Source organism: Rhamphochromis sp. 'chilingali', assembly GCF_963969265.1.
Source record: "Rhamphochromis sp. 'chilingali' genome assembly, chromosome: 12".
Taxonomy (NCBI): Eukaryota; Metazoa; Chordata; class Actinopteri; order Cichliformes; family Cichlidae; genus Rhamphochromis; species Rhamphochromis sp. 'chilingali'.
Window position 1 is genome coordinate 29,070,832 of NC_137939.1, and position 229,802 is coordinate 29,300,633.

The 229,802-nt window shown below is 41.1% G+C and overlaps 12 protein-coding genes across 16 annotated transcripts in view; 6 read left to right on the forward strand and 6 right to left on the reverse strand.

The window, feature by feature from the left end:
- LOC308407322 (uncharacterized protein) overlaps nucleotides 1–7,112 on the forward strand; it is a gene marked incomplete at its 3' end in the record, with an annotated part of 24,937 nt that extends 17,825 nt beyond the window's left edge. Inside the window, exons 4-5 of the mRNA XM_080898889.1 lie at nucleotides 6,827–6,961; nucleotides 7,104–7,112. Of these exons, the coding sequence (XP_080755015.1) occupies nucleotides 6,827–6,961; nucleotides 7,104–7,112 (144 nt within the window). The remainder of the gene's footprint in view (nucleotides 1–6,826; nucleotides 6,962–7,103) is intronic.
- Nucleotides 7,113–14,492: 7,380 nt separating this feature from the next.
- Nucleotides 14,493–21,410, forward strand: LOC308407323 (atrial natriuretic peptide receptor 1-like; the record flags this gene model as incomplete). The annotated part of the gene is made up of 5 exons (XM_080898890.1): nucleotides 14,493–14,643; nucleotides 17,408–17,506; nucleotides 17,721–17,812; nucleotides 18,128–18,268; nucleotides 21,153–21,410. 5 exons carry the CDS (start codon nucleotides 14,493–14,495, stop codon nucleotides 21,408–21,410), a joined length of 741 nt encoding a protein of 246 aa, XP_080755016.1.
- A 13,327-nt stretch (nucleotides 21,411–34,737) lies between these two features.
- On the forward strand, nucleotides 34,738–51,620 carry rcc2 (regulator of chromosome condensation 2). The gene is made up of 13 exons (XM_080899767.1): nucleotides 34,738–34,885; nucleotides 35,929–36,150; nucleotides 36,549–36,642; nucleotides 42,196–42,339; nucleotides 42,414–42,545; nucleotides 42,795–42,883; nucleotides 45,080–45,194; nucleotides 45,847–46,013; nucleotides 46,134–46,314; nucleotides 47,019–47,124; nucleotides 48,212–48,284; nucleotides 49,925–50,002; nucleotides 50,742–51,620. Exons 2-13 carry the CDS (start codon nucleotides 35,950–35,952, stop codon nucleotides 50,844–50,846), a joined length of 1,485 nt encoding a protein of 494 aa, XP_080755893.1. The 5' UTR covers nucleotides 34,738–34,885; nucleotides 35,929–35,949; the 3' UTR covers nucleotides 50,847–51,620.
- A 3,338-nt stretch (nucleotides 51,621–54,958) lies between these two features.
- On the reverse strand, nucleotides 54,959–59,258 carry LOC308407855 (large ribosomal subunit protein eL22). Its single transcript, XM_080899768.1, has 4 exons — nucleotides 59,130–59,258; nucleotides 58,209–58,316; nucleotides 56,440–56,564; nucleotides 54,959–55,153 (listed from the first exon to the last, which is right to left on the reverse strand). The coding sequence occupies exons 1-4, from the start codon at nucleotides 59,139–59,141 to the stop codon at nucleotides 55,009–55,011; spliced, it is 390 nt and encodes a 129-aa protein (XP_080755894.1). The 5' UTR covers nucleotides 59,142–59,258; the 3' UTR covers nucleotides 54,959–55,008.
- Nucleotides 59,259–64,679: 5,421 nt separating this feature from the next.
- Nucleotides 64,680–67,718, forward strand: LOC308406651 (troponin C, slow skeletal and cardiac muscles-like). The gene is made up of 6 exons (XM_080897777.1): nucleotides 64,680–64,834; nucleotides 65,502–65,532; nucleotides 66,383–66,529; nucleotides 66,658–66,772; nucleotides 66,991–67,127; nucleotides 67,518–67,718. The coding sequence occupies exons 1-6, from the start codon at nucleotides 64,811–64,813 to the stop codon at nucleotides 67,547–67,549; spliced, it is 486 nt and encodes a 161-aa protein (XP_080753903.1). The 5' UTR covers nucleotides 64,680–64,810; the 3' UTR covers nucleotides 67,550–67,718.
- A 6,232-nt stretch (nucleotides 67,719–73,950) lies between these two features.
- On the reverse strand, nucleotides 73,951–80,378 carry icmt (isoprenylcysteine carboxyl methyltransferase). Its single transcript, XM_080897776.1, has 5 exons — nucleotides 80,136–80,378; nucleotides 78,508–78,596; nucleotides 78,185–78,354; nucleotides 77,311–77,528; nucleotides 73,951–74,460 (listed from the first exon to the last, which is right to left on the reverse strand). Exons 1-5 carry the CDS (start codon nucleotides 80,352–80,354, stop codon nucleotides 74,281–74,283), a joined length of 876 nt encoding a protein of 291 aa, XP_080753902.1. The 5' UTR covers nucleotides 80,355–80,378; the 3' UTR covers nucleotides 73,951–74,280.
- Nucleotides 80,379–81,356: 978 nt separating this feature from the next.
- LOC308406645 (regulator of telomere elongation helicase 1-like) lies at nucleotides 81,357–124,777 on the reverse strand. Of its 2 annotated transcripts, XM_080897761.1 has the most exons (33): nucleotides 124,245–124,777; nucleotides 120,271–120,466; nucleotides 111,939–112,032; nucleotides 111,183–111,264; nucleotides 106,774–106,834; nucleotides 104,424–104,499; nucleotides 102,119–102,203; nucleotides 101,900–101,965; nucleotides 100,042–100,198; nucleotides 99,741–99,779; nucleotides 99,588–99,663; nucleotides 97,936–98,033; nucleotides 97,766–97,821; nucleotides 97,503–97,574; nucleotides 97,231–97,312; nucleotides 96,930–97,062; nucleotides 95,824–95,937; nucleotides 92,772–92,812; nucleotides 91,356–91,441; nucleotides 89,487–89,564; nucleotides 89,261–89,338; nucleotides 87,771–87,917; nucleotides 87,565–87,680; nucleotides 87,278–87,401; nucleotides 86,670–86,835; nucleotides 86,220–86,377; nucleotides 86,007–86,102; nucleotides 85,418–85,628; nucleotides 84,227–84,364; nucleotides 82,549–82,737; nucleotides 82,328–82,456; nucleotides 81,860–81,933; nucleotides 81,357–81,761 (listed from the first exon to the last, which is right to left on the reverse strand). In XM_080897761.1, the coding sequence occupies exons 1-32, from the start codon at nucleotides 124,344–124,346 to the stop codon at nucleotides 81,863–81,865; spliced, it is 3,417 nt and encodes a 1,138-aa protein (XP_080753887.1). In that variant the 5' UTR covers nucleotides 124,347–124,777; the 3' UTR covers nucleotides 81,357–81,761; nucleotides 81,860–81,862. The 2 variants fall into 2 exon arrangements, with proteins under 2 accessions (XP_080753887.1, XP_080753886.1); XM_080897760.1 differs by having other exon boundaries at nucleotides 81,357–81,933; nucleotides 124,245–124,774.
- Nucleotides 124,778–127,521: 2,744 nt separating this feature from the next.
- ndufb11 (NADH:ubiquinone oxidoreductase subunit B11) lies at nucleotides 127,522–133,712 on the reverse strand. The gene is made up of 3 exons (XM_080900163.1): nucleotides 133,480–133,712; nucleotides 132,403–132,533; nucleotides 127,522–127,713 (listed from the first exon to the last, which is right to left on the reverse strand). The coding sequence occupies exons 1-3, from the start codon at nucleotides 133,651–133,653 to the stop codon at nucleotides 127,584–127,586; spliced, it is 435 nt and encodes a 144-aa protein (XP_080756289.1). The 5' UTR covers nucleotides 133,654–133,712; the 3' UTR covers nucleotides 127,522–127,583.
- A 4,084-nt stretch (nucleotides 133,713–137,796) lies between these two features.
- tbc1d25 (TBC1 domain family, member 25) lies at nucleotides 137,797–145,737 on the reverse strand. 4 transcript variants are annotated; one of them, XM_080899319.1, is made up of 8 exons: nucleotides 145,567–145,710; nucleotides 142,863–142,987; nucleotides 142,301–142,410; nucleotides 142,054–142,208; nucleotides 141,649–141,776; nucleotides 141,373–141,561; nucleotides 140,760–141,035; nucleotides 137,797–139,995 (listed from the first exon to the last, which is right to left on the reverse strand). In XM_080899319.1, the coding sequence occupies exons 2-8, from the start codon at nucleotides 142,959–142,961 to the stop codon at nucleotides 138,295–138,297; spliced, it is 2,658 nt and encodes an 885-aa protein (XP_080755445.1). In that variant the 5' UTR covers nucleotides 142,962–142,987; nucleotides 145,567–145,710; the 3' UTR covers nucleotides 137,797–138,294. The 4 variants fall into 4 exon arrangements, with proteins under 4 accessions (XP_080755445.1, XP_080755446.1, XP_080755447.1 ...); XM_080899320.1 differs by lacking the exon at nucleotides 145,567–145,710 and adding an exon at nucleotides 143,128–145,557; XM_080899321.1 differs by lacking the exon at nucleotides 142,863–142,987 and having other exon boundaries at nucleotides 145,567–145,737.
- Nucleotides 145,738–153,914: 8,177 nt separating this feature from the next.
- efhd2 (EF-hand domain family, member D2) lies at nucleotides 153,915–161,724 on the forward strand. Its single transcript, XM_080899078.1, has 5 exons — nucleotides 153,915–154,071; nucleotides 154,170–154,471; nucleotides 159,301–159,448; nucleotides 159,563–159,697; nucleotides 161,090–161,724. The coding sequence occupies exons 2-5, from the start codon at nucleotides 154,185–154,187 to the stop codon at nucleotides 161,219–161,221; spliced, it is 702 nt and encodes a 233-aa protein (XP_080755204.1). The 5' UTR covers nucleotides 153,915–154,071; nucleotides 154,170–154,184; the 3' UTR covers nucleotides 161,222–161,724.
- Nucleotides 161,725–170,982: 9,258 nt separating this feature from the next.
- On the reverse strand, nucleotides 170,983–179,973 carry dedd (death effector domain containing). Its single transcript, XM_080898560.1, has 5 exons — nucleotides 179,683–179,973; nucleotides 177,593–178,224; nucleotides 175,297–175,401; nucleotides 175,057–175,194; nucleotides 170,983–173,624 (listed from the first exon to the last, which is right to left on the reverse strand). Exons 2-5 carry the CDS (start codon nucleotides 178,155–178,157, stop codon nucleotides 173,218–173,220), a joined length of 1,215 nt encoding a protein of 404 aa, XP_080754686.1. The 5' UTR covers nucleotides 178,158–178,224; nucleotides 179,683–179,973; the 3' UTR covers nucleotides 170,983–173,217.
- A 2,743-nt stretch (nucleotides 179,974–182,716) lies between these two features.
- ccdc22 (CCC complex scaffolding subunit CCDC22) lies at nucleotides 182,717–209,855 on the forward strand. The gene is made up of 16 exons (XM_080898724.1): nucleotides 182,717–183,193; nucleotides 183,432–183,609; nucleotides 186,311–186,443; nucleotides 194,272–194,378; nucleotides 194,662–194,746; nucleotides 194,964–195,133; nucleotides 195,520–195,735; nucleotides 196,675–196,845; nucleotides 198,992–199,111; nucleotides 199,190–199,306; nucleotides 199,384–199,485; nucleotides 199,853–199,960; nucleotides 206,522–206,617; nucleotides 206,912–206,971; nucleotides 207,063–207,137; nucleotides 209,223–209,855. The coding sequence occupies exons 1-16, from the start codon at nucleotides 183,144–183,146 to the stop codon at nucleotides 209,334–209,336; spliced, it is 1,902 nt and encodes a 633-aa protein (XP_080754850.1). The 5' UTR covers nucleotides 182,717–183,143; the 3' UTR covers nucleotides 209,337–209,855.
- Nucleotides 209,856–229,802: the final 19,947 nt, after the last annotated feature.

A 229,802-nucleotide genomic window follows, 5' to 3' on the forward strand; every position in this document is an offset into this window, starting at 1 on the left:
ACTGTAAAAAAAAAAAAAAAAAAAAAAAAAGCATGGAAAATTGCACCTAAAAAAACAGCGAGGCCGCGAAAGGCTGCATTATAGCGAGGAACCACTGTACACTAAAGTGTCCCCTGTCACCTCACACTCTGGTGTTTTCCATTTATTTATTTACTTATTTATTAGCATGAACTGGAGACTTGACCGTTCATTTTGTATGCTCTATGCTGATTGTCCTTACAGACTATAAGCTGTAAGGACAATTTAATAAAAGTTACAACTTCAGAAAGACAATTTGCACAATCAGTGGATACATTTTGGATGTTCTATTTGAATTATAGGACATTTCAAATCACAGTATTAATGCATCCAAAATTGTAGTGGATTAATGTAATTTGGGGGTTACTAAAGCCAGACTGAAAAACAGGAAGTTAGTCTAGAGCTATACAAGCATATTAATAAATACGGGAAGCCAGACAGAAAAGAGGAACTTGTACCATATTAGGAGCTGTTGAAACTGTGTGACGTGTAAAGTACCAAAATAACACCTATATGAGACACATTTTATGATTCTAATGTTAGGGATTCTGCAATTGGCGTTGGGCTGTGCAAGGCTCTCTCTTCTGGAAGATGATTGAATTAAATATAAAATGTTTTGACCACTCTGAGTTGGGTTTTCTCTGTTCTGTTATGGGGATCAAAGAATCAGGTTTTAATAATACCCATTTTGTAAGCACTTCCAGGAGTGCAGTTCATCTCAACATCACATATAGCGATATATAGAGTATGTATATATTAAAAAAAAAAAAATTCCCCACTCGCCCCTGCGGGCAGTCAATCCTTCAAGCTCGGGTCCTCTACCAGAGGCCTGGGAGCTTGAGGGTCCTGCGCAGTATCTTAGCTGTTCCTAGGACTGCGCTCTTCTGGACAGAGATCTCCGATGTTTTTCCCAGGATCTGCTGGAGCCACTCGCCTAGCTTGGAAGTCACCGCACCTAGTGCTGTCATTCGGAACCACTACATCGATCACTACGGCTGTCTTCTTCTGTTTGTCTACCACCACTATGTCCGGTTGGTTAGCCACCACCATTTTGTCCGTCTGTATCTGGAAGTCCCACAGGATCTTAGCTCGGTCATTCTCCATCACCCTTGGGGGCATCTCCCATTTTGACCTCGGGATTTCCAGGTTATACTCGGCACAGATGTTCCTGTACACTATGCCGGCCACTTGGTTATGGCGTTCCATGTATGCCTTGCCTGCTAGCATCTTGCGCCCTGCTGTTATGTGCTGGATTGTCTATGGAGCATCTTTACACAGCCTGCACCTGGGGTCTTGCCTGGTGTGATAGACCCCAGCCTCAATGGATCTTGTGCTTAGTGCTTGTTCCTGTGCTGCCATGATTAGTGCTTCCGTGCTGTCTTTCAGTCCAGCTTTGTCCAGCCACTGGTAGGATTTCTGGATATCAGCCACCTCCTCTATCTGCCGGTGGTACATACTGTGTACCGTGCATGGAGTGAAACCCCCCATGCATGGTAAGGAGCTTTCTTATCTTGATGTCAGTGGCTTCTATCTCCTCCTTTGGTCAACCTATTACCCCAGCAGGGTATCCGATCACGGGCAGGGTGTAGGTGTTGATAGCCCGGATCTTGTTCTTACTGTTCAGCTGACTCCTCAGGACTTGCCTGACCCTCTGCAGGTACTCGGTGGTTACAGCTTTCCTAGTGGCCTCTTCATGGTTCCCATTTGCCTGCGGGATCCCCAGGTACTTGTAACTGTCCTCTATGTCTGCAATGTTGCCTTCTGGTAGTTTGATCCCCTCTGTTCTGGCTACCTTCCCTCTCTTTGTTATCATCCGACTACACTTCTCCAGCCCGAACGACATTCCGATGTCATTGCTGTATAACCTGGTGGTGTGGATCAGTGAATCGATGTCTCGTTCACTCTTGGCATACAGCTTGATGTCATCCATGTACAGGAGGTGGCTGACAACTGCTCCATTCCGTAGTCGGTATCCGTAGCCAGTCTTGTCAATGATCTCACTGAGGGGGTTCAGGCCTATGCAGAACAGCAGTGGGGAAAGAGCATCTCCTTGGTAGATCCCGCACTTGATGGTGACTTGTGCTATGGGCTTGAGGTTGGCCTCCAGTGTTGTCCGCCACATCCCCATTGAGTTCCTGATGAAGGCTCTCAGGGTCCTGTTGATCTTATATACAGTGGGGCAAAAAAGTATTTAGTCAGCCACCGATTGTGCAAGTTCCCCCTCCTAAAATGATGACAGAGGTCAGTAATTTGCACCAGAGGTACACTTCAACTGTGAGAGACAGAATGTGAAAAAAAAATCCATGAATCCACATGGTAGGATTTGTAAAGAATTTATTCGTAAATCAGGGTGGAAAATAAGTATTTGGTCAATAACAAAAATACAACTCAATACTTTGTAACATAACCTTTGTTGGCAATAACAGAGGTCAAACGTTTACTATAGGTCTTTACCAGGTTTGCCCACACAGTAGCTGGTATTTTGGCCCATTCCTCCATGCAGATCTTCTCGAGAGCAGTGATGTTTTGGGGCTGTCGCCAAATGCTTCTTACGGAGCCACTCCTTTGTTGCCCGGGCGGTGTGTTTTGGATCATTGTCATGTTGGAAGACCCAGCCTCGTTTCATCTTCAAAGTTCTCACTGATGGAAGGAGGTTTTGGCTCAAAATCTCACAATACATGGCCCCATTCATTCTGTCCTTAACACGGATCAGTCACCCTGTCCCCTTGGCAGAAAAACAGCCCCATAGCATGATGTTTCCACCCCCATGCTTCACAGTAGGTATGGTGTTCTTGGGATGCAACTCAGTATTCTTCTTCCTCCAAACACGACGAGTTGAGTTTATACCAAAAAGTTCTACTTTGGTTTCATCTGACCACATGACATTCTCCCAATCCTCTGCTGTATCATCCATGTGCTCTCTGGCAAACTTCAGACGGGCCTGGACATGCACTGGCTTCAGCAGCGGAACACGTCTGGCACTGCGGGATTTGATTCCCTGCCGTTGTAGTGTGTTACTGATGGTGACCTTTGTTACTTTGGTCCCAGCTCTCTGCAGGTCATTCACCAGGTCCCCCCGTGTGGTTCTGGGATCTTTGCTCACCGTTCTCATGATCATTTTGACCCCACGGGATGAGATCTTGCGTGGAGCCCCAGATCGAGGGAGATTATCAGTGGTCTTGTATGTCTTCCATTTTCTGATGATTGCTCCCACAGTTGATTTTTTCACACCAAGCTGCTTGCCTATTGTAGATTCACTCTTCCCAGTCTGGTGCAGGTCTACAATACTTTTCCTGGTGTCCTTCGAAAGCTCTTTGGTCTTGACCATGGCGGAGTTTGGAGTCTGACTGTTTGAGGCTGTGGACAGGTGTCTTTTATACAGATGATGAGTTCAAACAGGTGCCATTCATACAGGTAACGAGTGGGGGACATAAAAGCTTCTTACAGAAGACGTTACAGGTCTGTGAGAGCCAGAGATTTTCCTTGTTTGAGGTGACCAAATACTTATTTTCCACCCTGATTTACGAATAAATTCTTTACAAATCCTACCATGTGGATTCATGGATTTTTTTTTCACATTCTGTCTCTCACAGTTGAAGTGTACCTCTGGTGCAAATTACTGACCTCTGTCGTCATTTTAAGTGGGGGAACTTGCACAATCGGTGGCTGACTAAATACTTTTTTGCCCCACTGTAGTTCTAGGCATTCCAGGATCCAGCTGTGGGGCATTGAGTCATAGGCCTTCTTGTAATCAATCCAGGCAGTGCACAGGTTGGTCAGTCTGGTCCTGCAGTCTCGGCTGACTGCTTGGTCTGCCAGTAGCTGGTGTTTTGCGCCTCTGGTATTCTTGCCCATCCCTTTCTGTGCCCCGCTCATGTATTGACCCATGTGCCTGTTCATCTTAGCCGATATGATGCCTGACAGGAGCTTCCACGTGGTGCTGAGGCAGGTTATTGGTCGGTAGTTGGAGGGGACTGGTCCCTTCTGGGGGTCCTTGAGGATCAGGACTGTCCGGCCTTCGGTTAGCCATTCCGGGTGTCTCTCGTCAACTAGCAGCTGGTTCATTTGTGCTGCCAGGCGCTCGTGGAGTGCAGTCAGCTTCTTCAGCCAGTGGGCGTGAACCATGTCAGGGCCCGGTGCTGTCCAACTTTTCATACTGGAGACCCTTTCTTGGATATCTGCCACTGTGATGGTTACTGGACCCTGTTCGGGAAGGTCGCTATGGTCTGCCCTCAGATCCACTAGCTACTGAGCATTGCCGTTATGGGTTGCGTCCTTCTCCCATATGCTCTTCCAGTATTGTTCCGTCTCCAGCCTTGGTGGTGCTGTTCTCATATTGTTCCCCTGCCACTGAGAGTACACCTTGGCTGGTTCCGTGGAGAACAGCTGGTTTATTCTCCTGTCTTCTATCTCTCTGGTGTACCTCCTCAAACGGCTGGCCAAGGCTGTGAGTCGTTGCTTGGCAGTTTCCAAGGCCTCAGGAATGGATGGACAGCTTCCTGTACTTCTTAGGCACCTTCCTCATCGCGCCTTTCTGCAACTCCGATAGTTGGCTAACCTCCCTCAGTGCTACCTGGATCTTAGCCTCTAGCCTCATACCAATCAGTACTGTCACTCTCTATACACAGTTCGCGCGATTTCTAAAGTGAAAGCAAAAAACAAGCGCAAATTCAAACACGATTTCAATATGTCACATATTGACAGTCCTCTCCGATGCCAATGACATAATTACCCAGCTACATTTAGAAAGAATGCAAAAGCATTGACATATATTTTTCCTTCCTACGATAGCCCGACGGGCAGGGCAGAGATAGATTTTGGTAGCCCGACTGGAAAAATCGCTAGCCCCGGGACGTCGGGCTAGCGATTTTGCGAGCCCTGTATCTGATTGAGGAATCACTCATCTTTGGAAAAGAGAGTTTATTACAGAGAAATGGCTCTTTCCAAAATAAAAGCTATACTATACGCTTCTTCTGGGCTATATTCTCAGCAGCATATTAAACATATCAGGTCCCCATAAGGAGAATCATGTGCTAACGGCTGTCTAAATGACTCGGGTAAAGTTTGTATCATGCGTGCTTGTTGTTTTTGTCTGCTTCCACTTGTCTTTGCACTAGGATGATGTCGGAGTAAATGTGCAGTCATAATTATTGTGTTCCCACTAGTGCTGTCAGCGTTAATCTCGTTGAAATGACGTTAACGCCACAACACGGCAAATCTCCGTTAACGAGCTACCGCGGATCGCCCCGTGCGTGGGGCTGGACAGCGTCAACACATTAACGAGCTAACTGCGCTAACGCAGTAGTTCCCACCAATGTAATTGAGCATTGCGTGGCACATCCAACATACTGTTTTACTTTAGTCCATGACACGCTTCCTTCAGTGTCATACGTCACATGAAAACCAAAATAGTTCCAAATACCAGATCTGAATGAGGGTGGGGGAGGTTCAATTTGCCATGTTGCAAGGAGAGCTTAACTTCTGTCTCGCTAGCTTGCCCTGCGCTCAGTGAATCTGCGTTCGACTACTCCGCCTAGGCTACACTGTCGAGCGCAGATCCACTGAGCGCTCAACACAGACAGCATCGTCAGAAGGAAAGTTGATAAAATAAATTAAAAATTTAGTATTGTTCGTTACATATGCATACCGAACCGAAAGCACTGTATCGAACGGTTCAATATCGATACGAGTATCGTTGCACCCCTAATATATATATATATATATATATATATCCAGCTGTGGGGCATTGAGTCATAGGCCTTCTAGTAATCAATCCAGGCAGTGCACAGGTTGGTCAGTCTGGTCTTGCAGTCTCGGCTGTCTACCAGTAGGTGGTGTTTTGCGCCTCTTGTATTCTTGCCAATTCCTTTCTGTGTCCCGCTCATGTATTGACCCATGTGCCTGTTCATCTTAGCCGATATGATGCCTGACAGGAGCTTCCATGTAGTACTGAGGCAGGTTATTGGTCGGTAGTTGGATGGGACCGGTCCCTTCTTGGGGTATATATATATATATATATATATATATATATATATATATATATATATATATATATATATATATATATATATACATATATATATATAGTGTAACCCCACAGGTTTTGGACATCTTTCATCCGAAAACATCTGTAAGCAATTTAAAAAATTTAATACAAGAATGTTTCCTAATATCCAAGTAAACTTTTTCTTTTTCGGGTAGTGACTGCCTAAAGTCTTGAACCTATGTACATCCTCCGTTACTGCCTTTCATGTCTTGAGTTGCTTAGCCAGGCCTTTACAACAGCCATTCTCCTGCTGCTTGTTTGTGTGTCTCCCTCTTTTTGGTTTCATCTTTAATAACTGAAAAGCATGCTCTCATGAGTTGACAACAATGCAATCAACAGTTTCTTTGCCTTGAGAAACTTTAAAATTGCTTTTGGTTGTTATTCATAGTCACTCAGTTCAGTTTATAAGCATCTGGGTGAATCTGAGCAGAAAGTGTAGTCCTGTATACTACAGAATTCATCCTGCTGCTTCTCAGCAGTTGCATCAACAGTAAACAGTAGTGGCACATTCCTTTAGCAGCCATACATCCCCATGGCACAACACTGCGGTCACCATGTCTGACACATAACGCCATACGCTCTGGATCACAAGATGTTCCTTTTTTTCTCTGTAGTTTTATCTTCCCATAATTCTGGTACAAGTTCAACTTCGTTTTCTCCGTCTGAAGATTTTATTTCTCTTTTAGATGTTTTCTATTATATTTCCACTACAAACAGTAATTCTATATAGTAATGGAACTACTTTTCTACCTTTGGTTCCAGGTGACCATTTTTTTCTCAGACATTGTGGGCTTCACCTCTATATCTGCGTCCTGTACTCCATTGCAAGTAGTGAAGATGCTCAACAACCTCTACATGTGTTTTGATACGCGCATTGACTCCTATGATGTCTACAAGGTAACCCAAGTTTTACTTCCACTTTCATCACTTTTTTGACTTCAATTGAAATAATTCTTTATTTAGTTACTTGTTCTGTGGGCATGTCTCTGGGCTTTAAGGTTATACATTGTTGAAATCTGGGGTGTCTGCACTTATGCAGATGTATTGAATCTGCTAGTTAGTAGTTGTAGCCTTTCAGTATACCTCTGTAAAGCCTAATTTTGGTTGTAGCTCAGGCTTAAACAGATTTCAGTAACAATATGCACTGTCAATCAGTAACACCCTAGCACAGCGGTCCGCAACCTTTTTTGTGCCATGGACCGGTTTATGCCCGACAATATTTTCATGGACCGGCCTTTAAGGTGTCGCGGATGAATACAACAAAATAAAACTAGTACCGGTACCGAAAAAAAGAAGATTTATTCATAACACACTTGAAAAGACCCAGGAAAACCAAGTTAACGATAAAAACGATAACAAAATAACGCTGAAAACCGATAAAAACCCTGAAAACCATACATTTCACACCTGAGCCTCAACTCTCGCGGCCGGTACCAAACGACTTACGGACCGGTACCGGTCCAAGGCCCGGGGGTTGGGGACCGCTGCCCTAGCATACATTCTAGTCCTCCCTGATTTAGGTATTTTGTGTGTGCCGTTACACACAAGGAAACCTCAACAGAACCTTTGCAGTACTTGCAGAAGAGACAGAGCAGGGTTCTGGGCTGCTCCTCAGACTACTAATCAGTCTGAAAAGCTGCAGCTGAGTTTCCCTGGTTCTCTATCTGCAGCCATCATTGAAGCCTGAAGTCTCTGCTGCAAAGAATGATATTAAGACAGTATGGATCCTGTTCATTATGCTGTGTTGCTATTGTGGTGAAGGCTCTAAACTACCATGCCAGCTACACTTGGTGATAATCACATCGGTTCGAATGCACTCCCTATGTTTCCTCCAGGCTCAATGCAGACAAAGAATCATGACACAGTTGATGGGTTTACTGCTTCTTAAGGCAGCACAGAGATGTGGTTCACATGCATACACACAATAATATAAGGCACATTAAAGTTTATCAGAAACTGAAAAGTTGTTCACAGCCTGCACGCCTTACTGAACAGTTGCAAAGTTACAATTTACATTTCTCTGGATGCACACACAGGAACACAAACAGCAATCAACTGTGGATCTGATGAAGCCAACCAAGAGACTGCATGGCTGAACCGGTTGTCACTGATCCATCTGCACTAAATACAGTGAGGCAAAAAAGTATTTAGTCAGCCACCGATTGTGCAAGTTCCCCCACCTAAAATGATGACAGAGGTCAGTAATTTGCACCAGAGGTACACTTCAACTGTGAGAGACAGAATGTGAAAAAAAAATCCATGAATTCACATGGTAGGATTTGTAAAGAATTTATTCGTAAATCAGGGTGGAAAATAAGTATTTGGTCACCTCAAACAAGGAAAATCTCTGGGAACACAACTGACACGAATTAACATGACGCCACAGGTAGACACACTGAACATGGAAACGTGAGACCTTCACAATAAAACATGTCACGGCTGCTACGGCAGATGTGTGGAGTTTATGAGAGAAGGACCCAGAATGCAGGCATAGGCAGTGATGCTAGTGAGCTTTATTTACAATAGGTGAAAACAAACAAAAGCAAGGGTGGCAGGGACAGAACTAAGAAATACTCTGAACTGGGAAACCCAGTAAACAAACCTGAATTATAACATGCGGAGAGAAACATGAGATGATAACCAGAGAAACACAGGACATGATGAGCAGGAACAGGAAACAGATTCCACAGAAAATGCTGGAGCTCATGGACACGTTCACATAGAGTTCAGGTGACCAACCTGGAAGGCAACAGCACAACAGTCCATTGCTAAACAGTTCAGGGCCCAACCACAAGGAGAGTGGCAACGGCACAGGTGACTGAACCGGTCCGGCGGGCGGCCATGGAAAAGGCAGCAGGCGAAGAAAATCCGGAGGCTGACCACGTGGATGGCGGCGGCACAGACGAAGCAAGTCCGGAGGCCGACCATGACGGCGAAGATATCTGGCCAGCAGTCTGGAAAGTGGCTGGCGACAGTGAGGAGCTGAACGAAGTCGAGCAGGACGTGAAGGACGGAGATGGCACAGATGTGGCAGCTGCAGGTGATGGAGCAGTTGGTGGCACTGCAGGTGGTGGAACTGCAGGCGACAGTGTGGAAACTGCAGGTGGTGGAACTGCAGGCAACGGTGGAGGATCTAGTGGCGCTGATGGTGTCTGGATGGGCTCCTCGGACCTTCCAGCAGAGACAGAAAACATCTGAAGCGACCCCTCAGGACCTTCAGCAGGAACAGAACCTGGCTGAAGCAGTTCTTCTGACCCTCCAGCAAAGACAGATGGCTGGAGCGGTTCCTCGGACCCCCCAGCAGGAACAGAAGAAGGCTGGAGCGACCCCCCCTGGATCCTCCAGCAGGAACAGAAGACGGCTGGAGTGACCCCCCCTGGATCCTCCAGCAGGAACAGAAGACGGCTGGAGTGACCCCCCCTGGATCCTCCAGCAGGAACAGAAGACGGCTGGAGTGACCCCCCCGGACCCTCCAGCAGGAACAGAATACGGCTGGAGTGACCCCCCTTGGGACCTCAGCAGGAACAGAAGATGGCTGAAGCGGTTCATCTGACCCTCCAGCGAAGACAGACAGACAGCTGAAGCAGTTCCTCGGACCCCCCCGCAGGAACAGACGGCTGACGCGGTTCTCCAGAACCCCCAGCAGAAACAGAAGATGGCTGGAGCTACCCCCCGGGACCTTCAGCAGGAACAGAAGACGGCTGAAGCGGTTCCTCTGACCCTCCAGTGAAGACAGATGACTGAAGCGGTTCCTTGGACTCCCCAGCAGGAACAGAAGGGGGCTGGAGTGACCCTTCGGACCCTCCAGCAGGAACAGAAGACGGCTGGAGCAACCCCCAGACCATCCAGCAGGAACAGAATACGGCTGGAGCGACCCCCCGGCCCCTCCAGCAGGAACAGAAGATGGCTGAAGCAGTTCCCCTGACCCTCCAGCGAAGACAGACAGCTGAAGCAGTTCTTCGGACCCCCCTGCAGGAACAGATGGCTGGCGTGGTTCTCCAGAACCCCCAGCAGGATCAGAAGACGGCTGGAGCGAACCTCCCGGACCCTCCAGCAGGATGAGGAAACGGCTGAAGCGACCCCTTGGGACCTCAGCAGGAACAGAAGACGGCTGAAGCGGTTCATCTGACCCTCCAGCGAAGACAGACAGACAGCTGAAGCAGTTCCTCGGACCCCCCGCAGGAACAGACGGCTGACGCGGTTCTCCAGAACCCCCAGCAGAAACAGAAGATGGCTGGAGCTACCCCCCGGGACCTTCAGCAGGAACAGAAGACGGCTGAAGCGGTTCCTCTGACCCTCCAGTGCAGACAGATGACTGAAGCGGTTCCTTGGACTCCCCAGCAGGAACAGAAGGGGGCTGGAGCGACCCTTCGGACCCTCTAGCAGGAACAGAATACGGCTGGAGCGACCCCCCGGCCCCTCCAGCAGGAACAGAAGATGGCTGAAGCGGTTCCCCTGACCCTCCAGCGAAGACAGACAGCTGAAGCAGTTCTTCGGACCCCCCTGCAGGAACAGATGGCTGGCGTGGTTCTCCAGAACCCCCAGCAGGATCAGAAGATGGCTGGAGCGAACCTCCCGGACCCTCCAGCAGGATGAGGAAACGGCTGAAGCGACCCCTCGGGACCTTCAGCAGGAACAGAAGACGGCTGAAGCGGTTCCTCTAAACCTCCAGCGAAGACAGATGGCTGAAGCAGTTCCTTGGACCCCTCCACAGGAACAGACGGCTGGAGCGACCCCCCAGCCCCTCCAGCAGGAACAGAAGACAGCTGGAGCGAACCCCCCGGACCCTCCAGCAGGATGAGGAAACGGCTGAAGTGACCCCTTGGGACCTCAGCAGGAACAGAAGACGGCTGAAGCGGTTCATCTGACCCTCCAGCGAAGACAGACAGACAGCTGAAGCAGTTCCTCGGACCCCCCCGCAGGAACAGACGGCTGACGCGGTTCTCCAGAACCCCCAGCAGAAACAGAAGATGGCTGGAGCTACCCCCCGGGACCTTCAGCAGGAACAGAAGACGGCTGAAGCGGTTCCTCTGACCCTCCAGTGAAGACAGATGACTGAAGCGGTTCCTTGGACTCCCCAGCAGGAACAGAAGAGGGCTGGAGCAACCCCCGGACCGTCCAGCAGGAACAGAATACGGCTTGAGCGACCCCCCGGCCCCTCCAGCAGGAACAGAAGATGGCTGAAGCGGTTCCCCTGACCCTCCAGCGAAGACAGATGGCTGAAGCAGTTCCTCAGACCCCCCTGCAGGAACAGACGGCTGGAGCGACCCCCTGGACCCTCCAGCAGGAACAGAAGACGGCTGGAGCGACCCCCCGGACCCTCCAGCAGGAACAGAAGACGGCTGGAGCGACCCCTCGGGACTTTCAGCAGGAACAGAAATGGTTCCTCTGACTCTCCAGACAGATGGCTGGAGCGGTTCCTCGGACCCTCGAGCAGGAACAGACAGGATTAACAGGTACGGAGCCACAAATCCTCCAGCCTTTCAGTCTGTGGCACTAAGGCTGTGGAACAGTCGACCACCACAACTACTTTTGGTTAACTCTGTGGATTCTTTAAAAAGCAGTTTAAAACTTTTGTTTAAACAGAAGTTCTGTTGATCAACGCCTTTTTCAATTTTACATTTTTATTTATATGCAACCTTTTGTATTGACTGTATTGTTGATTTTGTTACCAAACGTTCTGTTTATTTTAACCTTTGTGTACAGCGCTTTGTGACTGCCTGTCTATGAAAAGTGCTTAATAAATAAACTTTACTTTTATTTTATTTCTCCTATTACCTGTGTGTGCTGCTCGGCTTGGGCCTGCAGCGTCTCCAGTTACTGCTGTGGTGCTGTCTCTTGCTGTTGGTGCATGTTGGCCGGCTCCCTTGCATCTTGTGTGATAGGCACAGTTGGGTGCCAATGTAACACCACGGTCATGGGAAACCCACCATCCAGCTTCAGACTCTCAGTTTCAACTGAACAGGTCGTGTTTATTCTCACAATTACTGTCTTACACGTGTGCTTCACTTGCAGCTTTTCCTCCAGCGTTTTTCCACTGCTGCTGTCCTTACTCTCTGAACATGACCGGTCTCAGCATTTTACTGAGTTAAAATAGTGGCTGGCACACTGTGGCTGTGCACCTAGAACTGCTGCTGAACCCTCTGCTGTACCCCTTCCCTGCAGCTGCACTACACCAAGATACATGAAACTTCTGACATTTTTAAACTTTTTTTCTCCAAGAGTTACAAGACTGTCACATAGAATCAGTTCTTCATCTGCGTTAAATGCTATTGTCTTGCTCTTATCATAGACTGGCTACATACCAGATGATGTGAAAGTGTCGCCATACAACAGGAGAATGCTATAAAGTTCCTCTGCTAAGTTCGCAAATATGGACAGGTCATAGCTCAGTGATTTGATTCTGACCTGATGTTGGTACTTTGTCACATAGTTGTCATTGTGATACTTCACTTGGAATGCAGTACTCCAGTGTGAAGCTAGTCTCAAAGAATATTTTCAGTATTTCACTGTTGGCTACTCTCACCACAAACTTGGACTTTAGGGTACCTTGTTTATATCCTACTAAAGTTTCAAATAAGCTAAATTCAAAGATTGAAATGCAAACGGACGCGTGCTGCAGCACTTTTCTTTTTGTGTTTTTTATGCTTTTTCATTGCTAGTTCCTGCAATGCACTGATCACTTTCAGTAGTCAGGAACTGATAGACACTGACCTCAGCCTGAAGCTAGACTTTATTTGGATTGGACCCACAGTATCCATCAGGATTGCAAGACCACCAGGAGCTCCATCGGTTATTGTCAGGAACAGCAAGAGATGGCAGGAGAGGAATAAAAAGCTGGGATGCAGAGCTGGCTATCGTGTCCAACTGCAAAAGCAGCAACACAAACCCCTGCTTCCATTCATCTTCCTAACTAACGACAGATCCCACACAAACAAAATGGAAGAGCTACAATCAAAGATTTACTACAACCATTTTGTCCGGGCGTGTTATCTACTGATTATAACTGAATCTTGGCTCCATCTACAAATATCTGATGTTTCACCGCCAGGACTGCAACAAAGACTCTGGTAAGGGATCACCTAAAACTTATCATTAGTAAACAGCAGAGAGACCAGCTTGAGGGCATCCCTATCGTTGCTGGGGATTTTAATAAGCCATGTTTGAAATCAGTAAACTCGAAATTCCACCATCATGTTAAGCGTCCTACCAGGGGCACAGGATACTGGAGCGTGTGTACAGTAACATCAAGTAAACCTGCAAAGCGACACCCCTACCCCACCTGGGACAATCTGACCACCTCTCTCTCCACCGGATTATAAGGCACATTAAACGAAACAAAACAGTCAGATTAGTCAAACTTTACTCAGCTCATTCTTCTTGCTTCCTCCACTTCCATACCATCGATTCCTAATGTCGTTGCAGTATATTAATGACTAACCTCGTATTGTGGATGGATTTTCTCAGTTGTTCTCCTGACTGAAGTTTGGTCCGTTTACAGCATCCTGCCATGCGATTGCATTTGTCTCTAACCATCGGGAACCCTCACGTTAACTTTTATCGAGTGGAAAAAAGTTAGCGTTCATCCTCCAGCTTCACTGTGTATATGCTATGCTAACATAGCTGTGTATATCATTATATACCAGCTAGCCCAACTTCATTAACCCTACAAACATCACTGCTGTTTAGTTTTCTGTCTTCATTTATGTAGTTTTCTGTCTTCATTTCTTCTTCATCTTCTGTTCCTGCTGGAGGGTCCTTCATTTAAGTGATAGCAGAAATTTTCAGAAATCTCTCAGTCAGAACATGGTATATCATGTTTAGGTGGAAACTAGCGAGCTAACTTCCTGCTAACTCTGTTAAGTATAATAAATTCTGTTTTCATGGATGCCTGGATGTTAAACTTAATTGTTACACCTGGTAAAGCAGCATAGCTGATCATTTTGTTAAAGATGAAAGAATTTAGACAGTTTTTTAACTCTCAGTGATGCTGCAGTGTTTGTTTGACTTTGGGACCTGAAGCAGAGTTTGGACCCAGATTACTCTGCAAGGCTCCTGACTACGGTAGCCGTAATGCTGCGACAATCCATCAAGCGGTGCGGCTTCGTAGCTTACCAAAGTCGTACTAAAACATTTTTGCCAGATTTTTGAGCGCCGTGTACCTCATAAAATCAGTTCGAGGTCAGTAAGCACAACCAGAATTCATACATAAGGCGCACTGGATTATAAGGCGCATTGTTGATTTTTGAGAAAATTAAAGGATTTTAAGTGCGCCTTATAGTGCGGAAAATATGGTATTGCAAAATATATAAATCAGACGAGTCGATCCCACACCGATCCCGGCATTTTCCTAGACATGAGTAGGTTGTATATTTTATGTAGTTCTAAAAATCTGTTAATCCAGGTGGAGACTATAGGAGATGCATACATGGTGGTGAGCGGCCTACCTGAAAGGAACGGAGACAGACATGTGGATGAAATTGCCAAGATGGCTCTGGATCTGGTAGCAGCCGTCAGACAGGTCTCCATTCCTCACATGCCCAATGAGAGGCTTCAGCTCAGAGCTGGCATCCACACAGGTCAGAGGAATTTATTAAGATACAGCAGATGTTTTCTGTGTTATAGAAAATTTGAATCTGCGTGGGGATTGATAAAAATGTGAATCACTACAGTGACCTTGGTCAGGTGCTTTGTGGTAAGTACCATCTAGTAAAGGAACCATATCAGATTACGATTCCTGGATATTCAAGGTCAAGGTCAAGTTTATATATATATAGCACATTTCAAACAGCCGATGCTGCACAAAGTGCTTAACAATATAAAAATGGCATTAAAAAGCAACAATCCTCAACAATTCACAATCCTCAGAGGACGATTCTGTTGAAAATCTTAAACATAGAAATGTTGGCATCCTCACGGAGCTTTAACTGTGTACCATCAGAACAAAGCCACAAAATTTATTGGAGATGATAGACATCAGGTAAACTCAATAACACTTAGTAGCTCTTAGATGCAAAGCCTATATCCAGGTGTTTGAGTGCTTTTTAGTTTGCATACAGTATACACTTACTCTTCAAACAATTTCAAGTTGTCCACATTGTTTGTGGATTTACACAGTCTTTATAGCTCCTTAAGCATTATTCAGCATTAATTCAATCTTGTACTTTCCACATATGTGAGTATATAAAAGTCTGAGGAACATCTGATTTACATTTGCCAAATCTCCTCTTGAAGGTTGTCTCCTTGTGCAGTACTTACTCAAAAGTACTTTCTCCTTATGCACCACAGCTGCATGTTCTCCTTTGGACATGTTAGCAGATTCTCATGTTCTTGCAACTTGTGACAATGGATGAGTGTGCTGCATCTGTGCTGCCAAGATTTTTGCAAGGCAGTCACTCACAGCGTAAACCAACAGGGTTTCAATTCTTCAGTTGAAGAAACAGTTTGCTATTGGTTCTGTTTTGACACAGAAACTGATCTTTGGGCTCTGTTTAAGTTTGTTGTTCATGTATACGTTCTTGAACAGGACTTATAAGGAGCCTATATGGAGTGCTGGGAGCAGTCCAGGTGTGCACAAAGAGACAACCATGAAGGGAAGATTGTAAAAATTTGAAAAAGGTACTTTTTTTTTAACTTCCATGGATAAAGCAACAGATGATTTTGACTAGAATTTGTATTTCAGTTTCTTTGCAACACAAGAGGCTACTGACAAACCCAAAACACCAAGTCTAACATGGAGTATGGCAGTTCAGACAGTCTTCACTGCTTGGCACACACACAGCTGTGTGAGCCGCAGCTCTCGTGCTTGCTTTCAGCCACTTGAATGTTGCTCTGACCGCTTCTTCAAATTCAAATTCAAATTTTATTTGTCACACACACACAACCATACACAGTATGACATGGGGGTGAAATGCTTGTAGCTGTACAATGCCCGACCATTAAATGACAGAAGAAAAGTTTTACAATATTTACAATTTACTACAAAAATTTACAAATTAACTTAGGAATTTACAGTAAAGAATGTGCAAATAGCAGAAGAGATTATAAAGATAAGGATTATAAATTATAGGAATTATAGGATTATAGGAAATGTGTGGTGGTGCGTGTGGTGACGTGTGTGAGAGTCCAGTCTTATAGTGACGTGTTTGGGAGAGTCCAGTCCTACACCTGGTTCAGGCCCCGAATAGCCTGGGGGAAGAAGCTCCTCCTCATTCTCTCTGTTTTGGCCTTAAGGGAGCGGAAGCTCCCTTCTTGTGCATGGCCCTTGGTTCCAGCGTCCTACTGTGTAAAATAGGGAAGGCACAATTAGGTGATGGCTGGCAGCTATGAACCTAACATGCACCTAGCCTATATACACATAAAAACCTGCGTCATGGGATAAGCAATGACACCTCATTCACTTTGTTTTAGTCTGCGCACGAGCATATAGAGCCGTCTTTGTGCAGCTCTCTTATTACACTCATCTCCAGCATTACAGCCAGTTCCTTCTGAACTACTTGTCTTTTATGTACAGATAATCTGTAGGACCATGAACACAGTGTTATACCTGGGTGAGTTTCAAAGTGGTGAGTGTGGTGTGAATGGGCAAGTGAGAGAATGCATCTGGAAAACGCTGTTGTCTGAACCAGCGTGAGATGGTTATCACAACGGTCTTTCACCAGGTTCCCCAGAGATACAGTTTCTGTCTCTCTCCATGCTTTAAGGGGGTGGGGGTGCTATATGTGTTTTGCTCCACCCCTGTCTGAATGCACCACTTTATAGTCAACATCCCTCACTCACTGCATGACCACAAAAGGTCCCTGCCACTTGGCAAATAACTTTCATTTGGATAAGGAGAGTAATACAAGTACTTTATCATCCAGTGTAAATTCTCAGATTTTAGCCCATCCACAGAACACACACCATCCGCCTAGAAGATCCACCCGGCAGAAGTGTCGTGGCGTTTGCATGAGTTCCCGTGAGTTGGGCAATGCACGTAGCCATAGGTTGGTTAGTGTGCGCCGTCGCTCAGGCATATCTCTCATGCTTTCTTTTAGCCACTTTAATGTCACTCTGACTGCTGCTTGCAGCTTTTCTCCTGTCTCCACACGCCCCTCACTCCCAGTGTCCTATTGTGTAAAATAGGAAAGGCACAATTAGGTGATGGCTGGCACCCTGGCACCACCCCTCCCAGCTTAGCCACAAACCACACCCCACCACCACACATTTTACAAAAATTACAGTTGATATGTCGTTGCTTTTTTCCCCAATCTTCTTCCATTGATGAATATTCTGAATGTTTAGTGCTAAAGGTTTTTTTTTAGAAGATTGTAAAGTGTTGCTTCTTTTTCTCCTGCGATGCAGGTCCATGTGTGGCAGGAATAGTGGGCTACAAGATGCCAAGATACTGTCTATTTGGAGATACCGTCAACACAGCCTCTAGAATGGAATCAACCAGCCTGCGTATGTGCAGCTAGTCCCAGTATACACTAGCACACACAATATAGCACAATATAGTGGACATGAAATGAAACTAAATAGACTGTATGTGTTGTATTGGAATTTGGTACCAAAAACAGCTTTCTTGGATCTTTCTTGCACAAATATACAAATACAAATCTAGAAAAGCTTAAATCTTTACATGATGTCTGTTGATTTTAATTTTTCTTTATGCCAGCTCAGAAAATCCACATCAGTTCAGAAGCATACCTGGCTCTGATCAAAGACAATGCTTATGAGCTGCAGCTTCGTGGAGAGATTGAGATTAAGGTAAAATAATTTCCAGCTATGCCATAATATGTTATCATTAATATTATTTTATTTATTTTAAGAACGTTCCCAAATTTAAATTAAAAGACAAAAAAGTGAAATTTGGTGGAAATTTTATGTTTGTTAAAGAGTCTTTAGTCCAAGTTTTTATAAAACATTTTCTTACTTCATGTTCAACACAAGTCTACTTTAAGAGATTTCTTAAAATTTCCACATATACACAAACAATATGCAGTGCTTAGTTTTCATTTTGGTTTTTTTGGTGAACAGTACCTTGTCATTGCTCCTTTTTCACGCGTGGTCTTCTCCTGCCAGGGTAAGGGCAAAATGTATACATACTGGCTGATTGGCCACAAGAACTACAGCGTGCAGAATGACAGTCTGGTTTGCCACTGGAATCCCAACATGGCCAGAAAGAAGAAAATGTTAGCAGGGAGCCAGGTATCTGTGAGCAATGTGAGTTAAAGTGCTTTAATATTCTGAATATGTTCCATTAGAGAAGCATCCGTGCATGTCCTCCAGCTTTTGTCCTACATAGTTTAACACTGAGCCTTAAATGTTTGTTCTGCTGTGAATAGCACTGTAGTCATTCATTTGTTGTATAAAAACAGGTTCATACTAATATTTCCCCATTATTTCTGTATTACATCTTCCCTGACCAACTGTAGGTGTCTATAAATTTACATTTTCATCAATGTATTACAATTTTGTTTTGATATTTTTATGTTTGTGTTCTGTATGTATATGTTTTACTGCAATTGTGTCACGTGGGTATTACACCAATTAACCCACAGTGTAACCACCAAGCTAATGAAAACTGGTTCTCAAAAGCATGTTACAATCTCGTTCCAGATGTTAGCATTATTTTCTCATTGACTTATGCTAAATATACCATTAATATACAGTGCTTTTCTACTCTGAGCACTCAACGTGCTTTACACAACTTGCCTCATTCACCCATTCACACCCATTTGCTTAAGCACTTTTTCTAAGCTCTTTCCTATTCCAATGCAACACATCTTCCAGTGTGTGTCAGTGTTCTCCATCCATCCAACCATCCATCTTCTTCTTATCCAATTCAGGTTCACAGTTAGGCTGGAGCCTATCCCAGCTATTATAGATCAAGAAGAGGGGTACACCCACCTCTGATGAAGTTTCACAAGTGTCAGCTTTGCTTTTATACATAGATATAAAAATATGGATATGTACTCATAAAAAATCATAATTATAATATTTCTGAGTAAAAAACTGAATTGAATCAAATCAAATCAGAGTCGCATCAGCAGAAGAAGGGGGTGGAAACAGAAGGGGATGCGGATCCGGTTCAGCAGCTGCAGTAACTATAGCCAAGCTTGAGACATGCTCCGGAACCTCCTCTTCGGGGCTGAAATTGCCCGGCTCCCAACCTCCAGCTGCAGGAGCTCCCTTAGAGACCCTGGCCGTGCTGCTAGGTGATCGTTGGCCAGGGTCACCGCCAGATCCAAGGGCTGGTGGCAGCAGACCCACTCTGCCATTCCCGCTGGGAGCCCCTCCATGAATTGTTCCAGGACCACCATATTCACTAACTGGGCCTCCTCTTTTGTGGGAGGTACCTTTGTCTGGCTCTCGGACTGGTTCTACGTGTTTTTTATCGGTGGCCACTGGCTGCTCCCAGTGCATAATCGCAAGCTCCACCACCATTTGTGCTAGTGCCTCCACCAGTTGTGCAGGTCACATATCCGTCATCACGCAGATTCGCTTTGGGCACAACTGGAGCACTAAGGACCTCACACACAGCCAGAGGGTCACGGTGAAGTACGGTCTTTTATTACTGTTTTGCACACAAACACTTTGGCACATGCAGACCGGCAGCTCCCAACTCATCTCTGGTGCTACTTCCTGCTCACTGCTTACCTCCTCTCTTCAGGTCCTGGCACCTGCTGAAATAGGAGAGGTAGATCATGGCTCAAGAGTTGGGAGTTCGCCTTGTAATTGGAAGGTTGCCGGTTCGAGCCCCGGCTTGGACAGTCTCAGTCGTTGTGTCCTTGGGCAAGATGCTTCACCTGTTGCCTACTGGTGGTGGTCAGTGTTCGGCAGCCTCGCCTCTGTCAGTGTGCCCCAGGGCGGCTGTGGCTACAATGTAGCTTGCCATCACCAGTGTGTGGATGACTGGATGTATAAAGTGCTTTGGGGTCCTTAGGGACTAGTAAAACGCTATACAAATACAGGCCATTTACACAATTACTGCCCGGTGTGATGACGGCCTTCCCTGGGCCTGCCTCTTTAGCCCATGTTTAACATCAGAATAGAATCTTAATCTAAAGACCTCATACTGTTGCATCACACCAATAGAACAGAACCCTTTCTACTTTTCAGATTAGGCTTCAGACTTTCCTTGTTGATATAGCCAGGGCTGAATCCTCTCTTAGCTCAATACACTGACTGTTTCTTTTTTGCTCACCCTTTTTCACTCATTGTGCCCCACTCTTCATCTCCCCCATTCTTAATTGTTATTCATCTCTGGCTCTCCATATTAACCAACTCGGCTCCCTCCCCTCACACTCTGAGCCTGGTTCTGCTGGACGTTGCTTCCTGTTAAAAGGGAGTTTTTCCTTCCCACTGTCACCAAAGCGCTTGCTCATAGGGGATCATATGATTCTTGGCATTTTCTCTGTTTTCTCTGTGTTATTGTAGAGTCTTGACCTTATAATATGAAGCGCCTTGAGGCAACTGTTGTTGTAATTTGGCACTGCATCAATACATTTTAATTGAATTGTATTGAATAGCTAAAAAGCTTCAAAAAACGCATTGAACTGAATACATTTATGAGAGCAAAAACATTTAACATAATTTTATTTACTGACACTTATATAACACAGATAGTGTAGCTCTATCATCTAATAGCAAGTACATGATTCACCTCATAGTCAGTATTGCTGCCAGTAGCAGTCTGGTGCAATGAATTAATATATCCCCACAGCACCATAATCACAAACATACTTTTAATATTATTTTTTGTTGTCTACATTGCATTTTGTACGCATTATAAATTGATCAGAAAATTTCCCAACCTTGTTATTCACAATTCGTTGGTTTTAATGTGGAAAAAGAGTGTTACAGGCAGATTACAGAAAACAGTGCTAATGTTTAGTATATACTGGGACTAATGGGAACATAAAATATGAGAGTGGGACAGTTATATGATTGGTCATATGGTATTCTTGTAACCCTCTTCCGGTGTTATGTTAATAAAAACAACTAAACTAAAACCGACTATGATGAATAACAATCATATGGAATTGTGTAAAAAGCTATGTATCTTTTCTAATATGAATGTACCTTCCATGTGTACTTATGCCAGTCATCAGTGACAGTGCAGAGTCTGACCGAGAAGGCTACCACTCCAGTGTCTCTTCTCATGAACCAAACTTCGCCACAGCCACCGAAAGACAAACCTGGCAAGAGAATGGCAGCTCAGATGGAGACCTACAGCAGCAGCTGCAGTACCCTTGGCTCCATGATTGGAGGACTGCAGGGAGGAGATAAGAGTCCTCAACCCAGCCAGCATAGCAGTGGACTCAAACCTGATCTGGTTCCTGTCTCCAACCAGCATGTGTAGCCAATAACTGCCAGCATAAATTAACCTAAGAGAATCTGAGAAATTAGTTTGTTGCAGGTAGCGCTTTAACAGCTGAAAGACATAGTTAGTTGTCACCTGACATAAAAAAAATTTCAACTCATACTAATTTCCTTCCTCAACTTTTGAGTTGGAAAGTCTCACTCATACCAAGTATTACAAAGAAAGTTCGACATTCTGTCATCAGACACACGCCAACAGTGTCAATCAGGCCAAGCAGACACACAAAGGTGGTTATCTATGGAGAGAATTTTGGCTCAAAAGGGTTATAAATGCATACATTATCATCCACAGCATCAGCTTATTTAAACTATATATATCAACCTTCACAGGGTACTGTGTAGTGTCTGTAATTGGTAAATCTATGTTTTCCAGTAGAGTTCTGTTTAGAAGAAGGCCAGATGACAGCAAGATCTTGAACGCAGCTTACATTTGTGAGTCTATGTGAAGCTGGCAGCATGAAATTCGTCCCCACGTGGGCATGTGACCTGTGCAATTTGTGCACTCGTATTTAAGGTTGTAAGTGAGAAGGATGTTACATGTAGTTTAGACATCTAGATGCACGGAAAGCTTTTTGAAAGTGAAAATCATGTGAAGTTGAACTTCATAAATTATGTGTAAATGATCCGTAGTTATTCATGTTTAGGTGCATGCATTTGCAAAATAGTTTACATGTGGTTAAATTGCTTTGTATTTGTGTGTGGATTGAACATTTTTGTAAATCTTTATTAACATACCATACACACATTTTTAATCCTTTTGAGTCCAATTTCTTTCCAAAGTTATTGGCTCAGAGTATTTAGGCTTGATATTGAAAATGGCCCCAGAACCAGGCTCCTGGCAAGGGACTGGACTCAGTCTCAAGTGTCCCTTAGAGGCAGTGGGCAAGAGTGGGTATTCTTGCTTTCTCCGAGTAGACAAAAGGTTTGTTTTCTTGTGCTGAATAATAGTTCAGAGTACTCAACTTTCTTGGAGTTGCTGGGTGGGGTTCTGGATGATGCCACACTTCGTATCGACAGACTTCAATGACAATGACAGCTAGATCTGGAGGGGCGTGATCAGGTGGAACAGCCAGCCTGATCTGGACAAGAGAAATGTCCTGCCATTGGACTTTTGTTGGGTGGTGGGAGTTAAAGAGTAGGCGCTTGTCTTGTGTGTGGGTTTCTGGTAAACTTCAATGTTGAGGCTTTCATCCTCTTCAATGAGCACAACACTGTCCAGGAATGGTAACCCATTATCCTTGGTATCCTCCTCCCTAAACTTTGTTTTTAACCACTGAGTTGATGTGATCCGTGAAGGTTTCTACTTCTTAGGTTTTGATTTTGACTTAATATGAAGAAGAACTTGTGTTCTTTGTGTTGTGTTGTGTGGGCCTCTGTGTTTGTAGGTTTATGTCCTTGTGTTCTGTGAACAACTTTGTCTAATACATTCCACACCATTATTGTTTGTACAGCTTATTAAAAACAATGGATGTTTCATTAATGTGGTAGGTCTTAGATAGAATTAATGTCATTTTACAGTGCTGTACAAAGGTCTTGAGCCACCCTTTTTCTCTTGATGTTTTGAAAATTGGGAATAGGTGCAGCGACGTGCAAACAGACATGGAAATATAGTACACAACACAAAAAAAAGAGTCTGTGCAAATCTAACAAGCTCTAAAGTCAAAACTTGATATGGTCCTGGGCTTTGGTCCAGTTTTGAGGGGTTTTTGTTACTGAAGTCTTGTTATTTGATGTTCTGTTTGTTTGTTTGTTTTAGATTTTTAAACTCCTTTATATCGTGACTCCTCTTTTTTAGTTCTTGCTTATTTACATTTGTATTCTGGTTGGTTTATTTTAGTGTAGTTATTTTTAGCTTTCTCTGTGGATAAGGTGCTTGACACTGTGTTGATTTTCTGAAGCCCCAACATTTAGAAACACTCCCCTGGAGTCTTCCCTGGCACTGCCCCTAAACCCACAGCCCCATCCTTCTCCTGCAGCTGAGCCACAGACCACACCACGTCACACACATTTAGTCTTTTTTATTTAAATTGGGGATATTGCTTTACATCAGTTCTAGTGAACTATGTAATGGGATCTCCTGAAGCAGTGCCCCTGCACTCCATTCCTGCAAAGAGTGTGGCGAAGGTGCTCTTTCATGTAATTACCCAAGTCGGCATCCCAAAAAAGATACTGTCTGACCAGGGCATTCATGTCTCCCACACTAAAAGAACTGTATGAATTACTGGGCATTAAAGATGTTTGCATCAGCATCTATCACCCTCAGATTGACAGGCTGGTCGAGCAGCTGAATAAGATTTCAAAGTCCATGATTCAGAAGTTCATTTACGAGGATGAGCACAACTGGGATTGCTGGTTAGACCCTCGGTTGTTTGCATTTGGGTAGGTTCCCCCTTGATCTACTGTTTGGCAGGAAGACACAGGGTGTGTTGACCCTAATTATTAAAAACTGGGAGGAAGGCCCAAGCCCAGCTAAGAGCAAAATTCAATAGGTCCTGGACGGGAGAGCAAAACTACACACATTGTTATCACAAGATAATTTGCAACACATGGACAACAGAGGGTCTAGGATCAGGCAATACTGCTTCCTTCTTTGAGCTCAAAGGTACTTTCCAAGTGGCAAGGACCCTTCGTAGTGACACAATGAATGGGTGACACTGACTCTGAGATGGTAGTGTCGGACAGAGGAGGAGCCACACAATGTTGTATGTTGCCCAGTCGTATGTCACTGACAGAGCACCATTTTAACATGGGACCTGGCATGACGATGAGTTCACGGCCCTACAGGTTACCTGAGCATGAGACGAAAATAGTTCAGAAAGAAATAATAATAATGTATACTTTATTGATCCCTGTGGGGAAATTCCTCTCTGCATGTAACCCATTCACTCAGTGAAGCAGTGGGCAGCCACTGGGCGCCTGGGGAGCAGTGTGTAGGGACGGTACCTTGCTCAGGGGTACCTCAGGGTAGCCATTCAGTGGATTTGAACCCCTGACCTTACAATGGTGCCACCACTCTACCTACTGAGCTATCCCTGCCCCCAATGGCTGAAAGACTGAAAATGAGAAAAATAGAAGAGTCACAGAGAGTATGGTGTAGCCCCAAGATGGGTCTCTACAGTTCTGTGTTGACTACCATGAATAAAGTGTCTCAGTTATCCCACGCCCTGGATCGATGAGCTCCTGGGCCAGTTGAGTACTGCTCATTTTTTCACGAAAAATTGCCTTCTTGGATGAATTTGATTGGCTAATCAGTCTTCAGAAGAGGCCAGGCTGTCTAGAGGCTAGATAGCTGCAAAAACATCACTAACACTGCAACAATGTGTACTTGTGGGGTCTTTGGTGTCACAAATGATAACAGTTTAAGTCAAAATTAGAAATTTTCATCACTCCATGAGAACTATTGCCACTGATTTTCAGTCCTGTTCTTGTTTAATTCAGGGTACCTCAGCCTTTTCCCCTTGTTTCCATTCCTAAACAATGGCTTCCTGACAGCTGCTAGGACCAGAGACCGGCAGCATATTTGTACTGGCACGCACTGGGGCTGCGGCAGCTGAAGCATTTGCAGGGCGCTGGTTGAGTGCCTGTGTGGGTGTACGCTGAGCAGCCATCAGTGTGGGACCTGGGTGTTGTTGTTGGTGGTGGTTGTATAGATGGTGTTTAAGGCCTGAGGCCTGGGTGCTGACTGACGCATAGCATTCGGCATGTTCTGGAAGTGCTGAGGGCGCACTTCCAGAACTTCCAGCTGGGCCAGCTGTTTGGCAAAGAACACAGCACAGTTCTGAGCCTGTGGGATAGCTGCCATGAGGGTGGGACAGGCTGGTATGGGTGAAGGACAGGATTGGGCACAGCTCGGACAGTGGCCATCTTTTGCATGTACTAGTTGGTTAGATGAGCCTGATGCTCCTCTTTCCACTGAGCAAGGGCCACATACAGTGGCTTTGTAGCCATAATACGTCCATTCATCTCTGTTACAGCTTTAGTGTCCTCCTCTGAAGAAGAGAAGCACACAAAGCCAAAGCCTTTGCTGCGGTCACCCTCCATCATCACCTTAGCACTCATTATGGTTCAAAATGAGGAGAATTATAATCAATATGTAGCTTGCCATCACCAGTGTGTGAATGTGTGTGTGGATGGGTGGATGACTGGATGTGTAAAGCGCTTTGGGGTCCTTAGGGGACTAGTGAAGCACTATACAAATACAGGCCATTTTACCATTTACCAATATATGTATAAATATAAATATATATATAAATATCATTTTTTTTTCTTTTTTACTAAGTGTTCTGTTGTTAGTAGACTCAATGGTAGCTCATCCCTTGACTTAGGTACTTTTTTATTGCTTCACTGGTCAGTGTTTAGTAGCTGTGTTGGAAAGCACCCGAGCACACAGTGTTACAGACAGGTGAATTCCTTTATTTATAACTATTTAAATGTTTGTGCAGCTTTCCAGCCACCTTGTTAATGCAACACACTCCCCTGTCAGGTCCTGGCATCCTACTGAAATAGGGAAGCATGACCATGTGATGGACAGCAGCTGTGTGGGCCAGCCTCCTCTGACACCACACCCTGAACCCACTGGTCCATCCCTCCCCTGCAACTGAGCCACAAATCACACCCCGCCACGGCGGCTTAACAAATAAAAGTGGCTAATGTCCAAAGAAAAACTTTGAAGAGCTTCAGAAAGACTGGAGAACTGAAGATAATTGTTAGTTGTTGTTTTTTAAAGAATGAACGTCTGGATTCTTAGATGCAAAGTATGAAAAATGAGGTGGCTAAAAACTTTTGCACAGTACTGCACATAAAAAGAGAGTAATGCTGAATGACTGAATTCCCTTCAGCAGCCAATATGTATCATCCTGGTGGTACGATCTCCATTACTTTGATTGCAGCCAACTTCTGCTCTGGCTTGGCAACAAAAGCATGTTTAAATGCATACATCCTGCGCTCCAGGTCATAGGGTGCTGGAGCCCATCCTAGCTGCCATTGGGTGAGAGGCAGGCTATACACTGGACAGGTGGCCATTCTGTCATAGGGCTAACATACAAAGATGGTCAACCATTTACACTCCCATTCACACCTATGGCCAATTTAGTTAATTTAACCTTACTAACTGCATATCACTGGGAGAAAGCCAGAGTACCTGAAGAGAACCCACAGTCAATTGGTGGGAAAGAGACAGACTGAAGTCCCCCCGGCTTACCTCCCATCACCTGAGAGAGGGTAAACACCCAGCCTTTAATGATTAAAATGATGTAGCGTGCCATAATATGTGCTTTTGCTAATAGTAAATCATCTTTATTCTTAATGAAAGATAAAGAATATAATTATGATTCATATGTTGAATGAGTGCAGTTTGAGTAATGAAAATTATTCTCTGGATTTTGTGTGTGTGAACATGATCCAGCTTCACAGATTAGTGTCTGTGTGTGACTGTAGGAATGTGGAAAATTAGGAATTATTCTGTAGTAGTAACACTACAGGAGCAACCAATGCCCACTCATTTAATTTATGATTTTTGACTTTTTCCCTCTCTCTCTCCATTGTTTCTGATTGGAAACAAGAACTGGGCTCCTCTCCTGTTGGATTATATCCACACAGAGATAGGCGCATCGTAGCCATGGCGTGCCCATTTCTGCTTTCCGCTCTCCTCTTAAAGATCAAAACAAAGTCAGCATTAGCTCCGAGTAGGTTGGTTGGATTAGTATAATTCAAATTATTTGATTGCTTGAATATTTGATTATGCTTTTGATTTGCTCCTGCTAAACTGTGTCAATAAAATATCCTGCATTCAAAAAGTTTCTTTTTTTTAAGAGTAAATTCTCGACCATCTCACACTTCTGTTTAATCGTTTTCAGTCTGACATTCATTCAGCTGTGTGAAAACTGTAACTTTAATCTCAGCCAAACTGATTTACTCAGGAACAAATAAAACACTGAACGCAAAACACTGAGAACCTTCTTGCTGTGATGCCACAGTACTACACAGTACAGCTGGTACTGTGTAGCACTGTATTTTACACTTTATATGCTTTTTGTTAACAAATTGGATTTAAAAAATGTACATTTGTAGTTTGCTGAACTTGTTTTGGAAATTTCACAAATTTTAGCCCCAGGAGTCATCGTGGACATGCAGGAACAGTGAAATGTGAAAAGTGTGTGTGATAGGAAACGACTTTAGGATCAATATCAGTTGAGTCTTCAGCTATGAACATTCATATTGAGTTTCAGCTTGTTGTATACTTGTCAAACCCAAAGAGCAATGCTGGGGAGGATATACGTATCCAATATGAAGAACTGGTTCCTTCAGTGGCCCCTTGAGGCTGGGGCCTAAATCTTTACCCAGTCAAAATGTGAAATACATAACAATAAAAAATATGTTTAGAAAATTATCTAGGTAGATAGGTAAATAATTCCCCCTCTTTTTTATGTTATACATTCAAATGATATTAAGGCTTAATATTGGAAATGATGGCAGCTTTTATTGATGGGTGTCAGACAGGCCTTATGGAGGCATTATGTCTGTCTACTGGATGTTTTGTGCTGATTTAGACATCATATCATGCGTTGTGCAACACAGCCTTTGAGGCACGTCGGTCATCATGCACCTCTCAATTTTTGTAACATGGTGCGTTGTGCTGTGGCCACCGCAGCTGGCATGAAAACACAAGTGTCCTGTTGGTTTTTGTTACCATTTCAATTATACAACACAGGCTCCAGTGCAGAAGCTTAGCTGTTGGAACAGCTGGAAAACTTGAGTTTGTGGAAAACATTTTGCAACAAAACAAAGTCTTGCTTTCTGGTTTTGTCTTTTTTGCTTGTGTAGAAAAGGTTTAGTAAAGTTTATTTATTAAGCACTTTTCACAGACAAGTGGTCATAAAGCACTGTACACAAAAGACTACAAAAATGATTAATTAACTAAATAAAGACAGTAAAATAAGCATGTAGTTTTAAGTAAATATTAATTCAATATAACATTCTCAACAGCAAGCCTTTTGTTTTAGCTGCTTTTTAAAAGAATCCACAGAGTCAACTTAGGCTACGTTCACACTGCAGGCGAAAGCGCATCAAATCCGATTTTTTTGACCCTATGCGACCCATATCCGATCATGCTATGACAGTGTGAACGGCGCAAATCCGATATTTTCAAATCCGATCTGGGTCACTTTCGTATGTGGTACTGAATCCGATACATATCCGATGTTTTAGAAAGCGACTGCTGTTTGAACGGTCAAGTTGCATTAAATCCGTCTTTTACGTCACCGACACAAGACTGAAGCCAATTATCAGCGCCGGAGAAGCACCCGATACGACATCGCGAACGCTTCCTGGCCATCCAGCGTAGATGTCAGTGAAACTGTTGGGAAGACAACGTAAACATTTTATTTGTACTGTTTAATCTGCAGATTCTGACAGAAATCTGACAGTATGTTGTTGTGGTGGTGACGGTTCCACAGACACGGTGCCACAGACTGAAAGGCATCGTCCCCCTGAGTCGTGTACGGGAACAACTAACAAAGTCAACGAGCGAGCAGCACTGTATTATGCAAGAAGCTGAGACGCTTATGTGGAGATACTGTCTGAGTGGCGACACCTATCGCTCAGGAGAGTACTGCAGCAGCTGCCTGCAGCTTAACATGAGACTGTGAGATGAGGCTTTGACAGTGAGTGAAATGATTATTGCTGCAGGTGTTCTGGGGCTTTACTCATTGAAGTAACTGTAATTGACTTTGTATCAGAGTTTGATGTTGGTGGAATTTAGCTGATTATTTACCAATATGGTAAAACTTTAGTTGTTTAGTTCACTTACTAAATACTCAACCGTGTTCCTTAAAAAGTAAATTTTCTTAGAGTTAGTGGAGGAAATAAAAAGAAATACTAGACTTCAAATTTAACTAGTGGATACATATTTGCTTATGTTAGAATTTATTTTCATCTTTAAGGCTTATAACCCCCAGTATTGTATATTGTATAATTTCCACACACATTTCTGTTTTATCCTTTACTGCCCACAGATATGTAGAATAGTTTTGGATTTACAGCCTCTGATACCAGCAATAGCAAAGACTCAGGTAACATCCCAGAAAGACGATAAATCCCCCTGACACTTAGTAGCATACACTATTTGTACCGAAGACTTTATCCTTAGCGTGGACCAGTTTTTGGCATGTTTTGGGGTTTGAAAGCCCCAAAGGTTTGTAAGAAATTACAGGCTAGTCCCAACGTCAGCAACAGGATCAGCACCGATTCAAGTGAGTCTGCTCTTGGAACTGTCTTCATTTCATATATTTGACATACAAGGGCCAGTACTAACGGGCAGAAACATGGATGTGCCATGGGTTCCCCAGTTTTACCTACTGACACCAATTTGTATATAGAGGAAGTGAAAAAGAGCGCTCTGTTATCCTAGCCTGGAACACCACCAAGTCATCAGTTCAGGTATGTGGATATATTGAAAAGAAAATGCAGATGGCATAAACAATAGTAAAAATCCACAGGAATTCAGATTTTTAACAATGGCAAAGACTTTTGGTCAAAATTAAATCTCAAGAGGTGCCACAATTCACTGATCACATTAACCTGGTTAAAAAACAAATCAAGTTTACCAACGGGGACATGCTAGACTTTGATAGTGAGATTTTCATTAGTAATAGGGGACAATTAAAAGTTGATTTGTACCTTAAACCAGCGTTAAAATGTGCCCAACCCTCAGCACAGAGTAACATATGCTTTTACGTGCCAGGAGAAATGCATGATCTATCATTCGGGAAAGCAAACAACATGAGCCTAAACAAATGTCACAAAACAGACGAACAAGAAGACAGAACGCCATTTATGTAAAACGGGAAAGAGCATTTCTGAACAGAGGACAATGCTGTGATTGCAGCTGCATCAGTACACTCAAGTAATATCCCAGTTCATTCAAAGTGCTTTATACAGCATGCCTCATTCACCCACTCACACCATTTAATACAAGCACTTTTGTATTAAGTACAAGCACTTTTTTGCTTAAAAGCTTTCTGTCTAACATTCACAAACAATGGGGGAGGCGATCGAAGCCCTTTGGGTGTCTACCCTCCCTCTTTTGATTAAAAACTGGGAGCTTGAGTAGCTTTGCAGGCCTGGTCCTACCAGCCACACCCGTTAAGGACAGCTGACCTCTAGATCTGTGTACCTGGTAACTGACTGGGTTGAATTTAATGGCTTGGACCAAGCCCCAAGGGTCTGTTACTTTTAAACTGCTGGAGTGAGAGCTGTTCATATTAATGTAGATTAATTCTCAAGTTTTTATCTTTACTGCTTCACAAAGGAAATGTCAACAATTTACACTTTAATTGCGGAGTATTTTATTAAAGGAGTTTAGCAGGTGCAGAGCAAAAGCAGAATCAAATAAAAAATAATCAAAACCTGAAATTATACTTACCTAATTAACCTACTCTGAGATATTCTACCCTCTACATTGATGGGGAGGAGGTAGAAAGGTTAGAAAGCTTTAAGTTCCTCAGAGTCCACATCTCGGCAACCTTACCTCGTCCACAAACATTTCCCACCAGGTAGGGAAAGCACAACAAAGGCTGTACTTTCTCAGGAAGCTGCGTCCGGCCCAATTACCCCGGAGACTGCTAGTAAACTTCTACCGCTCCACCATCGAGAGCCTGACTTACTGCTGCACCGCGGAAGACGAGGAAACTGCAGCGGGTGGTGAGGGCAGCAGAGCGGGCAACTGGCACCTCACTAACCCCCCTCAGAGACATTTATACTGGCAGACTTCAGCAGAAAGCCAGCATCATCATCATCAAGGACCCCTCGCACCCTGGACACTCACTTTCCCCCTTCCCTCTGGTAAATGCTACAAGTCCATCATCTCAAAGACAAACAGACTCAATAGAAGTTTTTACCCACAGGCTATCAAACATGCCCTACCTCCACCCTGATTGGAGGATAACTGCACTGCCAACACTCATGGACATTACACCTTATTTATAGACCGTATTTTTATTTTTACTATATTGCAACCAACATTCCTACATTTTTAAACTGTAATTATTATAGTAGCAACAGCACCCCCACCCCACTCGATGTGCAACAGCAGCATCCCCCTCCCCACACACACACACTCAATGTATCCGTATGTATGCAGATGTATATATAACTTGTACATATCTTTCTTGTGTTAATGTAAATTTGTCGGTGTTACTGTGTAAATACTTACGCTATTGTGTAAGTATTACATTAAACCCTAAACTCATGGAACAATGCCAAACTGCCTTTCATTGTTCTTGTAACAGTGACAATAAAGACCTATTCTATGCTATAATGCTTACTGTGTGCTGATCCTTGTGAGTAAGAAGGTTAGAGAGAACGAGTGTGCGATGGCCACCAGCACCCCTCTCTTTTCTGTGTAGGGATAACCAATAGAAGAGAAGTCAAGTCCAAAGGCGAACAATGGATTTATAAATACTGTGGAGTTTATACTCCAGCAGGACAAAAATGAGCAGAGAAAAAAGCCAAAAAAAACAAAACTAATTTTAGGTTTCACAGTTTGGACAGTGGTTGAAACTGTGACCATGTGACATCCGATCATGTTGTTGACATCTGTGATGGACCGAGTTGAAAAAACAGGAGGAGTCCCAGGAATTATTAGAAAAATATAGTTTCCATTTACTTAACCCCCAAAAATTATATTTCAAGGTTCTTTATTTGTCACATGCATAGTTATACAAGTATAACACACAGTGAAATGTAGCCTGACACGCTCCTTGACATGTGCAACAATTGTGTGGACGTACGTACATACGTACGTACTACGTGCAGTAGTAGCAGCAAGCAGGTGAATTCTGTACATTAATATGAATAGACATCTGACTATTTTACAGGATAGACAATATAAACATGTTTAAAATTAAAGGAATTTGAAATGTACATTGTTCCTTGGTTTAGTGTCTGGAAGAGAGTCCTGTCTCAGTCAATTATAGATGATGTGAGAGGGCGGGTGTGTGTGTTTAGGGCACGGATGGCTTGGGGATAGAAGCTCCTCTTGAGTCTCTCTGTCCTTGCCCGGAAGATGCGGAACCTTCTACCAGATTGCAGAAGTTGGAACAGTTTGTTGCCAGGATGGGACGGGTCCTTCAGTATCTGCGCTGCTCTAGTCCGGCATCTCCTGGTGTAGGTGTCCTGAAGCGGGGGGAGAGCAATCCTGCAGCAGCGTTCTGCTGTACGGATCACTCTCTGGAGAGCTTTTTGGTCCTTCACACAGCTGTTCCCGAACCACGATGTCATGTTCTGTGTGAGGATGCTCTCCACAGCGCCTGTATAGAAAATCCTGAGGATCTTTGGAGAGACCCTGAACTTCCACAGTTGTCGTAGGTGATACAGGCGCTGCCTAGCCTTTTTGGTCTGGACCTGAATGTGGGCAGCCCATGTCAGGTCTATTTACAAGAGTAATAAATGTTGAGCTCATAAAAGAGGTCAAAGTAACAAAACTGAACTCAGGCAAAGACTGCAAACTTAACAACCCAAATGACTGCTACCAACAAACATAACTGACCTAAACATGAAATGACATACAAGGGTATATATAATGGCTGATCACACCATTGTGACACATGAGGGGTAACCAACAAAACAAAATCATAAATCACAAACGATGCAGTACAATCTAGTTTGTTAATAAACTAAACCCTAAAGAAGAAAATCAAAACCCCATTAAACCCTAAACTCAAATATTTAATTAAATACAAATACTTTGTTTTCAAAGTAAAGAAAACACACATTCCCCCCTCAGCAGGAAGTGGTGGTGTGGTCCAATTATCGTCCTTTTTAATGGTTTCAAACCCTGGCTGCCATCTTTTGTCCAGCAACTCCCAGGGATGATGGCAGGTAAGAAATAAAAAGAAAAAGGTTAGTCAGAAAGCAAAGAAATGAAGTAGTATGAATACATAAGTAAACTAAATGTGCGCGCTTACAAATAGAACAAATGTATCCAAACCAATCAATAAAGTTATTGGCAACTAAAATGTATTACTATGTTCAAATGAAAACTGAATATACAAAAGTTACCGACTTTAGAGTGTGGCCACGGGTTTGGCCATCACAACATCTAACGATGTCTGAAGCTTCGCTGTTTCAGAAAGAGTGTTGGTGTGAATTATGTCCTGCAGGTTTTAGATGTGTCCTTGATCCAACACAGCTGATTGAAATGGCTAAATGACCTCCTCAACATGTCTTGAAGTTCTCCAGAGGCCTGATGATGAACTAATCATTTGATTCAGGTGTGTTGACTCAGGGTGAGATCTAAAACCTGCAGGGACACCGGCCCTCGAGGCTTGCTGTGCAACACTTCTATCACCCTTCTATCTTCAGTTTCATGTCAAAGGGTTTTGCTCCAAAGCTAGAGAGCTTATTGCCAAAAAACACCCGAGTCAAGCATATGGAAAAAATATTATTTCTTAATAAAATAAATAGTTACCATCACAGCAGTATTCATAAACACAATCACTCATGTCTACACACATTAATCAAAAACAAATTAGATGAATGAATGAACCACAGTGAAAAATAAGATAAAATAAAACAGATTAAGGTGTTTTTATTTATATTCTAGGCAGTGATTATTCCCATGCTGGGACTGTTGTAGGAACAGCCAACAGGTGCAGGAAGACAAACTGCCATGGCTGCTATTGTCAGGGTTGTGCTGTGTGGCGAGCAGAGGTAGGACCCAAGAAGTAGGTGATGTTCAAAGTTGCAGGAGGCCCTTTGGGAAATATACTTTTCTACACATTATTTATTTTGTAACATGAGCAGAGAACCTTTAGAGATGTACAGCTCTGGGTGTATTTTGCACACTGTCTTTGACTGTTGCAGGTGGTGAGAGCTTTCAGGAAGCTAAAACAGATTAAAATCTATTTTTATTTCCACCAGGTCTCAGGACAGAGACAAATTTCATGTTGCAATACTTTGTTTGAAAAAAACATATCAGAGGATTATTTAATTTATATAGAAGAGAATAGCCCTTTATTGTTATTGTACATGTACAGCAAAATTATAGGTGCTTCACACAAACTGTGCATTAAGTAAATATATATATATTTCTAAACAGTAGTAAAGGTATATTTTATTCGTTTTTAGTATAAGGTACCAACCATTAGCAAACGTTAACATTAAAAATCTCATCAAGCTTGCACAGAGTCATAAAATGTAATTATCCAAGCAGAATATTGATGTCTGTACAGTGTTATATTTTTGGGCTCGCATGGTTTGCAATATGAACGAGGTGGGGGCCACAGTGCTGTTTTTCTTCACGGGGCCCCATATCACCCGGCGGCACCCCTGTGTGTATCGGCTTCCTGTATGAATACGAAAAACAGACCACGTGGTGTAAAAGCAGACTGCAGCTTCTTTTGTTCAAATCAATCAAACCAGAGACGGACAGAGAGCCGCTGAACCAGGAAATCGCCGGTATCTGATTTATTTTTAGTTGTCTAAAATTAATAATGATATTTCCCGAAATCACACAGATTGTACCTGGGCTTATTAAAAAAATTTCCAGCCAAGAAAACGTGGATAAAGTTTTATGTTGTATCATCGTTTTATAGAGTGTTTGTGTTTATGTCTTTATTTAGGATGTGTGTTAGCATACAGTAGAGAGGTAACGTTAGCTTAATGAAACCTATCAAGTCGTCTATTTTTCCCATTTTATGTGATATTATTTTACGGTGGGTTCGAGAGTGTTGGTGTTTTCGTACAATATACAAACTTTGCGCAGCTTGTTTGTGTAGCGGCTAACTATTTAACTTCGTACGCCGTGTGTTAGCACATCAGCTAGCTTGGTACCCGACCATTATGTGAACAAAGAGCGACAGAGGTTAGCCGCTCAGCCTAATGAGGCTAGCAGCTAGCTCGCAAACTTAAACCGGTGCACTGTTATAGTTTGCTGGGTTTTTTTGTGTGTGCATAACAAGCTAGGTGGTTGTTTTTGTTTGTGTATTTCCCCCGACGCCAATGTCGAATAGCCGAGTATTAGACAGCCACTAAGAATGTAATTTAAGAAAACCGGAGAGATTTTATTAGCTTGTACGTAACAATAGAGATGAATTAGGGCTTCTTGAATGTGGCAAACTTATATAACGGCACACATATAGTGCTGGCAGCATCAACTCAAGCGTGTGAACTTGTAGCCAGTGAAGTTCGCCAATTCGCCAAAGTTTACGTTAACAAAAGACCGATTTGAAGCATTTAGTTATTTTTAATAACGTCCATTCCGCCATAACCAGCCCACGAGTTTAATGAGTTGAAGTTTTTGGTAATTAACTCCTGCACAGGGTTTTTCATTCACATCTTATTGTGTTGTGCTGTACTTCAAATAAGTGTTTCTGTAATTTAACACGTTAGTAGTTTTATTCAACAAGCCTTCGTTTGGTCTTTTCCACAGCCTTTGTTTCTTTGACAATTAAGTTTCCATGTGGTCTGAATAACACTATGTGGTTTCTTCTTTTCCACAGAAAACAGCTTGAGTTTGAAAGATGCCACGCAAGAAGGTGACAGATGTCTCAGGGAATGGTGGGATGAAAAGGAAGCGAGCCAGCGGGAAAAGGAGAGAGAGGGATTTCAGCAGTGATGACGAGTTTGACTTTGAGCAGGAAAACAACAAGAAATCCGGCAAACCCACCACCAAGTCTGGTCTCCAACCGGTCACTGTGGCAGACGACGTGAAAGAGAAAATAGTGCGTTTGATCAAACATAGACTGACTGGTTTTTGAAAGTTAAAGTGTTCTGTGTTACAAACATTTCTCAGTTATTACCTGATAATGACCGTCAGTCAAACCGTTCGCCTTTCTTTGTTGTTTTTCATCAGCATGTGTGTTTATGCTTTTCCCTTCTCATAGTACAGCCTGACCTGTAATATGAAATTTAATCAGAATTTTTTCATTGTTTTTCTTGTTTAAAAAGAAATATTTGCTGTATGAAAAGTTTGTGTTAAAGCTGTCCCTGTTTGGTTATTGCTAAATAATAATACAAAATAAAACCTACTTTTCCCTTTGACCCAGGAAATAGATTAGATTTATTTTTTTGTTTATTCATTGTTTGTTTGTTTTTTATAGTTATTGTCCTCTTTTTGCAGAAACTCGAGTGCCCAAAGGTAAAGGGCCAACTGCTCATCTTTGGGGCAACCAACTGGGATTTGATTGGAAGAAAGGAGGTTCCCAAACAGCAAGGTAAACACCATTCAAATGGCTATCCTATAATGTACCTGTGTCGCAGGATAGTCTAGTTTTTGTATGTTGGCATGGCCACGTGTATCCTGTTTTCTTAGGGAGTATGACTCATCTAGTCATTTTTAATATTTTGGTGATGATGGCGTGATTAAGAAGCTTCCTGAGGTCCTTGTACAGAGAGTGCACACTGTAGTCCTGAGCCTGTTAGAGAAACTATTTTTATCAAGAAAAGGCTTCAGTGCATAATCAAAGCTACAAAATGTTATTTTTACCTTTCTATTCTATCAAACAGTTTGTCTGTTGTTTGATACAAACACACCTTTCATGAGCTTCCATGGTGCTGGTAGTTGTGAGGTCAACCTATGCTGCGCTTTAGGTCAAGGGTCACCGACCTTTTGTTAAACTGAGAGTTACTTGAAGCATACAGAGTAGTACAAGGTGCTACTTGTATGATATCTTGAATAACAAAGTTTAGCTGTTCCCCTTTAGTGCTAATATTTCTATCTGAGAGCGGGTGACCTGATCACAGTAGTGTCGAGGATTCCCCAGAATTAATATTTGCAATTATTTGGGGAATGCAGATTTAAATTCACAACATTGTTTATTTGTGCGAATCTTCTGTATCAACATTTGAAAGTCTGTTTCCACTTGTGATATTTTTGTAAATATTTTGACAGTTTTGTATGAATGAACACATTTGTAGCATTTTGTCTAAAATAATTTTCTTTAAGAAACCATTAACTGTCACAACTTCAAATCATGTAACATTTTTTTTATTTGAACTGATCACATTTTTGTACAATATTTGAGTTTAACAGAACTACAGCGTCTTTTACTGAAAACGTCTTTGTAAATATCTGTTAGTGGGAAGCCTGGTTTCCCACTTACAGATATGCTGTACACCAGTGAACTGTAATCTGGGCTATAATTACAATATAAACAACACTGCACTTCTGAGTGAGTCTTGAGATGTGTGGAGGTCATTTTGTTAGGATTTTAATCTTGTTCAGCATCCAAGTTGAACTTAGCTGTTCAGCAGTGCATGTCGTGTACACTTACATGAAATGATTTCAGATGACTAACACACACATGGCTCAAGTCGATCAAAGTCACTAAACCTGTTCTCAAACTCTTGCCCGAGTCTGTTTAAGACTTGAGCGTACTTGTCTGCAGCTTCGTCCAAAGCCCCAGATGCAGAAGCATTGTTATTCAGCACTGACTGCACAGAGGGAAAGTGCAGGGATTTTTTTCTTCCTCTGTAAATGTACAGAGAGAATTTTCATCGTAGCTTTAAATGCATTTCCAGTGAGATGTCTTCATTTTGGGTTTGCATTAACTCATTGAATTCAAAAGTGACAAAAACACTGCCAAACTCGCCCCCGCCTGCACTATCGGATCTTTGTGTTTTGTAACAGGTTACCATATTCAGCTAAAAGTTCCAGATGCTAATTATGATCTCTATGATGGGAGTTGTCATATTGCATGTATCACCTGCTGCTGAATGGTGCGGGGGTAATGTAGAAATGTTGGGAAATCTGTGTAATTTTTACATTGCACAATGACGCCTGTTCCATTTGTAGTTACGTCAACAGCTTTTTCACTGGTATCTTCTTTTTTTTTTTTCCTCCATGAAGAATCTCTTCACCATATTGTAGATATCAAGTCCATGTGTTGTTGTCTTCAGGGGCACTAGGGGCATATCCTGGGCAGAGAAATCATTGAACATCATCTAGACCAGGGGTGCCCAATCCCGGTCCTCGAGAGCTACCGTCCTGCAGCTTTTAGATGCATCCTTGTTCCCACACACCTGAATCAAATGAATGGCTTGTTATCAGGCCTTTGCCAAACATGATGGCATGCTGAAGAGATCAAACCATTTGATTCAGCTGTGTTGGAGTAGGGATGCATCTAAAAGCTGCAGGATAGTAGCTCTCGAGGACCGGGATTGGGCACCCCTGATCTAGACAAATGTTATCAGCTGTGATATACTGCTGCAGACTTGTTGCACTGGAAGCTGAACCCCTAGCACTTAACTAGATTCCAGGTACTCGTCAAATTTAGCCCCTAGTTGGACATCTGAGAGTGTGGAGACAACATCAGGACATGTTGAAAGCTTTAAGCCTGTAACATTGGAGCAGTTTGAGTCACATTGATTGTATCTTTCATTACAACCAGTTAAAAGTACTAATTACTCATTGAAAATGATTCCTCAAAAATCTTGAGCCGTCTTATTTCTATTTTATACTTTGCTTAATATTGTAAACAATAATCCTCCAAGCTTTCAGAGATCTTCAAGAACTAATGTCCATAAGAAATAAGAACATAATCAAGCAAAGACTCAACACAGGATCTAAAAGATGCATCTGGCCTGTCAGTTGATCCGTCTACTGTATGCCAAGCCTCATCAGAAGTAGATGTGTGGCTGTCAAGAAGCCATTCTTTACCCTCTAGAGTCAACTTTTCCTGAATCCTGTCGTCACCTTTGTTCAAGACAGAAATGGCAAAAATTTGATTTACTAAGGAAAGCTCTCACAAGCTTCCTCAAAATTCAGTGACAGCAGGTCTTAAGGAGTGACAAATGCAAATTTACAATATCTGGTATCTATGTAGGAGGTCGAGAGAGATGCAGCAGTGTGTGGTGTTATCTTCATAGAGGAGAGCAAAGAACAAAGACGTATCAAATATTCATTTCAAGCTCATTAGAACTGCACAGACTTTGTGCTTCCTGTATTTTCATTTATTTGCAAAATTTTCAATAAATGACTGCAACAGTTTCCCAAACAACATAAAAAGAAATTGGCTCCAAGAAAAAGCACTCTCTGTGCATGTGAGTGCTTTTGTTTGCTGTGTGGATGCTCTTGTCTTTACCTGACTGCTGTTCTCATTATGGTGCAGAACTGATGCAGGGGCATACAGACCCAGACAAAATCAATAAGTGGTTGATTAGTTTACATCTGCAGTAGAGAAGTCAGTTGATGATGCAGCCTGTTCACTATGAACTGGCCGTACACATCACAGTCTGTGTGATCCTGGGGTTAAAAAAATCATTGCAGCCAAAGAGTCTGAAATAGGTTCATTCATGCTGACATCTGGACCGCAAATGAGTGAATGGGCTTGTTTATTTAACCAGCTGATGATGGTGTTAACTACATGAAGTGAGTATTTATATTCCAATCTATTTGGTTATGTCAAATCCAGAATTTACAAACATATTTTTTTGCAAAGGAAGTATAAATGGGAAAAAAAAATTAAAGTGTAAGTTTTGTTTAGGAAATAAAAGCTCGCGTGACACTGGGAGTACTTGTATGTGTGCACTGTTTCAAGCCAGATGGAAAAGATATCAGTCTTAAACGGCTCTAACAGCGCAGAGATGATGCAAATGAATATCATCATTGTGAACTTACTGTAAAATATATAAAGCATTTGACATCTGCAACAATAACATGCAACAAATACATAGATGTAACAGTAGTATAATCCAGAATACACCATGTTTCATGTAACTGGATGTTTAAGTGTTGTCGAAGGTTTAACTACCTGTTTACTTTTTGCTTGTAGGACCTGAGCACGACTGAAAACATCCCATTTTAATGACAGAATTATTTAAATATTACCTGAAAACGGGTAACTATTTTTAAACTATCAGTCTTTGATAAAGGCACAACAGCGTGTCTATTCTGCTCTCCATCTCTCAGCTGGCTGCCTCCTCTCACTGCTGTCCTGGTGTATCAGCAGGAGTGGGAAGCTGTTGCTCTCCCTGAAAGACACCACAGCTCAGCTGCAGCAGTGGATTTCTCAGTCTTTCCTGACTCTGGCCACTTGCAGTTTTCAAAGGAAACTAGATGTATGATAAGTTGGTTTTTTGAGGTGGTTGTCACGGATTTTTGAATAGTGCATCCTTAAAAATGCACGCCATAATGCGCCACACTTTCCAGGTGCATTTTATTAGTTTTTCGTCACTCTAGAGCAGGGGTGCCCAATCCCGGTCCTCGAGAGCTACTATCCTGCAGCTTTTAGATGCATCCCTACTCCAACACAGCTGAATCAAATGGTTTGATCTCTTCAGCATGCCATCATGTTTGGCAAAGGCCTGATAACAAGCCATTCATTTGATTCAGGTGTGTGGGAACAAGGATGCATCTAAAAGCTGCAGGACGGTAGCTCTCGAGGACCGGGATTGGGCACCCCTGCTCTAGAGTCTGTTTACACACCGGAGAAGAGCAGAGAGGTGGAGCTGATAACATCGGGAGGTCGGGCTGACCGGCGGCACTGTTCCTGTAATCGCCATTAAAACCTTTTACTGGGAAAAGCTAGCAAAGTCCTCATCAAACCACCTGATCAACAAACGCTGACCTGAAGAAAAGTAAACTTTGTCTCCACCGCTGTTTGTTTTACACAGTGAAAAATCCTCCGTTAAAGTCAGCAGATGAACTGTTAACTTAGCATGTTTATATTACCCAGCTCACTGAAGGCCAAGCAGGGGTGAGTCTAAAGGGGGCCGTGGGCAGTGTCAGACCACATCCACTTGAAATATTTTTTGAATAAAATAAAATTGAAATAATATAAAATATTGTGTTAATGAAATTGCATTTATTTAAAAATATAACATTTTTTCCACAGACCAATAAAAATGTTAAGCTTTGACTGCACTTGACATTATTTATATATTTTTGCATTTAACAAAAATATTTTCTTTAGAAAGTATATTTTTGACTTGGCACATAAATACAGTCAACGCTGTTTTTTTTGACAATGTTTTTTGTGCAGTTAAACTATTAAAGTTCTCCAAGCCAACCGTGCAGCTTAGTTATTACAAAGAAGTATTGTTACAAGAAATGATCAAACACAAACGTTCTTTTTTGTGCTCCGTTTATAGAAATGTCAGCATTCTTAAAGAATGCAGTGTTTATGAACAGAATAAGGTACAGAGGGAGCGTTGTGCCCAGTGTTGCCAACTTAGCGACTTTGTCGCTATATTTAGCGAGTTTTCAGACCCCTTAGCGACTTTTTTTCTTAAAAAAAAGTCACTAAAAAAAGATGTGAAAGTGTATATCGCTTTTACTCTCAACAAGCAGTCAGTTCTTCTTTTACTCTTTTACTCTTATGCTGTTTTGTGGATCACAAGGTTTAAAACTACTTATAAACACACACACACACACACACAAAGTAACTCCACCAGAGTGCCTATTTCGGGTCACTTTTGCCGGTCCAAGGACAAAGGAGCAGGGTTGGAATTGTGACATTAAAAAAAACAATTGCTAAAAGAAATTTAATTTGTAGTTCTAAATAAACTCTAAATGCATTTAGGACGTTTTTTACTCACTTTATGTCTCTTCCACGATGTTATTTCTCTCTCCAACAACATAGGTTACAATTAGATTAGCGTGACCAATTATGCAAATTAGGCAATGACGTCATTTAGCGACTTCTAGCAACTTTTAGGACAGCCAATAGCGATTTTCCTTAATGAGGAGTTGGCAACACTGGTTGTGCCAGTGTTGTGCATTTGTGTGTGTGGGGGGTCTTGACACGGGTTCTGTGTGTGTTTCTTAGCTGCTTTCCGCAACCTGGGCCAAAATCTCTGGGGCCCTCATCGTTATGGCTGCCTAAATGACGTCCAGGTTAGCTGCGTGGTGTCCGGCCCCTGTGCTGCTCACAGTCTCTTCATAACCACAGAGGGCAAGCTGTGGAGCTGGGGTAAGTAACATGCACAGTGGTTGTCTGTGTTGGTTGTGTTATCAGACACTGAGCTTGTCTTCCTGCTTCCTTAGGTCGTAATGACAAAGGTCAGCTGGGTCATGGAGACACCAAGCGCCTGGAAGCTCCCAAGTTAATCGAGGCCCTGGCAGAGCATGTTATTGTTTCTGTAGCCTGTGGACGCAATCACACCCTGGCACTCACAGGTAGGCTTAACTGGGGACTGTGTGGGTTTTCCTTGCACAACAGCAGCTGTTTTCAGTGGTTGTGCAGAACAGCCACAAGATCATGTAATACAGCCGCTTGTTGAAATAAAACACCAGTGTATTCTGGGATTGGATTACGCATTATTGGTTTGATTGCACAGGTCATCGAAGGATGTTTCCAAACTGAAATCCAGTCGGTAATGGCTCTGTGCTTTTAACATGTTTGCTGATGGTACTCTGTCTCCTCAGAGGATGGCGCTGTGTATTCATTTGGAGAGAACAAGCTGGGCCAGCTTGGTCAGGGCAACCAGACTGATGCAGTCCTCACCCCAGCACTGGTAAGCCAGGGTGTAACTCGTACTTTTCCTTCCTTTATCAGATGATAAAGTGTGGTGGTGTAGGTGTCACTGCTGTCCAAGTCTCGTCAGTCACAGGAAATGAATACAGTTAATCTGCTATTCCATAGCTTTTATGGTTTCAAAATAACAAAAACAAACTCAAAACAATTATATAAAATTATCAAACAAAAACAAAATTGTTAATTAATGGGACAGCAGTGCAGTGGCTTCATAGTTTACCTTAGAATCCTTTGGTTGTCAGCAATTCCTCTGCTACACAGCAAACAATGACTGTGGATCGTTAATTCTGCTAACTTTATTTTCCAAATTGTAAACAAATATGGTTTAAAACGGCGCTTACGGCGCTGCCGCGATGTAACTCAGTTTAAAGCTGTAACCTGAACAGTCCATCAAAGTGACCACAGCAGGACACCTCCTTCCTTTGTGCTCTGCCTCCAACATTCAGAAATCAGTTGATTTGTGCATACAGGATTTAGAGCGCAGAGAGCTACCCACAGACTGTGAAACTGCAACAGTGCACCAAGGAGACATACTCACGTAGACAGTGGCTTCTTTGTGCATGTGGCTGCTAAGTTCACATGCAGGTTATTGAATTTACATGCAAGGAATTTAATTGATCCTGTGAAATGAAATTATTTGCCTGGATTATAGTTTTCTTGTGCACAACTTACTCTATAGTGGTCTCGCTCTTCTAAGTCTTTGTGAGTAAATGATTAATTATTTAATCAAGTTATTGATTTACTCTGCCTGCTAGAAACCTGGTTACAGCAGTGAGGTGGTTAATTTAAATGAATCAACACCGCTGCCTCCTCTTGTCAGAATCCTCAAACAGGAGTGGCTTTCTGTTGCATCCATCAGAGCATGAATGTGTGTGAATGTTAGAGAGAAAGCACTTCTGCATTGAAACAGTGCTTGTGTGAAGAGGTGTGAATGAGGCATCGTATAAAGAACTTTGAGCACTCCTGCAGAGTAGAAAAGTGATACATAAGAACAAAACATTTACATGTTTTAAAAGCGAACTTATTTCTTAAATCCAGCATCAGAAACAGTGTTGTATAAATGTAGCAAATTGTTGCCTGAAGGCATGTATATTGTAAGGTAAACACTCTACAATAATACAGAGAAAACCCCAATAATCATATGATTAATTACTCCTTTGATTAATTAATGCGTTGGTCTTAAATTATGATCGATGTGTATCAAATTCATTTTACATCACGGGCCACATACCACTTTGATCTTAAGTGGAGCGGTGAAGCAGGCCCTTTCAAAGTAAAGAATGTGATGCGGTCAAAAAAATTTGGGTGCACCCAACTTTTATGCTGATGCACCTAAGAAAAAAAGTTAGTCTCGAGCTCTGTATAATGTATGGCAAACTGCTGTACCTGTAATAAAAAAACAAACATGCAGCACCTGGAATGAGCTGAGAAACAGGGTCCCAGGACCTTTGATTAGTCAGCCGCATTGGTAAACTTCAGAGAGCTTACCATTGCGGCTGACCTGTCCAATCCTCTAACCAGGGTCTCCTAACATTATGTTGGTGAGGCTGTGGTGCCCAAACACCCTGTCAGGTTGAGCGTGAGATTTCTTTTAAACGACTGCTGAAAACACATTTATAGGTTAGCGTTCCCTTAATCTTTTCCTCTTTATTTTGGGCTGTAGTTTACATCTAAGTGTGTATGTTGGAATGAATGTTTTACCCCATGTGGTTGGTCTGTATGTCTGAACATGTATACTTTTAATATGTCTTTTATTCAAACTGTGAAGCACAAATTCAGTTAAAATGTGATACACAATTAAAGTTATTGTTACTCGTGCTGAGCCATATCACTTCCTCTCAGACTGCCTGCTAGGCTATTTAAAAGTAGAGTGGGAGAGAGAGCCTTCAGGTTTCAGGTCCCTCTTCTGTTGAACCAGTCAGTCAAGAGACGGATATACTCGTGGCTTTTAAGATAAGCTTAAAGCATCGTTTTTAATAAAGCTGGTTGGGGCTGGATCGGATTACCCTGAAACCTCCCTTAGTTTTGCTGTGATGGGGTTAGGCTGCTGGGGTTGTCTGATTGTTGTGGTTTTCGCTCCATTATTTTAGGGTGCCACCATACAGTATTAAGCACTTAGAGGCAACTGTGGGGATTTGGCGCTATATAAATAAAACTGAATTGTGTTTCTCTCTAGATTTCCTACAATGGGCAGCCCCTGGTGAAGGTGGCTTGTGGTGCTGAATTCAGCATGGTGGTGGACTGCAAAGGAAACCTGTACTCGTTCGGCTGCCCAGAGTATGGACAGCTGGGTAAGCTCTCAGCACATTGTTTTCATGTTTTAACATTGTTTACAGTTTAAAACTGCTTAAGGCTGCAGAAGATTGTTTGCAATGACACCAGTTTTCACGCCTCAGCGATTTAGGAGTTTTAAATTGTTACCATAGGTGCATCTACTAAAACTTAGAGCAGTTTTAATTTCAGCGATCTCAACCTCAGGGTCAAGTTTTCCAAAAATGTTGTGTATGTGTTAACTCGAGATTTTGAAATTGATACCATAGGTGCATCTGTTTGGGTTGGTAAATAAAGTGTTTTCATATGTTAACAAACTACACACTTATCAAGATGAAATGACATTTTATATCGAGCCCATTACAGTTCACCATCACTGACGTGTTTGACAAAACCTTTCTTGCTGATTTATTCTAGAAAACTGTAGTTAAATGCACGCAAATGATTTTCATCATGGTGAATTTCCCAGGTTAGACTTGGGCTGACAGCATGGACATCCAAGTTTGTGAATGTGATAACTTGAGAATGAGGTGGCATAGAATTCTGAAATTCATACCACGGGATATGTATCATGTAGACACAGTAGTGTAGTTTGTGCACTGGAAAGCACTGATGTGTTGGGAACGATAAACTCCATTAGTTTTTTATTGTTCTGCATCTCTGTCACTGCAGGCCACAACAGTGATGGAAAGTTCATAGCTCGTGCCCAGCGCATAGAGTTCGACTGTGAGCTCATCCCTCGTCGTGTCGCGATCTTCATTGAGAAGTCCAAGGATGGCCAGATCATGCCTGTGCCTAACGTGGTTGTGAGAGACGTGGCCTGCGGGGCTAATCACACGGTGAGAGGATTCCCAGAAGTCTTATCAGGAGCAAATCAAATTAGATGGCCAGTGATTGATTGATTGATTTTTTTTAATTTTGCAAAAGGGTTTACAAACTGCTGCTGTTTGTGTTTTCAGCTGGTGCTGGACTCTCAGAAGCGCGTGTTCACCTGGGGCTTTGGCGGCTATGGGCGCCTCGGTCACACCGAGCAGAAGGATGAGATGGTTCCCCGGCTGGTCAAGCTGTTTGACTTTCCTGGCCGTGGTGCCAGTCAGATCTATGCAGGCTACCAATGTTCGTTTGCTGTCAGCGAGATGGGTATGTCACATTGCAACAAGATCTCTAAACAGTCTCGCTCAAGTAGGTTGCACGAACGTTGATACTGTTAGTTTTCACAGATTCTTGTTTAACTTGGATGTTCAGGAAAGTGAAGTCATATGGCACGCAGAATTGCCCACCAGTCCATTCCATCAACAGTTTAGACAAACTGAATTTTAGAAACAAGTCTCATGGAGTTAAAATGTAACTTTGTAGCTGCACAGTAAATTTGTTTGAAGGAAATTAGGAGCATAAAAGAGGCGCCTATCAGTCTGCTCATACTTTAGACTTGTGTTATAGTCATTTGCATAAGATTACACTGGCAGAACGAAGAATTAAATCAATTAAATATAAACCAGTTCTTCAATATAAAGAGGATGGACTCCCTCAGACGTCACTGAAGCAGAAGCCTAGCAGATGATGACGTGTATGCCATTCAGACCCTAGTGGACAAAAACTGTACTATGGCTATTTCCTGCTACAAAAAGCCATTACAAGCTGCGATTATTATTTTCCATTTTTAATGAATTCAAATTGTTGAAACCATAAAGAAGTAATCGTGAAAAAGAAAGGCTTTAACTTTCTGTCTTCTAAAGAACAGAAAACTTTTTTTTTTCTTTGCAAGGTTGTTTACAGAAACTACAATTTTAATGAGAGGTGTGAGAGGAGCACACGTATAAATCTGTACATGTTGTATTTTACAGGTGGGCTGTTTTTCTGGGGGGTGACCAATACTTCTAGAGAGTCAACCATGTACCCCAAAGCTGTGCAGGATCTTTGTGGCTGGAAGATCCGCAGCCTGGCATGTGGGTGAGTGCTGTCGTCACTTGTTTCGTTTTTTTCTTTTGGTTTTTATTACCCTTCAGCCATAAAAGCCTGATTGAGTATTGTGGGGACCCCACCAGGTGGGTGGACAGCGTGGACGGTTTGTTGATGTGATAACTCAAGAACAAGCTCACGTAGATTCATACCATAGATGTATCTACTAGAAACCTCAGATAAGTTTAAACCTCCACCTCAAGATCACAAGGCACGTTTTCTGAAAATATTGTGAATGTGATAAGTCAGGAAGGAAGTCGCCTAGGATTTTTTTATATTGATGCCATAGGTGTAGCTGAGGGGTACCACTCACAGCCGGCAGTATTTTTTGGTTTTGGGATTATCTTGCCCTAATTGGACAGTTCCTCAGGGTCAGTTCTCTCACGCTTTGATTTATAGACTGACCTTTGAAGGTTCACTGTGCGCGCGCGCACACACACACACACACACACACACACTGATATATTATCATATGCATATTAGAGTCAGTTTAACCTGTATAGCTCCAAATCAAAACAACAGTTGACCCTACAATAATACAGAGAAAACGCTCACATGACCTCCTTTGAGCAAGCGCTTTGGCAACAGTGGGAAGGTAAAACTTCCTTTTGAAAGGAAGAAACCTCTGGCAGAACAAGGTTCAGGGATAACTGATTAAATGAAGAGTGGTGTAAAAACACAGTGAATGAAAAAAGAGAGTGAAGAAAAAACACGTCACACTCCTCATGGGAAGCCTTCAGCAGCATAGACCTGTTGCATTAAACGTAGAGAGGGTGTCTGACTCCAGACTGAGAACTGGTTCCACAGAAGAGGCACCAGGAAGCTGAAGGAAACCCAAATAAGCCTGCAGTCTGAAAGCCAAATGCTCTTTTGGGGTGATATGGTACTATGAGGTCTTTAAGATAAGATGGGTCGTTATTCAGCACCCTATGTGTAATATGTATGTATAGTACTTTACAATACAATTAATGTAAGTAAAGCACTTTTAATAGTGTTTTACATACACTTTTGGGACTATTTGTTGTTTTCTTATCTACATCCGTAGCTCTGACTCTGTTTGCATGTTTGTATCGATCAGGAAGAGCAGCATCATCATTGCTGCAGATGAGAGTACAATCAGCTGGGGACCCTCGCCCACATTTGGAGAGCTGGTAAGAGTCATTATGAGACATCACATGTCCAGTGTTAACAGCTTTGTAGGCCATCGTCTACATAATCTGTCGTTATTTTTGTTTTTAAACCTGAACAAAAAACATACAGAACAATAGTTCTGTTTGGTTAAAATAGTAACATTTAGTTAAAATAAAATTAAAATTTAGTTAGTGAAAATATCAATATTTTGTGAGACAAAATAAAACGATTGAAATTACACAGATGCTCTTTTGTGCTAATAACATAAAATCTGTGAAATAAAAAATGTGATGCCCTCAAATTACAGAAACAAAAGTCTAGATACTGAGTGTAAAAACTACTGACCGAGAACAGTCACAGGTGCCACAGCTGGTTTAACGTTTCCGCTGGTGTGTGGGGAGACGTTGGCGTGCAGAGTGTAAAACAGTCTTAATTCTGCAGTGGATGATTCAGCTGGTGGAATAAATTCATGCCACTGCGTCGTTTGCAGCAATAGTTTTACAGCATGTTTTGGAAATTACCACATTTTGTTTGACATCCTCCTTAAAATCCAAGCGACGAGCGAGTCTCATTCATTGCTCGCCTGAAACTCGCACTGACAGTATTTAAACACGCATGCTCAGAGCAGTGCGCCAGGTAGCAAGTTTTCCAGTTGGGAGGGGGGATTTATGATAAACATCAAGATGAACAGAATCAACTTACAGGGTATACACAAACTACAGACATAGTTGGAAAAATGTAACCAATAAAAGAAATTTGAAAGAAATTAAGAGCTACCTTTTAAATGTGAAATTGATCTTTTCCAGTTAAAGAAATCTGGTCTTTGAGCCACAAAAACTTGGGGAAGTCAAAAGTGAACTCCAGAGAAGGCGGATATATCTTCCTAACAGAGAACGACTTGTAATCTACAGGGGAACAAGTGGAACCCCCAAAAATAGCAATGAAAAGCTCCGCATTTACCCGTGTCCCTAAAACCTTAGACATGATCATGAAATAGTCAGTCTGACATTTGTTCATTTTACACCAGGAGTGGAAACATGTGGCTCAGGTTACAAGAAGAGGCATTGCATCTTTCACATTGGTCAGTTATTTTGGAATCAGTTTTGACAGTCCAGACTGAAATGGACTTGTTAAACTGTAAGAGTTGCAACTTGGCGCAGCTTGCACTTCATTGTATACTAAGAACAATTTTATCCCACCGCCTGATTCCAACCTTGTGCATTTTTGTTTTTGACTGCAGTATGAGTATCCAGGGCCATCAGTGTGTTGTATAGTTTGTGAAGGCGAAAAACCAGAAGACCATCCGATGGCTGTTCAGTAGGCAGCGAGGGAAAACAGGGGAAAAGGATGCAAAACAACTTAGTACTTAAATTATTTTAATATAACTTAAAATAAGTGGGACACAGGAAAATTAAAGTTGGAGGATGAATTGGAAAACGATCATAAGACTCCACAGTCTTGTTACATTGAAACTTTGTAGTGTGCTTTAGTGTTGCTACAGTCTTGTCAAAATCTCTTTGACATTCACATGAAGATGAATTTGACCAGTGACTTGCTTCCAAATTCGAACAATGTTTATGCAAGTGAAATATTGTGATATTGGCTGTTTTGTTGTAAGATAGGAGATGAACATTGATCACATCTGTCATTGATCTTGCAGGGATACGGAGACACCAAACCCAAATCCTCCACCACCGCCCAGGAGGTAAAGACCTTGGATGGCATCTACATTGAGCAGGTAAATGGACAAGGTGGTAACTATTTGAAGTAGAGTCATTAAGATGCATACTGTTACAATCGCTGATCAATCGTTGATCAATCGTTGATCAAATTAAGCAGTGCCAAAGTTTCACATAATTAGAATGTGTGAATGATCCGATCCAAATCTGATGCATAGTTTCAGACAGTCTTGGATTTGATTGGTCAGCCACCAATCAGACGGTTGCAGAGTCGATCCCAGACTCCCAAAAACTTGAGTATTCTTGTGTGTGTGTGTGTGTGTGTGTGTGTGTGTGTGTGTGTGTGAGTGAGTTATAAGTGCTTACGGGTAGATAAACTGTATAATGTGTGTGAGCTTGGATTGAATAAAAGTAAAACTTTGAATAAGCATTATATCAGCCCTAGTTTGCTTGTACTCCACTTCAGTAGTGATGTCCTTAAACCTGTAGACTAATTGCTACACATTGTAGCAATTAATAATAACAATAGCAACTAATAGTTGCTGTAGGCTCTTTGCCTTACAATGTACAGTTCCTTGAGGCATCTGTTGTGATGTGGTGGTATATTAAAAAAAAAAAGTCAGCTAAATTAAATTGAAAAAGCATACGACAAAAGTGCCTGTGAGACTTGGTGAACGAGGCAGGTTGTACAAAGCGCTTTGAGGACTCGGGTAGATTTGAAATATAAGAACCTGTCTATTTACCACGAAGCAGGGAAATGTCCTTCTCTTTCAAATAACGTGCGTGTTGTTTCTCCAGGTGGTGATGGGCTACTCTCACTCTCTGGTCATTGCTAGACAGGATACTGAGCAGGAACAGGAGAAACTTAAAAAGCTGCCTGAGTACAACCCCCGAACAATCTGAAGGGCCCACCAGCAGTGACACCTCAACCCATTTCACAGAGCAGAGGAACAACCATGTGATCAGCAGGAATACCTGACCTGTTCAGTCGCTACTAGTCACGGCATCGTGCTAGTGGGATGGTTGAGTTGAGGGGAGAGGTGTTCACGAGTCTGAAGGTTATCCACACATCTCGACTCCCAACAGACTCCACAACAATTTGGACACTCAAATCAGAGAAGATGGGACTGGAGACTGACAGATGCTCTGGATGGTCCAGCTCTCACAATGAATGGTCAAGATATCTTTACTTCCCAATGAGCCTGCAACGGTTTGTTCTAAGCACATCTCGTCCAGCAAAGTTGTGCTTCCCAAAAAACCCATTCCAGTTTCTTTTCTCATTCATGTCGGGTCTCTTAATTCTGTTTGTTTGTTTCAGTATTGATAGTTGTGACATTTACAGGTGCTACTCCAGGAGCCCTCGGTCTTTTCCTACTGGGGGCATTTTAAAGACCAACACTCCATACCTGTGCCTTTTTCTACATGTATGTTCAGGTTATGGAATTCTTGTTTATTTGGTTCCGAGGATCAGCTGATCCATCTTGTCTGTGGCAGTGTGACCGAGTGTATGCGACTGCTGCAGATTATAATCAGGATTTGGAACATACACTGTGTCTCATTTTGAATACTTCCAGTAATACACTTCCATATAGTGCACTTAAGTACTTTGTTGCAGACTGCATTAAGGTCGACAGGATAGTGTTTACCCAGATTAAACACAGTTGGTTGTATACTCTCCACTGACTGAAGTTGTCTTGATGTTTGGCAGCCATCTTGGTAATGCCTCTGGGCAGCTATTCTGAAGCTTCTTTTGATTGAATTGAAGGTTTGACTTTAGTGTTCACCAGGACCAAACTGCATGCATAGAATCGTAAGTCAAATCTGATTAAAACACTTTTGGAGACTGCCCCAGAATGAGGTTTAAAAAGCTTTTTTTCCTTTGCAAATTATACTTGGAGTATCCACGTGCAGTTTTACAACACCACAGCTTTATTAACAACTGCCAAAAGTCTGAAAAATGCCAAGCTTATTGTTGTTATGGATATACAGGAAACTAAGAAAAGATGATCTGGTGCAACAACACGGATCCTGGTCCAGCTGTTGAGTATACCATTCAGGTACTCTGTTTACTCTATGCAGTCGCACTTGTCATTGTGAGCACACTTATGCATTAAATAGTAAGTGTATGGAAGAATATTACCTGAGACACAGCAGCCATGTTCTGTGCACTTCATGTTGATGTTACATTCCTTGTTTCTTCAATGTTTGCATCAATGATGCGCGCCTCAGTCCTTCCAAGACCACAGAGTCTCTTAGCTCTTTTTTTTTCTCTTGTTTATTTCATTAAGTTTAACTTTTACAGCGCTCTAAGCAATTTCACAAACAGGTCTGAACCTTCAAAACCACCAATGCACTGTCTAAACTCGTTCAACGTGATAAGGTGCAGTGCGTTCTTTTTAATGGTGAAATTTCTCTGGGTTATGTTTTTGTTTGGTTTGTTTCTTGCTTCTTCTTTTTTATTTCATTGAAATGGTTGAATAAAGATTCCTGTAAATGAATTTGTCTGTGCAGTCAAACCTCTACTCAGGTCAGATTGAACAAAACGATTCAGCCATCCATCCACCTCAGAGGTGGGGAGGTTGTTCAGTTTTATTTGTACAGTACCAAACAACAGTTGCCTCGTGGTGCTTCATTGTAAGGTTAAGACCATCGGAAAATACAGAGAAAATCCAAACAATCTGCTGTCCTCTATGAGCCAGCACTTTGGTGACAGTGGGAAAGAAAACTCCCTTTTAACATGAAGTCTACAGCAGAACCAGGCTCAGAGGGGCGCTCATGACCAGGAAGACCGGACAACACTGTAGTGGAAGAAAACCAGAGAGAAATAATGACTGATTTAATGCGGAGTAGTGTAGAAACAGAGAGGGGGGGGGGGGGGGTTCCTCACATCAAAGGAAGCCCCCCAGCAGTGTAACTAAGGGAGGATTCAGGGTCACCTGATCCAGCACTTGCATAGTTTTAAGCCTAATCCAAAAGGTAGAGGGGGAATCTTGTTTTCCAAATCCAAACTGGGAGCTGGTTCCACAGAAGAGGGGCCTGAAAACTGAAGGCTGTGCCTCCATTCTACTTTTAAATACTCTAGGAACAAGTAAATTAACAGCCTACAACGTCTTTATGATGAGCCTGATTTTTCAAGACCTTGTATGAGATGAGAAATTTGATTCTGGATTCAACAGGGAGCTAATGAAGAGAAGTCAGTGCAGGTGCTGCAGCATTTTGGATTAACTGAAGGTTTTTCAGGCAGTTTTTAGGACTTCCTGATAATAATGAATTACAGTAGTCCAGCCTAGAAGTAATAAATGCATGAACTACTTTTTCAGCGTCACTCTGAGACAGGATATTTCTAATTTTAGAGATGTTGCACGAATGGAAGAAAGCAGTCTTACATATTTGTTTAATATGTGCATTGAAGGACATGTCCTGGTCAAGGTTCCTCACAGTGTTACTGGAGGCCAAGGTAATGCCATCCAGAGTAAGAATCTGGTTAGAAAAAACATTTTAAAGATCTTTAGGGTCCATGTTTGCCTTAAAATGGTGGCTGTCTGAGTGGTGTCCAAAAATGTGGGCTTCATAGATCATTTGGAAATTTTCTGGGGAAAACATGGTCTTTCTAAGAGACACAGAATCCATCCCAGTTTGGATGGAGCAGCTCTAATTTCTAGAAACCTGGACAAACTTATTGTACCTACCCAAAACGTGACTATAGTGGGGGCCAGTCTTACACACCTCTGCAGTTTTTCCTCCTCCTGTTATCACCCCATATTATTAGACTCAGCTGGCTAGTATTATGATGGTCCTTCTCTCTTCCATTGTTAATAGCCTTTTTCTCACCATTTTTGTACCAACACACTACTTTCTGTAGTACAACACTGTTCAACTTTTATGCAGACAAAGTAATCCACAACAGCTGGAACAGCTGTAGGAATTACACCAGCTTTCAAGGCTTGATCAACCTCCATTGCTGCAGAACAGCTTTAAATTGTTAACCCATGTATCATTGTGAAATGTACATGATTTTTCAGTTTTGAGTAACCTTACTTTTTTAAACCTCTGCCAGCTCACCACTTTGTAACATTTCAAGCTTTCATTGTACTTAAACAACTTGAATTACAATAGATAACAGGACAAATTGGGGTATTTTAAGACGTTTGACCATAACTTAAGCAAACAGCCTGTTTTGAAAGGAGTAGAAAGTTCAGATACCTGTTTAAAACTGTAGGGATTAAAAGCAAAACGTTGTCAGAAAAAAAAATAATAATACAGAAACCTGAAGTATTGGTACTTCATTACTGTATCGCTCTCATTTTTTTCCCCCTACATGTATCATTCTCTTTTGCTTTCTACCATCTTTTTCTGCATCATTTGCCTCTAAATCTTGTCTGTACTGTACAGTCGTAGTGTTTGCTGCCCAGAATACACACATTTGATTGGCTGAGTGGTATCATGTGGAATGACATGAAACTGGTCTGTGCCTTTCCTCAGCCACCAAATCACCACCATCAAGACTACGAAAGGAGCAAAACTGGTTTGAGAAACAGGAGAGTGACCCCAAACACACCAGCAAATCCACAACAGATTGTTGTAGTGGGGCCAAAATTGCTCTACAACAACGCAAGACAAACAGAAAACATGTCCTCCTAAAGCTGGATCTACAAGCTAATAAGTCAGAGGGTGTACTGGGTTTGTCACAGGACAGAAAGAACCCTGTGAAGAACTCTTACATTAAATTACAAGCAGTTTGTTTTCAACTCCAGCAGTAATTGACTCATATTTGACCATATGAAGACTCCGCCCACTTCACAACAATGAAGAATGAACAAAATCACATCGCTCAGTTTTATTTCAGCCCATCTGAGCTGCTTAATTTGCAATTTTTTAAAATCTTGTTTCCATGATTCATTGGGTCCTATGTAGATCCTACAGTGAGTGCTCTACAGTGCAGTAACACTGGAATGAATAATGTTGCTCCGGATCTGTCATCACATTATGAAAAAGAACCTTAAACAAAAACTCTGTATTGTAAACAACATTTATTTAAATACACAAAATCTGATTAATTGCCATTTTAATCATCATCTTCTTCCTCCTCTTCATCCTGATTAATCTGGAAGTAGCGGAGCTCATAGCTCTCCTTGGTGTTGGCAACAACACGCAGCCAGTCACGGAGATTGTTCTTCTTCAGGTACTTCTTTGTCAGATACTTCAGGTATCTGGAAAAACAAGAGATGTTGAATCATCAGTTGAATCCCCTTCAGGGAACAGCAGCACGGTGGGTGATAGTAGAGATGGCACGATACCACTTTTTTTTTTATGTCCGATACCGATATAAATTTGGATATCGGCCGATACCAATATGAATCCGATATAGTGTTTTTTAATCAATAAAACTGTTTTTTTAATATCTTGCTGCATTTTGTATAAGTTCAAACTCTAAATGCTCAACCAGACCGCGGACAGGTCCCGCACGCCACAGCCGCTCTATCACGTGATGCATACTGTTCTGACGCGCTACGGTTATGAGCAGTTATGCCATGTCGCAAGTTTTGTGAGGTGATTTTTGATATTTAATGGATCGGATTACATTTTTTATTTCTCTCCGATATCCGATCTAGTAATTTAGGTCAGTATCGGACCGATACGGATACGTAATATCGGATCAGTCCATCTCTAATGGTATATGGAATGTTACAAAAAGCTATGCAAACCTTGCTTTAACAATGCCATGAAAATAGCACATTTTTCCCCCACAAACACAACAGAGTGGTGGTGTGGCGACATCTGAACTCATAACTGCCATTATACCTTTAAGAACTGAATCCTGTTCACCATGGGCCGTTTTCTCATCGATCATGATGATGATGAACTCCCTAAACATCCATTCCCTGACATCATCATTAATTGTTAAACTATTTGCTTACGTGGCATTTTTAGTTTTGAAAAGACTCAGCTTTTCTGGAATCCTCTATTAAATAAAAAAAACTGACTAATAAGCTCACTAGCTGTGAAATTACACTTTCAATTAAACTACAGGTTCCAGTCTTCAGTTGTAATATCCCAGCTCACGTCACATGATGATTCTACTCAATAAAAACCCTGTGCAGCTTTGTTCTTGCACAGCAAGAGAGAAAGTTACATTTCATATAATATATTTGACACTTTATTAGACATCGTTTCATTATTATTATTTTTACATTCTCTCCGATATCCGATCATTCAGGATTAAAGATGTGTGTCAGCTGTCGTTTGACACCGATATGCCACCATATTGTTAATGTCTTAAAATGAAAATGTTAATGTTAGTATTTGTGAATGGCTGCAGCTGCATGAACCCTTCAGCACAGTGAAATCACCAATAGCAGTTTTTAGTAACGTCACATGATCTATATGAAGATGTTGAGTTAACTGGTCTTTACATTTGCTTCTGTTAGTAATGTGGTCTCGTCATCTTACTCAGAACTTTACATTAGGATCAAACAACACAGTGAGTGCCTGATACCTTTTGGAGAAGGGCACCTCAGAGGACACTGTAATCTTGCTCTTGCTTCTCTCAATGGAGACCACACCGCCACCAAGGTTCCCGGCCTTGCCGTTCACTTTAATGCGCTCCTGCAGAAACTGTTCCTGCAATTAACATGTGGTAAAAATGTTACTTTATATCGACGGCTCTATTTATGCTCCACATGAGCAACAAGTTCACTGAAGAGTAACAAGCAAAGTTCTAATAAAACCAACAAAGCTCTTTCGGTGAATGAGTTTGTGGATTTTAAATGCATCAGGCCTTTTTGCTTAAATGAAGCTAACAGTAGTATGGATTATTACGAGCTGTTTTCCAATTGTATGGCTGTGAGTTTGATGGCTACAGAACCCTGGTATTAAACTTGTCCCCAAGCAGATAGTTACATATTCAAAAATTAGTCATTTCTGGGGTTATTCCTTCGGTGTTAATTCATTTTGACTTTTTTGTGCAGCACATTTGACTGTGTTACATGTAACTGCTTTAGAGTCCTGTGTTTCCAGCAAAGCCTTCAATGTTCAAACTAAACGTTCAAGTGTTTTTCCACCTCAAGTCAAAATAACGAGCACTATTTTTATTTAAGCAATAGATCTGCATTTCTTTATCCTAGGTACAGTTACTGGCATTATGAGAACGTTTGTCCTTGTGCACAGCTTTTCTGGTGGCGCGTACACCACATTGCCAAAAGTATTCACTCACCCACCCAAGTTGTTGAATTCAGGTGTTCCAATCACAGCTGTTATGCTGCTGTGTTGACATCAAAATGCTTGTGAGCAATAACCAATAACTGCAGTTTAGAAAGCTAATTAGCACCTAGAAAGCTTCATCAATTGACAGGAGCCACACAGAGAGGAGACCTTTACCTCATTATCTGTTCAACGTGCAGAAACTTGGTTGGTACTTACCAATTTTCTTGTTGCTTAAAAGAGAAGAAAAAAAACCCCCTACTCTTATTTGTTTTAGATATCATCTTAAACATGTAAACACACTGTTTCTTGCCACTTGCCAGAAAAATTGCCACCACCTCAGCTTTGTAATACATAACCACATTGGCCTTGTTAGTTTGTTCTTAACAACTCGTATAAGTATAACCAGTAACTAAGCATTTCACACTAAATTATAGTGAGTATCAGTAACTAGGTGCTGACAACTACCAGTACTGAGAAAATGTTAATGACATTCATCCTTAGTGGCTGTAGCTCAGGTGGCAGAGCAGGTCAGCCACTAATCAGAAGGTCGGTGGTTCGATCCCAGGCTGCATGCCAAATATCCTTGGGCAAGATACTAACCCCATGTTTGCCTACTGGTGGTGGTCAGAGGGCCCGGTGGCGCCTGTGTCCGGCAGCCTCGCCTCTGTCAGTGCTGTGGCTACAATGTAGCTTGCCATCGCCAATGGGTGAATGACTGAATGTAGTGTGAAGCGCTTTGGGGTCCTTAGGGACTAGAAAAGCGCTATACAAATGCAGGCCATTTACCATTAGTGTCATGTGGCCCTAAAGACATCTGTAGCAAGAAATGTTACCGACTGAAGAGAAGAAGAAAAAAAATATAGTCCGAAGCTTAGGTGTGTGTGTGTAAAGGTGTGGTTTCCCGAGCTAATCCAAATGGAGGCTGAACTCAAAAAGGGTGTAGAGTGAGCCAGATCTGGCTAGGAATGTCATCTCAAAGAAGCCCTGCAGCTTGTGCAGGACAGCCTTTAGTCTTAAATTGGTAATAAAATAACTCAGAAAAAGTTACAGCTTAAAACTTACAAAGTTGGCAGCATCCATGATGCCATCTTCGACAGGGTGCGTGCAGTCCAGTGTGAATTTTAGGACCTGCTTTTTCTTCTTACCACCTTTGCTGACATTCTGCTTCCTCTGCCAATGGAAGGACAAACATTTACTTCACTGCAAAGAACCTCTAGGCTGTCCACTACATTTATATGAACAAAATTTAGTAAAACACCCAACAACAACCAACTGTTAACATTCCAATGTATCAAAATGTTAATTTCCCGTTTGTGCAGTACATAGGTCCAAAGAGCGATTGGTAAAATCTGGTCACCATCACATTCAACTGATTAATTCAAAAATCCTGCAATCTGAATTAATAGCGGATTTTGCTTTTACCTACAGAGTTATATGTATTCAGCATAACAGTTTAATATACGTGATGATGCAACTGTACTTCGATTCTAGCCAAAGCTCGACTTTAATTATAAGAACATTCAATGACAACATTAAGTATGCATAAGTGCTATTTTCGACTCTTTAATGTTTTGATAAGTACGACTAAAAGTAATTAAAAACATCTCCATGAGTTGAGCTCTGCGTCAATCCCCCGACTAGTAACGTCCACGTCTCGGAGCGATTAACTAACAAGCAGGTCAAACAAACAAACACAGCTCCGTAGATACTGTCAGCCTCCAAAACCTTATCTGCGCACCTTATTAAACAAAGGTATCGTTATAGGGCTAGCAACGTGGTTAGCTCTGCGACGCTGCTAAGCTAACGTTAACTCACAGACAGCCATAGGCCACAAAAAACTCAGCTGTGTAACCGAAAAAAACCATCACAAACGGACCCAAACCCTGCATTTTAGTCCATGTAGATGCAACAAGCCAGTTTTTTCCAGATTTCATATAGGAAAAGATACAACTTCGATAGATTTTAGCACGACTTTTTACTTACAATAGGCGCCATGGTGAAGAAGCTATCAAAAAGGAAGAGCAAGCGGTGCGCATGCGCTACACATCATACGCCGAAAAATTGATGGAATTCGTTTTGTCCCAAAATCGCTTCATTTCCATTCATCCAATAAACTTTTTTAAAAACAGCAATGGATGTTCATAGAACCTCGCAATAGTCCCGGTATTCCTTGTTAACTAGTTTTTACATTAACTGGTTAGATTTGTTTGTTTTTCACTCTCCGTGTTAAAAATGTTGCACCCGCAGATTCGTCATTTTCACGGAACCGTCTGATCGCTCTAACAATATTAAAGACCTCCGCAAAATAAAGTCTCCATCTCCAGCTCGTTCAAATATATACACGTATCGATATTATATTAAGATAACAATTAAATTATTTTAATTTAAAAAAAAAAACCAAAACACCTTCTGCCTGGTCCGTCTTTTTGTAACATAAACAACGAGTCGACATTTTCCTCACGACAACGATTAGTTTGACGGGCCCGCGGGTTTACCTGTCAGCTGTTAAACACCTGCTGCTGATACAGGAAACACGCCCACGTGACAGTGACGGTTTAACGTGGACAGCTGCTGTTTGGGGTGGGGGAACTCCAGGCCACGAGGGCCGGTGTCCTGCAGGTTTTAGATGTGTCCTTGATCCAACACAGCTGATTGAAATGGCTAAATGACCTCCTCAACATGTCTTGAAGTTCTCCAGAGGCCTGGTAACGAACTAATCATTTGATTCAGGTGTGGTGACCCAGGGTGAGATCTAAAACCTGCAGGACACCGGTCCTCGAGGCCTGAGGTTGGACACCCCTGGTGACGTCAGCCTCCACAAAATAAACAACTGCAGCCCGTTTTCTCAGCGCAGAACTGTTGGAGCCTGTTTCCTCTCAGAGTGACTGATCTGGGTTAAAAGTAACAAACGGGATTTAACGGGAGGGAGTGATGGACACTGGGCAGCAGATCAGTCAGTTTACAAACAGGAAACCGGGCTGAAATAATCTGTTTCCAGTAGGCTGATAAGTGCTCTTTATTTCAGCATGAGAAATGTCTATAAGTACGTTTTGAGCACTTTGAGCTGATCATCGTCTTAAAACAAAGATAAAACAAAAGCACATTTATTTTCTGAGGGGAGTGTAGTGAGCAATTCACTACAATTCACTACGTTGATTCAATAGAATCACCTGATATTGACTAAACATTGTTTCAATGTCTCCTGGGGACTCTATGAATTAAATTCTCAGTGCCCCGAACTTACAATAAAACATTACAAATACAATTACTCAACATAAGATTCCCCATAACACCTGCCTTTTCATTTCCCCTGACTCATGATGCGCTGGTACCCAAGAAGGTGACCATTAGCCCCATCGTATCAACTCCATAGTGTTTGTTGAATCTCTATCAGATTGTGTGGCCTGCTATCTGAGTGACTGTCTTGCAAACTAATCCAACTTCTTAATAGCAATGAACTGGTCTGCATTGGTGCATCATATCTTTATTCTCTTCCCCCTCCTGCCCCCCCCCCCCCCCCTCTTTCTTAAATAGATAACTATCATATCTGATATCATATCTCACAGTACAATAATATTGAATGGGTTGCATTGTTGTATTTTGTCATGTTTCTCAGGTCTTTGTCTGAATTTCTACGAACATTATTGCTAAGGATTGTCTTATTGCATTGGAGTCACACTGGGTTAAATATGTACACTTGGGTTTTAAGGGGTATTTATTATTTTCTTCTTTTTTTGGGGTTGTATGGAAGCCCCAAACGCAATTTCATTGTTCTTGACAATGACAATAAATAAATAAATACTAAATACTGAACTAGCCAATGATGAACTTGAGTCCGAGCATATCACCGATCTTAATGGTCTTGCGTCTTCAAACCACTCGACAGTTAACAGTATGGAAACCATTTCTGATAATAATCTTGCGCTGATGATCCATCTCTGATCTTTTTCCTTACTTTGACATGAAGCTCAGGAACAATAAATGTTATCCTGCTTTAGTTGGATCAATCGCGCACTGCTGACACAGTCTCCATGCACAGCTTAGAGGGAACACTGGTTGGATGTATTCCTTTATGGATCTGTGTAGATTTTAACTGTAATACTGATCAATACATGCCTGCACTGTAGGTGAGTTTAAAAGAAAAACCCAAACCACATGACACTGATGGACAGATAAATGAAAATGACAACATTTCTGCCAACATAAGAGGTCAATAAGATGACACTTTAGTCGTGCACATGTAAGTATGTTTACGCACATTCACCCTGCAGTCAAAATCACATATTTTTCTTTACTCTTTGTCTGTATTGCATGGAGTATAAATACGACATACCTCATAAACATATAATTTGAACTTGCTCACCAACCTTCAACAAACGTTACAAAGTTTGCTAACATTTTCTCAAGTGTAGTTTTTCCCTCCTCTGCTGTTTTAACCAATGGATCATTTTATTCACTTTCAGTCTAAAATAAAATTCTGCCCATTTGTCAGAAGATTCAGCTCATTCATACACATTATTATTGAGCATCTGTACTTTGGTCAAGAGCCTGCTGGCATCCAGCTGAAGGAAGATGTTCTGAAGTACTTCACAGCCGGCTTCAGTTGCTGAGGGTAAATGAGATTCAGTGTTCCTGAATCTGCACATGCAGAATCCATGTAAGAAACAATGCTTTGTCTGTGCTGGCATCGCCTCTCTCAACAGTGATGGTGAAGATGCCACCGGGACAACTTGTTCCAGCTCCCTATTGAGATCATTTATAAAGGAGGGTGCAGCAAGAATATTTTGCACAATTATAAGTTACTCTCTGAAAAACAACATCATACTTCAAACACTGCTATGTGCATAAAAATATGAATATGTAGAACTTCTGTAACATTATTACCATTTGTAACATTAATATACACTTATTAAGCAGTTCATTAGGAAAACTGATGCAATGCAAGAATTGTCATAAATTTGTACTTTTACTAATATTTTATTTTTAGTCCTATTTTCATGTTTTCAGTGGGAGAAACGTTTCATCACCTCTCCGGTCAGGCAGAATTGCCTTATCTGGATGACTGAGCACGCCAGACTGTTTTTTACATCAGTATTGTGTTTACACATAATAATTTGCCCTTTTGTTACATTTTTTCAGGCCATCAAAGTATTTTCATTGATAGTACTTGTTTTATCACAGCCATGTACAGCTGTGAGTGTTTGACAGCGCTATGGTCTACAAAGATACATCTTTTTGTGAAATGAATAAAATAATTTTCCTCCATCACAAAAAGCATCTGTACTTCTCTGTTCAAAGCAGAGCTCCGTTTACAGAAACAGTATTTTAGCATCACTTCATTCAAGATTGACAGAAACAAAAAAGAAAAATGTTTTGGTTTACCTTTACACTGTTCAATGACCAACTGTGGTTAGGCCCAAAGGCTTCATTCGCCACAGCAGGTATGAGGAGGAGGAGGGGCGGATATCAGAGAAGCAGTGAGGAGAAACAGGGAGGACAGGACGTTCTGGCATAAATCACTTGTTTCTGTTTAAACCAAAATGATCAGGCTCTTTAACAAATCTCTCTCTAAGCAGCTGTAGACATTTATAATAAGAGCCTGTCAGTGACAGAAAGAAGCACTTTTAATGATTAGACTTTTATCGGCTAACAGTTTCCATAATGGACAAACAGGTGCCTTTGTCACCATTGACAACTGCAGTAGTTTCACTTAAAACTGGATTAATTTCAAAATCTGCCGCTCTCATTTCTATAAGAGTCCTTTATACATCTGCTCATGCCAGCATCTCCACCAATAGCATTCACTCAGGCTTTTTTAGTCTTTCCTGTGGCACGAGACAGGCGTCCCCATTATCCCCCCTATTGTTCACATAGAGCACCTGTCAGTCTTTCTGAGATCCTCCTCTATTTTTAGCTGAATTTCCCAATTAGGCACAGAATTTAAGTTATCGCTTTGTGTTGATGATTTATTGCTGTATGTCCCAGATCCTGTTCTCTCCAAATCATTTATTTTATCTGCTTTTCACAGATTTGGTTCATTCTCTGATTATAGAGTGACCATCGCTAAAAGTTAATGCTAGCCTATCATCATTACTGCTCACACATTCTGATGTCCCTTTTTTAAATTAGGCCCCTCTGACTTTAAACATCAAGGATCAATGTAACATTAAATGCTGTTTTCTCTGCTAATTAAACAGGACCTCCAAAGATAGGGAAGCTTACTTCTTTCGCTTATTGGTAAAATCAGTGTGATTAAAATGACCATCTGAACAAATCCACACTTCAGAGATGTAAAATTCAGAGGCGGATTGTCACTTCCTAACTTCCTGTTCCATACTGGACAGCGCATATCCCCAAAATCTCCTTCTGGTTCAGATCTTTGGACCTTCTATGGCGCAGTGTAGAGCCCCCGTCCTGTTTCTCATCCACTCTAAATGCTTTACTTCTTCTATTCCATCCAACCTCTCTGGCTTAACCCTTAGTTCACTCCACACTGAAAATTTGGCATCAGTCTAGGAGGCATGTCAAATTTAACTCTCTAAGTATCTACGTTATCTCCTTTATTGAGGAATCAACTGTTTCAACCATTTTAGCATGATATAATAAGGGGCTGGCATGTTTTAATGATTTTTACAATGATGGTGTTTTCTGCAGCGTCACAGATCTCTCTCTCTCAGATCTCCGTCCTTCTGACCTGTTTCAGTGCTTTCAGATTAGACATTGTGCCAAAGTTTTATTCCCAGTTCTTTTCTCCACAGCAGTGGGAGGAGCTTATGAGCCAAGACCCTCTTCAAAAGCCAATTAGCTCTAAAGTTTATAATGAAATGTCATTTTTTGATTCCTCACCAGTTACTAAAGGCTGCTTGGGAACGTGAACTGGGTCTAAATTTGGGGGATGACTGGTGAGACAATGCTCTAAAAGAATCACACAGGTTCAGTCTGCGTTCGGCTTTCTCTCATACAGTCCTGCTCTCTAAAACCTGACAGTCACAGATCCATCCCAGTCTCACTGACTCTCTGGCTCATCACTTACTCACTTTTGGCAGAATTATTTCGATTTCATGGGACATGAAAAAAGGACATTTTCAGTGATCATTAAACCTTTCCCCCATGTTGCCATGTCCCACTTGACCTCTAACCAATAAATATTTTAACGTTTACTTTCTTAATGGCAGGACGTTATCTTCTTCTTCACTGGAAGTCGACTAAAGCTCCCTCCAGCACTCAGCGGTTCAATGACACCATGTCTTTTCTAAAATCAGCGAAGCTCTTAAGATATTACGGTCCATTACAGTCCTGTAAGTGTAGGTCACTGGGAACTACAGCAGTCCTGGTGTTTACTGGGAGTAACCTTCAAAGACCAAAAGAAAAAGCTGAAGCCTGCAGTGATATGATTCAAATGTGCTGCAGTGGAGAGCTGAGGGGCTACTGACAGTGTTTCACTGTTCTTTGCTGCCTTCTGTTGTTTCCTATTTATAGACTTCTCTCTTTTAATCCCTCTGTCACCCCTCCCACCATCCTCCTTGAATTTTGTGAGATAGGTCAAGAGCCTTTTTTTAGTTTCACAGTCCTCTCACAATAAAGGTAGAGGGAGTTATAACTGCCAGTCCTCGTGCTGTGTCTGAGTGTGCTCTTGTTTCAACTGCAGGATCAGATAAGCAGCCATGGATGATGTATACAAAGCAGCGGTGAGTACTGATATTGCCGAGTATGCTGTTATATTTCCTTCTATAACATGTTTTCTATGATATACATATTTATTGGACAATTACATAATTATATTATGAGACAGACTGTATAGTTGTTTTTTAACAACTGTCAGTGTCCTCCTGAAAATGTGAAGTTATGTTATTATTGTAAGCTTTGCGTTACTGGAGCTTTACAGTGAAATCTGAGTTCAGTCAGCCTTGTGTACCAGTGTGATATATTTGACCAACTTCACAATGCAGTGCAATGAAGAATTTTAGGAGAAAGTTCATAGAAAAGAAAAAGGGATTCATTTGAATATTTGCCCGAGGTCACCAAACTCATGTTGGAGTCAAGACGCTGGTCTGAAAATGGTTTGAAAATGTCACTTTTATATGTATAAATAAATGGTGCCTGACAAGAGAACAAAGAACAGCTGGACAGTTGAAGGGAAGAAGAGAAGTAACAGCTGCTGACTCCGTCAACTCAACTCCCATAAACAAGAATAGCAAGTGAAGAAATTAGTGTCACATTGCAGTCCATACTGAGAGCAGGAGTGAAGCTGCAGACGTGAACCTCTGCTGCTGCTGAGTGCCACAAACAATCACCAAATGAAAAACACAAGTCAGATGAATTTCATGTCAATTAAAATGTGATGTTTTCCTCCAGGTCGAGAACTTAACAGAGGAGCAAAAAAATGGTGAGGAAACGACTTCTTTTCATTGCTGTCTTTCTCTTTATTAGATGAAATGAAAAATGCTTTATTCATCCCACCTTTGAGAAAGAAGTTATAGAATTATAATTCAGTGTCATTTCTACAGCGCCAAATCACAACAACAGTCACCTCAAAGCACTTTATATTAATAATATGAATATGTTTTGTTTTCATTATTTTTTGTGTTCATTTTGTTTCAATTACAGATCCTGATTATTTTTCATGACAGGAGAAACCAATGAACCATTTCAGGCTTTTATTTTAAATACTTTTTGAGGGATTCCTGATCATTGCCTCAGATTTCCATGTGTGGAAAAAGGCCTGAGATTGTGAAGTATCTGATATGTGAAGCTACGTTTTCAAGCAAGCATAAATAAATATTTTAGACAAATCAAAGATGGTTAAACAGAAAACAAACAAAATAAATAAAACTAAATTGATAAATTTGTGGTTGTTGGATTATTTCATTGTTTGACAATAAACCTCACACCACAGGAAAGCCTATTTCTTTCCCATAAATGGTGCCAGAATAAATAACAGTATTTTTCCAGTGTAAATATTTTCTTTTGTTTTCTGTTTTCCATTGTGGATAAATTATAAGATTATAGGATTTGGATCTTTGTGTTTAAATGACAGCTTTTATCATAACAAAGGATAATCAGTGAATTCCTGTAATATTAGATGATGTAAACAAGCGCCCGATAGAAACAGTTCAAAGTTAGTTTCGTCCTCACAGATGTTATATTTTCAGCATCAGTCTGGTCTGCATCGGCTGTTTGTTGTTGTGTGCAACGTTAACAACAATCTCAGTAACAAAAATGATTTGTTTTTTCAGAGTTCAAAGCTGCGTTTGATATCTTCATTCAGGATGCAGAGGACGGCTGCATCAGTACCAAGGAGTTAGGAAAGGTGATGAGAATGCTGGGACAGAATCCCACTCCTGAAGAGTTACAGGAGATGATTGACGAGGTGGATGAAGATGGTATGTCAGTATTAGTATGTTGCCATCAGGAACATGTTTATTTCACGACATGGTTTGCATATTTAAAAAAATTAAAAGGTGAAAAAGACATTATAGTCCTGATTTATTTATTTGCTGTATTTTCACAGGAAGTGGGACGGTAGATTTTGATGAGTTCCTGGTTATGATGGTCCGCTGCATGAAGGAGGAGAGCAAAGGAAAATCTGAGGAGGAGTTGGCTGAACTTTTTCGCATGTTTGATAAGTAGGTCTCTTTTGCATTTTTTGTTCACACGCAGCCAGAATACAAAGAAAATACCACCAGCCTGATACCACACAAATCATTGCTAACTGCCAGTAGGAGATTGAGGGATGTTTTGAATATTATTGCGTATGTGAAGTACACATACAGTAAAAATCTTAATGCCAAAAGAGCTCAGCGAGTATTCCACGTAGGATTGATGAGTGTATTTTTATGTGAAGGAATGGAGATGGATACATAGACTTAGAAGAGCTGAAGTCCATGCTGGAGTCCACTGGAGAGGCCATCACTGAAGATGACATCGAAGAGTTGATGAAGGATGGAGACAAAAACAATGATGGCAAAATTGATTATGATGGTATGGGAAGCAGTTTATTTGTAATTAAAATGTGCACAAAACAGCTGACTCCTGACAACATAAGGAGAACATTCTCATCACGTTCACAAACCATTTCACGGAGAATGATTACAGAGTCACTGAGCTCTTTATTGTGGCTGACAAAGTGCATAAAGTAACAAAAATCAGAAACTGAGTTCAAAAGGCAACTAAACAAAATCCAAAGGAGTAACTGTGAAAATGATATTTATGGACTTTGATTTTAAAACCCATAGATTTTAAATCAAACAGTGTTGTGTAGAAAAGTTCAAAATAACATTGTTTCCTCCATTGTACCCAGTCATGGATCGTTAGTAATGAATAGCTTTGCTGATGTGACTGATGTACTGACCTGTTCGTTGTCTCTGATAGAGTTCCTGGAGTTCATGAAAGGTGTTGAATAAAGGATTCTGCCGGAGGCTTCACATCTTCTATCTTCTACATGCGTTGGCAACATCATCGAAGGCCTTCTTGAAGATATCTTCACCGGTTTTTCTAATACTGTACCTTCAAGGCCTTAACAGCTTTTTCAGGAGATTTCATTGAATAAAATATTTTTTCTGAATAAAAATACTTAGATGTTTGTTTTGTCTGTCATAAAATTTTGTGTAAATTAGCTTAACTGAAAGTGAATTTGTATTATTTCTATGGTGCTTAACTGAGCTGCACAGTCGTGTTATAGTTTCAATGGGACACTGGACTCCAGCGCAGGACACGAGGCAGGAATAAAAGTTCGAGTGGCTTTTCCAAGGCTCCACAGAAAGAAACTTGGCAGGTAATTCCAAGTTTTCCACTCGCTTCCCTCCTTGGTACATGAGGCTATGCACAAAGGAGATGACAGCAAAGACAAGCCACAAGAAACAAAACATGGAATTCAACACTCCGGTGGAATGCTCTGATGGTTAGCGGGAAGAAGCCTCGCACTTTATCACATCTCTCAACTTATTACTGTATGTCCATATATATTATGACTGTGGCCATTCAAATGTCCACGTCCATATACACCACGCACTTGGCAAGACACAGAGACAGAGACAACGGGTGGAGGACAGCAGGATAAGTTGACTCTGGAGGATCAGGGAGGTTTTTATTATCCCCAAATGCAAATTTGTTGTGCAGTCAGTAGAAATCACACAAACATCAAGCAAAATGCAATAATGTGCAATAAATACACAACAAAGCAATATGACCATTGAGAACATGGTGAGTTATTTAAAAGACGAATGGTTGGGGAGTTGCAGTCCTGTATGCTGGGATACTGTTTCTACAACCAGATGGAATCAACTCAAACTCCTCTAATAAGGAGTGTGGAGGAGCTGCCATAACCTTCTACAGGTGTGGAAGCTCATTCAGGGCCACACCTGCGATTGTGCTGGACTCTGTCACTGTATCTTGAAGTATCGTTGTGCCTGCACCAGCAGACAAAAAAGAGAGTGGAAGAGCAGATTTAATAAAACAGTAACCTAAAATTAGATGTGCTGGGAAGCTTTTCTACAGACAGCATCCACCTAAAGCTCAAAGGTAACCTTATCATCAGTTTTAGTGCTACAGTATAAATACTGCTCAATGACCTGATCCTTTCTTAAGAGCTTGAAAAAAGGACGTGACTGGACTTCTTTAAGCAGTACATGTGGTGGTTCTTATATGGCTGTTTTAAACTGTTGGAGCACTCAACACACTTTATACAACATGCCTCATTCACCCATTCAGACCCTTTCATACAAGCACTTTATTCTACACCTAAGTGAAAATGTCTCGATGCTTAATCATCCAGGTAAAGAAATCCCAAAAGGTTGATTCTGTTCATCTGGACATTTTCAGCGGGAGAAACATTTAGTCACTCATCCAGATGACTTCTTCAGTCTCAGCTGACTGCAGGTTTCCTGCACTGATCAATGTCCATGAGTACCATTCACAGAGAGTTGGGGAATGACTGCAATCACAGCATTGTAAGATGGTGACAGATGTACCCTTAGACCATTCAGAGATGGTCTTTCCCTTTTCACGTAAATGGTCTCCTTGACTGCCCTCAAACCAGCGTTCCTCCCTGTCCAGGATGTGTTCATCCTCATCCTTGAAAGAGTGTCCTCTGGCCTGTAGGTGTAAAAAGACTGCAGAGTCCTGGCCTGACGAGGTAGCTCTTCTGTGTTGTGCCATCCTCTTCACCAGAGGTTGTTTGGTTTCCCCGATGTATAAATCCTGGCAATCCTCCAACAGCGTACACTCTGTTACTCTGTTTGTGTTGGGGGATCCTTGGGGTGGACCAATTTTTGGCGCAGCGTGTTTTGGGGTTTAAAAGCCACAGAGTTTCACAGAGCCTGCAGTGTTTAGAAAAAATGCGTCTCAACTGTTCTGACACTCCTGACACATATGGGATTACTACGGGTGATAAGAGAGAGCTTCTGTTTATGAGGTTGGAAACCTGCAGTCAGCTGAGACTGAAGAAGTCACCTGGATGAGTGACGACACATTTCTCTCCCTGAAACGCTACGTCCAGATGAACAGAATCAACGTTTTTTTGGATGACATTAATAATGTTAGTCACTACTTGATGCAACTCAGTTTTTAACCAGCAATTAAAAACAGAACAAGTATATTTATTTATATATTAACTTATATGTATAGTGTATTTCTTATTTATGTATTTGACCTGGGGATAGAATCATTTTTAAACTGGCAAAATAAAATGTGAAGCCTAATCCAAAAGGTAGAGGGGGAATCTTGTTTTCCAAATCCAAACTGGGAGCTGGTTCCACAGAAGAGGGGCCTGAAAACTGAAGGCTGTGCCTCCATTCTACTTTTAAATACTCTAGGAACAAGTAAATTAACAGCCTACAACGTCTTTATGATGAGCCTGATTTTTCAAGACCTTGTATGAGATGAGAAATTTGATTCTGGATTCAACAGGGAGCTAATGAAGAGACGTCAGTGCAGGTGAAATATGCTGCAGCATTTTGGATTAACTGAAGGTTTTCAGGGAGTTTTTAGGACATCCTGATAATAATGAATTACAGTAGTCCAGCCTAGAAGTAATAAATGCATGAACTAGTTTTTCAGCGTCACTCTGAGACAGGATATTTCTAATTTTAGAGATGTTGCACAAATGGAAGAACGCAGTCTTACATATTTGTTTAATATGTGCATTGAAGGACATGTCCTGGTCAAAAATGACTCCAAGGTTCCTCACAGTGTTACTTTGTTACTAAGAACCAGGTCATTTTCCTCTCTAAGGCCCTTCTACACCGATCGCTCAGCGTGTCGGGGCGACCAGCTCTTGGCAGCATGGTTCATACTTCTTCCATTAAGTGATTTTGGAGTTCAAAGTGCTCACTTCAATGCTGAAGAAATCTTTCTGTACATTCCCCCAAATCTGTGCCTCGACACAATTTCTTTGACTTTGAGTTTGTGCTCTGACATGCACACTCAACTACTGAGTGTGTGCATTTTCCACCGCAGGCGGACTCCAATGAAGTTGTAGAAACATCTGATTCATTCATGATCTGTTCTCATTTTTACATTATGGGCCATTGTGTGTCGAACTTTAAGGTGAAAAATGAATTTAATCCATTTTGGAATAAGACTGTAACATGACAAAACGTGGAACAATTAAACTTGAGTTAATACTCTCCAGATGTGCTGCACGTGTGCTGTTATGGTAACCACTCCTACCATGAGATATTAAAACATTAACAAATTAATCGTATTCAAGCACCACCGGACACCTGGAAACGTAGTGTTTGGTTTATTATATATAAGAAGCAGGTAAAGCTTCGGGTCAGGGTGCTGTCTCACTGCGGGGGTCTTCATGCTGACTACCCTGATGGATGTCTCCGTTAACACACATACAAATAAGTTACCAGTTAAACAGTGAAGCTAATCAAACACCATGTTGAGTGAGGGTGAAATGCCAAAACATCTGCCTGCCAGGTGAAGTCAGATCACTGCCATGCTAAACACAGAAACAGGTACAAGGCCTACGCTCTTAGTGTTGCCATGTTCCCAGTTTCTGATGGTCACATAGCATCTATGGGCAGAAGGTCTGTTTAATAATGACTGTGGTGTTTTGGTTGTTTGAACCAGATGGTTGGACCTTATTTACCCATTTCAATATACCATTTGTACACAGTACTGTAATATTACTGTCATCTCACACCTAAAGTAAAATATTTCACATTAAAATCCAACAGAGAAAAAGAAAAGCAGCTCGTGTGATTCATGGAATGTAGAATGTGGGAAAACAACAACAACAAACAAAAAATGCTAACTTATTGTGCACACACACTTTCTGCAGTTTCCACCTTTTGCACCTCGGTTCATCAAAGTACCATCATTCCTCCCATTTAGCTTTTCTCTATGTCGTAGCAGAGTCATCTGCATACAGATGTCAGTTCTATCCAGCAGAATTACACTATTAAACTTGCTCACGGCTCACGAGTACATTCCCCTCAAAACATTTCCCTTTCACGAGGGCGTCACTGATGTTTTCACTGCTAACAGAAAACAGGACACCCTGTCTTTAAATCTCATTTCATTTATAGAAACTCCCACCCTGCTGTCAGAGAGCAAATGATGCTTTACAGCATCATTTGCTGTTTGAGCTGATGAATGGTAATGAATGGTCTCTATATTATTGCATAGTGCCTGTTCTGATGAGCCAGGCTCATCTATGAGCGTATGTCTTTGTTGTTGGAGAAAAAGTAACACATCATCTGCATAAAGACTGATTTTAATGCCCTTAATCACTAAAGCCTGTCTGATTGATGCTGTGGTTGGTTAAAAATTGCAAACAGTGAAGGGCAGAGTGGGCATCCCTGCCTGGAGACAGAAGCTGGAGGATGTTTGCTCATTTGTCCTGACACATGCTGTTGGGGAACTATTTTTAACCAGTTTATGAAACCAAATGCGTGTAAAGCTGCAAATAAAAAATTCCAGTTTACTCTGTAAACACTTTTCTGCATCTACAGACAATATTGTGGTTTCAGTGTTTTTACTACATGAGTAGAAATCTGATACTAAAGCCTTAAACACACAGTCAGATAAGGGTAATCCAATCTCTCCTCAAAACAAAAACACCAAATATAACTCAGTCATTCAGCTCAGATTTATTTATGTAGCTCCAATTAACAACAACTGTTCCCTAAAGGCGCTTTATACCGTCGGCTACAGCTGACAGTATAAAGTCATTTGGTTGATTTGGATAACAGTTTGAGCGTCACAAGCTGACAGGAGAGACAAAAAGAAAAATCAGTTCCTAAAATACAAAAGGAGCTCTAGCACTGGAGCGCTGCTAGCACTTCCTGTTGAATACAGATCATGCTCACGTTACTTTAACAGCCTCAGGTACTTTATAATGCGAGCATACAGCACTAAACACTTGTTTAATGCTGTATGCACACGTCCTTCTTGTACTCAGGTGCTTAGAAACGATCCTTAATCAAGTTTTTGTCAGCCACAACATTAAAGCCATGTGCCCAGTGCTGTGTTGGTCCACCTGAGCTGTAAACAGCTGTGGCCGAGGACCTCTGGTGATGTCACTTGGTCTCTGGTTCTGAGACATTTGTGTGAGAATTGTTTGAGCCTCCATGCATCACATGTTTTAGTAATACTCAATGTTTTTTAAGCTGTAAGTAGATTTAATGTTGGGGCTGATTCCTGTATAGCTTCATTTATTTCATCAGTCCATGCATAAAATTCTGTTAAACACTTTTGTATATTTAACTTGATAAAAACCAACCTTTCACATATTCATCACTCAACCTGTATCAACCTGTTGAGCTCTTATATTTCCCCTTTTGCAAAAATGTTTGTCCTATTGTGATAAACTGCTCTCTGTGAGCACTTCCTGTGACTCCACTCTGTTCTACCTTGTCACTTCTCTCGCCTTTCCTGCCTCTGAGTCACATCACAGGTTTACAGGAGGCGCAAACAGGGACGATATACATATGAAGGTCTACGTTTGCAGTCAGTCATATACGACGACGAAATGCTCTGTAAGAGTGTAACTAAACAAAACTGTATGGTATTCATATGCTCTTGTCACACTGTCATGTTGTAAATGGAACTAAGAGTAAATATAAAAGTTCTCATGAACATTTAAAATTGAACAAATGTCACTTCAAAGTGAGGCCTTGATCTTATTAAACACCTCTGCTCATCTTCCTCTCTGCTCACAGCTCAAAAAAAAGGAGAAAAGCTGAGGTACAAAGTGAGAATTGGGACTATTTGTCTCCATAAATCATGACATGTTTTATTGTCCAACTCCTTTTAAACCAGATCACATGTTTTGAGGATGCGCACTGAGCCAACCTGTGCTACTGAATTTCACTCTTTGTAATTTTGGTCTTTTCACATAGAAAAGACTTTTTTTGTTACATCACACTACAGATGACGCTACAAAAAGTCTTTTTATTTATATGCTGACACTACACCTAACAGCAACGCCTGACTGCAGGTTTCACATGAAGACGTGTGATTGGACAAACTGGGATTAGCAGGGACGATGTGGAATTGGACATGTTTAGAAAGAAAATGTAAACATTCCCAACCAATCTGACTTGTTCATTTAAATCCAGATTCAGAGGATAAACAGACATTTATTCTGCACATCTGCCACTGGAAACATGGTGATGATAAACACAGACTTAGACATCAGGACTTGAATATAATGAGTCTCCGTGTGGGTCTGTCTCATATCAAAAATAGTTTGCTTTAATGGAGAAGTACTACAAGAATTTGTACACTAATGATTTTGAACCCGGTTGATTTCCTGTCCAAACATTTGCTACTAACCCCTGAGAGAATGATCACATCACTCTCCAACAACACAGGTAATCAGTGAGAACACAAAGCGTGCTACAAGTGTACAAATGACACATGAGAAATAAATGAAATGGGACACATGTAGAAGAGTGCAGCTTGTCTGGCCTTAAACTGAATGTTGGAGGTTGATATAAAAACAGCAGTCCAGCAGCCTGACACTGTCGCAGCTATCATGGTTTCTGCCTGTGAGCTACGGATTCTCAGTCAGCTGCAGGGTTTTACCTCGGGAGGGCCGTGCCCAGACACACACCCACCCATCAGGTCTGACTCGCTTTAGAGCTTTAAGTCTATTGCGTCCAGCATCCACCTCCTCAGTCTAGTTGACACGGATGCCTGAGATGAAGGGCAGCCCGGTGGGAACCCTTTTCTTGTACTCAACATAGTCCTCGGCGAAAAAATGGATAAGGGAGAGCTCCTCCTCCTCTATCCGCTCCCGGAAGAACCGCCAGCTGGCTATTGTGTAAGCCAGGATACACAGTGGGTTACACAGCATCACCTGCAGCAGCCAGAAAAAGACAACAGATGTCAGCAACAACAAACAATTCATTAAACTGACTTAGAAAACCCCTCCAATAGTAAACCAAATAACCAGTGACTGAGGTCTGTGTACCAGCAGGAGTGGGACATGTAGTTCATAGTTAGTACTTTAAGAAATCTTTCATAATTCTACACAAAGTGTTCCAAAACATACAAACCACAAATGATGGATTTCAAACACTGACAGCTGCATTAAAGCAGCCGAGCAGTAACCCTTCATATCCTGTTCTGTGTGCCCGATCACATCAAACGTTACGTCTTCTGTAATGTTTTTGCTTGTTTTGTTTTAAGTTTGGATCTCAGCGTTAAAACTTGACAAATGTATTTGTTATTAATTGTTCGCTGCGTCCCTCCTACAAAGAACAGATACTGGTCCTGCTCATGGTGTAAGAACCTTCTATGGCCCTGTCCAGCTCTTCTACAGTAGCGGCCCATCGGTGCCACACAGCAACGCTTCTGGCAATGGCACACACAGTATCATCACAGAGCAGCTGGACTACAGGTGGTACCTGCAGGGCACAGGCATTGCTTCATACTGCTAGCAGTGACAAATTAAATAAAATAGCCTCCACCTGGAAAACTTCCTGTTTTGTTCATTTTTTTAACTCCAAAGCAGCTGAAACTGAATAATCTCGTTACCTAACATATCCCACATGTTTAACTGACTTGATGCTATACTCTGATCAAACTGTGTTCCTTGTGTTTAACAAACAAGAAGATAAAATGATCCTAATTGTAAAAATACACAGTATCAATATTTTCTTTTACCTTTATTATTGTAGTGCTGCTCATTACTCTTAGATACGACAGAGCTGTTAGATGCATAGAAAACTGCATCTAAATCGTTTGAGATACACATTTAGATCATCTCAGGGTTTCTAATATGTTCATTACAAATTCTGATTCAATTCACTGATGAACAAACTCCTGCTGAAGATCCGCTGCACATAAACAGCACTTGAAAACGATATAAAGCCCACTTGACTTATTTATAGCTCAAAAGGGCTTATTTACATTTTTCAAGAATTACATTCTTTATTTTTAAGAAGATCCATGAAAGGTGGAGACAGAGATCTCATTACATCACTCAGCGAGCTCTATTAACGAGCAATAATTGATATTCAAAAGAGAAAAAAAACAACACAGGCTTTTAAATGAACTGCTTACTGGTTTCCATTTTAGAAATTGCAATGTTTTAAAGTTTACCAACATCTACCTAACAACCCTCAGGTCAGCGGCTCCATCTTCTACTGGTCCATGTACAAAAATATTAATGCGACGTACCAAACACAAATTTTTATATTATTTTACTTTCAATCTGAAACGTGTTACGATAGCATTGAAATTAATATGGTCTAGTGCCCCCCATGCCCCCCTTTAGGCTCACCCCTGCTCTCTTCCATGTAAAATAGGATGGCTGCCGTCATCATTCAGCAGTATCATTTAAACATGCTATCGGACTAAGTTCACAGTTCATCTGCAGGTTTTTCTCTGTATAAAACAAACAGCTGCTGAGTTGCTTTTCTTCATGTTGGAGTTTGTTGATCAGCTGCTTTGATGAATGGTAAATGGTAAATGGTCTGTATTTGTATAGCGCTTTACTAGTCCCTAAGGACCCCAAAGCACTTTACATATCCAGTCATCCACCCATTCACACACTGGTGATGGCAAGCTACATTGTAGCCACAGCCACCCTGGGGCGCACTGACAGAGGCGAGGCTGCCGGACACTGGCGCCACCGGGCCCTCTGACCACCACCAGTAGGCAACGGGTGAAGTGTCTTGCCCAAGGACACAACGACCAAGACTGTCCGAGCCGGGGCTCGAACCGGCAACCTTCCGATTACAAGGCGAACTCCCAACTCTTGAGCCACGATCGCCACGATGAAGGACTCACACTCGCTTTTTTCCCAGTAAAGGTTTTAATGGTGACCACAGGAACAGCGCTGCTGTTTTGGATGACATAAACCTCCGCCTCTTCGCTCTTTACAGTTTGTAAACAGACTCCATGTTAGACTGTGCCAGCATCGTCATCACTGCTGCTGTTGGGGGCTGCGTGGGCTTAACAGACATTATAAAAGATGGATGTAGCTTCCAGATCTGAAAGTATTTGCTCATCTGCCGTCACACACACATGAACTTAACTGACATCCCATTCTTAAACTACAAGGTTTAAGGATTTAGGATGTCGGCACACCCTGCAGCATAACAGCTTCAAATTGTCTGGGAAAGCTTTCTACAAAGTTTAGGAGTGTGTGTATGGGAATCTTTTAAAAATCACCTAGTAGTGCATTTGTGAGGCTGATGTTGGATGAGCCTGATTCAGTCTCTCCTCTAATTCATCCCAAAGGTTTTCTAAAGAGCTTGGAAAGAAAGTGAAAAGACTTCTTTATCCCCAGAAAGTTGATTGTGTTCATCTGATCGTAGTGTTTACAGTGGGAGAAACGTTCAGAGCCTGAAGACTTCTTTAGTCATTTCACAGCTAGCTGCTAGCCCATGCAGAGCTTATAGCGCCTTCCTGCACTGAGAATACGAAGCATACGTGGCTACAGGATGTTTCCTGTGAGATCAAACTTCTACCATACACCTGGTAGATGGTTCGAATTAGTGTGTGAGCACGTTCACATCATAAACTGTGATCCAGAGTCACTCTGGAGTTTGTTTGGAACCACACAGAACCAAACAGTCTCGCTGAGGCTGCTTTGGTCTGCACGTGAGCGCGATTACTGTGTTCACACCTGCACAAACAAACCACACCAGGTGGAAAAATGAGCTGAAGTTAAACACTAATGATTGCTGCTGCAGCTCACCTGTGTTCCTATGCTCCAGTAGAACCAGCCCACATAGGAGGGGTGTCTGAAATAGGCGTAGACCCCACTGGTGACCAGCACATGGCTTTGGGCCTTCTCATTCTGGACAATGTGATTGAAGTTGGAACCGGCTGTCAACATGGCCGCCTTCCGTAATCCTTCACCACACAGAACCATGAAGAGACCCAAGACGCTCAACCAGCTGAGTTGCTTCAGTTCTATAAGAGATAAGAAAGACCGATGAAATACTGGTGAGCACATAAAAAGCCTGAGAGCGCAGATCAGGATCTGACCAGCTGCTGGTCTGCAGGCCAACAGGAAACCAGGGTACATCACTTCCTTTATTCAACAGAGGTGTGAGCACATTAGGTGTCAGTATGTTCCCATGAAAGGATGATGGCTGGCCTCTTTCTCCTTCCTTCTCTGTTATCTATTAAAAAAACAGATTATTATATTTCTTTGATGTTGATGGTTACACGAATAGCTGTTCATGCATTTTGCATGTCGCCACAGGTTCCCAGCTAAACTATAATGTTACTTAAACTTAACAAACATGTTTACTTCCTATTTTGAAACACGAATCTCCAACCACTCTTTGGAACTGTTGATTGTCATACCCATGTGACAGCAAGGAAAGTGATACATCTCTGGCAGCAGCCAGCATCATACTGGGTACTACGACACGGCCAGAAGCTCTGCACATAGGATGTGAGTCAGCCATGAATCCATTAGCCCATGCACACGCTCCACAGTCTGGATGTAATCTGAGATCATTGTTATTTCAGCATGAGCTAATATACTGGATCAGGCAACCTCCCTTCTCAACAGTTCTGAGTGGACTGAGTGCAGGTCATTACACAGATGACACACCAACCTGGAACGGTCAGCTTCTCCACAATGAACTCCACCCATGATGAGACAGCAGCCAGCGTGTACTCCACACTGTGGTTGAGCAGGAATGAGTCCAACGACAGGCTGCGAGGGTTGATGATGGCCGTTACCAGATACTCGGAGTAATGGAAGAACGACAGGGAACACATGTACCTGCAGAAAGACAGGATTACTTCACGTTCAACTGTAGCCGGCCTATATTAGGAAAAAACACATCCTGATGTCAACGTATGAAAATCTATGTAGAATTTAACCAAGAAAGTGTGACATATATATAGTTTTACACAACATAACAAATGTACATACCAGCCAAAATGTGTCCAAGTGGTTTCAGAGAAGGTTATAATTAAACCACAGCCAAAGGTCACTCCCAAAAAGCAGGCCCTCACAGCAACCTAGAACGAGGACATGCTGTTAACACACTCTGCACTCACTTTTTCACTGTCCAGGTATTTAAAACTCGTCCTTCACTATTACACCCGTCTGCTCCGCATTCACAAACATGTATTCTGTCTTGCTTCTACCGACTTTAATTCTTCTCCTATCCAGAGCATATCTCCACCTTTCCAAACTTGATCCCACCTGCTCTGTACTCTCACTACAGATCACAATGTCATCTGCAGATATCAAAGTTCAGGGAGACTCCTGCCTGACTTCATCTTCAACCTGTGAACAAGATGGGGCTCAAGGCAAATCCCAGCCCCACCTGTGGCTCAGAAGGGGTCATCTCCAGATCGATAGTTTGTTTCACAGCTCCTCCAGTCTGAATGTCAAATGATCCATGGGCAAGCTGCCCCCTGTGCATCCACAATGCAGAGCGTGAGTGAATGACAGACAATGCACTCATTGATAGGAAAACTGCTTGAATAAATGTGTGTATTATTGGATGAATAAGTCTTGTAGTAAAAAGTGCTTTGAGTGCACAGTATACAAGTACCAGACCATGTATCCCCTGGAACTCATTCCAGCTGCACACCTCACACACTTCTATGTCACTCCTGACTTTACTCATACAGTACCACAATGTGTCTCCTAGCATCCTAAGATATGCTTTGTCTACATCCAGAAAGACAGTACCTTATCTATACTTCTCCAATGCAAACATACAATCTGTAGGGGTCTTCTCAGTCTTAGTTCAAAAACTCTTTCCCATAGCTTCTTGGTAAGGCTCGACAGTTTTCTCGCTCTGTTGTTACTACTGTGCTACATATCACCCTTGTCCTTGAGAAGCAGTACCAGTATCCTCCTCCTCTATTTCTCAGGCATTGCATTAAACAATGTGTTTGCAAAGTCCGCTGCCCTGCTCTCTCAGAGAGACCAAGACAATCCCATAACTCCACAGGTATGTTATGTGGACCAAGCGCCTTTCCACTTTTCATTCTATTTATAGCCCTCACATCTTCCTTGCTAATCCTATGCGCTTCCTAATCCTGTAACTGTCCTCCTTTCTCTCATTTTGTAATTTATCACTGCCTCTTTCTCCATTCATCAACTCAAGCAATGCTGTATAAGTAAATTATATTAGATACAAACCAATACAGGACTAAATGAGCAGATTTCTGAATGGACTTCTGTATTACTTTCTTGTCACAGCACATAAAGTAACTGTTAGTACCAGTTATAGAGTTTAGCCATTTCAACTGTCTAAAATCAGCAAGTTCCTAAGCTTAACAGACTTCTATGTTTAGCACACTAATACCAACAGCCTCTCTCTTCTTTTGCTAATGAGATTAACTCAGTGTTAGCTAGGCTAGCTAGGCGACTCAGTTGGATAACATTAGCAGCAAGATTTAGCATTTAATATTAAATGGCGTAAAACTTGATTGCTATATTAACTGCAGGATGCCAAAACAAACTGAGGTCACAAAAAATACGACTTCAGCATAAGATTCAGCACAAAAGCAGGAAGTTGGTAACCTTATGACAGCACCTACCTTGTACAGAGGTCCCTTGTATATCAGAAGTAAGAGGCCGTTAATAAGGGCAATATGAGAAGAAATCGCAATTTTCCCGGGAGTCTCGGTCAGATAATCAAAGACCCAGTCGTGACGTCCAAACCAGGTTCTGATCAGAGGAATTACAACCACGCTAAGCCCTAAGATAAAGCCATTTATACTTACTCTAGCCTCTAATACCAACTTACTGCCTGCCATGATGGAAATACTGTACAGTGGTAAAATGAGATATCGCGAGAACTAAATGACAATCTCGTGACGTCATGTGACTGCCTTTGTATCTTATCAGCTGCCAGTACAGAAAACCAGAAGTCATGCGGATCAAATAAACAGTTTTGTGCTTCAATAATGAATTGTGCAATAAAATATGCGTTAATACATGCATTTGTTAAAAATGATTTTATTATTTAATAATTAAATTAAAAATGAAAGCACTATTTATAATTCAATATTTCAAAATTGAATATTTCAAATTGAAAAAAAAAATTCACAAACAAAGAATTAAACTCTCAATAAAAACATCTTTTCAAAAACGATTTTCGAATTCCAAATAAAAATATAGATTTAACCTGGTGCTTCCTACCTGCCGACCGTTTTTAGTATTGTGATGTTTCGCATGTTTCTTACAGTTTGAAGCAGATGCAACTATAAGAATCAGCACTGAGCCCTTACATTTCTATACAGTGTTCAAGTGATGACTGCAACCTACAGCCTTTAAAATCATGATTAATCCAACCTGCAGATATGGACAGTTAATGTCACGCTGCTCAAGTCTTGTAATTAAGCTGATTTTTAAAATTAATATATACTTGGACACACACACACACACACACACACACACACACACACACTTTATCCAATATGATTCTGGAATTTAAATATAAAATATTTTAAATGATTTCAACTTCAATCCACGTGTCAAAGATATGCAGCAGTGACAATAGTCCATTTGATGTTGCATTTTTACAATAATACAGTTTTAAGTGTACTGAGTTGTAACAGTGTTTTTCCTGATTCTTTTCCTAATAGAATGATTTGAAAAAAAATTCTTCCATTACTTGACATTTTCAGCTAATAACAAATATTTTTGGTAACATAGGAAATATTTACTTAACTTAGGAATGTAGAGTTCAGACAGGCAGCACAAATGATTTGTTATGTATGTTAGGCATGATTTGATCTGATTTATTCTTGTGAAACTGTGTGTGTGTGTGTGTGTGTGTGTGTGTGTGTGTGTGTGTGTGTGTGTGTGTGTGTGTGTGTGTGTGTGTGTGTGTGTTGGGGGCAGTCTCCGCTTTCTATAAATGTAATGCTAATACTAATTATTTTCATTGGTGTATGACTTGTTTACAAATCAATAAGCTACACTTTATTGCTTCGAGCATTGCTGGACGTACAAATGAAACTCAGGTCATGAGAATATTTCATCAATTCAATTATCTTACAAAATGAAAAAGATTTTATTTATCCATATCAGATTTACATTTCATCACATGGAAAAAAGCTAATTTCTTTACAGTTACATTCAAAACATCAAACATCAAGAACAAGTTAAAAAAAGAAGATCCACTCAGCAGAGGAACAGACTTGTTCCTGGGATGGTCACTGAAGACAACAGACAGAAATTTAACTCACGTTAGTTTGAACTATGATACCCTGAACTCAATAAGGAATTCTGGACCATTCATTTAGTATTCACTTGCATTCTATCTTCTTTGGCTGCTTGAGAAATAACTGGAAATCTTGCTTTGGGACCTCAAAGGAGACAAAAGCGAAGCTGGAAAACAAAGAAAAAATGCAAAAGGAAAGTTTTATATGTCAGATGTCGTGTTCATTTTATTATTTCAAATCCTTTTCGTTACTTAAAAAAACATGACATCAAACACACAACAGGATGACACATGGAAAAAAGTTTCCAATTTCGTTGTACTGTTGTTCTATGTATGACTGTGCAATAACAATAAAGAGTTATCTGTATCTGTCATGTGTTAAGGCGCTGACAGAAACCAAAAAATAAAAAACTAAACGAGAACTGAATATTCAGTTTTGCGGGGTGGGTAAAGTTATATGCCCACAGTATATTGTGAAGTGGCACCATATAAATAAAACTGAATGAATGAGAATGATTAGTCACAAGGTAAAGCACACTTTTCTAGACCACAGGGATTTACCTTCAGGTTGTTCTTGCTGCTCCTCAATCATAACAGGAACATCAGGAGCAGAGACTGGCTGACCTATCAAGCCATCCAACATGTCTTTGTACTGCTTCTTGTGGTTAGGACGAATAAACATACCAAATCCTTAAGAAAAGGAACACAAGAAAGTCGTTTCAAACCACAAACATTTACAGGAAGATGGCAGAGAACATCTCATGATCTGGAAGAACACTTACTGACAAGAAGGCCGAAGTTCTCATCTCTCTCAGTGAATAAGTTCACTGCTGTGGTCACCAGTTTTTCATAGTTGTCTGTGTTTTTGTAGGTGTGAATAGCCTGAAAGAGCTGTGTCGATCTCTCTGCCCCAAGAGCTTTTTTCACATCAGTCAGAAAGGTAGTGTGGACTTCATTCTTTGATGTAGAACCTGATCAACATAGTTTTATGCTTAACCATCACTGACACACATTACATGACACAAGTTTTTTGTATGGGTATGTATTAAGTAAACATCATTACTGTTTGACAAAAATGCAGCATAATATGCAGAGAATAGGTGAAAACATCAGCTACAGGTAGACCGAGCAGTCAGCTGAAACTGCAAGACCAGGCTCACCAACCTGTGCACGGCCTGGATTGATTACAAGAAGGCCTATGACTCAATGCCCCACACCTGGATCCTGGAATGCCTAGAATTGTACAAGACCAACAGGACCCTAAGAGCCTTCATCAGAAACTCAATGGGAATGTGGCGTACAACACTAGAGGCCAACTTCAAGCCCATAGCACAAGTCACCATCAACCAAGGTGACTTGTTGATCTCCTCTACCAAGGAGATGCTCTGTCCCTGCTGCTGGTCTGCATAGGCCTGAACCCCCTCGTGAGATCATTGGCTACGGATACAGACTACAGAACGGAGCAGTTGTCAGCCACATCCTGTACATGGATGACATCAAGCTGTATGCCAAGAATGAACGAGACATCGATTCACTGATCCACACCACCAGGATATACAGCAATGACATCGGAATGTCGTTCGGACTGGAGAAGTGTAGTCGGATGGTAACAAAGAGAGTTAAGGTAGTCAGAACTGAACAACATTGCAGACACAGAGGACAGCTACAGGTACCTGGGGATCCCACAGGAAAATGGGAACCATGAAGAAGCTGCTAGGAAAGCTGCAACCACCAAGTACCTGCAGAGGGTCAGGTAAGTCCTGAGGAGTCAGCTGAACAGTAAGAACAAGATCCGGGCTATCAACACCTGATCAGGTAACTTGCTGGGATAATAAGCTGGCCAAAGGAGGAGATAGAAGCCACTGACATCAAGACCAGGAAGCTCCTGACTATGCATGGACAGTTTCACCCCAAGTCCAGCACCCTGAGGTGGTACGCTAAGCTAAGGAAAGAGGCCGGAGACTGTGAGTGTCAGCACCACAGTCCAGGATGAGACAAACAAAAGCCAGAACACTCCACGGTATGTACCACCAGCAGATAGAGGAGGTGGCTGACATCCAGAAATCCTACCAGTAGCTGGACAAAGCTGGACTGAAAGACAGCACAGAGGCACTAATCATGGCAGCACAAGAACAAGCTCTGAGTACAAGATCCATTAAGGCTGGGGTCTATCACACCAGGCAAGACCCCAGGTGCAGGCTGTGTAAAGATGCCCCTGAGACAATCCAGCACATAACAGCAGGGTGTAAGATGCTAGCAGACAGGGCATACATGGAACGCCATAACCAAGTGGCCGGCATAGTGTACAGGAACATCTGTACCGAGTATGGCCTGGAATTCGTCTTTCATGTTTAAAATGGAATATTGTGTTATTCTTCCAAAATTCTTCCTTGACATTCTTTTCTAATCCATGTATCTCACACACATTTCCAAGAACAAAATGAAGAGCGTGTTTCATACCGTTCTGCAGCATTACAGTCTTCTTCTCATCCTTGGACAGAGTGTGATCAGGTTTGTATCCACAGCCCTTCCCTGTCAGCTCCTGGCAATTTTCATCAAACCTCTTTTTGTGATGTGGGCGAACAAACTGGTAGAAGCCTGTGACACAAGGCAGCAACAGCAGTCAACTACAACCCGTTTTGCATTAACACACTGTTAATGTGGTGCCCTGATACTGAAATCATGACTTTGACATTGATATTATTCCTGTGTAGATATCAAGACTAATAATGTTGACAGTTATGTTCAGTTTTTCAAAAGTAACGTTGGGTGAGGTGTTCTTACACTACTGTGAAAAAACAGGGCAAACTACAAAGAACGATTCTATTATTGTAGAGAAATCTCTGTAAGACACAAGGCTGAAAACTCATACTGACTGACTATGATCTGCACTGTATCTAAATATGGCAATGTTCATGGGCAATTTAGGCAATCATTGACTGCAAGAGATTTTCACCCAGTTATTAAAAACAATCTTTATTTAAAATTATGTTGGTTTGTCTAACTACTTTGAGCTTCTGAAAATGCATGTTATAATTCCTTAACAGTTAAAGCAATACTTAAACCCTTTGAATTAAAGCTTATCTCATCCTTACCATGTGAACAGAGACACAACTTTTACAATTTTGCACTGTGCTCGAGTGCAACAAAGCACAGTCATTTGTTGTATATCAAATGAAACAACCTGAACGTTGCAGTTTAGAAAATGTGATCTTCATAGAAACCCTGCTTGTCAATACATTCTGCACATATTCAAACTATCGTGCTGTGTACGTTTTAAAACATACTAATTATACATATTAAAATAATTTAAAACACTTTATTGAAAAGAGTGCAAAGACTTTAACGGATTTGTAAATAGTTGCACTAGTTAGACTCATTTTACAAAGAGCGTAAAATGTCTAATCATAAATTAAGAAAACGTGTTCTGTAGAGTTCAGACGTCTGCAAAGCAGGTATACTTTATAGGTGGCAGCGTACTGTCATTCTTCAGTGTTAACTATGTGTGGTGTTTATCGTTTTAATAGCGGTGTATTGCCGTACCTTCTAGTATCAGTACACAACATGCAGTGCTACCACATGCAACACTGAGGCTCAGATACGAGTCTGAATGTTCAGGTCGCTTTGTGTTTATTAGAGCAGAAGATTTACCATGGAGGAGACTCTGAGTATTAGTGTCTTCACTTAAAATTGCTGTCTCAGTCAGCAGGTGATCCAGGTTGTCGGTCTTTTTGTAGGTCTGCAGAGCCCGTATGATGCGGTCAAAGCTGACCTGACTCAGGGACTTCTTCATGTCCGCCAGGAATTTCTTAGCCCTGCTCGCCTTTCCTTCTTCAGACAAATCCTCAGAGACACTCGGCTTCTTCAATAACCATGGAGGAAAAGATAATCTCAGCAGCAGTGTAAATTCAAAATGATGTTAAACAATCTGGTTCAAAGTTCACTGCCCTCTGTTACACATCTCTGTACGTCTACAGGTATGTCATCTGGACCAACAGCTTTTCTAGTTTTCATCCTCTTCACATCATTCTTACTAATTGTCTGCACTTTCATCAGGTGTGTGCACCATAGGTTTATTAGATAAATATTTGCTTAAAAGTTCAAATTGAGTTAACAGCAGGCCACAGATAAACATAATTATCCCAACCCTTTAAACTTTAACGATTCATCCCCAACTTTCAACAGTCAGAAAAGACGTTTTCACCGAGTCCAGCTGTGTGTTGTTTAGAACACCACTTACCTGTTCTTGGACCAACTTGATTTTACGTTTTCCACCCCGCAACTCATCCTCCATCCTCTTATCGTATTGAAGAGACAGTGTGGACAAATGATTTGCCTTCAAAAGCAAAACAAGTGGAAAATGTGGTATTTAAACTTTTTTGTTTTATAGTGTAACACCCCACCTCACCCCACCCCCCACACACACACGATGTGAGTTAATAAAACGAGCTACCTTTTCCTCTCCCATGGTAAAATCACTGTCCTCTCCAGTGCCGTGGTTGCCTTGCTCCAAAGCATCCAGCAGGTTGGCTGGTCTCCTCTGACTGTCCTGCACCTCACTCTCATACTCAAGGCAGATCCTGGCCATTCCACTGGCTCCACTGTTCTCATCTGACCACAAAAACAAGGGTTAAAATTCATCAAGGACTCACTTTAGAGTAGCTGTAGCTGGAAATTTTAAAACTTCCAGCTGTAGGTTTAGGATTAACTGGCTCTTAGTTGAATTTCTACCATTTATTATTGAAGTCTGTGTTTCTACTGTAGTTTTTCTACATTTCAACTGCATAATGAATTCTAAAGACACTCCTGTGAAACCCTTTGCTAAACGTATCTAGTATAGCAAAAGAACACCTTCATCTTTAATAGCAAAACATCAAACCACATCCATCATCTGTGTACTCACCGAGTCTCCTCCTCTTCAGGCTGGGAAGGCAGGTGTCCAGCACTTTGGCCTTCTGGGTGTGAGACGTTTGTGAGGAGGAGCAAGAGGTGAAACTGGAGGACTGAGTGTCTGATGAACACACAGCCGCACAGCTGTCTGCTGGAGCCTTCTTCTCAACCACAGGCCTCTTAAATGTATAATGCACAAACTGTGAGTATAAGCTGACAACCTGAACTGTAACCAAGTGTCTACACACCTTTACTGCACATGCAATGAATGAAAACCAGATAAACGATATGTTAGTAGACATTTATTATGAAAGTAATAAGGTTGACATGGTGTTAAAAAAACTCTTATCTTCACCTTTATTCCACAGAAACTCACAGAAAACACTTGACATCAAATTATATTTCAGCACAATGAACAGTGTCATAGCCATTAATGGAAACACTCCAGGTAATTATTCACTTTTTGTGTTTTAAATCAAAAAGTTTTCCATTTTTTCAGTGCTTAAAATAAAAAAACCTTCCCTCCAGATCAGAATCAGTACTATGAGCTGGTTCTTTAACAAAACTGAATAATGCAAGAATTTGCTGCATTGTATAAACCATGCAGGTGCGACAACTCACCATTTTTTGTGCAATCCTGAAGAACTGCGAGACATCACGGACCACGTTGCCAAAGCTGTCACAGAGGCGCACATACGACCTCACCCACGATGGAAGCTGAGCCCGGGCATCGGCACTTTTAAATCTGTGGGGAAAGTTTTCCTTTAGTTTAACAATCATTTTTTTTTATCATCAATAAATAATAAATAAGGTGACCGAAGCACTTAATTGAAGCTTGTGTGCTGCTGTGTGGTATAGTGGAGGATGTTCCCTCTGATGTGATGTTACTGAAGTAAACCAGCTCTGACCTCTGATCACACAAGAAGATCGCTCCATAGTCTTCCTTGTGACGAATCACTCTACCGATGGCCTGATTCACAGCTCTGAAAGCCTGCTGTTTGTACCAGTCTTGCCCTGATAAGTACTGTTTACACGCACAAAGACAGAGAGATCCAACTACCGTAATACGACAGAGCAACTTTTTAGTGTACATCAATAGTTAATTTTCTTTCACCTTGAGCCCTGGAGCTTTCTTTCGATTCATCTCATCCAAAAATTGCATTTTCAGGATGACTCGAGGGTCGTTCTTTGGAGGGAAAGGAAGGCCAGTGATGATAACACCCCGACCATAGGTGTCTGCAAAATCCAGACCCTCGCTCGCCTAGCACAAGAAGATATCATTACAGAACGGCTATTTGTGTAACCCTACACTAACATGAAAGAAAATCTGTCTATGCATCTTCTTAAATGTTTATCCAATTAGTCCCAGCATCACAGAACAGGAGGTAGCGTGCACCCTGGAAAAGCAATAAAACTGCTAACAAAGAGAGACAACCATTCACACTCACGAGCCATCATTACAAAAACATTGTGTAGTTATGCAGTGTGTCAACAAAAGAAAAAAAAACGATGTCACATCTTTGGCACCCTTGTCCTCTCGTGTCAACATGTCCTTTGAATATCATATACAGGTGTGGTCAGAGGTTTACTTGGTATAAAAGTCATGATTATTTGGGGCTTTTAATGATTTCTTCCAACTGCTTTATTCAGGGTGGAATGATGTTACAGCACTCATCTCTTATGACTTTCACAAAATTGAGTGCACAACTTTAAATTAATTGAGATTTTCTCTTATTCGCACTGGGTCAAAAGCATAAACTCAAATATTAACATACATCTGCTAAAATCTTTCATAAAGTCTTTTAACTTGATGAGGTCAAGGCCTATAAACTCATTAGTGATCATGATCCATTACAACTACAAGATTTGTCTGGATTGACCAATACTCAGAACAATATGAAAATCCAAGGAACTCAGTAATGAGCTAATAATGAGAACTGTAGATTTATGCCAATTGGAACATTTCTGAACTGCAAATTCCAAGATCATCAGTTCAAACTATTTAAGTAAATACAAGTTACTCAGATGTCTCACCACTTTATCAAGCTCTGGAAGGAGACTCAAACGGTCAGCCTCAGATTGAGAAAATAGGATATTCAACACCAACAGAATTTGCAGCTGCCCACACAGAGAAGGCAAATGATTTCTCGAGAAAAGTTTTTTGGACAAACAAGACAACGACTGTGTTGTTGTTGACAATGAGCAGGTAGTCTAAGGAGCTTGGAAAGAAAAGTGTCTGGACTTCTTTAAGTTGCTTGAAGACGTTTCACCTCTCAGCTGAGAAGCTTCTTCAGTTCTAGGGTCAAATGCTTTTCTTTCCAAGCTCCTTAGACTATGATAACCTGGATGACTTCACAGACCTTCACAGACAATGAAAACTGGACTGGACGAGTAAAAGTGAGGCCTTCAAACCTAAGAACACCGCGCCGACTATCAAGTATACAGAGGGATGATTTGCCTGTTGTACATTCATGCTCACGATGAGTGTACGTAAACTTCTGACTACAACTGCATACTCACTGTATACAGCTGAAGTTTTGAGGTGAAACATGATAACAGAAAACATTTTAGGACTTTTACAGACTTCATGGACAGCCTCCTCACCTTCCCTCGACACACAGCAAAGAAGGATCCTCCTTTGGATGCTGGATCATTGACTTTGCCGTAATAACCATCAATAACCTGGGAATAGACAGAGGCTAAAGTTTAATCAGATCTTTACTTTTTTTTTTTTTTTTACTATAAGCAACTTAGGAAATATTTTTAGATGTGAAAATGTGAATAGAGGGGTTTACAGCCAAGTGATTAGATACCTAAAAAAAACACTCACGTCATTAAAGGTGCCCTTCCCTTTAGGTTCAACAAACATAGGCTTTATGTTCTCAATGCGGTTTGCATGTCCGTTAGCCTGGTGATGACACACATGCAGGAAATGATTTACAGCAGCATCTTAGATTGTTATAAATGATCCATTTGACTGCGGAGTAACATAAACGTAACATAAATAAATTGGTTCATACAGGTTACAAGGCTTTTGACTTAATGATTAACTCTTTTGATATCTTTACATTCTATTTTTTAATATGCATTTCTTATGTATTTCTTGCACACTTCAGAAAGCAATTCTTAGCTTCTAATTAGTATAAGAAGAAGTATTTATGTAATTGAAATAATGATGAGAAAATAAAAAAATGTTAAAGCGATTTGGAAGTTTAAACTATGCTTAAATTCATGATGAAGTAAGGTCACAGAGAGAAACAGACAGGGAGGATGGTAAGGTGTAGTGATTAAATGCCAACAACAGTGACTGGATGCCACAATGGGTGTGAGCCCAGACATCCCCTCAGAAGATGTGACATCCAGGAAGAGAGGTGGGAGAAAGGATAACCAAGTATAATACTGTAGTGCAGAACAAATAAAGGGGTTTCCATCTGTCATCTAGAAGATGAGCAGTTAAAATAAAATAAAGTAAAATAAAAAAATTGGATCTCATAGTTCACAGTTGAAAGTTCCAGCAGAGACGCCAGAGGGATCAACTGCTGCCCAAACTATGGACTTACAATTTGGCTTAACATTCTTTGGTTCTTTCTCTCCTCAAACCCTCTCCTCTCAAAGATCAGAAGAGAATCAGCATTAGCTCCGAGTAGGTTAACTGAAAAAGTATAGTTCAAGTGATTTGATTATTCGGTTTTATGGTCGCGGAATTTGATCTCTGCTTTTTGCAGATGATGTGGTTCAGTTGGCTTCACCGGGTGATCGCCTCCAGCTTTCACTGGAATGGTTCGACTGAGAAGCGCTGGGAATGAGAATCAGCACCTCATTCCCAGCGCTTCTCACTCCCCAGGAGGAGGAGGAGTTTAAGTGTCTCTGGGTCTTGCTCACGAGTGATGGGAGAAGGGAGCGGGAGATCGACAGACGATTGGTGCTGCGGCTGCAGTGATGCGGACGCTGTACAGGTCCGTCGTGGTGAAGAGAGAGCTGAGTGTAAAAGCGAAGCTCTCAATTTACTGGTGGTCCCTACCCTCACCTACGGTGACAAGCTGTGGGTACTGACTGAAAGAACGAGATCGTGGAAATTGGCTTCCTCCGAAGGGTGGCTGGCCTCTCCCTTAGAGATAGGGTGAAGAGTTCAGCCATCCAGGAGGGGCTCAGAGTAGAGCCACTGCTCCTCCACATCGAAAGGAGCCAGCTGAGATGGTTTGCGCATCTTACAAGGATGCCTCCTGAGTGAGGTGTTCTGCACTGCAAGGCTACTCAGCCCTGGTTTTTCGGGTAGGCAGAGTAGACATCGGGAGGCTAAGAGGCAGTTGGAACTGGACGAGTCCCCTCATCAATTGGCTCCATCTAAGCTCTCTGCAATTTTTAATACTCGTAGGCTCAGAGACTGGACTATTTAAACAGAGAGACCTGATCCAGACTTCCTGTACTGGGGTCCTGGTTCCACAGGATGTGTGACACAATTGTCACACATCCCATTACCTCTTATTGGCTGCTGACAAGTCAACCAGTAGCAGAAGCATTGGCATAGTCGTCTCCATATTAAATTTCCAGTAAATTGATTTCTAATTTGCTAGAAAATACAAAATATAGTTCATGGGAAAAAAAACCCCATCAACATAAAAGTCACTAGAAAAGCTAAAAACGCCGCGCCCAAACTATTATTTCTTTCCTCAGGTGACTCTGCTGACTTTCCACTTACTTTCCAGAATTCCAATGTTTTTTCCATTAAAGGGAAGGAAGGGAAAAATACTAAGAGTCCGTGAGGAACCACACGGCTCAGGTTAGCTGAGGAGAGAACACAAGTTACAAATATATGTGAGTATAACTTACAAATATATATCACAATCAAAACAAAAGATTTCACACTCCATATACAATCCAACATGGTAGCACTTCCTATGATAGCTCAGCAGTAATGTGGTAATAACGAGACATTAAAAGCCAAAAATGTAATAATATGGAAATAGCAAATTACTACAACTTAATCACCGGAATAATATCTAAGCAGTTTTTATTTTTTACCTCGTATCAACATTGGTTATAGGCGAGTTGTGGTAACGGGCCAAAATTGGGTGTAATAACATAGAAAAACGTATGCCTATGAGGCAAAACCAATTAGTTACAGTAATATACTGGCAATATGATATATATCATATATGACATATACCTGCTAATAATAATCTTCCTATATCTGTGCATCTGAATATGTATATACTGGCCCCTCACATTAACCTTATAATAACAAAGCAATAGTAACTAATGGTTAAAAAGTAGGATACTCTGTATTATAATGCTGGATTTTAATCCTGCCTTGTGTTAACAACCTTACTCTTTGTTTAAAGGTAACAATGTAAATATTATTTAATGTGTCGTATTAGTACACCATTAAACAATCTGCACAATCTGTGTGTATACTTCCTATAATTAAAAAACAGAACAGAAGAAAAACATGTCTGTGTGTTAAATATAAATGTTATAATCATGTTATGGTTATTTTTTATTACATCACTGGCAAATAAATTTATGGACAGTCCTAAAACATTAATCCTGTTCATACAGATGTATTGTTGTCAGCAGTAGAGACATTTCGTCACTCTACCAGGTGACTGTCTCAGCTCAGGTTTCCCCAACCTTATAAACAGTACATTTGCATAATGACTGAAACCAGCAGCACTGAGGAACAATGAGCGGTCATGATTGTCTTGACCACTGATCAACAACCAACGACCAAATTAACACGAGCACCATCATTAAAATAGTGATAAAAACAATCGCACACTTGTCTTCAATACTTTTGGCAATATAGTGTAGAAATAGTAATATGTTATATGTCACAGCATCAGCCAGTATTAGTAGTATTATTAAGTCTAATCAATATATTGCTATTCTTATCAGTCATTAGTTTTGCTTCATAGGCACAGGTACAAGAGTACCTTCTGTTTCTACCTTATGACCCAGTTATTGCCAAGCTGTAGTAAAAAGTGCTACTCTTAAACACAATATCAAAAAGGTAATAAGCAATATGACATCACCATGAACAACAGAGCTAAAAGTTAACAATGTTGGTGATGTTAGCACAATCAAACGATTTCCATGCTGTATACTGTGATCTTACCAATGGTGTTGCCTAAAGACGCCATGTTTTCAGGAACAAACCTGCCACACAAATTTACAGTTTGAGTTTAGCACTCAAGTAACAACTTCAAAGTCAGAACCAGTAAAATATATATGAGGTAACATATAAAAAAGGAGCTCTTCCTTCCCACTCTCACCAACTGCTACTGCTAAGGGATTGTCTGTGTCATACAAATAAGGCAGATCAGGCAGCAGGACACCGGCCCTCGAGGCCTGGAGTTCCCCAGCCCTGTTTTAGAGCATCATTGTTTACTGAGCCACAACAGCTCTTATCTCCTAGTGACACATCCTCCATGAATTGAAAAGTGTATGGGTGCCTCTGAGGGACATCTCTCTAACACATTACACCCCCTGTTTTAGCCCTCTAAAGCCTAGCCTGTCGCTGATATCAGACAGGTTTTTCAACATCTGTAACTCCCATCTGTTCAATTGAAAGACTTCGTGGTTCCTGAAAGCAGCGATACAGTGATATTTGGGTCATAACGTTAAACCCAGGCACAGTGCTGCAGCAGTCCCAAAAGACTGGTTGGTTGAGAGAAGAGAGAGGGAGTGAGTGTGATGAAGCTCTACAGAAAACTGACATTTTATTGGGCATCTGGGTTCTTTTTTTTACCGTTTTGCTGTTTGTTGTTTTCTGTGTTGTTTGCTGAGATTTAGATGTGGTGCCCTGCCTGGGATTACCATAATGACCCTAATATAACTGAAAAAGGTGATACTTTCAGAAACTGCTGGAATTTTTTGATTGCCCCATTGTTTTAAGAGTTATGGTAATTTGATCTAAAAGTCTGACCTAAACCCTACAGGAGCGCTCCCACTGGTTTTAAGGGGTTAACAAATCAGGGTTTTTTTTATTTAAAACAAACAAACAAACAAACAAACAAACAAACAAACAAACAAACAAACAAACAAACAAACAAACAAACAAACAAAAACTGTCTAACGTCTTACAAATGAATCAGCACTATATTGAAAGGTTTTTCATAATAAGATAACAGTTTCCAGTTACAAAATTTCGATTTAACCAAGAGTTACTTAAACTCTTATCAACCAAACACGTTCTATGGAACAGGAAATAAGGTTGGATTTTTTTCCTAGGATTTTTCATACATCTCCCTGACCCGGTTCACTATAAGTGTTATGTATCTCTTTATTATGTATCCTGCTGCGACACTGATCTTTCCTTCTTGTGAATGTGGATCTAATAGCTCAATGCCACTGACAGCCTTTATTGTCGTTGTAGGACTCATCTTCCTGCAAGGACAACCTGTTGTCCAACCACAGACAGCAAGCTTGTTTCTGTTTTTCCTCAATTCCCATTTCTCTTGTACTCCCTTCATTTTTTGTGTGTATCCTGAAATATCTTAGCTACTCATGCGTTTCCAGAATGCTTGCTAGCTTCCAGGTATCCCTCTTGTATATCCTAACCATAAATCTGGTAGTTGGGTTTTTTTATTATTATTATTATTATTATAGTAGTGTTTCCTTGCTAGCATTCTAGAATTACAACAAAAGGATCTCCTTTGTCCTGGTGTGACTGCCTTAGCAGCTTCTTTTTTTGTTTGCATTGTCACCTTGTCCATTGGACTGGTTGTGACCAAGGCTTGAACTTACAAACACTTTGATTCCCTCAAAAGCTTTAAACTCATCACTGGTGTTCTGATATACTGAACACTGTAGTGTTCTGTCAGGACAAGAAAGCCAAAGTGGTGCTTTCTTCATCAAATCTAAAAATAAACATAAATTAAAACGTACCAAAGTATGTGAAAAATTAATAATGTTAATAATGTTAATAATGCCTTTAATACATTAGTAAGGAAAGCTGTAACTATGATGGAGAAAAGAGACAGCAGTTCTGACCATGTCTGGTTTAATGTAAAAGGCAAGTTGAACAGGTGAAGGCTCAGCAGCACTTTCAGATTTGCATCTATGAGAATGTCTGAATAAGTAATAAGTTTAACCTGCTGTTCTGTTTTCTTGCTAATTTTTATTTTGATCATGTATATGTATATACAAAAGTTCATTTAGCAAAGATTCAGTTAGATATCAAAAAGAAGTTGAAGAAATGCAAACTTATTTAATCCCACCACTTAATTAAGGTGAAACCAGTGAACAGTAGAAGTAATGTCCAGTCTAATACCTGCGTTGCCTTGTTTAGTATTGCAATACTTATTGATACTTTGGAATGAATATATCTTATGTGAGCTCTCCAGTTAAGTCTTTGATCTATTATTACCCCAAGAAATCCATTTTCATTGACTCTTTCAATATCAACAGCATTTATTTGAAGCTTAACATTTGTAGTTAAACTGCTATTTCCAAATAACATATTTTTAGTTTTATTCAAATTTAATGACAATTTGTTTTTATCAAGCCAAAGCTTCGATTTAATTATTTCATTAGTTATCTCATCGAATAAATGCTGCAGTTGCAAGTTAGTCTGGATCCATGTACTTAAATGGTCTCAGTTCCAATTGATCATATTCTGCAATTGTCTGACTGATGCAACTGTTTTTTTTTTTTCCAGATGTAGCCGAGTTGTTTATTTCAGTGTGTTTCAGTGAGTGTGTTTTCATTTTTGGTAATATAGTAGAAACAAAGTAGATAATCTGGAATCTCATGTCTTGTGAACACTGATTTTATTGCTACTATGACTCTTCCACTTTATGTGCTTAGCTTAATAATCTCTGAATAGCTCTATATAAGAATCAGCTTATTTACAGTTTACCTCTAATGCACAACAGTTTGATTGTTGGAGTGTTCATTATAATATCAAGTGCCTTAAGAAGACAGTTTTCCTGAACTAGTGTTATATAAAAGTGAGTTGAAGTCTTACACACACACAGCAGGATTTTACTTGACTTTCTAATAAATCAAAAGATGAGAAAAAATATGGTTTGACAACTTTTCCCCAGAGGTCAGAGACTACCATGAGCTAAATGAGTTTTGCCATGCACCTTCATTTGTATTTAGGCACATGGCAAAACTTGACCGACCTGTTAGAAAGTAATCATACGCTAAAAAAGAATACCGACCTCCGATCAAACGCTGAACTTAGGTGCGCTCCATCAGGCCCTTGTGCAATGATGCTCACAAAGATCTGGTCCCGCTCAATCACATGGTTGTTCTCCAGACGTACTGGGAATTCTCTGTAACAGCAGGAGCAGAAACTCACTGGCATATAGAGATGTATTACAGTAAACATATTTGGCCCAGATACATGCATAACACTGTTTCATTAGGGGCTGCACTGACAATCAAGTGAATACACTAAAGTTACGAGTTATTAAATCCACCTACGGTGTCAATTTAAAAGTCATACACCAGCCGCTTCATGATTTATCACATTCACAAACCTGTGTGTCCACACCACCCACCTGCCAGGTTGGGGGACAATCACACCCTTAAGGGGTAAAAACTGCCTGAAACCTCTGAACAGTTAATGCAATCGTTTGGACCAGGGCTGCCCAATCCCAGTCCTCAAGAGCTACTATCCTGCAGCTTTTAGATGCATCCCTACTCCAACACAGCTGAATCAAATGGTTTGATTACCTCTTCAGCATGCCATCATGTTTGGCAAAGGCCTGATAACAAGCCATTCATTTGATTCGGGTGTGTGGGAACAAGGATGCATCTAAAAGCTGCAGGATGGTAGCCCTCGAGGACCGGGATTGGGCACCCCTGGTTTGGACAGTCTGACTGTTTAATTTAAAATCCAGGTGTGGTTACAACATTTTCAAAACACATTAACTTTCCAAAAACCTATATGTTACATGTTTTAGATGTAATTCATCAGCAGGTGCTATGCTGCCTTTGGATGCTAACAAGTAAACACAGGTCTGTCTAATGTCAGAGTCATTCTTAATTATTGACAGATAAATGCAACATAATGTATCAGCATTCCTGGTTTATCCATGTTAAAGACCACTTTTTATGCTGATACTTCTGGCTTTAAAACGAATCATTAACTTTCATGGTGAGTTACAAAAATCACCAAAGATTTACATTTTAAGAACAGTTCACTCTGGACAGTGTTCAGCCTAAACAGGTATAAAGGCCATTGTGTTTTTGTTTTATTTTAATGAGCTGCTACTCAGGTGGGAAAAATTTAACTGTGCAGTCAGAGTGACAGCTAACTTACATTCTCATCTCAGATGTGAAAGACGACAGGGGAGAGAGGGTACCACTGGTCAGAATGATGCAGCGAACGCCTTGATTCACCAGATCTTGCATACTGAAGCCCGGAGAGAAGCACCAGTAACTCAGAATATTGCCTGCAATATGCAGAGAAACAAATCACATTTACTTACAGTACAAATAGTTCATACACTCATAACAGGGTTCACATTCTGACCTAAATGTAAAAAGAAAATATCATGATATTACATTCAGTTCATGTGACTCCATGTAACCCACCAACGCATCACGCTGTGCATCGTTACCTTGTTTTTTTGATGAAGATGAAGCCCACACGTCAACACTCTGTTTCTTTTTGTGAACGCTGGTGTCCTGATGGATATGAACCTGAGCCAAACACATGACACAAGCTCATCATTAGTCATTTCATTTCAAGAAAAAAAAAAAAAAGAAGAAAAAAAGAAATTAAACATTTAAGATGCCGAAACAATGGTTACAGTTTCAGTTACTTCTCCATCAAGTGTGGCAAAGATATGTTAGCTGGTTCCAATATGAACACAACTGTACAAAAACACACCTTAAAATGAGCCGTGTTGGTCTCCATCTGGTGCTGTCTGTCCTTTTCTGACGGTTCACCACAAAATACCAGCTGAAAACACCAGAACAGAGGGGATCGCTCAAACACGCCACGAGGTGATTAAATAATTACTCTTTATGCAATAAATAGTAATAAAGTCTATCATTTTGTTGAATGATCTCAATCACACAAATATTATGGGACCAATCCAAAAACCCAAACAAAGAAGCAGTTTGACAGCTTAATATCCATACAAAGTGTACCTGTATGATATCAGACAGCTTCTGGAGTCCACTTGTATTGAGGAATATTCCGGGCTCTGGTGAGAAACATGCATCAAACAGGTCACTTGTTACTTAGTAGCACTAAGATGATCTGTATAATACACCCAGCAAATGTTACAGATGATAAATGAAGTGATAATGTGTCCTACGTCCTGCCAGGTATCCACTGATCTGCTCCAGAGCTTCATAGACTGCCGTCTTGTTGCTGTAGGTCAGATGAGCTCTTTCTAACACCTCATAGATGAAACTAAGACACAACAGAGAGACATGCAGTGCAGGTTTATTATAACAGTTAACATTCAGAATCATTCTCTGACCACCTAAGGAAGAACCCCACTAGGGTTTATGTCACGGTAGTCTAAGGACTACCCACACAGTCTCTGACCACTTTCTTCTTCTTGTTTTATTTTAAATACATGACTCCAACCACAGATTTGTCACAGTGTCACCACACTACCCTAAAATACTTTGGGAACATTTGTGTCAGTTTCCTGCAATAAAGTATGACAATATAAGTAAAACTGATCTCAGACTCAGAGCTTGTTGTTGTTCTGCTGTGTGTCCATTTTAACAGCGGTTAAATTGACTAAGGTACATTTTTTTAAAAATGTTTTTTGTATGCAGTTAACACTGATTCACACAAAACATTATAGACAATTATTTCAAATATGGATGTAAAAGAAAAGCATTTTTCATGCTGCTAAAAATCAAATGTGATATCTCAGTTTTTCCTTCTGCACAACAATGTTGTACATTGTGTATATAACATGTAGGATGTCACCAATGTTCAATTTGTCTTAATCACTCCATAAATTCCACTTATAATCCAATAGATATGATCATTATATATAAGAACCAATGTATCTATAATAATAGTTATAATCAGGTGTTTTTCTTGAGGCCACATTGTTTTAGCCTTTTTTTAAAAGACTAATTTTGGCATTTTTCTTTTGTTTGATACATGCAGTACATAGGAGGCGGAGCCGAGTGAGGCAGGGGTCAAAGCGTGAACTCGTACGTGTCACTTATGATTTCTGATTGAGTTTGCATATAACCTTTGGGTTAGAGAGGAAATGCACGTGCTAAATGTCAGGAAGTTCTCAGGGCATTCCCATGAATGAAAATTGGATGTAGACAGCCTTTAAACATAACAGACATCATACGAAGCACAAACGCACAAATCTATGCATAAAACACACACGAGCGATACGACACACCAACCTGTGACGTGTGTTTTTTTACCTGAACCATACTCTATGGAACAGAACCGACTCAGACGTGTGTGGAAATAAATGTCGACAGTCTGTTTTGGAAAAATGACGAATTGACGCCTTTAAAATAAAATTTACTCTCATCCTGGTCAGATGTCATCACTTAAAGTCTTGTTTCTTGCCCTCATCCTACTGATGTTTTACACTGACTGCACTTCAAGTCTGGCTTTGTTGCCTTAGAAGCTTTCTCTCTTACATTGTCTGCTTTTTCCACATGACCTTAACGGCATTCAGGGAACCAACAAAATAAACATGAACAGATACATGTTCTTATCTGTTCTGTAAGGATGTGTGTATCTTAGTGAAGCTAAAACGCAAACATTTTAATGCCATCATATTTCAAACCTGCATTGTTGAAGGTGGAAAAGCTTTGACAATATTTATTATTTTCTTGGACAAGCTCTCATCAAGTGTGCTTTGAGATTTATTTATTCATTTTCATATGTTTGGAATAACTGTATAATCAGTTTATTAATGGGCAACCCATACGCTCTTATTTTGAAAGCCTGCTCAGCACTGCTGTCACCTACATTCCAGGTTTAGTAATGCCTTTATCACTTGGAACATCATAGGAATCAATGGCAGCTTCCAGATCCAGTAGTATCTCTGTTAAAGCAAAAAACAAGTTTAGAAAAAGACCTCCAATCACCAACCAACAGGACGACCGACTCCACAATACTTACGTTTGATTTTAGCGATGGTGGACAAATCTAACTTTAAACCTGAAACAAAACAAAAGACAAAATATCAAAAGACCTGCAGCTGACAACCTTTTACTTGCTTTACTAAAGAATAAACTAAAATTACTAGTAATAATGAAACTAAGGCCAAGGCAAAACTAAGGCTAGTAAAGTAGAAGTAAATCCAAACTTTTAAAGTATACAAGTAGCCCAAAGTACCATGACATTCATAAACAACTATACACTCTAAGTATTAGATGGAAAACTCTGTTAGGAACATGTGTATAAGCGAAGGTTTTCTTACCAGAGCTGAGGGATTCCACGTTGACGTCTTCACTCACAGAGTCTTTGTGGCTGATTTCTTTAGCCTGCTCCACAAGCAGCCTGTCCACAGCATTGATGGCCGAGGCTACATCATAGGGAGTCAGATCAAACGAGGTTGATTCTTCACATGTCTTCTCCTGCAAACAAAAAAGACATCAGATCAGGTGGGATAGTATCAACAAAAGTAATTATCAGCATAATTCAAATAACAAATATTCATTTTAAACATTATTATAAGTCTGTGCAACCAATGTTTTTGTAAATAGTAACTTTATTTATATAGAACCTCTAAACCCGGTGAATGAAATGAAAATGGTGTGTAGTTACTACATGTCAAAGAATGATAGTACAGGTAATGTAAATGTAGAGTTTGTCTGAGAATGTTGTGTCCACAAAAACATAGATTTTAGTGGAGCAAACTGGCATTAGACCATCACAACCAACGAGTCCTTTGTCTCAAGTTACATTTGTTGCATTAAGCTGAATGAGATTTTGTCAGGAAAAGTGGCCATCGTGTAATAAATAGATGAAAATAACAGGATGAGCATGTTCCAGAACAGTGTTCACATTAATAATCATAACAAATTAGCTTTAATCAAGAATGACATATGCTTAGATTGTTGCTTTGCAAAAATCCCAAATATGTTGTTTAGCTCTCTACCACTGAAATGATTGACCAAAAAAATATTATAACATTGGCAGGCACCAGTGCTACACCTCAGCATCAGGGTAAGTAGGATTTTCAGAAAGCGTGACCTCTGACCTTGACCCTGAGTTCATGGTCACATATTTATCACATTCTTCAATGATGAATCATGCCTTAAATATGCAGCACCTTGCATTGTGCATTAACTGTAAATTTAAATGTAATAAGAAAATGTCTCGAGCTTCACATGTGTCGAAACAGATTAGCCAATTACTAGAGTTTGCTGCTCAGAGGATGTGTCACCAAGTTGGGAAAAACAACTAGAGACATAGACAGGTGTGGTGGTGTACCGGGGCCTCGGTTTAGGACTACGCTTCCTGCTGACTGTCACCCAGCTGTCCCGTTTTCCCGGCTGCTTGGGACAATATGCTGGGTGAAAGCTAACGGTGGCTATGCTAGCTTTGGCTGCACCTGCTACATGGGCCTGGCTAGATACAGGTGAACCCGGGACTCCAGAGCTGTAAACAGGCTACATTTATTACAAGTATCGTTATTACTAAAGAGGGCCGAGGAGTAACTAAAGCTCTGACATACTGAGCAGGAATGTGGAGGAGGGACAGGTGAAGAGGCCGTGCTGCTAGAGAGTCGGCTACAATCGAAGTGAGCAAATTCCTAAAGATACAGTGAATGAATACTGTGAGTATAATTAGTGGGTGAATCAAAAGAGAGTGTGCTTTGGTGACAGAATGTGAAGATTACACTGTGAAATCTCCAAGTTATATACATGGCATGATGATACAGGAGAATATATGCTTTGACAGGTTTTTCAGGTCATAGAAGAAAATACTTGTTCATTTGCAAAATACTCGAGATCTACTGCGATCTATAAATTATAATGCACAGTAATGACATGGGATGTAGTAAAAATCATACATTTTCTGAAGATATTAGTTCAATATCTGGTTTTCAAAGGAAACATTGGTTTTAATATGTCCTCATGGTTTGAGTAGACCAGCCCCTCTGATTTCAAATTAGGCCCGATGTGGCCTGCAAGTTAACATGAATTTGAAACCCTCTAGTGTAGACCATCCCCGTTTAGTAGTGGGTCACTTGTGGTCTTTGAAGCTTTTATATACAACAATGCCAATTTTTAGTGAATATATTTAACAGGGGAAACCAGATATAACCTTACCACATTGTGAGCTTCGTCAAAGATAACCACCGCTCCATTCAGGTCGATATTGTGTGCCTTGCGGCTCTGTGGAATGAGAGAGGGAGGGAGAGGCAGTTGAATATTAGCATTCATAGAGATTAGAAATGACAGTGCCAATCACAACACTAAAGTCTCTGTTGATGCTCATTTATGGTCACATATGTCAGCCTCAGATGTAATGTGTATGACAGAGCTTACCTTTGGATCTAGCAAGTAGTTGTATGGCATAAAAATGACATCTGCTTGTTGTTTCAGTGAACGGGAGAGGTAGTAAGGACAGACTCTGTGGAAAAATTTGCAAATGCGAAATCAAATACGTGAACTTTACAGAAAAACTGACTCATTCTGATAGCTGTTTAAAGAGATAACATAGTACAAAAGGTATAGTTTCCATCCACTAGCCTGTGACCACGTAGCCCAGCAGTTACTGAGTTTCAGTGGTTCTTGGACGAGTTGCTGCACTGTTAGGGGAGGTGGTTGTTAAGACTTTTAAGATTTATTGCTCAGATGACTGTTGCATTTTGACTCAGAATTTGAAGGGTTAAAAAGACATTAAAATGAAAAAAAAAACATCATGCTTCTGGTACTGTTTCTTGGTAGTGAAGTTTCAGGACAACTACTGAAAGAAAGTCAAAAAGCATCCTTCAAATGATAATGGCTCATTTGTGATAAGGCCCTTTCATTCATTTCAAATCTGCTCCAGTTGTTACTTTAGCCCTTCTCCATTTTCTATTTTAGCACTTTTCTATTTTCTTGTGCTCCTACCTGATGTTGCTGTCCCCTCTATCACAGCTGCGGTTTTCTGTTACTTGAAAGACCCACAGGACACAGGCCCAATTTTTCTCAACCACCTTTGGTGTTGTCTCCCATCAGGACCTGGGGACTTCTAGTACACATGCAGCACAGATGTTCCTGTATCCCACTCACTTGATCGTCCTTCTCAGTGTAGCCTGCCCTAGTTTGCATCTTACATCCCGCTACTATGCGCTGGATAGTCTCCGGGGAACCTTTGCACAGTCTGCAACTTGGGTCCTGTCCGTTAAGGACTCTGCTGTCCTTTAACCTGGCCTTTTCTAGCTAACATGTTGATATGTTGATGGTACGTCCACTGCAGGGATTGTCCATGATGGTTCCTGATCATGTCTTTGGCATACTTGGAGCAGCTCACCTCGGGTGGCCCATCTTGCTGATGAATTCATGGATGCTCAGTGTTTCATCCTGCATTGTAACTTCGCCTCTTTCTGTTGCCTGTGGTGCTGGGCGTCTGATGGAGATCTCTATACATCGTGAGGAGTTTTCATGTCCTGATATCAGTGGCCCACATATCCTCTAGTGGCCAATTTATTATTTCATAAATCATATTTATTATTTATTATTATTTCACACTCAGGCACTTGTAGATTGTTGATTTGACCACTCCTATTTTAGAGTAATTTGGGTTTTTCAGCATAATAATGTTCTCCTTCACTTTGATATGACTTTGGACCTCATAATGAAAGTTCTGCTGAACTGCTACAAAATGCAAATTCAGCACTTGGAATCAACTCTAGATCTGTTATCTGATTAATATGTGATGGAATGAGAGAACAGTCCTCACCTGGCCATGAAACTGTCTATCAGTCAGTCATCCGACTACTTTAAACTGCTAAAAATAGAGGACGATGCATTAAAAATGGCTGCAATTCTGAAACAATTAAGACTTAATGTCTGTTAAACCCCACTCACTTTGCAAGTGTACACTTAAATCACATTTTTATTGTTGACTGTGAGAATCTACTGTATGGCACATTTAATAACTGTCTAAATGCTTATGAAGCTAACTGTACACTTCAGTTTTCCCCCCAACCACTCACGAGTATTTTGTAACTAAACAAGAGTATCGAAAAAAATTTTGTGTGTTGTTTTTTTTTTAATATTTTTAATAAATCTGCAATTTTCCTAATTTGCAGAGGTGATGCTACAGTGGACCCTTTGGAAGTCTAGTTCTTGCTGCATGTTTAATATCCCCACTTTAAGTGGATAAGCAGACTCACCCACTCTAATGAAATGCCCATATTTGGTCACATATTTATTGGATCACTTCACTGTTCTGATCAAGACTTCAGCTTTCTAAATTGTGACCATCTGTAGATTACTGACAGATGGATCACAATGGAGGTTTCACACTGGAGAGAGTGCAGTCACAAAGCGCTGTACACAAAAGTTAAAATAAACATACCAATATAGACAATACAAAAGGTTACATGTAAATAAAAATGTATTTTTAAAAAGAATGTTGATCAACAGCAGGCTTGTTTAAACAGAAAAGTTTTTAACTACTTTTTAAATGATTCCACAGATTGAATCAGAAGCAGAAAAATCAAATATTAAGACATTAGTTTGGTGTCACACAGAGACACCCAGCCGCCAATGTTACCAATGATTATTTCTTACCAAAGAAAGAAAGTGCAGTACAGAGACTGAAACAGACAACTACAAAAAAATGAACACATGAACTACAAACCTCTGTTTGGTGCCAAATTGGACCAAATCTTCCACATCGAGGATAGAATTAACCAAATCTCTGTCAGTGCTCTTATCTAGAAGAAGAAGAAAAATCAAGCTTGAGATCTGGTATTTATAGGATACTAAATCACTGAAACATGTGATTAAAACCAGGGCCATCACAGGTGACCCCTTGCATCCCACCCACCACCTGTTTGACCCATTGCCCTCCAGACGATGCCTCAGGTCAGGCAGGTCCTAAACCTTCAGACTCAAACAGATTTTTTCCTAGAAGGACTATAATAAATCAAATACTATGTACAGAAGGCTAGAGTGTAATCAAAATATAAAGTGTAATTAATTATACATACTATTACAATGCTAAAACATTCAGAATGTATGAGTGTCATTATAACTAGCAGCATAACTAACTCCATACCTACTACAAGCTTTATCCAAAATTAAAGTTTGAAGCCTAAATTAAAAACATGTAGAGTTCAGGAGCGGACACACACCAGTCTGTGGCCTGAACTCAAAACAGGAGCTGGTTCACTTCATGTTTATTTATATAGAACCAACAAAAACAGTCACATCAAGGTGCGTCATTCTACGAGGTAAAGCCCTACAATATTTAGGAGAAAAATCACAATAATAAAACAAAATCAAGTGAAGAAACCTTCAGCAGAATCAAGCTCAGAAAGGGAAATCTGCCATGACAGGTTGGGGGATCACGGGAAAGACAAAAAGAGAGGAGAAAACAGAAAACACATGGTGGCTCCTCACCACCATGTGTTTTCAGGTGCCTGACGCACACATGGAGACATCATCTTGATGTATTTGTGGATGCTCGATGTTTACTTTTGAGCTCCGACACTCAATCAGTTGGTGGCATTACCAGGTGAACTTAGCAAACACAGCTCACATTAAAACCTCCAAACATTCATTGTGTATTTTAATATTGCACCAAGACCTGGGAAGAGAGGAGGAACAAGACGTGACGCCAAGCTTGGCAGCAAGACGACTGGAACCACAATTGTGGACGTTAAAACGGGTAAAGACTAATCACTGTAAACACAGAAATGCGAACTGAATTGTCTGTATTTCAGTTACACCCCCTGTGGCCCCAATGGGGAAGCTTCCTGGCTCCGTCCTATCACCTCCAGTCACTGAGGGACCGCTGTGGTGACCTACTGACCCTTTTCTTTCTTCTCCCTCTCTCTCCCCATGATTCCGGTGGCGACTGCACCCGATTTACCATGGGTCACTCAGATGTCGGGGCAGGAGTGCTGCAGTTGCACAACCTCCGAGTGTCTGTTAATTGAGATGGGCCATGTGTTCTGTGTCCCCAATTTCTGGAGGGCCATACAGCGTTCCTGTAGGGTACCAGAGGGGTAGATTCCAAACTATGCTGCGCGGCAGAGCTCGGCCCATCAAAACCTGGTTTGGACGGGGGCATTGTTGGAGGCAGAGTGGGTGGAGATCAGGTGTGTGAATGGGGATTTTCATAAGTATCCTGTGGTGCAGCTGGAAATTAAATAATAATAATAATAATGGATTGGATTTATAAAGCACTTTTCAAGGCACCCAAAGCGCTTTACAATGCCACTCTTCATTCATTTGCGCATTCACACACTGGTGGAGGCAGCTACGGATGTAGCCACAGCTGCCCTGGGGCAGACTGACAGAAGCGAGGCTGCCATATCGCGCCATCAGCCCCTCTGGCCAACACCAGTAGGCAGTAGGGTAAAGTGTCTTGCCCAAGGACACAACGACCAGGACAGAGAGCCCAAGGATCAAACCGGCGACCTTCCGGTTACAGATACGCTTCCCAAACCCCTGAGCCATGGTTGCCCCAATACAAGGGCAAAATTAATTTACTAAGGCTGCGGACCAGCAGGGACATGAAGTGTATGCGCTCAGTAGTGAGGTAAGGTCAGACTTCTTGAATGAAACCAGATCCTTGGGATATCATTTTCAGTTATAATGGGAGTCACTGAAAGCCTATCTCATTTTCCACAGCAAGAAAAACAGCTGACACAGCGCGATAATAAATAATTATAATAGTCTGTCATCAAAGTAACAAATGCATGGACTAGATTCTCAACATAACAGTTTTTCCCCCTTTTTAAATCAACTGAAAGCAGGCAGTAGATATTTTGTTGATATGCACATTTTGGACATTCCTGGACTCCAAACTTTCTCACAGTAGTGCTTCCTCAGAGGTTGTGCCATACTTTGAGAGTTATTAGTGTCAAATAATATAATATTTAAATTATACATGTAGTCAGTAAAACATAAAAAGGTAACAGGACATGCTTTTCCAGACTGCGTTCTGCTACACGGATACAGTCACTCTGTTAGACCATTACCTTCAACGTTGTTGTAGTAGACACATGACCTGGTGGAAACTTTGGCTCTGCACATATGAACCTGAAAAACAAAAAAATGATTCCACATTAAGACAAACCACTAACCATCTAGCCCTAACCCATTACTTATCTTTTTTTTTTTTTACCAGCTAGATCGCTGGCAACGTAGTGCAGCAAATTAATGTGTTAAGATAGATAGATTGACCCAGGAAACTTACGAATTTGAAAATAATCAAATCTTTTTCATTACTCAACAGGACTGTCAGAATAAAAATGAAAGAAAAAAAATATTAGCTAATACAAATTAAAGCATTAGAAGTATTTAAACAAAAAAACTGTAAAAATAGGAACCTACTAATGACTTCTGTCCATAAGTTCAAATTAAGTTTCCTGGAATAATCTGCAGAAGGAACTGAAACTGTCAGGAACGGTTACCATGAGGCAGTGTGACTGTTTGTATTGTCGCTCTTAATGATCTGCTATTGTATATTTTTTTCACGTTGGTACTCTGATGGAAATTTCTTTTACCTTAGTGTATTGATTATGTGTTTTACAATAGAATACGTATAGAGATATTAGTTAGAGATAGAAAGGATAGCATCATATTTGTGTTTTATGCTTTACACACACAGTTATTGTAAGTTAGATGTGGACTGGCACACCCAGGCACCATTAGACACTGGAGAGGAAGAGACCCCTCTCTGACCTTTGGGAGTGAGGGGGCCTCCGGGGGGAGGCCTTGGAAGGTAAATCTTCATGTGACTGTTAAGTGGAAAAACAAGGTTTCATCTCTCTCTCTGTCTGCAGATGATATAACCCTCTCCCCAGCCACCTCCTCCAGCTTATCCAGGGGAACACCAAGGCGTTACCAGGCGAGCCGAGAGATATAATCTCTCCAGCGTGTCCTGGGTCTGCCCCGGGGCCTCGTCCCGGTGGGACTTGCCTGGAACACCTCACCCAGGAGGCGACCAGGAGCCATCCTTGTCAGATGCCCGAACCACCTCAACAGGCTCCTTTTGATGTGGAGGAGCAGTGACTCTACTCTGAGCCCCTCCTGGATGGCCGAACTCCTCACCCTATCTCTAAGGGAGAAACCAGCCACCCTTCGGAGGAAGCTCATATCCACGATCTCGTTATTTCAGTCACTACCCACAGCTCATGACGTAGATCAACCAATAAAATTGAGAGCTTCACTTTTACACTCAGCTCTCTCTTTACCACAACGGACCGGTGTAGCGTCCACATCACTGCAGCTGCAGCACCAATCCGTCTGTTGATCTCCCTTCCTCCTTCACTTGTGAACAAGACCCTGAGATACTTGAACTCCTCCACTTGGGGCAGGAACTCGTCCCTGACCCGGAGTGGGCACACCACCCATTTCCTTCTGAATAACATGGACTCAGATTTGGAGGTCACCTCATTTGCTTTTTGCAGATGATGTGGTTCTGTTGCCTTCATCAGGTGATCCCTCAAAGCTGATGGAACAATAGATTACAAAATCTGTGCCATTATGAAATGAATGGCACTGATGACTGATATTATATACAACTATGCTAATAGATATTAGAATAGAATAGAATTCAACTTTATTGTCATTGCACATGCACAGGTACAGGGCAACGAAATGCAGTTTGCATCCATCCAGAAGTGCTTTAGTGATATAGATATATTACAATATATATTAGCAATAATATAGATATGTAAGTATATTACAGAAATGGGTCTATTATGGTATGTTATAATGTACACGGTATGAAGTATGTTGTGAATATTCTATAACTAAGTATGTACAGGCTATGGACAGGATATAAATATGAAAAACTATACAGAAATCTGAGATATACAGTTATACAGAAATGGGAACTATGCAAGTTGTAAACAGTTGTAGGGTTAAAAATTATCATATGTACAGAATGATTGTTTACACAGAGCTATACAGTAGTGCAGTCAAGATAAGTGAGGGTGTGGATAATTTCTACAGAGGCTATATAAAGTGCTAGTGGTTGTGAGTGGTGGTTCAGTCCATGTTATTATTGTGTGTTTGAGGGTACAGTTGTCCATTGTGTATGTGTGTGTGTGTGTGTGTGTGTGTGTGTGTGTGTGTATGTTCAGTCCATGAGTTTAACGTGGGTCAGATGTCAGGAGGCAGAGTTCAGGAGTCTGACAGCTGTGGGGAAGAAGCTGTTCCGGTACCTGGTGGTCTTAGTCCGGAGGCTCCTGTAGCGCCTCCCAGAGGGCAGGAGGGTGAAGAGTCCATGTGATGGGTGACTGGGGTCTTTGATGATTTTCCCAGCCCTTTTCAGACACCGCTTCCTGTAGATGTCTTTTATGGCAGGAAGTGGTGCTCCGGCGATGCGCTGGGCAGTTTTCACGACCCTCTGCAACGCCTTCCGGTCCGAGGTAGAGCAGTTCCCGTACCAGACTGTTATACAGTTGGTCAGGATGCTCTCGATGGTGCAGTGATAGAAGTTCACCGGATGTCTGAGGACAGGTGGTTCTTCTTCAGAGTCCTCAAGAAGAAGAGGCGCAGGTGAGCCTTCTTGACCAGCTTGGAGCAGTTGATCGTCCAGATGAGATCCTCGGAGATGTGGACTCCCAGGAACTTGAAGCTGCTCACACGCTCCACAGCCGTCCCCTTAATGTGGATGGGTGGATGTGGGTCAGCATTCCTCCTATAGTCCACGATGAGCTCCTTGGTCTTCTCGGTGTTAAGCAGCAGGTTGTTTCTGTCGCACCACTCAGCCAGACGATCCACCTCCTCCCTGTAGGCGGCCTCATCGTTGTCACTGATGAGGCCAATCACCGTGGTGTCATCTGCAAACTTAATGATGGTGTTGGAACCATCAGCAGGTCTGCAGTCGTGGGTGAAGAGGGAGTAGAGGAAAGGGCTCATCACACAGCCTTGTGGTACACCGGTGTTCATCGTGATTGTAGATGAGCAGCGGTTATCCAGCCGGACATGTTTCGGGGCAGTTGGTCAGGAAGTCCAGTAACCATTTGCAGATGAGGGAACTGATACCCAGGTCTGTCAGTTTCCTGATGAGTTGTGAGGGGTGGATTGTGTTGAATGCTGAACTGAAGTCTATAAACAGCATTCTGGCGTATGTGTTGTTGTTGTCCAGGTGTGAGAGGACAGAGTGCAGTGCGATGGAGACTGCATCCTCTGTGCTCCTGTTCTGGCGGTATGCGAATTGGTGGGGGTCCAGGGTGGGGGGGAGACAGGATTTGAAGTGTGCTAGGACCAGCTGCTCTAAGCACTTAGTGATGATGGGGGTGAGTGCTACTGGGCGGTAGTCATTGAGGCAAGATGGGTTGGAGTTTTTGGGTATTGGGACGATGGAGGTGGATTTGAAGCAGGCCGGTACCACAGCGTGGGCCAAGGACAGATTGAATATGTCTGTGAGCACTCCTGCAAGCTCCCCAGAACACGCTCTGAGAACACGCCCGGGGATGCCATCAGGACCTGCAGCCTTGTGGACATTGATCCTGCTCAGCACCGCTTCTACATCGGTGGGGGAGAGAGAGTCAGAGGTTGGTGGTCTGACTCTCTCCCCCACCGATGTAGGAGCGGTGCTGAGCAGGATCAATGTCCACAAGGCTGGACATTGATAATAGATATGATTGGAATCATATCTATTATTATACCCATCTTTATACTTACATTTTCCCCTCTTTTTTGTGTGGGGCAAGTGTATTCAGCCATCTGAGGGGGAGTGGGGGTAATGATGAATATGGTGAATAGAATGTTGATAATGGGGTTGGACTTGATGATGAGTGGGTATTTTTATGTCATTTTGATTTTGTTTATGCATGTATCTGTGTGTATGTGTATATATTGTTTTGGTTGTTTTATATGTCCAAAATAAAAGTTCATCATCATCTTCTATTCTGGATTCATGATGCTAAACTGAAGAGATCCAACAATGAGTTTGAACAAAGAAACTATTTTTCAGTTTTCCTGCAACAGTGACAACAAAGCTTATCTACAGATTATCTAAAGTTGCTGTTGAGATGGTCGTTGATTTCATTGAGCAGCCTCAGATATAATGCAACTCCACCGTCTTGAACTAGAGCTGGTGATAGTAGCACCTCTGTTCTTGAGATCTACTGCACACTGGCCCACACCAACCAGACCCTGCAGCAGATGGAGAACTGGTTTATGTAATGCTATAGTTTTAGGCCGCTGAGCAGAACAAGAGTGAAGCTACTGTTCTGAGCGTAAGTCCAATAGAGTAGAGTTGGTACAACTGATGTTTGGTCTTTGTGAGTCTGTCAAAAGTAGATATTTTTTGGTAAATCAGTAGTGAGGTTGCAAACATTCAGTGTTTTGTGTTTAATACAATTCATTGGACATAACAATTAAAACATCCCATTATATTTATATCTTTATAACTGCATTTATAACTTACTTTGACGTGGTTGCTCTCCTGACGCATGACTTCCTGGTTAATACACAACTGCTCTCTTGAGCCCAGCACACACACCTTTGGCCTGAATCAACAGAGACATTGGAGAACTGAATTACCATAAATAGTCAACAAAACCAGAACAGACAAGAGGTGCTGGACTCAGTAAGGCCTCAAAATGATTGTAGCATATGTAATAACCCTTTAAAGCCCCACTAATATTTGGTCAAATGCCACTTAGCAAGTTGCACCTTGATCATACACTTTTAGTAGCTTTCAACAAGCTTCAGGATAATTTTGTAACTTTGTGCAATGTACAATTTAAATGGATTTGGGTTTCGACCCATCTATGTAGGTAGCTGAAAATTGCAGATGAGCTTGAAAATGCTGATTTAAGAGCATATTGGTTGACAGCCTCAGTGCATGGTAATGTAAAAGTCGCTTCACTGAACAGTGAAGCTGATGCTGTAGAAGTTTCCAGGTTATGGTAGGCTCCAGCTTTTGTGGTTCCTGGGTTGTCCATCCTAACCAAGTTTCCTCTCATCGGAGGGTAACCGTTTTAACAGGGTCTTGCCAGCAGTGACAAATAACTTACTTATGTACAATTGTTTCAAGAACTGATGACCTTGAAATTTGCAGCTGTTTTGAATTCCTCCCCAAATTGTATAAAATAAAACTGTTTTATATTGTGAACAGCTCTAATTCAGACAATCATGCATAATCAAAAACTTATATCCAGTAGTTTTTAGAAATGCTTACCTGTATGAAGTGTTCTTTAATTCACTAATAACTTGTGCAAGCTGAGAATGTGTCCTCGATGCGTATACAATCTTGGGGACATCAGTGTAGTAAGCTTGAGAACAAGAAGAAAAGACAATTAGGGCTTTATACACTGCTGAAAAAACCTAATAGAACACCTATTAACATCGTATAGCATCAAGTCAAACTTCTGGGATATTAGGCATCATTTACTAACAGTGTGTATGCACAAATCGTGTGTATGAACATTTCACGCACTGATCTGATTTATCAGTATTTTCGTTTCTGAATTTCTTCATCCTACTGGGCAACGAGACCTGCAGGGGTGTTGCTGGAACAGCCTGCCGCATCTGAACTTAGACAGCATTTCGAGGAGACTGGGGACATTCAGTCCGAGTGGACCATGTTCAGCACCTCCATTGCGTTTAAATATTAAGAATATTTAAATGTCATGTCCTTGAGAAATGGGAAAGAAATCCATCAAAGACCTAGTACAGGACACAGCAGAACTGCATCTGGCCCTTCAGCTGTTCTATCAACTATTCATCAGAAGTGTCAATGATTAAACCATTAATTAAAACGCCATCACTTAACCCAGAGGTCTTAGCTAATTATGAGCCAATCTCTAACTTTCCTTTTATCTAAAACAAACAAACAAAAAAAACAAATAAAAAAACCAAACCAAAACAAACAATATTAGTGGTAAAACAGCTACCTGATCATCTGCAGAGGAATAGTTTATTTGAAGACTTTCAGTCAAATTTCTAAACTCATCACAGTACAACAATCACATTAGTGAAGGTTACAAATTATCTTCTTATGGCCTCTGACAGTGGACTCATCTCTGTGCTTGTCCTGCTAGACCTCAGTGCAGCTTTCGATACTGTCGACCATAATATCCTATTAGAGTGATTAGAGCACGCTGTAGGTATTACAGGTACTGTGCTGCAGTGGTTTATATCATATCTATTTAATAGACTCCAATTTGTGCATGTAAATGGAGAGTCTTCTTCACAAGCTGAGGTTAAGTATGGTGTTCCACAGGGTTCAGTGCTAGGACCAACTCTATCTCTCCGTGAAGCCAGATAACTATAGCGTTATTTTTGTGCCACTATTCTGAGTGCATGTAAAAAATATTTGCAGGTGCAAGTGTAGCATTTTGAGGAGAAATTTATTTTGAGCGAAGAAAAGCTAAATTTGAGTGAACAAAATTCATTGCTGCGTGCAAAAACTGTATTTCAGTGTTTGCTATTATCCACACACACACACACACACACACACACACACACACACTAGCAGCCCCTCTCGCTCAGTTTTTACATTTGCTCGCGCTCGCAACGTGTTGCTCGCGCTCTCAACGTGTTGCTCGCGCTCTCAACGTGTTGCTCGCGCTCTCAACATTTCTGCCCGTGCGCGCTCAGCTCTTTCTGTACACCGTTATATTTGTGCCACACAACCAGCCAATCACAGACTTGGATGCAAAAAAATCTGATTGGCTGTTCTGGTCTCCAATCAGCTCAAAATGACGAAATGCAATATCCCAGAATCCATTTCGTCCAAAACTCAAACGAGGCAGTGGCGGAGGAACACAGAGTGGTGGAGTTTGAAATATTATTCTTACTGGGTCACAAAATAAACTTTTAAGATATTTTCATGCGAGAATGGTGCTGTGTAAACGTCAAATATCTGCTCAATTTATCAAGACATCACATATTTGCATAAGTGCTCTAATGTTTTCTGAGATGCCTGTTACCCACCAGCTGACCGGGTGGTCACTCGGGTTAAATGTAATATATAAGGCTGAACTGACAAAAATAAAAATAAAAAAATAAATCACAGACTACACCACCAGGTATTACAGGAAAAACCATAAAGCCTTTGAACTAAAACAAACGCTGTTGTGACAGTGATGTACACTGTCTTGTTGGTATATATGTATTTGTTTCCCTCTCACCACATATCCAAACCGATATCATGAGCAGCAGCTTTAACAGCTGTGGCTCCAGCAAACATCAGCTGATCCTAGAAAGTAATATAAAATAAATTCTAACAGCTTATCAAGCTTGAACGTGCTACTGTTGTTTAGCGCGACATCCGCTGATTTCGTCTTTCTGGCGCAAAGTGGGCGATAAACAAACAAGAGAGACGATCAGCTGATCATTAAGCAGTTTCATGATTGAAGTAGCAACAGGAGAGAGAGGGGAGAGAATGAGAGAAGAAGAAGCAGCTGACAGCGTAAAGACAGAATAACTCCAGCTTTGTGTCTTTTTCATTCTCGCTGAAGTACGTGACAAATCACGTTCCTTTTCCCCTCAATACAGATGTATTGTAATTGGTCCAGCCCAGAGCTGATCATGACCAATTGGCTAATCCACCACCTTTCATTGTTTATACCGTTAGAAAAACAAACAAACAAACATAAAAATGAAAAATCACCATCGGCCCACCGCCAAATGTCCACTATGCCCAATGGCCAGTCCAGCTATGCGATCAGCTGGTGGGTAACAGGCATCTCAGAAAACGTTAACTTACGCAAATATGTGATGTCTTGATAAATCAAGCAGATATTTGAAGTTTACACAGCACCATTCTCGCATGAAAATATCTTAAAAGTTTATTTTGTGACCCAGACAGAGTAATATTTCAAACTCCACCACGCTGTGTTCCTCCGCCACTGCCTCGTTTGATTTTTGGACGAAATGGATTCTGGGATATTGCATTTCATCATTTTGAGCTGATTGGAGACCAAAACAGCCAATCAGATTTTTTTGCATCCAAGTCTGTGATTGGCTGGTTTTGTGGCACAAATATAACGGTGTACAGAAAGAGTTGAACGCGCACAGGCAGAAATGTTGAGAGCGCGAGCAACACATTGCGAGCGAGCGCAAATGCAAAAACTGAGCGAGAGGGGCTGCTATTGTGTGTGTGTGTGCGGATAAATGCAACACTTGCACCTGCAATTTTTTTTTTACGTGCGCTCAGAATAGTGGCACAAAAATAACGCCACAAATAACACACACCAATTAGTTAACCTCTTGACCTCTAACTTTCTGCTTCTAAATTCAGATCAAATAGAGTTCAGTGTACTCAGCTCTGAAAATATGGTGTCTAACCAGATGCCATTATCTTCTTCTCCGGTAACACTGAGGAATCTTGGAGTCATTTTTGAACAAGATATGTACTTCAATGGGCAGATTAAACAAATATATTTCAGGATGCAGAATGTGGGAGAGAGAGATGGATAGGCTGTTATTTAGGAAGTTGCTGTGTGTGCCAAAGATGGGCCAATAAACTACCCTTGTTCTCTGTTAAGTCAGAGTGCTGTCTGCTGTTATCCTCACCAGACCTCTCTGCGTAACTGTGGTGTCAGAAGTGAATTAAAGAGGAAAACACACTAAATGAGAGCAGTAAGATGTGGAAAAACCCGTGGGACAAGGAAAAGTTCCCTTCCTGACATTGAAGAAAGAGAAGGTGGAAAAACATATAAGCTAGATCCACCAACAGAAGGAGCGATGGCTGACGAGGATGATTTTGAGCCAGTGGTAAAGAACTTTCTGAACCTGATATCTTTGATGAAATTAGAGAATTCATTCAATGACCAAAAGAACAAAAACAATACTGCTTGAACAGATTAAACAGCTGAGCAATAACATACCAAAGCTGCAACATGATGTCTATTCTGAACTTCTCTATCGACCTTCTGTCCAGAGTGACATTTTTACAACAGCTGCCTCAGCTATCAGCTGTGCAGCCACCTCATGGAGCCACTGAGCACCAAGCTGAGCTCCCTCCTCCATCTCAACCACTCCGTGCACAGCCTCAACAAGAATACCAGACTTTAAGGAAGGTGAGCATCCTGAAAGTTTCTTTGTACGATTTGAACGCATAGCTAAAACACAGGGATGGCAAAGCCCTTGAGGCTTATGCTGACATGGATTAACAACAGTCTGACTCTTATGATGCTATTAAAGCTGCAGTGTTATCTAATTTTAATGTGGCAGAGGAGACCTACAAATACCAGTTCCAGAGCACCAGAGGAACTGTGTGTTAGAGAAACCTTCAACTGGATAAAGGGGCTCTATAAGCGATGGACGCGACGTGACAGTCGGAGTAAAGAAGAGATTGCGGAAACCGTCATCTTAGAGCAGTTTCTTCACATGCTTCATCCAGATGTCTGCACATGGGTGAAGGAGAACAATCCAAAGACAGAAGAGGAAGCTGCAAATCTGGCTGAATGTTACCTAGCTCCCTATAGATACAGTGGGGCAAAAAAGTATTTAGTCAGCCACCGATTGTGCAAGTTCCCCCACTTAAAATGATGACAGAGGTCAGTAATTTGCACCAGAGGTACACTTCAACTGTGAGAGACAGAATGTGAAAAAAAAAAAAAAAAAATCCATGAATCCACATGGTAGGATTTGTAAAGAATTTATTCGTAAATCAGGGTGGAAAATAAGTATTTGGTCAATAACAAAAATACAACTCAATACTTTGTAACATAACCTTTGTTGGCAATAACAGAGGTCAAACGTTTACTATAGGTCTTTACCAGGTTTGCACACACAGTAGCTGGTATTTTGGCCCATTCCTCCATGCAGATCTTCTCGAGAGCAGTGATGTTTTGGGGCTGTCGCCGAGCAACACGGACTTTCAACTCCCGCCACAGATTTTCTATGGGGTTGAGGTCTGGAGACTGGCTAGGCCACTCCAGGACTTTCAAATGCTTCTTACGGAGCCACTCCTTTGTTGCCCGGGCGGTGTGTTTTGGATCATTGTCATGTTGGAAGACCCAGCCTCGTTTCATCTTCAAAGTTCTCACTGATGGAAGGAGGTTTTGGCTCAAAATCTCACGATACATGGCCCCATTCATTCTGTCCTTAACACGGATCAGTCGTCCTGTCCCCTTGGCAGAAAAACAGCCCCATAGCATGATGTTTCCACCCCCATGCTTCACAGTAGGTATGGTGTTCTTGGGATGCAACTCAGTATTCTTCGTCCTCCAAACACGACGAGTTGAGTTTATACCAAAAAGTTCTACTTTGGTTTCATCTGACCACATGACATTCTCCCAATCCTCTGCTGTATCATCCATGTGCTCTCTGGCAAACTTCAGACGGGCCTGGACATGCACTGGCTTCAGCAGCGGAACACGTCTGGCACTGCGGGATTTGATTCCCTGCCGTTGTAGTGTGTTACTGATGGTGACCTTTGTTACTTTGGTCCCAGCTCTCTGCAGGTCATTCACCAGGTCCCCCCGTGTGGTTCTGGGATCTTTGCTCACCGTTCTCATGATCATTTTGACCCCACGGGATGAGATCTTGCGTGGAGCCCCAGATCGAGGGAGATTATCAGTGGTCTTGTATGTCTTCCATTTTCTGATGATTGCTCCCACAGTTGATTTTTTCACACCAAGCTGCTTGCCTATTGTAGATTCACTCTTCCCAGTCTGGTGCAGGTCTACAATACTTTTCCTGGTGTCCTTCGAAAGCTCTTTGGTCTTGGCCATGGCGGAGTTTGGAGTCTGACTGTTTGAGGCTGTGGACAGGTGTCTTTTATACAGATGATGAGTTCAAACAGGTGCCATTCATACAGGTAACGAGTGGGGGACAGAAAAGCTTCTTACAGAAGACGTTACAGGTCTGTGAGAGCCAGAGATTTTCCATGTTTGAGGTGACCAAATACTTATTTTCCACCCTGATTTACGAATAAATTCTTTACAAATCCTACCATGTGGATTCATGGATTTTTTTTTCACATTCTGTCTCTCACAGTTGAAGTGTACCTCTGGTGCAAATTACTGACCTCTGTCATCATTTTAAGTGGGGGAACTTGCACAATCGGTGGCTGACTAAATACTTTTTTGCCCCACTGTAACTGTGGGGAGACCAAGGTTTGTGGAGGTAAAACCTCCATGGGCAACTAGTGCTGAAAGCTTGGACCCTAGGTGTGGTAAGAAACCTATACATTGCAGTCAAAGGTACAACCTCGATTGCTATTACTGTCAGCAGCCTGGTCACAAAGCTTCTGTACGACTGTAACAGAGTAATATAACAAATGTCTTTGTCCTGGGTGTAATTAAGTAAGGTACTGCATTACTTTTACGAAAAGTGTTGTGTAGTAACTTTTTTTAACTTTACTCTTTTGGAGTAATGACACCAACACTGATCACAGCAAAGAGAGCAAATATCTCCAACATGCACAAACATTTGACCATGCAGGATGTAACTGATTTGCATGAAGGCAAGGTCTTTGATATATTCCTCAAAGTAGAGCCATTGAGAATCGATAAGGAATCGAAACAATAAGTGATATCGATTATGGAACTGGAATTGCTAAATTCTTATCCATTTCCATCCCTACCAAAGTGTTTGCTCATAGGGGGTCATGTGATTGTTGGGGTTTTCTCCATTTCCTTGTATTATTGTAGGGTCTTTACAATAAAAAGCACTTTGAGGAACTGTTGTTGTAATTTGGTGCTATATGAATAAAACTGAACTGAATTACACTACATTCTGTGTACACATGATACAGAGAAAAGGACAAAGTATTCCAAATTACACAATCAATGGTGACGGGTCTGATGAATCAAAATATCAAAGTTCTGGTTCAAATTATTGTCAATATGTTTGGAGGATGTCAGGAGAGAAGTACAACGTAAGAGTCTACAGTCATCTGTAAAGCACAGTCGAGGCTTTATGGCTTAGGACTGTATTTCAACAAGTGGTGTTGGACTTTTGTCAGAACTGGTGAACTTATGAATACAGACTAGGGCGGGGCCATATCATGCCATTCACGGTAACACCGGTATAATTTTGGGCAACGATAGCAAAATGAAATATTGCGATAGATTATGGGTAAAACGCGCATGCGCAGTGCCTTTGTTTTCATACGCACATGTCGGAAAAAGCAAATCGTTGAATGAAACAGATGAACCAGAATTGGTTTGTAAAAATGCTGCAACTTCAGTGTGGAACTGGTTTGGCTTTCGTCCGTCAGATACACAACAAAGCACTATTTTTGGTAGAGCATGCTAGTGGGCTGTCGTTATTACCGTGTTCTTTGGAAAATACGGCACACTTAAAATCAATCCTTTGATTTTTCTGAAAATCGACAGTGCCCCTTATAATCCAATGGGCCTTATGTATGAACTCTGGTTGTGTTTACTGACCTCGAAACGATTTTATGTACACGGCGCTCGAAAATCTGTCAAATGTTTTAGTACGACTTTGCTAAGCTACGAACCCGCACCGCTTGATGGATTGTCGGAGCATTACAGCTATCGTAGTCAGGAGCCTGGCGGAGTGATACGTACTGTGCTTCAACATAATATTACCGTATTGTGTGTGTATAACCTCTTTTTAAGTTTTGTGGATATTATACATGGTTATGCTGAGGATATGTTGGCCAATTTCCACTGGAAATGCCTTTTGGTTAAACTGTGAGCAAGGAATTTGCATTTGCACTGTTAAATTTTATATAACTTTAATGCACATTAAAAAAAAACAACAGCTGCTTGTTTAAGTGAAAATACATAGATGTTTTTTTTCACTAATAAAGTTGTGGAGTTGTAAAGTATTTTATCTAGTGTCAGTTATATCGTTATCACAAATTTTCAAATGTATATCGTGATAAATATTTTTGGTCATATCGCCCTGCTCTAATACAGACTTTGCTCCAGCATGCAATCCCATCTTAAAGACATCTGGTTATGAAAATTTAAGCCATTCCCAATGATCCCAAACATACTGCCAATGCTTTAAAAGCATACTTGAATAGAAGAAAGTCACAATGGAAGACCATCAGTCATGGTTGACCTCCCAAGATCTCACCATAACTCAAAAGTGTGGGATCATATTGACAGGGAATGGAACACAAAGTAGCCGACAACCAAAGAACAGCTTTGGAACATCCACTGAAAGTCAAAAGGAACTATTCCTGAAGAAATCACAAAGAGGGAGTTTAGACGATGTTGAAGAATAATGGTCATCATACCAAATATTGACTTCCACCTTGTTAAACTTGTACAAATGCTGATTTTGCCTTATGTACAATATTTCTGTGTATGTTTGGACACATATACATGTTTCAGTAAATTGTTAAATCCTATTTTCCTAACAAAATATAAAGTGGTTTGAACACTCAAATAGAGTAGAAAAGCACTACATAGGAAACAGTCCATTTACCAAAATATAAAGAAATCAGTGCCAGCTCATTTTATTTTGCACAGTAATGTAGCACACAGCATGTCTGTATGTGTGCATATGCATCTGTTATTCTTTTCTGCCCGGTAAAATTAGAAATGACTCGTGATGTGCAGATGATACAAACATACTTGGTTTGTCACCGTCAGTGGCAGCTGTCCCCCAGGAAGACAGAGGTGTGTTTGGAAACATCTCCTTGCCCAGCCTCTCTGCTATCTTCCGAGCAGAGATGGTATCCTTGAAGTTCTCCCTCCAGGCCAGGGTGGCGCACAGTAGGCACAAAGTCTTACCTGTGCCTGTGGGGCTCTCCAGAACACCATTGACTTTCTGAAATAACCAGACAGATAAAGCTAAACAGAAAAACCCCACATTGTGATAGTGACAATATTGCAGTATTAGAGACTTCCAGGTATTAGACTATGCTTCTATGAGCAAACACTTGGCAGTGTGGAGGAAGATCTCCCTTTTAACAGGAAGAAATCTCTAGCAGAACCAGGTTCAGTTATCAGGGCAGTTATCTGCACAGATCAGCTGAACGGTAAGACATACACCTCGCCATGGCACAAAGCAAACTATCAGAGCAACTAGACAACCAGAATGTTCAGTGCAAAGATGGGACATTCCCCAGCAGCCTAATCTAAGGATGGTTCAGGGTCACCTGATCCAGTTCAAAGAGGATTGTTTGAAGCCCAATGTTAAAAGCAGGGAAGGCGTCTGGCTCCAGAACCCAAACTTAGAGGTAGTTCAATAATAGAAGAGCCTGGTAAATTTAGACTAAGAAGCACAAGTAAGCTTTCACTGTCAGAGCAAAATGCCCTGCTTGGGTAATATGTTATCATTCAAAAACATTCAAGATTGATTTTAAAATCAGTTCTCAACTTAACATGGGGGCTATTTCAGCTGTTTGTCAGCAGTCAAGAGCCAGAGTACACCCCAGACAGGTCACCAGAGTGCTATTTATTTTATTTATTTATTTATTCTTACATAGAAACTATACAGCAATTGTAAGGACAGACCCATGACATGAAGCCTCCTTTGTCATGTCTTTTTCCCCATCAAGTATTAAAACAGATCTGGACCATAAGCAAGTCAGTTTATCACCAATCTCTTTTATTATGGAGGCATGCTGAAAATTAGTGTCTGGTTTACGTGAAACAACACACTGAAACACATTATTGTGTGTGCTGCCTTTTGGTGCCACTGTTAAAAAGTCAGGTTCCTTTTTTGTCAGGGCTAGGTCACCCTCATACCTTTCTGATCTTTTAAACTGGTACATTCCTGCAAGATCACTGAAGTCTGCGGATCAATTGCTCCTGGCTGTCCCGAGGTCCAGATTAAAGCAAAGAGGAGATCGGGCCTTTGCTGTGACTGCTCCTAAACTGTGGAACGAACTGCCGCTTCACATCAGGACCTCCCCAACATTGGACACTTTTAAAACCCGTCTGAAAACACACTTTTATTCCTTGGCTTTTAAATCAGAATGAGTTTGTATTACTTTTATTTATCTTCTTTCTCACTCAAATCTTCTAATTTCGTGATTCTCTTTCTTAACTCTTATCATATCTCCCTATGCTTTTATTTCTTTTAATTATCTTAATTGTACAACACCTTGGTCAACAGTTGTTGTTTTAAATGTGCTATATAAATAAATTTGACTTTTGACTTTAGGTCACGTGATCCTGAATCCACCCTTAGTTATGCTTCAATAGACTTAGGCTGCTGGAAGCTTCCCATGATGCACTGTGTTTCAACATCTCTCACCCCTTTTGACTCACTGTGATGAGTGGTGTTAGGCACTCTGCTGTTAATTATGAATCATTATTAACCTCCGTCTCTCTTCCACAGCATGTCTTTATCCTGTCTTCCTTCTCTCACCCCAACCGGTCGCAGCAGATGGCCCCGCCCCTCCCTGAGCCTGGTTCTTCCGGAGGTTTCTTCCTGTTAAAAGGGAGTTTTTCCTTCCCACTGTCGCCAAAGTGCTTGCTGATAGGGGGTCATATGATTGTTGGGTTTTCTCTGTTGTATTATTGTAGGGTCTACCTTACGATATAAAGCACCTTGAGGTGACTGTTGTTGTGATTTAGTGCTGTATAAATAAAACTGAACTTGAATTAAAAACCAATATGATTGTACACTCATTTCTTCAACCAGCTGTAACTGTAGCAACACAATGGAAGAGGTTACAAAAATCCAGTGGTGCACATCACTGCAACACCAGCATTACATAGGAACGTATTCGATAAATCACACTTCATCCAGTATAGCACAGCGACATACTGCCAACATAATTTACCCCCATTTCACCAACGCTTTTTAACTCTCCGGGCAATCCATCCTGGTGATTTAGTGTGTCTTGAAAATAGAGTGTGGATTTTGAATGAAGCTAACAGTTTGAAAATAGAAGACACAGAAGATGAACAGTCATCTACATAAAATAATGTGAATTTTCATATCATATTAACGTGTTTGTCTGAAAAACTACAGAGAGTTTACTAACATTAGCTAATGGTAAATGGCCTGCATTTGTATAGCGCTTTTCTAGTCCCTAAGGACCCCAAAGCGCTTCACACTACATTCAGTCATCCACCCATTCACACACTGGTGCTGGCAAGCTACATTGTAGCCGCAGCCACCCTGGGGCGCACTGACAGAGGCGAGGCTGCCGGACACTGGCGCCACCAGGCCCTCTGACCACCACCAGTAGGCAACGGGTGAAGTGTCTTGCCCAAGCACACAACGACCGAGACTGTCCGAGCCAGGGCTCGAACCGGCAACCTTCCAATTACAAGGCGAACTCCCAACTCTTGAGCCACGATCGCCTAATGATTATGTCCTGTTGCGGATGGCGCCCTGTTAGAAAACTGTGCTTAGCTGCTATGTTGGGCAGATAACACATTTCATGCCAGCGTTCCTCAAACATAAAAGTCAAAGTATATTAAAATAAATTATTTTCCAGCATTTTGTTTTTTACCAAAGGGTAACTCCATTAACACATTCACCTGGAGGAAACCTCTTTAGCTGAATGTTGTGGATTCTGATTACAATCAGTTCCTCTAATGGTTGCAATCTTAGGGGTAAAATTCATATCAAAACACACACACCTGAAGATGATGAAAAATCTTCTGCAAGAAGAAGATGTAAAGTCTTGCTTACTCTGGACCTGCTGAAATGTCTTTTCTTGGATAAAGCTGTTTAAAATGCATTCATTTTGTGTATTTGTACAGTCCTGAAAGATATCTGTGCATTCAGCTGCACTCGATTACTTTATTTTTAAATCTGCTGCATCAGAATCCTCTTCAGTCACAGTCTTGCTGTGCATGAATGTATATGTTGAAAATAAATCAAGATGCAAAACCATTACTTTCACCTTTATTAAGGATATGTTGTCTTTCTGTCATCTTCAATGTGTTTTGAGGTTTCAAAAAGAGGTCATACATGTGCCTGGATCACTTTTCATTCCTAAGCAGATGTTTGCAGTAGTCTACACTGAATTTTAGAAAGGAACTAAGTATCCACGTGCTTTTCTTTTTTGCTTAATTCATAATGTTATGTATGAGCCGAGGTATATTGTGTGTTATAAAAGCTATCGCCAGTAGTGGGCACCACGCCATGTTATGTGTGTGTGTGTAACTTCTTCAGGTATAGGATAATAAAGAGAAGAAGACGGAATGTAAACAGCTAACGTGTGTATCTGTCTGGCTCTGTTCTATCACTAAAGAATATAGGAATGCTTGCTGTATTTTAATGCACACATTACACCACGACCTGAGTGAGAAGATCAGCCTGTATGAGTATGGCACAGAGAGCAGGAGGAAGTCGCTAAAGCAATACGTAGATGCGACTGCCACCTGAAACGCAGGCAAAGCAGCACTAAACGACCTGTTCCCAAAGAGGAAACGGCGCCTATCCCGACAGACACAGCAGATATATGTCGGCAATACGCCGTTGTGCTTTCTGGGAAGCGGCGTTTTGCGCGAGCAGATGCGAGATCACTTCTGTCATGCGGCAAACGGTGAGCATGGTGGCCGCATAGCTGTGGCTACTCAGTACTGCCCTTTGCAGCTCGTTTCCATTAACAGACATACACATGTCAGTCGATTCTTACCTTCTGAAGACATTCGATCACTTTGTTCATGTATGCCTTCTGACATTCGTAGGGAGAAAAAGGGAAATTTACAGCCACTCCGCTAAGAGTCAGTGAAGGCATTCTGTCATCTGGCGTCAGTCGGCAGCAGCAAGAGTAGTTGTTCTTGTTTAGAGAGGTACTTCTTCTAGCGCTGTAGTCCCTTCTACTGTTTGACCCGTTAAAATGGCTGAACTGTGGTATAATGTACTTTTAACACTGGCTCATTTAGACTCAGTAGAAAGGAGTTCCCAACTCTTGTTGTTTCGCGCCAGCTTTCTGTTAACTTGCCCATGCGCACTGTGACGCTGACGACTGGTGCGTTCAAAGGGTCACGGAATCCTGAACACTCCAACAACAACCTTTAATTTTCTAAACCACTTTTCTCGCCTTCAATGGAAAAAGTGAGCAGGTCCGGGGAAAATGGGTAGGATAACTCATAAGGAGAAAAGCAGTGCACTGAGAATCGCAACGACTTTTTACAGTCTCCAAAGTATTGATGTCTGCCACGCTAAAACTACAACGTGCAGAAGATGGACTACAAAACGCGCGTCGATGCCGGTGTTGTACCTAAAAGTGCCGCAAAGGAAATGAGCGAGGCTTTAAAATAATCTGAAACTCATCTCCACAGTGACATCTACTGACCAATTTGGCTATCACTACATCTTTCTGTGAAACAATGATGCAGACATGCCCTGCACAATTCCAAACAAAGCTACTTATTATATCAGACTGTCAGTAATTGTGATCAGCAGATGTTTTCATACAAACAAGGGGGAAAAAATAATGAGACTGTTAAAGACAGATCTGTGACTATAGTGATCGATGTGCTTCAGCAAATTTCTCCATCTGTTAATATTCCTGCTGCTCACAATAAATCAATTTATATAGTAAAACAAACAGAGAAAAGTCTGCGATGTTCACTGTAACGACCACACTGATTTACAGCTGTTTTTGGGCTCAGGCGGCTTCGTTTGTGCTCACAGCCCTGAAACTTTGAATGTGTTTGTTTGACTTTTAGGTTTTCTGGAAGTTCATGTCATCAGGTTGGTTTTACACTGTCAACCAAAGTGAGAAGCTGGCATAGCGTTAGCTTTGATTTTAATTAACTTAAAAATATACATTTAAATGAAAAGACTACATGTGTTTTCCTTCTTTATAAAAAAAAAAAGTTAACATTTTCATGGGATAATTCTGACCAATCGTAACAGTCCATTTCACGCACATCTTCATCCTCTGCTGAGCAGCCTCTGAACTATGCAGAAACTTTCCTGAACTTTATCTTGTGACACTGGCGTGATGTTTTACTGGGAGTCTGGAGTTTTCGTCATAGTGAACCTGCATAAGAAAAAGAACCCCACACATCTGTCATGAAAATTGTTAAGAAATAGATCGCCTGTAATTAATGAAAGAGTTTTATTGGCGTCTCTTTTTATAGTATAAACATATTCTTTAAGTAACGGATTGTAGTGAGGATGAAGTCACTTAATGCTGCAAATTACATTTTCTGTTGAAAGCAGACAAAACTATATTTTCTCCTTAAAGCAGGTGTTCTCACACCTTCTTCATCTTTCTGCTCTTCCAGTGTCTCACCAATCTGCTGAACTCTTCATCTTCTCTCAACAATCCCCCCAAAACTTGGCCAGCATTTTTTTTTTTACTTAATTTCAGAATCCACTTTTAACTAACAGACTGATTTATTTATTTATTTATTTAGGACAGTGCATGTTAATGAACATAAATGTAAAAAAGAAAATTACATGAATGTAAACATACCAGATTATAGCCAAGGGCTAATTTCCATCTGTTGTCCTTAAGCATAAAAATAGACATAATAATTCATAAAAATTCATCATTCATTCATAATAAAAACTCCATCACCAAACTTACACATACACACCATTCTGTTCCCAAATAAAACATTAAAACTATACAACTCATACATCACACACTTGATTTGTCCATAACCAGTTTTTAACCTTTGCCTTAAACAAATTGAATGTCGAGCATTCTCTAATGGGTTGAGGAAGACTGTTCCACAGATGGCCACCCTGGACAGAAAGGACGTTCTGCCCAAATGCTGTCCGTCTGTGGGGTATAAACAAGTCTCCTTGAACTGTAGCTCGAGTGGTCCTGTCTGAGCTTTCTTTATGCCTAATGAACTGCTTGCGTGATGAAATTCACTATGATCAAAAACAAACCATAATACCAACGGCTCCGTGATGTGTGAGTGACGGCTACATAGCTACTTTGTGTAAAGGTTTACCCGTGCTGTCAAATGTATTTATACAAAACATGGATTACACACTCAGTACTTACGTTTAAACAAAACGTGGGAGTGTTGGGCCGCCACAGTGGGGGAGTTTAGGTCCAGGTTAAAGGAGCGAGAGAATCGCTCTTCTGTAACAATGTTGAATGTTTGCTATTGCGTTGATTCACTTGTCTGTACTGAATATTGTTATGTGTTATACTATGTAGTGACTTCTGTTGCCCTCTTGGCAAAGACTTTTATACAAATCGTGTAACTCACTAGTACACCAAAGTGACTACAAAGTCATCATGGAAAGAGCTTTTCTTTCAAATCCTTAGTGTTTGGGGAAAACACAAAGGCTTGACATTGTTAGTTCACTCTGCATGTCTGTGGAGTGAACAAAGTGTATAAGATGCAGATTATGAAACTCTAGCTGTAAGTTCTAGTCTATTTCATGAATACAGTTTTATTTCAGGTCTTTCATTAATATTAATATAATTAACACTACTTGGTCCCAACAGTAACTATGACTTGTGTAATATGTGTAGTAGTGCGATTACTCTCATCAATGTGTTTTAGGATGAGTGGTTTGTTTGTAAAAATGTTTCAGAGTAGTTATTATATTCCCTCATTGTCTTTCATTTTCAGAATTATATCAGGCTAGGAGCTTTATACAAGTCATGTAACATAGAAGTACCCAGTTATTATGGTTACATACTGATATGTGGTGTCTGAAGTTACAGTGTATTTTTTAAATAGAAGAGGCTGAGGGTTGACAGGTACGGTCAAACATATTCTATGTTTTTATTGGCTCGGATTAATATGTCTTACACCTCCTACTGTAAGATTTCTGTCACCATCTTACAATACTTACAGTACATAACAATCCCATTACAAAAAACAGAGGTGACGACTGGCTGACATCTAAATCGACATCCACGACACAAGCAGGGCTTTGAGTAAAATGCCACTGTACGTCATCACTGTCCACAAAAAATAACAACAAAATTCAACACACATATTTTATTTTTATCAGTGAAATACAATAATCAGGTATTACAGTGGACAGGTTACTGTCCTCCAGCTGTGGGAAGAATGATTTTGTTTGTGTCATAGTAGTTCTTCTCTATGAGAGGGCCACCATCGGCCTCGCGCTGCTGAATCAAATGTTCGGCCTCTCTTCTGGCCCACTGCCGCATGCTGGAACACAAAAATACACCAGATATGGACGGTGAGAAAATCAGAATGAAACCTATAATTAAACAATAATTAACTCAAGTTTAGGTGTAAACATTTCATTATTCCACTTAGACCCTCATGAATTCCAGAAAGAATATTCAATTGTGATGTTTTGTCAACAGGACAACTTTCATCCGTCCATGTTAAATCAGAGTTGATGGGTACATTTTTGGATCTTTTCTTTGCATGGTGTCTTGGATCCTCCCCCACCAACCCATCCAGCTCACCACCGGGCAGTCATCAAGTAAGAGCTCACCCTCTCTCTTTACATGAGTGTCTAGAACACACGCCGCAGATCCAGTGATACAAAAATCAATCAATCAACCTGCGACATAAATGCACAAGTCTCCTGGACAACCTAAGAACACACTCAGATTCAGACATTGTGTTTGTTATGGACAAACTCTGACAACAACAGGAACAAGAACATTTACAAAATCTCCAGCAGAACAAAGACCGATGAGATTTGTCCAGACCGTCTGGATGTTTTAGTGATGTACCATAGACGAGGGCTGTGCCTATATCATATTGTCCACAATAATATCAGTCTATGTTTTTATGCAATATAAAAATGTCATAGTGATGTCATTACTATTGTAAGGTTTTGCATTATTGTTCTCTAGTGTAAAATAGAAACAAACCTGAGCATGTCAGAGAGTAAGAGCCATGTGCCAGCCTACGATGAGCTAGTACCTAAAAAGGAAGCTGCCTCAGCTGCCTCCAACAAAGCAGCACTTTGTAAAATATGCAAGAAAACCGTTCACGCTAAAGATGGAAACAAACTTCTTTTTGAGAAAATTACAAAAAAAACAAAAACAAAAAGGCCATCCAGTACAACCCAGCTAAGGAGGAGAGCAGCTGCCGATGCAAACAGTGGGGGAAAATTACTGATCTGGTTACATACATGCTACTTTTAATTTATGCTGTTTGAATGGATATAATGCAAAATCACTAATGCACAATAATGCTGCTCGCACCTTGCTTCAGTAGAGCCACAGTTTAAATTACTGTGTTATTAATGACAATAACTGATTGGAAAAGGGACAATTTCCTTCATGAATTTACAATTACAAACGCTGCTGTCTGCAAGCCTCATGTTATACTTTAAATCCTCTATGTGAGGCAATTCTAAAGAGTTTCGCAAATACTTTCATTCTATTTACATTTTAAAAATATTCCAACTGTAAAATTTAAGTTTCTTAATCTCAAGTCACTGTTTAAAAAAAAATAAAGTGTTATTAACTTGATATTCAGTTAGCGTCTGCTGTGCTCCCAAGTATTGCTTATTAATATATTGATAAGCGTGGGTCTTCCTTGGTCTCCTGTGTTCTGAGGGCCTCTGGATGTCTGGAGCCTGGATCTCCTCCATACCTGCTTCATGCCCTGGAGGACGGGGCTGTGGCCCCCCCACACCCTCTAGCAGTCATTACATGAAGGAACCTTTTGAATAAAAGCTAGCTCATGCTCACAGGTGTACACACGGGTGCTCACACACAAACTACGAGACAAGAACACAGATGATCTAAGCAGTTGTATTTTTAACCCAAAAAAATAAATAAAAAAAATACATGAGAACAAAATACTGAGTGTATGCAGGAGGGTGTGAAAAATAACATTTTCACAAAAAGGATGTAGAAAGTGTTTTCACTCACGCTATTCCTCTGCTGCTTTGTATTACACGAACGCGCCAAAGATGATGTGAACTGTTAAAAACAGACGAGCCTCGAGTACGGACGCGCTCAAAGGGGCCAGAATGGAATCAGAAAGATTTCAAAGTCCTTTCATATAACGTGTCAGTGGCAGCTACGCCTCTAACCACAGTCCTAAGAACACAGCTGATCAGGGAGGGGATTCAAAAACAAAAATAAAATCGGCCCTTCGTGATCGCTCAAACAATTACATTTAATGACAGGAAGTTCATTCAACTGGATGTAGTGTTTTCAGGGGGAGATAAACAGAATCAACATTGTGGGGATTTCTTTACCTGGATGATTAACTATGAATCAAGCCATCATGCAAACATAAGTTTATTTCATTTTGTTTGATTACTGAAAGTTTTCCTTTTTATTCGGGCTGGTACAGTTATTGCTTGGTTAGGACATCTTAGTTTCCTCAGCAGGGCAGCATGTGGGGATTAATTGCTACACTTTAGATACTGAGGGTGGCTCATGTTCAAAGCAGCCACTCATTTTGCCCGAATTGTCGATTTTCTTACGTGAATTCCACCTTCATCTTCCTCACTCTCTTATAGGGACTGCACTTCTTCAAGGCTGATGCTAGCAACAGCCTCCTGTGAAACCCACCACAGTGGCTTGTGCATTGTTCACATTTACACACCACTTCAGAAATTTACCCACATTTGGCCAGCGGCAGGTGCCAATTTCCACCCTGGTGAGAAAATGTAAGCGGCTGGCTTAACCACGGCTCAGAAATGACGGCTCACTTTGCAGCATTCATAGTGTTCTTAATCCCAAGGTACTCTGATGAGGCCAAAATGGGGACAATTTCAAGAACTGGTGACTAGTTTGTAGAGCTGGGCCATACCGTTCACGGTAATACTGGTATAATGTCGGGCAACGATAAGAAAATGACATAGATAAATATTTTTGGTCATATCGCCCTGCTCTACTAGTTTGGAGCGTCCTCTGACCATGACGCTTTACCAAAAATAAAAAAATAAAAACATGAAAAAAAGCCAAAACAAAACACACATTTCTCAGGATAATAACTAAAAGAATGTTGTTTAAAGTGTTTGCAGATCTGAGCAGACACCAGTGGACTTTCCAAGTAGGAACTGGTACAAACTGGTAAAGAATTGCACACCACTATACTGAAATATAATCACACTTAATATATCAGTAACATACAAGTGCATACAAATGAACTTGGATATAAGTCTTGGTGGTGCCGACAATTATTGATCATACCTTTACATTGAAAGGACACCTCGCTGCCTTTAGTCTTTTTCTTGGCCATTACTGGGTCAATGGTTCGATGGGCCACAATCAAATCAGGTGTTAAGCTGATTTTATTTTTACTCTAGTAAAACTGAATTATATCCCAAGTTCAACCTATGCTGAGAGGTCAGGGTCAGCAGGGGTTTTGAAATTGTGTGCTGGGAGCCCGCCGTTGTTGGTGGTATGGTGACAGAGAATCCGTGTACACACATAACGCACACACGCGTGGTTTTAGAACACCCACATTTATCCAGTTATTTATTGCAATTCAAGTCCAATAAATAGCTTGAAATGGTACAAAGCGGTGAACTGCCAGAGGTTAAAAAAAAAGGGGAAATATCATGTACATTTCAGAATTATACAAAAACGGATTAAAAATTTAATCTGTTCTGCAACAATGGAGCTTGATCAAGCCTTGAAAGCTGGTGCTACTAATTTCTACAGCTGTTCCGACTTTTCTGGATTACTTCCCCCTGTGTCTGCATTAAAGAAGTGTTGCAACACACTGTGGTACCATATGCTCGTCAGCATCAGTTGAACAGTGTTGTACTGCAGAAAGCAGTGTGATGGTACACAAATGGTGAAAAAAAGGTGATTAACAATGGAAGAGAGACAGACCATCATAACACGTATAAATGTCGGTCTGTCCTACAGAGAAACTGAAAAGAAAGTCAAGGTGTCAGTGAGTCCAGTTTCCTTCACCATCCAAAGGCTCAGAAACTGTGACAGGAAGAGGTCTGCAGACCCAAAGACACGACTCAATCAGAGGCCAAGTTAACAGCTGTGTGATAGGCGGCTCACAGGACAACAGCTTCAAGCAGCTTAATAGTGGTCGTAGTAAGAAAGTCTCAGTTTCAGCTGTGAAGAGAAGACTTTGAGCTGCAGGTTTGACAGGACGAGTTGCAGCAAGAAAGCCAGACGTCAGAATAAGACAAAGAGGCTTGGCTGGGACATGAAACACCACCATTGGACTACTGAAGACTGGAAGAAGGTATTATGGGCTGATGGATCAACATTTGAAATCTTGGGTTCATCACACAGGATCTTTGCGGTGGAGTAGGTGAAGGATGGTTCCACAGTGTGTGGCATCGTCTGTCAAACATGGAGGAGGAAGTGTGATGGTCTGGGGCTGTTTGCTGGATCCAGGGTCAGTGACTTGTACAGCGTGAGAGGCACCCTGAACCAAAACAGCTACAACAGCATTCTGCAGTGCAATACATCCTACAGCAAGATAATGACCCAAAACACAAGTCCAAGCTGTGCCAGAACTATGTTGGGGAAAAAAGGAAGATGGGAATATGGGAAGAACTTTCTGGAGAATATTTGATTTCCATTGTAGAAAGAATGCAGCCGGTGTGTTCAGCTGTTATATCAGGTGCTACTTTGATGAGTAAAGGTTTAGAATTTTGGTCTATAAACTGATTCCATGACTTGTTTTTTTGTTTTTTAAACTCCAATTACTTATTTGTAGCATGCTTTCATTTCAGAGTGCAATGAGACATTAAACTGAATAATTTTCAATAAAAGAAAAAAGTTGTGGTGTTCTGAAACTTTTGACGAGTAGTGTATATAATCCTATTTTAACTTAGGACAAGACATCTGACATTTTCACTCTGTCCTTTGACAAAGAACCATAGCTAAGTCTAGCCACCATATAAATGAGCTGATATGAAAAGATAAATTGAGAACTCACCCATGGTCGGGTAAATAGTGGATAAAAGTTCCTCCAATGACAAGAGCAACTGAAATGCCGAAGAAGAAGCCCACTTTCATATTCCACTCGTCCTCCACTGGATCGCTGGAGAAGCCATGGTATTCCGGATTCTGAAAAAACCCCACAAAAGGGGACCAGTTTAAGTATCCAACATGTTTTCAGTCAGTACTGGAAGGATGATACTGGCCTGTCTACACTTTCTGATATGATTTGTATGTTAACAGAACAACTAAAGTTCTTTGTTTTATTCAGGAGAATCTGACTTAAAACCGCCTTATCTGACTACATCTAGACAAGCCAGAGGAAAGTTGAACCTGAGGAATAAACTGAAGAATTTGCAAACGCTTAAATGTCCCACAGACATTTTCCTGCATTATCAGGTGACCTCTTCTGACAGGGAATAGCTTAAAGCAGCTTTTAAAATCAGTCTAATATTATGGACAGTTTTTGATATTTACACATTTGTGAAATATTAATTGTTTTTCTGATAGGCATATTCGTGTTTTATTTTAAATTAATAGCGGCCTTGTAAGATTCAATGGTTCTCACACAAAATACACTGCTTAAAACAAACAAACAAACAGAAACAAAACAAACAAACAAACAGAAACAAAACGAACACCTGATCAGATCTCACGGGCAGACAAATCATTTCAGAGAACCGACTGAGCCAGAGCAGGCTAGCTGTATGTCTGCGGTAAAAATAGTATTTTTTAATCAATGAATTTTTATTTTTAATCATTGCGATACTATTGTATATTCAGAACTGGTGCGCAATTTAAACTCTCAGCGCACTTGTTGCAAAATAAACCGATCTGACCAATCAGATCGGTTTATTTGGATCTGAAGAACCGCAAAAATCGAGCCTGGTTGGGAAAAAATAAATGCCGTAAATTCGTCCAGTGAAAATACGCGGTCGGCGTGAACGGCTGCATTAATGGGGGTGTCCGAGAATAATTTAAACCACAGAATTGAACGCGTCCGGTGTGTAAAGCCCTTTACTGTGTAAAAATAACATTAGCATGCTGTCCTCAAATCTGATCGAGCAGAACTCACCTTGACATACGGGCTGACCTCACCGTGACCAGAATGCTGGACCTCGGGGTGGAGCTCCGTCACCGCGGTTGAGCCTGTAGCACTGTTCGCTTTAGACTGGGAGACCAACCGGGCTGGTGGATTATAAAGTAACCGGGGCAAAGTCAGCCCAAACCGCGAAATTCGGGTCAACATTTTGCCACTTGTGAAGGATACTGTTAGCCCGGAACCGGAAACTACGGTTTCAACTCTTCTTCTTCTTCTTTTTTTGTTTACGGTTACCAAAAACCGAAACGCTGCATTACCGCCACCAACTGTGATGGAGTGTGGACCGAAATGACACTCGGAAAAAAATGTCAGGCAACATTTACGTGTGTATACACAGTTCCACACATCACTAACCACCTAGCATATCTGCAAGTTCATTAATCTGCTTTAACTATTTTGTTTGCTAAGATTAAAAGAGCGCTAACACAAACTGGCTGATCCATATCATACCCTTACACGCTCCACAGCTCTCCCTGTTCTCCTCTCAGCTCTTGGTTCTTCTCCAGCTTCTCGTGTTCCTTCTTCCTGACGCTGCTGACATTCAGTACAGCTACATCTGTCACTACAGCCTCGTCCTCTGCTTGTTTTTTTGTTTTTTTTAATGTTCTTTGATAAATCCCAAGATTAAAACATTTCTTCAGCTTTGATTTTGTCATGTTTTCAACAGTTTTGCATTCATGTTGCTGGACGCAGATCATCTATTTTTCAGTAAAATGCTGACTGTGTGACACTGAAAGGGGAAGAGAGTTGAAATGTAAAAATAATCATAAATGATGAAAAATAAAGGATGGAAATAACAGACAGTAGCTGCAATGACCATTTTTTATTGTTTTAAAATTCCGTTTTACTTGAGCTGTTTGTAAGTTATAACTTTAATCTTCTCAGCAGTTTGCTGATGGACCGACAAAAACAATTACGAGTAGCCTAAAGACCAGATGTATTACGTTTTTATCAGTCTGTGAGTGCCGACAGGCTACCTTTGAACTATCCATGTTCAAGCATAAAATAAGTATTAAAGGTTTATGATCCTGCAAATCTGTCATTGTCATAGGGTCCATGTACATGTTTTCAACCACTGCAAATGTGCTCCTGTATAGTCCTCCACTTGATTTCACTTCAACTCTTTTGTAAGTTACAACTTTGCTCATGTCTACAATTGGCTACAACAACAGGAAGTGAAGCCCACAGACGCGGTGGGCTGATTATTTTGCACACTCCCTCCACTGACAACACTCTCTGCAGGTAGACAGCCAATCGTGATAGCCGACAAGCTACCCCTGCTCAAACATAACATGAGCAATATAAATGATGCTGTTGCCAAAATAATTCACACACCCATCCAAATCATTGAATTCAGGTTTTCCAATCACTTCATTGGCCACAGGTGTATAAAAGCAAGGACCTAAGTCTGCAGACTGCTCCTTGTGACAGAGCAGTACCCTGTTACACGGGATGCCACCTGTGTAACAATTCCAGATCTTAAATTTCCTCATTAAAAATTCCTTAGTCAACTGATACAGGTAATATAACAGTGAAGCAACTGGGAATGACAGCAACACGGAGCTTTTCTGTAGAGTAAATGGATACACACCTGCAAACTTCGCCTGGCCTTCAGATTAGCTCAGCACATACAGAGCTTTATGGAATGGATTTCCATGGCTGAGCAGCTGCATCCAAACCTTAATGCAAACTGTCAGATGCACCTTTGTTCCAGTCAAAGGAACTCTTAATGCGTCAGTATACCAAGGCATTTTGGACAATTTCATGCTCTCACCTTTGTAGGAACAGTTTGGAGATGGCCCCTCCTGTGCCAACATGACTGTGCATCAATGTACAAATCAAAGTCAAAGACATATATGAGGGAGTTTGTTCTGGCTAGTCAAGCTCTTCCACGCCAGAGTCCTGGCCTCAACTCGACAGAACACCTTTGGGATGAATAGGCCAGGCCTTCTGGTCCAACGTCAGTGTCCGATTTCATAAATGTGCTTTCGGAAGAATGGTCAGAATTGACATAATTAAACTCTTAAACGTTGTAGAAAGCCTTCCAAGAAGAGCTGATGCTGTTACAGCTGCAACGGATGTGCTGACATCGAATTCAACCCTACTGTGTCTACAACTCAACTTTGTCATCAGATGGTGGGTGTGAAGCAGAATTTATAATCAGGCGTGAACCTCATGTGTGCATCAGTTAGACTAACTTCTTAAAATGCTTAATTGCTTTAAATGAATTAACAAAGAAGTACTAGATCCACCCAAGTAAAATTAAAATTGAGGCAGTTTTGAGAACAGGATTGTATTTCAAATTCTACACTTGGACTTTTGTAGCCTTCATGAATCAGTTCAAAAACAATCATCCTCCATGCAATCAGCTGCACTGAATATTTATTTGTGTCCAATATACAATCAGTAACATTGTGTTTTAACTTTTGTTTACATAGATAACTTGAGATAAATCTTTTTAAATAAATGTACATATTGCTAGCTCACAGTCCAGTGAGTACAGTTACTTCAGATTGGTTTATTTTGATATTAAATACTGACATACAAAAGGAGGCAAAACAGAACCCCAGAATCAGAACCATACGAGCTTCTCCAACGATATCAGTCACTTCAAATTCTGTTTAAACAGAAACAGTCCTCAGAAGGTAATTCTCAAATAAGCGTTACTTTTGCATGAGTACTGTGTTTGCAGAATACCTATCCCTTAAAAAGTAAGAATAGGTAAGGTAAACCATGCTAAGAAGAAGAATGTTTTAAGATCTACTCCCAAAATTTGTAGTTGTGCCTTCATATCCCTAACAGATGGCACACAACTGAGCTGAGGTCTGGAACGTCGAGCATGTGGTCTAAGGATGGATTCATGTGACCGGGGCCAAAACCCATCCAGAGTAAGCATTTCTCCAGCTGCCCAGCTTATTGACAGTGTCATGGCCTAAAACATAAATATGTATTTTGCTTCCCTTCACCTATGTTGAGCTGGTAAAAAATAAGACCAGAATATCATCACCACCTTTTATAACCACAGCATGAGCATAACTGCTTTGACACAAACAATAACAGAAAATGATGAATGTAAGCTTTGTTAAAGTGGAGTTTATATCAGAGCTAGCACAATGCAAGCTTTGATTTCACAGGCACATATCTAATGTGATCAATAAATCTGTGAATCAACTCAAAAAAAACCAAAACAACAAAATAGGGCCAATCCTCCTGGGCGTGTCCTGACAGCTTTCAGCTGCTTTTTGATTGATTGCTGTTAGTCGCGTTCACTCTGTGAGATCTTAGTTTCCCTCCAAAAAGGACAAAAGAAGATGCGAGCTGTACATTCATAAAACACTGTCTTTGGAAAAGAGCAATGAGCAAAGTGCTAAAATTAAACATTACTCAATAAACACATTTACAGTGTGCAGTACTTACTTTACTACTGATGTAGTTTTAATTTGTGACCCCAGCACAAGGTCTCTTAATAAAAAGGCATTTGTACAAAGTAGACTGAAACCACACTGATGTTCACAGCATGGCAGCCAGTTTTTGTCCTGGGCTAACATGTTTTAAAGAGACGTCACAGCTGTTTGTTTTAACAGCGGCTTAGCAGAGGTTGGATCAGAGACAGCGGCCCCATCTCAGTTTCAACATCAGAACCTACGCCTTCATACTGTCTGCTCCAGTATAGGGTAGGTTGTGGTTATGGTGAGCTAGTCTTACAACTCCAAGATGAATTAGAAAGAACTAGAAATTGACTGGAAAACGTCTAAAGAGCAGAGACTGGACCATACGCAGCAGCTATATGTTTGTAATAAGTAAACCAGTTCATCTGGACCATAGCTACTCTATGAGGAACTACTGGCCAATAAGTATGCAGCTATGGTCGTGTTATGTGTCAAATATTGCCAAGTATGTTTTCAATTCAATATTATTTGTATGGCACCAGTTCACAACTAGTTGCCTCAAGTGAGTGTTTTAGAGGACAACCTACTTTCAACAGGAAGCAATTTCAGGCAGAAATGAGTCCTGGATGGTGTACCATGTGCTCCCGAGCACAGTGAATGTCACTGCAAATGCCTTTCTGCATGTTTGCTTTGAAGATACAAAGAAATGAAACAACATGCCAACTAAATAGTCAGCGAGTGGCTCCTTGTTCACACACACACACACACTTATTTAAAATATCCAAACTAAAAGAATTTAGATTATCGGATTAAATTATTGGGGTCACAGGGTCACATCCCTATCGAGCATGTTATTTTATGAGTAACAAGTCACACTTGAGGTTATTTTTAAAAAAAAAACAATAAACAAGCAAACAAACGAACAAACAAAAAACAAAACAAAACATACAAATTCTGCAATTATTCAGTGGTTCGTGCACTCGGGATGAGTGAAAGCAAAGACTTGACTCATGAGTTCAAGAAACCACCATCCCATTATGTTTTTAAATAATTGAACTCCCGTGTTTTAATTAACATACTTCCATGGCTTCCTGGAGAGGAAATCAGATTGTAAACAAACATGATAAAAGTGGCAACACGGGTTAAATGCACCAAGTGTATGATTCAGACAGGCTCAGGGTCAAATATCAGATCCCCAAATTACTGAGCTTCAAGAATCAGCAACCCCAATGGAAAAAAGGCTTCTTAGGTTCTTTATCCCGACTTCCAGAGAACAAGCAAGAAAAATGAAAAATATTACACTGACCTTAAGGAATATATGTATTTAATTAGAGACAGAATTGAAAGAGCTGAATCCACTAAGCAGTCCGGAAAAGGAGGCCAGTGATGTACAACAGAATCAGGAACTGGTGGAAAAGGAATTTTGAGCTATCAGAGAAGGAATGGTGTTTGCCAAATTATAGGTTGAGTTTGGAGATGACAACTGTGGAGATGCTAAAGGGCTGTAAATGGGCTTAGCAGAGATGGCTGAAGAAGGGGAGTGCTGAGTAGCAGTAGCTGTTGTTGGAGAGTCTGAGCTAACCTCATCCCCTTCTTCTGAGTCCCACACCTCACTTTGCAAGTACTCTGCAAACAGGGCCTTGGCTCTTTGCAGCACTCTGCTCAGGTTGTGGCGTCGCACAAGGCGATCAAAGTGCATGGCTAGCTCATTGTAATCCAAACTGTTCTTGATGATATGATCTCTGTGCTCCAACAGGATGGACAAGCACAGGAACAGCATGAACGGGTTGCCTTTACCAAACTCTTGAGGAGGTGGCAAGGAGCACGGCTTGATGCCAGTGGTCTCGGCTTTTAGAGAACTGGGCGTATTAGCAGCGCTGCTGGGGGATTTGTTGCCAGGTGAGAGGAGACTGTTTGAGTACAACCTGGAACCAGACAAAGATGTTCCTCTTCCAAAGGACAAAATGGGTGAAGACAGCAGGGATCTGTTTTGAGCAGTAGAAAGAGAGCTGACGGATGTCCGTGCAGTGGGGGTTGTGGGTGAACTGATGCGTGTACTGCTGGGCAACTGAGTAGAAGAAGCTGACACGTTTAGGCCAGCTCTTGGTAAGGCCTCACTTTCGTTGCTCACGTATAGTGATGTGGACTTTGGAGGAGAGTCTGGAGAAACACCAGGCCAACTCGATGGTGACACTGAAGACATGGGAGAGACAGAGGAGCCAGTTTTCCAGACGGGTTGGCTGCTTGGGAAAAGAGGTGGAGAAACATCATTATCAAAATTTTTAAACAGTGGTGTTTGCTCTCCCGTGTCCTCCTCAGTGTCAGTTGTGGATTGGCGCCTCGGGATGCTCGTTATCGACTCTGAAACCACTGCACCCTGTTGACATGGAGGATGCTGTTCAACCTCCTCCATATCAAAGCTGTCTTCATTTCGGGCAGTATAATATTTAAACTCCCCAAAACTAGTCTGCCTCTCGAAGGGAGCACCTTTCAAATCTGTCTTTGCCATGGTTACCTGAGGGATATCACACTCGTCACCCACATTTGCTTTGTCCGAGCTCACGCTTTGCCTGTCCATTTCATCAGCGATGGCATTTATGTTCATGTCTGCTTCTTCTCTTGAAGGTCGCAGCATGTGCCGTCGACGCTGCTTCTCTTTTTGTTCCTTATCTTGAAAGTAGTCCTCAACCGTCTTGTCCTCAAAGTTGCTGAACATTGTTTCGTTGGCTTCCAGAGGTGGTCCCAGAAGCTCCACTTCAGTTTCAGGAGGATCTGGGGGCAGAGAGCTCCAAGTAACTTCCAGCATCCTTAGAGCATCATCAAACGCAAACTCTCGTTTAAGCTCCAGAAGAAGCCAACGGTAGCAGAAGAAGAGGTCGTCAGCTCCTCGGGACACTAGGTAAGAGTAGAATTCAGGATCGGAGTACTGCAGGAGGAGCTTCAGATGCTGGAACTTAACAGACATGAGCTGCCCGTCTGGCCGGAAGTTTCCTTCTAAGCGTTTCATGATGCCACAAAAGCAAATGAAGGCGTGTGCCTCGTTGTCCATTACTGCAAGTATTGGGGAGGCAATGTCACTCATGCCTTGACAGTAAGAGATCTGGAAAAACAACACAATGGCAAAACGTTACAAAAGATGACAGTTTGCACAAAGAACACATTTCTATATCACGTTATATGTCATGTCACAATCATCAAATGTATCATTTAAGACTGTGGTCTTTCTTCCTTAAAACAGCCGACATTAAAATACTTTTAAAGGAATCAAAACTGGATTGCTTTGAGCAAACCATTAGAAAAGCTAAAGTCATGCAAATCAGTCTTTTCTTAAAGAAAAATATCAGCCTTGTTATTTTGTCTTGGTTTGTTCCTTTTCTTCTCATACATGCCGTCACTATCAGACAGTAATCTCTGTAACGGGCAGAAAATTGTGATTTTCCTTTGATGAAAAACTTCTCTGAGGCATTGTAGGAGAAGGAGTTATTTAGTTAATGAACTTTAACAGTGACAAAATAGGTTTTAGATGAAAAACAGCAAAGGTAAGACAAAATTCATGCTACTATTTTTCAAACTCGAAGCGTGGTCTGGTTTTCTTTTGCTGCTGGTTCAGTGAATTTTGGTCGGAGCGTGATGAAACTTGCAGTTTTGGAATCTGCGAGATGCCGGCTTTCAATGTTACATACTTGTCTGCGACTCTGCAAACAGGGAATCCGTGCTTTGTGTTTATGTTATTTGTGTTTACATGCTCTTCTATTTGTTTGTTGAGCTTTTAGCCAAGATTCTGGCGTTTCTGTGGATACAGAGGGTTAAGAGATTCAGACTGCAGGAGAAGATTTGCGTTCCAGATAATGCGCCAATACAAACCTGTGGATGAGTGATGGCAAATGTGGTGAGTAGATCTGTGAGGGCAGTCAAATGGGGACTATCCTCAGAGCCTGCATAGTATGGATGAGCTCGATCCGTCCTCAGGACGTCTTTGAGAACATTTCCACGGATAAATTCAAGGTCCTCATGACTAACCCGGGTTGTCCACTCTCTCTTTAGCTGGTCATACTCTCTCGTCTTCCTCTTCATGTAGTCCATTCTCTCCTGTCCGCTAAGTCCATCTGGATAGACATTCAGGAGGTAACGCCAAACCACCTAACCCAACAGAGGACAACAGAGGAGTTAATCCTTGAGAAATGTAAGTCATAAAATACAAATTCTATAATTGCACATATATGTTCTTAATTGTCCTTCAAGTTCCATCTTTTCATCCAAAAATCGCAAATGACTGAACGTATCAGTTCAAATCTGGTTGCAAGCTGGCTGACTGTTAAAACTCTCAGCCAAGAGGGAGAGCTAGGATAGCAGGATAGCTAGAATTAGCACGAGAATTTGTTCAGTTTAAATAATAACCAGAAATAATAACCAGATTATTTTGTTTAGAGCGTACAAGGTGCTCATATACAATATTAATCAAACACAGGTGCTAAACCTTCCGCAGCGACGGCTCCACACCCCCATGGTAGATTCGCAGTCTGAGTTCCTCAGGCCGGGTCAACTGTCCCTGTCCGTTAAGGTAACTGTGAAACTCAGCGTCACTTAGAGGGGGCTTGAAAGGCTTGATCTCCTCCCCATAAGACCAGCTGAAGGCCTGCTGGACCTTCGACAGGGTCCGGCCCACCTAAACAGAATAGAAACAGGTGCATCAGCAAAAACGTGGCTCAGAGAGTGTGGTTAGGTTAAACAGAGTGAGGAAAGGTAAAGGAACCTGGGACAGTAGAGACTGGGTGAAGGGAAGAGCTGCAGATGCCAAGGATCTAGTCTTCTCTGTGAGAAGCTGCTCAGAGCCAATCACGTCTTTGGGGCTTATGATGTCCCAGTCTTCCAAAACAGGGCCTGCAGTGAAATAATGACAAGCAGATTTAACAGCAACAGTGTTTTAGTCCTTCCTGTGTCACGTTTTGATGCCTGGTTTCAATCTGAAAGAGGTATTCTTTGTTGTAATCATTTCTCTTCTGCAAACAGACTTTTAAAAGTTTGGATGTGATGGGTAACAAAATGTTCTACCACAGACTGTAGTTTTGATCTTTAAAATTTATATTATTTACATCATAAATTAGAAATCTATAACATTTTTGCTTTCAGTCTTGATTTAAGTTGCTGGTGTTCTTACTGTCCTCAGAAGGTTTTATATCCATCTTGAGCTGCAGAAATGGTCTGGCTGCACTGACAAACGCAACATCCAAATCCCAGTCAGAGACCAGAGACATATACATTTCAGCCCCGCTGCGATCGCGAGACAGGTAACCAACGCTGAAATTTCTCTTCCTAATTCAAGAAAGATATTTAAACAATGTTAGATAAATTCTTTGGGCACTTCTCTGTTTATAAGTCTGTTTGGCCATTCTGACTATTCTTACCCATTCAAATCAAAGGCTCTGATAAGTATGTGCTGCAAAACCTCCAGCGATGTTATTTGGGGATCAACAGCAAAGGAGCGAAACTCCACAGGAAGTGCCCCATCACATTTCTGGGAAAAAATAAATAAATAAATAAAAATCATATTACAATCTCATCACTGACAAACATGTAAACATACAAACATTCTTGGTGTGGTTAAACCATGGTAGGAGAATAAGAGATACAAACCAAGTCAATGGGATACTATACCACCCTATAATAAAATAAAAAACAATGCATTGTTACTAGACCATAACTGTAAAATAATTATAAAACAAAATACATAATAATTCGTCTATTTGAATGTAAAGCATACAAAACACATAAAATTAATGGAATAATGCTCCACATCATCCTCTGTTGTTGGGGGGTGGGGGGTTGCCTAGGGGGTGCTACAGTCTCTCAGGGCAAATTTGTCCTGGATGAGGGGCCAGACAAAGCACGATTAAGTCGACCCCTATGAAAAGAATAGAAATCAAGGGACTGTTTATTCTATCTGCAAAAGGGTTACTGGGGTCTCACCCTGAAACCAGGCCTGGAGAGGGAGCTCAAAGGTGAGCGTCTGGGGGGGTCGGGCCTTATGCCATCTGTGCTGGCAGGCACAGCCCAAAGAAGCGTCATGGGACCACACTCATGGAATGTAACCTCTGTGGTGAATAAGAAGCCTGAGGTTAACAGATACATAAAGCTACAGTAGCCTCACTTCAATGCACAGCTTGGGGCTGGACTCTGTTCCGGTCTCAGTGACAGGTGGTAGGCAGGTATGGGTATTCTTGTATTCTCTCACCTTGCTGCCAGTATGCTGGGGTTTTTGCTGGTGGATGAGATGATTGCTTCCCTGCACCTTTGGGTCGGGGAATGGGTCCTGACTGTCATCTGTGCTTATGCACCAATGGACAGTTCAGACTAGCCAGCCTTCTTGGGGTCACTGAGTGGGATGCTTTAGGGTGATCCATCTAGTGTTTCTGTCATTCTACTGGAAAACTTCAACGCTCACATGGGAAAAACAGTGTTTGCAGATGATGTGGCCTTGGTGGTTGCCTCCAGCTTGCACTAAAGCAGTTCGGAGCCAAGTGTAAAGCAGCGGGAATGAGAACAAGCACCTCCAAATCTGAGGTTGTGGTCCTCAGCTGGAAAAGGAGCACGACCAGTTGAGGTGGTTTGGGTATCTGATTAGGATGCCTCCTCGGCGCCTTCTGGGTGAGGTGTTCTGGGCACGGCCCACCAGACGGAGGCACCGAGGCAAACCCAAGACATGCTGGAGAGATTACATCAATCTCCTTACCATGTGTGGAGGGTTTCAACCCAAATCCACCACCTTGAGACTGTACACTAAGCGGAAGGAAGGAGGCAGAGGGCAAGTGAGTGTCTGAACCACCGTCCAGGATGAGACAACAAACATCCATGAGTACATCAGGAAGTTGGCCACAACTGACTGTGTGCTTAGTGAACAGCTCAGGCAGCAGAAACCTAAGAAAGAAGTGGAGCAAGAAGAACCATCATGAAGGAAAGGCCCCTGTATGTACCACCGGCAGATAGACGAAGTGGCTGGAAATCCTACCAGTGGCTGGACAAAGCTGGAGTGACAGCACATAGACACTAATCATGGCAGCACAGGAACAAGAACTGAGCACATAGAGGCTGGGGTCTGTCACACCAGACAAGACCCCAGGTGCAGGCTGTGTAAAGATGCCCCTGAGACAATCCAGCACATAACAGCAGGGTGTAAGATGCTAGCAGGCAGGGCATACATGGAACGCCATAACCAAGTGGCCGGCATAGTGTACAGGAACATCTGTATGTCCTGGACGTCACGAGGTCAAAATTGGATACGCCCCCTAGGGTGGTTGAGCATGACCGAGTTAAGATTCTGTGGGACTTTCAGATACAGGCGGATAAACTGGTGATGGCTGACCAACCGGATACAGTAGTGGTGTCCAGCAGAGCGCAGTACTAGGAACAGCAAAGATACCGTGCAGGACCCTTGAGCTCCCAAGACTCTGGTAGAGGACTCGAGCTTGAAGGATGAAGGGATTTTTTTTCTGGTTTTTATATCAATCAACATTATTATTTGGTTCAATATTTGAATACATTTTGTTCAAATGTGCATTCGAATATTAAACCTTTTTGATATCTGATAATGTGATAGAAATAATGTGTAGAAACTAGCTTTTTAGTTTCTACACATTCTACCCTACTTTTATTTATGCAACTATAACAGTATTATGAATTTCTTTTGTGTCACAAAAAGGCCATTAATTTAACAGTATAATTAAATGATGCAGGGTATACAGTGTACATTTCTTTCCTCTGCATGAAGTTTGTCATATTATGACCTTTAAACTTTGAAGTATTGTGCAACATACAGCAAAAAGGTTCGTAACATTATAAGCTGTTATGTCTTTGATGCAGATAACAATTGACACAACAAAAATGCTGGTGCACCTGTCCTGCCACGGCATCCCCGGCAGACTTCCCACTGGGCTCTCCAAATCACGGACAAAGAGTTTCCCTCATTCTTGATTTTTAGTTCACAAACACTTCTTCTAATGACCAGCTACTCCTGAAATTTTGGAGTTTTAGCTCTTTATGCAGTGAAGGTACAGGAGGATAAAAATGATTATCGGGCAAAAGGTCGTCGGTTTGTTAAAATAATCTCATAAAGTGAGAACAATAAATGTATCATTTTCTGTTTGTAACGACAGTCATCTTTCAGTTTTGCACTAAAGTAAACATCGCTACTTCCACGTCTCGCTGTTTGTAATGGAGGCGGAGTCAACCGGACGTGCTCCCGACGCAGGGGAAACAACACCGCCGGGGATACCTACAGGCACAATACGCACACATTTTCTGGGCAGGCAAGTGACGTCAGCTCACCTCTGTGACAGCCCGATGTTTGCATTGGATATTGTCAACGTGTTATGACCGATAACCGTGTCAGGTGTACATTACAGGTTTACTCAGTGTAAACTGACAGGGACAATGACTGATCGGCATCGAGAAGAAGCAATTCTACCGAAAACCCCCAAATAAATAGAAGAGGCCCCCTCTGTTATGGCACACTGCTAAACATCCAGTTTACGGAGTGCATATTTTCGATGTTTAACATTAACGCGGGAGCGTGTCTGTCTAAACAGCCAATTTAACCTATGCGATAATATGATTGCTCGCTGTTAGCAGTCTTTGGCAGCCTATGTGGAAGTCAAAGAAACCATCATTCTCCCACCTTGACTTTGACACGAACAACACCCCTCTCCTCCTCGCCTTCCATCGTAAAGACTCCGTTTCGGAAAAGGATGGTTCGACCGAGCTTTGTCTGCTGTTTGTTTGCTTTTCTATCCTGACATGATGGAAGTGGCTCCAGCCGAGTTCCTATGCTTGACGATATTCTGCTGATTCTTTTTCTTCTTCTTTGTATTCATTGGCTGTTGACAAACAACGAATTGGTGCATTACCGCCACCAACTGGTATGGAGTCTTCTTCTTCTTCTTTGTGTTTAACGGCGGTTGGCAACCAACGTAAAGGAGCATTACCGCCTCCTACTGTTCCGGAGTATGGGTCAGACAGTGAGTTTACAATTTGTATCAAAACAAAAACAAAAACAAAAAAACCCTACACTCTTTCATAAACACCTATATCCTTCAGAAACCCCACCAGTTCCCTCACCTGTGCCCTACTACCCTCCAACACACTCTTCAGATTAAATTCCCCAATTCCCCGCTCCGTCAACCTATTCTGCAGAACTGACCTCTCCACATCATAACCCTTGCACCGCAGTATTACATGCTCTACTGTCTCCACCTCCTCCTGGCACACTCCACAAAGCCCCGTCTCATGTTCTCCTATCATCTGTAGTGTTTTATTTAATGCACAATGTCCCAGTCTAAGCCTGGTAATGACCACCTCATCTCTCCTATTACCCCTATACTACCTACTACTTGCCACCTCCTTCTTAAGATGATACAATTGTCTGCCCTTACTTCCCGAGTCCCACCGCGTCTGCCACTCCTTAACAACCTGCCTCCAAACAATAGCTTTTGCTTCAGATCCACTGCTTGTAATTGCCATCTCAGTCCTATTTTTAGTCAACGCTCTTTTTTTCCAACCTATCCACCTTTTCATTTCCACTGATCCCTACATGAGCTGGCACCCAAAGAAAGTGAATATTGCCACCACAACACCTTATCCTTCTTATAGTCTCCAGAATAGCATACAGCATGCCCTGCCTTGTCACGAACAAAATGATTGTAGACTTGAAAGAACAGCTGCCGAGTCAGAGCACACTACCACCTGCCTGATTTTTGAACACTCAAAACTGGTATGGAGTATGCACCGGAATATCATATAAATGCATTTGTCTAAGATAATAAAATATTGCTGATAACTTTTACTTCCTGAGTTATTTCTAAGTAAACCGATGTGGGGGGTTTCATGGCCAGAGAGGAACTTAGGGAGAGTAATGAAGTACACAGCGTGTGAAAAACGGTCAGTTGTGAGAACGACAGTGTTACCTGCAGATGGAGGCAGTCAGGTAGCAAAATCCAGTGCAATATGGGACCAGTGGCACTTCCAGGTATGATGCAGCAGACCAACTGGGAGAGTGGGAGAAGTTTTGTTTTGAAGACAGGTGGCAGACAGCCACTCAGACGTCTCTGAGACTTTTGTTTGTCTAAGGATTCACATTATGGGTAAATGTTGCTACAATGTTGTCTGTATATGACAACATTGTAGCAACTTGAACTTTGGCAGGATGACAGGTGAATTTTGACATGCGTGGCCAATGTATATTCTAAGACTGGACAACTGAAGCAACATAAAAGACATAGAGAAGCCGAGGCAGCGCTGAAGATGTTTTCAAGTGGTTAGCTCTGGCCAATCCAGAACTGCTTGGACCTTAGCTGGGTTGGCTCTTCTCAGAGCTGTAGCCAAGGATGGAAACATGTTTCCATCCTTGGCTACAGCTCTGAGAAGAGTCAATTTCATGCTGACAATGCATTGTCAGCATGAAATTGACACATGCTACCTTTACGCATCTAACTTGTTTTCTAGGAACTGCTGGAGGACTCAACAAAGATGGGACTGAATAACACTGAAGAAGATGCTCAGTGTTATTCAGAAACACTGCTTTCAGCTCAGTTTTATTTTTATTTATACAGCACCAAATCACAACAACAGTCGCCAAAAGGTGCTTTGTATTGTAAGGTAGACCCTACAGTAATACAACAGAGAACCCAACAATCATATGACTTCCTGTTAGCAACTGCTTTGGTGACAGTCATCTGGAATATTTTTTTTCATTCACTGCAATCTCCCCACATGAGTTTTATTAATTTATTCTGGTCTGTGTGTACATGCAACCTCAAGCCCAGTGCTTGTTTGCTCAGCAAATGCTGTGTGGAGCAGAGAAACAGGGACTCCTTAGTCATTGTTCTTGGTGATTTGACTCAGGGAAACCTCAGTCAGGAGTTCCCCAAATACAACTTATTAACTTCTTAAGTCCCTCTTGCCCCTGGGAACAGGTTTAGTATGATGTGACACAAAGTCTTTTTAAATACAGACATCAGTCGTAGCTTTAGAAACCTCAGAATCTCAGTCAAAAGCTCATGAAAACATTTTTGTATAACCCTGCAAAACAGCCGAACAACTAAAAGAGCAGGAAATTAAATTCTGCAAAATGACTGAGATGGCTTGGCCAAAGTGGCTGAAGAAGATCAGGAAACAGATGCTGTCCAATGTAGCAGGTGATTTATTTGCAAACATTGTGACAAAAAATATTTACAAGAATCAATAACTCAAAAGCTGCCTTGGACAAATAAACATAACTAAACTTAAACCAATCAAAATGAATCTCACATGCACACTGACCTGGTCCTCGTCTCTTGAACAACTAAGTTCTTCTGTTTAAATACTCTCAAGCTATACAAACAAAATTGCCTCCAATGGGCTAGTCCATACAAATAGAATACAGTCATCCATGTAAGACACATACATGAGACTAAATATTATAATCATCCTCTTACTCACTTTTCACCAGCAACAAAACACACACTTCTAAAGTGTACATTACATTTTACAATATTACATACAACACTAAAGCAAACAAAACCCTAAAATGCACTTCTATTAAATGACAACAGTTTTCTTCCCTCTCTTCATCTTGTCCCTTTCTGTGAAGTCAACAATAAACAGGAAGCTATAAATACAGGAAGTGAGTGAGAACTTCCTCTCACAGAGTAAAATGCACAAATTAACAGAAGAAACCTGCAGTGTGAGAGTGATGTGCTCTAATAGGGTGATGTGGTAATATGAGGCCATTAATGGGAAGCATGCATAATAATCTGATCATACATGCTTCCCCGAGGCAGTATAATGTAAACAGAATTGGTCCTAGCACTGAACCCTGTGGAACTCCATAATTAACGTCAGTGTGTGAAGAAGACTCTCCAACAAACTGGAGTCTATTAGATACAGTGGGGCAAAAAAGTATTTAGTCAGCCACCGATTGTGCAAGTTCCCCCACCTAAAATGATGACAGAGGTCAGTAATTTGCACCAGAGGTACACTTCAACTGTGAGAGACAGAATGTGAAAAAAAAAAATCCATGAATCCACATGGTAGGATTTGTAAAGAATTTATTCGTAAGGGTGGAAAATAAGTATTTGGTCAATAACAAAAATACAACTCAATACTTTGTAACATAACCTTTGTTGGCAATAACAGAGGTCAAACGTTTACTATAGGTCTTTACCAGGTTTGCACACACAGTAGCTGGTATTTTGGCCCATTCCTCCATGCAGATCTTCTCGAGAGCAGTGATGTTTTGGGGCTGTCGCCGAGCAACACGGACTTTCAACTCCCGCCACAGATTTCCTATGGGGTTGAGGTCTGGAGACTGGCTAGGCCACTCCAGGACTTTCAAATGCTTCTTACGGAGCCACTCCTTTGTTGCCCGGGCGGTGTGTTTTGGATCATTGTCATGTTGGAAGACCCAGCCTCGTTTCATCTTCAAAGTTCTCACTGATGGAAGGAGGTTTTGGCTCAAAATCTCACGATACGTGGCCCCATTCATTCTGTCCTTAACACGGATCAGTCGTCCTGTCCCCTTGGCAGAAAAACAGCCCCATAGCATGATGTTTCCACCCCCATGCTTCACAGTAGGTATGGTGTTCTTGGGATGCAACTCAGTATTCTTCGTCCTCCAAACACGACGAGTTGAGTTTATACCAAAAAGTTCTACTTTGGTTTCATCTGACCACATGACATTCTCCCAATCCTCTGCTGTATCATCCATGTGCTCTCTGGCAAACTTCAGACGGGCCTGGACATGCACTGGCTTCAGCAGCGGAACACGTCTGGCACTGCGGGATTTGATTCCCTGCCGTTGTAGTGTGTTACTGATGGTGACCTTTGTTACTTTGGTCCCAGCTCTCTGCAGGTCATTCACCAGGTCCCCCCGTGTGGTTCTGGGATCTTTGCTCACCGTTCTCATGATCATTTTGACCCCACGGGATGAGATCTTGCGTGGAGCCCCAGATCGAGGGAGATTATCAGTGGTCTTGTATGTCTTCCATTTTCTGATGATTGCTCCCACATTTGATTTTTTCACACCAAGCTGCTTGCCTATTGTAGATTCACTCTTCCCAGTCTGGTGCAGGTCTACAATACTTTTCCTGGTGTCCTTCGAAAGCTCTTTGGTCTTGGCCATGGCAGAGTTTGGAGTCTGATTGTTTGAGGCTGTGGACAGGTGTCTTTTATACAGATGATGAGTTCAAACAGGTGCCATTCATACAGGTAACGAGTGGGGGACAGAGAAGCTTCTTACAGAAGACGTTACAGGTCTGTGAGAGCCAGAGATTTTCCTTGTTTGAGGTGACCAAATACTTATTTTCCACCCTAATTTACAAATAAATTCTTTACAAATCCTACCATGTGGATTCATGGATTTTTTTTTTCACATTCTGTCTCTCACAGTTGAAGTGTACCTCTGGTGCAAATTACTGACCTCTGTCATCATTTTGAGTGGGGGAACTTGCACAATCGGTGGCTGACTAAATACTTTTTTGCCCCACTGTAGATATGATACAAACCATTGCAGCGCAGTACCTGTAATACCTACAGCGTGCTCTAATGGCTCTAATAGGATATTATGGTCGACATTATCGAACGCTGTGCTTTCCCCTGCACGGTGGCCGTTATGCTCACCTGTCATTGATCCAGGAGTATCAACAGGCAGTATTTAAGACCAATGTCCACATCTGTTCCTCGCCAGTTTGTTATCTAACCCGTGTTAGTAACAGGCCACCTTTGCTTCACAAGTCACGTCTATAATTAACTTACCTTGTTCTCACATTGTGTGCAGTTTGCATCTCTACCCGGATGCTGGTCACCATTTTGGAAATTCTCAGGCTGCTTCAGGTTTTCTGGATCATGCTTCACCGCCTTCCTGCCTTCCACTGCTCTGGATCACTGTACAAACCAGGTTGGATTCACTTCACACTCCCATCTCTCTGGACACTCACCCGGTCAATATTACTTCTCCCAGGAGCTTCTTCCGCTCCTCCTGCCAAGTAAGCCACAAGATTCTCCCTAGTCTTCTCCTCCCAGCAAATTAAGCAATCTCTCCTTGTGCCATTGTTTACTTTTACGTTTTGCACTAAAGCTTGTGTGAGAACTGTATCCTTGGTGTCTGTGATTGAATCTGTGTGTGGGTCCCGTTGTGACGCCATCCGCTCAACTGGTCCATCCTGGGCCCTGCACCCAGACCTGCGCAAGGGAGACCAGCCACCCGCCACCCCAGGCCCCACATCCCAAGACTACAAGGCAGCACTCCTCACAGCCACCCACCACCACCGACCAAAGCAGACATACGTATGCCACAAAACAGCAGCTGCAACCTTTAGGACCCCAGAAAACTGCCAGACTTCCTTAGACCTAGAGTTCACCCCCAGCCACCTGCAAGCCACACAGGGAAATGTGACTATAGCCGACCACCCCCAACTGAGTAAAGGAACTGATCAGTGCAGACCAATAAGAAATAAATTCATCCAGTAGTTTGTTTTTTTGTTTTTTTGTTTTTTCGAGGAGACAGACGTTTTTTCCAAACTAATGTGATCTAGAAGTAAAATTCTGCATTGAGTAATACACAAACTGTTTTTTTTTTTTCATTTGCAGTTATGAGGATAATTTTCTTAGCAATGCATAGGGCAGTAAGGACTATATGTGATGTTTTTGTTTCCCTATCTAATTCACTTACGTCAGCCAAGATGCTCAGCTTCAGTGAGGTTGGGATACAGCAACTAAACCATGTGGATAGTCTTCACATAACCTCTGCCAGAACCTCTGGACTTGTAGACCTCCTCTACCTGCTTTTCCCTGTGTAACCTTGTTCTCCTTGAATTTAGAGGTTGTTGTTTCTCACAGTTTGGTCTCACCTGGACATCTGCTTCACCTCCTTGTCTGCTTGCCTGCCCTCTGGCCTGCTATTATACCCCAGACATTCTGGAAACCTCCATGGACCTCCCCTCCTCAGAGCTTTCAAAGGACGCAGACCAGCAAGTTTCTGGCAGATGTCTGGATTGTTAAATAGATGTTAGTTTACATGGGATAAGTCAAGAATGAGCTATTTATTAAAAATTCCCACCAGGCTGTCAGAGAGGTGTTTATGTTAAGGCTTTTAAAGCAGTTATGATGCTTAATGCTTTCTAGGCTTATGAAAGGCAGACTAGAGATTTTCACTTTCCCACACAATGCTTCTTCTAGGTGCAGCCACAGGCGAGCTTGATTTGATCCATTTCGAAAGATAAAGCAATCTATTGGTCAAGAAGGAGTAATACAATTTTGGTAGTTGTAGACCACCATTGTTTGTTTTGGTTTTTTTGGCTTTAATAGAGTTTTCAAACTTATACGTGATGGTTTTTTTCTAGTGACTTAAACCAGGCAGTAAAGAGTTTATTCGAGATCAGCAAGAACCAGTTGTCTATTTGAAACAGAACCATCATTTTAAGTGGTGCGACTCTTCCCATGAGTGATATGAGTAAAGTATTCCAATGCGTGGGATCTTCTTCTTCTTCTTAGTGGGAGAATATGATTCAATTGTACCAAGTGTGAGAGCCTGGTCGAAAAATCTATACCTAATTATCTAATGTTACCTAATTGTAGTGGACTGGTGGAGGTGTTCTGAAATTCGCAGCTCAGATGTAGAACTGTTGATCTACTCCAGCTAATGGGGTAGTCTGATATGGATGAGAACTTATCTATGAATGTTATTGTCTTCAGAAGGAAAGGCAATACATCATCAGCATATAGGCTTATCTTATGGTCTGTATTTTCAGTTTAAATTCCTTTAATATCTACATTTTGCTGCTGCTAGTGGTTTGATGAAAATGGACCACTGTCTGGTGCACCTCTTTAGATTTAGACAGCTCTGGGATGTAACATAATTTGTCTTAACAGATGTATTTAGAGAGCTGTATAGTGTTTTGATCCAATTTATGAATAATGAATCAAAGCAATAATCTATTACCTTAATTAATTTCTGTGTATTATTGGCTGAGTGTCTGCCTTGATAAAACCTGTTTGATCAGCATGTATTTATGAATGGAGTGAGTTTTTCTAATCTTCTTGCAAGGGCTTTGCAAAGTATTTTAATGTCTACATTTATGAGTGAGATTGGACTATCTTTCTAATCATGCCTCCCTTATTTTTAGTATCTGGTAAGAGAGTAGGTGGCAGAGCAGCTTATGACGAGGCTAAAAAGCAGTGTCAGAAGCTGGTCTGTGGAAGAGGAGAGTGGGAGTGTGACAGCGCAAGCAGGACATGCTGTGCGAAGGAGAAACAAAGTGTGCAAAGCATACACATGGGTAGTGAATGTCATTTCACAGGCTTGTGCCGTGGAAAAGCTTGTGTAAATAAATGAGCAAATTTGAACATATTGACTGTGTCTAGGTGTGTCTTACAATTCTTATTATTGTTTATTTGTTTGTGTGCAGTGGGCAGTTTTGCTTTTAAGCTCACACTGCACACCAGGCCGAGATATGCCAAGTTCTTTTTGTAAATCAACTCGTTGGTGCAAAAATACCGTTTAACGCCTGTCAAACTGAAATACCAGAGATAACACCATTCAGCTAAAGAAAGTGGAACAACTATGTGTTGTTTGTCGTCAGTACCATAGTTACAAGTTCCAAAATTGGTTCTCTGCTAAGTTGTTTATATGTGTAAACACAACACTGGTTTATTGCTTGAGTTACGTTTAAAATAATCATAAGTCATTTTTTCCTATTGGTTAAAAGGACTATGGGACTTTTCCCGGTGTGGTACATTGTCGGATGTTATGTTATTAAAACTAATAAATAAAACATAGATAAGAAGGATAACTAGGAGTGCAGAAAGGTGAAGACACGCAGGAGTGGAGCAACATGGTGAGATAATGAAATACAGCCAGGTGTGTTTTAATGTTCTTTTCTTTTACTTTTTTTTTTTTTTAAAGAAAAGAACACAGGGGCTGCCTGTGTTTTTGTAAAATTCAGGACACTATTCGAGGCTTAAAAGGCTTTAGTGGCTTCTGAGCACGACAGTCTGAAAACACGCCCGTCCTACAACTACGCTAACTGCCACTTTAAAAGGTGTGGTGATAAACGTGACAGCGTACTGAACAGTTATCTGGCGTCCTGTACATTCTGGAGTGGAGATATTTATGTTAACTTTGCATTATTTGACAGAAAAATAAAGAAAGGTGAGTGTTTTTGTGATTTTGACATACATTCTGTATTGTTTCTGTATTCTCTGGCTGTAAAACGTTTATCAGACATGTGTCCGTCTCTTGATTATTAGTTTCCTGGTTTGAAAATGGCCACAGATGAGCTCTCGTCCAAACTCAGCCGTCGGCTGCAGATAGAAGAAGGATCCGAGGATCCTGTCGCCGTGGATGCTCCCGGACAGCACACTGGTTCGGAAGAGAAAGCGAATACGGCCAACGCAAACTCGGAGCTGGGCGCTAAACTGTTGCGGCGAGAAGAGCTGAACGAGGGGATTGGTGAACACTCCCTACCCAGCATGAAGGTCTTCAACCCCTACACTGAGTTTAAGGAGTTCTCTCGAAAGCAGATCAAAGATATGGAAACTTTGTTCAAAACGTGAGTGTTTCACAATATCCCCCTGTTAAATTGAGCTATAATTTGGAAATGCCTATAGACAGCGCTGCCCCCATTTTAATGTCATTTTACTGGGCACTGGTTTTCAAGGAAGTAGCATTGAGATTACGCACTGAGATTAAGGAAGTTGACTTGACAGTTTGCTGGTGTAGCTCAAATCGTAATTAAACAGGAAATAACTTGCCTTATCCATCTACTACAAATGACAGAATAAACAACTGTGTCTGTCTTCCTCCCTATGGATATAAATATGGATATAGATATATGCGCGCTGTTTCTTTGGCTGTCTGCATTATCCTTCATATGTGATTTCCAGGGTGAACAGTAATGCCTACACTCACACATTTGCAAAAGAACAATTAAAAAAATGTCACATCATCACTGTAAAGAAGAAACATGGAGGCAACTCAAGTCAGGTTAAGAAGTTCATTTTTAGTTGTTGTTGTCTGACATAGTGCTGACTGATAATTAGTTGTTATTTACAGTTAATGGTAATGTTGTTTTACAGAAGACTATAAATGGCTAAACCACAAACACAGCTTTGCATGAGTCTTGTTAATAACCTGTTACATGCAGGTCTGACCGTTATGAGGTGTATTAGGAGACCAGTCCTCATTTTATGAGTCTTTGCAAATAAGAGATTTACCTAAAATAAAAAGGAAGTTCTGCCTATGGAAGACATCAGGAGCCCATGGCAGTCTCACGTGTGCTGGCCTGAACCCTCTTCCAGATGTTGCAAACATTTAATTTCAGTAAACTCAACTACTCTTTCTTCATGAAATGTACTTTGCAGCAGCCTCCTCTGAAATGTTAATCCTTGATGATTTTGATTGAGTTGCCCTGTTTTGGAAATGTAGTGTAGAACTGTCCGTCTTCTCTTAGATGTAATTAAACTAAATGCCATTTGCCTGCTGCAAATGCCAGAAATCACATTTAAAATTCTCAGCAGGAAGAATCTTGACATGGTCATTCCAACACCACATTCAAAGATTGTTTCAAGCTCATAACATTTATCAAGTTTTGTTCTTTGCTACTTTGTTTTAAAAGAACAAAGAAAACATAGTTTAAGAATTTTGTAGTACAGTAAAAATCAGATCGGGGTAGAAATGTTTGCATGTTCACAAGTCATGGCTGCTTCTTTGCAATGCCCAACCCAGATTCTTCAAGTTTCTATCTTGTCTCGGCCTGTCTAGGCCACTTAAGTGCTTTTTGCTTACGGCATAAACTCTTTACTGTTCCTGAGACATCAGGGCTTTACAGTTTGTTCTTGTAAATTTGTCTTGGGAGTTAAAAACATTTTTGTTTAAAGAGTGGTGCTCTCCTTAACTGGATGCAGTTACAATGAAGGTTAAAAATGACATGAAATGACCGGACGTACTGACGTAGAAACACGATGGGGGTGCTGTTCCGCTTTTTTGTGAGATGGTCACGTAATCAAATCACGTAATTTTGCAGAATGTCCAAACATTTTCATGCCATCAACATAAGGAAAATACATTCTCCTGAAACAAAATCACATTTGTATGTTGCAGGAAGAAAACTTGCACCCACTATACAAGTTGATAGAGGCTGGCGTGTACATGCAAGCGTTCTACTCTGACATTAACTGCAATTTAACAGTTAGTTTAAGATTTAACAGTTTAATTACATTTAACAGTGTATTTACCCTCTTAACACACTAAGGAACAACTACATGTTTGCAGGATTCTCTAAATTGATTAAAAAACTGAGAAGACGTTTCCCCATTCATGAGTAATTCTAGCTGTGAGAACTAATGGATTAGTTCTTATCAGTTCAAACATTCCAGTTTGAACTGATAAGCTGCTGTGTAAATGTGTTTAGTTTAAACGGTGTGTGCCACTTCCCCCTACTGCACATTTGTTACAGTTATCATCAACGGTGTTCCTTTTTGGAGACGGAGAAAGTTAAATTCTTTTACAACTCAGGGTGAAGAAACATAATTCCATAGAAAACCTTTGTTTTAACAACATGTTTCATCTTGTTGCTTTTATGAGATCGTTGTACAACAAATTAACAATGTAATTTTAACTTATTTAGGGGATATTTAGTAAGGTGCAGAGTAGGGCTGCAACTAAGGATTGTTTGGCAGTCAACTAATCTGTCAGGTTTTTTTTTATTTTTTTATTATTATTTTTAAACAAAGTCAATTAGTCAACAACTATTTCTGACACTCCTTCAGTTTCTGCTCCCTGTGGGCATACCTCCTATTCCAGGCTCCAGTGCATGTTTAACTTGCCCCCTAACTGTGCTCCCCTATGAATATCACCATGTCTCTTCTTACAGCAAATTAAAACACATTAGGGGTTCAGAACCACAGAACAAAGATCCATGAGTACATCAGAAAGATGGCTATAACTGATTATGTGCTTAGTGAATACTTTAGGCAGCTGAAACTGAGAAAGAAGAGGAGCAAGAACAGGAACCATCATAGGAGGACAAGCCCCTGCACGGCATGCAGCATCAGCAGATAGAAGAAGTGGCTGATATTGAGAAATCCTACCAATGGCTGGAATGAAAGATAGGAACAAGCCCTAAGCACAAGATTGATAGAGGCTGGGCTCTAGCACACCAGGCAAGAAACCAGGTGCAGGCTGTGTAACGATGTCCCTAGCAATGCCATAACCAAGTGGCTGGCACAGTATACAGCAGGGGTGGGCAACTCCAGGCCTCAAGGGCCGGTGTCCTGCAGGTTTTAGATATGTCCTTGATCCAATACAGCTGATTGAAATGGCTAAATGATCTCCTCAACATGTCCTAAAGTTCTCCAGAGGCCTGGTAACGAACTAATCATGTGATTGAGGGGTGTTGACCCAGGGTGAGATCTAAAACCTGCAGGACACTGGCTCTCGAGGCCTCGAGTTGGACACCCCTGGTATACAGGAAGGTTAGGTATGGCCTGCAAGTCTCACCAGTCTGTCGCAGGGCTAACACGTAGACAGAGACAAACATTCCCGCTCACTCCTGCATTCACACCTATGGGCAATTTAGAGTTTCCAATTAACCTATCCCCTACTAAGTGCATGTCTTTGGACTGTGGGAGAACCCATGCAAACACAGGTAGAACATGCAAACTCCACACAAAAAGACCCCGGCCTGATGGTGGAATTGAACTCAGGACCTGCTGTGAGGCAACAGTGCTAACCACCGTGCCACCCTGCTGCCCCTGTCTTCTTCCCCTCACCCCTAATTGGTTGCGCCAAATGGCCCCGCCCCTCCCTGAGCCTGGTTGTTCTGGAGGTTTCTTCCTGTTAAAAAGGAGTTTTTCCTTCCCGCCATCACCAAACCACTTGCTCATTGGGTGATGGATTAGCAATATGTCCAGCCTTCTCTGCATTTCACCAAATGTCGCCTCATTCCCTGCTGCTGCCCCTTGGACCTGACTCCAGATAAGCCCCTCATTTAAGTCACGGTGCGACAAAGTCATTACTGAAAAATGTGATAAATAGTTTTAAATACCTTTGGTTATTAGTTTGTTCATATGCTCTATTAGACGGTTCTCAAGTGCACCTTAATATCTGAGTGCCTCCTAGTTTTAGACGACTAAAACTTTTTTCTTTGTTTAGTTGACAAAGTGATTGATCACTAGGAACATCCCTAGCTTATCCACCACTCTGCATTTAATAATTATTTATTATTAATCTCTGGTTGTCTTCTTTTACCCTCAACCGGCTATGCCAGATGGCTGCCCCTCTTTGCTGGTAATCATAGAGGTCAGATATTTTTTTTTTTTTTTTTTTTTTTCTTTGCACATATCTCAGGAGGGATTTTGTCCCACTCGTCTTTGCAGATCCTCTGCAAAGACATCAATGTTTCATGGCTGATGTTTGGCAACTCTAACCTTCAGCTCCCTCCACAGATTTTCTGTGGGATTGGAGACTGACTAGGCCACTCCGAGACCTTAATATTGACCTTAACATTCTTCTTGAGCCAATCCTTTGTTGCCTTGGTCGTGTGTTTTGGATCATTGTTATGCTGGAATAACCGCCCACGACCCATTATCAGTACCCTGGCTAAAGGAAGGTGGTTCTCACCCCATCCATCCTCCCTTTGATGTGATGCAGTTGTTCTGTCCCCTTGGCAGAAAAACACCCCCAAAACACGTTTCTACCTCCATGTTTGATGGAGTTCCTTCCGAGTAGTTCTGAGCTGGTTCCTCACAGTTCTTATTATCATAAACTCCACGAGGTGAGATCTTGTGTGGAGCTCCAGACCGAGGGAGACTGGCAGTTATTATATGATTCTTCCATATGCGAATAATCGCACCAATTGTTGTCACCTTCTCACCCAACTGCTTGGCGATGGTCTTGTAGCCCATTCCAGCCTTGTGTAGGTCAACAATCTTGTCCCTGACATCCATGGAAAACTCTGGTTTTGGCCATGGTGCAGAGTTTGGAATCTGGATCGATTGATTGCTTCTATGGACAGCTGTCTTTTATACAGGTAACGAGCTGAAAAGGCTCCAAATGTCAGCTTGTTACCTGTATAAAATACACCTGGGAGCCAGAAAACTTGCAGATTGATGGGGGATCAAATACTTATTTCATTCATGAAAATTCAAATCAATTTATGACTTTTTTGCAATGCATTTTTCTGGATTTTTTTCTGTTCAAATAAACCTACCACTGAAATTGTAGACTGGTTAGTGGACAAACTTACAAAATCAGCAGGGGTTCAAATAATTTCCTCCCTGACTGTGATGCACTGCGTATTCTGTCATTTTTCTGTCAGAACCAGCATGAACTCTTTCAGCAAATGTAGCAACAGTTGTTCTTCTGTTTAATTCTGTCAAGGTATGATGCTGGTAAGGACAACTACATTGACCTAATGGAGCTGAAGCTGATGATGGAGAAGCTTGGAGCTCCGCAGACGCACATCGGCTTGAAGAATATGATCAAAGAGGTGGATGAAGACCTCGACAACAAGCTCAGCTTCAGAGAGGTGAAGCAAGAGAGTTGTTTGTTTTTTTTGTTTTTTTTAATTAAATTAAAATTCAGAGTCAGAATCGAAGTTCCTGTTCTATCAGTATCTGTTTGTTGTTCTTGTCTTCCACAGTTCCTACTGATTTTCAGGAAGGCAGCAGCAGGAGAGCTGGCAGAGGACAGCGGCCTCTGTGCCCTTGCTCGCCTCTCTGAAATTGACGTCTCTACAGAGGGGGTCAAAGGAGCCAAGACCTTTTTTGAAGCTAAAGTAAGTTGAAATGGAATAGAGTAGGATTTATTCTATAGAATTTTCCTAGTCTTTCTGATCATTGCATGTCACCTCGTCATTGCACTTAACTTTCATCAACGTCTTTTGTCAATTTAGTTTATCACCAATTAACCTAGTATGTATTTCTTTAAACTATGGGAAGAATCCAGAGTACCTGGAGCAAACTCAGAGAGAAACTGTGCAAACTCTACACAGAAATTTGAACCAGATGATTCCCAACTTTCTAGTGAAAAACACATCATTTCATTAGTGGCACAGAGAAACAGGGATGCATTGCACCTCCTAAAAACATACAAATAATTGAAATCAAGACTAATTATTTGGCGAGAGCGTTATTTGTGGGCAATCTTGTTTCCACATTGAACACAAGAGACCCTTGGAAAATATTTAAAGTATTATTATTATATCCATGGTCCTCAGCTGAATAGGGTGGAGTGCCCACTCTGGGGCAGGAACTCATCCCTGACCAAGTGGAGGAGTTTAAGTATCTCCGAGTCTTGTTCACCGATTGAGGATCGGTTCTTGTGGTGAAGAGAGAGCTGAGTAAAAGCGAAGCTCTGGATTTACCAGTCGATCTATGCCCCTCACCTATGGTGACAAGCTTTGGGTAGTGACTGAGAGGATGAGATTGCAGATATGAGCTTTCTCCAAAGGGTGGCTGGCCTCTGCCTTATTATCCATCCTGGACATGTTTTGTCATCTGAATTCAGGAAGTTGGTCTCAGGCCGTTACCTCGTACCTCAGGTCGCTTAAAGCTGACAGACCTCGTGTAGATTAATCTTCCTGTAGTTGTTCATTTTAAGACATTTCTCCTTGTTTTATTTTTTTTTATCTTACTTTTAATGTGTTTATTTTTTGACCTTGTTGTTGATCTCTGCCTTAACATGCAACGTTGTGATTAGTGGCTGTGTGAGTTTGACTGTGTGAGTTCTACACACCAATATGAAAAACTGATCCTCTGCTACTGATTGGACTGTGCTTTGTAATAAATGGTAAATGGCCTGTATTTATATAGCGCTTTACTAGTCCCTGAGGACCCCAAAGCGCTTTACATATCCAGTCATCCACCCATTCACACACTGGTGTGTGGTAATAAGTGTTGGCAGTAATCCAAGATGTGCTGCAAAAGCATTTCAAGCAAGGAAGTAGAATATTTTCCAGTGGTTGAGTCTATCACCTCATCTTGACATGACTCAGCATTTATGTCACATGTGTATGCGTTTCACTCACTGATTAAAAACTAAAGGTACAAATTAATAGTAGATTGATGAAAACCCTGAAAGCTGTTGTTTAGAGGTCAGAGGATTCTCTTCTTTATTTTGTGATTCTCACTTCTTTACTAAGGCAGCTTTGTGTTTTTCTGTTGAACAGGTCAAGGCCATCAATGAATCCAACCGATTTGAGTCAGAGATCCGCCAGGAACAAGAGGTCAAGAAAAAGCAAGCTGAGGAGCAGAAACAAAGACGAGCCGCATTCAAAGAACTGCAGTCAGCTTTCAAATAACTCCTTCAAGACCTTTAAATCACTAATGCTGTCAGTTTTCAAATTGGTAGATTGAAGACTCTTAGTCTTAATAATAATAATAGAAATCCTACAATATGAAATATCAGTATTGCCCTCTTAAAATCAGTCTCTTAAGCCTCTTAAACATCAAAATTTCAAGTTACTAAACACAGTTCTAACATTTGTCATAATTTCCACACTCAGTACTGCACAGTCTTAGAAGAGAGACACTCAATGTAATGCTCTACATTTTTTTTTTTTTTTTTTTACTGCACAAAGAGTCGTATGGTCCAATACCAGGGTTGTAACTTGGTCTTGAGAAGCCTCGGGACAGCTGTAGTGGTCATCATTCCTTAGTGTCATGCTTCGTGTACTACAGAGATTTAAAATGAAGTTATTTTAGAAATTAGGTAATATTTTTGTAGCACTATTTTTTTTTTTTTTTTTCATTCAATCAGCCTTCTTTGTTTTATTCACCAACTTTGCTGCTAACCGCTGTGAATGATGTGACCTTACTGTATTCTGCTTTGATTTAACCACATGTGCCATCAGACTATCAAAATGATTTATCCTGAAGTGTAAATGAAAGGCATAAGAACAAAAACCAGGTTCATGATAAAGTGTGTATCATATAAATATCTTTCCTGGTTCATACTGCGACTCACCAAGTCTTAGTGAAACTTAAAAATGTGACGCAACCAAAAACTGATAAAAATTGTGCCTTAATGCTAAAACATGTTTCAAAGGTGCAGCTTCTGCTTTGAACGTCTGGTTCTAAGTTGTGTCACCCTTGTACAGTTTCACTGCTTCTTGGCAAGTAGTTTGCTTTTAGTAGACAGCTCTGTTTCTTCCAAGGTAACGATGTAAGACTGTAGAGACCTGTTAGTGACCAATCACAAGGAAGGTTTCAGTGCATCACCTTATCCACAGGTGATTGGTCAGAGCTCTGTAAATGTCATCATCAGATGGGGGCCAAGCAGACATCTGGGCACTTGCCAGATTTTTTTTGTGACCACACAGACTCGTCTGTGGAGAATTTAATGCACTAACATGCGCTCCAGGCAGCAGACTGTATAACAGGAATAAGTAATCAGTCATCGTCTCCGTCAGAGTCTAAAGCCTGTTGTGGAGACGGACAGCTGAAGACATCATGGCTGAGCTGTCTGGTTATACTTCTTTGAAGTCCACACTCGCCATATGATTCGCAAAGGATATGTTACTTGGAACCAAGTGGAGCCCAGTAAACTATAATAATCAAGCCTTATACAAGGCTTTGTGACAAATCTAACTACTGCCAGCGACCACCCCAGACTGGTTGGGGAATACTGCGATCGCTGGTTTCTGGGTTGTCGAGCAGTCTCTAGGCCTGTGTGTTTGTGTTCTTAATTTTTATTTTATTTTTATAATTCTTGCGTTGCTAAATTAGTTGATTGCATTTTTTCTTTTCTTTTTTTTCTGTTAAACTTCCAATATGTGAAGTAAAGTTAAACTTGGTGCTACAGCCTAAGTTCACCTACTCAAATTACTCTTTAAATTGTTTTCTCAAATGAATTAGCATTCATTTATTCATACACATCCCTGGTATATTTTGATTAAAAAGACTTAATTTATCGTGTGACATTTGTTCACATGAATCATTTATGGTCTGAGGTGCGTATTCATGATGTTAGTATGGGTTTCTGCTCACATTTCCAAATTACTGTCCTACATGGCTTATAATGTGAACTGTGATTGCAAGATGTATGTAATTCTGATACAATGCCCTTTCTTTGTAAAGTAGTTTTGGGGCGTCTAGTTAAGTGATTTGTTCATATACTTTTCTTATACTTCATACGGGACTATTGAAACAAAATACTTTTAAAGAGGCTGTTTTATACTGTATGAGGCACATTGTTGAAAAATAATCTAATGGAGCTACGCTGTGTTTCGTCCAACCTGCCATCCAGCTGGGAGAAAAAAAACCACCAAATCACTTCCCACAGGTGCTCTATGTGGTGCCTTTACCCAGCTGGAAGCAGCCATCATTTGGTATTAGGGGGCACAAAGTGAAAATTACCCAACAACCTAAACTGCTGAAAAAACCCAGCTTGGATACTTGCATGCACATTTTAAAAGAATAAGGTTTTGAAATCTCCAGTATGAGCAATTTTACCCTGTACTTTGGAAAATGTTTGTTTTTCAGCATCAGGAAGGACATGATAGACACACAGTTAATAAACTGAAATTAATGCTTTAGTTTATAAACGTGTTGAAATGACTCACCAGAGCCAAATACTACAGAGCAGGATTTTGGCTTATCCAGGCAACTTTGGACAAACCTTACGGGTTAACCACGTAAGGAAGATGGTTTACTTCTTACCAGGTAAACTGCCATGATAATGTCAGATTAAAGATGAACAGATAAGGAAATCATTGTTAAATGACCAATCAGTTGAAGTTACAGTTCTTCCCAAATGTGCCAGCATCACTGCTTTTTCCTCCTCTATTTGTCTTATTAGTTTACTACACTCACCCCAATACCAATAAAATGTCATTTTAAGTCAACAATGTGTTCTTATATTTATCTAAATTTGAGAATTTGTCATATTAGCTGACTGCTGGGACAAATTTGTCTCAATTAGATTATGATTATACCCGTCTGAGTATTTCCTGTTCCCAGTAGGTGGCGCTCTCAGTATTGCATACAAACTGCATATCAGTCTGTTCAGGGCTGGACTCTCACCATGCCTGTGAAGTTTGGTGGAGATTGGACAAATGTGTCTTGGAGTTACAGCAGCTTTGTGCTTTAAGCTTAAAAAATTCATGTAACCTGTCACAGACCTCCAACTTGACGAAGGCTCTCATGTTATATGGTCATTTTCACTGAGTATTTCAAAAATAAATCCACAGCTCCTCCTAGACAATTTCAAAACCGAAGCCCCTGCTTGATCTGTGAGTCTGAATTTTGGCACCCACATGTAAGCTATCAAGATGTACAAAAAAGTTTCTTGGAGCCATGTGCAACAGGAATTTGTTAACATTTTGTGCCATTTTCATGTGTGCGAGGGCCCACCCATCGCTGCTTGCAGCTTTTATTGTTATTATTATCATTTCTGCAAATGAATTGGCTTTTTGAGGGCCTAAACATGTTCAAAAACTCGTGAAATTTTGCACACGTGTCAGGTCTGGTGAAAATTTGGTTTCAGACATGCGGTTGGGCAAAAATGCTCAGTATCACCTCCAACAAACATGAAAGATATTGAGCCCCTGGGCTGGGTATGACGTAGTGAGATCATTGACAAGGCTGGCTACGGATACCAACTACGGAACGGAGCAGTTGTCAGTCACCTTCTCTACATGGATGACATCAAGAGTGAACGAGACATTGATTCACTGATCCACACCACCACCACGGTCCAGGATGAGACAACAAACATCCACGATTACATCACGAAGATGGCCCCAACTGACCACGTGCTCAGTGAATACCTCAGGCAGCAGAAACCCAAGAAAGAGGAGGAACCATCATGGAAGGACAGGCCCCTGCACGGTATGTACCACGAGCAGATAGAGGAAGTGGCTGACATCCAGAAATCCTACCAGTGGCTGAACAAAGCTGGACTGAAATACAGCACAGAGGCACTAATCATGGCAGCACAGGAACAAGCTCTGAGTACAAGATCCATTGAGGCTGGGGTCTATCACACCGGGCAAGACCCCAGGTGCAGGCTGTGTAAAGATGCCCCAGAGACAATCCAGCACATAACAGCAGGGTGCAAGATGCTAGCAGGCAAGGCATACATGGAACGCCATAACCAAGTGGACGGCATAGTGTACAGGAACATCTGTGCTGAGTATAACCTGGAAGTCCCGAGGTCAAAATGGGAGACGCCCCCAAGGGTGGTGGAGAATGACCGAGCTAAGATCCTGTGGGACTTCCAGATACAGACGGACAAAATGGTGGTGGCTAACCAACCGGACATAGTGGTGGACAAGCAGAAGAACGTGGCTGTAGTGATAGATGTAGCGGTTCCCAATGACAGCAACATCAGGAAGAAGGAACACGAGAAGCTGGAGAAATACAAAGGTAAAGTAAAGAAAAGACTTAGCTAGCTGACCAGCATATACTGAAAATAGGATTTATGTAATGCTGAGCAGGTCATTTCTCTGAGTGTACTTCAAAACCAGCTCACCATAAAAAATCGGTTTCCTGCAGTTCAGAATTGTTGCCCACAGTTTTGTTTTGTTTTGTTTTTTCAAAAATAACCTCTGACAAGAGGTCTGCTCTGTTTCACTTCAGCATCAGGTAATGTTCAGATGTTGATTCATGGTTTTCTTCAGTTTTTGATCTCCTGCAGAATATTTTTAGGTTATCTGCTATAAAAAGCCAGGCCAGGAAAATCCTTCATGTTTTTCTGTGTTTTATCCTCAGTTACTTTGACACAAAGGCATCTGCTGTGACGCTCACACCTCTGATGAAGTCTCACAGTGTCAGCTTTGTTTTTATACATAGATATACAAATATGGATATGTACTGTAAATGATCAGAATTATAATATTTTTGACTGTCTGAGTAAAATTGAATTGACTTGAATCAGGACCCTGTGAATCAGAATCATATCAGTTAGTGAATACCCATCCCTTATATACATGAACACATTTACATGACTACAAACTTATTTAATGGAAAATTAAAATGCTCAAATTTGAAAGATTGTGAGTTATTTGGTTGGTTGTATGTATTAGCTGTTTAGTCAATAAAAATTTCGTTTTTTTGAGTTGAGGAGAATCAAATAATGCCTAACATTAATTGTACCAATGTTGTTGTGTACTTGGCACAGATTAAATTAAGACGTTTTAGTTTAAGAAGTTTTGAGCAAATGATATATTAGGTAGCAATTATAGGAATGTATGGTTTAGGATATAAAAAAGTACATTTATTGATTTACAGTGAAAAAAAGTGCCTGAAATTGGTCTTGTACAACAGGATCACCTGTTGAGAAAGAAAAAAGTAAATAGTAAATATTAAACATTATTGTGCAACATGCAAGATCGACAGCGCACAGTGTGCTTTGAGGTAGCAGTCAAAAAGGGTGTAGTTTGTGTGTGTGAGCACCCATGTGTACACCTGTGAGCATGAACGCACTTGTTTTTAAAAGGTTCCTTCATGTAATGATCTGCTAGAGGGTGTGGGGAGGCCACAGCCCCGTCCTCCAGGGCATGAAGCAGGTATGGAGGAGATCCAGGCTCCAGACATTCAGAGGCCCCCAGAACACGAGACCAAGGAAGACCAACAGAGGGGCAGCTGCGCCACCATCCCAGAAAGAGCTGAGGAGAGTCCCAGATGAGGGCTCACTCAGCAGCCGCGGCGCAGAAGCCAGGGGGAGTTGCAGTGACGTGCTCGTGAGCTCCGCCGGCAGCCAGCCGCGCCTGAGTGACCGAGCCCCAGGCCGAGAGGCCGAGGGCACCCCACCCCCGAAGTGGCCCGAGCGAGCCCCAGGCTCCAGGCCCCAACAAGCAGCCACCAAGGAGTGAGCCGGTGTGTACCTGGACGCCCATCCCTGGACACAAAGAACCACCAATGCACCGATGTCTGAGGGAGTCCGCCACTGGCAGGGGAAGTGGTGGTAGGGGGAGATAGGCCTCCAAACCTTGGAGGGCCTGAGATGTCCCTAGAGAGGTGGCATCTGATACCCAACCTGACATATAGACACAGACAAACAGGCACACACAGATACAGACATCCATTCCCACCCTCTGCTCTCATATGCACTTACTCCACACTCAACCAACGTGGAGACAGACATAGAGAGACACTGTACAGACAATCACACTCCCCAAGCGTACTCTAAGCCCCAGGTCTAGGTACCCTTGCCCCTGGAGGGGAAAACTGCACCCAGACCCAGGTGGTGCTACCCTTTTCCCTGCGGTGGGGAGAGGCAGACCGCCCTGACTCCGCAGCAGCAGGGAGGCCCCACACTCCAGACCCCAGTCGGACGGCCAACTCCTCCTCCTAGCCCCCCCGCTCCAGCAGGTCGCAGAGAATGGGGGTGTGAGAAGACTCCAAGCCTCCCTCCGCCCGCTCATATGTAGTGTTGATGCATGTGTGTTCTAAGGTGCCTTTAAAACCCAGGAGGGCATGGAGCTACCTGCCAGAGAGCAGCAGGGACGCGCATAGTCCCTCCTGCTAGCCCTCAATGTCTACATGTATTTAAAATTGAGAGGTGGGCAACGACACCAGGGGTGAGGTTGTACACCCTGATGGTCTTTTGTATTCCGTGTAGCGTGCCCACCCCCAAGGTCCTATATGTATGTGTTATGAGAGTGTGAGTAATGTGAATGTCTAAGTTGTGAGATAAAATTGAGGCACAGGCAGCCAGAAGGGGACAGACGGGGGGATGCCTCCCCTGCACCCTGGTGACACACCAGGCCCATCCGGACCGGGGCCCAGAACAGCAGCGCCGCCCGGCCCCACAGAGCCCGGGACAGCCCACCCGACCCCACCACTGAGAAAACTGCACCCACTCATCTTCCAGACTACACAAGACAATAGACGCCCAGACTAAGATCTTCCTCAGTCTGGGCGCCTCAGTCTATATATGCAAAATATCCATTAATAATACAGGAAATATGCTGTGAAAAAAAAATGAATTTTCCATTTTAGAGTTGAAGGAAGTGTTCCCTAAATAGAACAGAGAGTGTACTCTATATCTACAGGATTTTTTGTTTTACCATTTATGGAAAAGTCTGTTAACGTCTGGAAAAAAACAGAAAACGTCCTGGCAGAAAATTACCAGCACATTTTCTGTTTTTCTACGATGTAGTTACAGGTGATTTTGTGCTGAGAATCTGTACAGCTGGCTGTTTCCATTATCGCTCTCTGTGGAGGGGTGAATTTAACTGCTTCTGTTTCCCAAAGGCTCCCACCTTCGGCGTGGGCCAAAGGTAATTTTTTAAAAGTGATCTTGAGCAGTAGTTTTACAGGTTGTGTGTTTGTATCTTTAGTGTTTTATATTGGCTGCTTTTTCAGTCTATTTGAGTCCAAAGGATCAACCAATCTACACATAACAGTCAACTTAGCAAAGAACTCATTTGTACATGTAACTTCATATGTAGGCACTTTGTTACTAGCAGAAAGCTGCCTCAGAAAGTTGGCTGTGTTGAAGACTAAAGCTGCTCATACAAAATATTGACTTTCAAGGTCATTAGAATTGTGGAAAAACTGTTTTTGTCTTGTATACCATATAATTTTAATATACACTATATACCTTACTATACCATGTTATTAAAATGTGCACCCATTTCCCTAGCAAAAGCAAATAAACAGGTGGTTCAAGACTTTTGCACAACAGTTTCCAAGACTAAACATGTTTTTAAAAATTCCATGCTAGCTTAATTATAACTATCTTAAACCTAACATTAAAGGGTGCTGGCTGCCGCCACTCTTGTTCTACTTGTCACACAAACTTGTTTTTGAGAGTTTGTGCATTAGATGACAGTTTGTGTCCATCAGAAAAAAAAATCAAAACATGTATATGAGCTCTGGTGGGTAACTTAAGTCCAAACAGCAGACCACCACAGCCGTGCAGTGCTAGCCGAGCCAGTGAGGACCACCACAGCTTAAATGAAGACACTTTTTTCCAACTGAATGTCTTCTGGCTGCACATCTCCTCTCTCACATGCAGCTCCATTCCCTGTTTTTCAGCCTCCATGTCTGTATCCTGTGTGATAAAAGCATGAGTCACAAATGAATGAGCCTGATTTGTCCTGTAATATAGAATGCAGTTTTAATATCTTAGGCAATATAATTAATTTAAAAATTACATTGCAACAACACCATTCCCTTATGAACACACACACTGCACAATTGAGTTATATTGTGATGATGGAAAGAAACTGTCCATCAGATAAATTAAGCCTGCAAACAGTTGTCTGATAACCCTCTTTTGTCTGATCGATCCCTAATGACATTTAAATTTACAATAATGGATTACACAGCAGTGGGGAGTAGATTTAATCGCAGTACATGTCTTTCTGAAAGTGCTGCAACAGGTTTAAGGACATAATTCATCTACTGTTATCAATTTCAGTGCCAACAGAGCAGAGCAGCTCACTGAACTCCACTCCTACAGATGTTGATTATATTGTTAATAATTTTAGGATTATTAACACAACTCTGGATACTCTTGGTCCTCTGAAAATGAAAGCCTCAAATCAGAAGTTCTTGCCTCTCCAGTGTAACTTTCAAACATGCACGTTAAAGCAGATCACTTGTAAGCTGTAGAGGAAATGGCATCTCACTAGAAGTTACCATTTAGCCTGGAAAAAGAATTCGCTGCTGTATAAAAAAAAAAGCCATTGGTAAAGCTAGAACATCTTGCTTTTGATGATTGATTGAAGAAAATAAGAACTACTATGGGTATGCTGTTGAAAAATCAATGATGGGATGGCATGTTGCTGCAGGATGCTGTGGTAGCCATGCTGGTTCAGTGTGCCTTCAATTTTGAATAAATCTCCAACAGTGTCACCAGCAAAGCCCCCTGACACCCTCACACCTCCTGCATGCTTCACAGTAAGAATCATGAATGTAGAGACCATCATTCACCTTTTCTGCGTCACACAAAGACAAAGACTTATCAGACTAAAGCACAGATGTCCACTGGTCTAATGTCCATTCCGTGTTTTTATTGGCCCAAACAAATCTCTTCTGCTTGTTGCTTTTCCTCAGTCGTGGTTTCTCAGCAGCTATTTGACCATAAAGGCCTGATTCACACAGTCTCCTCTGAACATGTAGAGATGTGTCTGCTACTGGAGCTCTGTCTAAAAGATGACATATTAAGAATTATTTATCATTTTTTTCTTTGCTACATAATTCCATATATCTTGCTTCATATATTTGATGTCTTCGGTATCTACAATGTAGAAAGTAGTCAAAATAAAGAAAACCCTTTAAATCAGAAAGTGTGTCCAAACGTTGGACTGGTTGTGATACCAGAGCAATAGAAGCCAGGTCAATAAACTACATGTTCTCCAATGAACCATCCCAGGTGTACTCTCAGTGGCAGGGGACGATATGAGAACAGCCCCACCAAGGCTGGAGATGCAGAAATACTGGAAGAGCATAATGGGCTGAAGGACACAACACATAACAACAATGTTCAAAACTCTCAAGCATGAAGAGTAGAAAAGTACATATAAGAACCAGAACAATTTGCCATTTAGTAACAGAAGGCAGACATTGAAGGTAGCTACATGTACCTTGGAATCCCACGAGCAAACAGGAGCCATGAACCATGAGGAATAGTGGTAGAAGTGGACAGGCAGAGGAAGATGGCTGTAGCTCAAGAATAACCAAGGGCTGAGACAGGAGCTTGAGAAGATGGGGAGGGTGAAGGCAACAGTAGTCCCTGTGGTAATCAGATTACTTGGGGCAGTGACCGCCAAACTGGGTGAGTGGTTCAAGCAGATTCAGGGAACGACATCCGAGATCTCTGTCCAGAAGAATGCAGTCCTATGAACAGCAAAATTATTGCACAAGACCCTCAAACTCCCAGGCCTCTAATACAGGACCCATGATCGAAGGATAAAGAGCGCCTTCAGGGGTGAGTTTGGATTATTCTTTTTTTTTTTTTTTGTAATATTTGCAGTGCCACGTAAAATCAAAACTTTCTACAGGCCTATTTTCTGAAAGAAATGCAAAACTGAAGTAAGAAAATGTGACCCACAAAAATATTTACAAAATGGTTACATTGTGACTTGAGACACTGACACCATAACAGGTTGCATGCAATTTAATGTAAAAGCTGGATTTAACAACTACCATAAAATACAGTCAACATACACCTACCTATTTCCTAGATACGAACTTTTAACCTTAACATGAAATTCCACTGGATAAAAATATAAAATGTATGCCTCTTCTATATCATTCACAGTGGCCTGTCAAACTTGCATGTTCTGATATGTCCCAAAAGATGCCATTATGGCCAACACAATACGGGGCTTTTATTTCTTTCTTTCCTAGGATCAAAAATCATAATAAAAACACACGGAATTTTTATAAGGTTACATAAAACCAAATGCTAAATTCAGGTCACCATTTAACTAACTGATGAGAAGCTAGACAAGATTCAGTTACATTTTTAACACAAGTAAAATTTCATTACAACATTTGACAAAAAAAAAAATGCATATCTGTAATGCATTAAGAGAAAATATTAAGCTGGAAAGTGAACAACTGCATTAAAAACATAGTTTGCTGATTACACAGTACACATTTGCTTCTCTTGAGTACTGGCCTGTTCATGTCGTAGGAGATTTTAGGGTAGGCATACAGAAAAACAAAGGAAAATGTAAAATAGCAGAATTACAGATTGATGTTCCAGGTAACAGTACGCACTGAAATGATATTCAGCCTCCGATCTACTTCATCCTCGATATACTGCTATTACACATTTTCTAACTGAGCTTGCATTGGCCTGACATCAATGTCAATTAGTCATTTATCCTGATGAATTGCATCCAAAAAGATGATTCTGCATATCAACATTTGATGGTGAACACTAACATTAACATTACATGTCACTGCAAGAAATAGGGCCTACTTTGCAAAGTAGTAAAGTATAGTTTGGCGTGATGAAAGGGCATGTATATGTCAGACATTGATACATTCTTAGTCCTGTCTTACACTTGGATTTATTAAACATAACAAGTGGTTATAATTTTAGGGGCGGGGGGCCACATGTGGTTTTCACAGGCACCCATCCATTATTAGTTTCATGTTACACTGTGAAAGCCTCCTACTAGAAGCATATAATTGTGCAACTTAAATTGTGGAGGATCAACATGCTTTACATCTTGCTATTATATTATTTTGGCTTCTACAGTGCTATTTTTTTACGCTTTATTTTCTGTTTGAAAGTTACCATACCTGTGACAACTGCTTTTTAAGGGATGGGATGAAATGAGATGTGATGTTATTTCAACACCTCCTGTAGCACTATTAGAGGAGACAAGTTTAACTACATGCTCATGTTGTATCCATAGAAGAGATTGCTCTTTATACCAATTCTAAAGCTAAAGCTAGATGAGAGATTTGTAACCAATCACAGACAATCACTGACTCTCTGTCACCCACATCACTTTGGTCTGGCATCTTGCTTCCTGCACCTACTGACGTGACTGCACATACTGGTGTGAATTTCCCTGCTGTTTTGCAGATTTGTGTTTAGTGTCATTATAAAATTTATTCAACATCAGTCTTGCTTCATAATTAACACAGCAAGTAGGTACAGGGTGACAAAGGAACTGACACACTTTCAAATCCATACATATTAAGAACACCACAAAAGTCCATTTCTCACTGGAAATAATTGAACACATTAGAATTATTCTCTTACATTGTTTCCATAAACTGGCAGTGACTTTACAATTGAATTTGAATTCACAGCTGTTGGCAGACAGAATGTGTTAAAGAATGCCAGGCACAGTAAAGGTGACAGGGAAAGAGAAGCTTGATCCTTGCAAAAGTGTTCACAGAACATTCTCTCGTTGGGTATGCCAAACAATTCTACCTGGAAAAACCTGGGGAAAAAACCACAAAACAAGTCTAAAAATAAGTACATCTCCCACTGGGAGTAACTTGTGAGAATTAAGTGTTTCCTGCATTCAAAATAACTTCACCTTAAAACAGGATTGAACAGTATCTTTAGGTTAAAAGTTTTAAATGAGCTGAGCTAACATACCACAAACAAGAAATTGGTTAAATTCAATGCACTTGTTTGATTCCATCCTTGAAGAAAATGAACAATAATACCAACTTGTTTGCATCACCCCTTTGTTTTTGCCAACACAGTTCCATTTCTCTGTACATGCTATGGAAAGGGATGCCAAGTAGATAACATATGAACTTAGTTCTCAAATATTTAATGGGGTTGGCTGGAAGTTCTTCAGTTCCTTTCAGGCACCTTAAACAACAATCACATCTCACTCTACTCCCTACCACCTGGAGAATGTTTCTAAGATACAGAGTCTTTGTTACCCACTGCTGAGCTCCCTCCACTTGTGACCAAATTACGGAGCAGTTTGCGTCGACCAGCTTGGTAGTCCTCCTCATCAACATTGACTAACAGTTTTATAGCCTCGTGGCCTACAGCCTGTTTTAGGGAATCTGTGATAAAGACCCCTTTGAGGGCCTCTAACAATGATCCATTGATGTAGTCCCTCCAAAAGGCATCCAAGTAGGTGAGCTCAGAAAATTTGATGTCACAGATGATGGAGCCCAAGTCTCGCGATTTTAGGATAGTGTTGGCCTGGTTGAAGCGCTCAAATTGCCGCTCCACTGCCTCTTGCTTGTTGGAGAAGACGTTGCCCTGAAGTGCAGATTCATGCTGGCAGTACTCAGCACGAACTCGTAGACGAATATCTGAAAGGATTGAACAAAAACACAAAAAACAAGAGACTGTCAAAGTATTCTGGGCAACTTCTTTGTCATTAATTGTCTTGTAAATGTTGTACAAGATAATGATTATTTCAATCATTACAGTGTTAAAACAAACAAACAACAGAAGATATGCTTCAAACTCACACATCGCTTCTATACTATACCCTTCCTGATATTCCAAATAAAGCAACACTCCTAAAAGCAGCAGTCATATCAACTACAAATTACCACATGCTTTTTTCTGTTCAGTGCAATTTGCAGTAAATTGAGAGCTACAGAGCTCATAAACCACATGTGTAGTTTATTTAGGGGCGATCGTGGCTCAAGAGTTGGGAGTTCGCCTTGTAATCGGAAGGTTGCCGGTTCGAGCCCGGCTCGGACAGTCTCGGTCGTTGTGTCCTTGGGCAAGACACTTCACCCGTTGCCTACAGGTGGTGGTCAGAGGGCCCGGTGGCGCCAGTGTCCAGCAGCCTCGCCTCTATCAGTGCGCCCCAGGGTGGCTGCGGCTACAATGTAGCTTGCCATCACCAGTGTGTGAATGTGTGTGTGAATGGGTGGATGACTGGATCTGTAAAGCGCTTTGGGGTCCTTAGGGACTAGTAAAGCACTATATAAATACAGGCCATTTACCATTTAAATATATCCCACCCAAAATGTTAAGTTCTGAAAGGCAATAATAAGCAACAAGGCTAGATTAAAAAACAAAAGGTAGTTCGAGACCATGACTTTCATTGCAAAACTAATTGCACTGCTTTAGTTAATACAAAAGACTGCTTTGTTTCTACTCTTTTATCTCTTTGAACTGCGTGTGGACATTAAAGGTGAATCTTTGGATTGATTTAAAGTCAAACTAACAGAAGTTTCTCTGTTAAAATTTGCCTTTGCCCTCTTGCGGTGTACCTCAAGGGTCCTCTATTTTGTGTACCTCTATTTTGGGCCCATTAGGTTTGCTTTGAGGAAACATAATCTGTCTTTTCATCGTTTTGCTGATGAGATCCAGATTTATAATCATATGATATTCACTGCGGTTCTTGTTAAACTGCCTTAAAAACCTAATGAATTGGTTAAAGCAATACTTTTCGTCATTTTCATTAATGAAAGCAAAACAGAAATTGTTATATTTGGTGTGCTAACCAGCTGATAGACTGTGCTGCCTCTTTTGGCTACTTGAATCTGATAAAAACTTGAGTGGGACTATTGACAGCTCTTTCAACTTTGGAGAATGAATATATATTTGTAAAAAAACCCAAAACAAAACGATGCAGGGCTGTGATTGGATATGTTTGGTGTATGTGTGCACACACACACACACACATAAGATAGTAGAATAGAAACACTGATATTTCACTTTGTGGGACTAATAAAGGTATAACAAATCAAATCAGATAACGCAGTATATGCAGTTTCTTCTTACCGCATGTTTGCTTCTCTCTGCAGTCAGCCGAAGAGTGAATTCTCTTCCGTTTGCGGTTTGGTACAGGAGGAGTTGGCTTTGTTTGTGTAGGACCCACGTGTGGTGCTGATGGGGAACAACAAATGACTGGCTGGGGACCTAGAAAACAACATTATTTTTATTATGTTTTTTAGTCATCTGAATCGTACTACAAAATGTGAATAGGAAGACATAAGCGTGCACTCAGATGTCAGAACCCACCTGTTCTTCTGTACGGTACAGTGTCTTTGTTCTGTACTCTTCCTCTTGGTAATATATATCGTACTGATGTCTCTTCCAGGTATTTATCAACAGGGTCTGGGCACACTGAAAAGAAATGATTTCTGATATTATTTTATTTCAAAAGCTAATGTGTGTGTGAATGACTGGTTGTGTAAAGCGCTTTGGGGTCCTAGTAGTAGTAAAGCGCTATACAAATACAGGCCATTTACCATTTAATCCTCTTCAAACTACAGGAATCAGTCACACATAATGCAAAGATGACATGCAGCAATCAACATTTATGTAAAGAACGGATTAAATTAGCTTTATATGTATCATTTTAATGTTTGCATTAAGACAATACACAAATAAGGTGACGGTTCTAGAATGATGTCTTTACTCCAAGCAACATGGTTATAAACAAAGGCTTTGAATGAAAATGGAACAGAATTAAATTTTTAAAAAAAATCATGTTAAAAAAATGTAAAAAGTAAAAAGGCTTGAAATTCATGTTAGTGAGCCGGTGACACTGGATGATATTTCTGACTGCTGGATTGTTTTGTTTTTTAAAGCTAGAGCTTAAATTACAGCATTGGGTATTACTGTTTAACATTACTGCATTTACTGTATATTGTCTCCTTAACTTCTTCTCCCCATGGTGTCTATTGTGCTGGCAGAGGAAAGCAAAGAGAAAGATGATATTTGCAACAGAAAAAAAGAAAAAAAATAATCAGAAACTAGCATTATTAGTTAGTTCACATCCCATTTTATCTTAGGATGATATGGTATACCTCATAGTACCATATCACCCCAACAGGACGCGTCCTCAGACTGCTGGTTTACTTGTGTCACCGGGGTATTTAAAAGTAGAATGGGAGGCGGTGCCTTCAGCTTTCAGGGCCCTCTTCTGTGGTTTGGATTTGTGAAACAGACACCCTCTTCTACTTTTAAGGTTAGACTTAAAAATTTCCTTTTGATAAACTATATAGAGCTAGGGCTGTGCAATATTACCAAAAGTAATTTCTTATCCCGATAATGATGTATTATAACAAAATTCTGTGCATTTTCTGTAAATTCAGTGAACAGCTTATTTAATCACCACATCAAAAATACCATTTATTTTTTACACTTATATTAAACAATCAAAATGAAGTAAAGACTGGGCCTTAAGTAGCATTATCCCACAGTAAAACCCACTAGATGACGCACACAGTCACACAAGCGCTTCCCTGAGGCCTCTGGCTGTCATTACTGCTCCTGTGTGGTCGTCAGGCAAACATCCTGTCTCCAAACATCGACTGCAGTGTCAGTCTTGGATTAAGTGCACCGTTAAGCTAACACGGGGTGAGTTGCAGATGGCTGCCCCTACCAGAGCCTGGTTCTGCTAGCGGTTACTTCCTGTTTAGGGGGAGTTTTTCCTTATCACCATCACAAAGTGCTTGCTCATGGGAGGTCATCTAATTGTTGTGGTTTTTCTGTTTAATTGTATGGTCTTTACCTTACAATACAAACACTGTGAGGCAACTATTGTTGTGACTTGGTGCTATATAACTTACTGAAGTGAACTGGTCTGCAACAATGCTTAAGTTATATGTCAAAGTAACATCCAGAAGACCTAAAGTTTCCCAGCAGAACATTACCCAAACATCACACTGCCTCTGCCAGCTTGCCTTCTTACCATAGTGCATCCTGGTGCCAGGTGGTCCCCAGTTTAGTGATGGAGATGCACATGTGATGTAAAAAAAAATTGCAATTCATCAGACTAGGCACAGCTTTCCATTCCTCCATGGTCCAATGTTGACGCTTACTTGGCCACTGTTGGTACTTTTAGCAGTGGACGAGACCAGCATGGGCACCCTGACTGGCCTGCAGCTATGCAGCCCCATATGCAACAAGTTGTGATGTACTGTGTATTCTGACACATTTCTATCAAAACCAGCGTCCACTTTTTTTTTTGTTTAGCTACAGTACCTTGTCTGTTGGATCTGACCACATGGGCAAGCCTTCATTTTCCACATGCATCAGTGAGCCTTGGCTGCCCATGACCCGGTCAATAGTTTACAACTGTTTCTTCCTTGGATCACTTTTGATAGATACTACCTACTGCAGACTGGGGCACTGAGATGTCCCAATCCAGTTGTCTACCTATGACAATTTGGCCCTCGTCAACCTAACTAAAATCCATTTTTCCAGTTTTTCCTGCTTCACACCACTCTAATGTAAATTCCTGCATGAATGTGCAACTTATTTTTGTAGTCATTTATAGGACAACATGGAATTGGTTAGATTAACTCACCGGCCTGCCGTTTCCTGAGTGTGACATAAGGCAAAAGGTCATGGCGGGTGATAATCCTTAGAAGCTGCAGCACGTGTCTGAAGTTTGTCTCATCACAGCGACCCTGGCGCTCTAACGCCAGCAGAAAATCTCTTCCACTCCTGATGCCACCTCGCTCATACTCGTCAATCACATCAACAAACAGGAATGACAGTACCCTTACATCCCGATGTGTTAGCTGGGCTCCAACTATGTCAAACATACGGTGGAGTGAGTACAGCCCATGGGAGTTATCCACTGCTTCCTCGGGCCATGGTTCAAAGCCCCCATCTCTTCTGGTCAAGCTAGAGTTGGTGGAGGAAACAGAAACATTCCTGTTGACCAACTCCCCAGTAGTGGCTAAAGCACCAGGGCAGCCTGGCCTGCCTGTCAGAGGCCTATGTTCAAGAAGCCCAGCATTTGCACTGCTCTGACTCGACTCCAGCTGATTCGGGTGAATGTGAGGTCGGATCTGCTGAGCATTGGAGTTCTGAGCAAGCTGGGGAGGTATAAGAGCATTAGGGAGTTGAGGTTGTTGTGATGTCATCTCAGGGGCCAATGGTGACGAGGGATGCGAGAATCCCTGCAACTCCTCCTTCCAATCAATTGATGAACTACAAATAAGGAAAGGAACAAAGACATAAATTTTCAAGCACTTCTGATAAAGCTTACCGTTAGTGAACATAAACATGAATAACCAAACGTTAACATGATACAAACAAACAAATAGGATCACTCACATCTTACTTTTGGGAAGGCATTTCATAATTACAGTCACGGGTGGAAATTAAAATTTATCAGCCACTCAAGCATTTAACCTGCCACTATCTTGCTTTTTTGTGTGTAAAAAAAAAAAAAAAAAGAAGCCTGGTGCTTCGTGGACCACGCCGTTGCTTTTTTATAACCATTCCCTTTTTATAACCATTCCCTTGTTTCCGGGTTTCAAAAAATGGCGGTTTTAATTTTCACGAACGAGACCGAGTGACGCTACTGACCAGCAGCCGTCTCATACCGCTACCTGGGCTGCAGCAGATATCTTGCGCTTAAACTGTATAATATATAATCTACATTTATTTCCTCTCCTAATATTTTACACTACAGTTCATTCTTCATTTACAAAATATGTGCTTTGCTAACCCCTGTGATTGCATATTCTGTAAACATCAACTCTTTGTGGGTGCGGACAAGATAAGAAAGTTTAACTTTTATACTTTTACAAAAAGTTGAATTATTTAGATGCCAGATGTTGGGTTGTTTGTTCTTCCCTTTCTTTATTAGAGGTTTCATACATTTTTAATGTCACAGACGCCTTCATTTACATCTGATGTTCACTTTTCCTCACTTATACAATCAAGCAATCCACTAGGTGAGATAATGTGAGATGAAAATTTCTAAACCAAAGCAAGGAAAAGGGTTTCTGACAGAGTATATCATACCCTAAAAATACCTAAAATAAAAATACTTTAATGACAATTACATTCCATACTGCATTCTGGGAACATTCAGACTGAATGCAAGTAAAATATCAATATAAATGGCCGTTACATCACGGTCCCAATGCCTGCGAAAACAACAAGCATTATAAATCACTAGTCAAATACGAAAATGTCTGCTTATGTTGTGGCGACTGTAATTCAAAGTCTTGTTAGCATTTATATAAATTCACGAGCCCAACTCACTTGAATAGTTTCTAAAATAAAATAAACAAGAACCACTTCCATCTGAGCAGCAAACCACAAAACAGGTTAACAGCTAGCCACGTACCAAACGGAAGTTAGCTAGAAAGCTAACTACATTTAAATAGATTTAAAGAAACTGCAGTTTGTTTGTTTTTCGTATGATTGCCACATCCCTGTTATTGTTCTCTAGCTTAATAACCACTAATATGTAAAGATTACGCAATACAATGCTACACCGATCTTTATGAATTACGTTATTTGTTGTGACTCCTCATCGATTTAGTCATGATTTCATGTAAGCTGTAACGTCACCTACCTACAGTAATAAGATCAGTAAAAAAATTACAACGAAACAAAAGATATACATAATTATCAAAGATACATTTATGTTACCTTTAATGTGTCCTGATGAGTCCGAAGCTATCAAACTTCAGTAGGCAGCTAACGGTAAGTTAGCTTCTCGGGATGTAATAGCAACGCTTCTTTGAAGGTAGAAACCAAGTTTAGCTACGTTTAATGTTTTGGTCAACTGCACGATATTTGTTAAAGACATAGGTTCCCACCCTATTAACATGCGGCACTGCTGCTTTCAGGGTGAGTTTCAGATACGAGTTCGTTTAATGGTTTTGGTCTTCAGCCTGACACCGTGGGAAAATAAGGAAACAATTTTCAGTCTTCAGCTAAAATGAAAGAACTTCCAGTTCAATGATCAGTTCAGTTCCGGTGTTCGGGGTACTCAAATTAGCCACTCGCTTTGTGAAAACCCCTTGGTAGTACACAGACGCGCTTGTGTCTGTAGTTCAATATAATATTATCTATGAGTTTTTGTGCAACCTCATGACTGGATAGCTTATTAAAATGTAACATGGACGGTCTGTGTCAGTGGTTAACCTTATTCTTGTACGGATTCTCCTGTGGTATTTGGTGATACTAGTTCATATCACCAAATCTGCTTCTGTCAAGATACGTGTATATATATATATATATATATATATATATATATATATATATATATATGTGTGTGTGTGTGTGTGTGTGTGTGTGTGTGTGTGTGTGTGTTTATACGTGTTTATTTTCTTCTGCAAATTAGCAAATCTAAATATAGTTTTACTTGAACATGTGAAAATATTTTTTTGAGATGTATACGTTTTTGTTGTTCAAATTTAGATGATGAGGATGTAAACCTGGGGGGGTAGGGCTAAGTAAGTATATACTTCTGCCTACTCCTTTTCAAACAACTGTATGGAATGATTTTATGAAACGTTGGTGAATGTATATGTTTGAAATAAAAAAAGAACAGAACTGAACATAAATATATTTATTAGTTTGTGTTGTCAAACAAAACCTAACATTCAACCGCTGAAATAACAGCAGGCAGTATTTTGTTCTTTATTAGAGAACAAAATCTGTTCTCTAATAAAGTTGGGATTCTAAGTGACATTTACTGTTTGTCGTGTGAGGGTTACTAAGTAAGATCAGATTTTTTTTTACCTGAGATGTCAGGTAACGTTGCCCACATGTGACCAAAAGTAATTTTTTCATGTTCTTCGATACTGGAATATTTGTGTCGCTAGTTTAGTAAATTAGGATAAAACTAGAGATGGGAAGCTCCAAGAAGACATTTCGACATCCCGAAGTGCAGATGTTTCGAAACACTGCTCCAAAACGTGGTCCACAACACCGAGATCACGTGACCACGACAAACCCAGGTTTTGGTACCCCAGTTTCGACTGGTGGCGTACCATACCCAGTCTTTTGGACTGAGGCTTGTAATTATTGACTTCATATTTTTGATACTACCGTTTCAATTATATGCGCAATAATACCGTCTCTGTCATTATTATTTTTGCTGTGGATTGTGAAGACTAGACTATCCAATCTCTTAAACACTGGAATCTAAAGGATAATGAAATAAACATTATATAGATCTATAAATAATATATAAATAGCTTATTTTAATGATTACTGGAGAGAAAGCGAGAGACAGAGGCTGGTGGGTGAGCTCCATTCACTCCTATCAGCAGAGAGAGAGAGAGAGAGCGAGAGAGCGAGCGGCACACTGGGCTGTAAAATCATTAAAAGATCTCAATAACAACAATACGCCTGCTTTAAGGAGAACATTTAGTTTTGTCTGCTTTCAACAGAAAATGTCATTTGCAGCATTAAGTGACTTCATCCTCACTACAATCCGTATACTTACACATGCGCCGCCATAAAGAATATGTTTATACTATAAAAAGAGGCGCCAATAAAACTAATTCATCAATTACAGGCGATCTATTTCTTAACAATTTTCATGACAGATGTGTGGGGTTTTTTTCTTTTTCTTATGCAGGTTCACTATGACCAAAACTCCAGACTCCCAGTAAAACATCACGCCAGTGTCACAAGATAAAGTTCAGGAAAGTTTCTGCATAGTTCAGAGGCTGCTCAGCAGAGGATGAAGATGTGCGTGAAATGGACTGTTACGATTGGTCAGAATTATCCCATGAAAATGTTAACTTTTTTTTTTATAAAGAAGGAAAACACATGTAGTCTTTTCATTTAAATGTATATTTTTAAGTTAATTAAAATCAAAGCTAACGCTATGCCAGCTTCTCACTTTGGTTGACAGTGTAAAACCAACCTGATGACATGAACTTCCAGAAAACCTAAAAGTCAAACAAACACATTCAAAGTTTCAGGGCTGTGAGCACAAACAAAACGTCTGAGCCCCAAAACAGCTGTAAATCAGTGTGGTCGTTACAGTGAACATCGCAGACTTTTCTCTGTTTGTTTTACTATATAAATTGATTTATTGTGAGCAGCAGGAATATTAACAGATGGAGAAATTTGCTGAAGCACATCGATCACTATAGTCACAGATCTGTCTTTAACAGTCTCATTATTTTTTCCCCCTTGTTTGTATGAAAACATCTGCTGATCACAATTACTGACAGTCTGATATAATAAGTAGCTTTGCTTGAAATTGTGCAGGGCATGTCTGCGGGGATGGGGTTGGGTTTCGAAGCCTCAATAAAGTTTCGACACAACTGCTTTGTTTCAGAGTGTCACAAAGCCTCGCTTTGCCATTCACTAGATAAAACCCAGTAATCAATTTTAGAAATTTACTCTTGAGCCGTGCGCCATTATTTAGAAAATATTCCACCACCGCCGCGCTGTGAATCTTGGGATGGTTTGGGCCACGAAGGAAAAAGGAGGCTACACATCGAGGCTTTTGAATGCGCCCTTCGAAGGCTGCAGCCCCTGAATTGGGACACGGCTATGTATGATATATATTTTTTAAATAAAGTTGAAGAAAAAAAAAAACGTTATCATAGTCATGAGACTGTCTTTATGGTGCATTCTGGGAACTGTATTTTGGCGAGTTTTCATTTCTCATTCATTCTCGCTGACAGTCAGTCTAGAATAAAACTCAACCTCCCAGAAACACCGCGTTCACACATTATTCGATTGGCTTGGTACTTCGTTTCCACACTGTAGGAGACACAGAAGTGTCAGATTTATTTAGTTTGATAGAGAAATCCCCGGTCAGGTTCAGTTTGCAGGGAATGAAGAAAACTAATTACAAAAGAAGCTGTTTTGTAGCGAATGGTCTCCAACGCAGCGGATAATTACAATGCGTTTTGCCGATATAAGGAGTGGCAGTCGTGCTAAGTAACTGGTCTCTATTTTCAAGCTAGCAGAAGATGGAATGTACCTTAACTGTGTTTTATGCATGGAAATGATGCTAATACTTTAGCTTTAACCAGTACCAGCGAAGTCGATGTTCATATTTCGCCTCACTGTCACCGGATGCTTTGCTGTTATCCAGTTGGTTAGCTAGTTTAGCTTCTTTCAGAGAAGCTCCGGCCATGGAGGAAGTTGATAAAATTCTGATTCACGCCCTAAAACAGGTTGGGACGTAAGTATCAACAACAGGGTTTCATAAATGCCAAGCAGTGCACTGTGATCTTAAAAGTAAGCATAAGTTACCGAGCTGACATGTTTACAGGCTAATGGGAAGTTTTCCGCTCAGTCCTGTGTTGAACCAGCCCCAGTCATATGATCATGCTGTATGTGGGTTATTTGAAGCTTGTGTGGATACGACCAGCTTTGTAGCAGCTAAGAGTTATTTTTTTTTTTGTCTTCGTGTCCCGCAGGGAAGTGCCTGAAGAAATTAATAGCGTGAAACAGTTCAGTAGTGAGCTGATAGTAGAGGCGGTGGTCAGATGTATTCGGGTGATCGATCCTGGTCTGAGCAGCACGCTGGCCACCTCCCTCCCTCCGGGTATGTCTGCCCGCTTCAGAGTGGGCATGAGCCTGGCACAGGCCTGTCAGGTAAGATATCTGAATGGAACTGTTGTCCCCTGTTATCACTGGCTGAATCCAGTCAGGCAATTGGCAGTGTTCAGACACAAACACTGTAAGCAGTTGTCTACTTAAAGAGTTTGTGCACAACTAGTTCTTCGCAACAGGAATCATTAACTGGTAGAGAAAGTACAATTAGGAACCCCACCTACACGTTGTTTCTCTTTTCACCATGGAAAGAAGAATGTGAAAAAAGCTGACAACCTAGTTTTTTCCAAAACAGTTCAATGTAAATAAAACGCAGTGATAGACCCTGATGGTTTTAATGCCATAGCTTATCTGCTGTTTGTATGAGAATTAAAAAGTGTGATAGCTCTGGGTCCCAATGATTTTCTGTCTCTTTGTTTTACAAGAGAGAAAGAGTCATCTTCTAGTAGTGATGTTTTTTTTTGTTCTGTAAAGATGCTGTGAGTAAGGGATTGATCAAAGTTATTCAAGATGACTTCTAACATCGTTAGTGTGCATCTTTCCACCACTTCCCCCAGTGTGTCCAGTCTGGCTCCAATTACAGAGCTAGTTTATTTTTATGATGGGAGATGTTATCAGAACGAGAATGTGATCAGCTCTAAGCTGTGAGCGCAGTGCCATAACCTTGGCTCTGTCCTAAAACTCTTCGCTCATTTCTCATGCTGAGAGGTGAGGTGAGCCCCACTTACTGCAATTTAATGCCGCAGTTTTCATGAAACACTGCAGAAATGAACTGAAATGAGCTTTTTCTCGGCACTGTGCACACACTGAGCGGCTTCTCTCTGCTGAATCTGTAACAACAAAATGTGGCACAATAAGTGATCTGACGGTAAATACAGTTTTGGGTTCTTCTTTATATTGTACAATCCAGCTGTTCCACATAGATGTCAGGTTTGTAGGGAAAATCTCCTCCTTTAGATAAATCTTGCATCACACCTGAATCCTAATCCTCTGAACCCTGTGCTCAGTGCGGAATGATTTCTATCAGAAGCATATTGATTTTCCTTTATCTGAGCTGACGCACTGTTTTCAGAGAAAAACATTTGTGTGAAGTCTGAGCTTACACTGAATTATTTTGGTTAGCAGGCCTGCAGCGGCTCCCTCACACTCCCTCTAGATTTTTCACGCTGCTCCTGGGAGAATGTTGGTTTTTACTGAAGTGAACTGCCTGCATCTTTGTATGTAAACTACAGCACATTGTTTGTAGATCACCTTGCAAATTTTGGCCCACTTTGCCTCATAGGATATAGAATGAATCCTAAGGACTGCAGTACTTCAATGGACAGTACTGATGAACACTGATAATGCTCGAGCACACTTAGTTAATATTGATCATTATTATAGAGCTTATACGGCGGTCTGTGCTCTTTATGGAGCAACGACTCCATAATCCAGCTGTATGATGTTCAGCTGTGAGTTTAACAGGCTGTTTTTTTTTTTTTATATATATATAAATATATCAGGCAGTTATGACAGGAAATGAAAAAGGAATAACAATGAAAATGCTTATTTTGTTGATGTTTTTATGAATGGTCAGATGATCCTTTGCAGTGGGATGGAGCTTTCTCTCCCCCTTTCATAAAGGATTGTCCTTGAAGAATTAGAATTAGTTACTGTGTGGATCTTTTCGGGGTTTTTCTTGCATGGTTGAATTTGACCTTCCTTTCATGAATGGATCCTTAATAAAATAAATGATTAATTTTACAGTTTCCAAGTTACATGATCTTTTCTCACTTGAACCCACTGAGTTTGGTTTTGTCAGCATTGTCTGTTGTATACAGATATTTCTATTTTTCATTCTTCTCATTACTAAAATTTGTATCAATAAATATTTTTCTTAAATTGTGAAATTATTTCTTTCTGAGTGATGAACCTGTTCTGTCTTTACTTTTGAAAGATTCTACCTTCCTGGGATCCTCTTTTTACACCCAGTCATGAGTGCATTATTTATTTTTGGCTGAGCGTTACACAAATTTAATTCCCTTGTTGCTTGTACCTCAGTGTCTCCTGTGGTAGTTAACACATTATGAATGAAGACGTGAATCCTTGGAAGTGTTCCATCAGGAAGGACATGCGATGTAAATATTTACCAAATAAAAGATGAAAGAAGATGTTTTTCACCTCAGCTGTAAAACACTGATGTTTATGGGTATTGTCGACTCGTGACCCTGTTGGGCAGATGAGCGACGTGGTTATCCAAGTTTGTCAATGCAATAACTTGAGAATCAGGTGCCGTCTGAGTTGAAATTGATAACATCAGTGTATCTACTAAAAATCTCAGATGAATTTGAATTTGAGTGACCTCGACCTCAAGGACAAGGTCAGAGGTTAAAGTTTCTGAAAATCTTGTGAGTGCGATAACTTGAGTATGAGGTGACATAAGATTTTAAAAGTATACCACAGGTGAATCTACTCGGAGGCTGAGGGGTACTGCTGGCTGCTGCCAGTATTGTCTTTGTACTATTTTAAATTTAATATAGGCTTCAAATGATTTATTGCACAGCTTAACAAGTTATAGCCTGTACTGGAGTTTTGGCTTATCTTTCTCATCAGGTGAAATTTCTAAATTGTTAATGACAACTGAGAAATTCAGTGAGTGATGAAGCAAATAATGTTCACCGAAGATATAAGAGCAAAATTGCGTATTATTAGAAAAGTACAAAATTAGCTTTCTGTTGTCTCAAAGTAAATTCTTATTTTTCAGGACATTGGATACAAAGGAGAGCTAGGATACCAGACTTTTCTGTACAGCAGTGAACCAGAGATCCGCTCCCTGCTCATGTTTCTGGTGGAGAAGCTGCCCAGAGAAAGTGCTGAGACTTCAGACCAGCCGACAGGTGCACTGACACAGTTTATCTCTGGCATACACATAGTTTCATATAATATTGGAGATATAGACTATATTGTCTAGTAATTGTTGTTTTACTTTAGCCTCTAATGTTAGATGTAATTAGAGTATTATGAGATACAGCTACAGGTAAATTCAAAGGTCTTATTTTGTGAATTTTTTTTCTGTCAGTGCAAATCTTTTTGAGACACTCGAGTAGAAAATGTCTCTGACATTCAGCAGACATTAAAACAACCCACTGACCCAGGCAACCTGATGGACAGACAAAGGCTGTTGTTGTGTTAACTGCCTGAAAAGCACGAGGCCCTGATCAAATGGCTAAAAAGAGAACTGATAGAATAAGGTCTTGGCACTACAGGCTATATGAACAGGGGCAAGGCCATAAAAGGCTTTATATCTTATTAATAACATTTTCAAATTAATTCTACATTTCGCTGGAAGCCACAACAGAAGTGATTTGCCAATTCAGCCAAGTTGTTGAATGTTGTCATCCTGCCGGGCAGGCAGACAGGTGGCTGACATAAACAACCCAGTTTGTGATAACTTGAGATTAAAGCGATGTAGGAGTTTCAAATTGATGCCGTAGTTTTGTCTACTAATAGCTAGAACATACAACTTTGACAAGTATGAAGCTCAGTGACCTCCACCTCAAGGTCAGGGTTCAGAGGTCACGTTTTATGAAAATCTTGTGGATGCGATAACTCGAGAACTAAGTAACGGAGGAGTTTCAAATTGATACCATAGGTGCATCTTCTAGAAGGCTGAGGGGTACTGCTGGCTGCCACCAGTATTTTCCTTGCTGTTATATCTATAAACCACGTTTGTAGTGGCGATCCTGTGAGGACTAGGGATGGAAATTGAGAGCTGGTTCTCTACAAAAATAGATTCCCAGTAGTCCAATTCCTTGTAATTGTTAATATGCCTGCATATCAATCCCACTTATTGGTTCTTACAGTCAGCTGATTTCAGTCTGTGTGTCAGAGGAGAAAAATAGTGGCAACACAACTTCAGCTTTTGATGAGCAGACAGATTGCAGCCTGTGTTTCTACCTGGTCGTGTTTCTACAGTAGAATCACCTACTTTGAAGTGTCTTTGTTCTGGTTTTACATCTTTGATTTGTTAATTGATAAGTTATTGATAAATGATATTGATAATGGACTCAGAATCGCCAAATTCTTATCAATTCCCACCCGTAATGAAGAACAAATATGTGTGAAAAAAGCCAAACAAACAAAAAATGGTTGTTCTTGAGATCAAACATATCTTGGTTTTTAAAAAAAATCATTTACATATATATGTATATACAGGTGCAGATAGGACCGCCTTACTGGAGGGTAAGTGGTATGACGCCCGATCTATAGGGAAGTTTTGGGTTCGGGAGACATGAGCAAAGGTAGCTATTTCCAGTGACAGGAAATAGCTAAATAGTTAACACTCTGTGGAATGCTAAGCTAGCTAGCCTAAGAAGGCTGAGATATGCCCTGAAGCGAGAAGAGGTCTTTGAATAACGGTTATGCAGAAAGACCATTTAGGGTTGGTTGCTCTGCCCTGTCGCCAAGTTTCTAAGTAAGTATATTTCTAAAGGTGACTTTGACATGGAATTCTCACCAGATGTTGGTAACAACCCATCCAATCACCACATGCAAGGAAATCAAACCTTAGATGTCCAACAATTAAGTTCTGTAATAATGAGAAATAACACAGGGACTGAATTTACTGAAACTTATTGAATACATCATAAAGTAGCAAGTGTTGGTGCTGATAGCTTCAAGATGCCTCCTGATTGGAGAGGCTAGTTGCAGCATTGCTCAGGTGTGATTTTGGCCCAGTCTTCTATGAACTCTGAGCTTTAGTTCTTAAAATTTTCAGTAGATTCAGATGAGATGATTGTCTGGGCCATTCTATTAGCCGAGTTTTCCTCGGCTGTGTTTGGGATCATTATCTTACTGAAACGTTCACCTCGTTTCATTTCCATCATCCTGGTAGATGGCAGCAGATTTTTATCAAGAACGTCTTGGTACATTTTTCCATTCATCATTCCTTTAGTTATGTGAAATCCTGTAGCTGAAAAACAGCCCTCATGATGTTCCCACCTCCAAATATCACTGTTAGTATGGCATTTTGGGGTCATATGCAGTGTCGTTTGACCTCCAGACTTTATGGTATATTATGACATCCAAAGAGTTCTATTTTGGTCCCATCAACAGGGAATATGCTCCCAGTATTTCACAGGCTTGTTTAAATGTCTAAACTTTGAATGTGCTTCAACGTGCTCTTTCTTCAGCAGTGGAGTATTGCATGATGGAGCATGCATGCAGGTCATGGCGGTGGAGTGCATCACCTGTTGTCATCTTTGAAACGTTGTTTTTCTGTCCAGTGGTTCTTGTTTTAGCTCCTCTGTCTGAAATCTTGGGGGCGAGGGGGGTTGCCTGAGCCTTTGTGATTATTACTAGCATTATTACGTTGTGGTGGGATTGCTGTCATTCCTAATCGCTTCCACTTTATTAAAATACCACAAACAGTTGACTGTGGAATATTTATTTGTGCAGGCGGCATCCTGGAATTCAATGATTCATTTGTGAAATGCTACATTTTCTTATTTTGAATATTGGATCAATTTGAAATTGATGACAGTAGCATGTATCAAAAGCTAGGACGGGGCCATGTTTACCCCTGTGTAGCATGCTCTCCTCTTTTAACAACAATTGGTTAATATAGACACAGGGACATATCTACGGTGGCCCCTAGAGACAAAGCACGTACAAACCCCAAAACACTTGCAAACCCCAAAACACTTGCAAACCCCAAAACACTTGCAAACCCCAAAACACTTGCAACTAGGGGCAGTGTTGAGCTCGATTTGCAAAATAAACGGCAAGTTTGTCTGTATGGGACGGTCTAGTCTCCGTCGCGCTTCCCAGGTTGCCTAGCAACCATGATACTAACCGCTAGAAACGTGTCATACAACTTGGTTTGACAGAAATGAAGGAGAACATATTTTGTTCATTTGTTTGTTTGTTTCTACAAGAGCTTTGTGTGATTTGATAAGTATCTGAGGCTGAGACCACAGGACAGTAAAACATGATTTTTGGGCTTCATTTCTGTACTGAACAGTCATTTAAGATTAGTTAGTAAATAAGAATTAGCTGATGTTGTTCATGAGACTAAAGTCATATCACTTTGGTAATGTAAATATAATATGGCCAATATTATAGTTATTATATTAATCATTATTAGCTACAGCAGTGAACATGAACTCTGTGCCAAATAGGGCTGCTCAATTAATCGAATTTTAATCACGATTACGATCTGGGCTTTCAACGATCATTAAAAATGACTGAGCCGATTATTAGCCCCTCCCTCATGCTTTACTCTCGCGCTGCTCCGTGTGGCAAATCAAGCGCACTGCTCTGCATTTCGAACACGCGTCACAACAATTAAGAGGACCCGAGGGAAGCTCGGAAAGCTAAGCAGAAGTTATTTGGAGAGGAGTGGACTGCCGTTGGTTGAAAAGAGAGGTAAAAAAAAAAAAAAAAACTTCAGTGGTGTGGAAACATTATGGGTTCGCGGAGTCAGACGTGGATCAAGTAGACACAGTGTGTAAACTTTGCTATGGTGTCGTAGCTGCACCACAGAGCAACACTGCAAAGTTTACATTTTTCATTTATTTCTTTTATTGCAAACATTTGCACTGTTATCAGTATTTGCACACTATTTTATATTATTTTTTAAAGTAATTATTCAATACATTGTTATTGTTAACCCTTTAAAGCCGGTCAGAGCAGCATGCTCGTTTTGTATAACTATTTTTAAATCCCTGTAGAACCTGAACCGCTAAGCTAGCACAATAAATTTTTTTCCATATGAAACCAGAGGAGTTGTACTTACATCTTATGCCATCAGCTTGTCCTAGGTCACGGTTTCCTTCCACATATAGCTTTGCAAAAATTGCATAAAAAGCGCTTGCAGGAACAAAAACATAATATTCCAGAAACACGCTTTGCCGATCCGATCAGCTGTTCTTAACACTTCCCACATTGAAAAAGACGTCAACGTGAACTATCGCAAGTGACGTCATTTTCGCGGAAAATGTAGTTTTTTACTTGTAGGCCTTAGAACTCGAATTGCACTGCTGGAAATAGTTTATTTTGATGCACATGCACATTCTTTGCAAATTTGCATCATAGGATTGTTTTTTTTGTTTTTCCTGCAGTATATAAAAATTGCTGTATCTCCAAAAATAAAACTATGAAGACACTCAAAATAAATTTCCTGTTGTTGTAAACTATTTTTTGCAACTTTTTTGTATTTAAAGTTTTGAGGGATAAGCCTCTTAAATTTCTCCAAGTAGAAATATATGTAAAAAAAAACAAAAACGATTTTCAATTTTTTTGTAGTTTATTGCACTTTTTTGCAATTAATGTAGTTACTATGGACTTAATACATACACATTTTTAAAATATGGGCTATAACAGTTGTATTGATGTATAGCAACTTGAAATGCTCCCACAAATGGCACTACAGCATGTAAAAAAAATATTATAAGCTCTGGCGGACTTGGTTCTATGGTAGATCTTAAAGGGTTAAATAAATATCGTCAAATAATCGTGATCTCAATTTCAGTGAAAATAATCGTGATTATCATTTTTGCCATAATCGAGCAGCCCTAGTGCCAAATACTGAGCTTCAGTACAGATTCAAGTTGCAGTTATTTATATGTCTTATCACCTTAAATCTTCACTCAAAGACAAGTATCTTTGACAGTGTGTATATAGGTGTATCATATATAAGAGACAAATGTTGTTCCTTCAGTATGTTGGCATTACTAAATTTGGCTCATTGCTTACATATATTTATAAAAAGAAAATGTACGGGCTGTAATAACTGTTTCTGATAAAATGAAGAGTAGACTGATATATGAAATATTCCTTTATTGGGTGAGAAAATCAGACCATGTCATAACTGCTTTAAGTCATACAGAATAGATATCAGAGCCTTAAACAGGCTGGCTTCTGCTAAATGGGTCAAACTGGGCAGAAAGTATACAAACACATAACATCCTTACAGAATATGATGTAACACTATAGATCAACTTACCTCAGAATATATAAAGCATATAAACAATTACAGCAATATGATGCAACAAACACAGCAGTGCTACTGATCCAAAATACTCAAAGCTTCATAGAACTGAAACAAACATTTATTTTTAGGTCCATTCTGCTGCTGATACATACTTTAGGTTTCTGAATATTACACTTGTTGCTGCCTTTCATAGTGTGTAACTTGAAGGCCCTGAGTACTTTCTCCCACACTGAAAACACTGGAATGATATAATTATTTGAACATTACCTAATAAGACTGATTCAGGACAGACAATTAGTTATTTCAAACTTTTCTAGCAGTCCTTCACAAACAGGGAACAGTCTGTCTATTCTCTCCATCTGTCAGCTGGCTCTTCCTCCTCCTCTTCCTCACACACTGTTGAGTTTGTCCTGGTGGATCATCAGGGGTGCAAAGCCTCACAGATGATGTGCAGCAGTGGGTCCCTCAGTCTGTCCTCACTCTGGACACTTGCAGTTGTCACACATGGAAATCAAATGTGTGATAAGCTGCAGGATTCAAACACAAGTGTAACTTATAAATACATGTTCATACTTTTATTCCACAATCAGAGAGAAAGAAAAAGAGAGAGAGAGTGCAGGACAGACAGACAGGTGACAGTCTCGGGTGTATACACTGCTACAAAACAGCACAAAAGAAGGAGGATTTAGTGTTTGTGTCATTACGAATCAAGAAGAGTTCCCAGATGGTACAGTGGACACATGTGTGACCTTAAAATGCGGCCTTCAAGGCTGCAGACCCCAAATCCGGTCATTGGTACTTCCTGGCTTGTGTAGTAGGTTGTTACTAGGTAACGTTGACTACGATGACCTGGATGACTGAGAACCTTCACAGACATGTTACTAGGTAACAAAAGCTCAACACTGCCCCTAGCGTCCTGGAGCACTTCCGTTGTTTTTTTGGAATTTGCATGTGTTTTGGAGTTTGTACGTGCTTTGTCTCCAGGGGCCACCGTACATATCTGGTTTAATAGGCGTTTGCAGATCTATGTGATGGGACAATAACGTATTCATTAAAGGTTCAGAAAGGTCACAAATGACCTTGTGCTTAGTGAATACCTCAGGTAGCAGACACCAGAGAGAGAAGAGGAGCCATGATGGAAGGACAGGTCCCTGCACGACAAGCGGCAGGTAGAAGTGGCTGACATCCAGAAATCCTGCTAGTGGCTGGACAAAGCTGAAACATCTGTTCCTGTATACTGTTACATTTTTTATATTACACCTCTAACCATCCTCTCTGAGATTGATTTAAGTTGTTATTGGAGATATCATGTCCAAATGCTCCCTGACTGCTGATCTTTTTCGGTGGATTTATAGTGTGCTTACGATCTCCTTGCAAGCTCATAATAATCCTCAGAATAACCTCAGGTCCAGTTCACACAAAAAAAACAATGTCAGCGTCTTTTCAAAAGCTTGTATCACTTAACAAGGCAGTCATGTCATTTCAGAGAATCAGGACCTTGTTTATCTTTGATCATATAATATTCTGAAGAATGATTCGGGCCTTGACACGGGCTTTATTTGGACACGCCCCCTTTACTCAGGACAGACCTCGGGCTTCAGTGTCAAAGATAATATCTCTACTTGGTTTAACACACACAAAATTAAAGCAGGACCAGGAGCAGGAAAGATAACCAGCAACAATGCTTGCAGGTGGATCTGTGGCCTGTATAATGTCTGACGGCTAATTATTGAGTGAGCCAAGGTGCCAACTGTGGGTAACTGGTGGCAGCTGAGTCCTGGAGTGAGAGTGGAAGTTTGTCCAGTCAGTTGAACTCCAGATCTAGAAGGAACATTCTGGTCCTGGAGTGCTAGACCAGCTATTTATTCTCTTGACGATATTCGAGGATGTGTTTTAGAGTTTATCTAACCAGTCTACCTGTTTTGTGAACCTGGGACCAAATCCCCCTGAGATACCCTCTGAGGGGTATTTGGCATGTTGTTACAGACCATTTGGTCCTGGTACAGAGCTTGGTCTGCATTGTCAGCCATAAGTTGGAGTTGTTCTCAGTGGGTGTTGCACTCTGCCAGGGATTTGTTTATAATAAATTTTATGGACAGAATTTTTAGGCGTAGCCAAGTGGGAGAAGACTTCCACTCAGAATCTCTGCTTTTTGCAGATAATGTGGAAGTGCTGGCTTCATCAGGTGGTCCCCTCCAGCTCGTACTGGAGTGGTCCGTAGTCGAGTGGGAAGTGGCAGTAATGAGAATTAGAACCTAAAATAACACTCTTAGGGTGCCCCTAAAGGGTGCCCCTCCCACTCTTGGATGGGGACAGGTTAAGTGGAGAACTGTGTTTAATCTTGTAAACTTGTCTTGTTCATGTGAGAAGAGAGGGGAGATTGGCAGGTGGATCGGGGCAAAATTCAACACGAGTAAAATCATAAACTACCTACCTCCTATTACCAGTTTTATTTCACTTTTTTATGCCAGTTAGTTTGTATAGATACATAACTGTACGTACTAGTGAGTAATTTTAAAGTGAATTTCTGCGACCCACCTGTAGTAACTTTGTGGCCCAACAAGGGCCCTGGCTCACACTTTGGGAACCACAGCTGTAGAAGACGACACATTTTTCTGCTGTGGATTGTTTAAAAAAAGTGATGTGATCATGATGTGGACATGACCGGGGCACTTTTCATCAAGGACGATGCATTTAAGTCACCCAAAGCTTTGGTTTTTGTCTTCCTTTAGGGAAATCAGTGGTACTGGAGAGAACCATAGCTGCTGCGATCAAAGCCCATCTTGCTGTACCTTGGCTGCCTCCAAAATGCAGACTACCACTAAACTGTGAAACACAGGTTAACTAATGCCCCATTCTGCTCGTTGTTATATGCTATAGTTTTAATTTTGTTTTTGAATGTATGTGTATAATTATGACTGGCAGTGAGTGAGACTTTTGAATTACATTTTTTGTGTCTTCATGGCATCAGTACAACGTATAAACTATGAAATAATTTATAATATTCTTATAAATAATAATAAAGTGGAGCTAAACATCGCTATGTTTCCTGACTTAACAGACAGCCAGGTAAAGATCAGTTTTGTTTATAAAATGTTTTACTTCTATTTTCACATGTATAGAGACAAGGAGTCATGCACAGCTTCCACGTCCAGCCCCTCAGCCTAACAAACTGCACTAAAGGCTCAAGCAAGAGGCACACAAAAGGTAGTCCTCTTACTGTACACACACACACACACACACACACACACACACACACACACACACACACACACACACACACACACACACAGTGTGTTTTTTCCTACTAATTATGAATAATGAAAATGTTCAGTTTGCCATCACACTTGCAGTGAAATCACTTCTGAAAAGTTTTTACAAAAGAGAAAGTGTGAGTGAAATGTAAGGTGTGCTGTGTTTGCAGAAGTGAAGGACTACCAGCGGGACGTTCTCTCCCCTGTCACCGCCCAGATTTCCAGTCAAGCTTCTGTGGTGGCGTCCATACTGGAGCAGCACACAGCTGAAATAAGTGCTGCTCAGGAGTGGGACAACGAGTGGAACAATCAGGGATTGTTGTCCCGCTTTACTCCACAGGCAAATATTCACACAGTCCTATTTGAATCTTAGAGTTATTTGCTTCCTATTAACCTAATGTTACTAATGCCAGTACAAAAAAATGTCCAAAAGTTCATTATTTTGTAATTTAAATCAAAAAAGTTAACTTGGATATATTGTATCAACATTTAAAAATATTCATGCCCTTTTTGTTTCATTATTGGCTTGTAGTAAGTCAGTAAGTAATGTCTTTTTGAATGAAACTATGAAGGTTTTTCACAGATTTCTAATCTTTTGAATCACATGAGTCGATATAGTATTAACTATACCCTGTTGAGTATGCTCTGTCTAAATGCACCAAATTTGAAAGTGTTAACTCCTTGTACACCTCTGTATGAACATGTTTATTGGATGTTGTGTAACAGGAATATTGCTTACGGAAATTCACCCGGTTGCATAAACGGATCGAGGACCAACTGCGTTCTGCTGCCCTGCCCTCTTCTCATAGTGCCTTTGGTGTTTCTCGCTCCACCTCTGACCTGTGTGAGCTCCTGCAGGCCTTCAAAGGCTCCGTTCAACCCGGCCACATCCTGACCAAGGGCACACACTTCACCCACACACAGAAGTTCAACTTCACACAGGTAGAGACCTCAGCATTGTTTAAAACAACTGCATACATACAGTTTGATCCTCACAAAACTCTTAACCAGTGAAAACATTTTTTTCAGCCTAATTTACACTTTGTCCAACAAATGAATGCATTCTGATTGAAGTTTGACCACCTCAGCAAACCTAAAACAACCTGCTTGACAGTTTGAATTCTTTTTTTGTGGGGCATTTAACACATCCTGTCTTTGAATCTGTAAGTTTGGTCCTGAATGTATCTCTCAGGTCTCACAAAGCCTACATCACATCCTTCAGCCTGTGTAAGAAATTTCACTGAAAAAAGAAACTTAAAAGTTGAATGATTGTGTGGTTTACTTCTACCACACAGCCTCTCTTTCCACTACTAAATTAGATACAGATAACAATAAACTTACCTTTACACGTCATTACTTTGGGCTCAGTAAATTGAAATGAAGTTTTATTTCAGTAATGCTGCAAACTAAGTGCCTGAAAACTCTTTAGAATTGCTTTTGTTTCTTATAACAAGAAAGATTTTCACTGTAGTTCTAATAGCTCCTGAGTTGAGCAACTTCCTGATGGATCCTGTCTGTGACTCCGTATGTTTACAGATTCAAACAGGAAATTTTAATGCAAAGTTTGTTCTGTGAAAGTACGCATTGTTACAACAAATAGACTTGGCCTTTGCTCTGTAGAGTTTACATGTTCTCCCCGTGCCTCCAGGTACCCTAGTTTTTTCTAAAGACATGCACCAACTACATGTTTTTGTTAATTAGTAGTTGTTAATTAACTGGAGATTTTAAATTGCCCATAGCTGTCAGTAGTTGTTTGTCTCTGTGTTAGCATGGGCAACCTGTCCAGGGTGTAACCTACTTCCCCCTTAAAGTGTGTGTGTGTGTGTGTGTGTGTGTGTGTGTGTGTGTGTGTGTGTGTGTGTGTGTGTGTGTGTTCTACAGGAATTGCCTCCAGTAGCAAAAACCATCCCGACTAATCATCAGTCAGAGGGGGATGTACAGCTGGGTCAGCAGGAGGAGTTGGCTTACCTTCAGCAGCAATTCCAGCAGCTTTGCAGTGAGGTTGACCATCTAGCAGCAGACATGAAGCACATGAGTGTTACCAGCGCTCAGGTAAGCTCACCTAAGATGAACCTGATGGACTGGTGGCAGTCAATAGTTACTTTTTTCTCTTTCTCCCGTTTTCATTCATAAATAAGAACTGAATACACTGCAAAGATGTCATTTACTCTAGTCTCTTTCTCCTGAGAGGAAACTGGAGTGTATAGCTGTTTTTCCTACTTATCTGAAATGGAGAAGTCATTATTGACTAAGTTGATTGAATTGTTCATGTTACAAATGTGTCTTTCATATCTTACTTCATTTTTTCACTTAAGTATTGCTACTAATGATAGAAAACATTTGGTGAAAGGTTTCAATTAGAGGAACGAGGGACAGAAGGCAAAACTTGTAAGTGATTTTTAAAGAGTTGCTCCAAAGAGCTCGTTTGTCACCCTTTATTTTGAATTATGTAATGCCCACTTAGACATTTAAGCGTTTTAATTTATTTTTGTTTTTGTTTTTTACTTTATTCTAAGTTGTTTTTCATGTACCTCAGTGCTGTCCCAGCATTTTGGAATAAAAGAAGTGTTTTTCTCAGGTTGTCTTCAGTAGGCTTTAAAAGCTGGTGACGTGGGTGATGTAATCACGAGGGCTAAATGCCCCTAAGCAGCATCTAGGAACGTCGACGGTAATGTCTTGTGTATCCACCAGGGGGAGCAGCATGGACGTACATTCATTTGCAGGCTTGCTACACTATATGCTTAGACCTTTTAAATTTGTTCAAGGATTCTGTAATTATATAATCATATTTACATTTTATATTATAATTATAATAGAATCATAACGTTGAGCCTTTCTATAAAACATACGTATTTGATTGCAGCAATTAAAATAGAGCTTGTCCACACCGAACGAGCAAGACAGAAGATGGGAAGTGACGCTTGCACTCTGTGATTGTTGCTGATTTATATTTCTGAACATGAAAGCGTTCAGTTATTTACCTCCACTGCTAATGTTCTTATATAAAATGCAAAATCAAAACGTAACGTGAATTCGTTAATTGATGGATGTTGCAACACCCAGCAAGTAATGCTATACAGATGGGCAGGCAGAGAGCACTGCTCTGGCACTGTGCATGTAAAAGCAACTTCACATTCTCCATTTGCATTTGTTTCATATGGCAAGTCGCCTGTACGTAACTTAACAATCACCAAAATGTTATGGCAGTGGACTTTTGTTCAACTCAACACTAAGTATGGAATGAAGAATTTGAAAAATATGACACTTCCCAGTTTGTCTTGTTTCAGCTCGAGCATATCCAAACATTCAGTTACCTCCAAGAACAAAACCCTCACTGTTGGAACAGACGTTGATGAGTCCTGCGAGTTGCAAGGGCCAAATGATGTCATCTTACATTAAAGAGAGAGAGAGAGTGTAGAGGGTTTTTTTTAACACGACGTCAGATGTAAAGCTTGTAGAGAGATGATTCCTGTATTTAAGGATTACAATTTGAGTCATTATGAGATGTAACATGCATCAGAGTGTTTGGTGGCTGAAAAGCTGGACAAACTGCATGAGCTATACTTCCCATTGATCTCAACTGGTTCAGTCAGACATAACCAAAGGGCTGAATGTGGCCGTACAATGCCCAGGTTTGCTCTAGATTTATAAAGTAAGACGAAGATCAACAAGGATGACAAAATCCATCTGTCGTTCTCTCTATAATCTTTTGCTTATCTGGAGTCAGGTTGCAGTAGCAGAAGGCTAAATAGGATATTTCATATTTCCTTTGTTCCCAGCAACATCTCAATGGGAAGTCTACACCAGTCTAGAGGTCAGGGGAGTTAAACAGATCTGTCTTGGCGGTTTGAGGTCTGTAATCCATAACATGGTGAGAGTTATGGGTTGCAACATGCGTAGGAGTGGTAAATTCTTCGTTACCACTTCTTGTTCTGCTTCCTTTTCTTTACTCCTGACACTGTCAGTCTGTTCATCTCACAGACAGAAGTGACAGTATACTGAAAGGTGCTGACAGAAATGTAAGAACCTGTGGAGGATATGAATTGTCACAATCTCTGAAAAGAGCAAAATGAGCACAAATGATTGTTTCCTGATTCAAGATTCACAAATATGCACGGCGACGTGGCTAATGATGTAACAGAATAACCTGTAGATGCATATAATAATATCATTTTTATTTATTTGTGGTGTGGTGCAGGTGTTGGATGAGCTGAAACAGAGAGAACTGAGAAACTCTGAAAAAGAAGAGAAAATCCAAGTGAAGAAGAAAACAATTGATCTTCTGCCAGATGCAGATAATAACCTGCTGAAACTTCAGGTAGGAGCTGATGCTTGATGTCACCCAGCCAAGCAGGTCTCACAGATCCACTATATATATGTGCCTTCCTCTCTGCAGGCTCTGGTAGAGGCCAGTGCCAAGCGAGTCGTGAACCTGGCATCTCAGTGGGAGAAACACCGTGCTCCACTCGTTGATGAATATCGCAGACTCAAAGACATCTGCAGCAGCAAAGATGTATGTCGTGTAACAGGCCTTTTGCTTTTCTTTAACAATAAATGTACAGTTTGATCATTTTTGTGTATTTTCCGCAGGTGGAATCATCCAAGAAGCTGTCCGAAATCAAGTCTTTGCATGAAAAGATCCGTGTTTCTACAGAGGAGGCCAAGAAGAAGGAAGATGCATACAAACAGCTGGTATTGAAGATACTAATTACATTTTTATTGGGGTTGACATAGACAAATTTAAAAACATTAAAAATGATTTTAATTTGTAACGTTGAGTGGTTGATATACCTTTAAATAACGTGAAAATTGTATTTTCTAAGCCTGAAAAAAATGTCATGAGAAAAGGCAAGGAAATTTGCTCCACAGATCCCTTTTCTAAAGTAGTGCATCTCCAATACATCAAATTAGGTCATTCATTCTTTGAAGCTTGTTTCGTAATATAAGGTTTATAATGGTTATGGCAAGTAGTTGGAAGGATTAGTTTGCAAAATATGTGTTTTGGCTGCTGAATGTAATAAATGTGCTGGTCTTTTGTCCCCGTTTGCTTCTAACGTAGGTAACAGAGTTAGAAAATCTTCCTCAAGATGCGTCTCGCTCAGCGTACACTCAGAGAATTCTAGAGATTGTCAGCAACATCAAGAAACAGAAGGAGGAAATTACAAAGGTATGTTTAAAACCAAGAACTGAAGGAATCTTAATTAGTGATTTTTACATGTCCTATGACCAGACCAGCAGTCTGCATACCTAGGTTCCTGATTTTTATACACCTGTGGCCATAGAAATTATTGAGCTGCATGAATTCGATTATTTGGATGGTGCGTGAATAATTTTGGCAATATAGTGTATTTCTCCCAGCTTCTGTTTATTGGCTCCCTGGGATATCTAGGATTTAAAGTCCTTTGCACATAATACAAATGGTAAATGGTAAATGGCCTGCATTTGTATAGCGCTTTTCTAGTCCCTAAGGACCCCAAAGCGCTTCACACTACATTCAGTCATTCACCCATTCACACACACATTCACACACTGGCGATGGCAAGCTACATTGTAGCCACAGCTGCCCTGGGGCGCACTGACAGAGGCGAGGCTGCCGGACACTGGCGCCACCGGGCCCTCTGACCACCACCAGTAGGCAAACATGGGGTTAGTATCTTGCCCAAGGATATTTGGCATGCAGCCAGGAGGCAGCCTGGGATCGAACCACCGACCTTCTGATTAGTGGCTGACCTGCTCTGCCACCTGAGCTACAGCCACCCTATAATACAAGATCTTGAATAAACAGGCCCGATCTTAACTTAATGTCCTCAGATATCACCCCATATCTTATCACCCTAGCAGAGTACTTGTTAGGGCTGGATCAGGTAACCCTGAAGCAGTACGCCTGGGCTGCTGCAGGCTCACTCACCATTTCTTCTTCACTCATCTAGTTATAATAGTGTGAATGCCTCGAGGCATTCACACTATTGAGATCCTGTTTCTCTTTAAACTTTGTTCTTCTACCTTATTGTGTGAATGCTTCACAGGCATTCACACTATTGAGTTCCTGTTTCTCTTTATACTTTATTGGGTGGATGCCGTAGGCATCCACACTATTGAGATCCTGTTTCTCTTTATTCTTTATCCTTTATTATTCTAGTTGCTCCGTTTCTTTGCCGCTTAACTACTCCCTCAGTTTTCAGCCGATTTTTACCATTCAAACTCTAAACTGTTCTGCTATTTCTGCTTTCGACTGCTATATCTTTTGGTACTTATTACTATTATACTTTTTAAAATATTACACTTTTTTCCTTTAATTTGTCCCATTGAAATGAATGGGAAACTTCTACAATTCTGCTAAAACTTGCTTGTCTTTGAAACTTAACTACTTCCTCATACTTTCACCTAGAAACTCCATTCAAACTTTAAAACGTTCTCAGATGATTGGGCTATTCCTGTGTGATTCAGCTTTTTCATATCTGTTACCGTTTTCATGTAATGACTCTTTAAGTTTTCAGTTACAACTTTGTGATTTTTCAGAAAATACATGTGTTGCTATGGTTGCTATGCAATTAACTCCCACTGCACACTCGTCCGTTCTGAATTTTCTCTTCATGTCTGAACAACTCCTTGCTACTCGCTCAATTTCCACTCAACTTCCACAAATTATACATCAAAACGTAGGTATTTTTGCTGGCTTTAAGACAGTGTCACTATAATTATTGTGAGAGTTACGTTTTTTTCACAATTTGCCTCGAAGTGACACATGGTCTAAAAACTCCCCATTCAAAGTCTATGGGGAGGTTGTGAAACTCAGAGCTGAAATACTGAAACTGAAGGCATTTTCAAATCGTCATATCTCCTTAACGAAGCAAAGTTAAGACATGAGGCTTGTCCCTGTATATCTTCAGACACTCCTGACACTCACAATTCAAGAATTATTTTCTCACCTATTACCGTTCTGAGATGAGTTAGACTTGTTTGAGGGGTGGAAATCTGTCCTCCTCTCATTTTTCAAATTCCGAAAATGAAGCCGTTTCTTCTCTCGTCATATCTCCGCGACGGAGATACAAAGAGCTATGTAAATCGCAGTCAAAGTACACCAAAGTCCGCTGATTCACCCAGTGCAAGAATTATGCTTCTATCCCACCTAGTTTTTGAGTTACACGACGTTTTGTAACTCCAAAAAACGGCGTTTTTCGCGTCTCACCGCGATCTAATTCTGACTCCTCATCACCCTTTTTTTCAAAGCGCCCGCCCCCTTAGAGGTGGCGCGATTGGTAATGACACCGCTCTTCAGACCAGAGGTCGTGGGTTCGATTCCACCTTGGCCCACATGTTTTTTTTTTAACTACAAATTTATACACTATCACAGACCGGTAATTCATATTGATAATTTATTACAATTCTGCAAAGTTTAATGATTTTAGCAGCTTTTCTAATATGGACCTCAGATTCTGGTTAACAGTCTATGGCAGAAATACATACAAGTACACAGCCTGATGAAGCAGACAGAAGCAGTACCTCTGATTGGTTCCGCAGTTTCACCTCTTATCAGCACAAATCTCACCCTCTTCTGCTGTTTTCACCTCTTTTCTGCTAATTTGAGCTTCTGTTCCACAGTGCACTCAGCCTCTTCTGCTGTTTTCATTAGAATTTTAAGCTTTTCCACCTTTTTTCAGTTACGTGAGAACCAGTTTGGCTCAATGAGTAGCTGAAAAATATCAGCCTCTTCTGCTGTTTTAGCAGGATTTCAGAGTTCAGCTTTTTCACTTGTTTTAAGCACAAATTTCAGTTTCTTTACCTCATTTCACAACAAAGTTCTTCCTCTTCACCTCTTTTCTGCTAATTTGAGCTGCTGCTCCACAGTGCACATTTTCCCTCTCATCATATCTTTGCTTGTGACCAGAACTCATTTGGCTCAGAGGGTAGGGCATCTGTCGTGAGACCCGGTGGCAGAGGTTCGAATCCTACCTGTGACAGCTGCTACACATGTTCACTGCTTGCATGCGCTCTGCTTTCTTGACACTCTCCAGTGTGTCATTACACATACAGCCATCTTCAGCAAGCACTTCTGCTTCTACACTTCTTTTCAACTCGGCTTTTTGCTTCTTTACCTCTTTTCAGCAGAAATTATTCCTCTTCACCTCTTTTCTGCTAATTAGAGCTCCTGCTCCACAGTGCACTTAGCCTCTTCTGCTGTTTTCATTAGAATTTTAAGCTTTTCCACCTTTTTTCAGTTACGTGAGAACCAGTTTGGCTCAGTGAGTAGCTGAAAAATATCAGCCTCTACTACTGTTTTAGCAGGATTTCAGAGTTCAGCTTTTTCACTTGTTTTAAGCACAAATTTCAGTTTCTTTACCTCATTTCACAACAAAGTTCTTCCTCTTCACCTCTTTTCTGCTAATTTGAGCTTCTGCTCCACAGTGCACATTTTCTCTCTCATCATATATTTGCTTGAGACCAGAACTCATTTGGCTCAGAGGGTAGGGCAGCTGCCGTGAGACCCGGGGGCAGAGTTTCGAATCCTACCTGTGACAGTTGCTACACATGTTCCCTGCTTGCATGCGCTCTGCTTTCTTGACACTCTCCAGTGTGTCATTACACATACAGCCATCTTCAGCAAGCACTTCTACACCTCTTTTCAACTCATCTTTTTGCTTCTTTACCTCTTTTCAGCAGAACTTCTTCTGATTCACCTCTTTTCTGCTAAATGTTTAGCCTTTTCACCTCTTATTAGCACAATACTAAGCAGCTTCTGCTAATTTCACCAGAATTGTCAGTCTCTCCACCTCTTCTTTGTAAGAATCAGTTTGGTCCAGTAAGGTGAGACGCCGCCTATAGATCAGAAAGGCCAGGTTCGAATCTCGCTCAGGGCAATGTTTTTTGTTTTTTCAACTTTTTCTGCTTTTTTCAGCAGAAATCTTCAGCGTAAGGCATCCACACAGCATTTTCGCAGGAAATGCAATTTTTTCTAGTTCTTCTACCTTACTATTCTAGTTGCTCAGACCTTTGCTGGTTAACTACTCCCTTAGTTTTCAGCTGATTTTCACCATTCAAACTTTAAACTGTTCAGCTCTTTCCGCTGAAGCGTGCTATATCTTTTGGCGCTCATACCTTTTATACTTTTTGAGATATTAAGCTTTTTATGCCATTTTGCTGAATGGGACCACATTATCAGTGTGATCACCAGCTTAGCTCGCCGAGCTGAGCCATGTTTTAGCTCAGTGAGATGAGCAGCCGCTCTCAGAGCAGGCGGGCCGGGTTCGAATCCCGCTTATGGCAACATTTTCTTCAGTTAACATTTCAACAGTTTTAACTCTTTTCCATGCAAATTTCAGCTTTTTCACCTCTTTTTAGCAGAATTTTCAGTTTTTCACTACTTTTCAGCACAAATTCCAGCTTCTTCAGCTGTTTTTAGCACAAACTTCAGCTTCTTTACCTCTTTTCAGCAGAAATTCTGCTAATTCACCTGTTTTCAGCGCAAAGTTCTACTTCTTAACCTCTTTTCAGCAAAAGAATTCTGCTGATTCACCTCTTTTGAGTACAATTTTCAGCTTTTTCACCTCTTTTCGGCACAACTTTTAGCCTCTTCTGCTCTTTTCAGCACAATTTTCAGCTTTTTCACCTCTTTTCGGCACAATTTTTAGCCTCTTCTGCTCTTTTCAGCACAATTTTCAGCTTTTTCACCTCTTTTCAGTGCAATTTTCAGGTTCCTTATCTTTTTTTGTTTGCTGAACCTTCAGCATTTTCACCTCTTTTCAGCACCATTTAGCTTCTTCTGCACAGTGAACATTTTTTCTCTCATCATATCTTTGTTTGAGATCAGAGCTGGTTTGGCTCAATAGGAAGAGCAGCAGCTGTGAGATCTAGTGGCGCAGGTTCAAATCCTACATGTGACATTTGCTGCACATCTTCCCTGCTTGCATGTACTCTGCTTTATTGACACTGCTTAGTGTACTCTTATATTCCAGTACAAGGCATTCACACTGCATTTTCGCAGGAAATGCAACTTTTTCTAGTTCTAGTTGCTCCGACCTTTGCTGGTTAACTACTTCTTCAGTTTTCAGCCGATTTTCACCATTCAAATTTTCAACTGTTCTGCTCTTTCTGCTAATGCCAGCTATATCTTTTGGTACTCATAACTTTTATACTTTTTGAGATATTAAGCTTTTTATGCCATTCTTTTGGCCCATTTTACTGAATGGGACCACATTATCAGTGTGATCACCAGCTTAGCTCGCTGAGCTGAGCCTTGTTTTAGCTCAGTAAGATGAGCAGCCGTTCTCAGAGCGGGAGGCCCGGGTTCAAATCCCGCTTAGGACAAAAAAAAAAAAAAATTCAGTAAACAGTTCAACTTTTTTTTAAACTCTTTTCAACACAAATTTCAGCTTCTTCACCCCTCTTCAGCAGAATATTCAGTTTTTCAACTCTTTCCAGCAGAAAGTTGAGCTTTTTCACTATTTTCAACACAATTTTCTGTTTCTTCTGCTGTTTTCAGCACAAAGTTCAAAAGTTCACCTCTTTTCAGCACAATTTTTGTTTCTTCTGCTCTTATCAGTGCAAATTGATTTTTTCATTATATCTTTGGTTGGCATCAGAACTGGTTTGGCTCAGTAGTATGAGCAGCCGCCGTGGCGAAGGTTTGAATCCTACCTGTGGCGATTGCCACACATGTTAGCCTGCTTGCATACACTCAGCTTTCTCGACACTCTTCACTGTACCCTTTCAAATACAGCCATCTTTAGCAAGCAGTTCAGCTTTTACAACTCTTTTCAGCAGAAAGTTCTGCTTCCTCTGCTGTTTTTAGCAGTTTCTACTACAAGACATTCACACTGCATTTTCGCAGGAAATACAACTTTTTGTAGTTAAATTCTGTCTTGCTTCCATAGTGTACTTTTTGTCCTCTGCTCTCTTCTTTTCCCCTCACCCACAACAAGTAATGGCAAATGTTTGCTTCTCTCTGAGCCCGGTTTGTAGGAGTCACCGTGTCCTCATGAGGTCTTTTGATTGTTTGGGTTTTCTCTCTGTTTTTACCCCTCAGCCATAAAAGGTTGATGAGGTCTGGTGTACAGGCTGGCAGGTGGCGTGAACACTCAAGTTTGTGAATGCGATAACTCTAGAACGAGGCGACGCAGAAATTTTGAAACGTGTACCAAAATCCTAGAGTGAAGGTTTTCAGTCATCCAGGTCATCGCAGTCTAAGGAGTTTGGAAAGAGAAGCGTCTGGACTTTAAGTTTCTTGAAGACGTTTCACCTCTTATCCGAGAAACTTCTTCATTTCTAAGAGCAGTTGGTAGAAAGAGCAATCACACACGAGCCAAGGTTTAAAAACGGGTGTGGGTATACACCCTGGCTCGTGTGACTAGGCAGAGGATCAGTAAGGACACTCCCATAGGGCTTAAAAATCTGAGACTCTCCACCAGTTGCTCTTAGAACTGAAGAAGCTTCTCGGATGAGAGGTGAAACATCTTCAAGAAACTTAAAGAAGTCCAGACTCTTTTCTTTCCAAGCTCCTTAGACAGACCATATGTGCATCTACTAAAAATCTCATACGTTTGAATTTCAGTCGAGGTCAAGTTTTCTGAAAATCTTCTGAATGCAAGATCTCAAGAAGGGAAGTCATGTAGGACTTTCACATTCGCACCATGTGTGCATCTGCTAAAATCTCAGACAAGTTCAAATCCTGGTGATTTGAAAATCTTGCACCTTAAAAATTCAGATTTAACACTGTTCACTTTCCTTTCAGATTTTATCAGACACTAAGGAGCTCCAGAAAGAGATCAATAATCTGACTGGAAAACTAGACAGGACATTTGCTGTGACTGATGAGCTGGTCTTTAAGGTAGTAGAGAATTTTTATTTTCACAGGATTGGAACTCTTCTGTCTCATTGTTCAGAAATGTTATGCATAATTATGAGGATGATTTCTTTTTAGCATTTTACCATTTCTCAGCAAATTTTTTTTCTTCATTGAACAAATGTTTAGTAAAAAGAGGTTTGAGTTCTTCCCAGCGATGGGATAGATGCTCTTTAATCTTGTCATTCCCTGACTTGATTGTTTTCTTTTTTTCCAGAGAAATCAGTTGCTCCTGTGTTTATTTTGTCAATAAATATTTGTCATGTATGATTTGTCTAGGATGCCAAAAAAGACGAAACCGTCCGCAAATCCTACAAGTACCTGGCAGCCTTGCATGAAGTATGTCACTGTTTGTCTGTGTATCATATATTACTATACCCTTGATGACTATCAACAACAAATGCTTTCATCATCTTTGATTCTTCTGTAGAACTGTAATCAGCTAATCCAAACCATTGAAGACACCGGTACAATCCTGAGAGAGATTCGAGATCTCGAGGAGCAGGTAGGATTTATAGTTCGACTGCTGCAGTGTTGATTGCTGTGTTACATTGGAATAGAATCAAAAGTCAAAGTTGTCCAGCCTGGAAAGAGCTGCGGGATGTAGTTAACTGTGACCCGATGAGCAGGATGTTGAAGGCCGTGGTAGAAAGGATAGGTGAGGTTGAGCAACCCATTGCAATGCCTTTTCCAAGCTGATGCCAGCTGGTTGTGGCCTCTTGAAGTGTAAAGGTGGCGACTGCTTGGCTGTACTCTGAGGGGATGGCTTGGGACTTCCAGGCTATTCTCATCAGTTTCCAGAGGAGCTTCAGCACCATGGGACAGTTCTTGTACACCTTATGAGGCATGCCATTTGGTCCTGGTGCCAAGGCAGCTTTATTTACCACAAGATTAATTTCAGACCATTTGGGAGGCGCAGTATCAAACCTGAAGACTGGCTCAGTGAGACGAGGCACATGCTTGTGCGAAGTGGGGTGTTCTCAGGGTCACATAATTGAGTCTTGGTGTGCTCTTCAAGGTCCTGCTGGGTGGCAGCTTTCTGTTATTTTTCTCCTCCAGTAGACTTTTACACGTATTAAAAAGTGTCCTGAAAGAACCTCATCCGCTCCTTTCTCTTTCTTGTTTCCGTGCTTGTGGATCCGCTCTGCCCTCCTCAAGGTTAAAACCTGCTCTTGATTTGGACCCAAAGTAGCTGCCTCTCCTTTATAAACTTAGAAATCTCCTGCTCAGGTCACCCTTTTCCCCGAGGATGTTCTTCCTGTGGGTTATTGCCTCAAACCTCTACCCACCAATCCCCACAGACAATGCTGTCAAAGAGGTTTACAGATTTTTCTCTTTAGTTTAAATATTTAGTCTTAGCTGAGAGTTTTATTCAATACTGTATTTATGAAAACAAACCAACAAGGAAAAAGTATTAGACTTGAAATTTGAGGGCTATTAGTTGACCAGCAACAGTCACAGATTGCTGAGGTCTTTTTGTTTGTTGTTGTATTTGCTAAGCTACATTATACCTGTAGCAGGTCCATAGTAGGCACACAGTAATTATTTCAATTCAATTCAATTCAATTCAATCTTTATTGGCAGACTACATGTCCATAAAAACAAGACAAGAAACACACACACACAACTCCCCCCCCCCCCCACACACACACACACACAACACAAGGTATACCATTAAATATATATATGTATATAAATAAGTATATAAAGCATTTGTAAAAATATAAAACCATAATATACATAAAACGCAATTACTTAAAATAAATCAATAAATACACAAACACTTTAACCAGTGCTTTCTGAGACTGGATGAGTAACGGGAACCACTCACTGTCGGATCTGTAAGTGCTAAAATTATACTGTTACTCGAACCATCCAGTCGTTCTCTAAAACTGAACATTAACTTTCTTAAAAGTGCTTTAAAAGTCCAGACACCCACAGCTACAAACATCTGACTGGCACTACCACTTCTAGGTATCCTGCAAAGGATTCTCATCGCATCATTATATGCAACATGCAGCTTCTGCATGCTACATTGTTTGTAGGATGACCACAAGGGGGCAGTATATAGCGGTGTGCAATACGCTTTAAACAAAGCCACTTTAACTGGAAGTGAACAAAAGCTGAATTTGCGTGCAATAGTATTTGCCTGCACATAGAGCTTACATCGTTGTCTGTATATGTCATCATCATCATTCATTTGCTCAGTAATAAAGTGACCGAGGTATTTCACCTTTTTATGAACTTCAAGAGTTTTTTGTGCCAGTTTAAACAAAGGGAAATTTAGCTGTTTATCCTGCTTGGTTCTACATATCAAAACAGCACTTTTAGCAGCATTGTACTCAATGTCATATTGCACACCATATTCAGTACAGACATTAAGAAGATCCTGTAACCCAGCACTGCTTGGACTAAAAACAACCAGGTCATCTGCATACATAAGATGATTTATCAGTGCTTCACCTAATATACACCCAGTGTTACAGTGTTAATTATATTTTTATCCATGTTTGTCTTTAGTCACCACAGGCAACATGTCTTTTAAAAAAAATCTTTGGTCTTTTGGTCATTTTGTGTTATTCTCTGTTAGATTGAGACAGAAAACGGAAACAAAACTGTGGCTAACCTGGAGAGGATTCTGGAAGACTACAAAGCGATTCGACAGGAGAACGCTTCACTCGCTGCCAAAGTGAGAGAAGGATGAAAGTACAGCTCTGCTTTATGAGGCTAAAGTGAAAACATGAATGGGACTGAAACAGCACTTCAGCTGTCACACTTAGATGTTTGTCCATTAATGTGGAGACCCGCTTTTCTTTGAAAAAGACAAAGTGTGTTTTGGACCACAGGAACTCTGTAATTGAAATGCATGCCATGGATGGACAAATAGGTCAGTAGATGGAAAATGTTGAATTTGTACTTCGTGTGCCTGGGGGATGATTGTTATGCATTCAACTGAAACACGACACTGGGCAGCAGCAGGTGCTGTCATTTATAACGATACATGAGACATCATAAGATGTTGTGATTGAAATTTAATGTTTTCCTTTGACATTTTAAAACACAAGTAACTTTTCCATTTTCAGACCTTCAGTCTATAAGTTGTCATGATTTCATGTGAGCTTAAGTTGAGCGAATGGCATTTGAATGTAGTTAATCTGTCGTCCATCAGCAAATTGTTGTATATATGGTACCAGCCTAAATAAAGATGCCTTACATGCTTGAAGATACTGTGATTTTTATTTATTTATTTTTTAAACAAGTAGCAATGATCCAATAATACCCCAAAGCAGAGATTCTTAATGATATATATGCTTTCAAACATAGTGCTGAACAGCTATTTGAAGATAAATAAAACAACACGAAAAGAAAACTACACTTTAAAAAAAAGATAAAACAAAAGGGAATAGCAATAAGAACCAGTAAAAACTTTAGGCATACAATTAAGACACATAGGATAGGGTGAACATGTGGGTCTTTAACTTAGCTTTGAAACCCCCCCCACAGAGCATGCCTGCCCCAAAGATGGGGCACGAGAAGAAAATGGTTTTTCTTCTCGCTTTAGGAACCCTTAGAAGGCCAATATCCTGAGACCAGAGCGCACAGGATGGAATATAGGGGTGCAAAAAGGCAGAGAGATATGAAAGTGCAAAACTATTTTAAAGCCTTGTAGGTGAGCAACAGGACCTTAAAAATTCAAATTCAAATTTTATTTGTCACGTACACAGTCATACACAGTACGATATGTAGTGAAATGCTTGGACAACTACTCGTGACCTAAAGAAAACAAAAAAAGGAAAGGCTATGAATAAGATAGGAAATAAATATGCAAAATTAAAAAGGGTAAATTTAACTAGGAAGGAATAAAATATAAATTAAGGTTAAAAATGAAATAACTGTACAACACAAATTAGAATGAAGGGTAAATTTAACTGGGAAGAATAAGATAAAATATATAAATTAAAGTTGAAAATAAAATAACTGTACAACAAAATACACAATACACAATATAGAACTATATAAGAATGTATGAAGAAATCTAAATATAAATAAATATATACACAATAACAGCAGCTGTACAAGTATTAACTGGAAATGAAGAATATAGTGACCAGTGTTGTGCAAAAACAATGTCCAGAAAGTCCAGTGTGTGTGTAAGAACCATATGTGTGGGTCAGTACTGTGTGGTGGTGTGATTGAGAGACCGTATCGCCTGCGGGAAGAAGCTCCTCCTCAGTCTCTCTGTGTTGGTCTTCAGGGAGCGGAATCGCTTTCCTGACCTCAACAGAGAGAACAGTCTGTTGTTGGGATGGCTGAGGTCCTTCACGATCTTCCTGGCCTTGGTCCAGCACCGCCTGCTGTAGATTGAGTGCAGGTCAGGGAGCTTGGAGCGGATGGTGCGCTCAGCTGACCGCACAACCCTCTGTAGAGCTCGTCTGTCCTGCATGGTGCTGGAAACCAGGTTAAGATGTTTCCCGCCAGGATGCTCTCTATGGTGCAGGAGTAAAAGTTCCTGAGCACCTTGGAGGGCAGTTGGAAGTCTCTCAAGCGTCTGAGGTGGTAGAGACGCTGTCGGGCCTTTTTCACCACGGTGTTGATGTGACAGGACCATGACAGGTCCTGCGTGATGTGAACTCCGAGGTATTTGAAGCTGTCCACTCTCTCCACTGGGCACTCGTTGATGACGGGGGTCTGGTAGTTCCTCTCCTGCTTAGTGCTGAAGTCCACTATCAGCTCCTTTGTCTTACTGACGTTTAGAAGGAGGTTGTTCCTCTGGCACCAGTTCTCCAGATTCCTAATCTCCTTCAGGTAGGCCGTCTCGTTGTTATCAGAGATCAGGCCCACCACGACGGTGTCGTCAGCAAACTTGATGATGGTGGTGGAGCTGGTAGTGGCCACACAGTCATATGTGTACAAAGAGTACAGCAGGGGGCTCAGAACACACCCCTGGGGGGCTCCAGTGCTGAGAGTGGTGGAGGCTGAGACATGTCCGCCCATCCTTACTGCCTGTGGTCTGCCAGTTAGGAAGTTGGAGATCCACTGACACATAGATGAGCTGAGTCCCAGATGCTCCAGCTTGGTGGTGAGTGTGGAGGGAATTATGGTGTTAAATGCAGAGCTGTAGTCTATGAAGAGCATTTTAACATAATTCCCCCTTCTAGTGTCCAAGTGAGTGAGTGATGTGTGGAGGAGATGAGAGATGGCATCGTCTGTGGAACGATTTGGACGGTAAGCGAACTGTAGTGGGTCCAGTGTGTCTGGTAGTGAAGAAATGATGAAGTCTCTGACCAGGCGTTCAAAGCACTTCATCACTACTGAGGTGAGGGCTACAGGGCGATAGTCATTGAGAGAAGCAGGGTGGGGTTTCTTCGGGACAGGAACAATGATGGACTCTTTGAAGCATGTGGGGATCACCGACTGAGATAAAGAGATGTTGAATATCTCAGTGAACACAGGAGCTAGCTGGTATGCGCAGTCTCTTAGGATACGACCTGGGATGCCGTCTGGTCCTGCTGCTTTCCTGGTGTTCACTCTCTTGAAGGCTCTCCTTACTTCATGCTCGGAGATGACGAGCACGTTTCCGGTGCTGGCAGTATCTTCCTGTCTGCAGCCGTTAGCGCCGCTAACACTAGCATTGTTGGAGACCTTAGCTGCAGCCTCGAAGAGAGCATAGAAAGTGTTCAGCTCGTCTGCCAGAGTCACGGCCGCGTTCGTCATACCGGTTGTTGGTGCTTTATAGTCCGTTATTGTCCTTAGTCCCCGCCACAGGCTCCTAGAGTCACTCTGTTGGAGTTGTGACTCTAGTTTCCTCCCGTAGCGCTGCTTCGCCTCTTTCACCGCCCTCCGCACGTTATATGACGCGGCTTTGTACGGGTCCATGTCCCCCGTCATGAGTCCCGTGTTGTAGGCAGCGGTGCGGGATCTCAGAGCGTCGCGGATGGTTTTATCCACCCACGGCTTCTGGTTGGGAAACGTTGTGATAGTCTTTGTCTCCACGGTATCATCCGCTAGTTTCCCGATGAATCCCACAACCGCTTCCGTAAACACGTTGACGTCATCGTCAGAGCTGTTTCTGAACATGCCCCAGTCTGCGTCATCGAGTGCGTCCTGTAACGCGGCCACCGATTGATCCGTCCAGCGCGCGACCTTCCTCTGAACCGGAACTTCCTGTTTCAGCCTTTGTTTGTATTTTGGCATGAGGAAGATGGCGGCGTGATCAGATTTGCCAAACGGGGGGCGGGATTGTGCCTTGTAGCCGTCCTTGACCGTAGTGTAGCAGTGGTCCAGTGTCCTTTCACCCCTGGTGGGGCAGGTGATGTGTTGATAAAAGTTCGGCGCTGCGCGTTTGAGGTTGGCGCTATTAAAGTCCCCCGTCACAATAAGCGCAGCGTCCCGGTGTTGTGTCTGGTGCTGTGTGAGTGCCTCATGCAGCTCGCATAAGGCGGTGACCGTGTCCGCTTGTGGTGGAATATAAACGGCACTTACAATGACCGATGTAAATTCCCGAGGTAGATAAAAAGGACGACACATGATGGACAGTAGTTCCAGATTTGGTGTGCAGGAGCGTGTGAGAGGAACAACGTTCGCACTGTTGCACCAGTTGTTGTTCACCATTAAACACACACCGCCTCCCCTTGACTTCCCCGAGTCCCGTGTCCTGTCCATGCGGTGAACCGAGAAGAACTCGGCCGGCTGGATGGCGTGGTCCGGCACCGCTGGGTTCAGCCATGTCTCGGTGAAGCAGAGGAGATTGCAGTCCCGAATGTCTCTCTGGAACTTTATCCTGGCCCTGAGGTCGTCAAGCTTGTTCTCCAGTGACTGGACGTTGGCGAGCAGGATGCTAGGCAGAGGTGTGCGGTGTGCACGAGCTCTCAGCCTGTTCCTGACGCCGGCTCGCTTCCCTCTAGGCCGCCGCCGCTTCCCTTTGTTCTCCCTCGAGATCTCACTCGGCCAGCTCGGATCCGGAGTTAAAAACTTCGAATTGTGAGTACATTGTATACCAATAGAAACAAGAGTGTCACTGTCATACCTAATGTACCCAATGGTGATGATTTTGCCGATTTAGAAACGCTGAAAACTAACTTAAAAAACAAAGACAAAGAAAAAGTGGTCGGAGCAGTCGTGACGGCAGCCGACCTCACTGGCGCCATCTTTAAATCGGCTCAAACCTGACAAGGCAACCAGTGAAGAGACTTCAGTGCTGGAGTAATGTGCTCACATTTCTCACTTTTGGTTTAAGTGCAAGCAGCTGCATTTTCTACCATCTGTAAACCTCTAAAACTTTTCTTTGGTAACCCAGAACGAAGAGTGTTACAATAAGCAAAGTGCAAAGACACAAATGCATGGACAAGAACCTCTGCAGCATCAAGTGATAAAACGTGTCTGATTTTAGCTGTAGGTGATAAAAGGCAGTCCTTGTAGTAGTAGTAGTAGTAATATAATTTTTGTGGTCCAATGGCTGTCAAATCTGTCTTATCAGCATTAAGAAGCAGGGAATGCAGATAGACAAGCTTCTACTTTGGACAAGTCTTAACTTCTTTACAGGAGCAACAGAGTCCAATAATTCAAGAAGTACGTTATTAAAGTTCACAGTCAAAGTTTCCACACACAATTCATGGGTAAAAATGTGATCCAACACATGATTTAAAGCAATGCTTCAGGGCTAATATGACGAGAGAACCCGAGGGGCGATTTTCCCCTCTCAGAAGATGGAGATTTAGGAATTAAATAAAATAAAATTGCTAAATGGTCTAAAATAGGGTAAAACACAATTTTTAGTCACTGATACTTTCAGTCCATAACCCGAGAGAGAGAGAGAGATCTGTTCCAGAACAGCAGGGACGCTGAGAGACCAGGACTATATGTTTCAAACTAACAATGTGAGGTACTCTGCAGTAACTGAAATAACTGACAGAAGGACCTGAGGCACCGCATTTTCTCGGTAAGTGAAATGTGTGCTTGTAAGCTGATTAGTAACTCCTTGGCCACCTTACTAAGATGAGCAGTTAGCTGTCTGTGCAAGGTGTGATAGGTAGCTAATCAGTGCACATGAGTGAATATACCCTGACTGAAGCAATCACTCTGTGCTTGAATGTTCATTAAAGTCAGTGCTGTAGTTCAGACATGAACTCTGCTGCTCTGACTGAACTGAAGGATGTTCAGACTCACAGCTGAAGATGAGGCAGTGAAACGGTTAACATGAACAATGGAGAAAATCCCCAGGCTGCTTACTCACTCACTACCAATCATTATTATGCTTTTATTATAATACTGCAAGAATAACAGGCTGGACTTATCTTCAGCTCCTGTGCAGAGCTAATTATTAAATATGTACAAACAGCAGCATGTTTCTGTCTCCACATCTGTAAGGACAGAAACACTTCAGTAACCCCTCGTTAATCATTAACAGCAGATTTAATGGAGTTTTAATTGAAGGTGAAAATGTTCTCACAGGATTCTTTTTTTTTTTTTTTTTTTTTTTTTTGCCTGTCCCGTTTGGCTCTTTTGCCATCAGAATTGTTGTCTAAAGGCAAAGAAAGATGCCCATTGGATTTACTTTACCAAATTGACCATCCCAGCCTTGCCATAATGGTCCATTTGATTCACCTTTTATTGTTTATTTTATTTTCACTTACTGAATACGGGACAGACTTGACTGGGGGAAAGAAGGGGAGAAAGAAAGAGGGAAAGAGAAACAGCTGAGAAGAGGGACGGGGGAGAAGGGCAAAAGACAAAAACCAACAGAATGAGCAGAAAAAAAAGAGAAAAAAATGCATATATCAATCACCTGGATCACCTGCTGAGAAAGAAAAAAGAAAACAAGCAGAAGAGAACAAGAGTAATAGAATAAACAGCATCACAATGATATATGGGAATATGACAGTAAATACTAAATATTAAACATTATTGTGCAGCACATAAGATCAACAGAACACAGTGTGCTTTGAGGTAGGAGCCAAAAAGGGTGTAGTTTGTGGGTGTGATCACCCGTGTGTACACCTGTGAGCATGGACGCGCTTGTTTTTTTTTTTTTTAAAGGTTCCTTCATGTAATGATCTGCTAGAGGGTGTGGGGGGGCCACAGCCCCGTCCTCCAGGGCATGAAACGGGTATGGAGGAGATCAAAACTCCAGACATCCAGAGGCCCCCAGAACACAAGAGACCAAGGAAGACCAACAGAGGGGCAGCTGCGCCACTGTCCCAGAAAGAGCTGAGGAGAGTCCCAGATGAGGGCTCACTCAGCAGCCGCGGAGCAGAAGCCAGGGGGAGTTGCAGTGACGCGCCCGTGAGCTCCGCCGGCAGCCAGCCGTGCCCGAGTGACCGAGCCCCAGGCCGAGAGGCCGGGGGGCACCCCACCTCCGAAGTGGCCCGAGCGAGCCCCAGGCTCCAGGCCCCAATAAGCGGCCGCCAAGGAGTGAGCCGGTGTGTACCTGGACGCCCATCCCCGGACACAAAGAACCACCAACGCACCGATGTCTGAGGGAGTCCGCCACTGGATTCTTCACTCGCAGACTGTTTCAGTTTCAGGTTCAAGTCAGTGTCTCAGTTTGTTACTAATACATTTTCTGTACTGAGTTCAGGTAAAAAGAAACATTATTCTCAACTAGAAAAATTTGCATTTCCTGCGAAAATGCTGTGTGAATGCTGTAAAGCTGAAGCTGTCTGCTGAAAACAGCTGAAAATAGCTGAAGAAGCTGAAGTCAGTATTTGAAAAGTAGTTGAACTTGTAATCATTTTGCTTAAGCATAACAACTTAGCAAAAATGTAATCACTTGGCAGAAATAGTACAACATAGCAGAAGTATTGTAATCAAGCAGAAATGTTAATATTTAGCACACATATAACAACTTGGAAGAAGTGGTGTAACAGTATAACTTAATATACAGTAGTATAATAGTATAACGTAGTAGAAATGTCAGTCAATAGGGATGGGTATCATTAAGGTTTTATCCGATACCAGTACCAAACTGGTACTTTTGAAACGGTGCCGGTGCTTAAACGGTGCTCAAACCGGTGCTTAGAGAATGGAGAACACAAAATTGGTCCAAAAACCTCTCACGTTCAGCTGGTTTTTTTTTGTAAAATAATAACAATGTTAGCCTTTTCTGCAGCTATAGGGCATATATGGTATCACTCTTAAGGTGTTCATATTATACAAGTATTGATAAAATGCATGATAAACTTTCTTGGCTTTCTGTACAAGCTAAATTATACTATGGCTTACTTGTATTTTTAAAGAAAGCAATACTGGTAAACACACCACACTTTTTTTATGCTCAGTTGCAGTATCCAGATGAAATACATAATCATGCCACACGATTTTCAACTAACCACAATTTAGTAACTCCTCGAGTTAAAAGTAACTTTTTGAAAAACACTGTTATATTTAGAGCACCTTTTCAATGGAATAAGTTGCCTTATGCAATTAGAGAATTGGCTTCTATTCATAATTTTAAAAATCACCTAAAAGCCTATTTAGGCAGTTTTTAATTTATTTGTAAAAATTGTAGAGGGTAATGTCACTTGTAATGGAAATTGTGTATTTTGTTCGAGTGTTTTGTTTTGGGTTTTTTTTTTTGGTTTGTTTTAATATAATTTTTAATATTCACATGTTTACATTTTCAGAATTGTAAAACCTTATTGTGGATGTAAGAGCCAAATTATGTGGACAATTTGCATCCAACTCATTGTGTATCATTTTATTTGGTGGTATTTGATGGTTTGGGCCCCAGGAAGACTAGCAACCACTGTTGTGGAAGCTAATGGGGTTCCTTATAAATAAACAAATAAACTCTTGGCTGGAAGCAGTGCTTAAACAGTGGAAAAAACACAAACTTTGTCCAAAAACCTCTCATGTTTAGCTGTTTTCCACTTTTTCTTTGGTCATTTTAGCCTTTTTGGCCAGGGTGAAGGGAGTATCTGCCATCAAACAAGAAGACAGCTGCATGTAACTACGACGGTGTTTGCTAGTTCACCTTACAGGCGTTAATTTAATAACGTGTTTAGCCTTATCAATGTAAATTACATACAAACAACATTAAGCTACTCACGCAGAGAAGAACAGCAGCTGCTGCATCATCATCTGTCATCATTTCTGCTACACTGGCAGGGCTAGGGGCCAGGACTCTACTCTTCGTGTTTTTGGGGGATGTTGCTAACTCCGGTCCGATAACAGGCAACACACCCGCAGTAGATGCGCTCGGTGTGAGGTCTCGCAGCAAGCTATCAAATACGGCGCATTTTTCGGCTTTAAAAAAAAACGCTTTTATCGGATTTGAGGTGTTACTTCCTTTGACTGTATCACAGTATCAGCTTAAAGCACTTGTTGCAGGCTGCTGAGTTTGCATATTTTGCTGTGAAGTACAGCCAGACTTTGACCGCTTTGCCTTGGGCATTTTTAATCTGTAGCTCTGCTCTAAAAGAACGTACGTACCTGGACCCGCCTACTATCCTCGGAAACGTAAAATGATTGGCTAGAATCTAAAGTGTATCACAGCTCAGGAAAAAACGCACTGAAATAAAGCACCGAAATGTGCGCTACTTTTTGGTCTGGTTACTACCGTTTATGTTTATGTCAGAACCGGTACCCATCCCTACCAGTCAATGAGTCTGAACTCTGAATCCACCAAACAGAGAGGCTGTGTACTTTTTCCTGCCCAAACAGCTGCACCTGCTGCAGCCCTTACACACTCAGACAAAGAGAGACACAAGCTTTCTGCAGTGTATTTCTGCAGAGGATTCCCCTCGAACAAATGGCAGATACACAAGGGTAAGGCAAAAATGACATGCCTAACAATGTTTACAAATATGGACACACCCACACAGAAATGCAGTGACACATAACCTACATCCAGAATGCAATGTTTACAAACATGGATGCAAACATAAACACAGACGTACAAACATACACAGACAGGGGCACAAAGAGACACACACAGAGCATGGAGTGTCCTGCGTGTGTCTATGCCAGTCAACCAGTCTGAAAATGCTCAATTTGAATCCACCAATGAAATGCTGCCCCCGAAGAATAAAAATTGGATCTCTCTCACACACACACACACACACACACACACACACACACACACACACACACACACACACAGCAGATATTCTGAAAATATTCTGTTTTTTTCATTTGAGATTGTTGAGTTTAGACATTTAAAATACATAATTCCACTCTTCCAGTGATTTAAAGAATATGAGCTATTAATATTCATTCAGATGTATTCTAGTTCTAGATTTTCTTTTGCCATTAGACAGTTTTTCTTATGTACATTTTCAAGCTGTTCAGCTAGTTTCCAAGTTCTTCTGTGTGAATTTCAGTTCTGTGCTTTGGCTGTCAGGTGAATGTTTCGCTGTATTTCAGCCCATTGAACATGTTTTTTACCAAAGATATCAGCAATTATCAAAATTCAACTCAAACTATTCAGCTATTAGCATTCACACTGCATTTTCTACAGGAAATGCATTTTATATACCAGTTTCAGTTACTGTTGTTCATATGTTAACAGAATAAGTTCAAATTGTATTAAAAATAATACCATCAATATGTTATGTTTACCCGACTACACCTACTGGACTATAAATATTTTGAGAACCATAAGAGACTCTTACAAAAGTTTGAAAGAAAAAAATCTTTAATATAGATGAAGACTCATGTAGAAATATGAATGAGTTTATAAAGTTTGATTTCTGTCATGGTGTGTTGTGACAGGTATAGTCGGACCCAAACATAGGACTCTTATGTGGAATGAAACTTAAATTGGCAGCTTTTATTGCGGAAAAATATTTTCATTAGGGATAAATGTCACACACACACACACACACCCATTCTCTGCGGCCCATTCTCTCACCCCCGTTCTCTGCGGCCTGCTGGAGCGGGGGGGCTAGGAGGAGGAGTTGGCCGTCCGACTGCGTTCTGGAGTGTGGGGCCTCCCTGCTGCTGCGGAGTCGGGGCGGTCTGCCTCTCCCCACCGCAGGGAAAGAGTAACACCACCTGGGTCTGGGTGCAGTTCCCCCCTCCAGGGGCAAGGGTACCTAGACCCGGTTCGTAGAGTACGCTTGGGGAGTGTGATCGTGTGTACAGCGTCTCTTTATGTCTGTCTCCACTGTTGGTTGAGTGTGGAGTAAGTGCATATGAGAGCATGAGGGTGGGAATGGATGTTTGTGTCTGTGTGTGCCTGTATGTCTGTGTCTATATGTCAGGTTGGGTGTCAGACGCCACCTCTCTGGGGACATCTCAGGCCCTCCAAGGTTTGGAGGCCTATCTCCACCCACCACCACTTCCCCTGCCAGTGGCGGACTCCCTCAGGTGTCGGTGCGTTGGTGGTTCTTTGTGTCTGGGGGTGGGCGTCCGGGTACACACCGGCTCACTCCTTGGCGGCCGCTTATCGGGGCCTGGAGCCTGGGGCTCGCTCGGGCCACTTCGGGGGTGGGGTGCCCCCGGCCTCTCGGCCTGGGGCTCGGTCACTCAGGCGCAGCTGGCTGCCGGCGGAGCTCACGGGCGCGTCACTGCAACTCCCCCTGGCTTCTGCTCCGCGGCTGCTGAGTGAGCCCTCATCTGGGACTCTCCTCAGCTCTTACTGGGACAGTGGCGCGGCTGCCCCTCTGTTGGTCTTCCTTGGTCTCTTGTGTTCTGGGGGCCTCTGGATGTCTGGAGTTTTCATCTCCTCCATACCTGCTTCATACCCTGGAGGACGGGGCTGTGGCTCCCCACACTCCCTAGCAGATCGTTACATGGAGAAACCTTTGGAATGCAAGCATGCTGATCCACACAGGTATGCACACAGGTGTACACACGGGTATTCACAGACGCGGACTACAGCTTTCTTGGCTGCTGCCTCAAAGCACATTCTGCACTGTCTATCTTGCGTGCTGCACAATATCGTTTATTATTTAGTATCTACTGATATCTACTGCTAGCTAGTTTATTGTGATGGTGCCGTTTTTTTTTTATTATGTTGCTCTTTGTTGTTTGCTTTCTCTTCTGTTTTTTTTCTCCATACAGGTGACCCAGGTGTTTGTTTGTTTTTTTCTTTCTTCCCCCCCTTCTCACCGTCTCTTCTCCCCTTTGGTTTTCTTTCTCTCCCTCTCTTTCTTTCATTCTTTCTCCCTGTCCTATCCCCCAGTCATGTCTGTCCCGTTTGTAGCAACTGTAAATAAAATAAATTCATAATTATAATAAAGGTCAATCAAATGGACCAATATGGCAAGGCCATGATGATCCACTTGGTAAAATAAATCCGCTTGGCATCTTTCTTGGCCTTAAGACAACAATTCTGATGGCTAAAGATCCAAACGGGACATAAAAAAAAAAAAAAAAAAGGGATAAATGTCACAAAAAACAAACCAAAAACTCAAAACTCATATAGAAACTCAACTGGAATCAAGAACTAAGAAACAAGAACTAGGAAAACAAATCAGGAACTATGAACAAAAATTAAGTAAAGAACACGAAGGGGAAAAAAACACCCAGCCCACTGAAAACTAAAGAAACCCCCAAAACATGAACAACAATCATCAAGGAACATACTATTTACATATTTACAGTTACTGGAACACCAATACTGGGCCGCAGACTCAGTACGGTGACAATTTCAGTTTCAATGTCAGTCAGTGTCTTTTGGTCTGCAACAACAGCAGAACAGACTTTTAAGTCTTTTGAAGAAGCCCTTCTTCTTCTTCTTCTTCTTCTTGATCTGAAGGTCTTTGGACTTCATACTGGATTCAGGTTCAGGAAAAGGTTCTTCACAGGGAACATCAGGAACTGGCCCAATTTCCGAACGAGATCCTTTGATCTTATGATCTTCGCCTTCAACACTGGATTTGGACTCAGCATAGGGTTCCTCACAGGGAATGTCAGCCACTGGCACACTTTCTGAAAGAGCTCCTTCGGCTGGTGGAACATTTGCCATTGAAAGACCGTCAGAGGAGCGTTCTTCATTTGTGCTCTGTAGAAAAACATTATAAGAGTTATCTTTTAAACATATTCAAAGCATCATTTAAATATTGAAACACTGTAGCTGGACTGTTAACCCTATAACCGCCTTTGTATCATACATGAGTTTCTGGGAGCTCTATCTCATCAACATGATCAATACTTTCCATAATTTCTAAATGTTATGGACAAAACTCTTCTTTTTTTTGTCTAAAATTAACATTGTTGTTAACAAAAAGTTGCCAAAACACCCAATGTATCAAATGCGATACAAAAAAATATAATAAATACATAATAAAAGTATATCATACACAACATGACGTTTGTTGTCGTGTTGTTTTGTTGTCAAAAAACAAATTTGTGGATTTTGTTTAAAGGGTTAATAAACATCTCAGTTCCAAAAAAATCTGAATTTTCTGGCTATTTTTTGATGGGTTGGGTCTTACAGGGTTAATAACTGTATATTACACATGACTCACTGAAATTTAGGAGGTATGGCCTCTGGGAACTGAAGAAGCATTCTGGCTTGAAATTCAACGTCCCTCATTTTATTGATATCGTTCACTGCCCATACCTGAAACGGAAAGCACATTTATAGTGCACTTATGTTTAAAGGTTATGTGAACATAATGGAAAAAAAAAAGTCCAAATTACTACAAGTCTTGTGAGTTTTCTAGTCTTACCAGCCTTAGAAGAGGTTTGGCTTCCTCTTCTTCAAAATCCTCTAATTCAAACTCCCATAGCCTTCAAAAGAAAGCAAAACAGAGGTTTTCTCTCAGCATTTACATGTCATCACAAACAGACTTTCAGGTGTGACAGCAACGCACTGCTCTCTGAGTGTCTCCCTGTTTTTCTCCACCAAAAGATCTCTCAGATCTTCAGCAGTGAGGTTAGGTGGAATTCGATCTTCCTGCTGAAGTCTGAGAAACTCCGTCATAATCGCAATCTAAAAATAAAAGGAGACATCTAATCACCACCACTCTCAGGTCCTCAGAAATTACCTGATATTTTCTGTCAGCTTTGGTTTGCATGAGTCCTGTAGCCTGGAAGATGCCAGCAGATCTTTGAAGCTGTTTCATAAATCGGTGTGTTGAACAACACCTGTCAAAGAAATAGCAATTTAGTCATTGTTACTTAAAATGATTCTCAGTTTGTCAACTTTTAAAACTACAACAAATTCTTCAAATTATTGAATGCAGTAAAAACAAAAATGGTCACATACCCTGATTGGTTTATAGATTCCTTGACTTGATTCCATTTAGACGTTTTCAAATCACAGTCAGGAAGAAAAACTTTTAAATGCTCTCCAACGATGGCGTACGGGGAGATCTCGACCTGAAAATGCTCTCAGCTCGGTGGTCTCGCACAGATGAGCTCTTTTGACAGTCTGATATTTATTTATGAATGCAGAATTTCTTGAACAGTCACCATGGAAACTTGATGCAGCTTCATGTTATTAAATTAAAAGTGTATTTTGCACTACATTGCACTAAACTTAATTTATCATATAAGTAAATAAAGTGTGGGTTAGGTCACTCCTGTGAAAAGAGCCACACAAACTGATGAATCAGAAAAGACAAAGTCAACCTACAACCTTTTCATATTATGTGCCTGCTTATCTCCATTACTGTAGATGGGAACTTATGCAGTAAAACAATGGCTTACAAAACAGTGGACATGTTTTCTTAGTTACTCATATTTGCAAAGGCCACATTCGTCATGTTTCACAGGAGTTCGGGAGTGACCGATGAAAGTGATGCTACATTAAAGTCTGTCCCTGGGCTGGTTGTTTGCTGCTCTATGAGTTCAGCAGGAGGAGGTGAACCCACAGCTGGGAGCGGTTCCCTAGTGGGTGGGATGATCATACTTCAGGTTCAATATTGTACTTATGTTCATCCTGGTCTGAAACTGGTCAGAAGAACTGACTTCAGTTTTGAAAATTCAATACTAGTCCCACATTATAAAAGGTAACCCCAAACAGTCTACAATGGTTGTTTTCTGTCCACCAAAGCAAATTTGATTGAAGAGGTTTTTGTAACTTCACTCCTCCAAAAAGCAAACAAAAAGATTAAGATTTATTGAACGATCATCAGAATTACCAGAGCTAAAGTAGATCGGTTTATGCACTTGAATTAGGAGGGATAAGAAAAGTGACTGAATTGACTGCAATCTGCAATCTACTGACATCTAATGGTGAGATTTATACACGTGATAACTGATAGGTTATCACGTGTACAAATGAACCTATTCGTTGGAATGTTCAAGACAATTTAACCACACAGCAAAGCAAGACACGAGTAGGCAAAGTTCTTTATGTTTCTCATGCACGGGAGAGAACTGGACAAACGCTGTTCCTTCGCTTGACCCCAGTTGCTCTCGTCCGCTCCCCCCGCAACACTACTCTTTATTGAGGTTACATGAGTATGCATAGGTTCATTAACATATGACGTATACATACAAACAAAGAGTACCTTGTCTGTGCGTTGTATAAGTGTGTGTGTGTGTGTGTGTGTGTGTGTGTGTGTGTGTGTGTGTGTGTGTGTGTGTGTGTGTGTGTGTGTGGGGTCAGAATGTGAACCCATAAACGACTTCCCTAAACCTGCTGGTCTGGAAGTCCAGCAGTTCATCTAAACAAAAGGCACTTATACTAAAACAGATATAGATGTGTTTGCTATACCATATATCAGTAAGAGAAGATATAACCTCTCTCATGACATTAAGCTGTGTGTGTGCATGCCAGAACACTCTGGAATGCACACAAATTCTTTGCAGACTACTAAGGATCAAACCCCTATCAATATGCCATTGATTATAAACTCTAAGCATATATGAGTAAATATTTCTAAGCATAAATGACAATCAACAATATAATCCTGACAATAATCCATCCATCCATTCGCTTCTGCTTATCCTTTTCAGGGTCGCGGGGGGCGCTGGAGCCTATCCCACCTGACAATAATTTTAATGATAACTGAAAATAGGCCAGGAACTGCACTGCTTCAGTCTGAGCCTGTTCAGTCAGCACAAACAGTCTGTGTAATATGTGAATAATACTAAATATGACTTTTCCTTCCTTTTCCATAAAAAGGGATGTCTCCTGTGCTCACTGCAGTTAAAGTAGTGTTACTAGAAATATTAAGACAAAAATGGCAGTAATACTTTTTAAAAGCCCTATTGACTAAAATCAGGTAACTTAGGTACATTTGCTCAACTGCTCATTAAGACAAATAGCTAATCAGCCAGTCACATGACTGGAAATCGATGCATTTACAGTAGGCATGCAGACCTAATCATGATGACCCTCCAAAGGTCAAACTTACTACCTTTAGGTGACTGAATGACATAAGACAGCAACATTCAGGTATGTGTAATGTTTCTGTGACCTCTATCTCTGTGTTTGATCATCAGTCTGCAAAGGCAATGTGTTTTTTGGTACTCTGAAAAATTTACACATGTACTCTGCATACTGCAACAGAGCACTGATCTTTCCTGCCATTTCACATTTGTTGTGCTCAGAATGCAATATAAGATTTTCCATTTATAACATTCCTGATAACATTTACATTTACAATAATTGTTTACACAGCAGTGGAGAGTAGACTTTATCAAAGTAGATGTCTTTCTGAAAGTGCTGTAACTAAGTTTAAGAATATAATCCACCCACTGTTATCATCTTCAATGCCCTGTACCAACATACAGCAGAGCAGCTATCTGAATACTACTCCAACAGAGTCAAAGGAGCTTGCAAAGAAAAGCGTCTGGACTTCTTTAAGTTGCTTGAAGACGTTTCACCTCTCATCCGAGAAGCTTCTTCAGTTCTAAGGTCAAATGGTGGAGAGTCCCAGATATAAACCTAGTGGGAGTGACCTCCCACTAGGTTTTTCTGGATGACTGAGAACCTTCACAGACATACTCCAACAGAGGTCGATTATCTTGTTAATAATTTTACCTCCTCACTACGTACGACTCTGGATACTGTAGCTCCGATGAAAACTAAGGTCTCAAATCAGAAGTACCTGACTCTGTGGTATAATTCTCAAACACGTAGCCTAAAGCAGAGGACTCTTAAGCTGGAGAGGAAATGGCGTGTCACAAATTTAGAAGATCATCATTTAGCCTGGAGAAATAGTTTGTTGCTTTATAAGAAAGCCCTCCGTAAAGCCAAAACATCTTACTATTCGTCACTGATTGAAGAAAATAAGAACAACCCTAGGTTTCTCTTCAGCACTGTAGCCAGGCTGACAAAAAGTCAGAGCTCTATTGAGCCAACCATCCCTTTAACGTTAACTAGTAATGACTTCATGAACTTCTTCGCAAATAAAAATCTTATCATTAGAGAAAAAATTACCAATAATCATCCCACAGATGTAATATTATCTACAGCTACTCTTAGTACCATTGATGTTAAGTTAGACTCTTTTTCTCCAATTGATCTTTCTGAGTTAACTTCAATAATTACTTCCTCCAAACCATCAACATGTCTTTTAGACCCCATTCCTACAAAACTGCTCGAAGAAGTCCTGCCATTAATTAATTCTTCGATCTTAAATATGATCAACCTATCTCTAATAATCGGCTACGTACCACAGGCCTTCAAGGTGGTTGTAGTCAAACCTTTACTCAAAAAGCCATCTCAAGACCCAGCAGTGTTAGCTAATTATATGCCAATCTCCAACCTTCCTTTCATATCAAAAATCTTTGAAAGAGTAGTTGTCAAACAGCTCTCATCTGCAGAGGAATGGTTTATTTGAAGACTTTCAGTCAAATTTCCAAACTCATCATAGTACAACAATCACATTAGTGAAGGTTACAAATGATCTTCTTATGGCCTCTGACAGTGGACTCATCTCTGTGCTGGTCCTGCTAGACCTTAGTGCAGCATTCGATACTGTTGACCATAATATCCTATTAGAGCGATTAGAACATGCTCAATCAATCAATCAATCAATCAATCAATCAATCAATCAATCAATCAATGAATCAAAGCTTTATTCGCCACATGCAGGTTGCCCTGCAGTGAAATGGGAACCCCCCCCCCCCCCGACCTTACAGACACAACACAGACATTACATGGGGATACAAGTCGGAGATCGGTAGCGTTACAGAAAAACACTGAAATATACACAACAATGGGAAAGTACAAGAGGAAAAAAAGAGACCTCTACTCATGCTGTGTGTAACCACGGTAACTTCTGACCCCACTTCCGCCAGTCCCTTTATTGTGGCGGGAATGAATCCTGTATAAGTTCCGGGTCAATCAGCTGCATGTCCCTGCTCCTCTGGCTGCTGTTGTCCCTGTGGTTGGCGTACTTGTCAGATCACGACAAATTTTGCACTACAGGCCAGTTGACAGCGTGCAATAACCCGGCCGATTCATTCATCTTTACACTACCTCACACTCGACTCAACGGTGAGTTATTTGTTTGTTTTGTTTTGTCACAATTAATGTACATGCGGAGCCGCGATCGCACATCCTACAATGCCGGTAAGCTAATGCTAGGCTAGCGACAGTAAGTGCAATTACTAGTGTCATCCAGAGGCGGAGCCAGACATTTGAAACACCCGGGGCTTAGCCCAAAGAGTAGTATGCATGTGGGATTTTTTTTTTTTTTTTTGGGGGGGGGGGGGGTGTAGAAATGACTGAAAGATTAATAGGCTCTGTTCAAAAAAGAATGACTTCATATAGGGAAAAATATATATCACATGTGCAGGACACCTTAAACTAGTTTTTTAATTAAGCAGCAAGGCAGAACAAGGTCAGGGCTGTATCAAGACACGAGGACTAAACCCCAATTCAACCAGACCCAGAACTGATCCAGAATTAAAACAGGACTACAACAGTTCAAAATCAGGACTACTGAGGACTTAACCAAGACAGAACCACAATCAGAACTAGATGATAGTAGCACTAAAAATCATCATAGACCTGCACTACACTTATTTTTTAATTCTACCAAAGTCCACTATTTAGATTGAGAAAAGTTTATATAATTATTTAGCCTTGTTGTGCAAACAAGCCTGCAGAACTTAATAAATACAGAATTTGAAAAATAACAAACCTAAAAAGAAACACTAGGTACGAGATACATGAGGACCTATGATACGGTGATACTTTTGGTAAACAACCATTTGACTAACATGTGTGTCTCACCTGCTCTTGTTCATCTGTTCTGTCCTCGTTCTCCTCTCTCTCCCTCTTTGTGCTGACAATCATCAAATATACAGTTGAAACCAGATATTTACTCTTCAGATAAAAACACTTTTTTAACTGTAACATCAAATCAGACTAAATGTTTATTTTTTTAGATTGATAAATATAAAAACATATTTGTTAACTTTAAGAGTAAAGAGAGAAACTATCTGTATTTCTTAATTGCAAATGGAACCAAATTGTATTCAAACTTGAGCCACATTTATGGAGCTCCACAGTTCTTTTCCTGGTGTTTTGGTTGATATCTCTTGATTTTCCCATGTCAAAGAAACAGGCTCTGTGTTTTGCCTTATATGCATCCACAGCTGTGCCACCAATTTACTCACATGGACTCTACTAACCTATCAGAAGCTTCTTCAGCTCAGAATGGAATCGTCTGGAGTTTTCTTATTAATTAACAATAAATTTAGTGTACATGTACTCCTAAATTTGATGAAAGTGATAAAAATAGCTCTGTCTCTCTTTATTCTGAAATTTAACTAATTCAAAATATATTTCAATATTTATCTAAAACAAAAATTTACTCTAAATTGATGTTGTACAGTAAAAATGTTTTATGTTTTCTCCCTAAAGTGTATGTAAATATCTGGTTACAAATGTGAATATCCTGCTGTGTACTGAAATCCCTCTTGTTTTGCATAGAAATATACTGAACAACATACAAAGCATAATATATAAAATAACATTTACCTGAGTTTTTTCTTTGAAAGAACCCTCGAATGTCCATTCTTATGTTTCAGTGCATAACTGAAACCGATTTAGTCGGGGAGGGTAAGAACTGAGAATATGAAATAAACACACGTAAGCTAAGACTCTAAAAAAAAAATAGCATTTGTTCGGCTTTTCATTTCGCCATTTGTTGATTCACTTGAAGAGCAAGTAACGTAATATTGGTCAAGTGATCAGTTTCATATCAATCTTTCGTGATGCACCGTCATATTTACATTATTTGTACGGTACGAATGATTTGCTTTGGTACCTGGTCAAACTTAAGCTCTCCTTAGTATGGCTGGCTCCGTCTCTCCAACAGCGCACTCACGGGCAGCAGCTGCCCCGCCCCCTCGCTCAGTCGCTTAGTGCCTGAGCTTGGATCATACCAATATCAGGGGGGGATTCACGCACAGTCGTAAATTCCCACAGTGTGCACTATGTGCTTCGAATATTGTGTGTACTTTTTGTTTTATACAGTTGTCAGCCAGACATCTAACTATGAAAAAATTACACTCCAAAATACCCCGGGCTTCTGACAAAACAACCCGGGCTTAAGCCCCGTAAGCCACCCCCCCGCTCCGCCCCTGGTGTCATCTATTGAATATTGTTGTTTTTGTTTATTCCATTATGGCCGAATGTTGACTTAACGTATCTAGAGTTGAACGAGTGATTTGATTTTTGTAGTTTTGTCCGTTTTGGATGTTTTTTGTTACTTTTCTGATGAAATGCCGAAACGCCCTATGAGATTTTGCATTGAGTTAAATTCCATTTACATTATTGAATCTGTTGCGCAACACCTGTGATTAAATGAGTTTTGTAAATATATTTGATTAACTTTGGATAATATTTATTAGCTTTAACGCTGATATACTTTGATGGGACCCATGAGAATGTCTTTCTAGAATAGTATTTAGAATGACATTCATTATAAGAGATGATGGTTTATTGATTGTTGTATGAAACGTGGCATTGATTACTTGACTTTGTTATTTATGGATTTATGTATTTATTTTGTCACAGCAGTAGAATGCTGTTTCATTTTCTTCTGTGAATGATAATTTCTGTTTTTTGACCTTGTTTAGGTCAGGTTTTTTTTTTTTTTGTTCTCCCGCGATCAGCCCTGATCAGCGCGAGATGGCGAGCCACCCGACCACCGCTACGTTGCGGTAGGAATTGTGAACCTATGGACTGAATCACAAATTGTTGACACATGACCTATCACAGGTCCATGGAACTAAACTAAATCACATACTGGACTACACCTCATCCCACCTCCTTTTGGGAACCTACTAAGCTGTTTTGTATTGTCAACAT

Excerpts from the sequence above, each read along its gene's own strand:
- dedd (XM_080898560.1), bottom strand. The coding sequence starts at position 178,157 with ATGACATCACAACAACCTCAACTCCCTAATGCTCTTATACCTCCCCAG. Across the intron at positions 175,402-177,592 it reads ACTCAGGAAACGGCAGGCCG|TGTGCCCAGACCCTGTTGAT; the intron begins GTGAGTTAATCT and ends ATTTCTTTTCAG. Across the intron at positions 175,195-175,296 it reads TGTACCGTACAGAAGAACAG|GTCCCCAGCCAGTCATTTGT; the intron begins GTGGGTTCTGAC and ends GTTGTTTTCTAG.
- icmt (XM_080897776.1), bottom strand. The coding sequence starts at position 80,354 with ATGGCAGGCAGTAAGTTGGTATTAGAGGCTAGAGTAAGTATAAATGGC. Across the intron at positions 78,597-80,135 it reads ACAAGGGACCTCTGTACAAG|GTTGCTGTGAGGGCCTGCTT; the intron begins GTAGGTGCTGTC and ends TCCTCGTTCTAG. Across the intron at positions 78,355-78,507 it reads ACTTGGACACATTTTGGCTG|GTACATGTGTTCCCTGTCGT; the intron begins GTATGTACATTT and ends GTCTTTCTGCAG.
- rcc2 (XM_080899767.1), top strand. The coding sequence starts at position 35,950 with ATGCCACGCAAGAAGGTGACAGATGTCTCAGGGAATGGTGGGATGAAA. Across the intron at positions 47,125-48,211 it reads ATCCGCAGCCTGGCATGTGG|GAAGAGCAGCATCATCATTG; the intron begins GTGAGTGCTGTC and ends TGTATCGATCAG. Across the intron at positions 48,285-49,924 it reads CGCCCACATTTGGAGAGCTG|GGATACGGAGACACCAAACC; the intron begins GTAAGAGTCATT and ends TTGATCTTGCAG.
- tbc1d25 (XM_080899319.1), bottom strand. The coding sequence starts at position 142,961 with ATGACGCTTCTTTGGGCTGTGCCTGCCAGCACAGATGGCATAAGGCCC. Across the intron at positions 141,777-142,053 it reads TATAAAACCTTCTGAGGACA|GCCCTGTTTTGGAAGACTGG; the intron begins GTAAGAACACCA and ends ATTTCACTGCAG. Across the intron at positions 141,036-141,372 it reads TGGAGCCGTCGCTGCGGAAG|GTGGTTTGGCGTTACCTCCT; the intron begins GTTTAGCACCTG and ends CTGTTGGGTTAG.
- LOC308406645 (XM_080897761.1), bottom strand. The coding sequence starts at position 124,346 with ATGCCTTCACTGACTCTTAGCGGAGTGGCTGTAAATTTCCCTTTTTCT. Across the intron at positions 89,565-91,355 it reads AAACATTGGAATTCTGGAAA|GCTAACGGACATGCAAACCG; the intron begins GTAAGTGGAAAG and ends TGTCATCACCAG. Across the intron at positions 86,103-86,219 it reads TTACCATGGGAGAGGAAAAG|GCAAATCATTTGTCCACACT; the intron begins GTAGCTCGTTTT and ends TTGCTTTTGAAG.
- efhd2 (XM_080899078.1), top strand. The coding sequence starts at position 154,185 with ATGGCCACAGATGAGCTCTCGTCCAAACTCAGCCGTCGGCTGCAGATA. Across the intron at positions 159,449-159,562 it reads ACAAGCTCAGCTTCAGAGAG|TTCCTACTGATTTTCAGGAA; the intron begins GTGAAGCAAGAG and ends TGTCTTCCACAG. Across the intron at positions 159,698-161,089 it reads AGACCTTTTTTGAAGCTAAA|GTCAAGGCCATCAATGAATC; the intron begins GTAAGTTGAAAT and ends TCTGTTGAACAG.
- ndufb11 (XM_080900163.1), bottom strand. The coding sequence starts at position 133,653 with ATGTTGACCCGAATTTCGCGGTTTGGGCTGACTTTGCCCCGGTTACTT. Across the intron at positions 132,534-133,479 it reads AGGTCAGCCCGTATGTCAAG|AATCCGGAATACCATGGCTT; the intron begins GTGAGTTCTGCT and ends GGGTTTTTTCAG. Across the intron at positions 127,714-132,402 it reads CACTATTTACCCGACCATGG|CATGCGGCAGTGGGCCAGAA; the intron begins GTGAGTTCTCAA and ends TTTGTGTTCCAG.
- LOC308407855 (XM_080899768.1), bottom strand. Across the intron at positions 56,565-58,208 it reads TCATGGATGCTGCCAACTTT|GAACAGTTTCTGCAGGAGCG; the intron begins GTAAGTTTTAAG and ends TGTTAATTGCAG. Across the intron at positions 55,154-56,439 it reads GAGGTGCCCTTCTCCAAAAG|ATACCTGAAGTATCTGACAA; the intron begins GTATCAGGCACT and ends TTGTTTTTCCAG.
- LOC308406651 (XM_080897777.1), top strand. The coding sequence starts at position 64,811 with ATGGATGATGTATACAAAGCAGCG. Across the intron at positions 65,533-66,382 it reads AACAGAGGAGCAAAAAAATG|AGTTCAAAGCTGCGTTTGAT; the intron begins GTGAGGAAACGA and ends TTGTTTTTTCAG. Across the intron at positions 66,773-66,990 it reads CTTTTTCGCATGTTTGATAA|GAATGGAGATGGATACATAG; the intron begins GTAGGTCTCTTT and ends TTTTATGTGAAG.
- ccdc22 (XM_080898724.1), top strand. The coding sequence starts at position 183,144 with ATGGAGGAAGTTGATAAAATTCTGATTCACGCCCTAAAACAGGTTGGG. Across the intron at positions 186,444-194,271 it reads GACTTCAGACCAGCCGACAG|GGAAATCAGTGGTACTGGAG; the intron begins GTGCACTGACAC and ends GTCTTCCTTTAG. Across the intron at positions 199,307-199,383 it reads ACATCTGCAGCAGCAAAGAT|GTGGAATCATCCAAGAAGCT; the intron begins GTATGTCGTGTA and ends TATTTTCCGCAG.